General features: G+C 42.3%; 2 protein-coding genes, 1 long non-coding RNA gene and 1 other non-coding gene across 5 annotated transcripts; 2 read left to right on the top strand and 2 right to left on the bottom strand.

Moving 5' to 3' along the window:
* Positions 1–94,727: 94,727 nt before the first annotated feature.
* LOC127043515 (phospholipid-transporting ATPase VA-like) lies at positions 94,728–179,493 on the bottom strand. The gene is made up of 21 exons (XM_050937375.1): positions 179,485–179,493; positions 169,721–169,806; positions 162,384–162,486; positions 160,337–160,478; positions 158,182–158,313; positions 155,833–155,963; positions 153,741–153,993; positions 139,349–139,566; positions 136,036–136,230; positions 131,847–132,408; positions 125,190–125,293; positions 124,892–125,018; positions 118,558–118,742; positions 116,844–117,165; positions 115,736–115,812; positions 112,801–112,926; positions 108,911–109,111; positions 105,930–106,010; positions 105,738–105,842; positions 95,657–95,764; positions 94,728–94,793 (listed from the first exon to the last, which is right to left on the bottom strand). Exons 1-21 carry the CDS (start codon positions 179,491–179,493, stop codon positions 94,728–94,730), a joined length of 3,333 nt encoding a protein of 1,110 aa, XP_050793332.1.
* On the bottom strand, positions 101,316–244,807 carry LOC127038947 (phospholipid-transporting ATPase VA-like). Of its 2 annotated transcripts, XM_050931976.1 has the most exons (21): positions 244,069–244,807; positions 189,429–189,633; positions 169,721–169,806; positions 158,413–158,519; positions 158,182–158,313; positions 155,833–155,963; positions 153,741–153,993; positions 139,349–139,566; positions 136,036–136,230; positions 131,847–132,408; positions 125,190–125,293; positions 124,892–125,018; positions 118,558–118,742; positions 116,844–117,165; positions 115,736–115,812; positions 112,801–112,926; positions 108,911–109,111; positions 105,930–106,010; positions 105,738–105,842; positions 105,268–105,455; positions 101,316–104,793 (listed from the first exon to the last, which is right to left on the bottom strand). In XM_050931976.1, exons 1-21 carry the CDS (start codon positions 244,515–244,517, stop codon positions 104,079–104,081), a joined length of 4,569 nt encoding a protein of 1,522 aa, XP_050787933.1. In that variant the 5' UTR covers positions 244,518–244,807; the 3' UTR covers positions 101,316–104,078. The 2 variants fall into 2 exon arrangements, with proteins under 2 accessions (XP_050787933.1, XP_050787943.1); XM_050931986.1 differs by lacking the exons at positions 189,429–189,633; positions 244,069–244,807 and adding an exon at positions 210,138–210,242.
* LOC127039054 (uncharacterized) lies at positions 180,108–234,301 on the top strand. The gene is made up of 4 exons (XR_007770866.1): positions 180,108–180,247; positions 189,486–189,550; positions 197,709–197,889; positions 233,491–234,301. It is a non-coding gene; the product is annotated as an uncharacterized LOC127039054 (long non-coding RNA).
* Positions 244,808–245,198: 391 nt separating the features above from the next.
* Positions 245,199–245,271, top strand: TRNAK-CUU (transfer RNA lysine (anticodon CUU)). The gene has a single exon. It is a non-coding gene; the product is annotated as a tRNA-Lys (tRNA).
* The last annotated feature ends 43,087 nt before the right edge of the window (positions 245,272–288,358 follow it).

Raw genomic sequence — 288,358 nt, 5'->3', positions numbered from 1 at the left:
GTTTACTGCCTCAGGGTAGTTGTAAAGGAGGTTATGCCCGTGTATAAACTTGCAGACAACCCCTCACGCTCATGGAGCCCTTTGTACTTTAAAGCAATCAGAGTTTTTAATCAGACTCCCTCCTTCACTCTTCTTGGAAACACTCGACTTCACCGTAGCAATACTGCCTCTTTTACTACTCTTTGGAAACATCTAGGAGCACAGCTCTTGTGAAGGATCCTACCCTATGTGGAAAGGGCTCTGAAGTGCCACAATTTCCTTTCTCATAAGGGGCTCTGGCTGGATTACTCAGAAAACAGGTTATGAGTCAGGCACGAATCAAGGTTTCTAGCCGCATATGGGCTAAACATGGTTCCATGCTTTCAGTTTGGACATCTCAATCCCACCCACACATACAAATGCAGACATAATGGTCTAATGAGGAACTCATTACTCATCATTATCCAGAATAAAACTAAATCTTTGTCTTAACCCGGGAAACAATATTTCTACAAATATTTAAAAAAATTCAAAATGTTTTTGTTTAATAGCAGTTAAACTGTTTTTCCCCAATACATTTTTATTTTAAAATAAGATTTGTTCCCTTGTCTGACATAATAATGTTTTATTGTAGAGAGCACGCAGCTGCTCTTGGTGCCTTAGCAACAGAACAGAGATCTCATCTTGATGGGGTCAGGAAAGCTGAAAATATCAACAAAAGATCTTGGCATTTTTCCAGTGCTGCAACCATTTCTTTCTGATTCTGCATTATTATTTCGTTCCCGTCCTTATGACCCTCTCAGGGGATGGTGCTGCTGACCTCATCAGCAGATGTATTTTTAGTGTATTGTTTCTAGCTTGAAGGCTATATACAAAGAGTATGGTAGCAGGATTTTTCTTTGGAAGAGCTTATTTGCTCTTTGGTATAAGAGCCCTTTTTAGCTAACTGTAGTTTCCAACTTAACTGAATTGTGATACACTTACTCCTCCAACTATCTCTTTGCATTATAATCTCTCTTTGCCTGACCAAAGTTCTCTCTTCCAATGAAATAGCAATGGTTTTGGTATCATTTTGCTGGCACAGGAAAGTAGATCCACCTGCTTTACTTGTTGTGGTGATTTGGGGAACCTATGTACATATGACTAAGGCTCCACATTTGTCATGGAAGTCATGGATTCTGTGACTTTCCGCAACCTCCATGACCTCTGCAGCAGGCCTGGGATCCGCTTGAGCAGCTCGGGCAGCTCCTGGGCCAGTTGCACCGGCTGCTGCTGGGACAGCCTCGGGATCCCCCATCCCCCAGCAGCAGGAATTTGGGTGTGGTGGGGCTCAGGGCTCGGGATTGGGTTCCAGGGTAGTGCTTACCTGGGGGGAGGATCCCCAGAAGGGCAACAGAACTCTCCTCCCTCAGCTCCTAGTAGCACATGCTGCCTCCGCCCGCAGGCATCGCCCCCACAGCTCCCATTGGCCATGGTTACCAGCCAATGAGAGCTGCAGAACTGGGGCTTGGGGCGGAGTGGAGGCAGTGCATGGAGCTAGGAGCTGGAGGTTGCTGCCTCCCAGGAGCCGGGTAGAGAACCTGCCCCAGCCCCAGTAACCCCCTAGGTCCCCCGCCCAACATCCCCAGCACTCCCCCCAGCTTGCGACGCCCTGAGCACCCGTGATGCCCCTTGGGCCACACACCCCCAGTACTCGCGCTGCCCCCCCAGTACCCAAGGCGCCCTCAAGGCTGTGCCCCCCTCCCCCTGAGCCACGCCAACACCCAAGGTTTAGTCAGGTGTATATAGTAAAAGACATGGACAGGTCATGGGCCATGAATTTTTGTTTACTGCGCGTGATCTGTCCAAGACTTTTACTAAAAATACCTGTGACTAAAATGTAGCCTTACATATGACTCATGGATTCTGGTTGATATTATGAAGATGTTGTCATGAGAATTGCTGCATCATGAGTGCCCTTCTTTCTATATGTATCCACCATTGCTAACAAGCCTTAAGCATGTACATCCCAGATCAGAGACAATGGTGGGTCATTAGTACTCAGAGACCATCTACTCAGAGTAAAGCCACATGGGACAATGGGTTCACGCGAGCTGGGAGAAGATACTTTCTCTTCTTGTCTGAAGGAGGGTGGGAAGGGGAGAGTGTGGAAATTGGCAAGACAGAGACAGTGGTGTTGATGGTGGGACATGTCACCTAGGCAGACGCAGGCCAGGTCTACACCACAGACTCATATTGGTATAACTATGTCACTCAGGTGTGAAAAATCCACACCCGAGCAATGTAGTTATCCTGACCTAACCCACCATGTAGACAGTGCTATGTCAGTGGGAGAGCTTCTCTTGCCAACATAGCTACCGCCTCTCGGGGAGGTGGATTGATTACACCAATGGGAGAAGCTCTCCCATTGTGCTATACAGCTGCTATAGCACTGTATGTGAAAACAAGCCTTCAGAGAGACAGTCTGAAAGTTTGGGCAGAAGAGGGGAAGGGACCCTCCATAGTCAGAAGAGAGGAAGAAACCCAAGCAATGCAGTGGAGCAGAAGGATTCTGGAGGGCCCCAGACAACCTTGCATCTTGCCCAAAGAATGGTCTGGAGCATCGAGGAAACTGAGGCAGGGAAATGAGTATAGGATTCATTCTTTTTGTATAGATCTTTGTGTATGTCTCATCCTATTCAAGGAAGAGCAATAATATGTTACAATCCTGTGCAAAGTCTCTATGTGTTATGTGCTACACCTTAGCAGGTGCCCTGAAGAGGTAACTCAGAAGGCTCACACATTCAGGTGGAATTCTGTAAGAAGGTATGTTTAACCTATCAGGGCAATCTGAGGACTCATCACTAGTTCCTGGGGCTGGGCAGAAGACCATGTGGTTGCAGCTCTCAGGAGAGGGTGCCAGTTAGAAGATCTGGATCCTGAAAGGGCATCCAGAAGTCCTAAGATAAGGACAGTGTCAAGGCTCTATTCAGATTCCAGATGCTTAAAACACCTGGGATCCAGCAGTTGAGTCCCATCACAGTGGTCTGGTGAGCAGTCAGGAGGGGACACTCAACTAGACCTGTGACACAAGTCAACCTCCATTCATCACCATATGAATTGGAGTGGCTCTATATAAAACTGATTAGCTCATCTTATTTCAATGGAAACCTGCTTGGTTTCCTGCCAGCTCACCCACTCTGCTCTTCAGCAGCCTGCCTGGCAAACTGCTGGGGCTTTTAGGCTCTGTGGTTCTGGGGCCGCCTACTGTATGGACCGCCCCAGGGCAGGGGACCCTAGGGCTTCCAGGGTCTGTGGCCACACTGCAGCTAGCTAAGTGGACTGAGGCTTGGGACCCCAGGGCTTCAGGCATTCGTTACTTAGGGAATCCAGAGGCTGCAGTTGGGGGACAACCAACCAGGTGGGCTAATCCCAAATTCAGGATCCTAGGACTTCTAGGATCCATGGATCTAGGGAGCCAGCAAGGTAGACTGCCCCAGAGTTGCAGACCCCAGGGTTTTGTCTTTTGGCAAATTTCAAAATTTTTGGTATGTTTCCAATTAGAACTAAACCAAATGTCTAACAAGCTTAATCCTCCTCAAAACAGAATTACATTTCTCCAAATGCTCTAGAGTACTGTTAAGACATGTGATTCCTGCATTGTATCCATCTACACCTTTTCTCCTAATGCAGTCAGTGTCAATGCCAACCAGAAAGGTGACCAAATGCATCTTTGTTTGACACCTATGTTAAACCATTCACTCATATCCGCATTTGCTTTAACTGTGCAAGTTTCACCTTGACATAAAAAGCCTTGATGAGGTGAATTATTTTTCTTGGCACACCATAGTCGTTTCGAGATATACCAGAGTGAATCACAAAGGGGCTGTACAAGGCTTTCTTAAAATCTATGAAGTTTACAATGAGTAGGTTTTGCCATTCAATGCTCTGTTTGACAATTATTTGTAAAGTGAAAATATGGTTGATGCATAATCCTCTAGGTCAAAATCCAGCCTCCTATTCCCCGTGCTTTGCCTCAACTGCTTCCTTTATTCTGCGTAAGGTGCTACTGTAGAAGATGTTGACAATCACCAAAAGAAATGTAACACCTTGCTAGTTATTGCATTCGCTTAGGTTACCTTTCTTTGGTATTTTGACTATAATGCCCTTTTCCCATTGTTCTGGAGGCTTTTCCTCATCTCATCTTTTGTTGAATAGTTTGGTGATTTTATCAACAATCTTAACATCACAAGCTTTCAACATTTCCTTGGTGACTTGGTCTTCACCTGCACCTTTTCCATCTTTTAATTTTTTCATTGCCTCTTTCACTTCTTTTGTGATGTGAGGTGTTATGATGTCTAGTTCTGCATGTTTAAATTCTTTGTTAGAATCAACAGATTCTTATGGCCTTGGTCTGTTTAGAACCTCTTAAAAGCGTTCTGCCCAAAATGTGGCTGATGGATCATAATCCCAAGTTTCCTCTCTTCTAATATTTCAAATTGAAGATCCAGATCTACACTTGCAAATCTACATGTCACAATCCATTACATCAAAACTGTGCAAGTAAAATCATAAAAAGAGTGTCATTTCAATTCTTTATGTCAAAAGACTTGCATTCCTCTCCATCCAGTTAAGCAACTACTGAGTACATTTTTAACTCAGAAGTTGGATAAGTAATGGGGTAGGAAATTAATGAGATGACAGGGCACAGCAGGAGTTATGGACAAAATATTTAAACCTGTTTGAAGTTAGTCTCCTAAACCCATATACAAGCACATAAATAAAACTGGCCTGATTTTTAAAGATGCTGAGCACCTGCAGCTCCCATTGACTTCAGTAGGTACCTCGCCCTTCTGAAAATCAGGCTGGGGCCAAGCAGAGGAGTTATGACAGGGCAAGTTATTTTCTTATATATCTGTCATCTTATCTATTAATACTAAGCCCTGGTCTGCACTACGGAGTTAGGTTGACATAAGGCAGCTTACTCTGCAAACGTCTAACTACAGTGTAGCTCCCACTGATGTAACTCACTCAGAACACCGACTTACTAACTCCAATTCCATGAGAGGCGTAGCACTTAGGTCAATGTAGTTAGCTGACCCAGTATCAGCGTAGACACTTACCTTGCTTACATGGACTGTTGCCATATTTCAGAATTCACCCTACAATGCCCTATACTGACAGTTAAATTGGTGGAAGCGTTCCTGGTGAGGACATAAACCACCAACACAAGGAGCATAGTGTGGACATGCAAAAGCAATTTAATTACTGCGGTGGCTGTATGTCGACATAACTTGGGTCAACTTAATTTTGTAGTGTAGACTTGCCCTAATATAAGAGGAGGGAATACAGTAGGGTTCCAGCAGTTGAGTTATAGTAACTATTTATTGTATTATAAAAGTTATATCCATTTTTTTAATCCTCTCATCCCACTTGGTCCATCTCTTTTCAAATAGTTCAGCTGTTAATCTAATACAGTCAGAAAATTGCTGTATTTCTTTTAGTTCATGCTCTGATTTCGTTTCTGTGTGGCATTGAGAAGTTGATTTTGATCCATAAAGCCATAATGTCTTGCCAATTGCCTACTTCAGATATCACCTCTTTCCCCATGTCATACTGACACAGTTGCAGTCAATGTAAGTGCTTGTGCTGGAGTCACCTTGATTTAAAAGAAAGGGGGTTAATCATAGAGTGTTTTCCTGGAAGGACCCTAAGCTTTAGAACCTATTCCCATAATTATCAGCAGTACAAGTTGCCCTTCATAGAGAGAATACCCAATGAGACATTAGGAACAGATATTTTTACTCACCAAAAAAAACCAAAATAGACAGAAATGACCCAGAAAAATGCTGAAGGGAAGGCCATGATATAGGGAATCATCTTTCTGCCTTCTGTCAGTTTGAAAGGCTTCTGGTCTTAATGTTAGAAAACTAGAATCAATGACGCCAACATGGCTGGTTTGTGCATGTAAAAGCTTATGCTCCCAACAAAACAAATATTCATTATTTAGATTCATAAAGTCCAAGGCTAGAAGGAGCCACTGGGATCATCTAGTCCAGGGATTGGCAGCCTTTGGCACGCGGCTCACCTGGTGGGCTGGGCCCATTTGTTTACCTGCCATGTCCGCAGGTTTGGCCAATCGCGGCTCCCATTGGCCGCGATTTGCCGCTTCAAGCCAATGTGGGCGGTGGGAAGCGATGACCAGCACATCCCTCAGCCTGCGCCGCTTCCGACAGCCCCCATTGGCCTCGAGCGATGAACCGCGGCCAGTGGGAGCCATGATTGGCCGAACCTGCGGATGCGGCAGGTAAACAAGCCAGCCCACCAGGGTGCTTACCCTGGCGGGCTGCATGTCAAAGGTTGCCGATCCCTGATCTAGTCTGACCTCTGGTATAACACAGGTCATAGAACTTCCACAAAAGAATTCCTAGAGCATATTTTTTAGAAAAACAACCAATCTTGATTCAAAAAGCTGTCAGAGATGGACACTTTACCATGACCATTGGAAAATCATTCTAATGATTAATTACTCTCACCCCATTAAAATTGTATACCATATTTTCAGTCTGAATTTGTCTAGCTTCAACTTTGAGCTATTGGATTGTGTTATACCTTTCTCTGCTAGACTGATGAGCCCATTATTAAATATTTGGTCCCCAAGTAGATATTTATAGACTGTAATCAAATCACCCTTTTCTCCTCTTCCAATTCTAATAATTCTTATGGCTTTTCTCTGAACCCTTACCAGTGTTTCAACATTCTTCTTGAGTTGTGGGCACCAGAACTGGACACAGTATTCCATCAGTGGTCATACCAGTGCCAAATACAGAGGTAAAATAATTTCTCTACAGCTACTAGAGAGTATCTTCTTTATGTATCCCAGGATCACATTAGCTCTTTTGGTCACAGAGTCACACTGGAAGCTCATGTTCAGCAAACCCCCAAATTCTCAATTTCTTGGGGTTACAAGTTCATCACAGCTTCAACTCAGAACAAGCACCCAGTCTTATGAGGCCTCAGTAGGCCCAGTACCATCCAATCTACTCTAAGGACTGGGGCCCTCCACTGACCCCCTCCAGGGTCCTGTCCATTTGCTGGATCAGGAGGAAGGCCCTGAGCCCTTTTAAAACCAGGCTATTTATCAAAAAAAGTCCTTTTTTCTGTCTGTTGGTCCCTGGAGAATCCAGCCTGAAGTAGTATATGTAGATTCACAGGGGGTGGGGATGGCTTCAAAGGGCTGATAATGGAAGTAGTACAGTAGCATCCCCTTCCTACTAGAGAAGGTACACACGCCACAATAACACATATGCAATTGCATTTTTAATACAGTGTACCTCAAAAGTATTAACCCTAATTCAATAAGGTTGAACATAGTTCAGTAAGTTTATCTTGATTCCATAAGATTGTTTAGAATATTGCAGGATATTATCAGTCTGTCACATGCTGCTAACTGATAATTTGGCAGAAGAAATCTGTGCCGTGTCTGACACTCTCAGAAGGACTGCTAAGAAAACAGACATCATGTAGACTATGATCTCATATCCTTCCTGAAGCCTATGGCTTACATCTGCACTAGAGAGAGTACCTCTAAGCTGTTACAGCCAAAGGCTCTGATCCTCAAAGGTATGTAGGCATTAACTCCCATTTAAATCAATAGGCATTAGATGCCTGACTACCTTTGATAATATGGGTCTAAATCCCTACTGCCCCACATCTTACTTTCGTAAGGACACCTATGGTGCTAAAAATAACAGACTGGGCACATCTGGTCCTAGTACTCCAATTCCTTTCCAAAGAGCCTGGAAGAGCTTTCATGTTACATGTATAGATGAGAAGAAAGACTAGTTTCTTCTTAAGGCTTGACCGTCTTCTTCCTTGGAATAGAGAGAATTCATATTAGAGGCTAGACCTGATCTCCCCTAAGATCCAGCCAAGAAAACAGTGTTTTACTCCTGCTTGATGCTATTGTCTTGACAAAACTGAACCTTGCACTTCCACTGTCATTTGTGAGACAAGCAGGCCAAGTGAAGTGAGAACAGGATTGTAAGCCAGGAAATAGAGAATTCCAATCCTGACTTTGCCACCGACTTGCTGTGCAGTTTGGGACTTGACCTCTGTGTCTCAGTTTCCCCATTTGAGAAAATTAATGAGAATAAATAATATTGCCTACCACACAGGATGCTATCCAACACCAATAAATGTGAAGTATTACCATATGCAGTTAACTACAAATGGCAAGGCAAGGTAGAAGTTTCAGTTCATTCACTGGAGGTTACTGTGAGAGCCCAGAAGAATCTTGCTGCTGGGGGAACTAGAGTAAAAACTTAAGCTGTCAGCAAAGTGAGCAGATCTGACTTTGAGCACACACAGAGGGTTAAATCCTGCCCCCTTTGAAGTCAATGGCAAAACTCCCATTGACTTCAGTAGGGTCAGGATTTAATCCTTAAAGTTAGGCACATGCAGAAGTAACTTGCTGAACTAGGGCCTTGTAGCCCCAGAATGTATGTTTGGCCTTTTGAATACTACCTAATGAGTCTTATTACTTCTGTATTGTTTTGTGCATTTTATATATTGCTTTAGAAAACCAGTTAGATATTCTTCATAGAAGGAAAACTGCCAACCACTTTTTTTTTTTGAAAATTATTATTTTGGAAAACCTATTGTCACTGAAAAGGAGTTGACCTTGGTTGAATTGCCTTTAACAATCTTAACTCTTTCTTCACAGTTTTTGTTTTTGAATTAATCACATCAATTTTAAAAAGTAGGAAAAAAATATTTAATAGGAATCCTCTTGCCAAAGTGAAACAGAGCTGCACAACAATTAATAATACCCTCTCTTTGGCACTTGTAGTCCCTTCTAACCCTATGAGTCTATTAATACAATAGGGCATGAATCATAGAATCATAGGATTGGAAGGGACCTCAAGAGGTCATCTAATCCAGTTCTCTGCACTTATGGCAGGACTAGACATTATCTAGACCATCCCTGACAGGTGTTTGTCTAACCTGCTCTTAAAAATCTCCAATGATGGAGATTCCACAACCTCCTTAGGCGATTTATTCCAGTGCCAAACCACCCTGACAGGAAGTTTTTCCTAATGTCTAACCTAAACCTCCCTAGCTGCAATTTAAGCCCATTGCTTCTTGTCTTATCCTCAGAGGTTAAGAACAATGTTTCTCCTCCTCCTTGTAACAACTTTTTATGTACTTGAAAACTCTTTTCATGTGCCATCTCAGTCTTCTCTTTTCCAGACTAAACAAATTAATTTGTTTTCAATCTTCCCTCATAGGTAATGTTTTCTAGACTGTTAATCATTTTCATTGTTTTTCTCTGGACTGCAATTTGTCCACATCTTTCTTGAAATGTGGTGCCCAGAACTGAATACTCCAATTGAGGCCTAATCAGAATGGAGTAGAGCGGAAGAATTACTTCTCATGTCTTACTTACAACACTCCTGATAATACATCCCAGAATGATTTTTGCTTTTTTTGAAACAGCTTTACACTGTTGACTCATATTTAGCTTATGGTCCACTATGATATTCAGACCCCTTTCCACAGTACTCCTTCCTGGGTAGTCATTTCCCATTTTGTATGTGTGCAACTGATTGTTCCTTCCTAAGTGGAGTACTTTGCATTTGTCCTTATTGAATTTCATCCTATTTACTTCAGACCATTTCTCCAGTTTGTCCAGATCATTTTGAATTTTAATCCTATCCTCCAAAGCACTTGCAACCCCTCCCAGCTTGGTATCATCCACAAACTTTATAAGTGTACTCTCTATGACATTATCTAAATCACTGGTGAAGATATTGAAGAGAACCGGACCCAAAACTGATCCCTGTGGTACCCCACTCATTATGCCCTTCCAGCATGATTATGAACCACTGATAACTACTCTCTGTGAATGGTTTTCCAACCAGTTTTGCACTTAACCTTACAGTAGCTCCATCTAGGTTGCAATTCCCTAGTTTGTTTTTGAGGGGGTCATGCGAGACAGTATCAAAAGCTTTACTTAAGTCAAGATATACCACTCCTACTGCTTCCCCCGATCCACAAGGTTTGTTACCCTGTCAAAGAAAGCTATCAGGTTGGTTTGGCATAACTTATTCTTGACAAATGCATGCTGACTGTTACTTATCACCTTTTTATCATCTAGATATTTGCAAATTGATTGCTTAATTATTTGCTCCATTATCTTTCTAGGTACAGAAGTTAAGCTGACTGGTTTGTAATTCCCTAGGTTGTCCTTATTTCCCTTTTTCTAGATTGGCACTATATTTGCCCTTTTCCAGTTTTCTGGAATCTCTCTTGTCTTTCATGACTTTTCAAAGATAATTGCTAATGGCTGAGATATCGCCTCAGTCAGCTCCTTGAGTATTCTAGGATGCATTTCATTAGGTTCTGGTGACTTGAAGATATCTAATTTGTCTAAGAAATTTTTAAATTGTTCTTTTCCTATTTTAGCCTCTGATCCTACCTCATTTTCACTATGTTAGACTTCCAATCACCACTAACCTTCTTGGTGAAAACTGAAACAAAGAAGTCTTTAAACACCTCTGCCATTTCCATTTTTTCTGTTATTATTTCCCCCTCCACACAAACCCATTGAGTAACAGACTTACCCTGTCCTTGGTCTTCCTCTTGCTTCTAATGTAATTGTGGAATGTTTTCTTTTTACCCTTTATGTCTCTAGCTAGTTTGATCTCATTTTGTGCCCTGGCTTTTCTAATTTTGTCCCTACATACTTGTGTTATTTGTTTATATTCATCCTTTTTAATTTGACCTAGTTTCCACTTTTTGTAGAACTCTTTTTTTTATTTTTAGATCATTGAAGATCTCCTGGTTAAGACAGTGTGGTCTCTTGCCATACTTCCTATCTTTCCTACGCAGTGGGATAGTTTGCTCTTGTGCCCTTAATAATGTCTCTTTGAAAAACTGCCAACTGTTTTCTATTGTTTTTCCTCTTAGACTTGCTTCCCATGGGATCTTACCTACCGACTCCCTGAGTTTGCTAGTCTGCCTTCTTGAAATCCATTGTCTTTATTTTGCTGTTCTCCCTCCTACCATTCCTTAGAATCATTAACTCTATCATTTCATGATCACTTTCACTCAAACTGCCTTCCACTTTCAAATTCTCAACCAGTTCCTCCCTATTTGTCAAAACCAAATCTAGAACAGCCTCACCCTAGTAGCTTTCTCCATCTTCTGAAATAAAAAATTGTCTCCAATACATTCCAAGAACTCGTTGGATAACCTTTGTCTTGCTGTGTTATTTTCCCAACAGATGCTTGAGTAGATGAAGTTCCCCATCACCAGCAAGTCCTATGCTTTGGATGGTTTTGTTAGTTGTTTAAAAAATAGCCTCATCCACCTCTTCTTCCTTATTAGGTGGTCTGTAGTAGACCCATACCATGACATCATCCTTGTTTTTACCCCTTTTAGCCTTACCCAGAGACTTTCAACAAGTCTATCTCCTATTTCCATCTCAACCTTGTCACGGAGTCCCTGGGCGATGCTCTGGAACTGTTTTCAGAGCAAGAAGCTTACACAGCTTCACCTCCTGGGTCTCTCCTTGGAGCATTCAGCATCCTCTGTCCCTCCATGTGCTTTCCACAGCGAGTCCACCCAGGCGGGGTCCTGGGGAAGCCAGAGGGTCCTGCACCCCCACTTTGCTTTGCAGTCAGATGTTACTCTTAGCCAACCTGTAAAACAGAGGTTTATTAGATGACAGGAAGACAGTCTAAAACAGAGCTTGTAGGTACAGAGAACGGGGTCCCTCAGCCAGGTCCATTCTGCAGCCCAGTGAGGCAGACCACTCCGGCTTCTCTCACTTCCAGTACCCAGCCAGCTCCCAACTGAAACCCCCTCCAGCCCCTCCTTTCTGGCCTTTGTCTCTTTCCCGGGCCAGGAGGTCACCTGATCTCTTTGTTCACCTTTAGCTATTCCCTTGCAGGATGAAGGGCCCCAGCCATTTGTTGCTAGGATACAAAGTGTTGGCAATTTATGCACACTGGAGACTTAAGAAATGCATAGGGGAAACTAAGGCACCCACACAGTGTTCAGAGGAAACATTAAGAACAGTCCTACTTTGTCACAAACCTCAGTCCAAGTGTATACATTTTTAATACATAAGGCAACACCTCCTCCCTTTTCCCCCTCCCTGTCCTTCCTGAGCAATCTGTACCTTTCTGTACCAATATTCCAGTCATATCTATTATCCCACCAAGTCTCTGTGATGCCAACTATGTCATAGTTGTGTTTATTTACTAGCATTTCGAGTTCTTCCTATTTATTACCCATATTTCTCATATTAATATACAGACATTTAAGATACAGATTTGATTCCTCACCCCTAGTTCTGTCTTATCTCTCCTTTATCCCTGCTATAACAGCCCATGCTTCCTACAAATTCCAACTCTTCTCCCAGGTCTCCATGTTTTTGACTTACCTGTGCACTTTGGTCATCTGCCCCCTTCGAACCTAGTTTAAAGCCCTCCTCACTAGGTTAGCCAGCCTGTATCCAAATATGCTCTTCCCCTTCCTCAATAGGTGGACCTCATCTCTGCTTAGCAGTCCTTCTAGATGGATCGAAGAGAACACCACCTGCACTCCCAATGCCTTCATGCTTATTCCCAGAGTCCTGTAGTCACTTCTGATCTGCTGAGAGTCATACCTTGCAGTATCATTAGTGCCCACATGGATGAGTAGCTTGAGGTAGTAGTCAGATGGCCAGATGATCCTCGACAATCCCCCCATAACATCTCAGATACAGGCCCCTGGCAGGCAGCATACCTCCCAGGATGCCATGTCAGGGCAACAGATGGGTGCCTCCATGTCCCTCACCACCATCACTACCCTACGTTTCCTCCTGTGAGTGGTGGCTGCAATCCTCTCAATCTTGGGGGTACATGGCTTCTCCTCCTCCACCTTTGGGGGTGATTCCTCACTGCCAGGGCAGCATATTGGTTTTCCATAACCATGGTGAGTGCGTTGGAAGTAGGGGTGTAACACTGCTTCTGCCAGAAGTAATCAGCAGCCAGTATCCTCCCTGTGACAGAGCCATATCCTCCTCCCTGGTGGCGTGACAGCAGTCCTCTGAGCTGGATAGCTTCCTCACTCTTGGATGTCTCCATATGAATACTCTCAAGGAATTCCTTGTGGGCACAGATGCTCCTCAGCCTTGACACCTCCTTCTGTACATCTCCCACCTGCTTCCTGAGAGATTCCACCAGCAGGCACCTTTCACACTGGATGGTCCCCCCAGCCTGGCTTTCTGTGAGTGGGAAATGCAAGTCACAGTCTCTGAAGATCCATACCAGGATCTGGGTAAAGGCATCTATGGTTAGGTTCTCTGTTTGGACACAGGCGCAGGTGGAGGAGACAGGAGCAGTGTTGGCACTGGCGATGCAGCCCTTTCTAACAATAGTGATTATATTCTGACTCCCTCTTAAAACTCCCTCTCAAACTCCCCTGTTTGCGGTCCCCTTGGTCATTTAGCCTCTGGCTTTTAAGGCCTTCTCCCCTAGGTCAGCCAGATACACAATCCCAACTGACCCAGTAACTGAAATAACTGAAACTAAACAAAATAACTGGAAAGAGAAAGACACAAACAGACAAACAAACTCACTCACCCCAAAGTTAGTACTCACACCTTGTTTGTTCAGCAGGGGGAATCTCCTTCTCCCCTCTCAAACTCCCCTTTTTACGCTAGATAATCCCGTCCTACTCCATTCTCCCTTCCACACACCCCCACATCCCAGTTCAAAATAATATCTTCTTTGCTGAGTCCTTGCATGTTAAATTTCATCCCAGAAGAACTTTTATTGTCAAGTCAAAATCTTGAAACTAGGGCCTGAATGGGGTCTAATGAGTACTGTGAATCTAGTCCTGGCTTAGCTACTGACTTACTGTGAAAGCTCAGGTAAGCTACTTATTATTAACATTGTGGTGTATTGTAGTCCTGCCTAGAGGCACCATTGTGTTAGGTACTGTGCACATATACATTATAAAGGCAATCCCCATTCCAAAGTGCAACCACTACTCCTCAGTTTCTCTACCTATGAAATGGGAATGCTGCTTTCCTACTTTATGAAAGAGGCTCTGGGAGGCTCAGTTAATATTTACACAGTAAAATGATTGGAAGAAAAGTGCTATGCAAGCACAAAGTATAATTGCTATTAAACTCATGTTTTATAATGGAATTAACAAAAAAAAACAAAGTACAGAACAAAGCTATAGGTGATACATTTTGTTAAACTCGGATGACTAACTAAAAGAATAAACACTAAACAGGAGAGCTTTTAGGAAACAGTATCTTTTTCAGGCTCTGGGATCCCTGCAGAACTAACTGTGTTCTGAACTATTTTTATTTCATGAACTAAATAATAGAAATGTTGGAGAACGCTTTACTTTAGTGCCATGCACAGCAACTACACATGAATTATTTTGTGCCCAGATGGAATGTAAGAATGATACACATGCAAACAAGGAGGAAAATGACAGCTCAAGCTCACCATAGATCCCTAAATGACACTGAAGAGAGGATAGATTTGAATGGCTGTGGTAACTTAGTGTGAGGTAAATACAAGGCTTGGTGGGTGACGGGTGTGAGAAGGGTAATTAAAAGAGGGAAAAGGTAGTCCTTTGTTTAACACACTGACCTGCGATTCAGGCATGGGCAGTGCTTGAACCACTGGCTGGGGGAGGTTAGCCCCCGCCCCATGCCACCCCACCCCACCCCACCCCTTCTGCCTGAGGCCCCACTCCCCCAGAGTGTCGGGAAGGCAGGTGACATGGCCACACCCTACCCAGTCCCGGAGTGCTGGCAGCTTGGCCCCAGCCCTGGAGCACTAGGCTGGTGGTGCAGCCCCAGCACCACCCCAACCCCAGCCCGAGACCTAGCTGGGGACATGACACAGGGATAGGAGAACTGGCAGGAATGGGTTGGGAGGGGGGCAACGTGGGCAGGGCCACACTTGGCTATTTGGAGAGGCAAATCCCCCCTCCCCTCAGCCTATGATACTCACTGCTCATGGATTCAGGAGATCTGTGTTAATTCCCAGCTCTACCACCCACTAATTGGGTGACCTTAGACAGATAAATTGATTTCTCTGTGCCCCAGTTCCCCGCCTGGCCAAGGGGGGTAATAATCCGTTCTTTCTCCCACCTTTTGTTGATCTTATCTATTTAGATTGTAATTCTTTGGGACAGATACTGTCTCTTATTATGTGTTTTCCCAGCACCAACCACAATGGGGCTCCAGTCTCAGATGGAGCACCTAGGTTCCCCCATAATGCAAATAATAATAAAAATCATAAAGAATAAATCTGGTGCATCCATCTAGTGCTAATGAAATAACCCGTTCAAATACTGGAAGGGAAAGACCATGCACAGAGACTGAGGAAGAAGCATTTTCCTTTGGCACCTTTAGTTTGGTCTCACAATCAAGCAGGCAGCACAGAGATTGCAAATGTGCTCCCATTGAGTTTAGTGGGAGCAGGATTGAATCCAGAGTGTTAATTTTAGTAAAACAGGGCCTGGTTTTCAAAAGGGGAGGTGTCTAGCTGGCTGGCGTTTGTGCACCTGCTTCTTTGTGTACACAAACACCTGCACATACACTTTTTGACCGCTGATAGCTGTGCCTGCAGATGATCGAATTTACATGCATGAAGGGGTGGACAAGTAGGTTTTCTGAGCACAAATTCTATTACCAATGAGTGCAGAAACTAGAGGTCAAGAAATCGATGTGCTTGTCTCTGCACATAAAACTGAAGGTGGATTTTTGAAATTTGACCCCAAAAATATGAAGATGGAACCCCCCTACACAATTCCCTCCAATGCAAATATCATTTTCCCTTTACGAATGAACATATTGTTCTGTGCAGAGGCGGACAGTTTGCTGAATTTCACTTCACTCCTTGAATCCATTTAATGAATAACAATGAGTTGTGAGGCTTTCATTGGATTCCGGTACCTTGCTTAGATTTGCATTAACAGTTTTCAGTGCTCATTTGATTTTGGTTTTGTTCTGTGTTTCTGCCTCTTGTGTTTGTCTGTGCAGCTGAAATTCAAGGCACAGTAAATAAACAAACAAAACCCAAGCAGACTATTCTCCAGGGAGCTACACATTACAATCTATAAAGTCACAGTAAAGGCAGCGCTCACTCCAAATTGATGTGACTCACTCCTAAATTAAATCATAGCTATATGACTGTGACTCCCCTGCTAAAGAAAAGCTATGTGTGTATGGAGTCTGGGGGGACGGTAGGAGATGCAAAAGCCATAAAAAAGACAAAACTCTGGAGGATAGGTCTTCACTTCACAGTTAAATTTGACCCTGAACTGGGATTTAGCCCAGCCCCTCCACCAACCACACACAAAAACCTATGCCCTGGGTTTGGAGGTGCGTTAAGCCTGAGCTAGATTCCTTGGCTGGAGGGTATAGGTCAGAGGCCAGACTCTGCTTTAACTCAGGCTGGAACGCACTCACTTTGCAGTAAGGACTCAGCCTAAATCATTGAAGTGCTGATAGTACTCCAGTGCCTTCCCTCAGTTCCCACTGAAGGACAGAGAAGTTCTCCGACAACTGATAGTGTTGAGTCTTGCCAGCTGTCTGGCAATTATGGCAGTTATTCTTTCTAGACATTCACTGTGCTGAGAGTCCATAAGGGTGCAGACATTCCAAGTGGCGAAATTCATTGTCTTGTGTCAGCCACGGAGTTGAGTGATCCCACTGAATGAGGCCATCCAGTCGAAAGAGTGTGAGACAGCCTATGTTTTGGGCACCTTTTCTAGCTCCCTCTCCATTTGGGGTGAGCAGAGGGGATCCTAGAAAGGCCTGATCAGTCACAGCCACTGCTGCTGAAATGCATTTCTGTCTCATCCAAGCACAAGACGATCGTCACACGGCTGCCACCTGCGTGCAGATTTGTGACCAAAGACTCCCAGAGATCACTGTGCTGGTCTTCACCGCCACTCATCCATCACCACAGGGCTTTGCACGAGTGTGAGCCCTTTGATAGAGGCCTGTGCATGAAATCTTTTAACATGGAGAAACTAGTTTGCAGGCAGTAACCACACAAGACTTGACAGGAGGAAAATCCTGACCCAGTGGCAAGGAGAAACAAGACAATCGGGGCCTCATCTGCCTTCACAGCCGCAGAACACTAGGAGGTCCTCTGTATGCGCCCGATCTACCACTAGGGTCTTGTGAAGTTTGGACTGCAGTTAGTTAGGACCCTCGCCTCAGACCTGCTCACCAAGTGGTACCCTCCCAGGAGTATGAAAGCTCTGGGTGATGTTGCTTCGAGGGTCTTTAGCCCACACAAGGCTCTTCACCACAACAAGGTTGTGGTCCATCAGAGAGGAGGGGTATGTCTACACTGCAGTGTAAGCTCAGGGTTTGAACTCAGGCTCAAGCCTAATCACCCCTTTGATCTACACACAAATTGCACTAACCCAGGGTCCCAGGACCCCCGAGGGTGGAGGGTCTGAGCCTGATTCAAGAGCCAGGGTTCATGTCCAATTGATTTGCAGTGTAAACACATCCCCACTGGACTCATGCTCTAGCAGTCTGCCAAAGGTATTCCATAATCTCATGGGCCAACTTTCTTTGTCCTCTGGACAGTCACATCTGGTGGATAGTCAAGTTTTCCCATACTGTACCATGAACAAAGGGCTAGAACGGTCCCATTTTGGGTGGGCACTAGGAAATCCAGGATATGGGTGGTTGCACTCAGGCCTGCATAATGCAGTGTAGATGCTGGAGCCCCACGTTGGTTCCCTGGGATCAACAACTCCTAACCTAGGAGTGTTTACACGCAGGTTGCAAATGCTGCTACATCAAAAAGAGCTGCAATGGTGTAACTGTGCTGCTGTGAAGCCCATAGTGTAGACATGGGCTAAGACAAGGTCCCTTCCCAAGGAATGTGCAATGTAATTTATATAAATAACAAATAAGGTTAAATCATCAATATTGGTGTGGGGGGGGGGAAGGAGAGTAGAGGGCAGGAAGTTTGTACTGTACATGCTGATTTGTGCATTGTCACTACTATAAACACAGCATCTGTAGGATATATAAAAAGGGTAACAATAAAGAGTTACATTTTCAACACAAGTATAAAAATTAATCTCTGCAGTCTCTCTTCCAGCAAATGCTTACTATGAAATATTTGATAAAATGCTGTTTTATTATTGTTTCCTGGTTATTTTTCCCCACTAAATTCTTGAACTGTTCCTGCTCTGAAGACTCTTTCTCTCTGTTTTGTATGGCCAACCATCACCATAGCATGGGAGTGACTTTTCTGTAAAATAGGTTGGCAGTAAGAAAGTCCCTAGTGGAGTTCCTGTCTTTTCTCTTTTTCAGGGTTAGAGAAAATTCTGCTTGTGGAAATGTTTTTTTTCAGAATATGGCAAGAGAGGAATGGTTGATGCTGTCAATGTTTTTCTGATTGTGGTGGGAAAAACTTTATCAAATAAGAACGTTTTGAAGCATATCCTACAGGTAATAAGATTTTTCTATCTATTTTTTCAGTTGTACATCTCTCTTAAAGAGGAATCACTGATGCATCAGTTACCTAGATCAGGAGAAGATTCTCTTTTGGTAGGTGAGGCAACTTCTGAAATACATTTCCCAAAAAGAAGTAAAGACAAGTCCTCAATTAAATTTGGTCATCTAGAAACAATACCAGAGTGTCATGCTTCAGACTACTGGCAATTGAAGTCCTGCCAAGGTAAAGCATCATGTGCAGTAACATGTCAGCTTTCATACTTGAAAAATCCATTTTCTTGTTAGAAAGGAATGCTACATTGCCAGCATTGCAGATGATGCGCCAAGAATGGACAGGACAGCACTAGCAGCACAGTGCCGATTAATGTACATTAAAATCTTTTGTTGAGCCATCTCTCTTCAGAAAGTAACCATGCCTATGTATTCTACTCCATATGCAGCAAGATGTCTCTGCTGTCTTTATGTCTTATGCCCACAGTTTATTGGTATAATAAAAGTCCATATGTTTTTAATCTCACCAGTGCATAACGGCATCTGCACAACCATTTCATATTCATCAACTTATGCCTCACACTTAGAGGGGCCTTCTGTGCTAAACACCATCATGCTTGTTCCTCTGCTACTGTTAAATGCACCCAGTTTGTTTTATTTTCCTATTATAAAGCCTCCAAGACTCCCAAAGCACATTTGTTATATGAACAGATTTTCCTAGAGTGATCATTGGTAAGGTTACGATTTTGTTATGGCTCCAAGCCATAAGCAGCAGGGGATGCTGGAGCTCCAAGCCACTGGGGCGGTGGGGGACCCCCAGAGCTGCCTAGCCACCACACGGGGTGGGAGAGCCTACAGCCCCAGCAGCAATGGTTGCTGGAGCCTTCTCCCTCTCGGTTTTGTCATGGATTTTTTAAATTAAAGTTATGGACAGGTCATGGGCTTCCATAAATTTTTCGTTATTACCTATGAGCTATCTGTGACTTTTACTAAAAATATCCATAACAAAATCTTAGTACAGGTTGAATCTCACTAGTCTGGCACCCTCGGAAACTGACCAGTGCTGAATCAGAGAATTTGCTGAACCACGGGAGGTCAATATTGTAGCGAGCAGGTCTCTTTTCATTTTTGTCTCGCCAAGGCAAATAAATGGAACAACGCTTGCAACACCACCTAGCCAAGGGTTTTCAGTTCTCTTCATAACAAAGTGTTAGCGTTGTTAAACAATTTTACTCTATTGGCACATGGAAATAAGTAGATAAAGCATAAAAAAACATAAAATAAAATCATGCCGGATCATGGATGTTGCTGGACCAGAGAGGTTCAGTCTGTAATTGGTAATATGTGATAGGATATGCAAACCCCACACTGGACAACAAAGGGTTAAGGAACTGCTCTGGGCTCAGCCAGCTCCCTCCTTCAACACCTGCAAGGCTTGCACAGGCTGGAGAGGAGGGGCTAAATGGGGAGCAGAACAGCTCACCTGTGGGCAGCCCAGGGAAGAGAACCCCTAGCTTTTGAGCAAAGGGCTGAAATTGAGAGATTCCCAACCACTGACTCCTGAAGTCCCCTCCTGGAGGGAAAGGTGGGCCAGATCCTGATACACCCTAAGAGGCAGGCATTTCCTCTCTCTCTTACTGACTCAGTTTGTGTTAGTTCCCCTTTCTTTTTTTTAAATGGACTACCCCGGATGGGGAAGACACTTTGAACTGAACAAGCTAGAGGGCCAAGTCCCAGGAAGCGGCAGGCCACTGCAGAGGCAGAGCAGCCCCCAACAAGAAACCCCAGTGAGAGAGAGCTGCCACACCAATTCTCGCCATGAGGAATTGACCCCTTCACATAATGTAGATCTGAAGCATTTTTTCCCCATGCATGAATGTCAACCTCCATGAGGCTTTCATGGATCAGATATGCAAGTGCCATCAGTTAGTTAAATTTGGGGAAAGAAACTCCAGCTCAGAAGTTGCCATAAAGAGCTCTGAACCTTATTTTCCAGGATTCAAACTCATGCTAGGGCCTTGCTTATCTCTGCAGAAATAATAAAATGTAGGGAATCCTACATAGCTGCTGTACCCTTTTATCATCAATAAAAATTGATAGCTGTCTTTTGTTAGTACAAACAAATAACAAAGTATAAGCTACCGTTTGTTGTGTTTCAGCTCCATACACTCATTCTCCACCTTCTTATCATTCCCTGACCTCTTTTCCCAATTATTCTTTTACTCTTTCATGGTAGATGGCCTCCTATAGCTTTTCAACATGGCTCCTGTCATCTCTGAGAACTTCTTTGTGTTTGTTCATTGCTGTTCTTTTTAAATTTTACATCAAGCATTTTCATAATCATTTTTATTCTCGCTCGTTCCATTTTAAAAAAATTACTCCATTTCAGTGTTGTGGGCCCATGTTGGTTGTTTTAAAAGACATCTAAATCTCATATTTGGATTAGCTCAAAATCAGAAGTTAGCAGGACAAACATGCATTTTGTGCACCAAAGTGAAGATTTAGATGCCCAAATACAAGATCCTAGACAGGCTCTCCTATCTGAAAACTGATTTACTGCAGTTTATGTTAGGTTTATCATTCACCCAGAAGTCACACAGCTTTTGACAGATTGTTTTCAGTTAAGGGATCTAGCTGCAACAGATACAGAAAATTCCCATGCTCAGATAAGGAGCATGATATAAGGACAAGTAAAAATCCTGCTAGTGTACGGCTTATGAAACCAAACGTATCTCATGGAAGTCACAGCAACTTCATCTGAGAGACAGCCTCTACTGGGGTGTACAAACCCCACACTGGGCTGGAAGGAGTTAAAAGACAATACTGGGCCCAGGTTGACCTGCCCTTCTGGCCTGCAGAGCATGCTCCAACTGGAGAAAGGGTTGAAAAGGAAGCAGAAGGAGCGGGAGGAGGACAGACCTTCCTGAATGCTCCTGACAAAGGTGCTGGAGAAGCCTCACTGAGAAAAGACTATATACTGAACCAGGTTGAGGATGATGGTTTGGTTTTCTTCTCCTTTCACCTTATCTTAGACCACAAGCTGAGAGCGGAAAGCAGCAGTAGGAAGTGACCCAAGAAGGGTTCATCCTCCTAGGGCCCAGGGTTGAAGCCAGATGGAGTGGGTGAGCCCGGGCTCCCCTATCGCTGCCCTTAATATTGAGGGGACCCAAACCTCCTGTCCACCACACTGCACTGCTAAGGACTAGGACTACAGGTCCTACCAACCAGGAAGTGGCACTTGGTGCACTAACCACTAGGCCACCAAACCCACCAAAGACTCTGCTAGACAACCTCATTACCTCAATAAGTAACACAGTAGGCTGCAATAAGGCAATGGGTAGGAATTTAAATGCTTAAATGAGTTAGGAACACATGTTTCTTTGACTTTAAATAGGACTTTTTCTCCTAAATTGCTCAGGAACTTTTGAAAATCCCACCCAATGAGAAGCTGACCATCACTTCTGGTGCATCTATATGTAGCCAAATTCCTTACTATTTAGTTTGTTAAAAAAAAGTGAAATCAACCATTGTCTAAAATGGTTTCATTGGGTTAGATTGCAATATAAATGTATTATTTATTTTACCTATTGCAATTCAGACGTAGTAAAGAATCAGCTAGGGATGCTAGGGGATTTATGCTCGAGGCACTAAGAAGTTGTACTGTACTGCAGATGTAAAATCAGTACTCATCCAGGGGAGAAGAGGCCCTTTCAGTGGGTTATACAAAACATTTCTCAGCATTAAAAAATATTGCGCACATCCATGTAGAATCCAGTGTCTATTACACTTAAGTACTTTTCAGTGCAACTGTAAAGACAGGATGGATTCAACACAAGAAGCCTCTTATTAAAGAGAGTTATTTCTCCTTCTTGTTTGCATAACTAAGATATGTGGCATAGGTGTGGTTCTGAAGTAACAGATTGCACTATCTTTACTCATGCTGAGTAGCACTTTACGATGCAAATCGCCTAATTGAAATGAATGGGTCCCCTTGTGGAGGAAGGAACGACTCTGTAAGGTACAGACTAAGGCACACAGAACTCAATTCTGCCAGGTGCTGAGCGCTGTGGTCCCAGCCCAGCAAAGTACTTAGGCACATGCTTAAATTGAAATCCATGGGACTACTCAAATGCTTAAGGTTAAGTATGTGGCTAAGTGCTTTGCTGGATTGTGCCCAGAGTGCTGAACACCTTGCAGGATCTGGCCCGAAAAGAGTGGTGAAAGTGTACTGTGTGCAGCTTCTAATGAAGATATACACTATGTGACAAAGTGAGTAACACAGCCAAAGGTAAAATAAACCTAGCTGGAAAAGGTACAGCCTGGTTGCTTATGTACAGTACGTGGGTGAGCCGACCATTTTGATATCAGATAACAACGACTTAGGCTGCTTCGTTCCCATCGTTTGGTTTCAGGAATATTCTGGAAGCAATATAGGGAAAATTTGGGAGTAAACAAGGATATTGCTTGGTGCTTGCTATAAATTCTACCCTTTGGACTCTAGATAGCCCTCATTTGCTTTTAAACCTTAATACCCCCAAGTTTTCATGTTCTTGTGGTTTCTGGCATTTTTTTCTTTCAAATGTGAGTGTATTGACCCTGATGTCTTTATTTTCTCCTCCCCACTGCCACTATACCAGCTATTTTTTAAAAAATTGAAATCAAAGCAGTAGTCTCATTTTCCTACTGTTGTGCACAAAGGGCAACAAATAAAGGACATTTTCACCATAATTTTGAATAGTTTTATGCTCCTTGATTTTCCCTTTCACCAAAACCAGCTGAGGCTTGTATTATGGGCCAGATCCGAAACTTGCTGTAGTCTATGAGAATCAATCAAATATTTAGTAGCGGTCAGCCTAGGTATACATCTGAAGTGCTAGTACCAGAAGTTTCTTGCAGGACTGTTATTGTGACTATTTTTATTTTAAGGTGATGGTGATAGAATCCTTTTCAAACTGAAAAATAGGGAACGTGTGTGCTAGTAGTCAGGCAAGACATAATTTTCCTGACTTTTCCACCCAAATGCAGGTATGTATTTGGGAGGAAAACTGGATGTGATGTAAACCAGGTTTTGTGTCTTGGAACTCAGCTCTTTGTTTTAAATTGCACTAAAGTAGGAGTTGGGTCATAAGGGATAATGTATGTCTTTCCTGAGTGTACACATGAAAAGTCTTGCTTTTAAAATAACCCTGTCACAGGAACAGAAGGAGGATCCTCTTTATCCTAATAAAAAGGATTTAAACAAAGAATTCTAGTTTACCAATTTTTTTATATCTATTACTTTTTTATTGTTTCCCTTAATTAAATTCATCTGCCAGGATTTGCCTAGCGGACTGTATTTAAATTTATCTTTGGGCAATGTTTGCTTCTAATTTTTTGTTTTCTCTCTATTAGAATTAATTCCTGGTGAATCATTTGAGGTAGGTCTCTTATGTCATCTAAGAAATGTTGGGAAATTTGAATCTCCTAAATTTATCATCTTATTGATTATTTAGTCTTCAAGATTATGGTTAGATACATTTAAAAAGTTTCTGCAGTATAAAAAGCTAAATCAAAAATTAGAAACAGATTCATCACCATATGAGAGAACCTGAGCCCAACTTTAAGCAAACCCAGGATAGTCTTGTAATGAAATCAGGCGAAATTCACAGTTTTATATGCTTTCAAAGCAAAACCTGGCAAATTTCCAGTTTTGCTTTTGTTATATTTATCCATTTAATATTTTAAAAGCCAAAACAGACATTACACAGAGGAAATCTGAGTAATGGAAATGAACAAAAATGATTGTGGATTAAACCACAATCAAAGGGGAAGGTTACAGAAACATAATCTATAATTTTATACATTTGAGATACCACAAATATATAACAGCTAACATTACCTTGACTTGAAGAGTTGCACAAAGGAAAAACTATGACTAATTACATATAAAGAGAAGGAGGAGCAATATTTGATGACAGCTGATAAACAATAGTTTTGGAAAGGCGACCTCAATAGACATAATTTCAAGTTGTTCATCCTTTTGATCCTGAAATAATGGAGTCTTTCCATACAAAAAAAAAATTGGCTTCCTCAAATTATATTTAGTGCATTAACTACAATACATAATATTGTCAGACATAGCACACGTGTTCTATCCATCAAGTACTCATGACTTACTTTTCTTTATGAGTCAGACTATCATTTTTATTATTTACAATAGCCTATATATAAAAAAATATTGGGAAATGGTTCTTTTTCCCAGTTTCAGTACCATGAGTTAACTTTTGACTACCAATGGGGAGGAGCATGGGTGGGGGTCACTCCGGCCAATGCGCTGCCCAGGGTGCCAGTGAACTTTCCCCAACAAACACTCCAGTGCCCTCTTCTGCCACTCTCTGCAACCTCCTCACTTAACTAGCTAGCAGCCTCCTTCCTTATTCCCAGTACTCACAGCTCCATACAGCTCTGGGCAGCAGTGATACTGGGTTCAGCTCTGGTTTGTCCTTCTCAGCCGATTCCTCCCTGTCACAGTGCTCCTCCTGGCTCCTGTCATGGGCAGGACCACCCGGGGGGGGCAAGTGGGGCAATTTGCCCCCTATCCTGGGCCCCACAGGGGCCGCACAAGCTGCTCTTGGTTTTTTGCAGCCCTTCGGCGGCGGGCCTTTCACTCGCTCTGGGTCTTCAGTGGCGGGTCTTCAGTGCAGCACAGGGCAGGCTCCAGCGTTTTTGCCGACGCAAGCGACTAAGAGCAATTCGGTGGCAGGTCCTTCTCTCTAAGATGGACTGAGGGACTTGCCATTGAAGAGCTGGACATGCTGCCCCTTTCCATTGGCTGTCCCAAGCACCTGCTTGCTGCGCTGGTGCCTGGAACTGGCCCTGGTGCAGTGGAAGACTCGGAGCGAGTGAAGGACCCGCTGCGGAAGTGCTGCTGAAGCCTCGAAGCGCCGCCCGGTGAGTACAAGCGCCGCAAGTGGCAGGAAAAAACAAACAAACCCAAAATCGGCAGCACCTAGGCTGCTCTACCACCGCCGCTTTGTTCTTCAGCGGCAATTTGGCGGCGGGTCCTTCCCTCTGAGAGGGACCCACTGCTGAATTGCTGCCGAAGACCTGGCCCTGCCCTGGGCCCCCTGAATCCTCTGGGCAGCCCTGGTCCTGGGTTGTCCCCGATCAGCCACTCTGTCTCTTCCAGGCTTAGGGCAGGTTCTCAGCTGCTTCACTCTGTGAGGGCCTGCTTGCTTCAGCCCTTCTGTCTGGAGCTCTAGCCACACACCCTCATTCTCTCCCCTCTCTCTCTGCTCGCACTCACTACAACATCACTTCCTCCTTCTGGAAGAATCAGCATTTCTCCCTCTCCCCCTTCAGGAAAGAGATGTAAAGGGGCTATGTTCTCTAAACCCCAAAGAGCTTACACTCAGGTCACCAAGAAGGAAGTGAAGACCTGAGAAGAGAGGAGAAGAAGGATAAATTATATTCAGACTCTAATATCATGTTTGTCAACATGGTACTTAAAACACCAAATTTGGATCCTGCTGTCCATAGTAATGCATTTCCCCAAGTTGAAAGAATGCTTAAACTCAGTGGGTAGACTCAGGGAGAATTAATCCCAGCAAACTGAAACCAAACCAAAGAACATATTCACAACTAACCCATACAAAGGGAGACCAACATAGCATGCCCAGTCAGTCAACCAAGCAGCCTTGCAGTTAGAAAGGAAGAGGGGCCAAATGCAGCCCTGCAGAAAGCATGCATGACTCCTGTAGAAACAAATGGGAGTTCTATCCACTTGCAAGGACTTAATTTGGTCCAGAGAATGAACAAATGACTAGTTGTATGGCAAATGATATTGCCCTGGTTTCAAACATTCTTTCAGAAAAGAACTCCAGGGAATAAAAAGAAATATCAAAACAATGCACTGTTAGGGAGATTATTTTTAGAGTTATCTGATCTTCTATGTAGAGGGAAACATACCATCAGAGTGTTATGAGAATTGTCGTTTTTCTGCAGTCTTCAGCAAACAGACTAATAATCAGTTTCTCTCTTCACCTTGGTGCAATGTGCTGAAACATAGTATTATTGCCACGCAGCAGATGGGAATATTTCTCATCAGAGATGGGAAAGACAAGTTGCCAATATATTAAGAACAGTTAAAAAAAAGTCAGGTTAAAACAGTGTCTATCATATTGTATTGGTTTTACAATATCAGGTTAGCAATTTTAGACTGGGATTTACTAATTGTACAAATAACTACATTTTACAATAAAAAAAAGTGCAGAAAAGCCTATGCTGTGGAATTCAGTCTGTACTATGGTATGCAGCATGGAGAATACATAAATACTAGGAATGGAGTGAATTGTATTAATATTGCATTAGTGCACAGGCCCAGTTAGGACCACCACCTTGGTATACTACACTCTGTAGAACAGATGATGGTTTCTGCCAAATAATTTATCCAATATGGATTCAGTTTGGACACAAGTCTGGTCAAATTCAAATATTTTAGATTTTTTGCAGTTTAATCTAGAATGCAAGGGGCTCAGTTCACCCCTGTAGGCACAGGGGAATGCAAGTTTCCCCGTATTTTGTCTGTGGGAGCAGCCTAGTCCAAGGGGAGATTTACCTCAGTGAAAGGCAAAAGGCAGTTTCTCCATCATTTTTTCCCAGGAGTTCTGCCACGAGGAGCAGATTACACTTACAGCTGAGGCTTTGTGGGGCCCACTGGCAGAGATTGCCCAGGGATGTGCTGAATCCTCATTGGAGTGGCATTAGTTTGACCCGCAGCCCCTTCTTTCCTAGACTGTCAGAAGTAGCATACGGCCCCCATATCCTCTCAGAGTGGCAGCAGTGCCTTTATTTCCTTTAAAAGTAGGAGGGGCAGTTTCATGGGTTCACCTCTCCTCTTCCTCCCCCACTCCCCCAAAGTGACAGCAGGGGATGTTCCAGTACTTGTACCCTGGCTGCTGGGCTATCTGCTTGGGCAGGGGACCAGGTCTGTGGCATTGTTCTCAGTGCTGGGTTTACAATAGTGCCAACGGTGCTGTCATGCCAGGCCCACACTCAGAAAGGGTCCATTCTGGTTGCCAGGCAGCAGTGCCGGAAGTTCCCTAGAAGTGTGTGTGTGTGGGGACATCCGCTCACTCCCTCACCTCTAAGCCCCACTCACACTCTGCCTCTTCCCACCCCTGCTCTGCCTCTTCCCCCAATGCCTCTCATGACTCTCTCCCCTTTCCGCCCCCTCTCTCCCTGTCACTCGCCCTTAAGGCAGAAAAAAATGGCAGGGCATAGCACTCCCACTTTTAAAAGTGTTGGGGCCATGCCCTCCCACTGTTCCAGCGCCCCTGTTGCCAGGTGTCCGGTTTTTAACCAGACACTAAAAGTCCAGTTACAGGAGTAACCAAAGTCAGCCTCTTTGCCAGGAGGGCAGGAAGAGCAGCTGTTGCTGCTGCTGCTGCCTGGAGGAGCTGCAGTTCAGCTGGAGAGAGAGTGAGCTGCCTCCCAAGGACCTGGTTCTGGTGGAGAGAGGTAGGTACTGTCTCCATGCCACTCTGGGGTGTGGGGATCCTGTCCACTCCCTACCCTACCTGCTGTTCTTGCCCCTAGCACCCTGCCTTGCTCTGGGGAACACCCTTCCCACCCCGTTGTGCTCCTGCCCCCAGCCCTGCCTTGCTCCAGTCACTGCCCTCCGAGCCCACTATGCTCTTGTCCCTGGCCCCTGCCTCTCTCTCAGGGACCAACCCCCCCTCCTCCCTATGCCAGACCCACAAAAGGTTAATACAGCCCTGATTGTTCTCCTGCCACAGAGTCCTCGGTTGGAGTGTGGTGGCAGGGCTTCCCACAACAGTAGGTCTAGACGTTAACATCCCTTTGAGCTGAATGGGGTGAATCTGTGACAGAATGTACCGGTGGCCACACCCTACACACTATTGTAATAATCTGTGTACAAGATGTAACCCTTCTGCCCCTCTGAGTTGGCAGCAACAAGGGCCGGGTTCAGTATCCAGGGGTTCCGTTTCAGTAACACAATGCATAACCGGCTCGAGCCCCCACCCAGTGACCTGGGACACTCACATACCACACCCCCCTGGGCGCCTCTAGGAGGCAATACTTCCCCTCTCGCAAGCACGGAGTCTGAGTGTAGCAAAATCTTTTTAATAAAGGAAGGAATTAATGCGGCATCCCATTGGAGAAACACCACAAACAGGGGACCACAAACCATAAACAAAAACCCACCTCCAAGTACGTTTGGCACTGTCCTTTTTCCCCTTAGGGTTTTAAGTCCAATCACCCCAAAGTCCAACAACCCAAAAGTCTCTGGTCAATGCCACCCCAGAGTTCGAGAGTTTATCTGTAGAGGTCCTCCCCCCAGCCTGGATAGAAAGGGGCACCTTACATGGTCCGGGGCCAACTGCCCTGCCTCTCCGTGGGTTCTGCTTCCGCCTTCTCCACGAACTGCTCCGCTTTACCAGCTGCTCCACGCTGCTCCTCCAGCCGTCCTCAGAAACTGCTCCGCTCCACCAGCTGCTCTGCTCCATGAGCTGCTCCAGTTCTCTCTGCAAATTGCTCAGCTCCGCTCGCTCTGTGGGCCGCTCCACCCGTCCCACAGCTGCTCCGCTCTGTCAGCTGCTCTGCTGCCATCAGCTGTCCCGTGATCCACTCCAGCCATCCCCACAAACTGCTCCACTCCGCCAGCAGCTCTGTTCCACAGTATAGCTTTGGGCTCCCCACTAGTTAGCACCGTACTCAGTGCTCTCCGCTCAGTGATTTTAGCTTTTTAGTGATTTTCAGCTCTTAGTGATTCCAGCTCATAGTAGGGGAGCCCCAGTGCTAGTGCACCATTAGCCCAAAGTGATTTCAGCTCAGTAACCTGTATTTAAATTCTTAAGGGAATAAAAAAATCAACTCTGACATTCCACAGTGGAGAGAGGAGGGGGTGCAACTGGTGCTTCTGGCTCCACAAGGAGACTGCACCACCAGGTACAAATACCTGTCCCCAGCCTCTCTCAATTCTCTGGGTTTTGGAACCCATGTCCCATGTCTAGCCAGTACCACCCAACTGAGGGTGAGCAATTTGTCACCAAGCAGTCCCACAGCTTGGCAGTCTGGGATAGGGTAGGCGTGCCTATGCAAATACACTCTCTGAAATTCTTTCCACCAGATGTCAGTGTAGAGCTTATCCTGACTCTGCTTACAAAGATATGTCTTGTGTATCATTTGAAGACTCATAATTTGCTGGTCCATGTTATCCTGATAAAATATGTGTGGTAACATTGTGAGGTTATAAGATTTCCTTGTATGATGTTATTAACACGTTACAAGCTGAGATTGGCAAACAGATCCATCTCAAACAGAAGAACGTGTGCTCTGCCTCATTTTCATTTAAACGGAGTCATCAAGCAGGAAAAGACACAAAGAGAGTTCAAACAAGTGGGAAAACCAGCAGGGAATATCCCTACATATAGACATTCAGTCTCTTGAATCACAGCTTGAAATGTTTTCCAAGGGGGGGGACTCACACTACAAAAAGGAGGAATAAATGCCTCTTTTCTCCCTCTCTGCCGATCACATTCATGGCATCCGAAGCCATAGGGACAAGAAAGCATTCATGGCATTCTGGGGAGAAGAGGTCCTGACCTAAGAAGTTTGGTCAGTAAGATCGCTAAAACATGTGGTGAGAAAAACTTTGTTTTGAATTTAACAAATTGTTAAATTAGACACCAGCTGCATTTTATCTCTATTTTCCTTGTAATCATTTCTGACTTTTATGCCTCATTACTTGTACTCACTTAAAATCTCTCTTTGTAGTTAATAAGCTTGTTGTGCTGTTCTATCTAATCCAGTGTGTTTAAATTGAAATGTCTGGGAGATTCTATTTGGGGAAACAAAGTGTGCACATTATTTCTATTAAAGAAATACAGGCTATATGGATGTGTATTGTCCAAGAGAGGGCTGGACAGTACAGGACATACATCTTTTGTGAGGAAGGGGAAATCTTGGATTGGAGGGTGTACTAGGGTCACCCTGCAATATAAACAAGGCTGTAAGAGCCAGGCTTGGGCTGGCTGGCTAGAGCTCACACACAGACACAGCTGGGAGTGACTTACATGCTGGAGTCTGTTTGTGAGCAGTCCAGGCTGGAGGCTACAGCTGCTAGACAGGATAAAGGGCTACAGGGTAGAAGGCAGGGGTGACACAGCTATTTATTAGTCTGGATTGTCCCCTGGGTATGTCCCAAGATCATTCCTCTCAGAGCTATTACTTCAGGCTGGCTGCAGACTCAGGTAGAAATCACTTTGGTTACACTCCAGTTCCATTTTGAAGCTTCCCTTTATGACCATGTGGTCTAGAAGTGTTAAAAAATATGAAGGATAAGGTTCTACTCCCATCATGAGACTCTAGCAGCTGAGATTGTCGGCCTTAATCCAACCCTGCTGCCCCATTCAGAGGGAATGATGCTGCAGTAATGCTGTGGTTTTAAAGCCATGAGTTTCTAGTTAACTTTGTTCCCTTCTGTATCTTTTTCTGTGGGAGGCAACAATCTGGCCCTTAGTCAGGAAACTACTTCTCCTAGAGGATTAGCCACATAAATTTGCCTTTTCCTGTTCAGGTCCTTTGGAACTATTAGCAAGCAAACGTCTCAAGGTGAGAAGATTTGATATTTTTTTGAAGCAGTGTGTTTTAGTCACTCAGATAATGCCAAATCAGCTGAAAGCATTTCCTCTCTCACCTGAGACCATGCGTGGAACATATGAGATTGATGGAGAAATCTTCAGCAAGTTAACACCTGTGCAAACAGGTGGTTATAATGGGAGCTTCTGAGGTGTGAAATCCAGAAGGGAGCATTAGGATCATATAGTCAGTTTTACTTCCTTCATAATCCAGGCCACAGATTTTCATCCAGCAATTCCTGCATCAAAACTATAGCTTCTGGCTGAGGTAGAACATATCTTTTTAGAAAGACATCCAGTTTTGATTGAAAGACATCAAGTGATGGAGAATCCACCACATCCCTTGTAGAAGCTGTTCCAATTGTTCATTACTCTCACTGTTAAAATTGTGTGTCTTCTTTCTAGTTTGAATTTGTCTAGATTCAGCTTCTACCCACTGAATCATGTCATGCCTTTGCTAGTTTAAAACACCCTCTACTGTCAGAAGTCTTCTCCCCAGGTAGGTACTTTTAGATTGTGATCAAATCACCTCTTAACCATCTCTTGGGGAAACTCAATCTCTCTGTAAGGTCGAATTTCCAGCCCTGCAATCATTCTTGAAGCTCTTTTCTGAATCTTTTTCAGTTTGTCAATATCCTTTTAAAAATTTTGACACCAAAACTAGTCACAGTATTCCAGTAATGGTCTCACTAATGTCATAAATAGAAGTAATACCACCTCCCTACTCCTGAAATCTCAACATGACCTTAGCTATCACTGGCAGTGAATGCTATAGCTATCATACATCTGTGGTCCAACAGGTGCAAAACAGGGAGCAAGACAAATTCCATTCCTTTCTGAGCCTGACCTCTCAAACTGCTTCATTGTGTCAAGTTCTGCCCCATGTCCAGCTACACAGCAGGAAGCCCATCATCCATACTTTGCATACCACAAACTCCTAATCAAGTCAAGAAGTGCAACATGATCAAGCTGAAAGAAGGACTTTCCAGGTGTCTCTTTTAGACTCTGCAATCACCTATAAACCTACTGATACTGTGCTATATTCATATTGCACACACCAATTGCAATCATCTGCATTTCTTGGTCTCACACCAGCAGGTATGAATTTTTCTGGACCATACAGACATAGTTGCTTATTGATCTTTTCATTATAAGTCAGTGACTGAAATTCAGGTTTAGAGCTGGAAGGACTTCGTGGCTGGTCTCCATTAGCTGCTTATGAACTGTGTGTGAAAGCAATTGAATCAGATGCAGAATGTCTTTGGAGTGTCTGTTACATGGTGCTAATGAATCATTATCTGGTGGAGTCTCTGGTCATATATGAATATTTTAGGTATTTATCAGATGGGCCCAAGCTGCAACAACACCCTCTTTAAAAGTTGTGGAAATTCAGATCTAAAACTTGTGGCTTGGGCCATATAAGATAGATCCAAAGCCCCTTCAGACTTTGTGGAAGTTTGGCTCTAGATTTAAACTTTGCAGCTCAGACCCACTATTAATAAGAAGAAGGCTTCTGAACTATTTAAATCATGTGTCCTTGATCCTCAGTGACAAAAACCAAAGGCATTGTAACGCATCTCAGACACATTATAATTGCAAGAATTAATTCAGTGATGCACAGAATTCCCAGTGCCTATACCATGAAAGTTGAATTTTCACATGAATCTGTAGCTCATCCTTGTGACGGGTCCCCCCTGGGTGCCACCTGGAACTGAGGTACAGCTGAGTCCTCTGTCTCACCAATCTGGGTTCCCTCTTGCACTGTGACGTTGTGACAAACTGCAAAGCCTTCCAAGCTTGCACTCAAGCCAGCATCCACAGGCAGGGACCACAACCAGCTATGTTAATGAATGCCCTGGCCAGCCACTCATGAACCCAGGATAGAGAGGCTACAACCAAAATACTCCCAGCTTCCCAGCCCAACACCCTAGAGCTGTAACATCCTGCCTTGGTCAAATTCATTACTCAGTCTGCCACTTCTACAAAGGAAAGTGGAGATGCACCAACTCTTGATCATGAGCTGAGATTTATTCCTTTGCACATCAAACAATGCAGGTAAAATGTTTTTGGTAAATTATGAAATAGATTTATTAACTACAGAAAGATAACTTTTAAGTGATAGCAAACAGATGAAAGTAGATTCCCATAAGAAATAAAACAAAACCACAATCTAAGCCTAATGTACTAGCTAGTATTTGAATCAAGCAGTGTCTCACCGGGTTAGACAGTACAAGCAGGTTAGCTTTTGCATACACAGGCAGGCTTCCTTCTTTCCTACCTGGAACAACACTTTCCCCTCTCCCTCCAGTACAGTCTTTTTCCTCCAGTACTTTCAGGTGTGTTGTTGTAGGGAGAGTGAGGTACAGTCATGATGGCAATTCTCCCTTTCATATCTTCTTCCAACTTGCTGGAAAGCTCTTTTGCTGTGAGCTGGGTCAAACAATTCTCATTGTGTAGTGTTATCTCTGAGAGGTTTCTATTGTACACAGTTCCCGGGGTAATCCTTGTGCTTGTGTGTATTTCCTCAATAAGCCATTAACATTGTTTGGCCTTTTTATTGTTGAACCTGAAAGGCTGCTTGTTGGTGTTTTCAACCTCACAACATGTGTCAGTAGCACATACATAGCCAAACTTCATAACTTCACATACAATAGCACATACAGTCCAATGAGATATTAATAATTAGCAGATGAAGACTTTTAGAATGATACCTCAGAAGGTACAATCTGTACAAAACATATCATAATTATATGACAGTGGTGAATATGGGGGTTCAAAAGTGTCACAATCCCAGATAAGAGAAGCAATCATACAGCTGCATCCATTTAATAAAATATGTTTGGAAAGAAAAGGAAAAAAACAAAAACCCACCACTGCCACCACGCCAGCAAGGTCCAAGTGCTTATCATTCATCTTGCATTTTAAGATAGGGCCTGTCCCATGTTTCTAGACATTTTCACTGCAAACATTAAGAGAATTAAATTTGCAGGCCTACCATAGCAGCGTGAATAGTTGTTGAGGTGGGTTCGAAGAGGGGGGAAGCAGCAAAGCCTCCAGAACCTCATAAAATGCTGTTGCTGACAGTTTCTTCCTTTAATTTCAGTAAAGGCACCATAAGAAAGTCAGTTTCCAGTGTTTGATCAATCTGGATTCCTTACACCATTTGTCTACATTTGCTTTCCCTCCTTCCCCATGGTCTTTTTGCCAGCGACTATTTCAAGAAGACAATATCTAGATAAATGGATGAATATTACACAGCAGCTAAGGAAGTACTTCACACAGCACAGAGCTATGAATGTCCTCTCACGTTCCTTTTCATGCTTCATGTGATTTTGTTTCAGGTGTATCATTTTGTAATGTCAATAAGCAACACTGCTACTATCAATCATATTTAAAGCAACATTTTTTATTGGGAACATTTTAGCTTTACAGGATGATAGTATTTCTTAGCCAGAATGTAATATCTTTACTTGGGATGAACAGCACCTTACATAAAAATAATTCCACTGATGTCAGTGGCACCACTTGTGGAGTGAGATGAAAAGGGGGCCAGGGGAGGGGGAAAATAAGCTCCAGATATTTAGCAAACTGTGAATGATGTTTCCCAATAAATCGCATACGCTTTAGTTTCCATTTATCTGTCAGGACCTGTAATGTGGACGGCCTGACCTAGTGGTTGGAGCCAGGAGCAGAGCTGGGATTGTGGTCATGCCAAGAGTCAAAGCCAGAGACAGCAACCTGGGTCAGGGCAAGGAATCAGGAACAAGATATAGGAACAGGGATGAGGCAGGGGAACCAGGAACCAGGGACTTGGTCTCAGGTCTGGGCAGCAACAGGCCTAGCAACTAGCTGCTTAGACAAGGGTTGAGACAGGAACAGGAGGAGACAGGAACAGGAAGCTTTATACCCAGTAATGACCAATCAGCAGTTTCTTGTTAGTCATCTGACCCCATTGTGTCAGTGGATGTAGCTTCTAGTGGTGGGGTGTTAGCAGCAGTTTCCTCGTCAGCCCTGGCAGTGCAGTGGTACAGCAGGTCAGGCTCCTGATCAGATGGCACCTACATCATCATACTGTCCCTGTAATGGTGTGTCCGGGAAGAAAATTAGATGAAGCTTGATTTCATCATCCCATCCAACTGTCATGTGGTCAAGCAGAAATGTGCAGACATATGTCCACACGTTAGATGATTTTTCAATTATGCATACCAGCTGCCTGGAATGAGTGAGTGTGTGTGTGTGTGAAATGATTTAATATATTTGAGGAGGAGGAGGATGAAACACAGAGCAGGGGGAAGTAGTAGTAGAGCACACAGGTTGGTTGGGCACTTGACCACAGCTGTTTTGCTGGATGTGGCACTACATCTTCAGAGACACAGAAGCAGCTGCTTCAAATCAAAGTCTGTTTTATTTGCCCAAAAGGTGCATAGAGCTTAGAGAAACGAGTTTGAAACAAGAGCTGCATACTGTCTTACTTTCACTTGGCACTCCCTTCAATCCCCTAGAAAACACAATTTAGCCTTGATACACTCCATCTCCTTCTCCCTTCCTCCCCTGCCTATTCTCTTGGGGACCAAGCTAGAGCCTGCTGATGCTGACCCTGGCTTGCAGTCAGTCTTTGTTAGCCTGCAGCTACTGACAACTCCACCCCTCCCTCTCTTTAGGGTGGATCTCTTAATGGATCAGCCTCTTTTGATCTCCAAGTTCTTAGCAGTGGCAAAACAACCATGTCACCAAGTTGGGTTTGAGGAATCACCTCTGCACAGCTATAAATGGGACTATTATGATTGAGTGTTTGCTGGGATGTTTCTTATCTAGGCCACTGTTTTACCTTTCCTGCTTGGTTATTAACAACCCCTTTTCATCTAACTCTGTAGCAAGTAACACATCATAAAACACACACATTTCATGCAAAATTATACCAATATTCCTAGTTCTCAATGCCTGGTATCCAGGATCTGTACCAACACATTTTTCCATCAAGAGTAGGGTGACCATACATCCCGTTTTGGCCGGGACAGTCCCTTTTTAAAGCCCTGTCCTGGCCGTTCTGACTTTTCTTGTCAAAAGAAGGCATTTGTCCTGTTTGTGCTTGCCATCTTGATCAGCCTCTGAGTCATGGCTACTATGACACTACAGGGGCATATGACCAGATCACCTGGTATTGGACTCTACCTTGGAATACCAATGTTTTTCCACTGAAAGGCGTGGGAACCAAGCTTGCAGACAAAGGGTTCTCGCCATATGCAAAAGCTGTATAATGCAGAGGGGTGACATCATTGTGATTCTTTACTGTCTCCCCACCCAAAGGAGACATTTGGAAACAACTGAGGAACAAGCACTGAACTAGAGGGAAATGCTGGACCCAGGCTAGAGGGATTTCTAGCTTGTGAAAGGAATACCTGGGGTTTTAAACTGCAAGCAAGTGCAGCTTGCCCCTAAAGAGCCTGAAGCCAGCTTAAAGCATAATTTAGGGTGAGAATTTGCTACTCATATTCAATCTCTTTAGTATATTGTTTAGATTTGCATTTGTATTTATTTGCTAGGTAACCTGCTTTGATCTGTTTGCTATCCCTTATAATCACTTAAAATCTATTCTGTGTAGTTCATAAATTTGTTTTTGCTTTTTTTTTTATGCTTGTTCAACTGATAAGGACCTTTTGTTATCCTCTGGCCCCTTGATGTCAATGAGTGCTGGGTTTGCTTATCTGTCAATGGGAGAGATGTGTGAGGACTAAAAAGCTGTATGTGACTCTAAGGCAATATGCTTAATAAACTGACAATTTTTCATGTTAAAGTTTGTCATATATCAATTTGATTCAGATTTAAAAGTGTGTGTGTGTGTGTGTGTGTGTGTGTGTGTGTGTGTGTGTGTGTAAAAAATATACCTGACAATTTTTCTTTTAAATGAATTTAGTCTTGAAAACCATGAACTGCCCTGGCAGAAGACTTTGACAGCAACAGCATCAAATTTTAGCATGACACAGGATTTCAGGCTCTGATGCTCTTTGTTGTGGGTTAGTTTGATTTGATTGTTTTTAAATTTGAGTTTAGCTGATATGTTCATTTCAAGGGGCATGGAAAATGACCTTATGGACAATGATTTAACTAGCCACTAAAGAGCAGTGTATGATGTAGTACCCGTATCTTCCTTTTCCCATCTACTGTCATCATCGTCTGCCTAAGCAAACAATCAGTACATAAATAAATGAAATGTCAAGAAATAAAATATCTCCCTTTATCATCCTAAGTGGGGAGCAGGTTTCCTAAAAGAGAAATAAGTTAAAACCCTAAATTCTATGCAAAAATTCGCTTTGCATAAGTGTGCACATAAGTCTGTGCAGTAGATGTGTTTAAAAAGAACTGCAATTCCTCAAAACCATTTTTGGCACTACAGAAACAGAACCCCCGTCAACAGTGGATGAATAGCAAATTAGTGCTGTCAATACAGCAATCAAGTGTGCCTGCTGGAGGATGGGAACACAGGTAGACTAGCATTCCAGAATGAGACAAGGAGGTTAAGCCAGACATGGATCTATCCATGTTCAAATGGGATGTCACTGTTTCTAGTGGGGGTGAGAGTTCATGGCAGAAACATCTAACTTTTGACCACTCAGTCAGGACAATGAAGATCTCTTGCAATGCTCACACTGTTGCTAGTGGAAGGAGCGAATAAAAAAATCAAAGGCTAGGGGTGTCAAAATTCAAAATATTAATGACTCATTTAATTAACTTGAACGTATTTTTCTATTAATTCCTAGCTTAGACACACATGGCTGAACCATAACCTAAATAATTCCTGTATGCTGCCAAAGTTATCGCATCAGCGCGTTACCCTTGTAGGCCAATGCCAACACAACAAAAGGCACTGATAGACCTTGTAAATGTAAGCAGGCCCCCGGCTGCACTCAGACCAGAGATACTGCTCCCTCAAACAAAATCTTCTCAACATTTTTGTCAAGAAACACCCAGTCAGTGTGCCACTGTTCCCTTCCCAGCACCCTGTGTTGCAGCTGCTGTAAAAAAGGCAGACACTACCCTGGCACTCAACATATTGAAAGAACCCCCCCAACTTGTTAGCGTAGATGTCTCAGGGGCAAGGTATGTATGTGAGCATGTACAGAACTGGCATTCTCATTTCATGTACAGCAGAGGAAAATTGTGTGCGTGGTGTCAGATCCTGGCAGGGGGAAAGGGCCATTTGATTTCACTGGTAACCAGTCTATCTGGTGGATGTATATGGCTCTTTTTCTTTCATTAAAATAATCTAGGTAGAATATAGGCCTCGCTGGATCTGGACACCATAGCAGTATTGAGTAATGCTTTGGTCATATCCTGCACTGATTCTTTTAGTCCTTTTTGTGCCCATCTCAGATGTGGCCTCTTTCAGGAAGGGGCTGCAGGTGCCTTGATCAAAATGACTGTAATCACTATGACATGAACAAAAGTACATGTTCCCGCCATGAACTCTCACTTCCACTAGAAGCAGTGACATCCCATTTGAACATGGATAGATCCATGTCTGGCTTAGCCTCATTGTCTCATTCTGGAGTGCTAGTCTACCTGTGTTCCCATCCTCCAGCAGGCAAACTTGGTTGCTGTATTGACAGCACCAATTTGCTATTCATTCACTGTTGACAGGGGTCCTGTTTCTGTAGTGATGTCTCAGTTCTAGAACTGCCTCCTTACTTTGAGGGGGGGGATTTTCATTGCCTAAGATTACTTAGAACTCATAAAAAATCTGCAATATGCTTTTATATATTCAGCTTACCATACACTGCTTTCTTCCTCCATGTGGTATTGAGAAATTTGGTTATGGTACCATACAAAAAAATATATGCAGCCAAAGAATATGGCCAGAGTTGGAGCGGGCAGGTGGGGAGGAGGAGGAAGAGGAAACCAAGCTTCCCACTCATCTAAAATAACCAGGATTTAATTCTGTCCTTGGAAATGTATATAGCTCCCCTGGTTCAACAGATGAGTGTGCATCTATGTACACACGTTTATTTGAGGGCATAGGCTGACTCATATTTTGGTATATCCTTTTATAGATCATACAGGGCTTAACTGGAGCTTTGCCTCCCTCCTGCTCCAAAGGGGGAGTTCTCTGCACACGGTGTATTTGCAGGCCAGCCCCAAAGCATCAGTATAGATATGCTAGCCAGTGCACTGGAGCAGAGCCAAGGTTCCATTCACCTCCTAAGCCCTCCCACCCACCTATATGGTGAATATCTAAAATCTTTGCGGTGCCTGTTCTCCTCCCTGCGAGGCAACCTGAGGTACAGGTAGCTGTACAAAGAGTAAGTGGGCCCACAGTTTGTCCCAAGACACTGATGATGCATAATAAGCCTTTCAAATAAAACTTATTGAGTATGCTGGGTGAAACAGAGAACAGGATAATTAAGCACAACATAGAAAAAAGGATCGATAATGATTAATTATTGTGTGTAATTTTTTAAAAAGAAGCTTAAGCAATATTAGATTTATTCCTCTATATAGCTATCTCCTTTGCCAGTTCTAAAATGAGTTTATATTAGCCAAAAGGTCACTTTCTGGTTAAGAATGTAAAAGCTGTATGTTTATTTTCAATATGAATTATAGCCATGGCTTAAGGCATAGGAATCATTTTTCACCACTGGCAGAGTCTTCCTCCGGTCTAACAACGATAGCACAACATTTCAATAACACTGGTCTACAATTTTTGAGAAGTCGTCTGCTTCAGAGATAAAATGTGATATTTATTGTGTATTTTGATGTGCTGAATTCAAATACGACAATTAAAACAACTGATTGGCTACTGTTTCTAAGATATTTAAGATTTTACATTTTATGTCTATGTATATTGTGTAGATAGTAGAGTTTTAATCATAAATTGTAAACCTAGGTTTTTTCATGTGTTTATGGTTGCTTTACATGATAATATTTCACCTGTCTCGTTTATGTAACACTTTAAAAATCAGCAAAAGGGTTATATAAATAAAATTTATTATGAAACAAAAGGCAAAAAACTATTATGTACATAGTTTAGTCCTATTCAGTGTCTACTCGGTGCTTCTTGGCTTGTCTCTTGTATTCATTAAATGGAGCATCTCTTGTCGCTGTCCAGCAATAGTCTGCAAGCATTGATGGGCTCCATTTGCCCTGATAGCCTGCCAGGAGATTCCACTGCTGTAGTCTGGAACCCAACAGCTCTGCCTTACTCTTAGATAGTTCCAAATCCCTGACAAGGTCATTCATTTCACCTTGTATTAGGAGGTGTGGTTCAGAGGAGGAGGATGGGAGAAAATGTGGGTCCTGTGACATTGATGGTTCAGGACCAGAAGTTTCATCCTCTTCCTCTTCCTCGTCTGACTCAAGTGAGAATGATTCTGGTGCATCAGGAACCAGCAGTTCTTCTCCGTGGGGTACTGGGTGGACAGCTGATGGAATGTTTGGATAATGCATAGTCCACTTTTTCTTCTTTGACACACCTTTCCCAACTGGAGGCACCATGCAGAAGTAACAATTGCTCGTATGATCTGTTGGCTCTCTCCAAACCATTGGCACTGCAAAAGGCATAGATTTCCTTTTCCTGTTCAACCACTGGCAAAGATTTGTTGCACAAGTGTTGCAGCATATGTGTGGGGCCCACCTCTTGTCCTGATCTCCAATTTTGCAGCCAAAAGAAAGGTGATAGGCTTTCTTGACCATAGTGGTTAGACTGCGCTTTTGTGATGCAAAAAATCACTTAACCACAAACATAGCAGAAGTTATCTGCACTGTTCACACAAGTACGAGGCATCTCTGCTCACTTTGGCTAAACAGAAATGTGTCCCTTTGCAAAATCAAACACTGACAAATAAGCGAGCAAGACACCGTATGATTTCTAGAGCTGATATAGGGCAATTTGTTCAGCAGAGTGATGTAAGCTTCGTTATGATTGCATCATCCATGACTTCTAGGAATAACATGATGCAATTCATATCAGGTATGATGCAATACCAGCTTCAGATTGCATCATTCAGTGTTTTGCCTCAAAAGCAAGTACTGTCCAAACCCAGTCATAGATTTATTCATAGATCCAGTCAAAGATGTATTTTAGTCATTTCTGGTTTAAATTGAGATCCCTTCCCTTTATAACTCACTTATCCTCTGCCATTCCCAAGTCAAGGGTTGTATATACTGACCCAATAGCATATCTTGAAAACTAGAGCCAATCAACAATTTTAAGCATCATTTTCATTCTCAGTGACCTAGAATTAGTAAAGTTGGACTACATTTATTTCAGAAGCATTTTGGCTGTAGAGCATTATTAATATTAAAGTAATATTAAAGCAAGATGGGAACTGTCATAATTAGCAAATCTAATATTAATCAAAGATGTGCATAATGGAAATGATCTACTGGAAACTAAATTGCACATGAGCAGAAATGATAGTGATCATAAACTTTCTCAAAACACTTGTAATTTATCACCTGTGTCCCCTGGATCACATGAATTAAAGAACACTTCTCTTTCTAGAGATGTTGCACTAGCATCAAACATTGCACAATTTGCCAGCACAAGATGTTTTGGTGAATTCTACACTGGAATATCATTTTTTTTCTTAATCTCTTGTTGCTCATTGTCTCCCAGATGAGTGTTTGACCAAAGTGTCTATGCTGTTGTAATCTGCCATCAGAAGGATGCTGTGATCAACAATAACACAGTGCTTTATTAAATGATAACCCAAAAATACCACAGAAATCGCCAGCAATAGCCCAAGTAATATAGTGTCACAGTTGTAAACTGCAGTATTTTGAACTATTAATGCAGAACACTATATTTGTTTTCATTAAAGATGACATGGACATTTTCCAATCATTGTTGAAGGTTTCCAGAGCAGTGCAGCTATCGAAGTGAAGAATTTTAAAGAGAAAAAATAGAGTATATTCAGATTTCATGCTTCACGATTCATATATTGTAATTGTCTGTACAGCTCAGCAAACCTGAAGCAAAAGGAGAACAGGAAGTTGTCTATGACTTCATCAGTGATGAATGAGAAGGCAGCCTTTGTTCATAACAACAGAGAAACTGGTTTGGAAAGGCTTCTGTGTCAGCCAACCTTTTTAAGGAAGAATTCTGACTCTATTAAAACAAACAGTCTTGATATCATGAACTACCTAAAACCTTGATCCTACAAGGAGACCCACTCACATAGACCCGTGTGCCCAGGTGGAATCTGATTCAAGATTTCCAGGACAGAGAGATTTGAATAAACATTGAAAAGGAACCAAATCTTTCAACATTTGCCCATCATTAGTTTAACAACAAATTCTAAAATGATGAAAAGAAATAGTTTTCCAAAAAGATTAGACCATTATATGGGTAACAAGAAGATGCAAAATTACATTCAATAGAATGAAATTAGATGGGCTATAAACTCACATGCTTCAGGGCATAAACTGGCCACTAAACGAGGCGGCTTACTAAGAAATTTCTTGTTTGCAGGTTATTTCATAGTTGTCCATTATGGTATTGCTTTCATTTTCCCCTGAAGCACCTGATTTACTAATCACCATCAGAGACAGGTAGGGCTGTTCTGAACACAGATTTTTCCCATGAGAAATTTTGGATGAAAAAAATCTTCATCTTAAGTATTTCAGTTGAAAAACTTCAGTTTTCACATGGGAAGTGTTGAATGAATTCTAAATAAAAATTCTCATTTTCAAGTGACTTTTCAAAATGAAATGACAATATTCATTTTATTTCAGCTTAAAGTATTTTTCCATTCTGAGCAAAGAACTGAAAATAATTCTAAGAGATGGTTGTTGTTCTTACTTTGATGGTTACAATTTAATCTTTCATTTACAATTGATTTTTCAGTTCAGCAGCTTAACAAAAAGCAAACAACCCTCCCACCAACCCCAAAAGCCAACCCCCTCCCAAAAATAAATCAAACCAACCTCCTCACCCCAAAACAAACAAACAAATAAAACAAACAACCCTAGATTTTTTTTGTTTTGGGTTGAACAAAACTTTGTTTGCCCTGTGATAATTTCCCCACTCCTTTACTTATTTTTGGGAGGGGTAGAGGCTAGTGTTGCCCTTTTTTTTATTTTTAAATAAATCTAGAACAATTTTGAAACAAAGCATTGTTTCAAAACAAAAAGTGAAAATGGTTTCATTTCAAAAGTATAAAAATGAAAATTTTGATTTTGAAATACCCTCTACCCCCTTTTTTTCCTTGCTGAAACTATTCACCAATTTTGCTCCAGATTCACGAATAGTTTTAGTGCACTGCAGTTTTGGGCAAATAAACTAAATTTCTCTAATTACTACTCCCATAGAAGCATCCACACACTGAAACTTTACTTACAAATTTTACCATTTTTTTTCTAATCATGGCAACTGTGGAATGGAGTTTCACCTGCTCAGCATTTATCAAGGTATTTCTGAGGGCAACAGGCTCTTAGGAACATCTGCATTATAACTGAACATGAAATTACAGAGTTACTAGACCTAAATGGCTTGAACAACAAATTTACTGCTGATGAATTATCATCTAGATGAATTTTTCTGTCTTTGTGTTTCTTTGGTCTTGAAAAAACAAGTCAAAATTAAAATAATCTGTGTTGAAGTGTTGCAGTGACAGTTACTGTTGAGGAGACATTTTCACTGTAGAAAAGGTCTATTGCTATGAAGTCCATTGAAATCTGACACTAAATGAAATGCAGGGGGAGAGGGTGCATTTTAAGCATCATGCTGTATTCCTGGGATAGTGTAACCTATGATGAATATAACACTTTAATTGCATCTTGCCATTGTCTGATAATGTTGCCATTTGTATGTACTCCAAACACAAGTGAGAAGTATGGAATTCTAGCTGCAGGTGAACATTCAAGAATTTAAAACTGGGTTCAGAAATAGGTCGGTCTTCATGGTCCTAAAGATAATTGAGGCACAGTGAAAATATGTAAGGAGTATGCAGCACTGATCATGCACATCCTTTAGGGGAATTCATTCATCAGTGGAGGCACATAGTGTTCATTCGTACTAACTGAAATTATCTATGTGCTCTAAGGGAAGAAGAGATCTCAATATAGATGCACAGGTCTTGAAAAGGTTTAACATATACAAGGACTTTGGCCAACAAATGTCCTTGCATTATCAAATGTCCTGTTTTATAATTATTGGTGCTTTAGAGACCACTCTAAATATATTGTGAGCTTTCCTCTAGTACCCACTGGCTTTGCCAGCTACATCAAAGCACTCCTGTAGACCATCAACTAGTGAAATGCTAGCCTGCCAATAATTCATCCTGAAAGCAGATCTTCTGTTTTCTGGGTTACCATGCCTCCTTCAGTTACATCACTGATTAGCTTTAAAATTATCAGATGGACTAATTTGGGATGTCAAAACTAGTATCACAAAATTTCTAGCTATGTCAACATTTCAAAGCACAGAAATTAATGTAAGAAACTTCAAAGTGATGGAATGAGTTACCACAAAATTATGGTGTAACCTGCCATTCATGATTTTCTGATATTAAGGAGCAGCCAGTGAAAAATTAGACACCCTTCTATGTTTTGTGATGGATAGCTTTGTTCGGCCTGGATATATGCCTGGATCCCATTGAAAGGTCTTTATTGACTTTTTAAAACTATCCTTAATCTTAGCACATTACGTACATTTTCACATTTCTTCAGTTGCTCTTTTTTTGTGTGCAAGGTTATCTGCTCAGTAATACTATCCTTGTGACCTGCTGCTGTCTTTCAGTGTTATTGTCAGTAGTGTTTGGCTTTGTCTCTCTGCATCTGTATTCCAAACCATACAGAACTCAGGAAAAGCCCTATATCCTCATTTTATCTTCACTTACACAATCCATTAACGATGGGCCAGATTGTGAAGTCTCTGTTTAGGGCCCATTCAGATCAGAGGCAGAGCTCCCATTGATTTCAGTGGACACAGGTTTTAATCTTTATTCAGCCCAAAACTCCTATGGGGCAAATCCTCAACTTGTTAATTTTTTAATTCTGTCTTAGTCAGTCAAAAAGGGGTGAGTAAAAAGTAAGTCAAGACTTCAGGTTTTGGCCTTGTATGAATAAGTGAGGCACATATCTTCATGGATTTTCTGAAGTAATTTCAGTTATGGCCCACTGACTTGTTTCATTTTGTACACTGTGCGAAGCTGGAATAAAATGTCACCATTCTGGTTTGGTGGTATTTTACATCTATAAGATACCCAGGTGTAAGTGACTGTACCAAAGGCAAAGCGATGGGGAAATCAGGCTCCATATCTAAAAGAGGAACAAAGCTGTAGCATGTACCTTTCCAGTTTTACAGAGAAACTGAAGTGCACTTTGCTCATTTCAATATTCCAGAACAGCTCGTGACAGGCAATGGACCACAATTCACTGCAGCAGAATTTAAGTCATTCCAAACTAAATATGATTTTGTGTATTAATAACAGCCCATATTACCCATAAGCGAACGGAGAGGCCTCTACAGACAGCCAAGAGAATCCTACAGCTGCAAGATCCATTCCGTGCTCTACTGAGCTATGGATCAACACCAACAACAACTGCTGGATATAGTCCAGCACAACTCACAATGGGGGAGACAACTCTGAACTACTGGAAAAGAAAACTACGTTGGAACAATCTCCAAAGTGGCCAACCACAGAGAGTAGCCAAATCAAAAAGAAAAAGAGCTTACACTTTTATAAATAAACAGCACTCAAATATAAAACTTCGTGACCATGTTTGTGTCAGACTAGATGGAGAAAAGGGATCGTCACAGGGTCCACTCACTGCTGGTCTGGCACATCCTCCTGGTCACTCTGGGGATTAGCTCTTGAGGTTGACGCCCCCAGCCACAGTTTGCACACCGTTGCTCTGTTGCTCCCTCTGGTCTGCGGCCCCACTCTCACTCCTGGAACTGCAGTATCCTCTTTGTGACTCAGCCTTCTGGCTAGTCCTCTAGCCTTCAGTGTTTCCCCCTTCTGGGGTAGCAAAGTCCCTTCTCCCTAGAAGTTTTAGTCAGTCTTTCCTTTCACTGGCCATCGGTGCCACTCTCTCAGTGGCTAGTAGGGGAACCTGGGCCCACCCTCTACTCTGGATTCCAGTCCAGGAACCCACAGTTCTGGGCTTTCCTTTCTTAGCCCTCACTGCTCCTTCCCAGGACTGCTTCCTACTACACCTTGTTCCCCTTCTCTCTCTGGTTATACCAGCTACAAAACCCTCCACCCAGGAGTGACTGCTACCTGCCTTCCTGCAGCCCGTCTGCTGCCAACTACCTAGGTTTACACAGGCCCTTCTTGTTCCTCCACAGCTGAGCCTGCTCTCAATTAGTTCCCTGGTCCCTGACTCCTTCACCAGGTGCAGCCTGTGGAGTTATTTGGCCTGCCTGGCCATCTTAACCCCTTTCAATCCTGTGTAGCGTGGACACCCTATCACAAGGATGGAGAACTCCAGCTGTCATAAAGAAACAAAATTAATCGATCAGATCATATGTGATCGAGGCTGACAGTGGAGAGTTCAACAGAAATCAACATTTACCGTTTGTTCCTCAGAAATAACAATCAACAGAGCAGAGTCTACGGATAGTGAATGCAGAACAAGACGACAACTCAGACTCCAAACCAAGCTTTTACAAATTGGGTCATGTAATTAGAAAACCAAAACAATTCAGAGACACATAATAGACTGATACATACTGAACTTTAAAAACAGCATGATACTGTACCCATAAAATTTATACCTTATCTGAGCATACAACAGATATACATGGCAGTGCATTAAAAGATGTCATGGAAGATGCATCTCTAGTATCTCTCTTCAGGGAGGAAGCTCTGTAGTCAGTTCATATGTATGACAAGCAAAGGATAGTGTAGTTGCTACAAACATGGACAAGCCGGTGTAATCTCTCCGTCAGGTGGGTTTTGTTTATTTTTACAGTAAAAAGGCTAAGCTCATATGACAACACTATCCCTTTGGCTGCAACTCAGTGGCACTTTTAAAGTAAATAAAAATTTAGCTCAAGCTAAAAATTCAGCCCATCTAGAGCACTGTGCTTTAAGGGTGTAATTCAACCAATGTTTATGTTCCATTTAAACCATTTTGAGGATTGAAGTGGTGCAGAGTCCTTGTGCTGACTCTCTGCATGGGGAAAAGATCTTCTTCAGAAAATAAAATGGCTTGGCTTACTAAATTGGTCATTCCCACCTCAGCAAGTGCTGAAAGTCAAGTGTGGTTTGTAAAGAAATCAGAGGGCCATGACTTTTTGACTCAGTTTAACAAACAAAAGGAAAAGCAGGAGGAAGTAGCAGTAACAATGAACACTAAATGATGGAGCATAAAGTACACACAAGAAAATAGGGAGGCAGTAAAACATACATTTAGTGATAAGTCTCCAGTCTGTGCCTAGTTGGAGTTTAAAAAAAGTCAGTTCCTTGGAACAAGGAAAAGTCACCTCAGCAGGCAGTGTAGATGAGGAGGAGTGCACCTTTTGATGGAAATGCCAACTTCCCTTGAAGCAGAGAAGCAAAGGCCGAGCCACCTCAGATTTCCAGCAGCAGGACAGACCATAAGGAGACTCCTTTCCCCTCTCCCCATAGGATCCCCTTCTCCTAAGAAGGCCAGGCTCCCCTTCTTACCTTGAGTTATCTTCTGGAGGGAGATTCAGTGTCTCCTTTGGTGTTTTCAAGGTCTGGCTGACTGGCCTTTATTCTGTCTGTTTTCCTCCACTCTTTTCAGAAGCAGCTGGCTGGCTCACTCGCCTTTTCCTTCTTTTTGGGGGAGGTAGTCCAACAGGTAGTCCAATGAATGTGAGAGTAAAGTGATCTGGATTTGGCCCTTAGTATGTTGAATTACAATTTCAAGAAGCCACTAATCTCAGTCGTCTGCTTCTGGTTCTTGTAGGACCTGGCCAGAATGTGTGAGAGTATGTATGTGTGTGTTTATAATCTGAGGCTGATTTTCAGAAATCTTGAGCACCTGCGGCTCTCATAGAATCATAGAAATGTAGGGCTGAAAGACACCTCAAGGGGTCATCAAATCCAGCCTTCTGCACTGTGGCAGGTCCAAGTAAACCTAGACCATCCCTGACGGGTGTTTGTCCTATCTGTTCTTAAAAACTTCCAATAATGGGGTTTCCATAACCTCCCATGGAATGTAATAACCTTAGTCCCAGATTTGGACCTTAGCGTCCAAAATATGGGGGTTAGCATGAAAACCTCCAAGCTTAGTTACCAGCTTGGACCTGGTACCTGCTGCCACCACCCAAAAAATTAGAGTGTTTTGGGGCACTCTGGTCCCCCTGAAAAACCTTTCCTGGGGACCCCAAGACCCAAATCCCTTGAGTCTCACAACAAAGGGAAATAATCCTTTTTCCCTTCCCCCCTCCAGGTGCTCCTGGAGAGATACACAGACACAAGCTCTGTGAATCCAAACAGAGTGAATCTCCCTCTCTGTTCCCAATCCTGGAAACAAAAGTACTTTCCTATTCCCCCAGAGGGAATGCAACATCAGGCTAGCAATCCAACACACAGATCTCCCCGATTCCTTCCTCCCACCAATTCCCTGGTGAGTACAGACTCAATTTCCCTGAAGTAAAGAAAAACTCCAACAGGTCTTAAAAGAAAGCTTTATATAAAAAGAAAGAAAAATAAGTACAAATGTTCTCTCTGTATAAAGATGATACAACACAGGGCAATTGCTTAAAAGAATATTGAATAAACAGCCTTATTCAAAAGAATACAAATTAAAGCACTTCAGCACTTATATTCATGCAAATACCAAAGAAAAGAAACCATATAACTTACTATCTGATTTCTTTGTCCTTACACTTAGAAACAGAAGACTAGAAAGTAGAACTACTTCTCCAAAGCTCAGAGAAAGCAGGCAGCCAGAAAACAAAGACAAAACACTCAGTTCCCTCCACCCAAAGTTGAAAAAATCCGGTTTCCTGATTGGTCCTCTGGTCAGGTGCTTCAGGTGAAAGAGACATTAACCCTTAGCTATCTGTTTATGACACGCCCCCCAAATTGCAGACAGTGGGGAAGCTCACTGGCGGCGATTTCCTTCTAGAACTTGAAAATAAACAGATTAATACAACACATACACCTTTACATATACTCCTAAGTATATAACTAACAGACTTCTACATTTTAAGAACACTTTTTAACTACTGAATTATGGGAAACTCTCACGGGAGAGTGCATCAGCAACTTTATTAGAAGCTCCTGTGATGTGTTGAATTTCAAAATCAAAATTTTGGAGAGCTAAACTCCAACGAAGAAGTTTCTTGTTGTTCCCCTTGGCAGTATGAAGCCACTTTAGTGCAGCATGGTCAGTTTGTAGTTGGAACCGCCGTCCCCAAACATATGGGCGTAGCTTTTCCAGGGCGTACACAATGGCATAGCATTCCTTTTCACTGACTGACCAGTGACTTTCCCTCTCAGACAGTTTCTTGCTGAGAAACACGACAGGATGGAAGTTGTGATCTGTTGCTTCCTGCATGAGCACTGCTCCTATACCACGCTCAGATGCATCGGTGGTTACTAGGAATGGCTTGTCAAAATCCGGGGCCCTGAGCACAGGGTCAGACATGAGCGTTGCCTTAAGTTGGGTAAAGGCCTTTTGACACTCATCAGTCCACTTAACTGCATTTGGCTGGGTCTTTTTGGTCAGGTCGGTCAGTGGGGCAGCGATTTGGCTGTAGTGGGGTACAAATCTCCTGTAGTATCCGGCCAAGCCTAAGAAGGATTGGACCTGCTTCTTGGACCGTGGGACAGGCCACTTTTGGATAGCATCCACCTTGGCCTGTAGGGGGTTTATGGTTCCTCGACCCACCTGGTGCCCCAGGTAAGTCACTCTGTTTTGGCCTATTTGACACTTTTTGGCCTTAACAGTTAGTCCTGCCTGCCTGATGCGCTCAAAGACCTTTTCCAGGTGTAGTAGGTGTTCGGGCCAGGAGTCTGAAAAAATGGCCACATCATCGAGGTAGGCAACTGCAAATTCTCCCAGTCCAGCTAGTAGACCATCTACCAGCCTCTGGAAGGTTGCGGGTGCATTTCGAAGGCCGAAAGGAAGGACATTGAATTCATACACCCCCGCATGGGTGACGAATGCTGACCTCTCCTTGGCAGGTTCATCTAGCGGTACTTGCCAGTACCCCTTGGTTAAGTCTATTGTAGAGATGAACTGGGCACGTCCCAACTTCTCCAATAGCTCATCGGTACGTGGCATTGGATAGTTGTCCGGACGAGTTACAGCATTTAGCTTACGGTAGTCCACGCAAAAGCGTATTTCCCCATCTGGTTTGGGTACCAGAACCACTGGAGATGCCCATGCACTGGTAGATGAGCGGATTATACCCATCTGTAGCATGTTCTGGATCTCCCGTTCTATAGCGGCTTGGGCATGAGGAGACACTCGGTAGGGTGGGGTTCTGATTGGGTGAGCATTACCTGTATCAATGGAGTGGTATGCCCGTTCAGTCCGTCCTGGGGTGGCTGAGAACAGTGGGGCGAAGCTAGTGCACAGCTCCTTGATTTGTTGCCGCTGCAGACGTTCCAGGGTGGTTGAGAGGTTCACCTCTTCCATGCCACCGTCTTTTTTCCCGTCGTAGTAGACACCGTCAGGCCACTCAGCATCATCTCCCTGGACTGTAAACTGACAAACCTGTAAATCTCTGGAATAGAAAGGCTTGAGAGAATTAACATGGTACACTTTAGGCTTTAGTGAGGAATTGGGAAAGGCTATGAGGTAGTTTACAGCTCCCAGGCGCTCTTGGACCGTGAATGGCCCTTCCCATGATGCTTCCATCTTATGGGCCTGTTGCGCCTTCAAGACCATAACCTGGTCTCCTACCTTGAAGGACCGATCTCTGGCATGTCTGTCATACCAGGCCTTTTGCTCTTCTTGAGCATCCTTTAGGTTCTCTCTAGCAAGGGCTAAAGAGTGTCGGAGGGTGCTTTGTAGGTTGCTTACAAAGTCCAGAATGTTAGTTCCTGGAGAAGGCGTAAACCCCTCCCATTGCTGCTTCACCAACTGTAATGGTCCCTTAACCTCGTGACCATACACAAGTTCAAATGGTGAAAACCCTAAACTGGGATGTGGTACAGCCCTGTAGGCAAACAGCAACTGCTGCAACACTAGGTCCCAATTATTGGAGAATTCGTTGATGAATTTTCGTATCATGGCCCCCAAAGTTCCATTGAACCTTTCCACCAGGCCATTGGTTTGATGGTGGTATGGGGTGGCAACCAAGTGATTCACCCCATGAGTTTTCCACAGTTTTTCCATGGTCCCTGCCAGGAAATTAGACCCTGAATCTGTAAGGATGTCGCAGGGCCAACCTACCCTGGCAAAGATGTCTGTTAGGGCCAGGCACACAGTGTTAGCCCTGGTGTTGCCTAGAGCGACTGCTTCTGGCCATCGGGTAGCAAAGTCCACTAAAGTCAGTACGTACTGCTTTCCTCTGGGCGTCTTTTTTGGGAAAGGGCCCAGAATATCCACAGCTACTCGCTGAAATGGGACCTCAATTATGGGGAGTGGCTGGAGAGGGGCCTTGACCTGGTCTTGAGGCTTTCCCACTCTTTGGCATACCTCACAAGACCGGACATACTTGGCAACGTCCTTGCCCATCCCCTCCCAGTGGAAGGACTTCCCCAACCGGTCCTTGGTTCTGTTCACCCCAGCATGGCCACTGGGATGATCATGGGCTAAGCTTAAGAGCTTCCCCCGGTACTTAGTTGGAACCACCAACTGTTTGTGCGGCTGCCATTCTTCCCGGTGTCCACCAGAAAGAATTTCCTTGTATAAAAGTCCTTGGTCTATAACAAACCGGGATCGATTAGAAGAGCTGAGAGGCGGTGGGGTGCTCCGTGCCGCCGCCCAAGCTTTTTGAAGGCTGTCATCCGCTTCCTGCTCAGTCTGGAACTGTTCCCTTGAGGCTGGGGTCACCAGTTCTTCCTCAGACTGTGGACTTGGGCTTGGTCCCTCTGGAAGCGATGTAGGTGATGGAGTTGTTTCCGTTGCTGGTGAACCGCTCTCCGCTGGTGCACCTGAGGGTATTTCAGGCTCTGGCTGAGCCTTTTGGGTATGGCTGTCTTTGGCTTCTGCCAGTTCTGGCTCGCTGGCGCCCTCTGGCGTTGAGTTTGAAGATGTGGTTGCACTTGCTGGTGCTGGTTGCTGTTCCAGTTCCGGGCCTGGGACTGGAGGTGCTGTGGCTGTTTCAGTGGTAGGCATGGAATCCGGGTCCACTACCTCTGTCTGGGTCTCTGGTAACACAGACGGGGCGTCTGTGGACGGTTCAGGAACAGGAATGGGTCTGGAAGCTTGCCTGGTTTGGCTACGTGTAACCATTCCCACTCTCTTGGCCCGCCTCACCTGGTTGGCCAAGTCTTCCCCCAGCAGCATGGGGATAGGATAATTGTCATAGACTGCAAAAGTCCACATTCCTGACCAGCCTTTGTACTGGACAGGCAGTTGAGCTGTAGGCAAGTCTACAGCTTGTGACATGAAGGGGTAAATTGTAACTTTGGCCTTTGGGTTGATGAATTTGGGGTCAACGAAGGATTGGTGGATAGCTGACACTTGTGCCCCCGTGTCTCTCCACGCAGTAACCTTCTTTCCGCCCACTCTCAAATTTTCCCTTCGCTCCAAGGGTATTTGAGAGGCATCCGGGCCTGGGGATCTTTGGTGTGATGGTGGTGTAATGAATTGCACTCGCATGGTGTTCTTGGGACACTTGGCCTTGATATGTCCCAGTTCATTACACTTAAAGCATCTTCCATCTGATGGGTCACTGGGCCGAGGTGAGTGACTGGAGACTGGTGAGGTTGAAGGGTAGGGTATCTGTGGCTTTACTTGGGTGGTATGTGGGGTCTTTGGCTGTCCTCGGTTGTAGGGTTTATGGTCTGTGTGCCCCCTGGGGTAATCGTTCCCCTTGACAGTAGCTTTCTTGCTTTCTGCCAGTTCCATCCATTTGGCTCCAATCTCCCCCGCCTCAACGATATCTTTGGGATTTCCATCTTGTATGTACCGTGTGATGTCTTCAGGAACACCATCCAAGAACTGCTCCATTTGTATGAGGAGGTTCAGTTCTTCCAAGGTTTGAATGTTGTTTCCTGTTAGCCAGGCCTCATAGTTTTTTGCAATGTAGTAGGCGTGTTTGGGAAATGACACCTCTGGTTTCCACTTTTGGGTTCTGAAGCGCCGACGGGCATGATCTGGGGTTATCCCCATCCTGTATCTGGCCTTGGTTAGAAAAAGTTTATAGTCATTCATTTGGTGCTTAGGCATTTCAGCTGCCACCTCTGCTAAAGGTCCACTGAGCTGTGACCTCAATTCTACCATGTACTGGTCTTCGGGAATGCTGTACCCAAGACAGGCTCTTTCAAAATTTTCCAAGAAGGCCTCGGTGTCATCACCTGCCTTGTAGGTGGGAAATTTCCTGTGCTGTGGAGCAATAATGGGCGCCGGGTTGTTAGGGTTGGCTGGAGTCTGTTGCTTAGCCTTTTCTAATTCCATGGCCTGTTGGTGGGCTTCCCTTTGGAGTTCTATCTGTCTTCTGTGGGCTGCCTCTTCTTCTGCTTGCTTCCTTCTATGGGCCACCTCTTCTTCTTCTATTTTTCTTTTGTGTGCTGCCTCTTTGATTTGTTCTTCTCTTTCTTTCATCTCCATTTGTCGCCTGTGTTCAGCTTCTTTGAATTGCTCTTCGGCCTTAATTTTTGCCTTAGAAGTCATGGTTCCTGTTTTCTTGTGTTGGGGTGCCCTCCGGTGTTTATCTTCTGAACTGCAGGTTCTGTTGCCTCCTGGAGTCTGCCTAGCAACAGTGCTTTTTTTCCTTTTCTCTCTCTAGCTAATGTTCAATGAAGGGAAACCAGAAAAACCACTTTATTTGCATGCCTATAAGTGCTGGTACTTGCCCCCTAATGGGAGGACTATTGCATGACAAAAGACCCTTAACATGCAAGCCACAAACTGCGAGAGAGAGCAGAAAAAAAAAATTCTCTCTGGTTCCCTTTTAAAACCAACTGTTTCTCTCTGCTAAAAAGCCCTTAGCAGAGAAAAGAAAAATATAATATTCCTACTGGCTTCTGGATTCTAATCCCACCGCTGCCACCATGTAATAACCTTAGTCCCAGATTTGGACCTTAGCGTCCAAAATATGGGGGTTAGCATGAAAACCTCCAAGCTTAGTTACCAGCTTGGACCTGGTACCTGCTGCCACCACCCAAAAAATTAGAGTGTTTTGGGGCACTCTGGTCCCCCTGAAAAACCTTTCCTGGGGACCCCAAGACCCAAATCCCTTGAGTCTCACAACAAAGGGAAATAATCCTTTTTCCCTTCCCCCCTCCAGGTGCTCCTGGAGAGATACACAGACACAAGCTCTGTGAATCCAAACAGAGTGAATCTCCCTCTCTGTTCCCAATCCTGGAAACAAAAAGTACTTTCCTATTCCCCCAGAGGGAATGCAACATCAGGCTAGCAATCCAACACACAGATCTCCCCGATTCCTTCCTCCCACCAATTCCCTGGTGAGTACAGACTCAATTTCCCTGAAGTAAAGAAAAACTCCAACAGGTCTTAAAAGAAAGCTTTATATAAAAAGAAAGAAAAATAAGTACAAATGTTCTCTCTGTATAAAGATGATACAACACAGGGCAATTGCTTAAAAGAATATTGAATAAACAGCCTTATTCAAAAGAATACAAATTAAAGCACTTCAGCACTTATATTCATGCAAATACCAAAGAAAAGAAACCATATAACTTACTATCTGATTTCTTTGTCCTTACACTTAGAAACAGAAGACTAGAAAGTAGAACTACTTCTCCAAAGCTCAGAGAAAGCAGGCAGCCAGAAAACAAAGACAAAACACTCAGTTCCCTCCACCCAAAGTTGAAAAAATCCGGTTTCCTGATTGGTCCTCTGGTCAGGTGCTTCAGGTGAAAGAGACATTAACCCTTAGCTATCTGTTTATGACAGAAGTCAATTCCTGATCTTAACTACCCTGATAGTTAGAAAGTTTATCCTAATATCTAAGATAAATCTCCCTTGCTGCAGATTAAGCCCATTACTACTTTCCTTCAGTGGACATGGAGAACAATTGATCACCTTTCTCTTTGTAACAGCCCTTATCTTATTTGAAGGGTATTGTCAGGTTCTCTCCTGAGTGTTCTTTTCTCAAGACAAAGTATGCCCATTTTTTAAAAAAAAACTTTTCCTCACAGGCCAGATTTTCTAAACCTTTTATCATTTTTGCGGCTCTCCTCTGGACTCCAATTTGTGCACAACTTTCCTAAAGTCTGGCACCCAGAATTGGACCCAGTATTACAGCTGAGGCCTCTCCAGTACTCAGTAGAGAAGGCCAGTTATTGCCCATGTTTTACAGATTACATTCCTGTTAATACATCCCAGAATAGTTTTAGCCTTTATTGAAATTGCATCACATTGATGACTCATAGTCAATTTCTGATCCATTATAATACCCAGATCCTTTTCAGAACTACTATCACCTCGCTAATTATTCCCCATTTTGTAGCTGTGCGTTTGATTTTTCCTTGCAATGTGTAGCACTTTGCACTTGACTTTATTGAATTTCAACTTGAGTTCAGACCATTTCTCCAATTTGTCAAGGTCGTTTTGAATTTTGAGCCTGTCCTCCAAAGTGCTAGCAACCCCTCCCAGCTTGGTGTCATCTGCAAATTTTATAAGCACCCTCTCCACTCCCTTATCCATACCATTAATGAAAATATTGACTAGTACAGGACCCAGGACTGAAATCTGCGGGACCCCACTAGATACAGTCTCCCAGGTTGATGACAAAGCATTGATAACTACTTTTTGAATACAGTCTTTCAACCAGTTTTGCAGCCACCTTATAGTAATTTCATCTAGACCACATTTCTGTAATTTGCTTATGAGAATGTCATGTGAGACTTGTCAAAAGCCTTATTAAAATAAAGATATATCACATCTACATCTCCCCCTCTTTCCCCATTGACTAGGCCAGTAACCCTGTCAAAGAAAGAAACTAGCTTGGTTTGGCATGATTGGTTTTTGACAAATCCATGCTAGCTATTCCTTATAAGGCCATTATCCTTTAGGTGCTTCTAAACGGATTTGCTCCAGTATCTTGCCAGGTATTGAAGTTAGGCTGACTGGTCTATAATTCCTTGGGTTCTCCCTATTTTAAAGGTAGTACTATGTTTGCCCTTTTCCACTCCTCTGGGATCTTACCCGTCTTCCAAGATTTCTCAAAGACAATTGCTAATTGTTCTGAGACTGCTCCAGCTAGTTTCTTAAGTACCCTAGGATGAATTTCATTAGGTCCTTTCACCTTGAACACATCTAATTACCCTAGAATGTGGTCTTTTCCTGTTTTGGCTTGGATCCCTTCCTCCTTGTTGTTAATATTAATTGCGTTGAATATCTGGTCACTATTAAACTCTTTAGGTTAGCCTTTTAGGCTGAAGCAGTCAGCCTTTTTAATGTCATCAATTATTAGCTCTCCTTTCCCATTATGTAGAAGAATTACACTTTCCTTCATCTTTCTCTTGCTCCTAATGCATTTAAAGAACCTCTTCTTATTGCCTTAATAAGAGATGCAAAAGTTCAGCAGGACTCAAAATCAGGCCTGAGAAAGAGAAGAAAAGGCCTCTTGTGGAGCAGTGGATTTTCACAAATCTTCTCCCTCTAAGTGGTGGGGTTATGTCATTCCCTAGGTTCTTACTCTCTTAGGCCTTGGCTACACTTGAGAGTTACAGTGCAATAAAGCCCCCCACAGCGCTGTACCTCATTTCCTGTCCACACTGGCCAGGCACATACAGCGCTGTGTCTCCGTGGCTACAGCACTGGTGGTACTCCACCTCCCCGAGAGGAATAACATTTATTGCGCTGCTGCTGCTGTGCTGCGGCACCAGTGTGGCCACCCAATGCTCACTGATTGGTCTCCAGAAGTATTTGGCAGTATCCAACAATGCCTGTTCTAGCCACTCTGGTCATCAGTTTGAACTCTACTGCCCTCGCCTCAGGTGACCAACCATCAGACCAGCCTTTTATATTCCCTTGGAATTTTAAAAATCCCCTTTCTGTTTGCTCAGCCAGGAGTGGAGTGCTATCAGAGAATCTTTCCAGGTGACCATGTCTCCATGTGCCAAGCGATCCCCAGTATGGGGCAATTGCTGGACCTCATTAGTAGGACATGATGGAAAGGGGCCATGACCGGGACACACTGCAGTGCAGGATTAAAGTGATGAAGCTGCGGAGTGCTTACTGCAATGCCTGTGAGGCAAATGGGCGTTCGGATGCTCCCCGCGCGACCTGCCAATTCTGCAAAGAGTTGGACACAATACTTGGGAGTGACCCCACCTCTACTCTGAACACCACCATGGACACTTCAGAGCTGGAGGAGGATGAGGAAAGCGGGAGTGAGGGTGCTGGGGCGGGGGGAGACACCCTGGAATCCCTGGAGGCATGCAGCCAGGAGCTCTTCTTGAGCCAGGAGGAATGTAGCCAGTTGCAGCGGACGGTACTTGGTGGAGGACAAAAAGAAGAGCAGGTTCCCAGTAAGTGGCTTTTTTTTGGGGAAGGAATTTTTTTGGTGTGGGCTCTTTGGGAGAGGAGGGTTAGGGCAGCATGCATGCCTAGATGCAGAATAGCGCATTGATGTGGTCTATCACATTACCGAGGCCGATTACCGCAATCTCTTCGAAACTCTCATCCAGAACATGAGCAATGCACTTGTGCAGGTTTCTTGGGAGAGCCACTGTCCATGCCACTGTGCCACGAGGGGCTGGGGGGGGACCATTGCTACACACAGGCAAGCTGCATATGGGCCAGGACAGAAGCTGTATTGCAGTAGAAGACGCTCCCTTGCTTCCCAGGTCACCCTTAGAAGCAAGGTATCTTCCAGGATGAACTCCTGTGGAAAATGTTGGGACAGTGTTCAGTAGAGGTGCCCCCTGCAGCTGTTGGCTCTCCCCAAGGCACAGAAACCCAGAGGACAGTGCAGCCGTGAAACAATCAGTCCCCCTTACTCACCATTTTGGGGCTCCCGTGGGTTATGTGCGCTCTCTTTGGGACGGGAAAATTATGCTGTTGTGTAGATTGTGTGTGCCCTCCTTAAGTGCGGGGGAATCATTACTCTGTCTGGTATAAACAATGATACCTCTGTTAAGTGTTGCACTTTGCCTTTACAGATGCAGCCTTGAGATCTCAGCCATCCGTGTTATCACTCGCTGAGAGACTGCAAAGACTCAGGAAGATGCCGCGAAAAAGCAAGAAGACATGCTGCAAGAAGTGATGCAACAATCTCTTAAAGAGAATCAAAAAGCGCAGGAGTGGAGGGAGAGCGAAAGCAGGATCTGCCAGGAAAATGCAGTGCACTGGCAGCAAAGCACGGAGCACCGGCAGCAAAGTACAGATCGGCTGATAAGCATCACGGAGCGCCAATGGACTCTATCCAGGTGCTTGTAGCCATGCAGGCAGAGCACTACCCATGTCCCCCCACCCCCAGCCTTCATCCCAAAACCCTTTCTCTTGTGCCCCCATGTCACCTCCAACCCACTTTCCCCTACATCTGGGTTCTTGCTTCTAACAGCTGCCTCCAACACCTGTATCTTCACCACCCAGCCTTGAAAACTACAAACCTTACCCTCTGCATTCAACCCCCATCATCATGCAGTATAGTCATCCTGAAGTGCAGCACTCATTGCACAGCACTCCAGAAAGGACATACGCAAATCTGTGATTGTACCATTCCCCACCCCACCCCCTTGCCCTTTCTGATTCCCAAGCAGTTGTGTTTCTTTTCAATAAATGGTATTTTTGGCTTTGAAAACATTCTTTATTATTGCATAAAGTAAAAGATACCTTAGCCCAGGAAAGAAACAGCCACTGCACGTCAGCTTAGCAAACACAGATTCCTACTAACATTGTAACCACTGCACTTCACTCCCATGAAGACATTACTGCTGGCTTTCAGCCTCAAATTGCTCCCTCAAGGCATCCCTAATCCTTGCAACCCTATGCTGGGCCTCTCTAATAGCCCGGCTTTCTGGCTGTGCAAATTCAGCCTCCAGGTGTTGAACCTCTGAGGTCCATGCCTGAGTGAAGCTTTCACTCTTCCCTTCACAAATGTTATGGAGGGTACAGCATGCAGATATAACCGCGGGGATGCTGTGTTTGGCCAAGTCCAGCTTCCCATACAGAGATCACCAGTGACCCTTTAAACGTCCAAAAGCACACTCCACAGTCATTCGGCACTCGCTCAGCCTGTAGTTGAACCATTCCTTGCTGCTGTCAAGGCTTCCTGTGTAGAGTTTCATGAGCCATCTCATTAACAGGTAAGCTGGGTCTCCAAGGATCAAAATGGATATTTTGACTTCCCCTACTGTGATTTTCCGATCTGGGAAAAAAGTCCTGGCCTGCAGCTTCCTGAACAAGGCAGTGTTCCGAAAGATGCGTGCATCATGCACCTTTCCGGGCCAGCCTGCATTAATGTCAATGAAATGCCCACGGTGATCCAAAAAAGCCTGGAGAACCATAGAAAAATACTCCTTCCAATTAACATACTCGGATGCTAGGTGGGGTGGTGCCAGAATAGGAATAAGCGTCCCATCTACCGCCCCTCCACAGTTAGGGAACCCATTTGTGCAAAGCCATCCACAATGTCCTGCACGTTACCCTGAGTCATGGTTCTTCTGAGCAGGATGCAATTAATGGCCCTGCAAAACTTGCATCAACACGATTCCAATGGTTGACTTTCCCACTCCAAACTGGTTCGTGACTTATTGGTAGCTGTCTGGAGTTGCCAGCTTCCAGATTGCAATAGCCACCAGCTTCTTCACCGGCAGGGCAGCTCTCAATTTTGTGTCCTTGCACTGCAAGGTGGGGGCGAGCTCCTCACACAGTCCCATGAAAGTGGCTTTTCTCATCTGAAAGTTCTGCAGCCACTGCTCGTCATCCCAGACTTGCATGACGATGTGATCCCACCACTCAGTGCTTGTTTCCTGAGCCCAAAAGTGGCGTTCCATGGTGCTGAGCATGTCTGTGAATGCCACAAGCAATTTCATGTTGTAAATGTTACGCGACTCGATATCATTGTCGGACTCCTCACTGTCACTTTGAATCTTAAGGAACAGCTCGATTGCCAGACGTGATGTGCTGGCGAGACTCATCAGCACACTCCTCAGCAGTTTGGGCTCCATTTCCTGCAGACTGATATGGAACACAGGTCGCGCTGCATAGAAACTGTTGAAAGATGGCATTGAAAGATGGCACCAAACGTAGATGGAAACACAGGGATTGCTGGGATGTGAAGCGATGCATCACGGGGCATTGAGACAGGACCCAGAATGCCCCACCCCCAACCCCCTTCCTGCAACCCACAGCACCAGAATGAGAAGAGGTGCGCTGTGGGATAGCTGTAGGATAGCTGCCCATAATGCACCGCTCCCAATGCCGCTGCAAGTGCTGCAAATGTGGCTACGATAGTGTGCTGTCAGCTGTCAGTGTGGACAGACTGCAGCGCTTTCCCTACTCAGTTGTACGAAGGCAGGTTTAACTCACAGCGCTGTACATCTGCAAGTGTAGTCATGGCCTTAGCAGGCTAAGGAAATGACCTGTGGAATTTTCCTGCCATTATGCTGCTTAGGATAGCATGCTAGTGCAGACATCTAAAGCTCCCACCAATCAGTCATCCTGCCCAGACCTTCAAAATGCTTTATTTGTGCAAGTGGAAAGGAGGATCCAACAGTATTTCCCCCTCCCCCCATCTTTAAATTTCACTCATGATTGTTGATCTCAACTAGACCTTGCAGAGCTTTTCTTTCCTGCAGGCCCTCAGGGCAGATACAAAAGATTAAATAAATTAACATGTTTGCTTTTGCGATCCTTCCTCCCAGTCCCTTCTCAACTTTAACCTCAATTTAGATCACAAAACATTCACAAAACAAAAATAAAAAGCAGGAATTTTCCATTTCTCTATTAAAAATAAAGGGCCAAATTCAGCAATAGTAGAATTATGCATGCTTAAACCAGGATTGAGTATGTCTCAAAACAGCCAAGTAGCGAATGGAGGAGCTTTTTAAATTTACTTAATTTAAGAAAGTGTAACAAATAGATCATTTCTTTGGCAGTCAGGCAGGAGTCCCAGCAGCAAAAATCCATGAGATATTCAATAGTGTAAAGAGGAAAATGTCAGCATAATGAAAAAAAGAGAATTCCTGTTCTCACTCTATGCTGCTTAGAAAATACAGTGATCTCAGATAAGATACACTCACTTAGCAAATAAAGACCATCCTTAGCAATGTGAAAACTTTATCGGGGCTTTCTCAGAAGCTGCAGGTACTTCAGATTGCAGTATTTCTGACTACTAGCTTGCCAACAACTTCCTGATGTGTTCAGTAGAGTCGCCAGGATTAGATTGGCAGTTCTTCTTTGCCCTGGCTTGAGCCAAAATCTTCATAACTTTGTCAGTGGATTATTAGCAGCACTTCAGAGTAATCAGTCTGTTTTGGGAAGTTACCAGGTGACTGTCTCACTTGCTCTTACTAAGGAATACTATAAATCATTGACTTGCCTGGCTGTCTTTGGTAGAGTTGCAAGTATGCCTGTCAAGGCTTGGTGACTGGAGAGAAGGGTGGGGGATGGGATAGGAAATTAGCTTCTCTTGAAGAAGGGGGGAAAAACTGTTCGGAATGGGAAAAACAAAAAACATTCTGCCTTTTTATTCCAACTTAAGTAAGTGAGTCTACATAGTTACAATTTCTCTTTATGTTATAATATTTCAGAACTGTAGAAGTATTGTTTTTAAATTACTTAAGCCTATATTCTAATATTAGGGACTGCTAGCAGATGAGCTGAAATTAATTTTAAATAAAAGATTTAAATAAACCCTACATCCTAAGTCAACAGCAGACCGCACAGGCGGGTCTTAAAGTGACAAAGTATTTGAAAATGATTTCCTATTTCCTGCCAAGAATCTAAATTTAGGGTTGCGTATTTCTTATGCAATAAGTAATGACTTCAGAAACACCCAAAGGAGTGCTCTCTGCTTTAGGTGTTTGTGAGGGGCAGCAGAAACACAGAACTAAGCAGAGTTACCAGAAACTGATGGGCCAGATTCACTGGCATGCTTCAGTGACACAGAGCAGCCATAAACCTAGCTGAAACAAGTTAGACTGGGTTTCTGGCTGTTCTTTAATGTGGAGTGGTGCAAAGCAGGCAGAGTAGAGCATAGATTTCAAGGCCAGAAAGGACTGTTGTGATCATCGAGTCTCACCTCCTCTATAACACAAGATTCATAGGTTTTTTGTGAAAGTATTTCATATCACGGTAACTTTATTATCCCCAACGGTCCTCTCCCTATGGTGAATGAATTATAACTGAATACTCTGGGACCTTTTTATAGCAAAGCTTTTTTCTTTTCTTACTTTTTACTTAACTTACACGAAACATCTTCATGATAGAGATTCACCATAAATGGAACTGCACTTAGCATGCTGCAATTCACTGAAACGATTTTGGACTTTCATCCTGTATGTCTTTGCTATATATGGCGTTTCAAGGTCCTGAATTTTATGGTCATCATTTGCAAAGAGTAAAAGAAAGGTTAAAATTTTAGACCCAATTATTCTGTAGATAGGTGAAGGCAGAATGTAGCAGTTTATCACCTCACTAAGAAGCACATCCGTCATTTTAGATCCAATTTACCTCCATCCCATGCAAAACATTGTTATCTCTCTTCTAATATTGACAACTAATGATAGCTAAAATGCTGAAGACAAAAATAACATTTTTTTATGTTGAATAAGCTATTCCCATCTCACCTTCTATATTTCACCTACTAGAGATGGAGTCAGAATGCAAAATTTGGATCTAGATTTCAAACACCCAATAGCGTGAGGGTTTGTTCAGATGTTTGGTCTGGTTTGTAGTGTTAGTTTTGCTTCTATCGTTTCTCTACAGAAACTGTATCATACTTGGTGTTCAGCCTGTGGAGAGATACAGTATGTGTGTGGCATATGAGAGAAAAAATGTAACACGCGGCATCTCTTGTAGATGAAAAGCTAATGACCACAAATTCAGGAGTCTCTAGCCAGTAGCAAAAATAAGCCTTGAGGAGAGACTGTGGAAGAAAGATAATGGTGATGTGGAGGAGTGACAGGAAGAGAAGGAAGAGCTCAAGACTAGGGTAGGGAGGAGGAGATTACTTTGCTGTCTGGCTGATTATAACCAACATCTCCTCCAACTCTTGTCTTCTGTTTCGTCCTTTAGCCTTTCCCCCTTGAGTTTTGCCTGCTGGCAACACAGAACTGTGAGCAGACTCCCCTGCCCATGTCCCTTGACCAAGACTATGTGGGAGAGAGTCAGAAACTCAACCTTAGGAGAGGTGTGCGGAAGAGTAACAGCATCCTCTTCTCCATGGGGACGCCTGCATGAAATCACCCACATGTTTATAAAAACAGAGAAAAAGAAATGGAAACAAAGATAGTTTGCTTAACATAGCTTGACTTAGACTCCTCATATGCCTTATCTAATTTATCTTTCTCAGCAGGGAAAGTCTCTGCTCTGACATCCCCTTGTTCCCGGAGCCAGAATGTGCTGTTGTGTCCAGAGTGACTTCCTCTCTCTCATTATTAAACCCTGCCTTTGGGTCAGCTTGCATGTCCAGACAGGCTTCTCTTGATCAGGAGTTGCTACCCCTGCTTTCAGAACTAGTTTTATGACTTCACTCCTTCCTTCTATCTACACCTAGGCTTGCACACACACAGGTTTGGATACACTGCTCTCAGAGGATGTCTCCGCCAGAGACATAACAAATAGTACACTGAAAGGCCAGGTTGTATGCATTTGTGTGCCTGAATATCAGGCACATTCTGTGGAGACCAAACCAATTAACATGATTACTACTGACAGTCTATTGTCTAGTCCCCAGCTTCCTTACCTTGGGCATTCCTAAAACCCACGTATGAGTTGAAAGGGGGCAGATTCAGAACAAATCCCTTTGGTTGTTACTATACACAGCTCCTGACATTGCAAAAAAGCTTTGAAAAATACCATCTTTTGGGAATCCAACTTCTGCATCCCTTTTTTTTTTGTTTTACTTTGCAATTGTCTGCAGTGAAGCAGAAATAGTAGAAAAAAAGATGTCCTTGAGAGTATGTTGCATGCTAGGATTCAGCTGCAACACTAGATTTCAATGAGCCAGTGAAATAAGACAATAATGCTACATTCTTGAATGCTGTTAAGGTCAGAGTGGGGAAAGTGCACCATTCAGCTATACAGCCTCTGAAGCTCTCGTTTGTTTTTGCTGTTATCAGCTACACAATGTGTGGTAAAAAAATGAATCCCCCCACCCTTCCATATACTTGCTATTTTGCTTGCTTCTGCAATTTCATGGAGACGCTTATGAAACTGCCACAGATAGGCAGAGTGACCTTGCTATATTAATAGATATGAAGGATTACAAATACGTGCAGGGGGAACAAAGATGTGAAGTTTGGATCTGAACTTTACCACATTTTGTTTGATGCGCACAGAGAAAGGGGCCTGCTGAGACATTCATATCTGGAATCAAAGCTGACCAAAGTCCAGGGACATTCAGATCCTGGTGCTTGGGTTTTCAAACCCATTCCCAGCTCCCCAAATATATACCTACAAAGCATGTGATTAAACACAGCTTTCTGGAATCCTAAGTGGTAACTACACCTGCTGTATATTATTGGGGGTATTCTTGGCATGAATAGACATGACAAGAAACAAAGGATTTATATCTTTTAGTTTGTTTGTCAATGCTTATACAGTACTCAAGCCTGGAATATGAACAACGTTCCCCAGTTAAGAATGGTTTTGAAGAGCGTGGGGTGTAAAAGATTAACTATGTATCGATGTGGCCATTTGATGCAGAAGGGAGGACTGGCTGGAAAACACTTAAAATTAAAACAAACAAACAAACAAAAAAGGTTTCAAAATGTGTGTGTGTTACTGTTCCACACTGGAACACAAACAAGTCCTATTGATTTTTTCCCATGAAAGCTAGACATCCACTACTCCAGAACTGCCACTTGCCTGGAAGACCAGAGTTTAAGTCCCTACTCCAAATCAGACCATGCAGGGATTTGAATGTGGGTCTCTTGCACCACAGACTAAAGCCCCAGCCTCCAGGTTATAGAGTCAGTCTCTCCTTATATGAATGATTAAATGCTCATTGGCCAAGTAAGAGAGAGAGAGTGCCACTGCCTCCAGAATAGCCAATAGCTTAGTGGTTATGGCATTAACTCGGGACATGGTGGAGGGAAATGAACATGGGTCTCCTATAGCCCAGGCTCTTAACTATTCTAGGGAGCACCATAGGAGAGGACCGTTGGGGATAATAAAGTTTCCTTGACATTTCACCATGGACCTGAAAAATCTTCCTAATGAAAATTTCACCCAAACCCACATCTTTCTGCAAAACACTGATTTCAACAACTCACCATTTTTCAATGGAAATAATTTTAACTGACCAGCTCTATCAAAGGGTATGAATGAACCTCCAGAATGAATGAATGTGTTTAAGGAAAACAACTGCTGGGAAAGTCAGCTACCAAATTTGCAGATGATGTTATTAGGATGAAAAAAGCATTTTTCTTCCCTCCATCAAAATCAGAAGTAGGCCTAATTCACTGACCATAGCTCCAAATTTCTCCAAAATTCCATAGGGCTTGGACCCATGTCTAGTTAGTATAAAATTAGCCCAGCACATGATATACTTTCACCTTGTCTCCCCACAATGTGGATAGGTGCAGGAAGCTACTTATTCATGGAGATTGGTACTAGCTGTTATTATGAAAGAGTGGACAACTCTCTCCCCAAAATAAAAACAAAAAACAACAAAAAATTGGTGTCACTGTACATGTTATTGCAATTCTCCTCGTGCATCTAGTTCACATTGACATCAATAACACTGCCTTTCTTCCTGACACTTACAACCCCCCACCCCCAAATTAAAACAGCGAGAAAGGCTTATTCATGAGTCTGGCTAGCACTATTACTATTAGCTAATAATGGTACATAACAGATAAAATGGGGGAAAAGAGATAAAATACCTCAGGAACACATTCTAACTGAAGAGAGCAGCAGCACAAGTGTCAATTCTCACATCTAATGCATGTTTTAGGGGCATAGTAGGCTGTCTGGGAGCTGCTCCAGGCAGCTGAGCATACTCTCTATCTGTGAGAGAGGGGATAAACCTCTCTCTGTTTGTAAGGCTGGATCCAAGTAGGTGACTTTCCCCTGAAGAAGCTCAGTCTACCAGCCCCCTCTTCTGCTGCATGATGTTTCTACAATTAGATTGAGTATATTACATGGTAATATCCCCTGGACTGGTATTACATCCAGCAGAGAGGCTTTGTATGTCACTACGGCTGGATGGACACCCTGGGACCTCTGCCAACAAGAACAAGAGTATAATCTCTTGGCAAACAATGCAGCAGGCAAGAAACAAGAATGAGTTCAGGAAAACACATGACCAGTGCTTACTTTCTCAACTCAAGTTCTTGCTTTTGACTCTTCAGTCAAAGACCCATTAATAAAAAGTGTTGGACTAACTGCATTTATGAATTTCCCTTTTCTTGAAAAAAAATCATTATATGTCATTTGCCAGACACTGGGCCTCATTCTGATCTCACTTACGCTGGTGTAACTCCATTGATGTCACTGAAGTTATCCCTGATTTATTCCACTATAGTTTCTCCCTATCATTCTTGGAAATCCTTAAAGGACTGAATAGTTCTTAAACAATAAAAGCTAAGGCCTTGTCTACACTTAAAAGTTGATCTATACCAGTATAAAGTGCCTTATACTACTATAACTGCATCTCCATTGGGGTTCTTATCAGCATAACCATCCTGGAAAAAATTACATCTCAGCATTTTATTTATGGCGGTAAAGCATTTTAAGTGTTAGCTATGAAAGGGAATTTTAAAGTGATCTGATTGTTCAGAAGAGTCTTCACATTTTTCTTTTATTTTAAAGACGTTCTCCTAGGCTTTGTTTCAGCAGGTTTAACTTCTAACCCCACTTGCTGCAATATTCAACCATAAAACATTTATCTGCCCTGGTTTTGAGCCAATTGGCACCATGAAGAGCAGACAGCCTCTCAAAAATGTGATGCATTCTGCAGCCTGCCTGCCAATTACATCAGTGGCGTGGAAATTCCTCAGAAAGAAGTTTTGAAATTGGCCTAGCATAGGTGGCACTTCAGTGCTGGTGTCATCCTCCCCCAACTCCCACACACTTTGCATTAGATCGAATTTTTTATATACTTTTTCTAACTACTACTGAATAAATGGACATCGTCCCAGAGCTGCTGTATAACTATCAAGACCTCTGGATCCTTGTAGCAAAACACATATCTTGAGAAAGGGAGGAAGTGCATTATTTCCACAACACTAAGAGATTCAGCAATATAGACTGTTTACTTAAGCGGCAATAGTGGTGTTTTATGAGGTAATAAAGCAGTTCCCATGTGGACAAACTATGAGGCCAAAGAACAAGTAGTGTATTCTGATCAGAGAATTGAATTGGTGCTGTTCTAGCTATAATAAAACCTTACCACAATACACTAACATTACTACAGTGCAACCAGCATTTGGTGCCGAATTTCAGTTGGCTTGTTTTCCCCCCGTTTTTTAGCTGCTTGTTAATTTCATTTTTCCAAATGTGTTACACATGTGTGACACATACAAGTGTTCACATGCTGTGGGATAGACTCGCTGAACTGTTTAACTCGACAACACATCCGACCAGCTCTTTGTTGTCAAGGGTAAAGTCATCAACTGATTTTCAAGCTAATGGAAAATTCTGGCTAGTTTCTCCTACCAGAAGAGCTCAGTTCTGCAACCCTCGCTCACAGTCAGCAGCACTAGCTCCCAGGATTCGTCTCGTTGCCTTCAAATTCACTAACAGAATTATTCAGCACTAATGAGGGCAAGGGTAGGAGAACCAGGTTCTGTGAGCACCACTAAAGTCAATGAGGGTTTTGCCAAAGGGAGCAGAATCGGCACTAGGTGGATAAACACATTAAAGAACTTACCTTTTAAAAATCATATTGGCTCTTTTTCTGGCAAGTGTAGTTTTCCAGCTACGTTGTGCCTCTAGGCTAACCTGCCACAGAGAGGGGTAAGGGGTGGTAAGACACCCCAGCACACTCCCTTGTGAAGCTGCATTAACCTTGATTGTGGCTCCAGGTGCCTGGGGAGAGCATGGACTGGGCACCTGATACATACGTGAGTAACTGTGCAGAGCAGGGCATAGAGAGGGGTGGGGAATGGGTAGAGCCATGGCTAAGCCCCAACACTCACCAGTCAGCAACACTGGCCAGGCATGAGAAGGGCAGTAAGTGCCCTGAAAAGCAGGTATGCTCCCCGCTTTACACTGGACTAAACTGAATGGCTCCCTCTAGCCCACAGTGACATTGTCTAAAATAGAAACAGTAAAATAAATAGTGTTTCAGATAGTTAATTCAGTGAAGTGAAGCTTGATTATATCACACATGTATAGGTGTAAGGGGCATTCAACATAGGATTTATGCTATGGACACAATGTAAGACCTATACTGGGTTCCCCATTCTGATTGTTCGGCCCCAGATGGCCCTTCAGATATATCACCTACTGAAAAATCCACTAGCTTAGTCAGACCTCTCACAACCTGGGAACACCTGTGTGCTTTGCTAACAGAGAAAACTGTGTGAGAGCACACCACAGAACGTAGGGCTTAGTACTGCTACTCTTATTCGCATTGCGCTAGATCACTGGCTGGTGTAAATGAGATCTCGAAGTCCAGGCAGCTAAGCCCATTGAATAGTCCCTTCTGTGTGAAAAGTCCCATTGAGTCCAACAGAACTGACTGCACAGGAAGCTTGTCACAAGGGAGTCCACCCCACAGCACCTTTTCTGGGGGAACCATGGTGCTGCAGGTGCTCTCTGCTTCAGTTTCCTCCTCCACGGTGGTTCTCCAGCTCAGTCTTTATAATGTAGCTCGTCTCTCCTGCCAAGTTACTAAATTTAAGCTCTTCCAAGATTACAAAAGCCCAAACAATCACCATATTCTTCTGACCCCTTGGACTATTCTTCAGCCCATCTCCTCAGCTCCATTGTCAGCCCCTTCTGAGCTACCTTTGCTTTCCTCTGTTCGGTTATACAGGGCTAGCTCCCAGGCTGCCCATCTCACATGCTACCACTTAACTGGAGCTTCCTGCAGCCCAGACTGTAACAATCTTGAGGTTCATTAAATAACAAGCCAGTGAATGAGAATGTTATATTAAAGTTTTATTCCTAACTCAAGAGCATCCCTGGTGAACTGATGCCCACAACCATCTGGTGATCCCAATCCCTGCCTCCAGGGCACATCTCCAAATTCCCATGTTCATAATACTGGCCCTTAAGGGGAGCATCTCTAAATTACAATATTCTATAAACATGTCTACACAGACCTCACTGCCTGCTACGGGAGCCCAATCTGCTCTGCACAGTCCTTCCCACCTGAATTCTCTCAGCTCTTATGAGATCCAGGGGTTCTTCAGTCCCCATTAGTCCCGCACCCTCAGGCTAGGAAGCAGCTAATTATGGAACAGGTGAGGTCAATTCAACCAGGATGACTGGCCTAAGTCCTCCTGGCCCTGAAAGAGGCAGGCTGTCCTGTTCCAAAGGTCCTGCTCAAACTAAGGTGCACTGGTGTCATGTGCTTCTGGCATCATACACCACTTTATCAGGGGGAAAGGAGGGACCGTGTTTTGTAGCAGCTTCAGTTTGCAAGTGGAGTTAAGATGTAGCCCTGCACTGAGTGCAGTTTGAGATGACTAAGATACAGATAACTATAGCAAAATCTGTAACTGATCCAAAACAATCAAAGCTTTCTGACCAAAAGTAGACTGAAATAAAACCCTCATCCTGGCCATGGTTACAAAGTGGGGATCCTAAGCTGTGGACTCAACACTATCCCTGAGTTGTGAACTTGGTGACTAAGGGAATATGAGCACTCTCAATCAGAGGAGTAGATATTATTGCTGCCAACGCCTACAGTTACTTTCCCCACAGTCTACCATTACCACTTAGTCTTATCGAGAGTGAGCCTAAGCCAGATTGCTTTCATCTGTTCTTCCCACATTGACTCAGGAAAAAAACGTGAATTTAACTTTATGCTTCAACTGATTGCCTTTGGCACAATCAGATTCTTTTACTGGTGCTCTAGCCATCTTCCTCCTCACTTCATTTGTTTCATGTTGTCTCTAAATCAGGGTTGGTTTTAGGCCTCATCCTCAAAGCCATTGACAGAGAGGTTTGCTGAAAGTACAGTATTTTCCTTGAAATATCTGCAAATGCACTGGTTCTACTATTCTCTGAGGGCAGGCCATCAAAGCATGTCCCTTGCCTCAATAGGAGAGATGTTCTCCTACTTCTAAACATGAGACAAATGTTGGTCATCATTGGCAATGATGGCATCAGTAGACTTTCCAGTTCCTTAATCTGTAATCCAATTTTTAGTTTCTATTTTTTATCTATATTATTTCTGATCCTCAGGTATACTGGGGCTGCTTTGTGCTGCTCTGTGCATGCAGATCCAGTCCCTGGTGGATTCTCCCTGCAGATAGGGGATCTGTGGTTGGCATAGAGCCATCATAGCAACTCCTAAGGCATTCTCCTTCTGGCTGCAAAGTACAGGTGATAAGACTGGGGGTGGGGAAGGAGGCCTGGCTGTGGCTCCTTTATGCCATGGCAATTCCAGGCTGTCATGATGGCCCTTTGGGGCTGTTGGCTGCTGGCGCAAATTAGAATAGCCTTCAGGATGTTCTGCTTACATTGGGTACCAGTTCACTGCCTTGATGCCAGAATTGGGGGAAGTCAAGGGAGACCTAAAGACATCTCTGCACCACCTCATTGGCACAGGACTCTTCTCAAATCACCCTTGAAGTTCTGCTCTCATCACCTGGTTCAACTGGCCCCACAAGTACCATAATTAGTTGCCTCCCAGCCTGAGGGTGTGGAACTAATGGGATCAGGTGACAGACTGAAGAACCCATGGCCTCATGAAAGAACCTAGAGAACTGCTCATTGCAACATATAACAAGGATTTAATTGGTGTTTGTGGCATTACAAGAATCATACATTTATAAACAGCAGAATCTCCCTTGAGAATCTCTGAAAAGCTGTAAGAACTGACACTCTCCAGCCCTGCTGCTGCCATAAAGTTCTGAAGTCATTTCTCAAAGAAGGTTACTCGATTTGATTACTTTCTGTATATTCTTTTCACCCTTAAAGATTATGGCAGAATGAAACTGCAATAAAATGAAATCTAACTAACAGAATTCACTCTAAGAGCACTGTAGCTGGGAGAAGTCTCTCTGGACCCAAGAGACCCATTCTTTTCTATTTTCAGGTCCACGTTTAATTATATCTCTAGTTTAGCCACGTAAAAAAAAAGCCTCTGAATTACTTGTACAAACTGAAAAAATAGCAAAAAATTCCTGCTGGGCTTTTAAATGAAAACTTTTCCTCTAGCAGTGAGTAGAAGAATCAGCTCTCACCTGCTTTGCAGGGCTTGTAACCTCAAAGCTCTCACATCTGAGTAATCTTTTTGTTCCTGGAAGTGTTCATTACTGACAGCTGGTGACCCGCTTGTAACTATTTACCAGCACAAGGCTGGGCCTTCAATTCAGATTTCAGACCATAGCTGATGGTCTCTGGACTTCCTTTGTCTGGATTCCTTTCTTCTCTCATACCACCCCCCTGCCCCCTTTTTTTGTATGCTTGTTTTTTTTTATCAGATTCATCAAATGAACTGAGTGTAATCATAACAGACATCTGTGTTGAGTTAAATGTTACTAAACATTTTAAAGCATTGTTAGAGAACTGAGTGCCTCCTGTGTGAAAATGGAATAGTTAGATATGGATCTCTTCAAGCAGTCAAAACATAATTTGAAGCAGTGTCATCTCATAGGCATTACAGATGTTCAAGCATAACACACACCTTTCCTATCAGAATATTTCTGGATCAATACAACATTTTGAAATCACATGAGGACCACGCAGGAAGGGAACAGTAATAAAGCTTGCCTGCCTGGGAGTAAAAATTGGGCTCTCTGTGTCCATCCACTAACTGGGAGAGAGAATTACAGGAGAGTGATGCTGTGGGGAATGGGCTACTTGTACAGATGCTTTGGTCTTTGAATTGTGGTGCACCATTGAACTGGATTGAGGTTCTGTGATGAAAGGTGTTATTTAAAGGCTTAGTATCTCCAGTGGGACAGAGAACATTTGCTTGTAGCCCTGGTAAGTCCCAAGTCATCAGATGATAAAATCATGATGTTAGCGTGCCTATGCAATTTCAGGTCATTTTTATAGGTAACTGACGGGGTTTGGGATGCAATCAAGACCAGTGAGCGGTTATGTCACCACTTGTCCTGCAATCCTGGGTGTTTCACAATAGTTTGCTGCTGTAGCATCCAGCCTGGGACACTCATAACCAGCCTACAGGCATGCAAGTCACACCCTGAAGTGTCTGTGTGCTAGACAGCATGGTTCAGCAGTTCTGACCCCAGCAACCTCTCTACAACCCCACTCTGGCTTCCACCAGCTTTGGTTACAACCAACAAGGTGACCCCAACACAATTCCAGTCTTGAGTTTTCCCAAAAGTGTGAGCTCTGCAATGTCCAGCCCTCTCCTTGACAGTTTAGAAGAACAAATTAACTATATTATTTCTCTGAAGACACAAAAACTCATCACAGCCTTATTAACTGAACAGGGGAAAATACACCCTTCCATTTAAACACAGCACTGTGTTGGTTTATAGGAAAACTAAAACAGATTTATTAACAATAGGATATAGCAGGGGTCGGCAACCTTCGGCACATGGCCCATCAGAGTAATCCGCTGGCAGGCCATGAGATATTTTATTTATGTTGACTGTCTGCAGGCACAGCCCCCCACAGCTCCTAGTGGCCACGGTTCACCGTTCTCAGCCAATGGGAGCTGCTTAGCTCAATGACTTTGTTTCAAGGGGCAGGATGACCTCATGCTGTTCTTCCCTTTCTGTGGGCCTTCCATCACCCTTTATGTAATGGAGCTTCCATTCTTTTGATTCCACCGTGTTTCATTTACATAGCAGACAGGTAAATAGCTACTTTCTCTCCTGTCTTGGAAGGAAACTGTTTCTCCCTGTTTGGCCACAGACTTTAAAACATTATATCATTAAGTATCTATATTTCCTCACAAAGTGTTCATACACATGTAACAACGCCAGAGTGTCTTTTTTGAAAGCTAAGACCTCACTCTATACACTCTTATAATACAGTAATATTGTGTGCAATCAGTTGATTTAATTGCTTAGCACTTCATTTTCAGACCCCCCTTTTATAGACCAGTAAACCTTTGAGGGGGTAACCCTCAGAAGAATCCCTTTCAAAGTAAATGTTTATTGATGCTGTGAGGAAGGTGACACATGGAGTACTGTGGTGAAGGAAGTTCAATGCTCTTTCTTCCCTCAGTTGTGTTTGCTAAAATGCAAATTGTTCTCTTTCGTGCCATCTCCTGCCCCTGCTGTCTCTTTACTGCTTATCTGTAAATCAAACTAAACACCTATTCCTTTATTTAGGGCAGACCTGTTTAAACAAGTTCCCCTGACCTCTGGTTTACACACACTTCAGTCATAATTCTAGCATATATCCATAACTCAATACCCAGCACGTACATACATCATGCAAGAAAATTATGAGAGTTATTAGTTTTCTAATGATACCTCACAAAGCATGTTTTGTACAAAAAATTACTATACTAGTGTGTTGAGTATGACTACAGGAGTTAGTGTTACAGCAACACTTATTAGTTATTATTTTCTTCTTCCTGTGAGATACGTACATTTGGATATATGGCACTGGGACACCTAATTGGCAGAGGGAGACGAAACCTAGTGCAATGCACTTATTTAAAGCTCTCCCAAACTTTTTGAAAGTAATTCTTCTGTAATATATCTGGCATGTACAGAATACAGGGTTGGAACACGATGATGTTGGAAGGGAATATATCACCCCCAACGTTTTACTGTGGTTTCCTCAGTATGCTGTAAGTCTCATGCACTCTCTTAGAGCTTGCCTATAGGGCAAGTAACTCACTGTGTGTTACTGCTACAGTGCAGTGGAAGTCCCAAAGTCCAACTTAGCATGCTGAGCTTTCAAGCAGCACAGTCCTCATAGTGAGTTACTGTGCAGCAAGCGTAAATTCATACCCTGGTTTGCTGAGCAATAACTCACCATGTAGACAAACTCTTACCTACCCTCTTCCCCTGGACTTCAAACAACTAATCACTGTACACACTGAAACTAAAATGGGCCCTAGTATGTACTTCAAGAATCTTCTTGGAAGCCACTTTCTGTACCTGAAAAAGTGATCACTTCTTATATGTGTAAGGCCAGATTGTTATAAACTAATATAGCTTCATTGAGCTGTCCCATACTCTATGAAACATCCTCTACAACTCTGCACATAATCATTCTAGCCTTCCAACAGAGGTCTCATTGTCATTACAGTGCAAATGTGTATGGTGTCAAATACTATGAAGAATGAATAAGAACTAGGGGTGTCAAGCAATTAAAAATTAATCACGATTAATTGTGCAATTAAAAAAATAATTGTGCTGTTAACAATAGAATACCATTTATTTTAAATATTTTTGGATGTTTACTACATTTTCAAATATAATGATTTCAATTACAACACAGAACATAAAGTGTACAGTGCTCACTTTATATTATTTTTATTACAAATATTTGCACTGTAAAAAACAAAAAAATTGTATTTTTCAATGTACCTCATACAAGTGCTATAGTGTAATCTCTCTATTATGAAACTTGAACTTACAAATGTAGAATTAGGTACAAAAAATTGCATTCAATAATAAAAAAAATATATAAAATTTTAGAGCCTACATGTCCACTCAGTCCTACTTCTTGGTCAGCCAATCAGTCAGACAAACTAGGTTGGTTACAATTTGCAGGAGATAATGCTGCCCGTTTCCTGTTTACAATGTCTCCTGAAAGTGAGAACAGGTGTTCTCTTGGCAGTGTTGTAGCTGGCATTGCAAGATATTTACATGCCAGATGTGCTAAAGATTCATATATCCCTTTATGCTTCCACCATCATTCCAGAGGATGTGCTTACATGCTGATGATGGGTTCTGCTTGATAACAATCCAAAGCAGTGCAGACTAACGCATGTTCATTTTCATCACCTGAGTCAGATGCCACCAGCAGAAGGTTGAGTTTCTGTTTTGGTGGTTTGGGTTCTGTAGGTTTCGCATCAGAATGTTGCTCTTTTAAGACTTCTAAAAGCATGCTCCTCACCTGTCCCTCCCAGATTTTGGAAGGCACTTCAGATTCTTAAACCTTGGGTAGAGTGCTTTAGCTATTTTTAGAAATCTCACATTGGTACCTTCTTTGCGTTTTGTCAAATCTGGTGTGAAAGTGTTCCTAAAATGAACAACATGTGCTGGGTCATCATCCGAGACTGCTATAACATGAAATATATGTAGAATGCAGGTAAAACAGAGCAGGAAACATACAATTCTCCCCACAAGGAGTACACTCAAAAATTTAATTGACACATTTTTTTTTTAACAAGCATCATCAGCACGGAAGCATGTCCTCTGGAATGGTGGCTGAAGCATGGAAGGGGCATATGAATGTTTAGCATATCTGGCATGCAAATACCTTGCAACGCCAGCTACCAAAGTGCCATACGAATACCTGTTCTCATTTTCAGGTGCTATTGTAAATAAGAAGCAGGCAGCAGTATCTCCTGTCAACGTAAACAAACTTGTTTGTCTTAACGATTGGCAGAATAAGAAGTAGGACTGAGTTGACTTGTAGGCTCTAAAGTTTTACACTGTTTTGTTTTTGAGTGCTGTTATGTAACCAAAAAAAAAAATCTGCATTTCTAAGTTGCACTTTTACGATAAAAGTACTGACGTGCAATCTCTTTGTGAGGTGAACTGAAAAATACTATTTCTTTTATCATTTTTACAGTGCATATATTTGTAATAAAATAATATGAAGTAGCAAAGAATCCTGTGGCACCTTATAGACTAACAGACGTTTTGACAGCCCTAATAAGAACCTTTAAACCTATTTTTAAGAAAAGTAAGCAATTTTCAGAATGATTATTAATTGGCAAACTGTGCAGGTATATATATATATTAGCCAGTTTCACTACTGCACTGTCTCAGCCACTCTCAACCTCCAACAGGGAATTCAGAATGATTTGTTTTAACTATAGTGGAGAGAATTGCTTAAACAGCTCATCCAGTCTATGGTACATATGAAATATATGCCTTGAAGGCCCTGTATTTAGATTTTTGGATGTGTGTTTGTTTAATCTGAAATAAAAACAAAACAACAACACTACAGCTCCTGCTTTGTGACTTGCTCCTCCATTCAGGCTGCTGTAGTTTTCCTCTTCCAGGTGGGGTGTGTGTCTCAAAGTCTCTTGGGACCTGTTGTTCCAGGCAGTAATTCACTGCCCATTAACTATGCCACTTCTCCAGTGGCTCGGAGGGAAATGCAGGCCAACCCTCTACACTGGATTCCAGACCAGAGACCCTACAACAAGTAGTCAAGGCCTGCACAGTTTTCAGCCTTACTGCTGTATCCCTGGGCTACTTCCTACCTTGCCTTCATTCACCCTGAGAGCAACTGTAGCCTCACTCTCTGCATCCCCCTTCTGCTCTGAGCTACTGAGCTTTATGCAGGTCCCTTCTGCTTCTGTCCAGCTAAGCCTCCTCTTTAATTAATCATCATTGTTCCCTGGATGCTCTTCCAGGTACAACCTAGGCAGTTAATTGGCCCACCTGGCCACCTTCACCCCTTCAGGGCTTGTACAAGGTGGACAACCTGTCACAGTCTTACAGTGCCTATTGATATAGTAGACATATCCTATCAATACAACCAGATTTAGTTTGTTCTATCCAGTATTCACTATAGAAAAAGGAAGGAGAGTTTAAAATGTGCATGATGTATATGTGTACTGTTTCACAGGGAGTGAAAATATATAATCGAAATGGACATGAAACTGCTCAAAATCTTGGCGAGTAGTTCATTTTCCTCACACCAAATGTATTACAATTCATTTTGCAGTTGGGTTTACATTTGAAGGAAATAGTGTGACATAGAAATCTGACAGCTCTTTGTTTAGACTCCTGGTAAGAACACAGTGTTCCCCTGGGGAAAAAAAAGTTAATCAAATGTAATTAAAGGTACATTCCTAATACAAAAAATAGCTACAATTCCTGGACAATTATTTTATGGAAAAAATTCATGCTCCTCCATCACATTCCTCATCTGCCAACTTCTCTATGTACTAACTCTATCACAGCCTCTTTACCAAGGCACCATTAAATGCTCGGGAAATAAACTAGGGGACATTTATCAGCACAAATGAAAAAGTATAGCGTTCAGTGGGATGTGATTGAGGCAATCCAGATATTTCCCCTATAGCTGGCTTTATTTTTCAGCGATTCCAAGGCCAGAAGGGCCCATTATGATGAGCTAGTCTGTCCTCTTGTATAACACAGGCCATCAAACTTCCCCAAAATGGTCCCTAGAGCATATTTTTTTAGAAACCCATCGAATCTCTGTTTAAAAATGGTCAGTGATGGAGAATCCACCACAACCTTTGGTAAACTGTTCCAACGTTTAAATCACTCTCACTCATAAAAATTACACCTTATTTCCAGTCTGCATTTGTCTAGCTTCCACTGCCAGCCATCATATTTCTCTATTAGATTGAAGAGCCCATTATTAAATATTTATTCCCCATTTAGATACTTCTGGTCTGTGATCCTTACCTGTTAACAGTTTAGCTATAACTATTTGCAGATTTTAATATTGAAAAAGCACAACAAAAATTAGGACTGAAAAATAATAGCTAATTCTAGTCCCAAAACCTTTGGGACAAATTCTACTCTGGTATAAACAGAAAACTTCATTACCTGTTATCATGGCTGAACTTGATCCATTGTCTAAAACCAAAGCTGTAAACGTTTTCATAATGTGGACTACACTTTAAAACAGTGGATCATCTCATGGACCATCTGCCCTCCCATTCACATAACAACCTGTGGCAACTACAGCAATTCTCCATGAGGAAAAATATTATTAAAAGCAGTTTCTTAAAATATGTGTTTAGGCTTCTGAAAAGAGGAGAAAAAGCCAGTACTATGTGACCAGTCAGATTGTTGTTTGAGAATCTGGTTCCCATGGGTGTTTTTCATGAGAGCACTGTCTGCTGTTTGCTACTTTATTCAATAAATCATCATTTTCAAAAACTGACAATTAAAAATATTGTAATTCCATTTTTTCACAGTGATTCCATCATCTAGTTTCATAGGACACTGAAATAGGAGTCTTCTGTTTGCTGTGTTGTTTAGGGGTACCTCTACCTTTACTGTATACACAAAAGGTGTGTCTCTCTGAGGTGTACGTGGCTATGAGTCCTTTTCCTGCACTTTTAAATGTAATCTGCTAACCATTTGCTGAGGTGACTGTGTGGGGAGGTTCTGACAGAATGAGATCCTGCTTTCTCTCCCATGGAGATATCATTGTTCTGTCTTTGAATTCTTTCGTAATCTAAAATAAAAGTCATCTGGAATGAAAGTTCATATTTTGTTCTTCTAACATGCTTATTTACAAACTACATTTTACAATTACCACATCAAAATATACTTGTGAGGTGCCAGGCCAGATAGGCGCTGTTCCATAAATGCACAGGTCAGCAGGAACCTCGCTGGACTGAGCTGCTATATTTAAAGAGAGATGTTTGTCTGAGTAAATATTCTTCTTCAGTAAGTAAAGACTGTAGAGTTCATTTGTGACAATATATGTGGAGGGTAATGTAAAAAACATGGGACTAATCCCTGCGGCTCACCTGCTAAGAAAATGATACTTGGCTGCCATTTCTGGAGCACATTAGGAAAAAAATAATCAGGGACAAATCCTTGCATTACTCAACTGGAAAAAGTGATGGGTGTGAATAACTAACAAGTTCTGACAGCGCTTGCTGTGCCTACTTCCAGGCTCCGGTCCTTCAGCAGGGGTTAGACACATAGTCGATAGGCCCAGGCCCTGGGTAAGGGCCTGGGTAAGGGCGGGGCAATAAGCAGTTCAAGCTCAGGCCCTTCAGCAGGGGCTGAGCAAACAAACAGTCTCTGAGCCCAGGCCCTGGGGTCAGGGCAGGGCACTAAGCAGTTCAGGGCTCCGCTCCTTCAACAGGGGGCTGAGCAACAATTCAATGAGGAAGTCTACAAAGCCCAAGCCCTGGTTCAGGGCAGGGCAACAAACAGGCACAGGGCTCAGACCCCCGGTAGGGGCAGAGCAGCAGTTCAAACAGTAAGTTTATAAAGAAGGTATCATAACCTTAGTCCCAGATTTGGACCTTAGCGTCCAAAATATGGGGGTTAGCATGAAAACCTCCAAGCTTAGTTACCAGCTTGGACCTGGTACCTGCTGCCACCACCCAAAAAATTAGAGTGTTTTGGGGCACTCTGGTCCCCCTGAAAAACCTTCCCTGGGGACCCCAAGACCCAAATCCCTTGAGTCTCACAACAAAGGGAAATAATCCTTTTTCCCTTCCCCCCTCCAGGTGCTCCTGGAGAGATACACAGACACAAGCTCTGTGAATCCAAACAGAGTGAATCTCCCTCTCTGTTCCCAATCCTGGAAACAAAAGTACTTTCCTATTCCCCCAGAGGGAATGCAAAATCAGGCTAGCAATCCAACACACAGATCTCCCCTTGATTTCTTCCTCCCACCAATTCCCTGGTGAGTACAGACTCAATTTCCCTGAAGTAAAGAAAAACTCCAACAGGTCTTAAAAGAAAGCTTTATATAAAAAGAAAGAAAAATACATACAAATGTTCTCTCTGTATTTAGATGATATAATACAGGGTCAATTGCTTAAAAGAATATTGAATAAACAGCCTTATTCAAAAAGAATACAAATCAAAGCACTCCAGCACTTATATTCATGCAAATACCAAAGAAAAGAAACCATATAACTTACTATCTGATCTCTTTGTCCTTACACTTAGAAACAGAAGACTAGAAAGTAGAAACTGCTTCTCCAAAGCTCAGAGAAAGCAGGCAGACAGACAAAGACCTCAGACACAAAATTCCCTCCACCCAAAGTTGAAAAAATCCGGTTTCATGATTGGTCCTCTGGTCAGGTGCTTCAGGTGAAAGAGACATTAACCCTTAGCTATCTGTTTATGACACGCCCCCCAAATTGCAGACAGTGGGGAAGCTCACTGGCGGCGATTTCCTTCTAGAACTTGAAAATAAACAGATTAATACAACACATACACCTTTACATATACTCCTAAGTATATAACTAACAGACTTCTACATTTTAAGAACACTTTTTAACTACTGAATTCTGGGAAACTCTCACGGGAGAGTGCATCAGCTACTTTGTTAGAAGCTCCTGTGATGTGTTGAATTTCAAAATCAAAATCTTGGAGAGCTAAACTCCAACGAAGAAGTTTCTTGTTGTTCCCCTTGGCAGTATGAAGCCACTTTAGTGCAGCATGGTCAGTTTGTAGTTGGAACCGCCGTCCCCAAACATATGGGCGTAGCTTTTCCAGGGCATACACAATGGCATAGCATTCCTTTTCACTGACTGACCAGTGACTTTCCCTCTCAGACAGTTTCTTGCTGAGAAACACGACAGGATGGAAGTTGTGATCTGTTGCTTCCTGCATGAGCACTGCTCCTAAACCACGCTCAGATGCATCTGTGGTTACTAGGAATGGCTTGTCAAAGTCCGGGGCCCTGAGCACAGGGTCAGACATGAGCGTTGCCTTAAGTTGGGTAAAGGCCTTTTGACACTCATCAGTCCACTTAACTGCATTTGGCTGGGTCTTTTTGGTCAGGTCGGTCAGTGGGGCAGCGATTTGGCTGTAGTGTGGTACAAATCGCCTGTAGTATCCGGCCAAGCCTAAGAAGGATTGGACCTGCTTTTTGGACCGTGGGACAGGCCACTTTTGGATAGCATCCACCTTGGCCTGTAGGGGGTTTATGGTTCCTCGACCCACCTGGTGCCCCAGGTAAGTCACTCTGTTTTGGCCTATTTGACACTTTTTGGCCTTAACAGTTAGTCCTGCCTGCCTGATGCGCTCAAAGACATTTTCCAGGTGTAGTAGGTGTTCGGGCCAGGAGTCTGAAAAAATGGCCACATCATCGAGGTAGGCAACTGCAAATTCTCCCAGTCCAGCTAGTAGACCATCTACCAGCCTCTGGAAGGTGGCGGGTGCATTTCGAAGGCCGAAAGGAAGGACATTGAATTCATACACCCCCGCATGGGTGACGAATGCTGACCTCTCCTTGGCAGGTTCATCTAGCGGTACTTGCCAGTACCCCTTGGTTAAGTCTATTGTAGAGATGAACTGGGCACGTCCCAACTTTTCCAATAGCTCATCGGTACGTGGCATTGGATAGTTGTCCGGATGAGTTACAGCATTTAGCTTACGGTAGTCCACGCAAAAGCGTATTTCCCCATCTGGTTTGGGTACCAGAACCACTGGAGATGCCCATGCACTGGTAGATGGGCGGATTATACCCATCTGTAGCATGTTCTGGATCTCCCGTTCTATAGCAACTTGGGCATGAGGAGACACCCGGTAGGGTGGGGTTCTGATTGGGTGAGCATTACCTGTATCAATGGAGTGGTATGCCCGTTCAGTCTGTCCTGGGGTGGCTGAGAACAATGGGGCGAAGCTAGTGCACAGCTCCTTGATTTGTTGCCGCTGCAGACGTTCCAGGGTGGTTGAGAGGTTCACCTCTTCCACGCCACCGTCTTTTTTCCCGTCGTAGTAGACACCGTCAGGCCACTCAGCATCATCTCCCTGGACTGTAAACTGACAAACCTGTAAGTCTCTGGAATAGAAAGGCTTGAGAGAATTAACATGGTACACTTTAGGCTTTAGTGAGGAATTGGGAAATGCTATGAGGTAGTTTACAGCTCCCAGGCGCTCTTGGACCGTGAATGGCCCTTCCCATGATGCTTCCATCTTATGGGCCTGTTGCGCCTTCAAGACCATAACCTGGTCTCCTACCTTGAAGGAACGTTCTCTGGCATGTCTGTCATACCAGGCCTTTTGCTCTTCTTGAGCATCCTTTAGGTTCTCTCTAGCAAGGGCTAAAGAGTGTCGGAGGGTGCTTTGTAGGTTGCTTACAAAGTCCAGAATGTTAGTTCCTGGAGAAGGTGTAAACCCCTCCCATTGCTGCTTCACCAACTGTAATGGCCCCTTAACCTCGTGACCATACACAAGTTCAAATGGTGAAAACCCTAAACTGGGATGTGGTACAGCCCTGTAGGCAAACAGCAACTGCTGCAACACTAGGTCCCAATTATTGGAGAATTCGTTGATGAATTTTCGTATCATGGCCCCCAAAGTTCCATTGAACCTTTCCACCAGGCCATTGGTTTGATGGTGGTACGGGGTGGCAACCAAGTGATTCACCCCATGAGTTTCCCACAGTTTTTCCATGGTCCCTGCCAGGAAATTAGACCCTGAATCTGTAAGGATGTCAGAGGGCCAACCTACCCTGGCAAAGATGTCTGTTAGGGCCAGGCACACAGTGTTAGCCCTGGTGTTGCCTAGAGCTACTGCTTCTGGCCATCGGGTAGCAAAGTCCACTAAAGTCAGTACGTACTGCTTTCCTCTGGGTGTCTTTTTTGGGAGAGGGCCCAGAATATCCACAGCTACTCGCTGAAATGGGACCTCAATTATGGGGAGTGGCTGGAGAGGGGCCTTGACCTGGTCTTGAGGCTTTCCCACTCTTTGGCATACCTCACAAGACCGGACATACTTGGCAACGTCCTTGCCCATCCCCTCCCAGTGGAAGGACTTCCCCAACCGGTCTTTGGTTCTGTTCACCCCAGCATGGCCACTGGGATGATCATGGGCTAAGCTTAAGAGCTTCCCCCGGTACTTAGTTGGAACCACCAAATGTTTTTGCGGCTGCCATTCTTCCCGGTGTCCACCAGAAAGAATTTCCTTGTATAAAAGTCCTTGGTTTATAACAAACCGGGATCGATTAGAAGAGCTGAGAGGCGGTGGGGTGCTCCGTGCCGCCGCCCAAGCTTTCTGAAGGCTGTCATCCGCTTCCTGCTCAGTCTGGAACTGTTCCCTTGAGGCTGGGGTCACCAGTTCTTCCTCAGACTGTGGACTTGGGCTTGGTCCCTCCGGAAGCGATGTAGGTGATGGGGTTGTTTCCGTTGCTGGTGAACCGCTCTCCGCTGGTGCACCTGAGGGTATTTCAGGCTCTGGCTGAGCCTTTTGGGTATGGCTGTCTGTTGCTTCTGCCAGTTCTGGCTCGCTGGCGCCCACTGGCGTTGAGTTTGAAGATGGGGTTGCAATTGCTGGTGCTGGTTGCTGTTCCAGTTCCGGGCCTGGGACTGGAGGTGCTGTGGCTGTTTCAGTGGTTGGCATGGAATCTGGGTCCACTACCTCTGTCTGGGTCTCTGGTAACCCAGACGGGGCGTCTGTGGACGGTTCAGGAACAGGAATGCGTCTGGAAGCTTGCCTGGTTTGGCTACGTGTAACCATTCCCACTCTCTTGGCCCGCCTCACCTGATTGGCCAAGTCTTCCCCCAGTAGCATGGGGATAGGATAATTGTCATAGACTGCAAAAGTCCACATTCCTGACCAGCCTTTGTACTGGACAGGCAGTTGAGCTGTAGGCAAGTCTACAGCTTGTGACATGAAGGGGTAAATTGTAACTTTGGCCTTTGGGTTGATGAATTTGGGGTCAACGAAGGATTGGTGGATAGCTGACACTTGTGGCCCCGTGTCTCTCCACGCAGTAACCTTCTTTCCGCCCACTCTCAAATTTTCCCTTCGCTCCAAGGGTATTTGAGAGGCATCCGGGCCTGGGGATCTTTGGTGTGATGGTGGTGTAATGAATTGCACTCGCATGGTGTTCTTGGGACAGTTGGCCTTGATATGTCCCAGTTCATTACACTTAAAGCATCTTCCATCTGATGGGTCACTGGGCCGAGGTGAGTTACTGGAGACTGGTGAGGTTGAAGGGTAGGGTATCTGTGGCTTTACTTGGGTGGTATGTGGGGTCTTTGGCTGTCCTCGGTTGTAGGGTTTATGTCTGTGTGCCCCCTGGGGTAATCGTTCCCCTTGACAGTAGCTTTCTTGCTTTCTGCCAGTTCCATCCATTTGGCTCCAATCTCCCCCGCCTCAGCGATATCTTTGGGATTTCCATCTTGTATGTACCGTGTGATGTCTTCAGGAACACCATCCAAGAACTGCTCCATTTGTATGAGGAGGTGCAGTTCTTCCAAGGTTTGAATGTTGTTTCCTGTTATCCAGGCCTCATAGTTTTTTGCAATGTAGTAGGCGTGTTTGGGAAATGACACCTCTGGTTTCCACTTTTGGGTTCTGAAGCGCCGACGGGCATGATCTGGGGTTATCCCCATTCTGTATCTGGCCTTGGTTTGAAAAAGTTTATAGTCATTCATTTGTTGCTTAGGCATTTCAGCTGCCACCTCTGCTAAAGGTCCACTGAGCTGTGACCTCAATTCTACCATGTACTGGTCTTCGGGAATGCTGTACCCAAGACAGGCTCTTTCAAAATTTTCCAAGAAGGCCTCGGTGTCATCACCTGTCTTGTAGGTGGGAAATTTCCTGTGCTGTGGAGCAATAATGGGCGCCGGGTTGTTAGGGTTGGCTGGCACATGCAGCCCAGCTTTTGCCAACTCCAGTTCATGTTTTCTCTGTTTTTCCTTCTCTTCATTCTCTTTTTGTTGTTTTTCCATTTCTTTTTGGTGCTTTTCCATTTCTCGGCGGTGGGCCAACTCTTCTTCTTCTTGTTTCCTTCGGTGGGCGAACTCTTCTTCTTCTAGTTTTCTTTTGTGTGCTGCCTGTTTGATTTGTTCTTCTCTTTCTTTCATCTCCATCTCTTTTTGTTTTATTTCCAGTTGTCACCTGTGTTCAGCTTCTTTGATTTGCCCTTCAGCCTCAATTTTTGCCTTAGAAGTCATGATTCCTGTTTTCTTGTGTTGGGGTGCCCTCCGGTGTTTATCTTCTGAACTGCAGGCTCTGTTGCCTCCTGGAGTCTGTCTAGCAACAGTGCTTTTTTCCTTTTCTCTCTCTAGCGTAAACTAGAAAAACCACTTTATTTGCATATATATAGTGCTGGAACTTGCCTCCTAATGGGAGGGCTATTGCATGACAAAAGACCCTTAACAGTCTGGTAATGGCTTCTTGCTTAACATGCAAGCCACAAACTGCCAGAGAGAGCAGAAAAAAAAATTCTCTCTGGTTCCCTTTTAAAACCAACTGTTTCTCTCTGCTAAAAAGCCCTTAGCAGAGAAAAGAAAAATATAATATTCCTACTGGCTTCTGGATTCTGTCTATATCCCACCCGCTGCTACACCATATCATAACCTTAGTCCCAGATTTGGACCTTAGCGTCCAAAATATGGGGGTTAGCATGAAAACCTCCAAGCTTAGTTACCAGCTTGGACCTGGTACCTGCTGCCACCACCCAAAAAATTAGAGTGTTTTGGGGCACTCTGGTCCCCCTGAAAAACCTTCCCTGGGGACCCCAAGACCCAAATCCCTTGAGTCTCACAACAAAGGGAAATAATCCTTTTTCCCTTCCCCCCTCCAGGTGCTCCTGGAGAGATACACAGACACAAGCTCTGTGAATCCAAACAGAGTGAATCTCCCTCTCTGTTCCCAATCCTGGAAACAAAAGTACTTTCCTATTCCCCCAGAGGGAATGCAAAATCAGGCTAGCAATCCAACACACAGATCTCCCCTTGATTTCTTCCTCCCACCAATTCCCTGGTGAGTACAGACTCAATTTCCCTGAAGTAAAGAAAAACTCCAACAGGTCTTAAAAGAAAGCTTTATATAAAAAGAAAGAAAAATACATACAAATGTTCTCTCTGTATTTAGATGATATAATACAGGGTCAATTGCTTAAAAGAATATTGAATAAACAGCCTTATTCAAAAAGAATACAAATCAAAGCACTCCAGCACTTATATTCATGCAAATACCAAAGAAAAGAAACCATATAACTTACTATCTGATCTCTTTGTCCTTACACTTAGAAACAGAAGACTAGAAAGTAGAAACTACTTCTCCAAAGCTCAGAGAAAGCAGGCAGACAGACAAAGACCTCAGACACAAAATTCCCTCCACCCAAAGTTGAAAAAATCCGGTTTCCTGATTGGTCCTCTGGTCAGGTGCTTCAGGTGAAAGAGACATTAACCCTTAGCTATCTGTTTATGACAGAAGGCCTCCTCAGGCCAGCGAGAGGGGGAGTCTGCCACCCTTGGATGGGTGGCAGGGGGAACGCAGGCTCTCCCACTCCACTGCGTTTCAGCCCAGGGCTCTAACAGGGGCCAAGACTTGCTGCTGTCAGTGGGGATCCTGGCTGCAACACACTGACATTGGTTCAGGCTCTCCCGGAGCCAGACCAAGGTCAGTTACCCCAGGGCCACTTCCGACCTCCCCCTCTCTGGGTACCTGCGTCTCGCCGGCGTCTTCCGGTGGGTCCCAGACCATGGGTTCCTCAGGATGCTGGGCATGGGGAAACTCAGGTAGCTCCTCAGGATACCGAGCCCGGGGCAGGCTTGGCCAGTCCTCCTCAGGATACTGGGCCCGGGGCGGGCTCGGCCTGTCCTCCTCAGGATACCGGGCCCGGGGAAGCTCAGGTAGCTCCTCAGGATACCGGGGACGGGAGCTCGGCCACTCGCATCTGGTCTCTTCGGCGGCCAGCCTCCAAGTGAGCACCGGGGCTGGGCTTTTATACTTCCTGACCCGCCCCTTGACTTCCGGGGGGCGGGAACTGGTGGCGGTGGCTCCACCCACTCTGGCGGCATCAGTTGTTTGGCCCTCTCAGGTGCAGCTGGGAGCCAGGATGCCTCACTACACTCCCCCTTCCCCCTTCTGTAATGATGCCTCTGCTGTATAGTCAACCAACTGGCTACAAAAATTTGGAATCATAACAAGAGATGAGTCCTTGGGATAGGGACGATGGATGGCTTAGAGGTTAGGTGATGGTCCAATCAATCCTTCATCTCTGGGTCACCAGTTTAAATTTGAGCCAGGGCAGTCATGACCAAAAGTTGATGCCATATGTCATCTGCATAGGGAACCTGTGTGATATCATTGGTGATCTCAGCTCATTTCCTAATGGATGAATGTCTACACATCACACATAACCAAGTATTGAATGAGCCATAAACACTGCTCTCTCCTTACGCTTTCCTTTCTCACACAACACAATTGCCACAAAGAGAACTCACCCCTCCTTCCACCATCACCAATGACATCAGTTCTTGTCAGATTTTGGGGGACCACTCTTCATGGAGATGATATCCAGGTGGAAGGGGAGTGGGTCAAGATGGAATGGCTGCCCAAATTTGGGAGTCCAGATATTTGCTTAGAGTTTAAAGAAATGTTTTTCTATGGAGAAGGCGCACATGTAAGGTGAGGTGGTGCCTTGGGGGAGAATAGGGAGCAGGAAGTGAGAAGAGGGGGTGGGGGGAATTTGGGATGTGCAGGGCTGCGGTGACCTGAGAAAGAGGCAACTTTCCCCAGCTTCAGGGCTGTGGCTGCTGGGGGGAGACCCTCATCCTTCCCAGCCTCAGCTAGGGGGCTGCCATTACAGGGAAAAGAGGGCATATCCATTGCACTAGAAAGATAAGACTACTGATATTAAAATAGGAGTTGTGTGCTTTTATTTGTAGAACAAAAAACCTTAATTATTATTAAGGTTTTTCTTTTTTAATATAGCGCTTTTATCCAAAGTGCTTTACAATAGTTAGCTAATGGTACAAACAACATTTGGAAAGATCATTAAGTGGTCTGCCAAGATCTGCTGCAATTTTCAAGTGGTCCTTGAAGAAAAAAAAGTTTGAGAACCACCGTTCTAGTGGATATAGACTTTTATGTCTGTCTCCCATCAGCTTTTATTTCCTCCTCCCAGCTCCTGTTCTGTTCCCCCATCGAGTTCCTGCCTCTGTCCCACTTAGCTATTTAAATTTCCTATTTGGATTTCATGCAAAGTGATCTTCCCAAGATCATGTAGAAAGCCTGTTGCTGAGCAAGGAGCTGAATTCAGGGTTCCAGAGTCCAGGGTTCAGGGTAACCACAAGGCCATCCTCCTTTGAACTCATGTGTAGTGATATGTTGTTCCACCTCTTCTGGTTTCTCTGAGTGCACCCTGTCAGGTGTGAGGCCTCTTTCTTTCACCTGTTCAAGAGTGGAATCCTACAATTCTCCTACTCTTGGACTGCTGCTGGGCTACCTACCTGCACGTCTTCCCTTTGGGAGCTGTGATCAGTGGTTAATATGGTGACCCAAAATATCCTTTTCAAAACAGCAGTATGAACAAAGCATAACAAGAGCAAAAAGGGTTTATAATAAAAGGTCTACATCAGGGATAGGCAACCTATGGCACATGTGCCGAAGGCGGCAGGCGAGCTGATTTTCAGTGGCACTCACACTGCCTGGGTCCTGGCCACCGGCCCGGGGGGCTCTGCATTTTAATTTAATTTTAAATGAAGCTTCTTAAACATTTTAAAAACCTTATTTACTTTGCATACAACAATAGTTTAGTTATATATTATAGACTTCTAGAAAGAGACCTTCTAAAAATGTTAAAATGTATTACTGGCATATGGAACCATAAATTAGAGTGAATAAATGAAGACTCGACACAGCACTTCTGAAAGGGTGCCGACCCCTGGTCTACATACATATCTATCTTAGCTAAAGGTTTCGGTAGGCCTACCTTATCCACATCCATTTGCTTTGGGGGAAAGGGGGCTCAGTCTCTGTCCAACAGTCTCTGCCTCCTTTGCCCTGTCTGTCAATAAATGAATTTTTATTCACACAAAGTTCTTTGTTCCAGTTTTTCCTGCTTGGATCCCCTTGTGGTTACAAGTGGAACCCTCCAAGCTGGACTGCTGAGATTAGGATGATTGGAGATAAAACTTCAAAGCGAATGACACCTGCATTCAGGGCTGGTGCAACCATTTAGGCGACCTAGGCGGTCGCCTAGGGCACTAGGATTTGGGGGGCACCATTTTCTTCAGCAGCGATCGCGGCGGCTGGATCTTCGGCTGTCCTGGTCGCTACCAGCATTTAGCGGGGAGAGAGCTGGGGCAGGGGAGCGTGGGGAGGGCTGCCTGCAGCAAGTAACGGGGGGGCGGCATGCAGGGGAACTCCTCGCCCCAGCTTACCCCTGCCCTGCCTCCTCCCAGAGCACACCATGGTCCGCTTCACTTCTCCCGCCTCCCAGGCTTGTGGCACCTAAGCTGATTGGCACCGCAAGCTTGGGAGGCGGGAGAAGTGAAGCAGCCATGGCGTGCTCAGGGAGGAGGCGGGGCAAGGGTGAGCTGCTTCACTTCTCCCGCCTCCCAGGCTTGCAGCGCCAACCATCTTAGGCGCCGCAAGCCTAGGAGGTGAGAGAAGTGAAGCAGCAACGATGTGCTTGGGGTGCTCGTGCTCATGTGCGGAGCAGGGGTGAGCTGGGGTGGGGGAGGTGCCTCAGGGCTGAGGGTGGGGAGCTGCCGCAAGGGGGGCACCTCAGGGCAGAGGGGGGAGAACCTCAGGGCGGGGCCATGAGGGGTGGGATGGTGCAAGATGGAAGTTTCACCTAGGGCGCGAAACATCCTTGCACCGGCCCTGCCTGCATTTTCCTTTAAGTATCAATAAATAGGAGGTTATCTAAAGCTATTGTCCTCTTTCCTACATAGTCAACTAGCCGTTGCTTGAATTAACCCCTTGTAATCATGTAGCAAACACCACAATAACAATAAGATAAATGGACAGAACATATAATATTACAGGCAGTTCCCACATCCTTCACACAGGAAGCATGCAGTGCAAGATAGTATATTCCTGCGGTACAAGGCTGGGAGGATTTGGCTGGCGCCTTTCTCTGTATGATTCATGAGTGGCTCTGGGAGCAGTCATGCAATGTAGCTGGGTGTGGGGCTCCACAGCAGTTGTGCTGAGTGATCACAGCGCCTGGAGGGGTTTGCTGCTTGTCACTAGCAGAGCATTGTGAGACACAGCCCAGGCTGGAGAGAGAAGTGGTCACAGTGGTCCCACAGTTCCATGCTGCAATGCAGGGATCTCATCACACAGGGAACTCTCTTTAAAGGGTGTTAAAAGTGCATCTGCAAATACTTTGAAAAATAGTCTATTTTTAAAATTCTGCTTATATTTCTTGTTTTCTTTTTTGTTTATTGTTTCCTCTATTATTTATCACTAAAATATGTTTCTCATGTAAATATGGTTGCTCTTTGCAAAACATCCACTTTTCCTTAAGACAGAATTCTTCTCCCTGGGCCTCATCCAACCAACAATGAAGTCAATGGAAATACATCCCTGGGGCTTGGATCAGGTTGCAGTTTTTGTTTTGGAAATGATTACTATATAAACAGAGGATTATGAAGTCAAGTGCCAGAGCAGATTAATTAAAGAAGAGATCCATTTTTATACAAACGGCCATATCCAGGAAGAACTAATATGACAAGCAGAATTGTTTCTTAGCAAAAGGTTTTCCCCAGGTTTCCTAGGAAGTCTCAGCAGTATCTGAAGTTTCTTGCTGACTCGCTCACACTGTTGGCAAAGAGAATTGCTGCACCAGAAGTCCCTGAGTACTCGTTTGCAGAGCGTGCCAAAATCTACAGCAGGGGGAACCTGTGGACAGTGTTTATGACCGTGCACTGGAAATTAACAGCTGACAGCCTCCACTGACATCCCCTTTCAGACACAAGGAGACAGATGATGCATTTCAAACGTATACTTCTTTTCGTGATAAAACACCCTCTGATAACATACATCCTTAGAAGCTATTAAGACATTTGACCCAGATCCTAAATTCTGCTCCCAGCTGCCACTAGGTTCTTTTCTTCCAAAGATGATATACACAGGGACCTGCCCTTAGTGTGAGGAAGCCTTTTCTGCCTGCCAGGGGTTAGCTTCCCAACTCCGCTGGCCACAGGCAACACCAGCACTCCCCTCTAGGCCTTGCAGGCCTCGCTGTCTCTCTCCAGGTTAGCAATAGGGTACACTTCAGCCCTTGAGCCCTCCAAGCCACCCCCAGGAGTGTGCAGCCCCTGATCTGCAAGAACCTTGCAGTGTTCACAGATTCACTGCTTCCAAAGATACAGTGCACCCCAGCTTATCAGTTTTACCTCACCTCACCCTTCCACTTAACTCACAGCACTTAGATTTGTTTGTAGTGAACTCAGGTTAACAAAGCACAGAGATGCAAGTAGTAGTAAGAAGTAGTATTGGAAGTAAATGGTCATATATGGAATAAAATCCTAACACGCATTCTAGAGCCTCGCCTTAACTAACAAGATACTCTCATGTTCTGTAGAATATTGCTCACCCAAAATCCTTGCAGCATTTTACAGCCAAGCTGGCTGTGATCCGCCTTTCACGGGACAGACATGTTGTCAGTTTGCTTCCCAGCTGAAGGATTCTTTGTGTTTCTTTGCCCCCCACAGTATACCAATTTTGTCCTTTGTCTTTAGACATAAACAGGGCACCCCTTGTTACTTGGTTCATCCTGTGAATTCCCTCTCTGGTAGATTTTGCAATCTATCCTTTTGCCTGTGAGTCAGTATGCAAATAGGCCTACACCGTGAAGCAGACAATGCACAATACCCAAATGTCCAGATGGAATGAACTACCTTAACTCCAAGACATTAGAACATAAATTTTAGCATAGCTACTCTTTTAATATTATCTGTACACACTTTTTGCAGTGATTACGACTACCAGTGCGTTACTGGCTCTCAGCAGAGATCTCACATACTACACTGTGGTGAACTATTATGCATATATCTGACCTGGAGATTCTTGTAAAACTCTATCCTCACTCCCATGTCCCTGCCCTGTTGGCACCAAAAGGTCCCTGGGGCCCAGTGGTTTTTCATGACAGGTAGGAGGTCTGCAGGCCATTGGAACAACTAGCCATCATACTAGCATTATCATACAATTGTCCACAGCCATTAGACACATCCAAACCTAGGTTATTTCTCATGCCAGCCCAGCCTCAGCCAGGTTTGCACCTGTGTGGTTCTCATGTGACTGAAACTCAATGAATCACTCAGTTATTCACCCATGTGAGTGGAGAAATCAGAAGATGAATGTGAGTTGGTCTGCATGTGCTGCAGCAATGCTGAAGAAACAATTACAGAGAAATACTTGGCTTACTGCAAATCTCTGACTATGATATTTTACATTTTCTTTCCCGTCAAGTCAATGACTTTGTCACCTAGAGCAGAGGACAGGTAGCAGAGCTTACCCTTCCCCTTCTGTCCAGATTTAGAAAGGTGGTCAGCCAGACATGGATCATACTGTAATAGTTCTAAAATCCATGTGGCAAGGCACTATCTGTAGTATCCTGGTCACTGCAGTGGCTGCACTACAGTGAGGACTACAAGCTTGTTAGGTTAATTAGCCAGTTGCTGGGGGGGAATTACAGACACCTGGGTGGTGACTGCTGCGCTAATGAGACAAATGACTCAATACCTGGAGGAATATATAACTGGGAGGACGAGACAGTAAAGGGAGAGCTTACAAGGTAAGCTAAGGAGAGGAAAAGCAGCTATGCTAAAAGCTGTGGCTGTTATATACCTGTAGTATGCCCTGCCCTCTGTGGAAACAGAAGATTAAGGGTACTTATGATAGAAAAGAAACTGTCTCTGTGTGTGAGAGAAAAAGAGAGTGTGACTAGGAGTCTAGGAAAAAAGGCTAGGCAATGTTGCTTGCTGGGTACCTACTGAAGCACTTTGTGACAATCCCCAAATGTTTTCCACTCTTTTTGGATGCTTACTTCTCCCTCTCACACTAGGAGCTAAGCCCATGAGCATTTATAACTTTCCAGCTGCCACCACACCCTGAAGAATGTTTCTCTAGTACTGCTGTTCTGAATTAAAGTACCATGCCAGAGCAGAATCAGCCTTACCAAATGAGGATTTTGTATGTTTAATAGAAGAAGCCAGCCCATGATTTCAGTGTGTTCTATATCTCTCTTATGCTCAGAAAGTCACTTGGGAGGTTTCCAATTGCTGAATCCTTCTGTAAGAGCATGTGATCCCCTGGAGAAAAGCTTCTGTGCAAAGCAGGAGACACAGCCGGTAACTAGAGAGTAACTAAGCCAATACCATGCAACAGCTTCATTGTTATGCAGACAAAATGAAGAAAGTTCTTTATGAAACAATTCTTCTCTTCACTGCAATTACCCTCACAGAAGTCAGGAGTTTTCTACATCCCTCTTTCTACACACAGCCAAACCTTTAGCATTCCCAAACCAAACTGGCTGTTGTTGCATCAAATTTTCTGCATAGTGCAGGATTTGCAGAAACTTGATCAGCAGTAGACACATTTACCATTTTTTCTTGCACCGCTACTGTATTTCTATGGCCTTTCCTTCTGCTTGCAAATTTTCAAGGTTACTGGCTCCATGTTGCTCCCCATCACTTTTTTCAGTCAATTCAACTCTCTTGCAGAGGTTTCCTTGGGTTTTTGTAAAACACACCAAGCTTAAGCTTCACCATTTTTTCTAAGACCGCTGTTGCTTTCAAGTTTTTTTGTGGCTGTTTGTTTCTGTTTAGCGTCCCCACTTGAGTAGCGTGGTAGGTCTACAAATCCAAGATTTGCAAATTTGCATCTCAGGAGCACTTGGAATATGTCATCAATGCCAGCAGGAGCAAACACACAGAGGTATGCCCATTAATTTAAATGCTCATGCTGCAGTTCAAGCACATGGGTGTTTGTCTAAAACCAATCAGGCCACATGTCAAAAACATGCAAGCCTTTTTCAAAGGGTGTGCGTGTGTCAAGTGTGATTAAATAAAAATGGCAAACTATTTGCTATTCTTACACTGATGTACACAGGATATAGATCTGTTTTAGGGCCTCATAAACAAAAGAAAGAAAGTGGAAGATTAAATATATAAATCATAATTAGGGGGATTGTAGTCTTCTGGGGGCTCTAGGCCTGGGGACCATAGGGCAGTCCATTAATGCAGCCTTGTATATGACATTATAATCCGTGAGGCAGAGGATCTTGCTAGCAATGGCTAGGAAATACCTGGAGGAAAATGACCACCACTGGGGGTTAGTGTAAGGCCTTCGTGATGTGATTTTCATTCATCTAGGGATATTTTTAGAACAGTCTTCTATCAACAAAATTACATTGGCCAGCTGCTTTGAAGGAGGGTGGAAATGAATTCCTCATGACATGTACATCATTAATTGCCCCTCCCTGTATAAATAAGTGTTTCATGAGCAGCTTGGACTTGCTCAGTGACGTCTGTATCCAGGCCTCACTACAGCTAAGACAAAAGGATGGCTCCTGAGATTTTGCATCATTGTAACGGGATGATCCTGCCTGGTGCTGAGTCAGCTCCCACTAAAATGAAAGATGCTCAGCACCTCAAAGCATTGGGCCGGGAAGCAATGATTTTACATGCAGTGCGCTCTGATAACCCATTGATAGAAAACATCAGTTAGCTTGGTTTTTATAATGCTAGTGGGGATTAAAATCACACTGAGATGGAAAGATCACAGGACAAATGAATCAGTTCCAATGCCATTTTGACGAGTGTTGGGCTTTGGCCCATGAGCTACCTATAATGTGCAAAACCAACAGTGAGCTAAAAGCATTAAAAATACAGTGTGGTGGCTCTCAAGGGAGATCGATTCTCATTTATACACTGAATAAATAATGGGTCTGACTCTTCCCTGCCTTGTACCTTGTGCAGTCATGTAAAGTAGAGCAGAATGCTGCTCTGCTGAGTTGACACCCACTATACAGAGATGTAAATAACTGCGTACAGGCCCAGTATCAGCATAGTTTCTGCAGAGTAATAATTGTGCATTAAACACCCACGTTCCTAACTGGGTATGAAATGTCTACACTGACTACCTGTGGACTTCCCTTGCAGAACAGCTTTGCTCCAAGTATCTATGCATATTCCTGTATGCACAGAGTTTGTGGGGCTTGTTTCGTTACAGTTTACTAGGGTGTGTGTTTCCATGTTTTGACTCCGATATAATATTCATTTTTCTTATTGCATTATTACTGATGGGGGTTCAGTCCTAATGCCAAATGTCAGGGCACAGATGTCTTCATGAAGGACATTTTGCAGAGTTGGCCTCTGATGTTGGGAGCCCAACTACAGATGGGGAGGTGCTGAGCAATAAAAGTTGTGCACTGGTGAAAATCAAGTTCAAGTTGTCTCAGATAACAGGACACCTATAAAATAAACCACTCAGAATCAGAGGCTACATGGGACACTTTTGGCTTGGAGAGGTGTGAATTTGGGAGTGGAAGGAAGGAATTTACGGTGGGCAGCGGAGCCAGTTCCAGCAGAAAAATTTAAACTTGCAAAAAGCTGCATCAAGAAGCAGAAATAGAAAACAGAAGAAGACTGAGAGGACCTCTGAGGAAGTCATCTGCAGGTGCCTATGCACCTAGGTCCTGTTCTTACTTTGTGCACTGTGTCAGTTATTGACTGGAGGGAGAGTTTTGTACGTTCACACTTTTCAAATAGTGCTTCACGGCACTCAAAAATCTGTTTCACATCACACCTTGCAACCTAATTTAACACAACACATGTTTCCATGCATAAAATGCTATTTCCCCTAAGCACTTAGTAGAAGCACAGCAATAAAATAAAATAAACAATAAAAGCACTTTGCATGGTTCCCGCAAACACTTAGCTATATTCTTACAGTCAAGTAGTCAAGTGCATGTATAGTACTTTTCATCTCAACAGCTCAGACATTAATCTTCACATTACCTGATCCCCATCCAATAAGGTAGGCAAATACTAAATAATTTGACAGTCATTAGAATAAGGGATCTCTGTGGTAAATAAAGGGGCAAGTTGTGGAAATACAAATACCATTGCTGATAACCATTAGTAAATGTTCACATTTTAACAGGAAACCCTTTAAATTAAAATTTCTATTTACGCAAAATAAATTTAAAAACCAACTTAATTTGGCTCTGTTGATTTTTTTTTAACCCTGATTTCCTAGTTACTGTAATCTGTCTGTGGAGTTATGGATAGTGGCTGCCATTAAAGAGTCACTTAGCAGTTCAGTAGTAAATGTGGGGAAATGACACTGCAATTGCAACTACTGTATTTCCATGGAAGAAAGCATGCTCATAGGTATGGGGCTGAGAGTGGGAAACCATATGCTATTCTCATTTGCAAAGTGATAAGTATCTGAAGAACCTTATAGGTGAAACATCTCTACAGTTACTCATGTGATGGCCTACACAAACCCACTCTAATTTATAAAGCTGCTCATGTCAGTACTGGGCATGGGAATTTTCTCTCCCTCCATCTATCTATCTCCATGGTACCTGAGTCCCTCCCATGAGTTAAAAAGATAACAATGCTCTTTCTTTCTCCTTCCTTCCCTGCCACCAAAAAAAAGCAGTTAGGGCTTTAAATGTGTTTCACTTTTAACGGCTTTGTAAGAACGAGGGGGCTATTGTGGAACTCTAGGGCGAAGAACTGGCATTTTTGGATGTAGCTCTGAATGCAGTGAGGTTTGTGGGTGTTATTTCTGCTAGCAGTGGGTTCCATACACTTTGTGTGATTCCTGTGAAGAATGTGTCTCCTGTAGTCACCACTCTACTCCTATTGATTGACAGTAGCATTGCTCCAGTGGAACAGCTGCCAGGGGAGGCCATTTTGAAGAAAAGCAGAATGCCTGGTGCTCTCGTGTACATGGCAACACCCAGCATAGTCTCACATTTCACAAATATTTCACAAAACTGGTGGGGTCCAAGCTCTGGTGAGAATAAATGGGAAGATTTATGTGCACGATATACCCTGGCTTTGACTCTTCACACCAGGTAAAAGGGCCAGGGCCTGGGCAGCGTAAAGGTGCCCTAAAAGCTGTGCATCCAGCTGTGGGAGAATTTCACTGATCTAGGAATGAGGGAGATAGTAGAGGACAGTCTGCTGAGGACTCCCTCACAAGCCTTGGTATAGTGCGTGGAGCTGCAGCGCATAGTGCTAGGGTGATTCTGGGCAGCCCAGGGCATCTGCCATAATTTAGACAGCCCCACAAGGTTGTCTAATGATAAGTAACATCTTAACATCCTGCTGTGGACAAGCCAGGTATAGTTTTACCATGTATTGGCAGGTTGAGGGAACACTGGGCTACCCTCTAGTGTTTACCTCAATCTGCTAACTTGTGTTAAATTTACCATTGCTTTGTCCGTAGTAACATGCTCTCATGTGCTAGCTAACAACATTAAGAGCCCACCTTTTTTCCTAGTGTGGATGCACCCTCAGAGGCACAGCATATACTGAGCTTCTGTCACCTCATGGTCTTTTCTCTAGAAAATGCATGGAATAAATCAAGAGGGTGTCTCTTATTCTCAGTACATTGGCCTTCATAAACTATTCCAGAAATGGATTTCTGATTGAAAATTCACAGTTGTTTTCTTTTTAAAAAGTCGCCGACCTTTCTGCTAGCTCACACCCTTTGGACACAGGAACATTTAATTTAACTAGGGGAAGGAGAAGGTATTGGATGGAGTGTGAGAAGCTAAACAGGATAGAATCCTGTAAGCTGAACTTTATAGTGGTCTTAGTAGGTTAAAAGAAATAGAATCATATCCCCACTGAACTTGAGTGCAAATGGATTAACTTTCATTAGGCTCAGAAATTTAGCACAAAACCTTGCTAACTTTAGGGTATATTTTCCCCTTGATATATGCAGTCAACTCACATTAACGTTAATGATTTTCATACACATTGAGAGGAGAACTCTTTAGCCTTTAATTAGTTTCTTAATTTAAATTAAGAATCAGTGAAATCATTTTGTCTTGTTTCCAGTGACTGAAATAAAGGCATCTTTACATGGATTTTAAGATTAATTCCCTTTTAGCTATTGTAATAGTTCTCTGGTTGCAGAACATAAACTAACTAAAAGTTAACCGTATCTACAAAAGCAAACAGTATAAAAAGAAGACAGAAATATCACAACCCCCCAGTCCATTCAGAAACATTTAGTTCATGTGGGGATAAAAGTGCTAGTGATAATTAGGGCTACTAGAAAATTTTCTGTTGAAAAAAAAATCACCTGGATTTCTGACTGTTACAAGGCTGCTACCTTCAGAGTGCCCTTTCATGGGCTGGGGAGACTCTGCAGAAGATCTGCCTCAGTTTCCCCTTCTCAGCCTGCTTGGGCAGCTGCAGTGACTTGCTGTTGTAACTCAGTGCAGTGATTTGACTCTCCGGCTAAGTCACTAAATAAAAGTCCACCCCCTTCTGGAGTATCCAAGTCCAAAAATAAATTCAAAATAAAGGCTGTCTTACCCAGTTCCTCTTAAGCCCAACAGACTCTAAGAGAGCATAAGCATGAGAATGACTGTGCAGCCTGTAGCACACTCACTTGGGAGGGAGGGACCCAGGATCCAGCCCCTCTGCCAAGTGCATGCACCGTAGGCTACACTGATCAAGTTGGTAAGAGCAAATGGGACAAATGCTCACTTTTGCCAAAAAAAGTTGGGATGGCCGGGATAGGGCTTAAAAAAGAGACTGCCAGCCAAAACAGGATGTATGGTTCCCCTACTTAGAGCATTCTCAGGAGAGGTGGCAGAGCCCTGTTGAAATCCCTTCCCCCACCAGGTAGTGGGGGAACTTGAATTGGGGATCTCCCACATCCAAATGCCCTAAGCACTAGGCTAAAAGTTGTGAGGGAGGTCATCGTCCCCCACCCCCAGCTGTTTTGTCTGAGCTTGCTATAGTTTTGTTTCCTGTGAGCTTCTCCCTCAGCAGTGTCTTTTGATGTAACTCCTGGCAGTCAAACAGATTACTATCAAACATTTATACACATGTCCCAATTTGTCACAAATGGCACTTTAAAATTTGTCCTAATAAGAATTATCACATCGGCAAAACAGACTTCAAGAATTTGTGGACTTTACCTTCCCTGGGTACAATATGCTAACCCTTCTCCTGCATGGATATAGGTGGTGGTGCACTTTAAATGTCAAAGGGAAACTTACTGGACAGAGCAAACACTCCTAAAACTACTTGGAAGGCACTAAGTATCAGAGGGGTAGCCATGTTAGTCTGGATCTGTAAAAAGCAATAGAGAGTCCTGTGGCACCTTATAGACTAACAGACGTATTGGAGCATGAGCTTTTGGGGGTGAATACCCACTTCGTCAGACCCATTCACCCATGAAAGCTTATGCTCCAATACATTTGTTAGTCTTAAAGGAGCCACAGGACTTGCGGTTGCTTTTTGGAAGGCACTGTTCAAGTTGGAGATAAGGCCAAAAGATAAACATATGCCCCAGTGTTTAGTTTCTTAATAGGTTCTGCTTTCAATGTAACTTATGAGCCTTGGAACCTGGCCCATATTTTCAAAAGTGGCCACTAATTTTGGGTTGCTTGGTTCTTGCATTGCCAGCTTCAGTCACCTGAGGCTTGATTTTCCGATGTGCTAAGGCCAGGAACTCCAGCTGAAATCAATTCTGCTCCAACTAAATTTCAGCAGGGATGTAGGTGCTCAGCACACCTGAAAAACAGACTCCTACACATTTAAAGCTGGGCATCCAAAATTAGAGGACTCTTGAAAATTTGGCCCTGCATATACCTCTTAGGTTACCAAATAGGATATTTTGCTGTAATTCCAAGTTTATTTTTTGATTGAAGACACACAGGCTGGAACTGTTAAATGGCTTATTCATTAACATTAAGAAATCTTAATTAGCTTCGCACATAAGCACTATCAGTTGTTGGAATTCTTTGCACTAATTAAGCATCCAGAATCCCCACTGCAGCAATCCTGGAGAGTCGAAGGCAGCCAATAGTTAGCACAGCACATTTTCAATAGTGTCTTAAACTGCAGACTGTGAAGCCACCTGCATAGATTTTTAATATAAGGGATTGTTATTGGAAAGTAGGGAGAAAATTAGACCCTGCCACGTTGTTTGGGGAGCCAGACTGTTTAGGTAGTCAGTAATGGAAGAGAGGACACGTCAACATAGCATTTTGGAGCAAATGGAAGCAAACCTCTGGGCTGACAGACTTGAGCTAGAGCTCAGGCTCTGAAGCTTGGGGAGTTGGGGGTGAGTATTTGCTACTATTCCACTACAGTACATATTTATCCGGACTGTCTGGCCTACTATACCACCAACATTTCCCAGAACTCCTACATGTGTCAGGACACAAAATACACTTCCAAATTTAGTTGAGGATGAATAATGCTTCAGGGGCCGTATAATTTGAACTGAGAAATAGCTGTGGCAAAAGATGTTTTATTTGGTTTGGGTTTTTTAATGTGGATTCCAAGATTAGGGCAGATCTTGAAGTGGAAGCAGATCACTGAACCACCAAACGAAGCAACATCCAGGTTTGATGTAATTTATTTGATCCATACTTTAACACATCCATATATTGCAATATAAACAATATAAGTGCAAAATATTTTTTATATAGCACCTTTCATTAATAAAGATCTCAAAGTGTTTTACAAAGACTATCTGTCCATTGATAGGGATCACTTAACCCACGACCAAAATTCAAATTCAGGCAGTGAGAGAATGGAACGAGCTTAGTGGGGCACTGAAACACTACACAGTTGCTTAAGACAGGAAATGACAAAGTGGCACAACGTCATAACCGATTGAGTGGAGTCTGGGACATCAGTTGTGGAAAGAATACCATCATGAGTTGTCATGTAAAACCCAATCTTGTAAGATGTTGAGCATTCTCACCATCCAACCCATAATTTGATATTAGGTGGATGGGAAAATTGCCCCTTGAAATCGGAAGCAACCTCTCTAGCTGCGTAACTAGAGAGGCCTGAGGAGCTTTCATTCCCTAGCAGCTATGGAATCAGCTGTTTTCCTCAACAAAGCCCTTAAATCAATGTGGAATGTAATCCAAATTGGGCTAGGGTCACAGATCAACTGTATCACCTCTGAACTTGTGAAAAGGACCAGAGTAGTGGTTCTCGAAGCTGGTCTGCCGCTTTTGTAGGGAAAGCCCCTGGCGGGCTGGGCCGGCTTGTTTACCTGCCGCATCCGCAGATTTGGCCAATCGTGGCTCCCACTGGCCGCAGTTTGCCACTCCAGGTCAATGGGGGCTGCAGGAAGCGTCATGGACTGGCTGCCCTTCCCACAGCCCCCATTGGCCTGAAGCGGCGAACCATGGCCAGTGAGAGCTGCGATTGGCTGAATCTGCGGACACGGCAGGTAAACAAACTGGCCGGGCCCGCCAGGGGCTTTCCCTGAACAAGTGGCGGACTGGCTTTGAGAACCACTGGACCAGAGGACTATCAATAGTCACCAGTGGCCACGGTCTTGGTTTTACATCTGCATCAAAAATAGAGGCATTATGATCTTGGCGCATAATTAAATACAGGTTAAATACAGCTGAACCAAGTAATAATACTGGGGTACAATTTTGCTTCCACTTCAAGATTTTATATGCCAGGTTTTGCCTTATAGTAAATATTTGCCAGAAATATAACATCTGAAATCAAGGCAGTAAGATGATAGAGTCCTTTGTTAATATTACTGTGCTTATATCTAGCTATTGAAAATCAATGTACAGGTCACTAGTATCTGTTTATACAGTGCCTAGCACAAGAGGGCTCCAGTCTTGATTGGTGCTACTACAACACAGTAACAATAACAGAGAGAGAAGCGGAAGGGCCACATGATCTGCATTTACATGGATCCAGTGGCCCCAACACCCTGCACACCTGCCGTGGGGCATCTGGATCTGTGCTGCAATCGCAGTCACAAGGGCCATACAGAGCATCCTCCTGCCCTGGCCACAGATATTGTTGGGCAGGGAGTGGATTTCATGGCCCCAGCCTCTCCAAACTCCACCTACTTGGTATCTGACTATTCTGGCTTTGTGTGGGTGGAGTGGATTTCACCCTGACATCCTGTTTTACAGTTGAGGAACTGTTGCTCCCAGATGGCAATATTTTCACACTGATATTGCTTTAAAAAAGTGAGCCATTACTTCCTTTGCCATTAAAAAAAGAGATTGTAGCTCCACCTAGGAGAGTTCTTTGTACTGGCACATTCTGCATAGTCCATGTTAAACATCTGCAAGATCAGTTGGACAAATGAATCCTTCCAACAGGATTCTGTGGGATGCATTTGGTGATCTAAGCATGCGTAGAAATCTATTGCCTAATTCCTAAGGCAACCATATAGAATGTAGATGCATTACAACACTTTCCGCCAGTAAGAATCTGTTAAAAAGAAGAGAGATTTCCTCTATTTTAGACCTAACACATTCTTTTTGGAGGTGAGGAAAAACTGATAACATCCTGCTTGAATCACAAGTCCTTCTCCAAGTCAATCTCATGTTCAATGAAAAGTTAGAATATGTGAATGTGGAGGATATATTTAGCACATTCAACACCTACTTTGTAATGAGGATAGAAATATTCTCATTCCAAAATGTAGTTTGATGTATGATTGCGTGTCACATTTTATCAGAGCAACATAAATAAAGGCTGATACTAATCCTTTATTGATATTGCTTTTACTTCTTCCCTTTGTTCAGGTTTCACATTTTGATATGACCAATTCTGTCTGTGTTTGTGGGAAGAGACCAACATGGTAACCCTTTTAAAAATACCCAGAGAGGCTTAGAAACCAGTGTCTGGCAAATATTGGGGCTTAAGGTTGAGGGATTCCATGGGAGCCAATATGGCTGGGGATTTCCTGTCAACACACAGCGAATGAGCTGTGCATGTTTTGAGCTTATACAACTAATTGTAAACAATAGGATGTTCTGAAAATTCAAGCTGCAAAGACAATACATGACAACTATATCCCATGTTAGTTTGTGTGTGGAGATGGCACATGCTATGTGATTATGGATGCAAACCCAAAACAGCCTCCCAAGGTAAAGATGGCCACTAATGACTAGGGCTTCAAGTCACTGGACTAGAAGTGAAAGAGGCTGTAATCTATAACAAAGGGCTCTCCCTGTATTCTTTAGCAAACTGGACCTACATTCTTCAGCAAGTTCTGTGGCATTTCAATGGAGCAGACTGCTGCATGCTGAGAGTACTCTCAGTTCCCACTGACTGATATCATACTGCACATACAACATACAATCACCTCACCCCCAACATCTCTTTACAAAGCAAAACAGTCTTTTTTTAAAATGAATGGCCTGCCCTGCCAAATGCAAGCTATTTTTACTGACTGCAAGTGAAGCTCTGAACTCTTATTAATGCCAGACTGGGCAACCACTTTGTATTATGGATGGTCATTTATTTATTGTTTTATCACGAGAAATAAAATGCTACTGAGGAGATATTCAGTTATGGTGACATTTATAAGATGCTGGTGTATTTATATGGTGGTGAGATACTGTTAATATTTACAAAGAGGTATGTTATTTTCAAAAGATGTGTCCAACAGTTTTCACCTTAAAAACTTGATTGTCAGACCTCACAGAGGTTTTTTATTTTAAATCAGATGACAAATTATCCAAACTGCTGGGATGTAGTGTTATCATTATATTTTTTCCCCTCCATGATTGCTGAACCAACTATAATCATGTCTATAATTGCTCCTGAAATTCAAACCTTTTGGACAAGGTAGGTAGGTCCATTGCTTGCAATACTTGCCAGAATGAAAGAGAAGCAACTGAAAAAGAAACAACCTGCATTTTCTTATAAAATGAGATAAAAAAAATAAAGAGACGAATTGGGAAATTCAAGTGTATTTTCTTCTTTATATTTAAAGCTCTTATTTTAATATATAGCACTTAAACATTTTTTTAAATAATTTTTTTGTACCTTTGATTGCCCGTTTTATCTCTGGAAACAATTAGAGTAATTTCACTATACATCTGTGCAAATAGAAAATATATAAATGTACTCAAGGCCCATATCATAAGAAGGTGGTTTCAAGAGTTTCACTTTTACAGCAATTAGTTGGGGTCCCTTTAAGTTGTTCCTGGAAATCATTTGAGTTCTTCCCTGTTAAGCCTTTGAAATCCTGATGCAAAGAAGATATGGAGCCAAGCACACACATGTTGTCCTGTGCTTCATTTTGTAAACGATGTGGTGATAGTTGTAAAACTCTCCCAAACCGACTGAACAGGGGAGTTGATGTGATCCAGTTCAATAAACTAAAGCCAGACTGGTCGACTATTGTGTTCCATGGGAACGTTTCTTCTACAGACATTGACTCCATCTCTGAAGTGTTGTGAATAATTTCATGAAATCCCAGGGATTGTTCTTGACTGTTTGCCACTGAGGAGCGTTTATTTCCCCCACATAACAAAGATCCAGGAGGAGAAGCAGTGACACTCAATCCTGTTGTGTGTTCTGCCTTTGTATTTGATGGGAAAGCTGGATCATTTCCATACTGAGATGATTGCGAAGAGGGGGTTTGGTTGCAGGCCTTAAAACAATCACTATCATTTGACAGAGGATTCTGTGGGGAATGTTCTGCACATGGCGGTTTCTGGGGAATAGTTTCCTTTTTGATATTCAACCTGTTCAGAATCTGGCTGTGAGTCTCTGGAGGCAATCTATTCAATTGGCGTCCAAGCTGAAGTTGGGTTGGGAAGATAGTTCCCTGAAGGGTTCTGTACAGAAATCTGAAGGAGGAAAAATGTACGTATGAAAAGAAATCAAAGAAAGAGGATCTGCTTGAGATTTTATCAAGAGAAAAATGTCCACAGAACAGAGTATAACAATTACTTTAACAGAAAGAGTTTATACAGGCAAGTACCACAGTTAATTCATTTTCCTTAGATTAGATATTTAAAATAAAAAGATTGCCCAAAGAGCTCTGAGTACCCTGACAATAATGTGACCTACAATAACTACCCACCAGCGATAATACCAATACACAAGTAATTGGACTCTGCTAGCCAGCAGCCTTAAATAATCAAATGAAGCTAATAATATACTTCAGCTGACTAACAATAAAAAAGAAAAAAACAATTAGAAATGCCCATCACCCAAATCATATTCAGGCACATCCCTTCATCCTTCCTCTTATTCCATCCCAAAGTAGACAGCCACTAACATATACACACACATATTGGGGAAGGGGGAAGATACTATACCTGGGCAGTAATGCAACAACTGGTGATATAATACAAATCAAGTAAAACACAGGCTCTCCCATCAATTTTTCCATAGTCCAGTAGGGATTGGATGGAGGATAACATATTGGGCAAGAAACATTATAAACCAGAGCCACAATGAAAAATAAAAGGATACTGAAGATACAAGATGACCAGTGGAACAAAGTCTAGAAGAAACAGCAACAAAAACTGATTTTTAATTTTCTGGTACAAAATCCATGCACAGAATGTATTTACACCAGTGTAATTTCATAAATCCTCATTCTACAAACAGGATTACAAAGCTGCTCACTGCTCAGTTTCAAACCATTTTCATGTTTGGTTAAAATACATGATAAAAATAGTGCTGAGGGAGTAAAACACACTTTTCTTGATTTTAAAGAGTGACACTAAGGAAATAGGTAAAATATCCCCAAGGCTTCTATATAATTTCCCTGTGGATGACTTACCCAAGTTTTGGTTTCAATAGCCAAATGTAATATAATGGTGAAAAGAGCTATCACAGTGATGGGAGTTCCCCAGGAGAATAGATCCACCTCTGAGTCATAGTAAGTCTGAAAAGAAGGAAAGGGGCTTTAATCTGTATTTTCAGGTCTGCTCCTCACACTGCATGAAATAGGATGTCTGAATGGATAACTTACGAAAAAAGGGATGTAAAAACAAACTAGACTTTGATAGAGCGCATCAATCATGTTCATCCAAAACATGTGTGGTTGGTACTCCTGTGACACAAAAACATACAGTAAGAGTCTAACGAAGAAGCCATTTGTTAGTACTAGACAAAAATCTGAATTGAAATGTATTTCTTCCAGTGCTTGTGCAGACAACCTCATCACTCTTTTCCTTTCCGAGGCCAACAAACCCCACCCTCCTGATGGAGTGATTAGTTGGGATTTCCATGACCTGAATTTCTGCCTCTAAAGAATCCTCTTCTGTTTGGTTTTCCACAAGAGGGTATAATTTCGAACTAAGCTCCTGATCCAGCACTGACTTGTATACATGCCTAACTTTTTGCATTATAATTAGTCCTATTGACTTCAGTGGAGTTACATACTTGTGGTATTCAGACTTCAACACATACTTACATCTTTGCAGGACTGGGGTTTAAGGGCCAGATTTTTAAATGTATTTTGGTGCCTGATTTCAGTGAGGAGTTAGGCACCTAAACACATTTAAAAATCTGGCCACAAGTCTTGTACATATAAAATAAAAAACTATATATTCAAGAAAGATTAAATGTGGAAGAATGCAGCTTACTTTGAAAGGAAAAGCGACAACAATATTTAATTAATATTTACACAGCAATATAATCAGTCCTTAAGAAACAGTACTGAATTTTACTAACCCATTAGTATAAATAATTTAACGACTTTTTACATTCACATGAATTATTATACAGAACAACTGGATATAGAGGAAATTTTGTAAACATCAGATTGGTAAAATGCTCATTTATTTTACTAATGTTCTTATGCAGGTTACACATTTCCCATGATAATTTTTTAAAATGAATTCATTAAGCTCTTTTTTCCTCTAGTTCATGGTTTCCTAAGCCTAGAAATGAGACTTTCATAAAACTCTTGTGTTCTTTGGTCTAATGAAACAACATGTAGACTGCTCCAATTAAAATCTTTTCCAAAGAGAAGAGTGAGAATATTACTGGCTACTGTGACAAAGTTCCTCCTCTACCTTTGTGGGTCCTGCGCTTATCTGGCAGATTTGCTCACCTCAGTGATCTTCCCCACAGTCTGGGACAGCCTCTCCTGTGTCTGATCAGGAGTTGGGAGGTTTGGGGGGAACCCAGGCCCACCCTCTACTGGACTCTGAGAAAGAATTCTACTGTGAACATGAAAGATTTCTCTTGTCAATCTGCTGACTGTTTGGCCAAACCAATCATCCTTTAGACTGGTTTGTCAATGAAGAAAACCAAATAAAACCTCCAAATCAGCTTAAACTAAATCAGTGACTAGCTATTTTTGCCATCTTTCGGTAGGGAAGTAAATAGGGGCATTTATTTTGTGGAACTTTAATTGCAATGTTCTGGAGCAGCAGGCCAAAGGGCAGAAATATAAAACCCAGAAACAGCTGATGACAAAGAAGATAAAGACAAACACACTGTAAATGAGCAGTTCTGCAATTCCCCACCTCTTCTTTCAAGTATAGCATGTAGAAATACTACTAGAAATGTAACGCACCAAGCACTGGGTGCACTGTTGGTTGAGAGTCAATGACTCCCTTTAGAGGCCAAGGTGCCAGTTGTCTTTGAGGAAGCTGTTGTAAGGCTTCTGATCAAGAAGACTTCTCTTGACAATGATAGTCTGCTAACCTGAGAAGCCACCCTCATGATAAAACTGCAGTTGCAATCAGCAAAAGTGGTCTAGCTTAACGGCCTTATGCCCCTTTCCTTGTAGTTTACACAGAAATGGGCTGCAGCCAACGTGTTTTCCGTAAAGGGTTTCTGACTCGCAGGGGCGGCTCCAGGCCCCAGCATGCCAATGGTACCGAATAAAGCTAAAGAATGGGAGTCTGAGAAACTGTTTTTCTTGCTTGTTAGCATTTCTAGGTGTAAGTCTGCACTGGGATAAAAGCTCCACAGCTGGCCACGAGGAGCAAGGGTCTCAAAGCCTGGCTTCCAGTCCAAGCCCAAACATCTACACTGCAATTTTGTAGCTTTCAGCCAGAACCCCACAAGCCCTAATCAGCTGACCCGAGCTTGGGGCGGCATGCTGCGGGGGGCGCTCTGCCGGTCACCGGGAGGGTGGCAGGCAGGGTGCCTTCGGTCCTGCGGCTCCGGTGGACCTCCCAGTGGAGCCGCGGGACCGGCGACAGGCAGAGCGCCCCCCGCAGCATGCCACCGTGCTTGGGGCGGCGAAATGTCTAGAGCTGCCCCTGCTGACTCTGCAACTCACTTCACCACTCGGGCCACCAGAGCCCAGATTTGTTAACCCTCTGGGCCCACTTCCTGGTTCATCTTCCCCCACTCCTTGTGGAAGTGCTGGGGATTGAGCAAGTTCTTGTTTTTGGTGGGTAAACAGCATTATGTTATGGTAGGAACAGTACATTTTACTCTGTTACACAATATATAAAATGACTTATTTTGTGTTTATATTTGAAATTTGTAACAGCACCTAGATCCTAAAAGGGTAGGTGCTCAGTATAAGTTGGAGGAAAAAACAAACCCACTAACAAACATACATCCATATATTTTAAGATACTGTTTACAAAAAGGCTTTTTTCTGGCATATTTAGTTTCTGGCATTTAGATATTTTGGTTAGGATTATTATAGGGTATATCTACACTGCAAGGAAACACCAAGTCTCAAAGCTCGGGTCAGCTGATTAGGGCTTGTGGGGTTCTGGCTGAAGGCTACAAAATTGCAGTGTAGATGTTTGGGCTTGGACTGGAAGCCAGGCTTTGAGATCCTCCCTCCTTGTGGCCAGCTGTGGGGCTTTTATCCCAGTGCAGACTTACACCTAGAAATGCTAACAAGCAAGAAAAACAGTTTCTCAGACTCCCATTCTTTAGCTTTATTCGGTACCATTGTGTCCTTTGCCATCAAGATTGGTTTGCATTTAAACTCATGACCATCAGAAACAATCTTCTGAAAGGCAAAGTTTTTACCTCCATTTTCTGGCCACTTTTGTAGAGGTGAGGTACACCAATTAGCACTTCAGCTGGTATATCCTTATCCAGCACACCAGTGACCAGTTGTGGAAGAGAAGAGAATAATACATTAAAGAAGATCAGGTACCACTGATCAATCATCGAAGAGCCAGAGAACCCGCAATACAACTGGTACCAGAAGAGAAGGGCCACAAACATCTGCAATCAAAACAGCAGTACAGGAAGCATGATCAGTCAGGAATTTAAAACAAGTAGGAAAAAAAAACAGTGTAAATCTCAGTTCATCATCTCTCTGTTGCTCTGTGAAATCATGTTGACTTTGATTCTGCAAAGACTTGCACATGTACTTAACCTTAAAGTCATGAGTAGTCCCCACTGAGGACATCTGATCTTCTATTATTTATTATTCCCATTCCCTCTACTCATGCTTAAAGTTAAGCATGTGTATAAGTCTTAACAGGACTGAGGTCTTGGATATGACTGGGGCTTTGCCTCACATGAAATTAATTTTCAATCCAATTATAACTCTCGAATACAAAATGCAGCTAAACATAAATGAATGACACCATTCTTTGTGGCATTCCACATATATTTCATGAATGTAGATCTCATTGTGTTGTTTATTACTGTCATAAGAAGGATCCTGTTTCTGTTTCAATATCTTGTGTTGGTCTGAGAATTTTCTGGAGACTTAGCTAGCTCACAAAGGCAAAGTAGATAGCACAAGAAAACTGGGCTTTTCAGCTCTTTTCAAGACTGTAATGAGAAGAGCACAGTCAGGAGGATAGAACTATACACTGCAGTGAAGTTGTGTTTGATTTGACCACCACAATATCTTTGATTTTCAATGTCATCAGATTAACAGCAGGTGGAGATTTATCATTCTACAATCCTCACTGTAAAATGAAAAGGTAAATCATTCACTCTGAGGGAGTGTGATGACCCGGGTCTTGGGAATGTTGCCCCCAGCTTGGTTGGGGTCACCCAAGGATGGACAAAACACACAACCCACTTTTGCTACCATGTATGTGGGCTAGACAACCAGATCAGAAAGGCCAAAGTGTCCGTAGAACAGCTGGGGTTCATTTAAACTACCGAGCCCAGCTGTTAGTGATGTATCTACCTATCAATGGAGGTAAAGTGTGTCTGGAGAGGAAGAAATGCTTGTTTCAGCTTTGAGGGGAGATTGGATGCCACAACTTGCATCCCGGAAAAGGGAGGTGTAAACTGCTTGGCAGGTTTACAGCCAGGGAAGGAAATAAAGCTCCAAGCCTCAGTCCTTCTACGTCCCTGTTCTCCAGACTCGTTGATTATCCACCAAAGAATTATGAAAATTTAAAGCAAATCAACTGAAAATACTTGACTGTCATTCCTAAAAGGCTCTCTCTGCTTTAACTAGCTAGGAGGGGAGAGGCTGTGCCCTCTCCCTTAGCTCCCATTTGACCCAGCTTTCTCTTCCTTTTATACGCCGCCCGAAGCAGCCATATGACCAGCTGGGACCTACCCTGCAGCACCTTTTAAAATCCTGCAGTGTTGTTTCTTCAGCAGTCCGGGGCTTAAACTATGAGCTAGATAAATTCTAATGCAAAATGGAAATTGACACAATACAAGCAAACGGAAAAACCCAAGGAGATAGAGATCTAGCAGAGTGTATGCAGCACAGTTATCCTGATTCCCTGTGGACAATTCATCAAGAATGGTCTGCCTGTGAATGAATCCAGTACTTGCATCTTAGAGGAAGTTAGAATTCTCCTTCCCTGAGGGAAGCCACTATATGTCTGACTCATTCAGGTCTACTATACATTCTATTTCCCACTGTGGTTTCAGGGTTGGTAGCAACTAGGATTGCTCTTACGGGCTCTGAAGGCAGCAGAAGCAGAGCAAACACAAAGAGAGATTCTTAAGTTTCTTTCAAGCCTGGGGGCAACAGCTTCAGAAAATGTCTGCAGTTGGATGTCTTACTAAATACAGCATGAAAAAATAACACTTGTAATTGGGGGCAGGGGTGGGGAAAGGGGTGTATTGGAATGTAAGATTTTACAAGTTTTGAACAAAAATGCAAGAGAATAAATTGAATCCTTGCATGCTGGTCACTGGGATGTACCTACATATATTTCTTGAGAGTGTTTTGATTTAAAAATAAAATTGCTCTGAGTACACTTCTCTAAAAGTATAATATTCCACTTTCATTGATGAGGTTCAGTATTATCATGGTGATGGGCACAACAGAAATATATAGATAGGAAGGTGCAGATGCTCAGCACATCTCAGGATCAAGCCTAGAACCATGAGTCTGTGTACACCAGCATTTACCAATGGTAGCAGCACGAGCATAGGCCAACTATTCAAATTTGGCTTGCTTTTTAAGGCTTAGTGAGATCTTTGGAACTTCAGAATTTGGAAGTGTTTACTTTGATTATTTTTGAAAACATGCAAGTATGACATTCTTGATCAGAACATGCTTGGAATATTTTTATCGTGCCCATGTTAACACAAAGATACTTCAACCAATGATTATTTTTATTATTTACCTAGCACGCATGGTGTTCCTATCCTGGTCAGCAATTTGAGCAAAAATACAATCCTGTCCCATGACAATTAAAAGTTACCTTTGGACTGAGATAGGGATCGGCAACCTTTGGCACATGGCCGGCCAGGGTAAGCCTCCTGGTGGGCTGGGCTGGTTTGTTTACCTGCCATGTCCGCAGGTTTGGCTGATCGCGGCTCCCACTGGCCGCGGTTTGCCGCTCCAGGCCAATGGAGGCTGCAGGAAGTGGTGCGGGCTGAGGGATGCGCTGGCCGCCACATCCCACAGAGCCCATTGGCCTGGAGCAGCGAACCGTGGCCAGTGGGAGCTGCGATTGGCTGAACCTGCGGCTGCAGCAGGAAAACAAACTGGCCCAGCCCACTATGAGGCTTACCCTGGCGAGCCGTATTCCAAAGGTTGCTGATCCCTGGACTGAGACCTGACATGGCATCTTTAGACCAAAAGAAAATTACGAGCAGGGATTATTTAGAAGTTGGAAATCAACCTTAACTAGACCGGGTGCTACTTGCCCTCTCAGTTACACACATGAGGCTATATTCTCACTCCCATTATGCTCTGGAGCATCAGGAGTGCTGTGTCTGGCCTGGCCCCACCCCATCCCACTCTTTCATGATCCCTACTTTCAACAGAGTGTGCAGGCGATGCAAATCCATAGTATCTTCATGCCAATCAATGATTCTTCTGTGCTAAAGGAATCCTCAGCTGCATCTTCGAATATTGTGTGAGTGATACAAAGGGACTCAGGTAGGGCTGAGGAGATGGGTTTCTAATAGCCCCGTATCTAGTAATGGAGTTATTCATGACTGGCACTGGTCATAGTGTAACTGGGAGGAGATACAGGCCCACACTTGGATAGGTATTGCAGTGTGCTCTTTTCTCGATGTATTTATTTGGCTGAAGGAAGTCAGGGAAAACAAAAACACTTCCAATATGCTTGGCTGATAAATATAGATGGCCCAAATTAGCTCAGATCACCGGGGACAAATTACTGTTTGCACAAGGATTAGGAAGAGAAAACCCATCCACTAGGGTGAACTTGGCATTAAAGGCTCCTATACCTAGCCAGCTAGATTTTTGAGAAAGGAACTGCTCTATAAAGAAACTTTCATTAAGCAGCACTTCTTATTCATGTTTCCTAATTTGCACATTCTGCAGCACACTGTCACTGTCACAGAGTGGGGCCTGCTATTCCTGTGAATGGCAGCCAGTTGTCTTTCAACTCTGCAAGCTTCTTTGGAGCTTATTTATAAACCATTTGAAGGCTCACCTCATGCTCATTTCACACAAAATAAACCCTGGAAACATGCAGAGCCACAAAACTGTCCAGTCAAACACTTACTGCATTTTTGTAGAAGAAATACAGCACCATATTGGCAAGCCGGGAATAACACCAGTGCCCGTGAACAAGCAAGAGCTTTTCCAAATGCCGAAATCTTGGGACTGCAAAGTCACTCGCCATCACTGCCTTCAATGAAAGAAGAGTTGAAATCATTATTGTAAAGTGTCACCTAAGACACACAGATAGTACGTTTGAGTATCCTGCAAACATCCACAAACGTAAAGAAAGAGTAACTGCATTAAAGTCGAATGGAGTTGGATTACTTCCACCCTGGTATAAGTGAAAGAAGAGTCTGGCCCATTGTTTCCTCAATGCTTTCACAAATCGTTATAATTTTATAGTGCCCAAAAGCAAACCAGGTGCTTCAGAAAATACACAAAATGACAGTGTCCTTGCTCCTAGAAGATTACAATCTACACTACTACAGATGGTGACACGAGTGACAAACCGTAAGAAGGAAGTGGGGTGAGGAAGGACCAAGAGTTATAGCTGTGTGATGATGGCTGTGAGCTTTTTTCTTTTTAAGAAATACAAAGAAGATAGTATTATTTTGTGCAGAAGAAGGGAGTTTTCAGGAGGGATTCAAATGACTGAGATAAATAATAATACGCTACATTACAATTAGTGGAGTTAAAAAGGCAAAACACCCAAATAATTTATTTTAATTAATGATCATGATCTTGACTTGCAAAGATTTGCCCAACCCAATTCCCCTGAGATCTCAGTATTCTGAGGAAATTTGTTTTAACTATATTCAAGTTCCCTAAATTGTGAGAAATGATTACAGAAGAGGTTCCCCTGAAATTTTAGAACCTGCCAAATCACATCTATGGTATGAATCACCACCATTTCTTTCTATATCGTAGCTACTTTTGACTGGCTAAATTTCAAGGTAAAGTATACTTAAGATTTAAGACCTCACCAGATCCCTCCAGGTCATTGAGTTGGCCACAGATTCCACCTACAGTTGTAGTGCTTTTTAAATTTACATTTTGTTTCTTGTCTTATTCATTCACAAGGATGCCTACATCTGTTTCCTTCTCCCCTTCCCATTTTCTAATTCTATTATGGAATGATGAGGTAAAATTGTTTACTTTTCTTTATGTTTACACCAAATTATTCCAAAACACATTCTAAGAGTTTTTAAAGGTCTATTTTTGATATGGAGGGAGGAATGGAAAGATAGTTTTATCCAATTACACTTGCATGTTTATCTTATCCCAAAAAATCAGCTTGGATTTGACATTTTCATTCTCCTCCATCCCCCAGGTTTTGCATAGGAAAGCATGGTTCATGCTCCATGCTGCTCCTCCCATAGGATGTGAAAGAAAAATAAATCAGCCAGTTTGCTGTCTGAGAGATCCAGATGCTTGACTCCTTTGAAGTACCTGCATGTATACAATTTTGACAGCTGCTTATTGTACAAAGGCATGCATGATTTCCTACAGAAACCTGGGATCAAAGGCAGGGAATCCATAAGCCTTCCTACTATGTGTGAACATTCATTAAAAAACAAACATAAAAAGAGAAATAATCCAGGTGGTTTAATGGAATAACAAGCGAAATGACAAGCTTTCAGAGCAGAATGCACTGAAATGGCTAGGGACACTGAAAGACCAGATGTCTCCGAATTACAAGATCAACTGAAATGAGGAATTGGAAGGAGGAAAAAGAAGAGACAGAGTGAGGGAGAGACGTGGAGTATTATATCTGGGAACTAAAACGATGTTCATGAGAAATCAGGAGTTTGAGTTCATGCAGAGATGCTAGGAGCCGATTCAAAGTGCAATGAAGTCAATGGAAAGACTCCCACTGACTTCAGTAGGCCTTGGAATAGGCCCTGTTACAACAGCCTGCTCAGGATTCCACACTTCTTAGGCTCTATTCAACCCAAATGTCCTCCCATGCTTGTAAAGCCTGGGGAAGCTGTGTGAGGCTCCCAGGTTCAGCATCTGCTGAGTTTACTCCTTACTCTGATCCTGATTACAGCAGAAAGCCGTGTTAAAAAAACCCTATTTCAGTCTTAGCCCAAGCTTTCATCTTTTACTGTCCAACTGCCCTGCCATATATAGCAATCAGGGTGTCTGGAGTGATGGCCAGCGACACAGGCATACTGAGTGAATCCCCCAAAAATCTCAGCAGGGGCAGCTTCTTCCCAGTTGATTGACAGACAAACAGGGAAAAGATTTTACATGGACTGCATGACAATGGGAGGGAAGGGGGAGGGAGCTGAGCTCCCCTCCCCACCCAAACTAGCAATCCCTTAACTCTCGCTGCAGCTACTCACATTACAAGGACTGTAGAGTAAAACTCATATCTGACCTGCATGTCCCTGCAGGGAGAGGAGAGGAGGCCTCGTTTACTACTTAGGCATATTTTCTCAATAGGCTGGCCTGGAGCGCAAGTGGGATATGCAGCCTTCTGAGGCTTATACACTTTAGTGCCACCTATCTTAGCTGCATTCAGTAAAGAGATTTGTCCAGCCACACCACAGGATAATTTTACAGGACCAGAGCAGGAGATAAGAAGAATAAATGCCAGAGGAGGAAAACGAAGGAGGGGGAAGTCAATTTAATCTTTATTTATTATAGAAATAGGACATAGCTGAGGGCTTTTTTAAATTAATAACTGATTTCTTTAAGAAGTAAATGTGCTGAAAGACCTCCTGGAATTTGAGTTTTATGAAGTGAATGTAAAATGTTTAAGGTTACCACAGATTGGATAAGAAACATATGCTCGAACTCAAGCATAAGTGATTTTTACAAATCCCAACTGGTACACCTCAGGGCAGCTTGCAACTTGCTCATTTACTTTTGCTGACTGTTAAGAGGTAACTTGCTCTCACTGACTGGGAGGCAAGATGCAAGCAGATATATGGAAAACATTTGGTCCAACTTTTTCCAGGGGAAACTTTTCAATAAACAACCCACATTACCTGCATGCCCTCTGGACCAGAGATCCCCACACCCACATCTGCTACCTGGATCATGCTGACGTCATTAGCTCCATCACCTAGTAACAATAGGATGCAACATTGTTTGATATTAATAAAGCAGATATGATTAATGGCAGAAAAACAAAGGAAAAAATAGGTGACTGTAAAGCATCAGGGACCTGTTTGAAACACCTGTACTTCATGGAACTACAGTTTCAAAGCCTTAGAAGGGACCACCAAGCCCTTAACGTTTTTCTATCTAGGTTTTTGCTATACCATGCCAAGGAAACATAAACTGAATACTTCTGTATGAGTGGGTCTCTTTAACGGGACCTGGAATACAGAGATCATGTCTGTGTTCCATGGATACTAAGAGGTCCATGTGCAACAGGGGAACAAACTCCTGAAAACATTTCTGCCGCAAACCAACTGACTGGAAGTATGAAGGGACCCTAAAATTTGGCATGAGGCTGGGCACAATTGGATAAACTCTATGACATTAGACTCAGAGTGAGGAAAGGAGGGTTGTGTGAGGAATAAGGAGAGCCTTCTCAATTTAAAGTGGGGGAACCTTGTGGGTGCTGCAGGATTCTGAACTGGATGACTGACAAAGAGTCCCCACAATCAACCACATATTGGAAAATGGTTGTGAAAAACTGCATTAGCTGACATGATGCTGATCACAACTTTATAATCACTGTAGTCCTGGACAACTGGTGTTCAGCACCGACACCTACTCATGATAAAAAATTGACGGCCTTGGGTTTAATCATGAGTAGCTGAAATGATGCTGAACACAGATTTGTCCTGATTTATACTCCCAAGTGATGGTCAATGGTGTCAGCTCTCTCAATTCTTTACAAAATGTTGTTTTATTCAAACACCATCGTGGAGTAGACCAGCTCCATTTGGCCAGCTTCTGCAGGGAGTAATCCTAGATGCCACCTTAGAAACTCTATTTCTTTTTGGAATAAATGCTCTTATGCTCACAGAAGCATTTTCAAACTAAAATTGAAGGGTTTAGGCTTCTAAAGTGTACAGAAGAGAAGAGAAATTCAGAAGGGGTGTGTGCATGTAAATACAGGCTCATTTAAATGGAGATACTTGCCTATTGCCAAGGTCATTGCTTTGAGTTTATCTCTGACTAGTTTTACTACCATGCTTTTTTGCAGTGGGGTAGAGCGACAACACAGAACTGAGCGACATCTCCTGGCTAGTGAAAGAAATTTGTCTTCTAGTGTTTTATCCAGTGCATAAGCCAGAGTCTTTCCATCAATCACTAGGCCCAAGCTGGAATGCACTGAAGATGAAGGTGGAGAGAGGGGGCAAAACCCAACTGTCGTGTTTCCAGCAGTCTTGTCTATTGTGTTGTTTGAAAACTTAGACTCTATATATTGTAGACAGTGGTCCAGCAGAACAGCGCTTGTCTCCTGAAATACAATACAAAAATAAACATGTTTAAGTGAAAGTTGCTGCTGTGGGATCATGTAATCAACTTACTGTGCTCGTTATAAATTTCGAAATGGGGAACATTAGAGTCTGCACAATTGATTCCACTTTGACAATTTTTATTTCTATTATTCTTTCCTTCTTTACTCATCTAAAAACGCTTAATTTTTGTTGCAGAAGATACTGCCAGCAATGGATAAATAAAGGGCTTAAAAGCAATTCTGTTTACTTTTTAACCCGCAGTGATGGCTTTTAAACTGATTTATTTCAGATTGTCCTCAGAATAGCAGAATTGACATGTGATATAATGAGAATCCAGTGCTGAGCTAAGTATGGTGATGAGCATCACAGAATGCCTATTAATCAAATCATTGATCAGATATTTGTAAATGCCAATTAAAGGTTATTTAACTAATTTTAAAATCTATATCCTAACCAAACTTAATTAACAGAATGTATAACTAACACATGAACATTTAAGATAAAATGTTACCAGTCTTGCAGCACAATATTTTTCAAGTTATCAGAAGTAAAGAAGTGAAATAATAGGAAATCAATTTACCAGCTAACTTGCTACACTAAGAATGGACCATAGTTATCTTTTCCTTCCTTTAGAAAGGAATTGTAGTTGGATAGTGCTAGTCTACCTCCAGTTCTGAATTTGAACACTGATTTAATCACCACATTCAATTACCTTGGTGCTATCAACCTGGTCCCTTCTATGTTTGACCATATCAGCAAACTCCTTGCTATTGTGTATTTAAGACAAGCTGAGCAATGCCTGACTGCAGCTCGAGTTATCAGTCCATTATGACTATGAGCACTGAAATTCAAACATTTTCTTTACTATCAAATGAAAAAGTCAACATAGCAGAGTCTGAATTACTGAATTATCTAGTATTACTGTCCATTGGTATTAAAATAATTATTCTCAACAGGCAGTTCATTGTTTTTGCCTTCAAAAACATATGATAGATTGCTTTTGTATTTTTAGAGGGTGCCAAAAAGAAATAAGTGAATACTATGTCCCAGCATGTACCTTACTATGGTATGCCGCAGTGGCTCTCAAGTAGGGGTCTGGGGCTCCCTGTGGGGGGCACGAGCAGGTTTCAGGGGGCCTGCCAAGCAGGGCTGGCATTAGACTTGCTAGGGCCCAGGGCAGAAAGCCTAAGCCCCACCATATGGGAGTATAAATAATTAATAAATAAATATCCACATACAAATCCTATCCCCAAAATATAGATAGCACAGGAAGAAGAAAGATAAAAAAGAAGAAAGCAATCAACCTTTTAACTGCAGCTGCCAAAATCAAAGCAAAGTCCCACATTTGGACTTCAACCTAACATTTAACTATCTGATAAGGATCTGTTTACCAGTGATTCAGCATTCAAGGTGATGATTTCCTCATCATGACCTAGTAGCTTGCATGCATAAGCTATATTAATGGCTGTTTCTTGCTTGTCTCCAGTGAGAATCCAAATTTGCAGCCCAGCTTTGCGTAAGTTGGCAATGGTTTCTGGCACACCATCTTGTAAACGGTCTTCAACACCAGTTGCACCTGAACACATGAACAAAGCAAATAAATCAGTGTTAAATAAATACTTGGTTACTCAAACTGTTACGTCATGGGTTCATCTTAAAATCAGAGTTTGGAAACACCACCAGTCATCTTCATTGGCAGATAACTCCTCTAATCTAACAAATGTATATGAAATTCTGACTACCATGATCAATAATGATGACAGTTTTTTTGCAGGCAGCAGAGGGACTGTGAGGAGAGGGGAAGAATGAGGTTGGGGAAAATAACAAATCAGTCAACAGACAACATCATCCAGAGTTAAAATCCTAAAAAGCAGTCTGCTGACATTACCAGTACCAACAGCATTCGAATGTATGGGGAACCTCCATAGTACTCTTGTTGGGCCTCTGCCTGCTCTGGGTCCGGCTACACTTGCACTTCAAAGCGCTGCCGCGGCAGCGCTTTGAAGTTTCAAGTGTGGTCGCAGTGCCAGAGCTGGGAGAGAGCTCTCCCAGCACTGCACGTACTCCACATCCTCTACTGGTGTAGCTTGCAGCGCTGGGAGCCGCACTCCCCACTGTTTACACTGAGGATTTACAGCGCTGTATCTTGCAGCGCTCAGGGGGGCGGTTTTTCACACCCCTGAGCACGAAAGTTGCAGCGCTGTAAAGCGCCAGTGTAGCCATGGCCTCTGTTGCCTCCATTACTTCTTCTGGCTGTTGCTAGGGAAGATACTGTTGCTTCCAGGGGCTAGCTGCACACCAGAAGGTCTTGTTCTGCTTCCCTCAGGCTACATGGCTAGTAGGGTCACAGGGTCTTGTGCCCTTTAAGGGGATCTCCAAGAGGGGATTTCATCAACTACTGGCTGGATGTTGGTAACAGAGCAGGAGACCTAGACTGGGCCTCTCCCTGTTCCACTGCTGGTTCTGGCTGCCACAGTATGACACTGGGTCCCAAATGAGATGTGGCAGAGGATAAATCATAGAATCACAGAAATATGGGGCTGGAAGGGACTTCCAGAGGTCATCTAGGCCAGCCCCCTACATTGAGGCAGGACCAGAGTAAGCCTATTATTTCTAGTCTACCTTCAGTGGACAAAGAGAACAATTGATCACCTTCCTCTTTATAACAGCGCTTACCATATTTGAAGACTTATTAGGTACCCCCTTAGGCTTCTTTTCTCAAGAGAAAACATATTTTTTCTTATCTTTTCATCATTTTGTTGCTCTCCTGTGGATTCTCTCCAATTTGGCCACATCTTTCCTAAAGTGTGAATCTCAGAACAGGAGACAGGACTTCATCTGAAGCCTCACTAGTGCTGAGTAGAGGGCAATAATTATACCCCGAGACTTATGACACTCCTGTTAATATACCCCAGAATGATAGAAGCCTTTTTTACAACTGCATCATATAGCTCACTCATATTCATTTTGTGATGCACTATGATCCCTAGATCCTTGCCAGCAGTACTACTAGCCAGCCAGTTATTCCCCATTTTGTTGTTGTGTATTTTATTTTCCTTCCTAAGTATAATATTTTGCACTTGTCCTTATTGAATTTCATCTTGTTGCTTTTAGACCAATTCTCCAATATGTCAAGGTTGTTTTGAATTCTAATCCTGGCCACCAAAGTGCTAGCAACCCCATCAAGTGTGGTGTCATCTGCAAATTTTATAAGCATATTCAACACTCCATTATCCAAGTCATTAATGAAAATATTGAATAGCACTGGCCCCAGGACAGACTCCTGAAGGACTCACTAGATGTGTCCCCCCAGTTTGATAATAAACCATTGATAACTACTCTTTGAGTATGATCTTTCAACTAGTTTTGCATCCACTTTATAGTATTTTAATCTAGACCACGTTTCCCTAGTTACTTATGAGAATGTCATGTTGGTTTATGCTAAAATGCTTACTAAAATGAAGGTATATCATGTCTACTCTTTCCCCCCAACCACTAGGCCAGTAGGTTGGTCAAAAAAAGGAAATTAGATTGGTTTGGCATGATTTGTTCTTGACAAATCTCTGCTGGCTATTCCTTATAACCCTATTATCCTCCAGGTGCTTACAAATTGATTGTTCAATAATTTAGTCTAATAGCTTTCCAGGAACTGAAGTTAGGTTGAGTAGTCTATAGTTACCTAGGTTCTCTTTGTTCCTCTTTTAAAACATAGTTATTATCAGAGGGGTAGCCATGTTAGTCTGGATCTGTAAAAGCAGCAAAGAATCCTGTGGCACCTTATAGACTAACAGATGTTTTGGAGCATGAGCTTTCGTGGGTGAATACCCACTTCCTCAGATGCATGTAGTGGAAATTTCCAGGGGCAGGTAGATATATGCTAGCAAGCAAGCTAGAGATAACGAGGTCAGTTCAATCAGGGAGGATGAGGCCCTGTTCTAGCAGTTGAGGTGTGAAAACCAAGAGAGGAGAAACTGGTTCTGTAGTTGGCAAGCCATTCACAGTCTTTGTTCAATCCTGAGCTGATGGTGTCAAATTTGCAGATGAACTGAAGCTCAGCAGTTTCTCTTTGAAGTCTGGTCCTGAAGTTTTTTTGCTGCAGGATGGCCACCTTAAGGTCTGCTATAGTGTGGCCAGGGAGGTTGAAGTGCTCTCCTACAGGTTTTTGTATATTGCCATTCCTAATGTCTGATTTGTGTCCATTTATCCTTTTCCGTAGAGACTGTCCAGTTTGGCCGATGTACATAGCAGAGGGGCATTGCTGGCATATGATGGCGTATATTACATTGGTGGATGTGCAGGTGAATGAACCAGTGATGGTGTGGCTGATCTGGCTAGGTCCTGTGATGGTGTCGCTGGTATAGATATGTGGGCAGAGTTGGCATCGAGGTTTGTTGCATGGATTGGTTCCTGAGCTAGAGTTATTATGGTGCGGTGTGCAGTTACTGGTGAGAATATGTTTCAGGTTGGCAGGTTGTCTGTGGGCAAGAACTGGCCTGCCACCCAAGGCCTGTGAAAATGTGGGATCATTGTCCAGGATGGGTTGTAGATCCTTGATGATGCGTTGGAGGGGTTTTAGCTGGGGGCTGTATGTGATGGCCAGTGGAGTCCTGTTGGTTTCTTTCTTGGGTTTGTCTTGCAGTAGGAGGCTTCTGGGTACACGTCTGGCTCTGTTGATCTGTTTCCTTATTTCCTCGTGCGGGTATTGTAGTTTTGAGAATGCTTGGTGGAGATTTTGTAGGTGTTGGTCTCTGTCTGAGGGGTTAGAGCAGATGCGGTTGTACCTCAGTGATTGGCTGTAGACAATGGATCGTGTGATGTGTCCGGGATGGAAGCTGGAGGCATGAAGGTAGGCATAGCGGTCGGTAGGTTTTCGATATAGGGTGGTATGGACACAAATCAGACATTAGGAATGGCAATATACAAAAACCTGTAGGAGAGCACTTCAACCTCCCTGGCCACACTATAGCAGACCTTAAGGTGGCCATCCTGCAGCAAAAAAACTTCATGACCAGACTTCAAAGAGAAACTGCTGAGCTTCAGTTCATCTGCAAATTTGACACCATCAGCTCAGGATTGAACAAAGACTGTGAATGGCTTGCCAACTACAGAACCAGTTTCTCCTCTCTTGGTTTTCACACCTCAACTGCTAGAACAGGGCCTCATCCTCCCTGATTGAACTGACCTCGTTATCTCTAGCTTGCTTGCTAGCATAGTTATTATGTTTGTCCTTCTCCAGACATCTAGGACCAAACTCATCCACCATGAATTTGCAAAGATTATTGCTAATGGTTCCAAGATTTCTTTAGCTAGTTCCATAATTACCCTAGGATGAATTTCATTAGGCCCTGCTGTTTTGAATACATCTAACTTATCTAAATATTCTTAAACCTGTTCTTTCCCTATTTTGTGTTCCTTCCCCCTTCTTGTTAATATGAATTGTGATAACCATATGGTCACAATTTACCATTTTAGTGAAGATTGAAGCAAAATAAGCATTACACACCTTCTTAATATCATCTATTATTACCTCTCTTTCCCTGCTATGTAGTGCCCCTACACTTTCCTTCATCTTTCTCTTGCTTTTATTGCATTTATGGAGCTTCCTCTTATTGCCTTTTATGTCCCTTGCTAGGCGTATCTCATTTTGTGCTTTAGCATTTCTGATCTTGTCCTTACATGCTTGTGTTGTAACTAGTAAATCTGACTGGGCTGCATTGTGATATGTATAGAAAAATGCCCCTTCTTAGTCTCCCAAGGAATGTTGGCTGCAGTATGATTTATAACAGACTGGCAACATTCCTTTCACTTTAAAATGCCAGCTGAGAGAGACAAGGCTTTTTGTAACAAAAGTAGTTTGGAACTAAGTTAAGTGTCACCACAGATACACCATTGTTTCACCACATTCCAGAAAGATTCTATTGTGACGCAATACAAGTCTTGACTAGTGGAGGACATAGAGATGAAAGGTGTGCAAATTAACTGAAACAGCAAGGAAAGCAAAGTAAACTTCTCCCAGCTATTTATATGTTCAAAGACATAACAATAGTAACACACTATCAGCCACAGGTGTCTGTCCTATAGTCTGGTCACATAGGTTAAAACTCTGAAAAGAAGCACTGACTTCAGCTGTGGATTAATGCTGTTGACCAAAACATGGGCAATAGGAAGGCACAGAATCTGGCCAGGGCCCGAGCCAATGTCTTGGACCTAGTCCAATGCCTGTTAAAAATCAATGAGGGTCTTTTCACTGACTTTTGTGTGCCCTTTTGTGTAGTACCATTTTATACCAATAGAATTCTGTTGACGTCATCAGAGTTTAACTGATTTACACCAGTGTAAGCTAGAAGAAAATCAGGCTGATTGTGCCTCAGTTAGGTACAATGTCTCTAGGGGATGAGGGGGAGTTTTACTTCTGCAGCACCTGTTCATAGGGTACAGCACATCTACTGGTTTGCTGGCTGGTGCTGAGGTCCTGTTGCCTCTGAGTACTCTGGGGAGACTAGTTCCAAGAGAGGTGCTAGCCTGGAGCAATCTATGCGGTTACAAGGAAAGCTATTGCCTATGCACAGCTGCAGGGGGAGAGATGTATCTCTCCCAGCCTCACTGGTGCAATCCTGCAGTGCTCGCCATAGTGCACCAGTAGGTGATTAGACTCAAAGTCTCTCCTACCACAGTCTGAGGTTGTCAGAGGATAACTGGCAGAACAGATTGTTTAGTTCTGGCTGGAGTCTATTTGTACTTATCCAGCTGTGGTAAACTATGTTTTTATTTATTATTAAGATGTGCCTGTACACGCAGAGTCAATAGAAGCAGCCCAGTCACATTTGCTTGAAATGATTAAAAACATTAGCACTGTTCCAGTTATCTTTGCCAGAGAAAGAAACTAATTGTCTGAAGAAATAATAGATATTTATAATTTATTGAGCTTTTGACATTTTAGTTAAGAAAACAAATAGAAATACTTAGCCCTTGTACAGTCCTTTACATTTACAAATTTTAATGACATCAAGAGATCCCTGGGAAGTAACTGTTATTATCCCCTTTCTTCGGAGCATGCAGGGCCTGATCGTCCAAACATGCAAGTACTTAACTGTATGTAGACGCTGTCAGGAATCAGGGCCTGCAGCAGAGCTAATCTCCAGGCAGCCTCAAAACTACAGCTGGCTTGCAGCAGGCTGCCTGATTGGTCACACCACCTGATTGACTGGAGGGACCAGCAGGCCACTCTTAAGTCAGAAGCAACAGCAGCTCGCTGGATGCTCAATGCTCATGCCCACTACTGTGCCTGTTTCCGGCCAAAGGGGGCTGCGGGAAGTGGTGGTCTGGCCCGCACCACTTCCCGCAGCTCCCATTGGCCCAGAACAGTGAACTGCGGCCACTGGGAGCTGCAAGCAGCCGTACCTGCGGATGCTCAGGTAAACAAAGAGTCTTGCAGCCGGCCGGGGCTTACCCTGAACAAGCCATGAACCAAGTTTGGGAACCCCTGGTTAAGTTGGTATTACATCAGGGATAAAATTGTTACCTAAGCAAGGCAAACAGGATGTGTCTTATGTTAATTATTATCCCATTCTTTTGCGGTGCTGCGAGGGACACTTGTGAGGAAGTCTAGTAATAACCAATTTCTGTATGCATAGAAATCATTGAAAAGATAGAGCAGAGTTTTAAAATTGAACTTTGAAAATGTTTAACACATTTTAATTTCATGTCCAGCTCTCATGTAGTTACCGAGTAGATGCAGATTTGTCTCTATACGAAGTGCAGATTGAAACAGCAGCTCTTCACGGTTTTCAATAGAAGATTCTGCTTCTAAATGACTTTTTAACCAACTAGCATATTCCTCTTTGCTTAGAACCTATTTAAAAGGAGAAGGTAAGAGTACATCCAAAAAGATGCATAAGCATTCATGCATTACCGAGTAAAATGAAAAAAAATATTCCTAATAAATGTTCTTGCTAATGGACTGCAACTAAAAGATTTGTCAATACTCTCCTTAAAAGCAAACTTAGAGCTTGCATATACTTACTCTCTTGGCAATACACAAGGTCCGCAGCCCGTCTACAGCATACAGATTAAGGTAATTCTGAGTTTTGCTTTGGATTTTTTTTTGATGATTGCCTCTAGGGTCATCTAGTTAAAAATAAAGGAGAAAACGAATGAATGAAAAATAGCAGCAATTAAATGGCCTTAGAGAATATAATTGTTTCTTCAGCACTTACTGTACAAAAGCTTAAGAAGCGATACTTTAAAAGAGCTCCTGACGTCTCATGGGAAACTTTGAAAAGCTTTCTATTTAGAAACAATTCTCTTTACATACTATCTATTTTTTTAATTCTCTGTTTAAAAGTCACCAAGAACAACTGTATAACAATAAGATCTTTCCTTATTAAGCATTCATCTGCTCCTCAAGTATATTGTGACATCACGATAATCTCCACAGCAACCATGTATGTCATGAACAGAGGTATGATTTCAAATTAGCAATAAACAGAAGCAGATGGTCTATGTATAAAAAATCTTATTATTAACCAAATATTTTTAAATAAATGTGGGTAGAAAAGATAATTATATTTAGAAATAATACTAAGTTCTCAAAATGAGGTTGTCAAGAGTTGGAAAGGGATGATATTTTCATCCTCCAGGATCAAGACAGACTCAAGTACAATGTATGATTGCAGCAATAACCAATAATAAGAATTAATTGTAATAGTGATAAAGTGAACATAGAAACAGACAAGAGAAAGCATTTTAGGTTGAAACAATGGAGTGAGTACACCTGAGAAACTTCAATAGCTTGAAGCAGCAATTTTTCTATAAGCCAAAATAGTTTCTGAAAGTCTACAAGTTTTCTAGGTTTATGAGTCCTGTGACTTCAGAGGGATAGGCCTATGCAGTGTTCCTCAGGCAATATTGGTGTTATTGGTACTTCCTGCTTTACATGGGTCACAGATGTGATTGAAACTGGAGATAAGGGGTTGGGAAGGCACAGTTTGGTGGATATAGCATTAGCAGTTCTTGTTAAGTTTGCTCTCACCCAGCAAGGATATTAGCAGCGGGTCTGGAGAATAGAAAACTTTCTAATATCAGATCAAATGAGGAGAGTGATGATTGATATATTTATCCAGGGTATGGACATGTGATGTCTGTCTTATCTATCTCAGAGTTTTATACTGGCACTCAGCACCCTAGTATCTGAGCACCTGACAGATAAAATCAACAGCAGCAGCAAAGTCCCTAGTGAACTTCATGAAGTCTCTGGCCCTTTTTCCTTTTCATGGTAAATAACTCTGCTTTTCTTTTTGATCTTATTAATTTCCTATTTTTATTGTTATTTTCTGGTAGTTTATTTTTTGGAGGTAGACAAGAGTATTATTTTCTTTCAGCATTTCCTTGTTTCAGGGCAGCAGGTCCCTGTCCTGAGTTTCCTAAGCAATGGCAGTGCATATTACTAACAATGGCTTAGCAGACTTACAGTAGAAATTTTTTTTGTCATTGTTTGCCCAACCTTGCTTAAATCTGGTTTGGCTTCACAATTTCAAGTTTCACATTTCTTTTAGGAAACAGTTTTGAGGGAATACATATGCATACCAACAACGGAGAAAGTATCGTATCAAAAGATATGTGCTGATACTGAAGTAACTTAAGACAGGTTTCTTTGCCAGCGTTCTTGGATTTGGTGCGTATGCAACTCTTTTACAACAATTGGCAAGATAATTCTTTCAAGGATGTCCAGCCTTTAAATCTGGTGTCGCTCTTCTGGTAGTGTTCCAATTCTCTTATCTGAAAAATCTGTGATAATAATCTTCAACAATTATATAATCTAAGTTGTTGCAGATAAACAGATGAACTTGTTGGCATTTCAGTAGCATCCTTGCTTGTTTTGTTTCTTAATATGACTCATACACTGAACCTTTCAAGTGTTACTGACATCATTAATGATACTTTTCAATTTGCTGACACATACACAGCTAAAAAAGAACATCTTGGGCTTAGTTTACATTTTCCCATGTCCATGAACCCACACAATATTGTGTATTACCACAATGTACGTTCATGTTAGCTGTTTTATGTATATCTATTTTCTCACCTTTAAAGATTGTGCCATCCAAAAGCACATCTCTGTAGTTCCATTAATCTATAATGTTGGGAGTACAACTTTTCTTCTGTCTGGCCATTCATCCAGTATTACTGGCTTCAGAACCTTTATTTGTTCATTTTCAGTTCCATCAATTTCTGTCATTTTCTGGAGTACCATCTGTAGCTGCATGCCCATTCATTCACTAATCTTATGTGGATATTTTCTTGACAGAGTACCTGCAATAGATTTTATCTTTGCCTGGAAGATGAGCAATTTCAGTATTGTATTTATGCAATCGGAGAGCCATTCCTGGGTGGTTTTGCCAGAGACAGAGATTTCTTCAGGAATTATTCAAACTGTTCACAAGCTGATTCAGCTGTAACACAGGGCTGGAGGACACATTTACAGAACTTGCAGCCAACTACAATTACATATAGTTTCTTTTATACATGTACATGATTATTCTCTCTAGTGTATGAGACTTGCAAAGATATGGCCTTCTGGGAGCAGTCCTGAAACAAGTCCATTTTTAGATGAATCTAGTTTTAGAGAGTCAGCATTTTTTTAAAGGAACAAAACATGGAAGCACCGAACCTATTTCATCGTGATAAGGTATTTTGTATTCTAGAAAGCAATATTGTTTGCTTGCTTATTCCAGAGGAAGTATCTCACTGTAGAAGCCATTACAGTGATGCAGGGACTTTGGATAGGTTTGGTGCAATCTTGGACAGGTGGTTAAAACACATGAAGAACTGTTTCTGTCACTATAAGCTTAAGTGGCATTAACTGGATCTGGTCTAATACCACCACCATTAAGAACAGGTTGGAAAATAGAAAATGATTTTCTATGGATGGAGACATATACCTTTTTCATATGATGTCTCATGTACAGCATGGAGGATTGCATCACATTCCTTATTTTATTGAACAAATAACAGGGAATCAACAATGAAGGCTGCAATTCCTTTTAATCCTTCATATGCCTCATCAGTCTTGCACTGAAATTCACCTTCTGGTCCGATGTAAGTCAGTAAATGAGTAAATAAAAAGGCAGAGAAAAGGAATCTGCTAAAGTTATCAAAAGATATGTGCTGATAATCAAGTACCCTAAGACATGTTTCTTTGCCAGCATTCTTGGATTTGGTCTGTATGCAAGTGTTTTACAACAGCTGGCAATTATAATTCTTTCAAGGATGTCCAGCACATGTAGCCAAAGGAATCAGCCAAAATCTATTTTGAAAGTTGATAGTTGTGATGTCTATGCAGTTGTTCAGTACCTTGACCTTGCATTCACCCACTTAAACAGTGCACACTCGTAAATGTGTATGTGATGTCTTCAACAGCTGGCACAGGATGACATAGTTCTTTAATTACTCAGAACCAAAGAGAGTCAAGTTTGCTTGTCCGGGCTTTTTCCATGACCACAAGTGAGTTAATCAAACTTGTCATTGCTTTAGTAATGAGACCTGTATGTAATCTGATTTCGGCTCAAGTTGATTACTCAGTTTAAACAGTAACTTTCCTCTTTATGGACTGTAGAGGTCCCTGTTTGGCAAGGTGAAAGGAATATTCTCCTGGGAATAATCCAAGTGCTTTGAAAAATTCTGCATATTGTGTGAAAACACCAGCTTTCATAGTCAAAACAAATAGCTCCAATGTAATAAATTCAGAAATTTTACAAGTTTTCAAGCTCATTGGTTGTTTCTGATTATTTACTAGATAACACTCAAGCTATAGCATGGCATTTTTGCATCTGCTTTCTGGCTTGCATATACATCATACTTTAAAATGTTCTCCTGTGTAGCCAGATAGTTTGTTCCAGTAATGGAACCTGACATTTGGCTATTGTAGTGGTCTCTTGGTCTCAGTCTTGGAGGGAGGCTACTCTGTCTTGCTGCATGAGGCACCAAACAACAGTAAATTAGCCATCAGTGGCTCTGGTCCTCTGGGTGGGACAGAGCAGTAAGCAGTCTCTAGTCCCAGCTTCCTGGCTAGGGCAGACAGCAATCACAGTTTAAGGCTCTGACCCACTGGGAGGGCCAGAGTAATAAGCATGGTCGCAGGCGTTGGGCCTAAGGGACTATTGAAGATCAGGACCCTGCAGGATGGATCCTCAAGTGCAATTCCATGAATGAAGCTGAACAACCAAGATAGCATTTGTACCCATAGACATTAACTGATACTTAAGGTCACTCAGAGCAGTTTACTAAAGACAACCTACTTATGGCAGCTGATAATAGTGCTGGGAAGGAAGGTAAGAGCAATTACTAAACTTTGCTACATTTATGAATCCAAAAGTTATAAAACATCATGACTCAATTCTCGATAAGAGTCTTTATTAAAAAAAATCCAAAACTGTAAAACCAGGGTCAGTTTAGACATCTCCAAGTGCTGTGGTTCAGAGTTGTTCTATTTCCGTGTGCCCATCGGTAACATTTACCCCTAGCAAACAGCAATTTTCAAAGCTCTCCCCTTACCCTTTTCTGACCAATACCAGAATATTTGTTTTACATTAACAGCAGATTTTTTTTTGCAACTGCCTATGTGTGAAAGAAATCTCTTTTTTTCTCCTAACTTTAATCTCATAGTGAGTTCTATTAAACTTTCCCGGCACTCCAAATTCTTTATTAACACTTTGGAGGGAAATAAGTAACTTCAGATGCGTTATGTGCATTCCTTGATATCAGTAACCTTATCAGACATTATTCAAGAATACTTTACAGTGAGCTAAGGACAAGTTCTTGAATGTCTGCCTCTGCTGTGACCTATATAGCTGTAAAGCAGAAAACTAATCATGACAGATTGAAATCCTGTAATATCCTGGACAAACTTTATTGAATTAAGTTAAACCTTATTGAATTAGGGTTAATACCTCTGTGGTCCATTGTATTAAAAATGCAGTTGTGTATTGTTATTGTGGAATTGTATGTAATTCCCCTAGGAAGACAGGGATGCTGACGTAATTCCTCTGGTTATCAGCCCTTTGAAGCCACCCCATGGAGAGGTACACAAATACAAAGTCAAACTTGATTTTCAAGGGTCCAACAAAGAAAGGACCTGGGATCCTGCAAATAGACAGTATCCCAGGTCCATGGAAGGCCCAATCCTTATGGAAGGGTTGGAAGGACTTGGCCTATTGAGGCCCCATAAGACTGGGTATTTGTTATGAGCTGATGCTGTGATGAACTTGAAACCAAAACAACCCCCCTTAGGAGGAGCGTGGAAGGATTGCTCCTGCCAGAGCCCATGTAAGGGCTGGGGTGATCTCTGGTAAGCTTATTAGCAGGTAGCAAGATTCCTTTATTGTTTTTAATATGTTTTCTCTGTAATGGTTTTTACCTTAAGAACAAAGTAGGCTTTATTAGAAAGAGCTGTGTGGTAACTTATAACTGTGGGCAGTCACACTGCTAACACTCTCTGAAGAGGACGCAAGCACATGTGCTTGGCCAGCCTGTCCAAGCACATGTGACAGTTGTTCTGAACTGTGACATTAAATTAACATTTCCTGTAGCTTTTTAATGAAAATCACACAGTATGATCCTTTCACTGGTATTTACTGCAGCAGCCGTCAGTAATGTGAAAGTAACCATAAAGTCATCACACTAGTGAGATACAGGGAATTTCTAATACATTAGATTTCTGTCCAGTCACACTGGGTTCACATTTGAATGTTGTACATAATTAAATGTTGAACACAGTAAATCAGACATCACACATATTGAAAAACCTAGGTCTCAAATAAGTGCATAAGAGCCACCAAGGTCATCTTTAAATCCAGTTGGTTACAATAAAGAGGCATTAAAATTGCTTCTGGTTCACAGCATGTTCACATATTTGAGACTTTGTAACTGAAAAAACACCTTCCAAAAGATAAGCTTCCTGTTCACAGTTAGAAGTCTATTTCTCACTAATCATCTGCATCTTTAAAACTAAGACCACTCTTAGTAATTAACCAAACAACATTTCTCTTAATACAAAAACATCTGAGTAAGCAAGCAATGTTGGGAAAATGTACTCAAGGAAAGGTAAATTGATTTGGCAAGGTCTTGAAAAATGTTCACTTAAAATAAGGTTTGCCGTTGGGAAAGCTGATACTGAAATCAATATTACTCACATTTCTTTAGGCAAAGTACCAACAATCCACTTTAAGAAGTTACTGGTTATTGAGTTTATAAAAGAAGCAGAGAGGTCCTGCTATAATATATTTCTGCAGACCCGTAAATGATATAGACACGACTCTGTGCTAGAGAACTGCAATCAGACATGCTGAGATCAGGGGCGGCTCCAGGCCTCAGCACACCAAGCGCGTGCTTGGGGTGGCATGCCGCGGAGGGCGCTCTGTTGGTGGCTGGGAGGGCGGCAGGCAGGCTGCCTTCGGCGACATGCCTGCAGAGGGTCCGCTGGTCCCACAGCTCCAGTGGACCTCCCGCAGGCGTGCCCGTGGAGGGTCCACCAGAGCTGCAGGACCGGTGACCGGCAGAGCACCCCCAGCGGCATGACGCCATGCTTGGGGCGGCGAAATGTCTAGAGCCGCCCCTGGCTGAGATTGAAGTTCTCTAGCACTGTCTAAGGGTTAATTGCAAAAGAAGTAAGTGAGAACTATACCTGAAGAACAGGGCAGAAGAAGATCCATAATAACCGAATCCGCTCCTTTAGTGTAAACATTTATTTCATCTGTAAGGGGATGCCTAACTACCACTGACATTCTTTTTCTGATGGAATCAAAGCCCAGTGTGTGCAAGAGTTCAAAGGTTAACCTTCCCAGATGAGGTAGCTCTACTGATACCTGGTCAGACAGTCTTCCAACCAGAGCACAGTTATATGCCCGAGCTGCGTAGACAAGCGCAGCTTCATCTGGACTCTCTGCCTCATAACGGAGTTCTCCTTCTTCAGGTCTACCCCCTATAGCCCTTCTGTCCTGCTGTGAGCAATAGTCATTGTTATTCATCTGCGGAGAGTGCGCCAACTTCTCTTCCACTTTTAGTAAAGTGCTCTCAGAGGATACAGATGAAAGAATACTAGAACCGAGTCTGGGCATTGATTTACTGGTAGTCAGGCTTGATGAACTGCTGCTGTTAGATCCAGAGGTCAGACGGCTGGGAGTGAATCTTCGAATGAAGTCTTCTATGGTCTTTACTGGTGACTTCAGTTCAAATCTAACTCTAACCTTGAGAAATAAAAACCAACCACCAAAAAAAAGGATATATAAGAAATTGGACATTGTCATTTGATAATTCAAAGTAAGAAGCAAATCTCAGTGTGTGGCAAAAAGCTATGACAATCAGAGATGGACAAGTAAGTGAACAAGAATACCTAGGCTGACACTGTACCAGAAATGTTACTGGAACCAGTATGTATACACTTCAGAATTTACACTATTGTTGATCCTTCCTTGTGGAACCAATGTTAGAATTGCACCCTAAAAATAATGTTAATATAACTAAAACCTTTTCATTCTACGGGTATGTTTAAGTGTGTAAATTCAGCTTGAGGAGACATATCCTGCTAGCTCTGATCAAGCTAGCACATTAAAAATAGAAGTTACTCCTGGGGGAATTCTGTGCCACTGCGTATGTGCGTAATTAATGAGCCACGCATATTTTTATTTTTTTGCTCAGAAAAAAGCTTCTGCCGGAATGTTGCTGCAGTTCTGCCTTTTGCCCATCAGAGGGCACTGTGGTGATAGACTAAAGCAGTGGCTCCCAGGCAGCTAGGGAAGAGAAAGAGGCTGCAGTGCCTTCTCCACAGCACCTGTCGGATCAGGTCATGTGATGGGGACAATGGGGAGGCAGACAGTGTGGGGCTGCTGGGGGTCAGACAAGTGATCATAAGGGCTAGTGGGGGAGGACAGTCTGGGGTAGGGGCTGAATGGGAGTGGAGGTGCAGGGCCACATGGGGATGGAGTGGGGGTGCAGAGCTACAGTGGGATGAGGGATGGCTGAGTGGGGATGGAGGGACACTTGGGGACAGGGTCAGTTGTGCCTGAGTGAATGGGAGAGGCTAGAGGTCAGCCAGGGTCTGCATGGGTCAAACTATCTAACAATCACTCCCCACCCCCAAAGCTGTTCCATATTTTTCCCACCCACACGCAGCAGTGCTCCAAATCACACCCACGCTCCTTCCCACCAATTACTTCCCTCTCCCTCAGCTCCTCCATTACCCCTGACTACCCGAAGTCTTTGCACTGCTTCTGAGGGGTGTGGGAAATACGGTTCTGTATTGTAGTTTAAATGAATTAGTACTCAGGGTTCTGTATTAATATGCCTAGTAAGGAATCTATTTGTCAAAAAACATTTCCTGAATCTTTTTTGTTGTCTGTATTGTTACAGACATACTTACTGACAGGTACTTTGAAATAAATGACCAAAAATAATTGACACTAGTATCATAACCTAGTCCCAGATTTGGACCTTAGCGTCCAAAATATGGGGGTTAGCATGAAAACCTCCAACCTTAGTTACCAGCTTGGACCTGGTAAAGCTGCCACCACCCAAAAAATTAGAGTGTTTTGGGGCACTCTGGTCCCCCCAAAAACCTTCCCTGGGGACCCCAAGACCCAAATTCCTTGAGTCTCACAACAAAGGGGAATAAACCATTTCCCTTCCCTTCTCCCTTCCAGGTATTCCCTCCCTGGGTTCCTGGAGAGATAAACAGAAGCAAACTCCGTGAATCTAAACAGAGGGATTCCACCCTCCCCGTTTCCAGCCTTGGAAAAAAGAAGTACCGAGAGCTAATCTCTCTTCCCCCCTCACCCAGAGGGAATGCAAAGTCAGGCTAGTAAATCTAACACACACAGATTTCCCCCTGACTTCTTCCTCCCACCAATTCCCTGGTGAGTACAGACTCAATTCCCTGGAATTCCCCACTAAAGAAAAACTCCAACAGGTCTTAAAAAGAAAGCTTTAGTAAAATGAAAGAAAAATACATAAAAATGGTCTCTCTGTATTAAGGTGACAAATACAGGGTCAATTGCTTAAAAGAAATATGAATAAACAACCTTATTCCAAAAGAATACAATTCAAAACACTCCAGCAACTATACCATGTAAATACGAAAGAAAAAAACAATAATCCCTATTGTATTATGATCCCAGTACTCACAACTTGGAAACAGAAGATTAGAAAGCAGGAAACAGAAATCCTCCCATAGCCGAGAGAGAGACAGGCAGAAGACCAAGAACAAAGGACTCACACACAAACTTCCCTCCACCCAGATTTGAAAAAGTCTTGTTTCCTGATTGGTCCTCTGGTCAGGTGTTTCAGATTACTTCTTTCCAGGTGAAAGAGACATTAACCCTTAGCTATCTGTTTATGACAACTAGTGTGATTATATTGTGGTATTTTGACAAATAAAATATGCAGAATTTGAAACTATTGTGTGCAGTATTTTAAATATTTTGTTGGAGAATTTTTCATTTTTTGGTGCAGAATTCCCCCAGGAGTAAGAAGTGTAGCCATGTTGGTATGAGCAGCAGGAGGGGCTACCCACACTGAGTATGATCCCATCTGAGACTATAGGTATGTAGTTGGGGCAGTGAGCTCCTCCTGCCACTTGTGATGCTATTTCTAATGCACTAGCTTGATCAGAGCTAACCAGGCATGTCTCCTCCTACTGGAATTTACACATTCCAGCTCTAGCGTAGACATACCACTTGCGTGTATTCACTAAAGTTGGTCAAAAAAATGTTTCTGGAACACTTCTGTGGGAAAATGCAGTTTTGGTGAAACCTAAATGTTTCATGGGAATGTGTCCATTTCAACACAATTTTAGACCAGACGAAGTTGAAACAAATCATTTCAACTTTCTCTCTCATTTTGATAATGTTGAAACATTTTGTTTTGATAAGATAAAATGTTGTATTCTGATATTTTAATTCATTTTGTTCAGACTTGTATATTATACTAAAATATTAATTTACAATTATATTATATTCATTACATATAATGTTACATATTATAATGTTTTAACATCAAAAGAAAATGTTTCAATGGTTCCAAATTGAAATTCTTTGGAATTTTCATTTTGTGGGAAAAATTGACATTTCTGCTAAGAGAGAAAACAAATTTAGAAATGTTAGTATTTCCTGTGGAATGGAAAACTCCAGCTTCTGATCAACTCTAATATTAAGTCTAATTATATTTGTGTGATATGCATTAGATGATGAGTGTTTTGTTCCACTTCTCATTAATAAATGATATTACTTTCTAAGTACATAAGTCTGCCAAATCATCAGCGGTCATAATCTTGCCCAATTTTTATTATTAATTTTCCTTTACATAATTTGCAACGTTTAAGAGGAGATTTTGTCAGCACACTCTCTTTATAATATTTTTAAAAAATAGCATAGCCTTCTGCAAATGTAGTTGATATAAGCAAAATATTTATAAAGAACTGCCTATGTGCCCCTTATTCCAAGGGACTCTGACAAATTAACCTAAAACATGCCCAGAGATGTGAATTATGTTGATTTAAGAAGTTTCAGTATGTGAACTCAGTAAGGAAAACACAGTTTTAGAACAGCTTCAAAAATTGCAGTACATACAAATAATCTGTTGGGGTTAAGAGAAACAGTTGAAATACACCTGTTAACTAATGCTTGACCTCACCACTAATTTTAAACTTGTATATGTTGTTTTCCTCATTGATGTATGAATTGGTGCCAAGAATTGTATCATAAAATCTCTGTTTCCTTCAAGGAAAGGACAGTTTTATGTCTCCTATTTATACATCTCAGAGATAATCATATACAACATAATGGAGACTCACATTCCATTTTGCTGTCTCTCTAACCTACCTTTTGCCGTGGCTGATCTGGAGAGGTAACAACAACTGTATTGCAAATAGTCAATGCTATGAAAAAGTCAAAGACGTCAGAAAGTTCAGGTGTGAGCTTGGATAATGGCTGTTCATGGCTTCTCGTAACCTCAAGACTCCTTGCACATTCATTTACTTTTTCTAGCAAATTAGGATCTGGAGTGATGTCTTTTTCCTAGAAATACAACAGGAACAATGTTAATACTTTGCAGGTTCGTATATTTTAAAGTCTCAGACTGAACTGGTTCTGCCTGATGCATCAGCACCTCTCTGGTGGCCCCCATATATTTCTGGAGAATTTCAATTTTCCATTAAATGACACTTCCCCTGTCCTCTTTCCCCCAACCAGACATGCAGAAATTTGTACAATTGTAGGCCTTATGATTGCAACATTAATTTTGTGAATGTAAACAGATGCAGGGGTATCTTCCTCTCCCTGGTAGACCACTTAAAATTGCTTGAAAAATGTTGTGGACTGCCTCTATTAATTTCAAGTCATTGTTAATACTGAAGCCTAATGATGACAATTACATTGTAAATGAGCTATTGTTAATCCTTTAATTGCTGATCATTGTAACAGAAACATTCTGCTATTTTGGCATTGTGGAATGGAAATCGAGTAATGTCCTGACATGTCGTCCTCTCTTCAATCTTACCTGAGAGAATTATTTTAGGCTGCCACAATATATAGACTTATATCATGAAAAACAAGACAACAAAACTAAGAGCTAGTTCTGACATCAAAACAGTAGGCTTACCCATTTTGCACCACTAAGAAATTGTTTACCTCCATTATATTTTAACCACTTTGAACTTGAGAGAAGCTCATATGCCACTGAAATCAAAATGTGGCATGTTTTCCACTGTGATTAAACAGCTATTACATTCCTTTCAGGGCAGAGATATCAATTTCCTAAGAAGGCATAATGCTGGTTACAGAAAAGATACAAAGTGGGCTTCATAAAGATATGAGCCCTAAAGCATTGTCTTTATTGGGAATATACTCCAGTTTCATCAGCTGTTGCACAACTAGTGAGACAGCTGCACCAGTACAAACCTCATGTGTCAAAACAACAAGCTGAAAGCTGTGCGAATAGAGCTTACCATTGATTAAACCTGGGGTTAGCTCCATCAGTGCAAATTACAGCTTTCCTTTTCTACACTTGGGGTTTGCACTAATGCAGCTTCATTGCTGACTGAACATCAAGAGTTGGAATTAGGGGAGACTCTCAAAGTATAGGTTTCAGAGTAGCAGCCGTGGTAGTCTGTATCCGCAAAAAGAACGGGAGTACTTGTGACACCTTAGAGACTAACAAATTTATTTCAGCATGAGCTTTCGTGAGCTACAGCTCACTTCTTCGGATGCATAGAATGGAACACACAGGCAGGACATATTTATACATACAGAGAACTTGAAAAGGTGGAAGTATGCATACCAACAGGAAGAGTCTAATCAATTGAGATGAGCTATCATCAGCAGGAGAAAAAAAACTTTTGAAGTGATAATTAAGATGACCCATAGAAGGTGTGAGGAGAACTTAACATAGGGAAATAGATTCAATTAGTGTAATGACCCAACCATTCCCAGTCACTGTTTAGGCCTGAGTTAATTGTATCTAATTTGCATATTAATTTGAATTCAGCAGTCTGTCTTTGGAGTCTGTTTTTGAAGTTTTTTTGGTGCAAAACTGCCACCTTCAAGTCTGTCACTGAGTGGTTAGAGAGGCTGAAGTGTTCTCCCACTGGTTTTTGAATGTTATGATTCCTGATGCCAGATTTGTGTCCATTTATTCTTTTGTGTAGAGACTGTCTGGTTTGGCCAATGTACATGGCAGAGGGGCATTGCTGGCACATGATGGCATATATCACGTTGGTAGATGTGCAGGTGAACGAGACCCTGATGGCATGGCTGATGTGATTAGGTCCTATGATGGTGTCACTTGAATAGATATGTGGACAGAGCTGGCATCGGGCATTGTTGCAAGGATAGGTTCCTGGGTTAGTGTTTATGTTGTATGGTGTGCGGTTGCTGGTGAGTATTTACTTCAGGTTGGGAGGCTGTCTATTAGCGAGGACTGGCCTATCTCCCAAGATCTGTGAGGAGATCTTTAAGGATAGGTTGTAGATCTTTGATGATGTGCTGGAGAGGTTTTAGTTGGGGGCTGTAGGTGATGGCTAGTGGCATTCAGTTATTTTCTTTGTTGGGCCTATCCAGTCTCCAAAGAGAGACTGCTGAACTCGAATTAATATGCAAATTAGATACAATTAACTCAGGCCTAAACAGAGACTGGGAATGCTTGGGTCATTACACTAATTGAATCTATTTCCCTATGTTAAGTTCTCCTCACACCTTCTATGGGTCATCTTAATTATCACTTCAAAAGTTTTTTTTCTCCTGCTGATGATAGCTCATCTCAATTGATTAGACTCTTCCTGTTGGTATGCATACTTCCACCTTTTCATGTTCTCTGTATGTATAAATATCTCCTGTCTGTGTGTTCCATTCTATGCATCCGAAGAAGTGAGCTGTAGCTCACGAAAGCTCTCAAAGTATACAGGACCTAATTCTTCTCTCCATTCAAGCAATTTAACTTTGGCAAAATTGCATTGACTTCCATGTAAAAACACTGTAACAGAGTAAAACAATCTGGCCATGCAATATTAACGAGATAGCAATTTGCAGGAGGAAAACCATACACATGACACTTAAAAAGACATGTAGAAATTAGTCATGGAAAAATTATGAGAACATCGTTCCACTTAACTTTTCTGCATATACAGGAAGTTTTTGTTTGTTTTTCTTTTTAATGTAACTTGCTCTATTTAATGATAATCTTGAACCATTTACACTTGAAACTGTGGAATGACCTACATTTGCAATTACAGGGTGAATTTGAATACATTATTAGCACAGTTCCCAATCCAGTACTTACTATTCATGCATTTGTAAATCACTGCTTCCCAAAAGCTAAGATAGCAGACATAGACCAATTAGAACCCTTGTTTTTAATCCTTAATCTAACATCAATAACTGTAAACAAAGGGATGAAACACGTTGTTCTTGAAAATCAAGGAATACCCAAAACAAAGGCTTGAGCTTATCTTTCTGAACTCGGGCAATGACTCTTTATATAAGATCTCTACATACTTGTTTGTTTTAACCAAAAAGAGTGATGAAAAGGAAAAAGCCAAGAAGATGAAAGCTATGAAAAGTACAGATTTCTTCGTCTTTTCCCTTTAAAGAAATTGATACAAAAGATACAAACAAAGCACATTTGTTACTCACAACTGACCATGGGGCTACTGAATGCAGTGTGCTTGGAGAGAATGCTTGCTCTTTTTGCTTCAGCCCTGCTGCCGGTGCGTCGGTGGGATTTCATACTCAGGCTTCTGTGGACAACCTTAATGCTCTGATGACTGCTGACACTGTTCCGCTGGGATAATGTTCCTCCTTTAGCTGCTGTTTCTTCCTCCTCGGAATCAGCTTCCTGGTACATGGCTAAACGTCTGGCTATTGACAAAAATACACAACGTGTAAGATTACATATTTTGTAGGGAAGAAGACAGAAAGAGAAGTGGTGGCTAAAACTCTCTCTATGTGGTCTAGTTTTAGTATTATATTGCACTTTACTGTAAGAATGAATGATGCTATTATTACAATATAACAGGCTAGTCTTAATTGAACAGCAATATCTTTTGACTAATGCAGATAAAAGAATTAGCAATTTAATTCAGTACACTGCCTGCCTCATCTTCAGCTCAGTGTGACAAGGCTATTCAGTTCTGCAGTTGCTCACAAATCAATTGATGCTCATTATAAAATCTCCCTCCATAACATTTTTCTTGCTAAAACTATCCAGAAAATTTGCTTTTCAGTTATGATCTGTGAAGGAAAAACCTAAACTTTACTGTCCTCCAGCAAAGATTGGGAAATTTCGCCTCATGTATTTCTGCCCACAAAAATTTCAGAATGAATCTATCTATCTATGGTACTTATAAGGCCCTCATTATCTTAATATCGGAGCACTTCACAATCTTTCCATTTTATAAAGGGGAACTGAGGCACAAAAAGGCTAAGTAACTTGCTCGAGTTCACACAGAAAGTCTGTAGCAGAGCAGGGCCAAGAAGCTAGGTTCCCAAGTTCTAGACTAATCATTGGACCGTCCTCTCTGAATGAAATCCTAAGCAAAACAAACATGACAATGCTAAGTAAAAGTACAGTAAATGATCAACTGCAACACCTCATCAACAATGATTTTTAAAACCTCTCTCTATGTGTAGAGTCATACTGTAGCTTATTAGCGCTGTAGGATTGAAAACTGCTATGAATCGGGGTATTGCAATGGCTTGATTCTATTAGTTATGTACTGCAGAGCACAAATAATAAGTGTACAGAATTAAGTTTGCTTCAGAGTTTTCCCAGCAAGTTTTCCCATTTTTTAAATCAAATCTTTGATCAACTGTGTAACTACAAAAGTTTATGATAACAAGCTACAGTGGCGGTTTAATCCACATAAGGAAGATATCACTGAACAAAAAAATGTGCAAGGCAGTCTTGATGTAGCGCACATCTATTTCTAGCAGATTTCATTATTTCTAGGGCTGTCAAGTGATTACAAATTAATTGTGATAAATGGTGAGATAAAAAAATAATCACAATTAATCAGTTATAATCACACTGTTAAACAATAACAGAATACCATTTACATAAATATTTTTGGATGTTTTCAACATTTTCAAATATATTGATTTCAATTACAACAGAACACAAAGTGCACAGTGCTCACTTTACATTATTATTTTTGATTAAAAATATTTGCACTGTAATAAAGATAAACAAAACAAATGGTATTTTTTTCAATTCACCTCATGCAAGTACTGTAGTGTAATCTCTTTATTATGAAAGTGCAACTTACAAATGTAGAATTATGTATAAAAAACTCCATTCAAAAATAAAACAATGGAAAACTTTAGAGCCTACGTGCCCACTCAGTTCTACTTCTTGTTCAGCCACTCGCTCAGACAAACAAGTTTGTTTACATTTATGGGAGATAATGCTGCCTGCTTGTTATTTAGTGTCACCTGAAAGTGAGAACAGTCGTTTGCATGACATTGTTGTAGCCGGCGTCACAAGATATTTATTTGCCAGGTGCCCCAAAGATTCATACGTCCAGTCATGCTTCAACCACCATTCCAGGGGACATGCGTCCATGCTGATGACAGGTTGTGCTCAATAACGATCCAAAGCAGTGTGGACTGATGTATGTTCATTTTCATCATCTGAGTCAGATGCCACCAGCAGAAGGTTGATTTTATTTTTTGGTGGTTGAGGTTCTATAGTTTTTGCATCAGAGTATTGCTCTTTTAAGACTTCTGACAGAATGTGTCACACCTCCTCCATTTCAGATTTTGGAAGGCACTTCAGATTCTTAAATCTTGGGTCGAGTGCTGTAGCTATCTTTAGAAATCTCACATTGGTACCTTCTTTGCATTTTGTCAAATCTGCAGTGAAAGTGTTCTTAAATTGAACAACATGTGCCGTTTCAGTGCACATTACAATGCTAGATGAAAATGTACTTGTTGTTCTTCACCAACATGTGGTTAAAAGTATGAGAATTTTTCAGGGCAAATGCGTCTAATTAAACATTGTCTCCATTCTCTCTTACACATACAGCAGAACCTCAAAGATATGAACACAAGAGTTATGGACTTACCAGTCAACCGGACACTCTATGAAACCACACACACAGAGCAAATACTTTACTGCCTCAGGGATTTTAGCCCTGGGACTCAGGGCTTCAGCTGGGGGAGATGGGTTTAGGGCTGCAGCCACCGGGTGAGTGAGGTCAGGGCTTCTGGCCTGGGGGTAGGGGTCAGGGCTTCTGGCCTTCAGAAGCACCAAGGCTGAGGGCTTCACTCCCATGTCGAGTGCTGAGGGTTGGGGCTTTAGCTATGAGGGGAGTGCCAGTTTCAGCTCCAGCGGTCCTCCCATAGGGAATGCCCCAGCATGCTCCCCCCAAAGCTGAAACTGGGATTGGAGCTGTGGGAAGCCCAAGCCCTGGTGCTCCCCGTGGTACAGAAGCCAGGAATGGAGTTACGGGGCTGAAGTTCTGAGCTGCAGCATGCTTCCTAGATCTAAAGCCCAGATCCCTGGTGCTCCCGAGGGTCAGAAGCACTGACTCCATGCTCCTGCTTGGAGCCCTGACATCCCTCCCCCACATGGCTGCAGCCCCAACCCCCCTCAGTGGCTGAAGTCCGTAACATCTTGTTCAGAGTTAAGGACATTTCAGAGTTACGTAACATCTTGTTCAGAGTTAAGGTCATTTCAGAGTTATGGAAAACCTCCATTCCCAAAGTGTCCGAAACTCTGAGATTCTGCTGTACACACCAATGTACTCTGGGAAAGATATGCTCATTTTCATTAGCATGTTTTCACCTCAAAGCAGTATTACCAATTCACTTTGCTAACCATCACAGATACACTTTTACAGCTGATCCTGCAAGCTTCGGAGCAGCACCCTCAATTTCCAGCAGAGTCCATGGGAGTTGTGAGTACCCAGCATCTCACAGGAACAGGCCCCAGTGGCCTAAGATCGCAGACTCAAGTTTGCCACAAGCAATAATTTTTCTTACAGTTGATAATGTGCACTTGAATGGCATGCCCAGTGAATGTCATACTGCTCTGTATTATGCACCTTTGCCAGGGAAAAGGACCAGACAAAATGACTACTTTTATCTTTATAAAATGTTCCACACAGCTGGTCAAGCTCTTCTCCAACTATATTGCTTAATAACAGGCCATGGCAGTTTTGGTTGAATGCCTGACTTGCAGAGTCTTTCCAAATAAATATGAGATCTTATCATCACATTCAGAAAAAGTTTCTGTTTTGAAAACATCTTTCAAAATGCAGGACTCCAAGCACAAACCCCGAGCTAATTATTATTTTATTCTACAGACGCACAAATCAGAAGCTAAGTGAAAATGCATTACATGGAAAATGTACCAAAGTCGCCTTTGCATTCCTTATCTATATAATTATTCATTGCTTTTGTCTCTTCTATTTTTTAAAAATCTTTTGTTTACTGAAGAAGCATAGAGTAAGTGTTTTCCTCGAATGATGTTCAACAAGCTTATCAATATTATATGTATATTGTAGTCATCTCTAGTCTGCACATAAGCAAATGAAAATATTCTGTTCCCGAGAGATTTTCTTTAGAACTTTAGTCATTCTTGCCATTTTAAGCCTAAGCTTTACCCCTAAGCTGAAGTAGATATAAGATCACAGTCTGAAGTACAAACACTCGATTCTCATCTCATGAGAATTTGTGTTCAGCATCATATCAGCTAATCTCTGGTTGTCCTCCAGATTTATACCAGCGTACATGAGATGAGGCTCAGGCCCACAGAGTGGAATAGGATTTTGGCTGTTTCTGAAACAGTCTTATATTGTATATGGTAAGTATTAAGAGGTGTTAGAAACTAGGATATGTGGTTTAATCTATGCACTATGGTTCATAACTCTTCAACTGTGTAAAACATGTTTCTTTAGGCACACTATGTTCTCTCCACCCACCCCTCCTTCTAGTCTCAAATTCAGAACCTTTTCTATGAACTTTACATCATGAAAGACATTGTTTTGGGATGGTTTCCAGTATCAACAGCTTTTACTCACTGAATACTGATGTCCTTTCCCCATGTAGAGGATTCTTTATTTGGAGTAAATACGTACACACCTTTCAGAACCACAATAATGTAACTGGGAATATCAAATTACACAATCACATAGCTCATGTTCTATAATCTTTCATATTAAACAGAGTAATAAATAGAAAAAACATTGATTTTTTGGTATGAAACAAGAAGCTCACTTCCATTACATTTGTCCTATTCAAATGCAACAATAAAGTGTTTAATATAACTACACTATACTAATAATCAACTAGGGTATTTGGTGAGATTTTTTTTAAAGATTTATTTTTACTTAGCCCTTTTCTTCACTTATTAATACAAAATGACCCTCCATGTCATCCTGCGACCTCTACTAGAGTAGCACTGTAGCTTCCCTATTAGGATAAAGGAGTCACCCTGGCATGTTGGTAGCTAGACACCTGCAAGAGGTAGTCTTGACACACCAGGGGAAGCTCCATGACCAATATCTTCCAGGTAAACTGCAATCAGTATTCCCCCTCCTATACAAGCGATTTTTCAGCTGCTGTATTCTATGTCAGGAATACAGCATTATGAACATTGCCCTGCCACCATGAGCTGAAACAAGGGAAAGATCAAAATTAAACTTATTTAAATTAGTAAAAATGGAGTGGTGACAGTGAATCCTAATGTTACAATGCATATAAATGTGTAATTGTTTATAATTATAAGGATGTAATAATTAATAAAGACAGTTTCAAGTAGTTACAGCTAGGGATAACAAGATGGTGGTTTTGGAATAATTCAGCCTATAAGAATCAGGCAGGCTAAGATGAAAAAAAGGTTACTCCAAAACCTGAAGGGAAGGTTCAATTGAGCATGGCACAGGTTTTCAATCAGGTCCAGCTTTGATTGAGAGATTAGTTCAGTGACTGTGACTGGTTCACAAGAACAGACCAATCAGGGAAGGCTTAAAGATGATTGGTGGAGGGTATGCTAATAATAAGGATTGAGGAAATAACTAATCAGAATAGGCCAAAATCTATATATAAGGCAGAGGACTGACAAACTTGAGTCACTTAAGAGAAGAGCAAGTGAAAAAACGGGAGAGGAAGAAGGAAGATCAGAAGAGGGCTGAAATCACTTAAAAAGGAAGGAGCCATGGCAGCAATAGTTAAGAAGTAGCCATGACAGAATACAGGGGAAGAAGATGGAAGAGAAATAAGCATGAGGACTATAGTATAAGGAATCAATAGGACATATGAGTTGTCTGCCTGAGATAACAAAGTTGGATGTCCATGTACGTGTGTATTTATTACTAAGTATGCAGTTTTAATGTTTAAGAACTTGCTGTCAGCATCCTAAATGTGACTGATCACTGCATGTAGACTGTAACCACTTAAAAACTATTTCCAATTGCATAGTATTGCAGTATTGGGTACTTTGATATGCATACCTGAGCTAACGGGATTAATAATTTGTTTCTTGATATATGCTTTTAAGGTCAGGGAATATTTGCATATTGCATAAAGATTATTTTGTTTTTTGAAGTATACTGTCTGAGTGTCAATCCTTCCATCGGAAGGTTGTCCTCCTAAGGGTCAGCAGAGTTAGTCTATCCTGGGGAAGTTTTCCAAGGGTCAGAGGGAAACCCTTAGTAAAACCCTGACAATACCTCTCAGGTGGGCCACCCCCTTTCACCTAACCAAAACAGACAAATTGACAAGTGGGTTACTGATATAGGCAGACCATTGTGAGGGTGCCTGGAGTCTGATTTTGGGGGAAGCATCTGAGACCCCCTTCTCCCCTCACAGATCAGTGCATGACACTCAGCCCCCTCCCACCCTGTTGCCACTTCTGAGGAAGAAAAGTGCCAAGGTTCCACCCTTCCTTCCCCTCCAGTTCCTTAAGGCAGACTCACCAAACCTTTTCTTCCCTTAATGCCTGAGAACTATTTTAATTCTTATGAGAATTTCCCAGGGCATAAGCTAAGAGAAAACTTCCTCTGTGTATTGAAGGCCTCCGATTACATCCATGCTGAATGCCATTGTGCTTGTGTATTAGACGGGTTAAAAACACACACTAAAAATACACTTAAAACACACAATTCTAGCTTTGCTGACCCACCTTCCTTCCTCAGGGACAAATTAAACTATTATCCTTTTCACAAAGCAAAAGAAAATGAAATAGGAAAAAACAAATCAGCTACATGAATGTGTTCAAAACACCCCACCGTTAGCAGGTGTTGAACCTGTAGGGAAAGGGTTAAGTGGGCCCTGACACGGATGACTTGTTACCCTGTATAAACATAAGGGAGGTGAGCAGTCATGAGGGCGCAACAGCTGACTGTGGGGAAAAGAACTGAGTTGATCTTTATCATCTTTTTTAAAATTTCCTGTTAATAAAGTCAAATCCCCAGGATGGATGCAAGGTGAGTTTGGACTGGGCAAATTATGTCTATAGGTCAGATAGGGAAAGACATCTGTGTTGGGATATGTAAGGGTTAAGTAAAGACCTGCGTAACCACTAGCTTGGTATTAGGGAGGAATGCACGGGCAGGCACTGTCTCTTTGCTTGATAGATAAAGTGCTATCCTTCTCCCTTCCCTTCTGCTTGTTAAGGATCAATAAGCGTTGCAGCTGCATAAGGAATGTGGGTGTCTAAAGAATACCCTTTGTGTAAAGAAGTGTTATCTCTTCCTTCTTTCCTTTCCCAGCTACATAAATGAGCTCTGGGTCATGGATCCCTCTTCCCTTCCCTGTGAACTGCTCATTAATGGAACTATGGCTGCAATTACTGCAAAGAAATATATCTTCAAGGTAAAAATGTCTGTAAAATATGCTTAATGCTGTAAACAGTAAATAGGGGTGGGGATAATTATATTAAGTGTATGGGTATTCATATTACTAAATAAGGGTTTGGGGGGCATTGTAGTAAATGTGGGTATTTCCATACGAACTTAGATAAAAGAGCGTGATGGAATTAATTCAGTGCTTACTCGACAATTAGGTTGAAGGGAACAAGTACTGCAATAAAGAAGCCCATTTACTCCATCTGCCTCTGGCTCAGCCTGCTCTTCTTTTCATTCTCTAACAATCTGCTCACAAGAAAACAACAGTTATGGTGCAAAATTGACATAAAACTGAGAAAGTGATCTTGCTGCATGACGTACGCCACCCTAGCCGAATCTTCACCAAGGACAGACAGACAAAATGCCAAGAGGGATCTCATTTTCCCAAGACAGTGACTAAGAAATCTGGCTAATCCAAATGGAAAATGATAGGGTTTTCACCATTCCTTTCCCTCTGAGCTTCCCTTTCACTCTTCCACTCTCTGGATTCACCTCTCCCAAAAAAAATTGGAGGGAAGGGAAAATGCAAAGAATGAAAAATTATAGGTTCTCTACTGTGTGTGACTGAGCTCTTGGGAATTAAACTTGGGTTTGGACAGTCAATCATTCCATACACAGTGAAAAAGTAAAATTAGAAGGATTGGTGACCACATTCCTGGACGAGTCTACTATAAAGTTAGATTTTGGAAAAACATCTGGGGCAGATGCCAGGCTGATCATCATCTGGCTGTAGCTAAATCATATCATGTGTGTCACAGACACAATCAGGTCATTAACTGCTGCAGGGATCTGTATGGTCAGTTTTGAGACGTTAGGTGTCAACTAATTGTGTCAGTAATTCCATGGATGTTGGAAGAAGAGCATTCTGAAATCATGGTTTTTATTATAAGATGGGGATTATCTTTTCTTTGGTTGTCTATACAGTTATTTTTAGACTGCTAGTGTGAAGCCTACTAGCCTGAGTCTGTCAACTTGGGCTGGAAGGTTCACTCCAAAATGCTGCGTAGACACTGAGACTCTGGCTGGATGATGCTTTGAGCCCTATGCTGGCCTATCTCATGCACCTGCCCCCCACACACTCAGCCCATCACAGACCCAGACAGCAGAAGGTGGAAGTGGTGCTACATTTATCTATTCTTCACACCTCAAATCTAACAGAGGTGCCTCAGATAAGGAATCTTCATTCCAATTCATTCATCTGACAACAGAAACCAGAGCCAAAGCTCATTGACACCTTGTGCAGACCATCACCTCATTAAGAAGGCATCAGAGCTCTCCCAGCTCCCAGGGAACAAGAAAGACCTCTAATCCCGATTCAACCACAAAGACCCATGGGCTCCACCAAATTCCCAAGCAAGTTAAAGGACAGAGGCACTCCCCTCTACATCACTGAAAATATCACACGTTTGGGATGGCTTTCCAACAGCCTGGATCTGTTCTCCCTTTGTTGGTGATTTAACCAACAAAGAAGTTACCTGCATTCCCAGAGATCAGTATATTTAATTCTCAAGAAGTACTGGAAACCCTGAAGAAGTCTTGACCCAAGCTCTGTGAATCCAACCTATGCCTTCACAGTTCAGGCAACTGCATTTGTCTGGTCAACCCTCAGTAGTTCGGCCCAGGTACCCACTCTCAAGCTTCCAGCTTCCCAGCTATTGCCTTTCTTGGGTGTCTCCCTCCCTTCTGACCAGGGTATTTCCAGGCTGCGGAGTTCCCTGTCTTCACTGTGTTATTCTCAGCAGAGACAGGATGCCTAAGCTCTCCTGCGTGCTCTCTCTTGAGGGAGGGTTAACAGAGTGACTGCCCACAGCTGCCATACAGCTCCCCCTATGCAAGCCTATTTTATTCCTAAGGTAAAAAAGCATTACTGAGAAAACATTAAAAACAATAAAAGAACCTACCCTAACATGGGCTCAGGCAGGAATAGTCCTTCAGTACCCCAGCGAAAGGGTTTCCTTGTGGTTTCAAGTTCATACTGAACTTGAATTAATATGCAAATTAGATATAATTAATTTAGGTTTAACCAGAGATTGGGAATGGTTGGGTCATTACACTAACTGAATCTATTTCCCCATGTTAAGTTCTCCTCACACCTTCTATGGGTCATCTCGATTATCACTTCAAAGGTTTTTTTTTCTCCTGCTGATGATAACTCATCTCAGTTGATTGGACTCTTACAGTTGGCATGGCTACTTCCACCTTTTCATGTTCTCTGTATGTATAAATATCTTCTGTCTGTGTGTTCCCTTCTATGCATCCGAAGAAGTGAACTGTAGCCCATGAAAACTTATGCTGAAATAAATTTGTTAGTCTCTAAGGTGCCACAAGTACTTCTGTTCTTTTTAAGTTCATCACAGTTTCAGCTCAGAACAAGATCCTAACCTTATAGGGCCTCAGGAGGCCAAGTCCATCCACCTTTCCCTAAGGACTGGGGCCCTCCATTGACCAAGGACTTGTCCATTTGCTGGATCAGGAAGAAGGACCTAAGCCCATTTAAAACCAGGTGATTTAACCAAAAATCCTTTCTTTGTCCGGAAAATTCCATTTGAATTAGTATATGGATACCTCTTCAGGGGATGGCTTCAGATAAAAAGAGGAATTTTACATTAGCATCCCCCTCGCCCTAGAAGAGTTATGTGCACAATTGCCTATTTAATAAAATAGATTCCAAATGATATCAAACCTAACTCAGTAAGGTTTATCTTAATTCAGTAAAGTTCATCTTAATTCCACAAGGTTGGACCACAATGTTGCAGGATTTTGTCAGTTTGTCACACCTTTCATGGTTCGTTAAAGGGCGTCATGAGCAACTGGTGTCACTCCTGACTGAAATAGCCAATGCCTTATTCAGGGAAGAAATTTTTCCTTCCTCATCTGAACACACAATAGCTTGACCAACACTGAAGAAACCCACTTCGGATATCAGTACTAGCTAACTACTGGCCAGAATCCAATCTCCTGTTCCTGACCAAGTACATAGAGAAGCTAGCTAAAGGCCAATTATACACTTATCTTATTGAAGCTAGTATCCTAAATCCAGCGCAATCTGGATTCAGCCCAGGATGTGGGATGCAAACAGCTTTAGTGGCACTGATGCATTATGTCCTGCTGTCAATGGATAGAGAATAGACTTCCATTATCATCCTTCTGAACCTCTCTGGAGCTTCTGATATTGTCAACCATTAGATACTTCTGTCCTGCCTTAGAGAAGTTGAAGGGGACCAGGGAAATGTGATATAATGGTTTAAGTCCTTCCTTGTGGACAGTTCCCAAAGAGCAGTGATGGAAAATTACACCTCATCACTAGACCTCTCATTTGTGGAGTCCCACAAGAATCAATTCTCTCAACTGTCCTATTCAACATGCAACACCGGTGAACTGATCAAATGATAGGGACTTAAGTACTAGCAACATGCAGGTGACACACAATTCTGCCTGTCCTTTGCTATCTACAACCACATCATGACCATCAATATGCTTGGACAAAATCAGCTCATGGATAAAACACAACTGGCTGAAGCTGAATCCAAGCAAGACAGAGGTGATGCTGATGGGTTGAGAAAAGCAATCTGAAGAGCTCACAGCCACAGTTCAGTCTTCTTTGATTCAAGATACACACTTGCAACTGATCAATTTAGTCTTAGTTTAGAAGTAGATTTCCCACTAACCCTAAGCTCTCACATCGCAGCGTCCCTGAATAATACTTTCTACCATCTCCAGTTGGCTAGGAGATTCCATCCCATCCTGGCAGATGATGACCCGGGCTTGGTTATACACAACTTTGTGACCTCCAATCTGGACTACAGCAATGAAATATATCTGGACACATCAGCCCTTAGGACACTCCAATTCAGACAGAATGCTGCAGCAGTTCTCAGCAACACAGGCTACTTGAGAACATCACACCTATCCTCTTCTCCCTATACTGACTTGATATTCTGTGGGAAGCCAAGTTCAAGGTTTTAGTACTTATCTTAAGGTTCTCCATAGTCTTTGCCCAGGATAGCCAAAAAAAAAAATCTCCTAAAGCTTTTGGATGAAGATTATGATTGACAGTTCTGCTTCTCAGGCACAATAGAACTTTCTACCATAAGGGTTAAACTTGTCTGTTCTGGAGACAAGACTTTCTCAGGGGCTGGTTGAAACTGTGGAAACTGTGGAATGAACTCCACATAGGAAATAAGGATCATCACAAACCTCATCATCTTCCAATTCAAATGCAAGGTACATTTCAACCTTGCCTTCCCTAACATAAACACAGGGTAGTGTGTACATTAAACCAAAACCAAAATTCTACCAAAACAAAATTCTGCACTGTACATGCAATTTTCACAGTGGGAAGAGGATGAATGAAAGTACACAAAGCACATGTGACAATTGTTACTTATGCTGCTTAGTGCACTGCTGGAAGGTGCTAAAATACTGTGGTGATAGGGCAGTATAAAAATCTAGACAGAACAGAAAAAAAACCCAGGGTGTGAACAAAGTTTGTAAACATAACACAGGTCACGGAACTAAGCTGGGAATACCAGGCCCAATCTGCCAGATGAGTTACCAGGTACCACCAGATTACATTCCTATATAACAAGCTCAAACCAAAAAGCTCAGAATAGAATTTCTACTTCAAGTACATTCGCTCCCACAAGGCACCACAACAGAACATGAATTGTGCATTTCAGCATCTAAATCATGACATTGACGTAACAGTTTTAAATCAGATCTTGCCATGAGTTTTAATTTTATTTCATCACCTCACAGACTATTCAGTTTGGTTCCTAGTGTCAAATTACTATGACTGAAAGAAATACTATGATTAACAGAAAAAGGCATGGATCTTTAAAAACAATAGCTAAGATTATGCAGGGAGGCCAATGGGTTTAGTTTGGTTTTCTGGGTCCTTAGTACTCAATCAGTTTTAAACTTGCATATGTGGCAAGACTGGATCTTGTTATAAGTGGCTGATTTTAGAGTTCTATAAACCTCATTTTAATCCACAGCCAGAACTGACTGGGTCAAATGGACAGCATCAGTTATTAAATACATCCCAAACACAACCTGGTAGGATTGCTGGCTTCTGGTATGTATAATGGAAGGGCTTCCTCAAATCCTTTGTATTTAAACACAGGAGCATAAAGTGTTATAGATGTTTTTAATGACAGGAAAAACAATTGAAGGAGGGATCTTATGTGACCTGAACTAGTGGGTAGTCAGCAGGTGGGGAGACAAAATATCAGTGGAGTAACTTCACAGAAAGAATGGGCCTGGGAATCAGCCTGGAGAATAGACATTAAAAATCTTGAGTGAGAACACTTATTTACTGTGTCATTGATCCTGAAAGTGGAGAATAAAAACAATGAAAATTATGACCATTTATACACAGAAAGGCAAAGAATTAGGTCAAGATCACTTTATAGAGAGAAGAGATTCAAATACTATGATTAAAGGGAATTGCAATCTTAAAAATCACATTTCAATCTGAAAATTTTGCACCAACTAGAATTACAAGTGAGCATAAAGATGCCTATAAATGAGAGATGGTAAAGAAAAAACACTACTGTATTTTGTTTGCTTTGTGTTTTTGATAATTTTGTATAATTGTCAGTTTTGCTGTTTTGTTTTTATTATTTTCTAACATTTATCCTGTAATCCCAAATCACTTAAAAAAAGTATGAGTAGACTTGAAAATGATATTACATGGTAAGATAAAACATTTGACACTTAATTTCTTCTTTACTTACCCATCAAGACCCAAGTGTAGGCTTTTGTATTTGCACTGCAACACCTGATGCAATCTAACCCATAAAATACTGCCCTTCCTGCACTGCTTTAGTTAACCATAACGCCATTAATTCTTGGAAGGAACACAATATGCCCTGAAATCTGAGGGTGGGAGGTAAACAAGAAGAACGAAGAGAAGCAGTATGGTCTACTATTTAGTGCACAGAACTGGGAGTCAGGAAATGTGCTCTAGATTCTAATTCTACTTCTGTCTCTGACTCACTGTGAACCCTTGGGGAAGTTTCAACTTCTCTTTTTCTCAGTTTTACCATCCGTAACACAGTGTTAATAATATCATCCTACTACCTCTGGTAGGTGCACTGATTTCTTCTTAGGAAAAGTGGTGCAAGTGCAATATATGATTGCTATTTAAAAATATTTTATTTTAAAAATAAATTCACTCTGTAATTTAAGCCTCCACAATATTCTGTTACTAACTTGGGATCTCATACAATTGTAAATGTCTTTTTTAAGTTTACAGTTCACCTTTAATAAATCTCTCTTATTCCATTTCTGATGTGTTAGCTGAACTTGCCAAATGAACTTCAAGGAAAGAATAATGAACTGCAGGTTAAAAAGCTTAATTACGGCATTAAGAAAGCCAATAAAATATCTATCAAGTAAGCAAAGAAATTTGAGAATGTAACATCTTTCAAGTCCCAAAGGATACAGCTAAAATGTTAGGGGGGAAATAGTTTAATACAAATTACATACAATCACAAAATCGGAAGTCAATTAATAATTTTAAGAGGTTGACGAGATGACACCTGGATGACAACTAAAGGGAACCTCATTCCCTTGGGGTAATTAATTACATTTTAATGCTTCAAAAGTTAGCTACTTGAGGATGTTCTGTTCAGTTACAATATTTGTTTGGCAGCAAAAGAATGATAATTCAGAGATACTCATCACACTGGGGCACTGAAGTGAACAGGATAAAGCTTAAATAGATGAAATATTATTACAACAGACTGTGCTATTGTGTTAACATGAAAGCCACACTAGTAACCTTGTTCACCTTTCGTTCTTCACACTGATTGAGTATCTTGGAGTGAAGTTACACATTAAGGGATAGATCTAGCAGTGTAGTCCCATTGATATCAATGGTACTATTAATGTGTTTAAAGTTAAGCACATTCCTAAATGCTTTGCAGGATCAGAGCGTAAACCTACAGAGAATAGCAACCTTGACAACATACTCGAGATCCCATAGAATTGCTGATAAGATTATAATTCCGAATTGAACAGATGTCAAGTTATAGCTATTTTTACAACCATCATTGTGGTGTCTGATGCACATATCATAAATCCTACATGATTTGTTGTTTGTTTTAAGATCATAGTCCCTTTTTTTGTGTGATTGAAATCAAACTGAAGTAAAACCCTTGGACAGCAAACAAGGCTCACCATTAGCATCGTGGGAATACTCTATTCCAGAAACAGTGCATCTTCGGAAAACCATCTTATTTTCAGTAAGAGTACCAGTCTTGTCTGAGAATATATACTGCATCTGCCCTAAGTCTTCTGTGATGTTTAAAGCTCGACACTGTAGCTGAGAGTCTGTCTCTTCATCATATAAATCCTTGTCTTGATGAATGAAAAACACTTGACATGCTTTAACTATTTCAATGGATACATACAAAGAAATGGGAATCAGAACCTAAAATACATGAAAAAACACACTAATTAGAAGAAAATAGAGGCATTGATATAATCTAATCAACTTCATGGCAGACGAAAATCACAAAGAGTATATGTACTATACTGTACCTTAAAGAGTTTAATAGGCTTAGATTCAATATTGTAAAGTAATTAGAATGTTTGCAAGGAGTTTACTTGGACAGATTAGAAAAGCCTACGGTGCAATTGTACAGCTGAAATCCATAATTATGTCTGGAAATGTGATTATCAAGGCTTGGAGAGAAGCAAACGTTTTCGGGGTAACAAGATGAGCTTGAAAGAAGCTAGGAAAGGAAAAGAAGGGAGGGGGAGAGGAACATACAGTACAGTCAGAATCCTGCAAATACAAAAGAGTATCTTGCATCAAAAAAGGGATGAATAGCTCCCACATTTTATCTGTGTAAATAACAGGCTCTACTAAATTAGCTTTCCAGGAACAGGAAAGGTAAAATGAATGATTGGTGGAAGGTTCTGCAGAGAAAGCAATATTGTCAGTTGCAAGTTTTGAGCAGCCGTTCAGCTGAATGAAGAACATATTTTGTAATTGCTGAACAAAGTGTTAACCTAAGAGAGTTTTCCTGAAAAAAAAAATCAGCAGTTTCTTGGGGATTTTCAAAAACCCATGAAAGGCATTGTCAAGGTTTTTTTCCCCACTCTGAACTTATGGGTAAAAATGTGGGGACCTGCATGGACACTTCTAAGCTTAATTACTAGCTTAGATCTGGTAACACTGCCACCACCCAGAATTCCAGTGTCTGGGGCACTCTCTGTCCCCCCAAAACTTCGTCCCCTCCCTGGGTTGCCTTGAGGGACTTTACCAATTCCCTGATGAACACAGATCCAAACCCCTTGGATCTTAAAACAAGGAGAAATTAGCTATACCCCCTCCTTTCCCCCCCCCACCAATCCCTGGTGAGTCCAGATCCAATCCTCTTGGATCTTAAAACAAGGAAAAATCAATCAGGTTCTTAAAAAGAAAGCTTTTAATTAAAGAAAGAAAAGGTAAAAAATTATCTCTGTAAAATCAGGATGGAAAATGCTTTACAGGGTACTCAGATTTATATAGCCCAGAGAAAACCCCTCTAGCCTTAGGTTCAAAGTTACAGCAAACAGAGGTAAAAATCCTTCCAGCAAAAAGAAACATTTACAAGTTGAGAAAACAAACATAAGACTAACACGCCTTGCCTGGCTAATTACTTACAAGTTTGAAACATGAGAGACTGATTCAGAAAGATTTGGAGAGCCTGGACTGATGTCCCATCCCTCTCAGTCCCGAGAGCGAACAACAACAACAACAACAAAAAAGCACAAACAAAGACTTCCCTCCACCAAGATTTGAAAGTATCTTGTCCCCCTATTGGTCCTATGGTCAGATGTCAACCAGGTTTACTGAGCTTCTTAACCCTTTACAGGTAAAAGAGATATTAACCCTTAACTATCTGTTTATGACAGACATCATTTCTAGTTGAATGTTCCTTGCACATGTTTTTCAGTGCAGAAATTTCTGGTTGTATACAAAATTTAGCTTGGTCAATTAGACTTGTGGAGTGAATTGCGGTACATATACAGGTACCAAGGATGGCTATTTAAACAAAACCTATAGTAAAGGGTGAATACTTCCGTAAATCTGTTCTGAGTTTTCTTTAATAGAAAAAAGCCTCTTAACACATTAAAATCATAATCTAGAAAAGGCAAAGGCCACTATTTAATCCATCCCTCTTCAGTGCAAGATCGTTCCCTTCACTAGTATGCTATTTTCTAGTGCTCTGTCAGTTCTAGTTTTACATGTCCCAAAGACATAGACATTCACACTTGTTACCTGAAAAACTATTATCATTGTCAAAAATATATATACTGCAGCTAGAACTGGGGATAAATAGTTGCCATCAAGCCCGGGAACATCGAAAACTGGTTTCTTCTCACCATATTGCCACACCCATAGGCCATGACCTGCAAAAAAGTTGAAATAGATGGAAACTTAAATTAACATCAAGAAATTAAAAAAAACCCACAGCATTAGTTTATTTTGTATGTGTTTGTCTTTTAAAGTGACCAGCAAAGGGGAAAAAAGGGGAGAGGGAGCTTGTGCCTTTTCCTACTTTGTTCTAACTTATGAAATAGGCCTGACATATTTTTTATTAATATGCATTTTTTACATTGGAAACTTAAGTCTTGTCTGCCCTGGAATACACCATGGCGACTGGAGAACTGGTGAAAAGGTGATCATCACAAAAGTCAAAGGAATGGAAGCTGAGCAACTAAGACGAGAAGAGATTTTAGTCAGACTATTTCAATCTCTTTGTTTATTGTCTTTCTTTGTTAATTCTGATTTAGTGCAAGGAAAGTATTAACATTTTGGAGCAGTGATGTCTTTACCAAATATACGGCAATCCCACCCTTTTAATTAGGGTGTGAGAAAAATCAAACATATACTCTGAGACATATAACAGGTTCTCCCATCCCAGACAGTAAAGACCTGAATTGATATTTCTGATATTGGGTTTTTTCTGCTTGATTTTAATATAAATACCTTAACACCCCCCACCTCCCACCCCGAAACCTAACAGTCTTTCTTCTTTATATGTTATAAAGCAACAAAAAAGGAGTAAAGCCCATTAAAAAAAATCCTTTGTAAGGCACCTCTATCAAGTTTCTAAACTGCCCCTTGTCCCACAATGAAATAACAATAAATAAAAATGACATTGTCTCACTAACTATTTTGCAGCAGTTCAGAGATTTACATTATTTATGCTCTGTTGTGTTGATAGCTATTTTTAATAATCTGGAGTAAAAATGCTAAAAATTCTGCACTTGCAATGGATTATATCCAGTTTCTTTTTATTAAATGTTTTGATTTTTAAAAGACCTAGTGATTTTCAATGCCACAAATTTATGAATTCCCAACTTATGGAGATGTCTTAAAAAGGCTTGGTTTTCAGAGGGTGGGTACTCAGCACTCTGAAAAAACAGGGCCCTTCTCAAGGTGATTCAAGATGGGCAACCCAAAATTGAGGACCCCCAGATCTCTAGTCACTTTTTCAAATCTTGGCCTCTCATTTTAGTTCATCTTTGATAGACAATATTTATAAGAAAGTTATGGGGATACAAAACTCATTTTTAACAATTGTCAAAAAAAAGAAAAAAAGAACCACTACTGTTACTAGGGTTCTACTCTAAAACAAATTGGAAATCGTTAGGATGAAATGCTGGTTTTGGATATGCGAGTTGCCCATTGAACTCAGTGGGAACAAAGAGCATAATAATAGTTTTGCCCTCAACTTTCATATTTAAAAGAGGATTAGCAACAGCTGGAAAAAGGACACAATTAAGGGTATTAAAATGACATAGAAGTTTCAGTAAAATACATTTGGGGTTGCCAAGAAAAATTCCGAACTTATGTACTACACACAACCAGAATAAAACCCAAACATTACAAAATATGGAATTCAAAACAAATAGCTAAAGAAATGTTTTGCATACAAACCTTTACATGAAATTCTCAGTCTCAGACCAATACACACACACACACACACACAGAGTCTAACCGGAACTCAAACAAACTTACCCCTGCCCCTCTATTTTTGTTAAAATTTTTGGTGCCAGTAACAATTCCATTGAAGTCAATGGTAGTCTTTTCTTTGACTTGTCCTTTGAATTTGGCCTTTAAATATTTTTTAATATTATACGTTTGGATACTTAAGTATGGTAAGTTAATATTGTATATTACGAGTCCCTGTTTTCATCTAATAGAGCTAGGTGAATGGTATTGTGCTAGTTATGTTTACTCTGTGTTCATATATTACCTTGTCAACTAAGTATGTGCCAAATTCTGCCACCTTTAGTCATGATCAATTGATTTCAAAGCTACTACTTTTGAAGTAGGGCACTACTCATTGCTACTGAAGGTGGCAGAGCCTGACCCAATATTTGTCTGATTTGGTCTAGTAATGGTATGCAGTTGATGGTTATTAAAAGATTACTATTTGGATGAGCTTATGTACAAAGCTGAAGTTTCCTACAAAAAAAACCACCAAACTTTACATAGAAAAGGAAGTAGCTACATGAATCAAGAGACAGAAGATATACATTTTTGAATTTATAAAGCAAAGCATGTGACTCTTAGGATAGAGTTTGGTCAACTTAACTTTTATTTGTAAAGAGGACTTACCAATGGTTGAAAATAGACACATGACTATAAGTATGAGGACACACCAAAGAACATCAATATTCATCTGTCTTTCAAGCTTACTGCGCTTGTAACGTGGTCCACTGTTATTTAACAAAGCTTTGGTCTCGTGCCCTGCAGAAGCAATTACATTAAACAATATAGACATTTGTTGACAGTCTAAGGAAAATATCAAGTGAACATGTAAAGTAAAAGAGAAAAGCTGTCTTTTACCTGCATAGATTACTATCCCTGCAACCTCTTCTGTGTTCCTAACAGTACATCCACGCAACAAAAGGTTTTCTTTATATAGTCCATCCCTTTTCCCACTTGTATGTACACTGCAAAAGATTTAATAACAGAACTCGACACAGAGAATGAAAACTTTCAGTTACTGAATCACATCCCCACTGAGTAAAACAAATCTGTGGATTATCCCCAAAGCTTCAATAATCAGCTGCCCATACACTGGCCTGAGGACAAAGGATTCTGGGGCCACGTCCAGACTACCTGCCGTATCGGCGGGTTAAAATCGATTGCTCGGGGATCGATATATCGCGTCTAAGCTAGACGCGATATATAGATCCCCGAGCGCACTTATATCGATTCCAGAACTCCATCAGCCCCAACGGGGTTCCGGAATCGACAGGGAGAGCCGCGAACATCGATCCCGCGCGGTGTGGACGGGTGAGTAATCCGATCTTAGATATTCGACTTCAGTTATGTTATTCACGTAGCTGAAGTTGTGTATCTAAGATCGATTTCCCCCCCGTAGTGTGGACCAGCCCTGGGATTCACAAGCAGTCTTGACACCACAGATATTCCATGGAGGATATATTTGGGTCCAATGAAAGGGAAGTGAAGGGGAAGGATGTACGTGCATGAGTGAGAGCAAGATGACTGCACTACATATTTCTTACTGACTGCTCTTCAAAGAAGAAATGGCATGTACTTTACAAGTATGGAGGTCCTAGTTGTGGCTGTATTTCTGAGTTGAATTTTGCACTTAGAGTAGTATAAAGATTATTTTTGAAGAATTCTACAAAATATTTTATAAGTATCCAGTGTGTCTCTGTTCTTTTCTATTTTCTAACCAGTGAATTTTTCTTTTCCCCTTTCCAATTCTCAATCTCTTGAATTCCCTGGGCCTTTTTAGCCCAATTCTGTCTCTGGGAACTCTGTGATCCCTTTTGTGTTGCTCTTCTCCATTCTCTCCACAGCCTACTCACCCTTACTCTCTTTGGCCCCCTCACTCTCATCTCCTTACTGCCTGCTAAACAGGATCAAATTAAGAATTCTTGGGGTTCTATCCACAGAACATCCTGAAGCCCCATCCGGTTATAAAATACTTAAACTTTCCTGAGATGATTAAAAACATGTCATTTAAAGAATTAACAGCTTACAGGAACAACACAAGCACCATAGCCAGACATTAAGAATTATGTGTTTAGCTAAAAATTAAAAATTCACAGCTAACAGGTTCCCACTGCTGGCTTGATATTGTATGTGGATTTAGACACTAAATATCCTAGTTATTCCATGCAAGCACTGACAGAGAAAAAAGTTCACTACAGAGGAGCAGAGGTGGGTCAGGTAATTGGTTATTGCACCAACTTCTGCTGGTGAAAGAGACAAGCTTTTAAACAACATAGAGCTCTTCTTGAGTTGAACAGCTGAGAATCAATAATCTCTGGCTCGTGTCAGCATTTAGATTGTGGAAAACAGTTTTCTATCAATATGTGTATCTGAGCAATTGTTAACACTGCTGACTCCAATTACATTTAGGGAATGTGCAGCACACGGCACATAGTCTTTTGGTAGATTTTCCATGACAAATGGGCCCACAGACTATTGGAACGATCAGTCACATCACTAGCATTATCATAGAATTGCCCACAGCCGTTAGACACATCCAAACCTACGTTATTTATAATAGACAGCACAGCTTCAGCCAGATTTGCCCGTGTGGTTCTCAAGTGGCTGAAACCCAATTATTTGGCCCTCTGAACGAGAAATCAGAAAATGAATGTGAGCTGGTCTACAAGTGCAACATCAGGTGGTGAATCAACAATTACAGAGAAATACTTGGCTTGCTGCAATTCTCTTACTATGGTGTTTTAATTTTCTTTCCCATCAATTCAATGAATTTGTCACCTACAGTTGAGGACAGGTAGGATGGCTTTCTCCTTCTGTCCAAATTTAGCAAAGTGGTTAGCCAGACATGGATCAAACTGTAATATTAGCTCAAAAATCTCCAAATCTCTTCCATAGCTTTTGGATCCTAATACTTCATCCTGACCCTGGAAGACAAGCCCACAAATACCTAAACTTTGTAACTGTCACCACACACTGAAAAATGTCTCTTCAATACGGCTGTTCTGAATTAAATTGGTGTGCCATAGCAGAGTCAACCCTACCAGATTGTGATTTTTTAAATTTTTAACCAAGTTAGCACATACGTTCAGTGTTCCGTACCCCTCTCATGTCTGAAAGTTGCTTCAGATGTTTCTAATTCCCAAATCCTTTTGTAAAAGCATACAATGAGCTCGAGAAAAGCTTAATTGCAAAGCAGTAAACATTTCTAGTAGATGGAGAGTAAATAATCCAATATCATGCAACAACTTCACCACCAAAGAGACAAAATGAAAAAAAAGTTCTTCAGAGAACACTCTTTTCTTCTCTGCAATGACCTGCACAGAAATCAGGAAGTTTTCTACCTCTGCATTTCTATGCACAGCTGAACCTTCAGCAATCCCAAACAGTCTGTTGTTTTCATTGAATTTTCTCCACAGTGTGGGATGTGGAAATCTGGATGTTCTTTTTATCCAGGTAAATATAAGAAGTCTAAGATATTTCAAATTAACCACTAAGTGGTAATAATATCAGCCTCTATAAACAATTGCCTGACCACTGAAGCCAAACAGACAAAAAAGTGGGGCATCAGGATATATGAAAAACTCTTAGTAAACAAAATAACATCTATCCTAGCCGAGTACTTACTGTTTGTTATTTATGTACTGACAAAATCTGCAATTATGTCAGACAAACAGGGGAAAATGCCTGGGAGAATGGATTGCCACAAGGGAAATATTAAGAATAAAAAATTAACTTCTTAGATCAGTAGCACTAGAACATTGCTAAGGGGGAGAAGGGGGGAAGAAAAGTCAAATAGCTTTTATAGACCTGCTGTGTATGAATGAAATTCCACATAACACACTCCAGTATCTTAATGCTGCAGAGCAGATGGTGAAGGAAAATTGGAAATATTTTAACTACTGTGCATTCATATAAACAGCACTGGAAGTAGAATTCTTAATTTTTCAAAACAAATTGGAATGCAGAGCTAATAAATAAAGAGAAATGTTGAGAAACTGAATGCACTAGAATAAAGATATCTAACCGTTGTTGCTGCAGCATCCAATTTTATTTTTATGTTTATTTTTCTATATGTTATTTTATATAGTAGATTTTGCCACCCTTAAGTATGGTACAGTTTAACACCATGTATTGCAAATCCTGAGCATTTAAAAACAAACATCATGAAGCAGGCCCCCCAAAATCATGAAATTGGCTAAAACGTCAAGATTTTTTTCATTAAAAAAATTGGGTTCTTTTTATTTGTCTTTGGTTTATGAGCCTTTAAGATGTACTTGGGTCATGTGTTCATGATTTTCTTCACAACCTTGAGTGCTAGAAACTTATGCTTTTTAAAAACAAATGCTGAGATTCTAACCTTATCACATGCCTTTAGGAGCTGTGGCTTTAAAAACCACACCAAATATCATGAGACTATCAGTAAAATCACCAGAATTGGCAACACTTAATCTGTGAAAATACTGAGACTACTCTCAGAGTAAGGGGTTGCCCATTTGACTGGCCCTCAGTGTGTGCATAAAGCATTACACAGAAAAAAAGAAAACACACTCCCTGCCTCAAAGAGTTTGCAATCTGACTTAGATGACCAGGTGACAGAAAGAGCCATTGCCAAGCAGTGGGAAGGCACGGATTTAAGATATGTTATAGATACAGCAGCGATTATATTTGGCAAGAAACCAGAACTGAGGAGAGAAGGAAAAGGAACTGGTGAGATTACCCCGAGTTTGCAACTTTGAAGCACAAATGGTTTCTGCCACTCTAGTAGAGAATTCCCCTCAGCAGTTCTAAGATAGCACAACACATTTTCATTTTATTGATTTCAGAGTTACCAACTTTTGTCTGCTCTCATCACTGTCCCATCCCTTGATTATTGATTTCCTAAGTTTGTGCTCAGCACAAAAAGCAGCAGTCATCCACTGCCAGCTTGGAAGTCTGAATATTTGAGATGTATAAAAGATTTATACAATCTAGAAGGAATATTATTCACAATGGAACTGCAGTAATCCTACTATTCTGAGTAATATACCGTCTCTTCTTTTTAAGACCAAATCCTCCTGCAGCTTGACTTGTGAATTACTAGGATGTTAGCTTAAGTTTCCAGTAAAGTCTCCAAATTGTAGTTATCTTACCTGTTAATAAGTTGACTTGATTTTCACAAATCTACTGGAGAAGTAATAGCTTTAGTTTATGATTTTATATCCCACATATTTTTTATAGATGACTGTTAATGACAACGGACTGTGATATATATACTGTTCACTATAAAATTGTGTATACAGTTATAAGTAGGGCCCTACCAAATTCAGGGTCTAGTTTGGTCAATTTCATGGTCATAGGATTTTAAAAATTGTAAATGTCATGATTTCAGCTATTTAAATCTGAAATTTCATGGTGTTGTAATTGTAGGGGTCCTGACCCAAAAAGGAGTTGTGGGGAGTGGGTATCGCAAGGTCATTGTAGGGGGGGGGCTGCGGTACTACTCCCCTTACTTCTGTGCTGTTGCTGGAGATGAACTGCCTTCAGAGGTGGACAGCTGGAGAGTGGCAGCTGCTGGCCTGGAGCCCAGCTCTGAAGGCAGATCTGCCGCCAGCAGCAGCACAGAAGTAAGGGTAGCATGGTATGGTATTGTCACTCGTACTTCTGCACTGCTGCTGGCAGGGCGCTGCCTTCAGAGCTGGGCACCCGGCCAACAGTCACCACTCTCCAGCCGCCCAGCTCTGAAGGCACTGCAGAAATAAGGGTGGCAACATCCCAACTCCCCTAAAATAACCTTGTGACCTCCCTGCAACTCCCTTTTGGGTCAGAACCCCCAATTTGAGAAATGTTGGTTTCCCCCATGAAATCTGTATAGTATAGGGCAGTGGTGGGCAACCTGCAGTCCATCATGGCAATCCGCTGGTGGGCCACGAGACTGTTTGTTTACATTGACTGTCTGCAGGCATGGCTGCCTGCAGCAAACAGTGGCTGCAGTTCGCATTAGTAGGAGCATTGCCAGCAGATCGAGGGAGGTCATTATTCCCTTCTATTCAGCACTAGTGAGGACACATCTGGAGTACTGTGTCCAGTTTTGGGCCCCCCACTACAGAAAGGATGTGAACAACTTGGAGAGAGTCCAGTGGAGGGCAACAAAATCATGAGGGGGCTAGGCACATGACTTATGAGGAGAGGCTGAGGGAATTGGGCTTATTTAGTCTGCAGAAGAGAAGAATGAGGGGGGATTTGATAGTCTTTAACTACCTGAAGGGGGGTTCCAAAGAGAATGGAGCTAGGCTGTTCTCAGTGGTGGCAGATGACAGAACAAGGAGCAATGGTCTCAAGTTGCAGTGGGGGAGGTCTAGGTTGGATATTAGGAAAAACTTTCTCACTTGGAGGGCGGTGAAGACTGGAATGGGTTACCTGTGGGGGGGGGGGAATGGGTGGAATCTCCATCCTTTAGAGGTTTTTAGGGCCCAGCTTGACATAGCCCGGGCTGGGATGATTTAGTTGGGGTTGGTCCTGTTTTGAGCAGGGGGTTGGACTAAATGAATTCCTGAGGTCTCTTCCAACCCTAATCTTCTAGGATTCAATGGATTTGGTAGGGCCCTAGTTATAACATGCTACCGGCACAGGAAAGTAATACAAGGGAATCTCAAGCGTACTTGTCTTGTTATTAAAATATTTCAGTTGCACTCAGCAGCTCTCGCCCACCTCATGCCCAATGTGTTCTTATTCATTTAGCTCAGATAAAACACTGAATTCTGACAGAACACAATCTGTGCCTACTCCACAATGGTGCAGCATTTCAAACTGCTCTGTGGATGCTCAAGACCCAAATCTATTTTCTTTCATTCATTGACTGGGCCTTCCCTCAAAAGCGTAAGGAGGAAAAGTTGAAGAATCTTATGGCAACTTTTCCCCATCACTAAACAAATAGCATTTGCTACTAATTTTCATTTGTACATAACAGAGTAAATCACACTCGTCCACTGGTGTTCTACATACTCTTAGAAACTGGCATGGAGGAAACTAAGCTATAGGAGAGGGGAGTTGGGGGAAATAAAACCAATTTATTTTCCTCCACTTTTCCCCGCCCCATCCTACAAATGATTCACTAACTAGGTATATAGAAAAATGATGAGCTATTTGGACATGAAAATTTAAGGAAAGAAAATTACAAACTAGGGGATGTGCACAGAAAAATTTCAAAACCAGCGTGCTGTAAATTAGACAGGTCTGATAACTAGCTGTCCCAGGCTATACACAAATGCTGTGGGTCCACTGGGGAGATGGCTGAGCTCCCATTTCTGTCTCTGCGGGGTTGAACCTTTAACCTGGCACTGGTTCAGCACTGAATTTTCCCCTCCTGGGACTCATTCCACTATGATTTTCGAGGGAAAGAAGGAAACTTTTCTCTAGGAGTATTTTGTTTTTTTAAATGGTGACTTTTTGAAGCTGCTCAGAAATTTGAAATGTTAGAGCTAGATTGCAGGAAAATGGATTAGTGAACAGAGTGTAGGTGAGATGATCAAAGGTGCCTGATAAATACAATATGTCTCATGGCTCTGCAATTTCTCACATGGACATCATCCCAAAATATGTGACATATAAACACCCACTGAACATGCACATATCTTTTATGAGAAATGGCTACAATAGCTGCATTTAATTATTGTTTCAATTCATAATTGAGAAGGTATTTGCACAGAAAAAGTCTTGTTTAACAGAGTAAACTGAAAATGAGCCTGTCTCCAACTAACTTCTGCGCTTTCCTGTTTGTTTGTCTTGTTTCCTATTTGTGAGAGTTGGATCAATAGGATGATGTATCAATACTGTAACAATTAAAAAAAAAAGGTAGAAAATGCTTCCTCTCACCTCCAACCCCATGCTTTTCAGATATCCTGAAAAATAAATTGTGGGGTTGTCATTATTTTCTTAATAGTTGAAGAGCTATTAAGAAATATTCAGCAATCCTGTAAAATACCTGCATGCCTGTGATTCCTGCTGCTATCGCCAGATGAAGCGTTCAATGTGAAATTAAAATCTCCCTGAATTTGTCTGCTTTTAAAATATGAAGTTCCTCCACAAATGTGCAGTGTTTATTGTTGCCTTTTTTTTTTTTTTTTTTTTACAAAACTGTTTGTATTGATAAAGATTTCTAAACTGAGCAGGGACGGATTTGTGTTATCTGGATGTCTGAATACTTCAAGCAGCTTTTACTAGTGTATTTCTAATTTTGAACTGGAATTGATTACATGGTAGAAGTCAAATGGATGAAGTCACTTAGCCCTTGTCTACACTGGGGAGGGGAGGAATCGATCTAAGTTACGCAACTTCAGCTATGTTAATAACGTAGCTGAAGTCAATGTACTTAGATCAACTTACCGTGGTGTCTTCACCATGGCGAGTCGACTGCTGCTGCTTCCCCGTCGACTCTGCTTGTGCCTCTCGCGGCGCTGGAGTACAGAAGTCGATGGGCGAGCGCTTGGGTGTCGATTTATCACGTCTAGACTAGATGCAATAAATCAATCCCCGCTGGATCAATCACTGCCCGCCAATTTGGCAGGTAGTGAAGACATACCCTTCGTGTGTTTTCTGGATCTGTGACTTGCCGAGCCTAACCCTTGCAGTCAGGAGGATTAGCACAAGTCAGTTTGACTTATTTACCAAAGAGAGTGTCCAGATAGTGTGTGCTCCTTCTAATTCATCCAAAAGAAAAAAATATATAGGAAAATCATGGCATCTCTTACTTTTCCATTGGCTTGAAACTTGAGCTTTCCCTAGCAATTACTCACCAGGGCATATGTGGGGCTGCTTGCCTCAGAGGCCTTTTAAGCAGATTCCCAGATGTTGTATGTAGGGGAACACTACTAAGCACCTCCTCTGCCAGAGACCATGCTGACTTTGGAAGTGGTGGCAGTGGTCTTCTCTTTGAAAATAACAGAGGAGAGTGGGCCTCTGGAGGGGAGTAGCAGACTACTAGTTCATTCCATGCAAGGTGATGAAACAACAGATAAAGGGGATGAGGATTTGCTCAGAGGAAGATGTGTTGCAGGGCCTGTTGGGGAAGGTTGATTGCAGCAGGCCACAAAGAAAGAGAGACATTGAAACTTTATTCTGAAATGGACTTCTAATTTTTGCCTGTCCCCCTATCACTAGCTTTACATTTATTTATTTGATGATTTGCACTATGGTTTTGGACACATTTGTATGTTGTGAGTTAACACAACTCTCTTATACATACACAAGATTACCAGCTCTCACTATAATTGGTGTTTCTTAAAGCCCCAGGCTTCTGGAGTCATGTGATTATGTGAGGTTTTCAGCTTTTATTTAAAATTTAAAAATAATTCTAGCCCAGATAGCTCCAGAGCAAAACTGTAAAACCAGAAAGCACATACAGCTCCCATGCATTTTTAAAACAAAATCTCAGTATTTTTAGGCAAATTTCATAATTTCTGGGGCCTGAGTCATGGTTTTTGAATGCTTGCAGTTAGCAATACTGTATATGGTTTGGCAATGCTTATGCTGGGTTTTGATTTTTTTTTTTTATACTTTATTCTTCTTGCATCACTAGAAGCAGGACAAGAACTATTTAAGGAGTGAGGGGAATGAGGAAATGAGTTTGGGATCCACAGAAGAGCAGAAATTGTGGCCATTATTAAATCAATTGTTGAGTGGAACAGACCATTTGCTTGCCACCTCAACATGCATTGGGTATGTTCAGTGCAGTTTATGACTGTGAGTAAAAAGGCCAGCTTCAGTAATGCGTCACATTTGCAACATTGAGAAAGCTGGGAGCCAGGCCTGCCTCAATGTATTTTACTGTACTTTTTATGGCTCATCGTGCCGACTAGTATGCTGGTCTGCATAGAGTGTACTGACCACCAATATTGGTAATACTTTGGCATTCTGCTAGGGAACAGGTCAGCTTACTTGTTTCTGAATGTGCTGCTGCATGCAGAATTGTTAGTGTTTTAAAAGATGAGTGATGACTTTCTGGCATGCAGCTTACTACACTGGAGTCTTGGTATCTAGAAGCCTTAGCAGTGCTTGCACTGGGATGCTAGGTTTCCTTGCTCTTTGGTCTTGATGGTGACTTTTCACTCCTCTTGGACTGTCTCTCAGGGGAATGGGGACTTTAAGTTAAGTCTGAGTGCCTGAAGTTGCCCCATGGTCCTGATTTACCAGAGCTGGAGATGAGAAAGTCACTGGAGTGCTCTGAGTGGCTGAACCTGAGGTACAGGGGGTGAATCGGACCCCAGAGGTCCCAGAGAGCACTCTATGGGGAGCAGTTTCTGTCTTCTTTCAGCTTCCTAGATGTGCTCTTGAAGCTGGAGCGAGCCTTATATTGCCATAGGATGTGGGATGCCCTCCTGGTCTACACTAGGGGCGGGGAGCAATCTAAGTTACACAACTTCAGCTACATGAATAACGTGGATAATGTAGCTGAAGTCGACATACATAGATCTACTTACCGTGGTGTCTTCACTGTGGTAAGTCGACAGTTGACGCTCCCCCGTCGACTCCGCTTCCGCTTCTCGCTCCGGTGGAGTACTGGAGTCGACGGGAGAGCGCTCCGCGATCGATTTATCGCGTCTATACTAGATGCGATAAATCGACTGCCGCTGGATCAATTGCTGCCCATCGATCCAGCGGGTAACGTAGACAAGCCCTCAGCGAAAAGACCTGTGGCAGGTCTGGCAGGGCTTTAATCCTTGGGGTTTTGGCATAACCTGCTAGGAAAGGCTGCAAACAAACAGGGGCCAAAGGCAAGAAGGCCCTCACCACAAAGGAAAACTTAGAGAGGAACCCACCCCCCAAAACTGTATTGTATAAAAAAACCTCAAACTGAAAAACAAACAATAAGTAAGTAATACCAGCTCTCATCTTTACATGAAATGTATGTCTTGTGCGACTAGTACAGAGCCGCATTCTCAGCTGGTCTAAAATGATGTAGCTGCAAAGGAGCTATGCTGATTTGCACAAGCTGAAAATCTGTTCCATGGCATTGATAATGTTTATAATGTTTCAAATAATATATGAAGAAGTGTCCATCCTGAACTCATACTCTTTGAAGCTAATATGGATAAACACTTTATGAAATCTAAGGGCAGGGGGAGTGACAAAAATAACAGTTTGTGAGATGGAAGGTAATATCGATTAAAAGACTTTTTTTCAGTTTTCACACTATTCATCTAGTTTATTAACAGTGCTCATCACTGCTAATAAGAGACACAGGAATACATCACTATCCACTAAACAGAATTATTTTCTTTTTTATTGTTTTTAACTGAAGTTTAGACAAAGATTTAGGTAAAGAAGTCTCTCATATTGTAGCTGACTACAGATTAAAGAATGCAAAGTTATTCCAGGACAATATTTCCTAAGCCAACACCATTAAAACTAAGACAACTTTCTTCATTTTCTTGTAAGACAGGAAGAAAACATCAATGTGAGTGGAGAAACATCATTTCTGCTTCTGAGTTTCCTCCATGAGAACCATTTAAAAAGAAAAATCAGCCAGAGACAACTTAACAAAAATAATGTGCAACTGATTCCTCCCCAACTCCTCTCCAGGTGGGCTTCTTTTGCTTCTTGGGGGAGTTGGGGGGGGGAGGAGTCTTTTATCTATTATTTCCCTGCTTCAAGTGTTTATAGCCATAGTTAGATGACCAATACTGACACATTCACCTTCAGGAATGGAAGTGAGAGACTTCTAACTCAATCTGAATGGAGAGGAAGGAGTTTTGAATGACTGCCCCAAGACATGGAGTATTCAATGAACAGATGCACTTTACAAAAGAGAACAATTGCAGCCATTACTCTTGATAAGCAAGATAAAGCATTCCAAAGTTAAGAAATGCCAGAATTAAAGTTGCCTGTGCAACCTTAATTCAGCTCTCTTGTGTGCATGCATTGTGATGCAGTCTTGAATTACATGATCACATACTATTTTTTCCTGTAGAACTGGTACCTCTGTAAGTGCACAAGATGGTCCTGCTCTGGGGATGAATCAGGGCTGTGTAGTGAAGGAGGCTGTTTTCTGTAGGATTCCTGACCCATTTGTTTCAGAAGTTGGAAGCAGTGTAGGGAATGAGGCAGGGGACCAGAAAAGGAGAGCCTGGAAGTCAACTGTGTCTTATAGAGAAGGGGCTGCAGACTGAAGGTAATTATATGAAATACTCACATGTAACCTCGAAATCTACTTAAGTCATTGTTTGGCTTCTCACATTCAATGACACTGGTGAACTTCAAGGGGTCAAATTCAGAGTCCTGGAATCATAAAAGTGTTAAATATTTAATCTTTTCATTAAGCGTTTAATTTATAAGCATAATTGTTTGGGTTTTTTTTGCACAACATCCATAAGATATTATGGGTGGGCTTTTTAAAAGCACCTCCATCAAAATGTGTCACTGAAAGTCAATGAGACCTGTGCTTCAAAATTCCTTGGGTGCTTTTGAAAGTCTCCCCTTAAAAGGATGATTTACCACCCTCCAAAGTAAAAGAACACAAGTCTCAAAGGCATGAAATAAACAAAAAGTCAGACTGAGGAGCACATGTATTTTGGGTTGGAGAGGAAAGACCAAATTTGTTTGAGTAGGCTGGAAATATTCAAAGTATCATTACTAGGTTTCAAATACTTCAAATTTAAACAAAGCAACTACAAGTCTGGAACACTATAAATCCATATATTGTGAATTAGGAAAAAGTTAATTTGAACTTTCTGAAATATAAGCAATATTTCTTAATTACTTTATACTAGCTCAGATATATTAATCCAATAGAGTAATTAGACACAGGGCCGGATCCAGGTCACAGCGCGCCAAGCGCATGCTTGGGGCGGCATGCGGTGGGGGGCGCTCTGCCAGTTGCCGGGAGGGCGGCAGGCGGCTCCAGTGGGTCCACTGGTCCCGCGGCTCTGGTGGCAAGCCTGTGGGAGGTCCACCGGAGCTGCGGGACCGGTGAGCAGCACAGCGCCCCCCGCGGCGTGCCGCTATGCTTGGGGAGGCGAAATTGCTAGAGCCGGCCCTGATTAGACACCTACAGTAGGATTCTTTATTTCTCCTAATTAGCACTCAAAACTCTACTTGATACTCTGGCTAATGAGGCTGAAGTTGGTCATTGGACATTTACCAATAGCTAACAGGCTAGGGTGTTGAAGACAGAATGGTCTATCATAGAGCAATTATTTCTTTTCATTAATGAAATGAGATGCTTCCTGTGGATGAAGTATTAAACGCAGGGTGGACGGAGTTAAATCAAAGCCATTTAAATACTCTATCTCGATAATTTAAATCAGCAAGCAGCTTGATTTAAATAATTTATTTTAATCTTGTTTTGCATTAGTAGTTTTTATTTATTTTCCTAAAGAAAAGTTCATTCTCATTGGTTGCCAACCATTAGAACATATTGATTGACAACCAAATACAGCATTTACATGGGCTTGAAAGAATTAGATTTTTATCGGTATATATCGGTAAACGTAAATTTCACCGTTCCAATGAAAATCTATTTCTACTGATAACAATAACAATTTACAGATAGGCAAAATAAGAAAAATGCTGCTTGACAACTTATTAGAGTTTGATTTAGGGATATTTACTTTGTGATATAGTCACATATGATAGTGATAAAGCTTTATAACCATTGAAACACAACTTTTGAATCTCAACATCTGTCATTAAATAATTATTGTCCAACTCCCCCACCCATAATTTATCAGTTAAGTAAAACTACCTTAAATGTATCATATACAAGGGTAAAAACGTTTAACAAAACATGTTTTGCATTTAAAACTAACTGATTTCTTAAACAAAGGAAATTATTTATTAGGCTATAATTGACTATAAGTAGTGAATGAATGGACTTTTTCTGGTCACCAAGGGTTAGATTTTTCAAAAACACGTAGGTGTCTAAAGATGCAGATTAAGTGCGTTGTGAGATTTTCAAAATGCCCGCCTATGACTTTGTTACATTTGTGAGAAGCAAGAGAAGAAGCAAGGCTGAGAAGATGGGATGGAGGACTATAGCGCATCTCAGACGGCCACAGAATCAGGTGACAGAGAGAGTCACATTTGTATACAGAATTCAACTTCCAACCAAGAAAAACAAACAAATAACATGAACAATGGGTAACTGTGAGCTGCCAGGAAGAGCATATCCTTGTAAAGCAAGCATCAAAGAACCTAAGACACAATAGGTAATTTGAGCACATATTGGGAGCCAGATAGGGAGTCAAAATATACAGGCTGAGGAGAATCATTAGTGTTATCTCAAACAGATTGGGCTTTTGAATTTTTTAAGTGTAGTTCATTATGAAAAGTGACTGTAAAAGAGCATTATTAGGTTCCATAGTTATTGTGAATCAATGACTTGTACATCAAATTGGTCAGTTTATGAGTAAAAGTGCCAGCCTCTCACGTTCACCTGGAATCTAACAGTTAAATCTGGGTTCTTGCCTTCTCTGTCATATCAGTAGAATCATCATAATATTCGTCCAGAAGAAAGTAATGCAATGTGATATTGTAGAAAAATGTCTTAACCCCACGTTGTAAAATACCCCCTGAATGTTGTGAAAACACAACTGAAGAGTTTGTCCTGTTGGACAAATTTAGGTTCCAATCCAGCTATGCACTCGAGCATTTACTTAATTTTACATCACTTCAGAGGAGCTACTCAGGTGCTTAATTACTTAAAATCACTATGTATTACATTTAAATATTTTTTAAAAAAACATTGTTTTCTGAAGTCAATGGAAGTATTCAGATCTCAAGATTCCAGGCCAACATAAGATGAGAATATTGCATAAATTACTCATTCAACCCTTTGGCCATGTGTTCCTCTACTACTCCCTTTAACCACCTTCCGAGTGGCGTAGACAACTTTTCAGATAGAACTGAGAGTTCACCAGTGAGAACACTCTTAAAAGTCTTCAAACCGTGAAGTCTGAAGTCTGCTTCCAAACACCTCAGTTGTCTCCTATCTCAGACTAGTCTCATTCCTACTTCCAGCATTCAAGGGTTCACACCACAAACACACTACCTTGGCAACTAGCACTATCTGGGAACTTCCCATTATATGCCTTAGCCACCAATCAGCAAAGTGCACGAGTGAGGACTGGGTGATGTCCCTCCAAGTCAGGCTAAGGCACATTATAGGGAGCAGGCTGGAAATCTTGCACTGCCCATATAATCCCGGTGCGTGGATAAATAGAAAAATGGGTCCACCAGACTGTCAATCCAGCGTCATTCACCATAAAAAAATATGCATAGGAGAAAACTTAGTTAATCTCTCTCACATACACCAACCCAGCAACATATGAAAATCATTCAAGATATTTCAGTAAGACACATTATTGTCCTAGCTGCGTATTACATGAAGGGTTAGTGTCACACCATTTTAAAGTATAGGGGTACATCTAATACAGTGATAAAAGACCCATGGTACAGCTGCAACTGGTCTGGGTCAGCTGACTTGGGCTTGTGTGGCTTGGGTAGTGGGGCTATAAAATTGCAGTGAAGATGTTCAGATTCTGGGGGGTGGGTCTCAGAGCCTGAGCCCAAACACTGACACTGCAATTTTATAGCCCTGCAGCCTAAGCCCTGTGCCCGAGTCAGTTGACCTGGGCTCTGAGACTTAGTGCTGCAGGTTTTTTATCTTAGTGTAGACATACCTTCTGCGTAAACGGAAGGACAAACAATATTTAGGCTGGGAAGGGAAAGATTTTACCATTCATTATACTACACAATGATGTCACTTGAGCACGCTTTAGTTTATTGAGCATACATTTTCATTGAACGCTCTTAAAAAAAAAAAGCCTTAATTCCTTTGATAAACGTCTCTCAGGAGATCCTAGAGACACTTAACACCAAAGGCCAAGCTAATCAAATGAAAACTCTCCATGGCCGCTGAACTCAGCAAACAGAGTATGGTTCCAAAGCTGTGTAGCTACATTAGCTTTTACAGAAATTGCAAGTTTATGGAATATATTTCCTTCCTCCCAGGAACATCTGCCAACAAAGCCAACAGCTTTAAAAAAAAGTCCATTTTACATCAAGAACAAAGTCTATCTAAACAAAGATCCTGTCAAGATCTGAAAGAAGTAATATTAGCAGACTTCCACATCAGCACCATAAAGCATATTTGTTTTGTCCTGCCTGGTGTATAATTTTCCTATATGACTCCTTTTTGGAACTAAAATTCTACCTTTCACTGCGGCTTGTATACTTGAGTTCTCCTACAATTTCCTTAAAAATATACCACTATAACCTTTAACCAGCTAGCATCCGGGATAGGGGAAAATCCAATTACAGTAATAGTCTGAGGTAAGCAATTCTGATTTACTGCTAAAGCTCTTTAGCTCATAAATAAATCAGATGGCTTCTTCCTTTCCTTGTGAAATGAAAGTGTAGATACATTGTATTGTATTACAGATGCTGACAGTTTTGACATGAAATTGCCTTTTTGTAAATGAATGAGCAAATACATTAAATACTGCCTGCATGAAGTTGCTTTAGATGCATATAAAGAAGTTACTAAGTTAACACAAGGTTTCATGCTGATCAAAGTTTTGCTCCTTTTTATGCTGGTCCTAATACATCAGCAAGTGAGAGGCGACTGTGTCTATATTCTTGTATAAGAACAGCAATCTGAAGGTGTTGCTAGGAGAATGAGGCCAAATGAAGACTGCCGTCTACTATCAAAGACTGTAATTCCTAGTGTACAAATAAGTATTTTGATTGTATAAGGTTAAATTTATATAGTCACATGCAAAAAATCCCCATCAGCCACCCCCTAGTATTTTTCCTCTCCCAATGGATTTTATTTTCCACCCTTAAAAAACTATTTAATCACAAAAAAGGAGAAGTTGTTTAGCAAGGAATTTATGTGTTCAGATTCACTGAAGCCTGAATACATCGCAAGTCTAGGGTCCCTACAGCAGCGTACATCAGTCTTCATGGTAGTACTCAGCAGTGGTGTTACATTAGCACCTACATACCCTCAGCTGAGACTAGAGTCCCATTGTGTTAGATGCTGTAATCCACCCTGCTCTGAAGAGCTTACAACCTAAAAAGACTTGAGAGAAAGGAAATATTTTTATCCCCATTTTACAGATAGGGAACTAAGATATAGAAGGATCAAATGACTTACCTAGGATCTTGCAGAAAGTCTGAGGCAAAGCCAGAAATTGAACTCAGTTCTCCTAAGACCCAGATCAGTGCCTTAACCACAGGATCATCCTACAGTTCACTGTCAACCCTCCAGAGGCTACATCTACACTTTGACTGAGGCATGTGATTCGCAGCTTATCTGCACATACTTGAGGTAGCTCAGGAATAAACAGCACCATGGCTGTGGCAGCATGGGCAGGGGCAACACTGACCAAGGGCAAGTATGTGTATACAAGCCGGGAATCACACCCCTCACTCAAAGTGCAGACATAGCATGGTACTGCTGGCAACCCTCTAAACTGTCATATCTTAGGAAGCAAAGCCCATTGCCTTGCCAAGTGAGACAGTTTTATGTTAAATAATGATGTATATTTACTATTAAAATGTTCTCATTCAGTGGTCTGGTCTGCTCTAGTCTACCACATTAAAAAATTTGTCGCAGCCCTAAGGTCTTTTTCCAACATGGTGTCTGTATGGCCAATTGTCGGTCATCCAAAGGTCACACTGGTACTGTGTGCAGCACCGTGGTGCGGTGTGCAACATTAGAGTGCCATGTGCATTTTTCCTCGCTCTTTTTACTGGTCACCTAAGGGTCAGGCGAGTGTCGTGTGCAGTCTCTCGCTCTTCTGCCTGGTAACCCAGGGGTCAGGTTAGTGTTGTGTGCATAACACCAGCGTGCCGTGGGCAAAAGGGCCCAATCTGACCAATAGTAGTTCAGTTCAAACGGTCAGATTGGGGTTGTGTGCAAAACTATGCTAGTGTGCTGGGTGCAGCTTCTAGTGTGCCGTGTGCAAATCCTATCTACATAGGGGGCAACAGCTCGGAACCTGGAGGGCGTAGGAGCTAGGGACCAATCAAATCCTGACAAGTGTAAAAAGGGCCTTTGAATAAAACCATGCCTCGTGCCAGGATCTGCAGGAGTATCCACGTACTAACTGAAGGACCTGATCAACCCTTCGGCCAGGGGTCTCCTCCGGATATAGCCGGCTCGGGACGTGTCGTTTTATTGCTTTTTCATCATATGGATTCGGTATGCTTCTGGTGTCTGTTCTGCTGGTCAGCTGCGCCTGGAATAGGGTACTTGCTTTCTAATTTTCCTCTCTGTGCTTTGCTTAGCCTATTCTTTTTTCCCCTCTCTTATTTGGTACAGAACTGCATATATTGTTATCTAATGTAAAGTTGTGCATATATGGTATATAAGAACTAAGTCGCTATAATAACTGCTGTTGAAGTTAATTGGTGTTGTATTTGGTTTGGTAATAGTGTTTGGTCAGTGTGCACACAGTTTGTTTTATTTGATATATTCGTTTACCTGGTTTTACAGAGCGGTTAATTTTGAATCACTTGGTTCCTTGTTAATAAATGTAAATAGATTGCTTCAGGTTGTGTAAAGGTTTCTTGTTCCAATAGTACTGTTAGTTGGTAAACGTGCTCCTCCCCAGCCCAAGTTGTGATTTTCTCCCTGTTAATAAACAGCCACGTGGTGTTTTGAAATTTACATTTGTCTGGTGTTCATTTTCCTCTCTCAATTAAATAATTCACCGAACCTGCATTAGGGACGGACAAAATCGAGTTTGATTTCTGGTCCTAGTCCAGACCCTCCCCGGAATGGCATGAGCTGGCAGGATACTGGAGGAATGTACTCAACCCCTTGTACATGGGGATGGGGGAAAATAATCTCATATTACACAACTGTGACTTTTCTGGCCACTAGCCAGAGCATCTGGTGTTAATTGGTGTTAATTCAGTCCTCTCCTTGAAGGATAATAGCTGTGATGGAGGCTTTAAGATTTTTTTGGGGGGGGAGGGAAGATATGCAAGTAGTCAAAACTCTAATTCAAAAGTTCACAAAAATAACAAAAACATATTCAGTGTTGATATATTTTCCCATGTTATTATTGCCTTATACAGTAAGCTACTTCATATACTGTCTAAAATTAATCTAGCATTTTATTAATGTGCAGTCTGAATTACATAATGATGTTATTTATCCAAAACATGCAGACTGCACTCTTAGCACTTGTTTATATATTAAAGTAGTGATCATTTTAAAATGTCTAAACAACATTAGCATTAGCAACAGAATTTATCTATGCTGCTAGTTCACAAGGGAAAAAAAAGCTGTTTGATCTATGGTATTTGGGGTGGGGGGACCAAACAGTAAATCAGAATTTAACAGCTTTGTTTTCCTCATTGACTACTACTATAACTAGATTCTTTTTCAGCCAATGTTTGTTTAAAGAGAACAAGGATGTATAGTTTCACAAGCCAAAAACACTTGGGGCCAGATCTAATGGAAAATATTATGAGTCATCTGAGCAATATTCAATATGCAGGAAAATTTGATGTTCCTGAGAAGTACTTCACCATTCCTATGTAGCAATTTGGTGAAAAGATCTTAGCCAGACATGGGACAATCCACTAACCAAGAAGTTGACACATGTAGAACGTTTATGAGCATTTTTTTTCATATGATCCTATGCATCGGTGAGGTCTTGAGCAGAACATTAAATATTACACAGCTGCCAGAGAGATGTGAACAAGACAGATGACTGAGCACAAACTTATTGTTTTGTACGGCAAGCGAGAGGATAAGCAATGTTCTAATAACCAAGTCCAGAGTAGTGAGCTAGTGAAGAGCTTCTGAAGTGCTTTGGTGTAGTGAGTCCTCTATTTATTTAGCGTGTGCATAGTCATCTAGCCAAGTGATGGCATCTTCAGTGGTGTGATGCAGTTCTTCTAGGCCACTGCTGAACCTAGTCAGTAGGCATTCATGGACAATGTGCATCATTGTCTGTGTTGTGCTACAGCTAAACAAAGAGCTGTCATGAAGGCCCCAGCGATACTGGTTGATTGCACAGAGATCTTGCCCAGTCCAGAAGCTGTTCAACAGGGACCATTGGTGATGGGGCACGCCAAAACCAGACAGGCAAATTGTGTGGTCAGTGACCAGGGACTGGCTGGGGATTATAACATATATCCATTCCTCTCACCAGAGTGTTTCCGCCCTAACATCCTGGTGTGGCGGATGAGACCATAATGGGCGATGTGGTGGCAAATGTGCAGCTGGTGGTTTTAAAAGGTCATTGTGTAGCAGCAGGCTTGAGTTGGCATGTAGTTTCTCCAGAAACATGCCAGTGGCAACCTTTCGTCTGAAATGAGGAGGAGCAATATTGCTCAGAACTGGGAGTCCTGGAAGTGGAGTCAGACGCAGGGTTCTGGAGATGATACGCATGGCGGCATGTAACTGCTTATCTGCCAGTTTTGTGTGTGACGATCGGCTCCATACTGGTGCGCAGTACTTCGCTACCGAATATGAGGCGGCAAGAGCTGACGTTTGCAGAGTTGGAGCACGAGCACCCCATGAAGAACCTGCCAGTTTGCTAAGAAGATTGTTGCTCATCTTAACTTTAGCTGCTGTCTTCTTCAGGTGGGCATGGTAACTCAGTGGGTGATCTAAGGTCACACCTAGATAGACCAGTTCTATTTCATGCTTCATCTTCTGACCATTCAGATCAGTTCTCGGGTTGCATTGGCGTGATGAAGATGGAACAAACTGGAGACTGTTTTTATGATACTTGGCTGGAGGCGCCAAATCTTACAGTAGTCAGCTAACTTTGTCATGTCTTGGTTTAAGATGGCATCAAGTTTGTGGAACGTCTGGACCTGGGTATCACAACAGATGTCTGCTAAATGAACTTTCATGACTCTGTTGTTGGCAGGTCATTGATGTAAAGGTTGAACAGGGTTGCCGAAAGCACAGATGCCTGGGGTAGCCCATTGCTCTGCCATCTCCAAGCACTCATCCTCTCCCTCACATGGACTCTGAGCTGCCTATCATGGAGGAACAGTTCGACGCCTGTAACCCAAGGTAGCAGAACCTGTGATACTTTCACGAGCAGCTCAGTGTGCCATACCATATCGTACGCCACTGTTAGATCAATGAAAACAGCGCCTGTTTTCAAGTTTGCCTGGAAGCCATTTTCAACAAATGTGGTCAGCGTGAGTACTTGATCATATGTGCTATGGCTTCGGCAAAAGCTGGTTTGGTTAGGGCTCAAAATTCTCTCCACATCGGGTAATATGCGCTATAGGACCAGGTGCTCCAGTGCCTTGAAGCACACCAACAATAAAGATATGGGACGATAGCTTGATGCTTGACTTGGATCCTTTCCAGGCTTTAGGAGGCCAATGACTTTTGCAGTGAGCCATATCTTCAGTAGCCTCCTTTCACTGATGACCCTGGTGAAGAATTTAACAAGTCAAAGCCAGCACGGTGGCCAAGGTTTTTTAGGAATTCTGGAGATATGTTGTCATAGCCCACGGCTGTTCCACACTTGATGCTACCCGGTGTCTGTTCCAGCTCTGTTCCAGTGAATGGTTCCAGTCAGCTTCTGATCTGATATACACGTTTAAACACACACCATTTGTTCCTCACTTGTCTTCGCACCTAAAGGAGACTAACACTGTAAGGCGGTAGTTATGAGGAAAAAGAGCATTTCATGGTTGAAGTAGCTTCCCAAATATGGATCCAGAACTTGACTGAAGGTTAAGAATGTGGAGACCATAGCTACCAAAGGCCAGACAGTGGAATGGATTAACTGGTTTATATTTAACAAGAACCAACCCAAACATTAGCCCAACCTTTGAATAAAAACAGAGACCAGAGCTTTAGTGTTTGAAAAAGTTGTGTGTGCAACATGGGCTGTTACCTTATAAACTCTTACTAATTTCATCCTCACAACCCCTCCAAGAGGATACACTGATATTCTTCCATACCTTGTCCATGTCCTCATAACTCCCCAGTAGTCCATGCTCTCCTCACCTTTGCTTGATACTGTTGCTCAACACCTCTCCCAGTTTTTCTGCTGGCTGTCAAAACTGCTAAATTAAAATCTCACATGCTGTGTGTTATGCCGTATTTTAATTTTAATTTGCACAAAATTTTAATTTGACAGCACTAAGGCCTAAGAAAGCTTCCAAAAATAAAGGGGCCTGCTGCTGCTGCCGTCACCACAGCCTCCTAGGGTGTATCTACACAGCCTGTGGCAGCAAACCTCCCAGCCTGGGTCAAGAGACTTGGGCTTGTGGGGCTCACACTAGCGGCTCTAAACATAACTTCAGACAGCTCAGGCTCTGTAGCCTTGGGAGACAGGTGGGCTTCAGGGCTTAAGTTCCACCCTGAGCCATAGCTTCAAAGCAATGTCTACACAGCTGTTTTTAGAGTGCTAACTTGAGTATGCTGACTGGGACAGGGAAGCTCCTGCGAGCTGTGTAGACATATCCCTAATAGTCAGGGGTGAGGGCTGCTCAGACTACTCATGAGTAGAACTGTTGCTGGGAAAAGAAAAAAAAAAGCAGGAAGCAGGAAAAGTGCATTGTTAAGCCTCCTCCTCATCTTTTAAACCAAGCTGCTGGCAAGAGGGGAGCCCTTGGGCATACTCTGTCCTCTCCCACAAAGATCTGCCAAAACGAAAGGGAAGGAGAGAAGAAAGGGAGGAAGAAGGGTCTCTGCCCTCACATGAAGAGGATCAGTCAGAGGGTAGGGGTGCAACTCTTCCATGTATTTATGTTTCTCTGATATTTCATGAGTTCTCTTGGAAATTGTAAGATAGGCTCTTTCATTGGTGCTGGCACACAGCTCTCTTGCTTTCTCTTTGCTGCACAATTTTAAAATGGAACTCCAGAGCCCCAACAGCACAAAGCAGTGACAGGTGATGGAAATGTCCTTTATAAATAGTAAATTCTGAGATTAATTGGATACCAGATGTGAATAGTGAAGCTAGATGTACCTATTGCATTTCCATCTCAGAAATGCAATTTAGATAAAAGAGTTTATTTCACGACATTACACAGAAGAAGTGTTTATATAGGCTGATTCTAATCTTATTTTGCAAATGGGTGAAATCTGTAACCTGCAGGGACCCTCTGCTTCTGTGAGATTCCAGTTCTCGCTGTTGGAGAAAACAGAACAGTTCTAATATGGATAATGAAAATAGAGCATCAGATTTGACTATTACAGGATACCATTAGTGATGACACCGCTGTTACATTTGTGCCAGTCTTTCCATTATAGTCTCTAATTTCTAGGTTATATAACTAAGTAATAACAATGCTCTCCAATTCAGAAACTGGCATAAAGCCTTAGCCTGGAATCATATTTTTTTGAACAACATCCATTATCACAGACTTGCTGAACTAGTGTTCCTGATGCTATTATAGTATTAAGAAGACCCCATCCTCACATAATACCAGAGCCAAGGACCTCTATGATAGCTCTGCTGAGGGAGGAGCAGGGAAGATGAGAGGATTAATAATAAATCTATGATTAATAACTCTGTAGTTGACATACACCATATCTGAGAGAGTTGGGGAACTTGAGAACCACTCTGGGTAAGTTAACATTTCTGCGATGCTGTTGTCTGGACCTAGCTAAGTGTCTGTTTTACTAATTAACGTGAGTTCCTTGTTGCGTAAATGTTGACAAGCCCACGAGCCATGCTTTAGAAACACAACCTCTCTGCTGCCTCCTCTACCTTTTTGGAGGAGAAATGGAGCCTGTGAAGCCCAGTTGTGGTTTCATGAAATAGAGGTGGTCCCATGCTGCTGAGCTTACCTCTGTGGAGTGGGAGGAGCCCTTGCCATTGCCCCTCCATGTGAGGGTGTGGCTATGGAATGGGAGTGGGGCACTAGGGGCAATGCCATGGGGAACTGCGTGTCATGCTGCTCCTAGGGCTCCAGAGTGCCTTAGGCCACGTCTACGCTAGTACTGTACCGATGCAGCTGTGACTCTGTAAAATTACTCATGTAGCCACTCTATGCTGATGAGAGAGAGCTCTGCTGTTGATATAATTAAACCACCTCCAATGAGCAGCAGTAGATATCTTGATGGGAGACCGTCTCCTGCCGACATAGCGCTGGGCATACCAACGCTTCTATCGATGTAACTTATGACACTTAGGAGGGGTCTTTTCATACCCCTGAGTGACATAAGTTACACCAATAAAAGTGCTAGTGTAGACGTAGCCTTACTCTGGTCCTGAATTCAAAAATGCTCAGTGTTTGATAAGAAAATATCATATTTGGTAATAGATATTATAAAATGATTTCCCCTTCCCAACAGGCACAGCAGTTAGTATCTACGACTAAGGAGTAACCAACCACGACATTTGGTTTTGTTAAAGAAAGCCATATTTAAATGATGCAAAACAGCCATGAAACATTGGAGTTGACAGCTCGAACCAGCAACAACCAGGAAAATTTAAAGAAAAGGCCAAAAAACCTGCTCTAAACATGCTTTAAATTTAAAAATTTACTCCTTTTGTAGCAGAAAATTAATTTAACATTTTTTCCCCAGATCTGAAATGTTTAATTTTTCCATCTGAAAAACTGTAATGTAGAGGTGCCAAACTGACCTCCTGGATTATGAAGTCTCCTATTTCTCCACAGAGCAGATATATACATGCACAGTAGCATTACACATCTACCTCCCTCTCCCCCTCCCCCTAGCTTTACCCCTGCACCTTGACCCTGGGGTGAAGGAACCACCTTTAGGAACACAAGGGTATGTCAGTCTCCATGAGTAGGATTTTCAACCCTGGATACTTTAAGTTAGGCCCCATAACCCATATTTGAGCACAAAAGTAAAGGTGGCCTATGTCAACTGGAGATGCCAAGTGCTAAGTGCTTTTGAAAAAAAAACCCACACCATTTATTTAGGAGCCTTGGGTTAAATGACAGGTTTGAAAATTTTGACCTATACCTACTCAAATCCTTAGCCTCTGGAATGAGACTGCCAATAGCGATGTGGACACTTACACACTGGAAACCAGAATGAGACAATCAACTCATTTCACATCGAACACATAGGAACTGAACTATTCTTTGATCATTTGCATAACTTCCCCCTGCCACTGCAAAAGTAATCACAAGACAACAACGCAAAGGTAGTGAAGGAGTGAAAAAGTGCTAAACTATTATATTAACAAAAAATTCTAAATGTAAACAGATTTATAATCCTTCCACTTGCTAAGGACCCACTTTAAATTTTATACTCAATAAGATGTTCTATTTGTTGCTGTTTTACTTTGTCTTGCTAGTTGCTATATCATCTTGTTAGAAATATATTTTTATAATTAGAGACATCAACAATTTTCTCAGAAGGTGTCTCTGAACACAGCATTACCTGAAAGGATATGGTACAGCAGTACGAATGGTGTGCTTTTCACCCTGTTTCAACTTTTAAAAAATACATTTGTGTTGCTTTGGAAGGTTTTACTACTACTGACATGGTGAAAATTAAAAGCCTGCCTTTGAACTGTGGTTTTGAATGGGCTTGATGTGTTAGCTTTTGTGTTGCATAACAAAAAGCCTATATAATACAGAGTGACATGTCAAGTTTGGGAATTCTGAAAAAGACATGTTTCACTGAAAGCTTAACCTAAAAACTGACTATTCTTTTAGCTGAACTACATTGCAGTACAGCAGATACAAAATGAGGAAGTTGGTTTCTCTTTTTTGCTTGTTGTGGTTTTTTTTTAAAAACTCTCTTTTCCCAATGGTGAATCTAATTTTGGCAAAGTGTGTGGGATAGAGCATTAGTCTGCTATTTTAACATTCACATATCTGGAATTTTAAAGTAACTTTACTTAGCTCCATTAACTTTTTTTTTTTTTTTTTTTTTTTTTAAAGAGTGCAGACAGAATTACACCAGAAAGTTGCTAGAAATGTTGTGCGGCCTGCTCATGTCCATCCAAAGTATGCACACCTCTAAATAAGACCAAGCATTATGATTAGTCAATCTCCATCTAATTATTCATTAGAATTTAGTATTTTTACTAGTCCTTTCAGATAGGTACACACAGAGCTAGACTGAGGCTGGCCCTCTATGGATGGATGGAATGGGCAGGAAAAGGAAAGAGAATTAAGGATCCTTCTTTTACCCTCCTTGTCCTTTCATGGGGTTCAGCCACAATCTCTCAGGGCTAGTCAATATTATAAAGGCCATCCCCTTTGTGGAAACACAGCTTACAGCAGCAAAAGGAGTTCTTTTGCCACTACAGTTAAATTTTCTCCCCAAATAACAAGCTATACTGGCAAAAGCACTCCTTGTGCTAGTATAGGCTGTGGCTATATTGGGAGTTTTGCTGGCAAAGTTATGTTGGTTAGGGGTGTGATTTCCCCTTCCCCCCACATCCTGACACAGCTACGCTCGCAAAACTTTGTAGTGTAGACCTGACCTCAAACATACAGCTAGTGCACTGGTTTAACTTTAGGGAGTTACTTTAAACTAGTGTAGTTAAACCAATGCAGAAGGCTATGTGTGGATGTTCTTATTTAGGTTTAGACCATATTTATTTCCAGTTTAGCTTAAGTTGATTAGGACTTGCAAATTGATTTTTTTACTGACTTAAGTTAAATTGAAACAGGAAAGTTTGAATTCAAAGTGTCAAAAATAAACCAAAATAAATGTGCCTCCACACAGGAATTTTCACTGGTTTAGCAGAACCACTTCATCTAAATTTATTTAATCAAACCAGTACACAATTGTGTGTAGACAAGGCCTAGCTCTTCAGAAAGAAAGAGGGTAGGGGTGTCATGGTATAAATCCCCACTCTGAACCTTAGCGTCCAAAAGATGGGGTACCAGCATGAATTCCTTTAAGCTTAATTACCAGCTTAGAACCTGTAGTGCTGCCACCAACCAGGAATTCCAGTGCCTGGTACACTCTGGTCCCCCCAAAACTTTTCCCGGGGACCCCCAAGGCCCAGACCTCTGGATCTTAACACAAGGAAAGTAAACCCTTTCCCCCACTGTTGCCTCTCCCAGGCTTCCCCTCCCTGGGTTACCCTGGAAGATCACTGTGATTCAAACTCCTTGAATCTTAAACAGAGGGGAAAATTCACCTTCCCCCCCTCCTTCTCTCTCCCCCTCCCAGACTCTCTCTGAGAGAGAAAGTAATTCTAACACAGAGAGAAATTAACCTCTCTCTCCTCCTTCCCTCCTTTCTCCCCACCAATTCCCTGGTGAATCCAGACCCCGTCCCCTGGGGTCTCACACCAGAAAAAAAAACCTCAATCAGGTTCTTAAACAAGAAAAGCTTTTAATTAAAGAAAGAAAAACAGTAAAAATTATCTTTGTAAATTTAAGATGGAATATGTTACAGGGTCTTTCAGCTGTATATACTGGGAATACCCTCCCAGCCTAAGTATACAAGCACAAATTAACATCCTTTCAGCAAAATACAAAATTGAACTCCTTCCAGCCAAATACACATTTGCAAATAAAGAAAACAAACATAAGCCGAACTCACTTTATCTACCTAGTACTTACTATTCTGGACATATAAGAGACTGTATCAGAGAGATTGGAGAGAAACCTGGTTGCACGTCTGGTCACTCAGAACCCAGAGAGAACAACAACCAAACACTAACAGCACACACACAAACTTTCCTCCCTCAAGATTTGAAAGTATCCTGTCCCCTGATTGGTCCTCTGGTCAGGTGACAGCCAGGCTCACTGAACTTGTTAACCCTTTACAGTCAAAAGAGACATGAAGTACTCCTGTTTTATTAACCCTTAACTATCTGTTTATGACAAGGAGTTAAGACATGATCCTCCACTGTCCAGGTATGAAGAGAAACACAGTCCAGCTTTTCAAAGGGTGGTACTGCTGCTGCTCCAATATGCACTCCCCTCAGAGCCTTGTCCTGGGGCTCCTGCCGAATTGATGCTCTCCACCTATGTCCCACAACATGGCCAGTGATTTTATGAACCATAATCTGATGAACAACATCTAAAAGAGCCTTTGTGGATTTTGTTAGGAACACACTAGATACAAATATTTGGGTTGTTTCATTCTGCAGTGCATTAAGACTGTAAATGTTTTTCATGAATCTAGATTAATACTAGCAAAATATTCTAAATCGTCCTTATGAAACCTGAAAGGAAGGATTGATTCCTGTAATGAAGGCTGCATCTGCTTAGCTGCTCTCAGAAGAGTGGTTGGACAAAATATTTTAAACACATGTGCAACATTCCATAAGCAATTAAAGAGGGTGTGGTGGTAAAACAGGCTGCACAGTAATACAGAAAACACATTGATTTTTCTTGCACAATGTGTCTCCTATTAGGTACAGCACACTCAAATGTTTGCTGTGACATAAGGAACAAATAGGGTGGGTTAACGTTTAGAAGGAACTTGGTATATCACCAAGATACACTAAGCTTTTCCGAAAAGAGTGCTGGTTGTTCACTGCTAGAACTTTAGGTCACTCAGAACTTGGGTATAGCAAAGTATTCTCAGCTTAACTTTCCAATGTGTCTCAATACACACATTGATCCGATCCATGCCCCAGTATGAAATAAATCCCCTATATTTTTCTGATCTAAAGGCAAATTATATGAAAGGAAATTTCTGATTATTTTAAGGTTTTTTAATATAACAATCTCCATAGTATCTAGGTCCAGAGACTACAGTACCTAAATATTAAGGGGGAGAATTTCTAAGGCACAAATGCCTTTGAAAAATCCCTGCCTATATTTTCCTTCCCAGAAGAACCATTTAAAAAAACCCAGCACTGAGTATCATGACAAGTTAAAAGAAAAATAAAAATTTCTGAAATATTCCATTTCATGAGCTGCTTTATTAATTTTAAATAGAATTGTTCTCCAAAGATTTGTTTACATAAGATCAGACATACAGGGATACTGAAATAAAAGCTACTGGTTAAGTGCAAATCAGTAAAAAAAAAAACTTAAAAAGAAATTGCCTCATAAATTCATGGCAAAATGAGGAAAAAAGATTAGTAAACTCAATTACTGTGCAGTAGCACTTCAAATATTGATTGGTTTCAGGAGAATCAGATCTTTAAACTGCAATTACGCAAACGAATCTCTCACCTACTTGCTTAACTGATCGTTTATTTGCTAACCTACCTGATGTAAATGTATACCAAAGAATCACACATTCAAATTAGATTTTTCAAAAGCCAGAGAAATGGCAATACAGCCCATGAAATTAAAATCGTGTACAGCGTCAAGGATTGATTTCACAATTTGAGTATCAATGGGACATATGATCATATACAGAAAGTATAGGTTTTATGTCAGAAGTATCACATTTATTAACATACAAACAATACTAAGTAACAATAGTGTTCCCAACATACTAATTTTTATTCAGACAAATCAAGGCAGAATTGAAATAATTTATATTTCTAGATACTCCATCACAAAGATTAGGTTCTTGGGATTCACCAGCTGAGAAGACCAATAGCAGCCACAAATGCTGCAGAAACAATTCTAGGATCTTCATGAGCCTTCTTCACATTTGTTTAGAGTGTGATAAGGCCTGCAAAGTGCTGCATCCTCAGTCTCAGGACTGCCACTGTAGTTGCTTGCTGTGATTCAGAGTACTGCTGACAAGGGACCCATCCAATCTCTGGTGGACAGATGTTGTTCCGGTAAGAAAACGGTATTTTCTGAGCACAGGACTGGCAGGCAGGAATTCTGACTCTCTCTAGTTTTGGGAAAGTCACTGTCTGGGCCCTGCATACGCCTGTATGAGCAGAGGACATAAAGAGGGTACAGACTGCCCTGGAAGATCATACCTCTTTGCAGGGGAGTTCTCAGACCAAAATAGAGCTGGCATAACAGCTCTGCACAGGCTTCTCAGTCTGACCCTGACACATGAGAATGTGTTGGTGTCTAGAAGAGGCATGAGTGTCAAGCACTACACCCTGGCTAGTCTGTATTGGTGACATAGCTCTTTATGGCATGCAACTTAGAGTAGACCTGGCATGCTGTAAATTGCATGGGTGGGAACAAGGTAGGGACTCTGAACTGGGACAGAATTTGGGAGTCTTGAAAGTGGCTTTCCCATCTCATGTGGCATGCCACCTCCTCTCTTCCTCATGCCCAGCACAGGAAAGGGTACTAAAGAATTTGGCCCTCTCTCTCAGCTTCCCTGTCTGTAAAATGAAAGCCATAGTGACTTCTTGACCTACTTCACACATTCAAGAAAAAACTCATTTTGCCTAATAACATAAATGCAAAGTATTGATATTAAATCTTTCTCCATGCTTGCTACAGGAATGTTAGCTCAAATCCTGTGATGTGCTGCTGATATTTTAACAACGGGATCCCACATCTTGCCCTCGGCCTGTGACGTGTGTGTGCTATAAAGAGGAGGGAGGAAGGATTGCACAATCTATTCATTTGTTTCCCATTTATACGAGAGTGCTGTGAAATGAGCCAGTGCCACATGGCAACAGACGTATTAAGACTAATTTTACTGTACATACTGATAATGTAGCAGCATTCAGCTTCAATGAATTAATGGTATGGGGTGGACTTCTTATAGGGAATTTGGGGACAGGCTCCTACGGGATTTCTTTTACAATGATACTTAACATTTGGCGGAAAAAATATGCTCTTCAGAAACATATTTCTGAGCCCCAGGAATAAACTATCTCTGATGGGGATGATTTAGCTGGGTCCAGAGAAGAAGTGAACTTCATTTTAGGAACAGAGAACCCACTCCAATCTTCCCTGTCATTTGGTTGTCTAAAAAAGGGACACAGAGGAACTGCCTCTGACATATCACTGTTCAACACTCACCAGGGCAAGTTTTTCAAAGGTTGTAAAGACTCTTCTCATATTAGTGAGACACATACAGTGACATCACATGCCAGGGGTTTTGGCCAGTACTTTAATAAGGACTGCTAGCATATTGCTGAGGGAATTACAGGATGATGCAGTTGCACTAGACTTTGAAATTTCAGGTACGCATGCTGCTGACAACTTAATTGACATTGAAACCAGGACTTGGGTATTTAGTCTTTCTGCGTTATTCTAGGAGGAGGTGGTCATGTGCTGTTTTCTTTGGAGCTCTTTTTCAATATTTGACTTTAGGAGGGGCTTTCGTTGAAATAAATGGCAGTTTTGTCATTGACTTCAATCTATATTTGGTACTTACATGGGCCCCATTACTGCAGTATTGGAGTGCCTCACAATCACAGCACCCTTGTGAGTTAGAGAAGTGCTATTATCACTATGTTACATATGATTAATACTCAAGTACAGTCGCTAGATTAAGTAAAAGTCAAGCTAGTTTTCCAATCATTTCATACAAAGCACCTCCCATTCCCGACCTTCTGGGTTTGTTCGTTTATTTGCATGCACAATGCTGTTGTGGAGAGATGAATGCCAACAAGAGAGCAGTGAGGCAACTTTTGTAGCTCGTGCTCTCACCAGCTGAAAATACACCATTAAAATACATGCATGCTGTACCTTTAAAGTTAGAGGGACATACTGGGACATGGATTTTTATGTAGAATTTCCAGTTGAAAGTGATTTGGCCCACAGACATGAAAAATAGTTATTTTCTATGTTGAAAACTATCTACAGAAAGAACAGTTGAAAATGTGATACAAAAACCAAAATACAATACAAGTCATTAAAAAAAAAAGTAACATTTGCCTGTCCCACACAATTACCAAATATCTCCATTTTCAAATACAGGGAAAAATGTAGCAATAACTGCATAATGGTATCTGAGGTAACTGTTGGCATATCCTAACAGTTTAATTCTAATTGCAGGGGAGCACCAGTCCTGCTAGAAGAAGAAAGGTTAATTGATTGGTGTGCTTTTGGATTGGTGAATCACTTATTGAGTTTAAACAAACCATTATTTTAAATAAAAATGAAAGATGTTGACTTACCAACTCTAAGAATCTCCTCACTACCTGTCTTTGTTTTAAATTGGTCTCCCCATCCAGGTTAGCAGTTTCTATATGACACAGCCCATCAGGGTCACTTGAAGAGAGCAGCAATATGTCAGCAGGTATGATTTCATTACAACGAAGCTGAACAAAGTCGCCAACTTCTACTTCTTTCCAATATCTGTTCATATATTTCTTTTCATTCCTGACAAAGAGACATGTACAGGAAATACATCAAAACACTGACCAGGTAGGGATGTCTCAGTCTAGTCTGTTTGGATTTTAGGCTGGACCACAGAGTCTTCGTGAAAAATCACCAAGGTATTCTCAAATTCTCTCTCTTTAGAAAAATCAGATGGCCACAAAAAGGGTGATGAAGAGGTCATGTGGCTGGATAACAATTATTAAGGGCTAGATCACAGGCTAGGCTGTGTGGTTTGGTGGTGGCATAAAAAGGAACAAGACACCTTCCTTTCAGCCTCTAAATGGACTACCTACCTTGTGGGCGTGAGTACATTGGGGTAAATAGGTTCTGTACACCCATTACTCCTACCCTTGACAGATGGGTTGGCCATGGCTCCTCCCCCATCGCAGTGCACCAATCAGTTCAGCTTAACTATTGCAGGGGAGGGAGTTAGTTACCTGCTACTGAAGAAGGCCAGTAATAGATTTGTACCCCACCTCCAGGGGCGAGGGTAGGACAGGAAAGGAAATGGCCAGTCCCGCTGAGGCACAACTCCTTCCTTGCACTGTTCCTGAGGCCCCACAACTATGTGCCACCCTGTATCAGCCCAATCTAGCCTTCAAAAGAAGCAATGAAAATATTTGCACACATTGTAATGCAAATATATAAAGAGTCACGAACATCTTTGGGAATTACTCTTTAAAGAAACCCAGCATACAAGTGTTTTTCCTCTCCCCAATGACCACTAACAACTACTGTGACTTATAAGGATGAACTTTTTGTGGTGCTGCATGTGAAACTTAGACCCAAGAGCCAAAAATACACAACTCAAATGAATTCCAGTAAAAAACCCACTAAGCTAGTGTCACCACAAAAAACTTAGCCTCAAATAGAGTGTGGGGAGAGGACATTCTTGTTTCCTTAAAGTGAGCTTTTATAGTGACACATTATCTAGTGATATCTGTTGTATACAATAGTTGTCTCTCTGCCCAGCCATTATAAACCTTCTATTTTGCAACTGAATTTCTTTGTCACTTCAAAGATTTATCTAGCTGAAACATTAAGATATATGTTGTTAATCTAAAATCTGCTCATTAAACCTCTCTATTTCTTGAAATGAGTTAATTGGTAACTTATTTTTGTTAGGAGCAAGGGGAAAAAAGAATAGGTGCCTGTTTAACAAACTCTAGTTAAAATAAAATGCTTTTTAAAAAGCATTAATGTAAATTATTCCCTTTGGTATTTTAAAAGAAATTTATTTTTAAAACAGCCAAGATATTAACTTTGCAAAACACCTACTGCAAATGGGAAATAGCTACTTTTGACACTTTCCTAAACTACCAGTACATAATACTTAATGAAATGACACAGCACAGTATCCTAGATGGTTGCCATTGTTGTTACATTGCAATTGACACTGCCGTTGTTCTTCCTTGACACCACCTATGCCAACAGAACAAGATTCTGAAATGGAAAAAAGTTTGCCATTTTATGTACTTTACACGTATTCCTTAAAAAGGTTTTGTATATGAAGATCCTGAATAGATTTTTAACCAGATCAAAACACAGAAGACCTGGTAACTTTTAGAATTACTGTTAAAGATTATGACCCAGATTTTTAAAGGTATTTAGGTATTGCTGCACTCAGAGATTGCAACATCTAACTGGTTCAGGAGCCTAAAACTCATTTTCAAAAAGGGGTTTAAGCATTAGGTGTCATCTCTTTTTAAAATGAAAGTTGGGCTCCTAAACCCTAAGCACAGTGACACCTAAATACTTTTAAAAATCTGGACCTATGTATCTAATTCATTGTTGCTTTGACTCCACTGGTGTCAGAGTTACACAGCATCTATGTATTTATTTAGCATACACATCAAACAATAAAATGTCAGGTAATGGGGCAGAGGTGTATCTTTCTTAGCTGTCCCTTCCCTGTGCCCAGTTTATAAGAGACGGAATGAAAATTATGGTTGCATCCTCTCTTTCAATAAAGATCACTGCAGATTAATAAGAGCTCTAAGTGTAAAACATGATAGCCTAACAACGGCAGATAATTTTCACACTGGCTGTAGATACATTCCTTATTCCCTCCACCATCAGTCTGAAACTAGCATTTAACTTTTCCTACTAATGAGTATGAATTGCTTTGAAACCAAGAATGCAGTAATGTAGTACAAAACACTGGATCACAGATCTGAAAAGTTTGTTGGCTATGCAGGCAGTAACTCAAGAACACTTTCACATGTGACTGCTACTCTTGATCTTTTCTAATTTAACTATGGAAGTGAATGAAGTTCAAATGCATTTGTAATCAGTGGTGCTATATAAGTGTTACAAGACAAAGAATGAGAGAACAGTCCTGCAGGCTATAGTGCCTAGCAACTTTTCATTATTTTTTATTGTTTAAAAGGCATTGCACTTCAAGCATTTCCTAATCTCCCACACATTTGGCAACTATCACACCTGTATACTATCTGCCACAGGAAGTGAGATCTTGGACTAGAATGCCAAATGCCTTGTTAAGGATGGATATACTGTAAGAGTGTTTGAACACATGCCAGGGACAGAGAGTAGCTCCCCCTTAATTAGGAACAGAGGAACTGCCATATCAGGTCCATGTAATCTAGTTCCTGCCTCTGACACCTTGTATTGAGCTGTGATACTCTGAGTACCTTTCCCAGACCTGAAGAGCACTGTGTAGCTCAAAAGCTTGTCTTTTTCACCAACAGAAGTTGGTTCAATAAAAGATATTACCTCGTCCACCTTGTCTCTCTAACATATATTGTCTACTCATAGCTCCAGTCTTTCTGAGAGCCCCAGTTCAATCCCTCTTTCATATGAAAATCTTTCCATGCCTCTGAGAGCACAGTATTCCAGGAAAGGGTGTACCATAGATTTCTACAAAGTGGCATTATAATATGTTGGCATTGTCTTCCATTCATTTTTATGCATTCCACCTTTAAAACAAACAAACAAAAAATTACTGCTGCACTTTGAAGTTCCATTTTTACTGAACTGTTCACAATGATGCCCAGGCCTTTTTCTTGAGCAGTTACAGTTAATTTAGAAGATAGTAAGGTGGAAGTGTAGTTGTTTGTTATTCCTTCTTATGTGTATTTGCCAACCATTTTTTTGTGTGCCATTGTACTGCTCATTTGTGAAATGGAGAGGTGAAGGGTCTCCATATCTTTTCTAGTGAATAATCTAAATTGTGTATCATCTGCAAATTTTCACTATTTCTCAGCTCATTAATAAATACATTAAATTAATTGTGCTAAAATAGATCTTGGGCCACCCTACTGCGACCTCCCATGTAATCCTCTGCCACACTGAAATCTGTCCGCACATTCCTAATGTGTTCTTATCTCATAGCCTGTTTCTAATCCATGACAATACTTATGCCTATCACCCCTGATTTTAACAGCCTCTTGTGAGGAACTTTATTTAAGCTTTCACAAAGCCTTTGACAAACGTCAGATGGCTCTTGTTTAGCCACTATTTTTGACAGGCTCCAATAATTCTAGGGAGATATAATTTTCTTTTAGCCTATAAAACTGGAGGTGTAGATAAATGCCTCAGAATCTAGGTATTATGATGTACTACTGCCAGGCTCTGGTACAGAACAAATGCTGTTACTGATGCCTTATGGTCCTCACTCTCCAGCTCCAGACAGCAACTGACTGACCCTAGCGCTGCAGCTTCTTTTATATGGCCCTGCTAGGCTCTGATTGGCTGCTTCCTCCCACAGCCACTCTAGGCAGCTGGGACAATTTCTCTACTGTTCCTTTCTGAGATGGGGTATAGTAGGACCCTGAGCCCTCCAGCTGGGGCCTCTGGGTCTAGCCCACCCTGTCACAAACACTAAGCATCCCCCTACGTAAACTTTATGTTGTCTTCAAAGTCTTGTGCAGGCCCTTAACACTCAAATTAATTTCATACCACCCCCATTCCAAGATTACCTGCCGGCTAGCTTTTAAAGCAACAATGGCCTTCACTTCAAAGGAGATTAGATGCTTTAGGAGGTAGAAAACTGATCCCTAAAGGACAAGATAAAGGGGAGAAACAAAAACAAAACAAAAACCCACCAAGACACCACTTGGATCAGTGCTGGATGCCAACCAGTTCCTTCACCCATTCCTTCTCAGGATGACATTAAATGGTGTGGGACAGGACTAAAAATATTAGGTCAAGCTCTGCCATAAAAATCCTTAAAATCCACTTAAATTAATTTGGCTACAAACGCAAAACTGGTGACAACATTCAAGATAGTCTTTTTTTTTTTAATTGTTGTGGTAGAAGTTGTATTGTTACCTAAACAGTAAAAGAGAAGGTGCCAGATATATAAGGTAAGACAATACCACAGAAGACAAGCAATATCAATCATCATTAGAAAATGGAGAGAATATGACAGGTTTAAAACAGTTAATGAAATCAAAGTTATCCCTGAGCCTAATGTGTTTATTACTTAAGATTGAACAAGCTAAATAGCTACAGACACATGCTGAAAACCATTTAAATAAGATTACAGTGCTGAGGCAGAATTAAGGAAAAACATGTAGTAGAAACTAGAACCAAAGCAGGTTACACAATGTCCAGAATATCTCTCTGTTCCACCATAAACCATAACATCTGATTCTAGGGTAAGATTCGCAAACAGAATCTGAATCTGATACTAATTAGATAGACCAGATGAAGAAAATATACTTCTCTTGAGGAACTTCTAATATAAAAGGCAGGACCCCTCCACGACAGAAGTTACTAAATGGATTCCTTGTCTTTAATATTATACTGAGAGTCCTTAACATTTTTTCCCTTGTTCATCATCCTCTAAGAATTTACTATCAATTAGTAATTGGGTAGGTACATAAAATATGTTAATCTTCTCAAAAGAACAAGGAGTGTGTATGAATAATAAGACATAAATGTGCCTTTTAATGAATTTCAGAGCTTCTATCTTTCTTGTTACGAATCAATCTAATTTCACTTGCTCTGAGAAACCTAACCCCCTGGAACCTCAGCAGCTCAGGTTTTAGAATCTGAAGCAAATGCTGATTTTTTTTTTTTTTTTGGCATAGTGCTATCTTCTGTGCTGACAGCAATCTTACATTTGTTCACTGTAATGAAACATTTGATACCTGGAATAAATGATTTTTCAGCCAAGAAACTTAGTGTTGAGATAACAAGATTAAATGTAAAAGCAGAACACTTAATGAGATCTGACAAACAGAAAAAAGAAACACTAGCTGCCAACAACTGACTTTCCGCTCAGAGTATTTTTTTAAGTTACAGGAAGCATTATAGTTGGATGATAAAATCCCCTCAACGTATATTTAGCATTTATTGTTTTAAGCAATAGAATTTTTTACACTTCTCAATTTATTGCTGCAAATAGAAATAAATGAATATCCTCCTCCCAACAAGCAGACAGATTGTGAAGAAAGCATACCTACTGTATAGTTTCATTGTGGCTAGGTGTCACGTTGGTGCTCAAAGGAGTGCCCAATAGATACTATATAGTAATGTGGGGAAAGTGTAAAAATTGATTGGGGAAATTTGACCTGGCCATGGAAATCCATGCATTAGTCAGCTTCAGGCTTGGCTACTGCAATGTACAGTATCTGTTGCTGAAAGTCAATGCCACACAAAGTTTCAGATGATATGATACATTGCAGCCCCTCTCCTAAGTAAGGCAAACATTTCACATCATTTAATGAAAACATTTCACACCATTGCTCTACACACGCAGTTCAGACTCTCTGTCCACTTCTACCTTTTCTGGTGTAGGGCCTTGATCCTGTTCTTCAGGACTCTGAATGATCTTTGTCCAGGATGTCTTTGGTCTTGTCTACATGGAGTAGCAATGCTTACCAGAGCGGTATGTTTTCTAAAGCACACCAATGTGTTACTCACTAACTGGTCTGTGTAGAACCTGCTGGCACGAACTAAAAATTCCGTAGTGAACATTAAGGTAGTGCTGTTTCAAACAATGTTAGATTAACACGCAGTAGGGAACTTTTAGTTGTGCCAGCAGGATCTACCCAGGCCATTTAGCATGTAACACACTGGTGCACTTTAGAAATCACTCCCTTCTAGTGCGCACTGCTGCTCTGCATAGACAAGCCCTTAAGAATCACCTCTTAGCAACAATGACATACCATGACAGCTGTGCTCTTCAGGTAGTAATGATACCCAGGATGAAACTCTCAGTTGCAGGGGACTGAGCCTCCTCAGTAACAGACTCACACCCATTGAACTCCCTCATGCTGAATCATAGAGAGATCATACATTTTATTATTAAATGCCTATATTATGGTAGCACCCAAAGGACCCAATTGGGATTGAGAACCCATTGCGCTGGGGACTGTACAAACACAGAGGAGAGACAATCCCAGCCCTAAGCAAAGCCATGATTCTTCTAGGACACATTAGACCTAAATTATGTAGCAGGCACCCCAGAATTTTAAAGCCCTCCTCCCTTAAGCTCTCTCCCATTTAATGCTCTCCCCTAGTTTAGTCAGTGCAATATAGTTTAGGATGTTTATTTGAATTTAAATCTCAAATTACATTGCTTTTGGCTGCCTCATCATTGCATAACTTCCTTGCACAGTACCTTTACTGTTTATTTTGATCCTATCCAATCACACCTAAACTAATCTAACCGAGTGGGCATTTTTAGTCAAACACTTAGAGAGTTCTTCATACCGGTTCAGAAATCCAGAATGTATTGGGTTGTTTTCACTTCATATCCTAAACTATAAGTGTAGTATTACTGTGCCAAGTAGGTGGTGGAAACCACCTTTACAGTTTGGGACACGGACACCTAAATGGGGCAAAACATAGATAGCAGTTTGTAAAGAAATGGTAATTCACGAGAAGAAAGGCACTGCTTAAAGCAATATATTATTTTTATTTTTAAAATATTCCAAATCTTCCAGTTAAAAAATTAATCAAGGAAAGAATTCCATCAGTAAAAGTATTTCCTTGCCAATTACACAGAGACCTGCTGTAGATGTTGCTATCCTATTTGCAAGAATATTTCTTCACATATCCTCCAGCACATAACTCTGCCATGCAAAGATATCCCCTTTAGACACTGCTTTGAAACCTAAACATTATCTAACCACTCGGCTGTGTAAGCAGAAAGTAAACCAGAAACTATTGTGGCTCAATAACTGCAGTTCTATGTTAACGAGCATTATTAAATCATACAGAATTTCATAGCTTATCTTTACTTAGAACGAGACAAAGTGAATGAAGTTTCAGGATTTCCCGTCCTTCCTGTTCTTTTTGTTATGTTCCTGTAAGATTAAAATGACAAGAATCCCTGCTCCCTTCCATTCTTTCATTCATCAAAGAGAAAGTGGAAATAGTGTAAACCAAATTTTAGTTCAGGATCTGCAAAAAATTGTCCCTCCAAAGGCCAGGTGCATCTCAGGCATCTGAGCTTGTGATGTTCTAAGTTTGGTTCAAGTGAGATGCAGCTTTGCATGCGGCTATCTGTAAGTCCTCTCAGGTTGGATCTCTATGTTAAAGTTCCAGGGGGTAGCCGTGCTAGTCTGTATCCACAAAAACAACAGAGTCTGGTGGCACCTTAAAGACTAACAGATTTATTTGGGCATATGCTTTCATGGATAAAAAACCCATTTGTTCAGATGCATCTTTTTTTTACCCACAAAAGCTTATGCCCAAATAAATCTATTAGTCTTTAAAGGTGCCACCAGACTCCTTGTTGTTTATATTAAAGTTGATGAAAACACTGGCACTGGCTTGTGCCACACTTTGCTGTATCCAACATCACGCAACAATAAATGCCTAGAAGGGATCACAGTAAAAGAAAGGCAGAAAAGCACCAAGACGATAGTCTTTTAGAAAGTACCTTACATGCGACAGTGAAGCTGACTACACGACGTTCTGCACTACACTTTAATGAGTCTTCCCTTGACCTGAAAGTATTTCTGGTGTTGTTCTCAAACTGAAATATGAATCTGTATAATTTTTGGGTTAGAGATTGCAAAGAACCTATGCCTGATGCTTCTCTCCCTGACACATTTCTTAATTCTTAACAACTTTTTTTTATTTCAACTCTACCACTAAAGAATTCCACTCGTCCTCCTATGAGATTTCATCAGATGGGAATGTGCAGAAAGAACAAAGCCTCACACTCTCTCTGTCACATCATAGCCATTGTCGACAATGGGAAAATATCACTCCAGATCAGAGCTAAGGTCCTTCTACCTCATTATCCAAGCTCAAAGGCCAGCACCAGTTGCTTCAGAGGTAGGTACAAAAATCTTTGCTGTAGATGTTTATTGGATAACCAGCCCCCAGGAAGTGTCTTCCTAACCTTAGATACATAAAGGTTGCCTTACGCTCTGAAAAGTGAGGGTGTTTATAGTCCTTGCAAAAGCCTGGTTTTTGTTTAGTTTTGACTATTCCTAAATCTCCCTCTGTTGTTATTTTGCCATGTAACACCATCAGTGCTAGGGACAGTGAGGGCACATCTACACTTAAAACACTGCATCGGCACACGCACCTGTGATTTAATGAAGATGCTCTAAGCTGACAGAAGAGAGCTTTCCCATTGGCGTAGTTAATCCACCTCTCCAAAAGGTGGAAGCTAAGTTGATGAGAGAAGTTCTCACACCAACTTGGCGCTGTTTACAAGGGGAAGTTTGGTCAGTATGACTACGTCGCTCAGGGGTGTGGATTTTTCACACCCCTGAGTGATGCAGTATTCTGACATTGGTCTGTAGTGTAGACCAGACTTCTAGCAAAGATGCCACCAGCATTCTTACCACCAGTCTGTCTAATCTAGGTCTCAAGTAATTCATGGTTGGTCTACGCTACTGCTTTCAATGTTGCTAGTGCCATTGCCAGGCCAAAGTCAAGAGAATTGCCTAACATTTTCTATTTAGATCCAGTAAGATTTCCATGAGAAGACTGCAAGTTTAAATCCTGGGGGAGACCCTGATTTGAAACATATGCTTCTATTTCCAGCATTTTCATATCCACAAGACTAGAAGGAGCAGTAAATAGGACTAGAACTTGCAAAAATCCTGTTCTTCATTGTAGTTGGCAGCACACTAGGCCTTAACTTGTACTCCAGTGTGGTGGATCTGAGAAGTATAGTTAAAGGCCTGGTCTACATCTAGGTCGAACCATATGCATCACTGAGTGTATGAAAAATTTCAGACACTGTGTGACATAGTTAGGTCAACCTAACTCCCACTGTAAATGAAGCTAGATCGATGGAAGAATTCTCTTGTCAACCTAGCTAGTGCCTCTTGAGGGGATGGATTTATTACAGTGATAGAAAAACCAATCTGTCACTCTAATAAGTGTCTACAGTACAGCACTACAGCAGTGTAGCTGCAGTGCCGCAGCTGTTACCCTTGTAGAAATACCCCAAGCTGTATACTTAAAGCAGTAGTGATTTATCATAGATTATGTGTAGTCCAACTTCTCTATATTTAGCTGCTATCTCAGGTTATGTTGTCTGTCCTTATCTTTCTGGATCACTGCTTGCCCCAACAAGACAAGAATAAGTCATGTGAGGAAAAGGAAACAGCCTCAAGCTATATTTCAAGTACTAAGAATGCCGAAAGAACCATATCGGTCTCACAACAAACTCATGTTGTAGAAGTCACCTAAGTTCTTTGACTATTTATAAAAGAGTCTCCAATACTTTAGTATAAAACAATAACAAGGTGGTTCCCAAGGAGGGTTTTTTTGTTAAGGTTGGCAAAATAAAACTTTAACTCAGAGAGTATACAAAGGAGGAATGCCAATGAACCACCTCCTCCCACACCTAATATATATACAGCAAGGAACAGAGTCAGTCCAAACTCTATGAACATAACTACATATAATGCTATGATTCTTGAAGAGTTGGATTATGAAACCAAATCTCCATTTTTATGTGTGCCAGTTTTAAATCCAAAATGAATGGTGGCTTGCAAAGCTATGCCAGAAATAGAGGTCCTAACTGAAAAAAACTAAGAGCTATAAAATCTAATAATTCTATTATTAAAATTAAGTGAGAGTATTAGTATTACCAATGCCAGTATGCAACTTAAAACTAGAGTCCATATATATATATATATATATATATATATATATATATATATATATATATATATTTTTTTTTTTTACACATTTCGAGTCTGCTGCTGAAGTAAAGTCAGTCTTTCTATCTATCTCAATAATGTGTCAGACTTGCTGGACCCAGTCATTGAGGATAGGTGGATCTCATAGACTCATAGACTTTAAGGTCAGAAGGGACCATTATGATCATCTAGTCTGACCTCCTGCACAATGCAGGCCATACAATCTCACCCATCCACTTCTATAACAAACCCCTAACCTATGTCTGAGTTATTGAAGTCCTCAAGCTGCAGAGAATCCTTCAGCAAGTGATCCGTGCCCCATGCTGTAGGGGAAGGTGAAAAACCTCCAGGGCCTCTGCCAATCTGCCCTGGAGAAAAATTCCTTCCCGACCCCAAATATGGCGATCAGTTAAACCCTGAGCATGTGGGCAAGACTCACCAGCCAGCACCCAGGAAAGAATTCTCTGTAGTAACTCAGATCCCATCCCATCTAACATCCCATCACAGACCATGGGGCATATTTACCTGCTGATAATTTGGCAATTGATCATTGATCAATTGCCAAAATTAGGCTATCCCATCATACCATTCCTTCCATAAACTTATCAAGTTTAGCTTTAAAGACAAATATGTCTTTTACTCCCACTACTCCCCTTGGAAGGCTGTTCCAGAACTTCACTCCTCTGATGGTTAGAAACCTTCGTCTAATTTCAAGTCTAAACTTCCTAGTGTCCAGTTTATATCCATTTGTTCTTGTGTCCACATTGGTACTAAGCTTAAATAATTCCTCTCCCTCCCTAATATTAATCCCTCTGATATATTTATAAAGAGCAAGCATATCCCCCCCCAACCTTCTTTTGGTTAGGCTAAACAAGCCAAGCTCTTTGAGTCTCCTTTCATAAGACAGGTTTTCTATTCCTTGGATCATCCTAGTAGCCTGTCTCTGAACCTGTTCCAGTTTGAATTCATCCTTCTTAAACATGGGAGACCAGAACTGCACACAGTATTCCAGATGAGGTCTCACCAGTGCCTTGTATAACGGTACTAACACCTCCTTATCTTTGCTGGAAATACCTCGCCTGATGCATCCTAAAACTGCATTAGCTTTTTTAACGGCCATATCACATTGGCGGCTCATAGTCATCCTGTGATTAACCAATACTCCGAGGTCCTTCTCCTCCTCTGTTACTTCCAACTGATGTGTCCCCAATTTATAACTAAAATTCTTGTTATTAATCCCTAAATGCATGACCTTGCTCTTTTCACTATTAAATTTCATCTTATTACTATTACTCCAGTTTACAAGGTCATCCAGATGTTCCTGTATGATATCCCGGTCCTTCTCTGTGTTAGCAATACCTCCCAGCTTTGTGTCATCCGCAAACTTTATTAGCACATTCCCGCTTTTTGTGCCAAGGTCAGTAATAAAAAGGTTAAATAAGATTGGCCCCAAAACTGATCCCTGAGGAACTCCACTAGTAACCTCCTTCCAACCTGACAGTTCACCTTTCAGTACGACCCGTTGTAGTCTCCCCTTTAACCAGTTCCTTATCCACCTTCCAATTTTCATATTGATCCCCATCTTTTCCAATTTAACTAACAATTCCCCACGTGGAACCGTGTCAAATGCCTTACTGAAATTGAGGTAAATTAGATCCATTGCGTTTCCTTTGTCTAGAAAATCTGTTACCTTCGCAAAGAAGGAGATCAGGTTGGTTTGGCACGATCCACCTTTTGTAAAACCATGTTGTATTTTGTCCCAATTACCATTGACCTCAATGTCCTTAACTACTTTCTCCTTCAAAATTTTTTCCAAGACCTTACATACTACAGATGTCAAACTAACAGGCCTACAGTTACTTGGATTACCTTTTTCCCTTCTTAAAAATAGGAACTATGTTAGCAATTCTCCAGTCGTACAGTACAACCCCTGAGTTTACTGATTCATTAAAAATTCTTGCTAATGGGCTTGCAATTTCATGTGCCAGTTCCTTTAATATTCTTGGATGAAGATAATCTGGGCCCTCCGATTTTGTCCGATTAAGCTGTTCGAGTTTGGCTTCTACCTCGGATGCGGTAATATCTACCTCCATATCCTCATTCCCATTTGTCATCCTACCATTATCCCTAAGCTCCACATTAGCCTTATTAAAGACTGAGGCAAAGTATTTATTTAGATATTGGGCCATGTCTAGATTATCCTCAACCTCCATTCCATCCTCAGTGTCTAGCGGTCCCACTTCTTCTTTCTTTGTTTTCTTCTTATTTATATGGCTATAGAACCTTTTACTGTTGGTTTTAATTCCCTTTGCAAGGTTCAACTCTACATGGCTTTTAGCCTTTCTCACTTCATCTCTACATGTTCTGACCTCAATAAAGTAGCTTTCCTTGCTAATTCCTCCCATCTTCCACTCCTTGTAGGCTTTCTGCTTTTTCTTAATCACCTCTCTGAGATGCTTGCTCATTCAGCTTGGTCTACAATCCTGCCTATGATTTTTTCCCCCTTTCTTGGGATGCAGGCTTCTGATAGTTTCTGCAGCTTTGACTTGAAGTAATTCCAGGCTTCCTCCACCTTCAGATCCATGAGTTCTTCAGTCCAATCCACTTCCCTAACTAATTCCCTTAATTCTTTAAAGTTAGCCCTTTTGAAATAAAAAACCCTAGTCCCAGATCTGTTTTTGTTTATCCTTCCATCTAGTTTGAACTGAATTAGCTCATGATCACTCGAACCAAGGTTGTCCCCTACAACCATTTCTTCTATGAGGTCCTCACTACTCACCAAAACCAAATCTAAAATGGCATCCCCTCTTGTTGGTTCTTCAACTACTTGGTGAAGAAATCCGTCAGCTATCACATCCAGAAAAATCTGAGCCCTATTATTGTAACTAGCACTTGTCCTCCAGACTATATCTGGGAAGTTAAAGTCTCCCATGATCACACAATTCCCATTAGTATTTACTTCATTAAAAACATTAAAAGAGATCTCTATCCATGTCCAAATCGGATCCCAGCAGTCTGTAGCACACCCCAAGCACTATCTCAGGGGAGACTCTAGTAGCTTTCTTCCCCAATGTGATTTTTGCCCAGACAGACACTGTCTTATCCATTCCATCACTTCTTATTTCTTTACAGTTAACTTCATCATTGACATACAATGCTACTCCACCACCTTTGCCTCTATTTCTGTCTTTCCTAAACAGCACATAGCCTTTAATACCTGTACTCCAGTCATGACTACTATTCCACCATGTTTCTGTTATCCCTATAATATCCGGTTTCATTTCCTGCACCAGTAGCTCTAGTTCCTCCATTTTGTTACCTAGGCTCCTCGCATTAGTGTACAGACATCTTAATTTTTGCCATTTGGCTTCAATGATATTCTTTACCTGGTTAGGCACAGACATTCTTCCACCAGTATCACCTATTAGACTGGTATCTACACTACCCTTCCTCCTTATGTCCATTCTTCTGCCCACGGCTGTATCCTCTCTAACTTTGTTTTCTTCCCTCTCAATGTTGAATTCCGGTGTGGAGATCACCTGGACATCTCCCAACCATCTTCCCTCAATTCCTAGTTTAAAGCTCTCTTAATCAGTTGTGCCAGCCTCCATCCTAGAAGCCTATTTCCCTCCTTACTCAGGTGAAGTCCATCCCAAGAGAACAGTCTTCTGTCCATGAATGCTTCCCAGTGGCCGTACATACCAAAGCCCTCCTTATAGCACCACTGCCTGAGCCATCTGTTGATCGCCATAATCTTGTTACACCTTTGTTGCCCTTCTCTAGGAACAACAAAATCCCATTGAAGATCACCTGAGCCTCGATTTCCTTAAGCGTCTTCCCCAGTCTGGCATAGTCTCCCTTGATATGTTCCAGCGAGAATCTAGCCCTATCATTTGTTCCCACATGAAGGACAATCAACGGATTCTTTCCTGCTCCCGTTAGGATCTTTTTCAGCCTCAAGTCCACATTCTGTATCTTAGCACCCAGCAGACAGCACACCCTTCTGTTCTCTGTATCAGCTCTAGTTACAGGCCTGTCTATTCTTCTCAGTAAGGCGTCCCCAATCACATAGACCTGTCTTTTCCTGGTGACAGTGTGATTCTCTGGTCTATCCCCTGCTCCCACAGGCTGCAAGTCCTCTCGATTCCTATTCACCCTTGCAATCCTCTGCAATGCATCCCATATCCTCCTGGGGCTCATATTTGGTGTTGTCTCCATTGACTCTTCTTCTCTTCCTGTAGGACTAGCTGCTCTTCTCTTTTTCCTTGCCCTCTTACCTTCAGTGACCACCTGCTGTGCCCCTTCTTCATTTTCCAAATCCACAAACCTCTTCCTGAGCTCTATTTCTCCTTCATTGGCCCGTCTTTTCCTCTGCCTGGTTCTTTTAGTCACATGCTTCTACCGTCCACTTTCCTCACCCAGCAGTCTCCCCTCAGAATTCTTTGGTCCTGCTTCCATCTGCAAGTCTGAGCTTGTCCCTTCAGCCTCCTCATGTTTTTGCTCCATCATCTGCTCGAACTCCCTTCTAAACTCAGGCCATGGCTACACTGGCACTTTACAGCGCTGCAACTTTCGCGCTCAGGGGTGTGAAAAAAACCACCCCCCTGAGTGCTGCAAGACACAGCGCTGTAACGCCTCAGTGTAATCAGTGCTGCAGCGCTGGGAGCGCGGCTCCCAGCGCTACAAGCTACACCCGTAAGGGATGTGGTTTACGTGCAGCACTGGGAGAGCTCTCTCCCAGCGCTGGCGCTCCGACTACACTCACACTTCGCAGCGCTGCCGCGGCAGCGCTTTGAAATTTCAAGTGTAGCCATACCCTCAATCAGAGTTTCCACCTGCATCTCCAGTCTTCGGATCTTTTCTTCCATCAGCTCTATCAGGCGGCATTTCATGCAGACAAAACTCTTTTCAGGTACCCCCTCCAGGATCATGTACATGGCGCAGCTTTCACATCCAGTCATCCTCATTGTGTCTTTCACTGCTGCCTCTGTATCGGTCATAGCCTTCCCACCTAAAACCTGTTAGTCCAAGCCCTCGTCCAGACTACCCCGCCGTATCGGCGGGTTAAAATCGATTGCTCGGGGATCAATATATCGCGTCTAATCTAGATGCGATATATCGATCCCCGAGCGCGCTTATATCGATTCCGGAACTCCATCAACCCGAACAGAGTTCCGGAATCAACACGGAGAGCCGTGGACATCAGTCCCGCGCCGTCTGGATGGGTGAGTAATTCGATCTTAGATATTCGACTTCAGCTACGTTATTCACGTAGCTGAAGTTGCGTATCTAAGATCGATTTTCCCCCCCTACTCTGGACGAGGCCCTAGAAACACAAACCAAAACAAACCCCTCAACAGGCACCAGAACACTGGCAGACCACCACCCACTCCCTTCACTAGCCTGTCGGTTCCTCTGCCTAGGTATCTACGTCTCCCCCGCAACCTCCCCCTGTAAACTCCCACAGAAACTCCTCTGTTTACAGCTCTGTTTGCTGGCTGCTGTGCCGCTGTGTCTGTTTCTCTATGCTTGAACAATCTTTTCTTCCCCTCATACAAAGAGAGCTCAGGTTCCTTGTTCTGTTCCATTGATTTACAATCCATATGACTGTCAAAGATCATAAATGGGATAAAGTCAGCTGAAATACTCTATATATTTCTTTATATGCTGACATACCGGTATTCTTTTCAAAATAACTTACGTTTAGAGATCTCCGAAGGGATGCAAATCAATGTTGCCATTTGCCCTCAACTACCATCAATAAAGGAGACATGAATGAAGAATGAAATATTGTCAATATACATATTTATATGCTCTTACCATCAGTTTACTAGACAATACACTGTTTTAGACCAAAATATATCCTTCCATATCTAATAATGATCCATAATCTTTCTTATCAGTCAGACAGTCATGACCTGCATCTTTAGAAAAGCATCCTGGTTGCCATACATACAAGAATCTTATTTGTATGACTTCCTGAATCTGCATTAGGTAGGGCATTCTACAACATCCTCTAAAATACTCGCCTATTCACTGAAACCTTTTAAGTTCACTTGAAGACTTGTATTTGTTCAAAGAGGTTGTATATTCTTAAAAATAGACCTGGTCAAATAACAGTCATGAATAATGTATTTTTTCAATATTTTCTCTCCCATGAAATGAATATATTTGTGAATACTTTTTTCCTCGTTATTCAGCCGGGCCTATGCATGGTCTGGTCAAATAATTAGTTAGGTAAATTATTTGCAAGTTTTCCTCTCACAAATCTCAAAAACATTCAGCAATTACTTCTGGTTATTACTCACTAAGCTCCATTAACAGATCTGAAAACCAAGGCCCTGATTCAGCAAGTTGATTAAGTATGCACCCAACTTCAAGCCAGTGAATAGTCACATCGGCCTAAACAAGTGGTTCTCAAACTTTTGTATTGGTGACTCATTTCACATGGCAAGCCTCTGAGTGTGACTCCTCGCTATAAATTAAAAACACTTTTTAATGTATTTAATGGCATTAAAAATGCTGGAGGCAAAGCAGGGTTTGGGGTGGAGGCTGACAGCTTGCGATGCCCCCCATGTAATAACCTCATAACCCCCTGAGGGTTTCCAACCCCCGAGTTTGAGAACTCTGGCCTAAACCCCAAAAGAAAACTTAATTTGAGTTAACTTTCAAGTGTTCTTTGAGAGAAAAGCCTGACAGAACATCAGAATGCAGTATCATAGAAAAAATAATTTTCACCTTAGCCAAAAGAAGAATGAGAACTTTAGACAATTATGTTTTTGAAACACACAGAAACTGAAGTTGAGAGCAGGTGATACACAGGAATTATTCACTGGAAGGTTTCAAAATCATTAAAAGGAGAACAACCAACCTAAAAGGTTTTGAGATCTGAAACACCTCAGCAAATTGCAGATAACCCAGAAAACCAACATTCAGCAGCATTGTGCTTTCACAGAGACCAAAAAGTTACACTTTGCTTTAGGATTTTAACATAAATGTAATAAAGGCCAGAAAATTCAGTGTTAAACTGACACTTCGACCTCCTCTCTCAACAGAGCATTCAGAACAAAATCTCTCTAATCTGTAGACAGCAACACTGGACACTGCACAATAATTGTTTTTCTAAAAAAACTGTAAATGTACGAGAGAAAAATAAACATTTTTAAAAACTGTAATTCACGCCTCATCATCAGATTAAGTTTAACAAGATCAAAGCCAAACTCCTAACCCTCCCTCCCAAACCTTTTCTACCTCCTGTGTTCTTTAGCAATGTCAACACCCCAACCTTTCTCCCTATTACTAAAACCCATAATCTAGTACATATTTTTTACTCCCTCTCATTTGATCTACACATCCAGGCCATATCCAGTATAATATATCTAGCATTTGTGCTTTTCTGTCTAGCCCTACAACTAAACTCTCAGTCAGGCCCACATTTCTGGTCTCAGCTAGTGCAACATCATATACCCACACTGACCTCTTACAACACATATAAATGCTGCTGCAGAAATCATTTTCATTACTCCTCAGTGTTGACTGTCACCCCCGCCCCTGCAGTTGAAACCAGTGGTTCCCTTTCTGCTACACCAAATTAGCTCTTCAACTGCATTTAAGAAAAAGCAAGGCTGTTATTGCGTTGTGACCACTGTTTATCACTTGGCCAATTGTTATCTTGTGCTCTGTTTGTGTGCTGTTGTATTTGCCAGTTGTCTCTCATCATATGCTTAGACTGTAAGATCTTTGGGCAAGGGCCATCTTTTTTCCTCTGTATTAGTACATCACCTACCATAACTGGGTCCTGATCCCTGACTGGAGTTCAGGTCAAAAACCTGACACCTAACAACCCTAAATACAAGTAAATGAATGAAAAAATAAATACTTTACTAATATTATTTTTCCATGTGATCATTTGCTGTAGTCTCCTCGAGGATTTTATTCCATCAGAAGCAGAGGAGGTGGACTGTGTAGTTAAGAAGCATAGGGGAGAAGAGAAGCACTTCTCTAGACTGTCTAATAAGATGCAATCTACACCATGAAAACCTTTGAAACTCTCCGACCTCCTATGCTAAGCCAGCTACTATGCATGAGCACCGGGTCGGCATGCTAAAATTCCATATACATTACTGCATGACTTCAAACAAAATATTTAAATATTTTTCTAAACAATCAAAAATGAACAACACAAACAAATGTGCCAGCCCACATTTTGGATTTGGATCTGATTATTTTTTTTTTTTTTATAAAAGACAGGGCTGTTTTTGTTTTACAGAAAGTCGTCTTAAATCATTTTTTGTTTTCAGATTGTAAAAAAAGCTGCCAGTTGGCCAAGACCTTGTTTGAGAACTTTCTGTCCAAAGCAATTTTTTCTTTTGAACAACAGAGTAAGGAGAAAGTTAGCAGTGGAAACAATGACACAACCTTAGTCACATAGGTGGGAATGGAGCTGCCATCCACATCTCAAAATACATTGCCTGCCCACAAAGCACTACCATTTTTGTTACTTGACAACTCCTCCAAAACAAACAGAAAACCACTTTCTGGATCGTCCACATGAGCAACCTAATGATCCACACTCATTTCTAATTATAATACAATTGGGCTTGACTGTGGCTTTGCCACAATTCCTAGGGATGCTGTCCCGAGCCACAGATTGCTGTGCTCTCTCAAGAGTAGATTGGGAACCAAATTGTGAGTGTTGCAATTTGGTCACTGCTTCCCTCTAGCTCCAGGGCTGAATGAAAGGGCACGGGCAGTAATCTATACAGCACCTGCTGATTGTGACGGTTCAGGAGTGAGCTGCATCTCAGCTCTCTCCTCCAGTTATGCAGTAGGGCTCAAAAAAAGAGTTACAAAACAGAGACCACACTATGAAATCCCTTAGTGTTGGACTGAAGCTTAGAAGTCTCTAGATACCCCAGCATAGGCTGAACTACAGCAGCAGTGACCCTTTGCAGCTAACTGGCTCTCCTATTCTAAATCCCTGCTCATAGCAGAGGCTGAATTGCTCTGAATTAGAGCTTTTGGTCTCCCACTGAAGTTAATGGATGACTTCATAGAATCATAGAAAGGGACCTCAGGAGATCATCTAGTCCAACCCCTGCTCAAAGCAGGAGCAACCCCAACTAAATCATCCCAGCCAGGGCTTTGTCAAGCCAGGCCTTAAAAACCTCTGAGGAAGGAGATTCCACCACCTCACTAGGTAACCCATTCCAGTGCTTCACCACCCTCCTAGTGAAATCATTTTTCCTAATATCCAACCTAGACTTCCCCCACTGCAACTTCAGACCATTACTCCTTGTTCTATCATCTGGTACCACTGAGAACAGCCTAGCTTAGTAGTGGGCAACTACGTGACCTATTATGGTAGCCCGCTGGTGAGCCGCCAGGCAGTTTGTTTACAATTGCAAAGCTGCCCGCAGCTCCTAATGGCCGCGGTTCACCATTCCCAGCCAATGGGAGCTGCGGGAAGCAGCAGCCAGCACGTCTCTGTGGCCTGCGCCGCTTCCTGCAGCTCCCATTGGCCAGGAATGGTGAACTGTGGCCACTGGGAGCTGTGGGCAGCTATGCAAATGTAAACAAACTGTTTGGCGGCCTGCCAGCAGATTACCCTGATAGGCTGCGCGTGGCCCACGGGCTGCAGGTTGCCTACCACTGGCCTAGCTCCATCCTCTTTGGAACCCCCCTTCAGGTAGTTGAAGGCTGCTATCAAATTCCCCCTCACTCTTCTCTTCTGCAGACTAAATAAGCCCAGGTCCTTCAGCCTCTCCTCATAAATCATGTGTCCCAGCCCCCTAATCATTTTTGATGTCCTCCACTAAACTCTCTCCAATTTGTTCACATCCTTTCTGTAGTGGTGGGCCAAAACTGGACACCTTAGTCCAGATGTGGCCTCATGAGTGCCGAATAGAGGAGAATAATCACTTCCCTCAATCTGCTGGCAATGCCCCTACTAATACAGTCCAATATGCCGTTAGCCTTCTTGGCAACAAGGGCACACTGTTGACTCATATCCAGCTTCTCATCTACTGTAATGCCCAGGTCCTTTTCTGCAGAACTGCTGCTTAGCCAGTCGATCTCCAGCCTGAAGCAGTGCATGGGATTTTCTAAGTGCAGGACTCTGCACTTGTCCTTGTTGAACCTCATCAGATTTCTTTTGACCCAATCCTCCAATTTGTCTAGGTCACTCTGAACCCTATCTCTACTCTCCAGTGTATCTACCTCTCCCTACATCTTAGTGTAATCCATGAACTTGCTGAAGGTGCAATCCATCCCATCATTCAGATAATTAATGAAGATATTGAACAAAACTGGCCCCGGGACCAACCCCTGGGGCACACCGCTTGATACCGGCTGCCAACTAAACATCGAGCTGTTGAGCCTGACGACCTGAGTTATGTAGTGTAACTTAGGTTGACTTACCCTGGTAGTGAAGACAAGCCCATAGAGAAGTGGATCCCACAGATAGAGCAACTCCTCCCCTAAAACCCAACCAACAGTGAGGTAAGTTTTTCCATTGAAGACTTTTTTCCTGTAGGTAGGACCATAAGCTTCCGTCCTCTACCTAGCCAACATTAGACATGCCACAACATGTAATCATATTTTGTAGGAAATAGTATCACCAGAAAAATACCTGAATGAAGTACTGCCACCTGGATTGCAGAAAAAGCACAGAATAAGATTTAGGTGCAGAAGATTAGGACTTAATATTTGACTTGAATATAGATCAACCCTTCAAAATGCTTATTTTTAATATATGGTTAAATATTAACATTTTAGATTCTTTAGTAGAAACCGAGGATTAAAGTTGCATTAGAAATCAATAGGAATTTTATTATTGATTTCATTGGGGCCAGGATTTCACCCCTGGAATGTAGGCCTTATAATTAGCTGCTGTTATTTTTCTTTTTAATTTAGAAAACAGCCATTTGGTTTAAGACATTGCCACTTTTACATATCTCTATGACATTCAGAGTTATGATTAATAATAAATCATCATCATAATATCAATAGTAATATGTAGCACTCATATAGTGCTTTCCATCTGTAGATCTGAAAACACTTTAAAGAGGAAATAAATTATCAATAACTCCATTTTACAAATGGTGAAACAGAGGCAGAGAGCAATGAAGTAACTTGTGCGAGGTCACCACCTGGCCAGTGACGGAGCCAGAAACAAAACCCAGATCTCCTGAGTTGTAGTTCAGTGCCCTACCCACTAGGTCACACTATAAACAAAATACTTGCAATCTGATAGTCTCTTGAGCCTGTTCTCTGCCAAATTATTTTGACTTCAGTGCAACAGGTATATTTATTCCTAAGAATTAACTCCGTCTCTTCTGATGATTTTTTGCTCCATTGTGTATTTCTTTGAAAACAGTATATGATCAGCTTCAGTCAAATTGGATGACAAGGCACAGAGATTACAGAAAGCACATGACTAGTGAGAAGGCAACCATGAATTCCTGATTTCTGTGATAGTATATGGAATACCACTAAATATATATTTGCTGATAACAGAAAGCCTTCTGGGTGAATGTGGTGATCTGTGTTGCCGCATGCAGCACTTTAAGTGAGATGCAACTTTTAAAGCACTGTAACATTATTTAGTTTGATTACTTTAATGGAAGAGAGGAGGCTATGATCAATTGAGGAATGCATTTATTTTTGCCCTTGATCCCTTATTCATAAATATGCAGCTTTCCAGCCTTTAATTTTTCACTGTGTCAGTCTAGAACAAAGTAGTTTTACCAGAGCATGAAAAATGCATGCACTCAGGGTGAGAAGTTTTTCCCAGGCAAGTGAGCTGAGGGGGGCTGAGTTGTTGCTGTCTCCATCTTTTATGGGACACCAGAAGGAAAAGAAGAGATTAGTCCAAGTGTTGCTGCTCTTTCAACAGGATGAGATAAGGAAGGCAGGGAGCTGAGCTGCCCCCGGAGTTCTCATTTCTCTTTGAGGATGGGAAAAGGGAGGGAGGGAACAGAGCGACTTGAACCTTTATATTTCATAGCCAGGGAAAGATGACTGTAATATGAATGTATGTATTTAGAGCCACACACACACCCCTACCTTCCCCAATACTCCCTGCATTGCAACATATAGAACTCAGCTAACCCCAGTAGTTGTTTTCAGTGTTAAAGATAATGGCCTAATTGTAGCAACAATGCACAGGGACACAACTCTACTGACTTTGCTCCTTACACTAAGAAGGAATTTGACCCAACAATTGTAACACGGACATTTTGTATACATTATTCGAACAGTACTGCAATATACAATGTATAAAATTCTGCTGTACATGCGTTTATCCTTTATATTTAAAAATAAAAGGTTTTAAAAGGTTCCTTTCCCCCCCGATACTCGTTTACTAAAAGTCACTTTTAAACAATCATCACTTGAGCAGTAGATAAAAGAGGCTGGCACAGCGTGAAAGAACTGACCTCACAAAACAGCTTGCTAATGTGAGCAAAAAGCCAGTAAAACACATACTGCATACAGAAGGCCAGATGCTCTTAGGAGGCACAGCACAGAAAGCACAGCGCAGGAGGATGGTGGACCCACAAGGCTTGCTTTATGCCTCCTTTGTATCACTTGGATTCTGGGCTTCTGCAGGAGCTGAAACACCTGTTGGCATAAGCATCTCTAGGGGCTGCTACAACAAGGCTGCTCATAAACTGCACAGTCTCTGCAGAGCTGAGAAATACAGGCTGCTCATGGTAACTCCCAGACCTGCCCCTTTCACTGGGGTTTGCAAAGGAAGGGTAGATCCATTTTCTCCCCCAATCTCTTGCTCCTTAATTACAATCCCTTATACACTATTGGACCTAGGGATACATTTGGCCTCTTTAACTGCACTCAGTTTATATTATTCTAATATCAGAGATGTAGCTGTGTTAGTCTGGATCTGTAAAAGCAGCAAAGAGTCTTATGGCACCTTATAGACTAACAGACGTTTTGGAGCATGAGCTTTCGTAGGTGAATACATGCATCTGATGAAGTGGGTATTCACCCACAAAAGCTCATGCTCCAAAACGTCTGTCAGTCTATAAGGTGCCACAAGACTCTGCTGCTTTTATTATTCTAATAACATTCATTAAAAAAAAAGAGAGATTGTACTTTACAAGCCACTAGGTGTGAGGCTTCCTGGATGTACCCAGGATTGTGTGGCACCTCACTACCACCTGCCCTGAGCACAAGGAAGTCTTGTGTGTGCCTTCTGGTGATCAGCTCCTTAATTCCACTAGTCACAGGCAGCACCTGCACTTCCCCCCTAGGCCTGTGCAGGCCCAGCTGTGTCTTTACAGGTCAGCAATAGGCACACTCTAACACCCCCCCCCCCCCCAGCATCTCTGGAATGTCAGCCCTCATTCCATTGGACACTCACGCTATTTAGATTCACTGCTGTGCCTCCCTAGAAATAGGAGTCCCATCCTTTGTCTTCATTCATAAACAAGACACGTCCTACCGTTTTGTTCCTTCATGTAGATTTTCTTTCTTACAGATTTTGCAAACTTTCAACTGGCACCTAGGCTCAGTATGGAAATAGGCCTCCATGGTGAGGCAGACAATACACAGATGACCAAACTGGGAAATAAGTGTCTGTTACCACCTGTTTGAAAGGAACCTGCCTAAGGCATGTCATCTCCTGGTGACCTGCCTTAACTCCAAGACCTTTAGAACCTAATTTTCAGTATTGATACATAACTTCTTAAATATTGTCCATACATACATTCCATGATGATTAGGATGACCAGTGGGCTACTAGCTCTCAATAAAGACCTTACTTACTGCACTATTATGCATATATTTGACTGAGGGGATTCGTCACCCTATGCACCTTTGTCTCTGCCAGCTGGCATCAAGAGGTCCCAGGGTCACACTGGGTCATCCTCAAGTTGCCACCACTATTCCTGAATAGTTATCCTGTATCAAGCACATACCACATATCAAATCTAAAGATCTGAACTTCTGACTCTAACATCCCCAGACAGAGCCTGTGCTGTTTCATTGATTGTAATTTAATGACTGTAAAATAATAAATTGAGGTACAATCATACAACTTTTTAACAATGCAAATTTTATAATCTCTTTAATTAGAAGGCTGCAGCACATGAAACTATGCTGCTTTGAATTTCAGCACACTGATGCCCCAATCCTGCAGTCTATTCCAAAGCAATGTCCCTACGGATGGCATTAAATAAGGACTGCATACGGACCATAGGCTTGGCCCTATTAAACTTCGCATTGATGATATATTACAAAAATTTAGGTTAATGTAACATTCAGATTACAAGTTTATATATTCAAAAGAAGTGAGAATGTTACAAGACAGGCTGCACTCAAGAATATTAACTTGGCTATTTTGCACACCTTGTATGTTTTATTGCATGTATTCAGTAACTAATGTATATTATAGTCAGCTACAACTTTAAAAGAGAAGGCATGAAAGGAAATTGTCACCACCAGGCCTAGTATTCTTCAGTACTGACCCCAGTGTGTTGAGAGGGGACTCAGCAATTGGGTCCCATATGCTTCTGAGCTCCCTGAGGTCTGGGCTAAGTCTAGGCTTGCCAACTTTCTAATCCCTGAACACCCTTCCCAGCCCCTTCCCCCAAGACACTGCCCCTGCTCTGTCTCTTCCTCTAAGGCACTGGCCCCTAACTCATCTGTCCACCCCCATTACTTGATCTCCACCCCTGCCCCTCACTCCCCCATCCCCTGGGACTCACTTGCTGCCTCCACAGCCAGGCTGGGAGGAGCCAATGTGGAGACTACCAACCTGCCGAATCAGGGCACAGCAGAATATGGCAGGGCTCAGCCCCTGGAGCGAGGGCCAGGGTGGGGAAATTGGGGCATAGCAGGGTGTGGGGGGGTCCGTCCCTGGAGTGAGGAGCTGGGGAGGGGAAATTGGGGCACAGTTGGGTGAGGGGGGTCAGCCTCTGGAACGAGGGGCCAGGCTGGGGAAATCAGGGCACAGAGGGGTGGGGGTGGTCAGTCTCTGGAGCGAGGGGCCAGGGTGGGGAAATCAGGGCACAGCAGGTTGGGGGAGGGGAGGCAGACAGGTTACCCCACACACACTGGATTGTGCTGGTACCTACTTTGGAGCCCGGCCCAGGAGCGAGCCAGTTCTCTCCATTAAGGTGGGAGCTGGGAAGAGCAGTAGCTGCTAAGCAGAGCCGCTCTTCCAGGCTCCAGCAGCAACTGTTGCTCTTCTCAACCCCCAGTGGCAGAAGCCAGTTACTGAAGGTAACTGGACTTTTTGCATCCAGTCAGCGCAACTGCCAGACTCCTTTTCGGCCACACGTTCTGGTAAAAAACCGGACACTTGGCAATCCTAGCTGATTGTTTCTAGCTCAGAGTGTATAGGGCACACTTTCAGGCTTAGACCTCTTACCTGACCTGAGCCTTTCCATGAGACGTGGGACTCCAGCTGTCCTACACTCTGAAACCAATGTCTCAGAACTTCTGAGCCACTAGTGACTTCTACATAATCCCCACAGAGCTCCACCTAGACTGTGGGCTCTGTGAGTTTCAAGTTTAGCTGCTTGAGGGACAACACTGCATGGAAGCAAGGAACATAGGAATTTCTTCACCACAGTCACTGTACTCATAAAAAGCTCTAGAGAGGTACAGACCTGTGCAAAATAACAAAACTTCTGCGACACACTCTCCCCTTGTCTGATCTTCTGCTTCTAAGTCTGACATTTCAGGCTAGGCAGAATTTATCCTGTCTCTCCAGCCAGGCCTTTCTACATGAGGCGATGGTGTGCCCTGCCTAGCACAGTCACACAAAGTCTGTGACAAAGCTGGAAATGGAATCAAGACCCTTAGTCCTATGTTTTAATCCCATGCTGACTCCAAATCCTATATTGTGAATGGCAGAGTAGCATGTATACAGTATTGTTTTTATTTTAAAAATTATATACCAATTTTAAAGTAGGTCAAATTCTGGGCATCTCTTAGTCCTGGATCCTGCAAGATGCTGAATATGTTGGCCTAATGCAGCAAAGCACTTAAGCAGGTGAATTGCCTTATTGAGTTCAGTGAGTTCAACAAGTGCTTAAGTTAGGCATGTGATACTGGACTGTACCGAGCACTCTGGCCCATCTCCAGTCAAAACCCTTAGGAAAATTGTAACATTTTATCCTGTTAAGAAACCCTGTTGGTATTTATTTCCTGTTTTACCCATCAAGGTTGATTAACAAGAGGTATGTGTAAATAAAAAAAAACTCTCTCCTTTCTTAGGCATATTTGGGAGCCTCCTTACTAGTTCTCTTCCACCAAACTCCACTCTGCCCTGTTCCAGGTGGGAACAACTGAAGAGCACTATTTGGATTAATTTATAGGTAAAGGGTTAGAATGATACAATTAGATTGTCCTTTAGTTTTTGGCTTAAAAACTGACCAGTATGTTTATATCAGGGCAAGTTTTGTTCAATATGGTGTCAACACCATTATCATTCAAAATACAATGGAAATCAACTACGGAAGAGAATTCTTCATCTTCTAAAAGAGCAACACTAGAAACTAGCATCCAGGGTGCATTTGCCAGATCATAAAACATAGAAATACAAGTTATCTTTTTTTTAAAAAAATTAATCCTTAATTTTTCTGAGTAAAGAAGGGCAAAATGCACCAATGTGAACAAAATAAGATTTGTAAGTAGGGATAAATACCTAAAGAAAACTGGATGGAACAAGGGGCAAATCCACACCAGTTATTAAAAAATATTTTGTTTGGGACTGATCCCAACACTAGGAAACATTCTCTACAGTTATATGAATGAGCCTCTCTGTACACACTAGCTCCAGCAGCCTGAAGGGTTTGCATTATTAATATTGCTTAACTTACAATGTGATATATGATTGAAGAACAATTTCGAGTCAGGTTTCTTCCGATGTCAGTGATCTTGAACAAGAACACATGAACTCCTAAATCTCATTACAGTAGGCATCAGATAAATTAAGCTGAAAATCCCTCTCTCAGGGTGCAATGTACTGAATTCTTTTCCAGGTCCTGACAGTAACCATTAATTTTTAAGTTTTAGATGTAAATCTTTTCAGGGACTGGTAATAAAAGTGGCCTCGAACTCTTTGGGTGCTGTGATGATCTGTTACATGTCTAGATTTGATGGAACAGTAGCACTTATGATGTAGGTACTGGGATACAGAATATGCTTCCTCAAGGATCTGAATTTTCCTGTTTCAAAAAATGGAGACATTTTAATAGCATGACTGTCATTGGTTTTCTACATAAATTGGACGCACAGATTTACAGAGAGAAGAACTTATTTATTGAGTTGAAATTTAATGATATTTCAATACTTCCTAACAGCAATCCCCACATTGGGATGGAATCTGAAAGCAATTGTTCCTGATCTAGTTATATCATCAAGAATCTATTTTATACAATTTCAGCAATTAAAAAAAATGTGTTGCTGCATAGTTAAGCAGTGTATTTGCATTGGCCTATGAAACTAGTAGTAATAATAATCCCTACAAATGCCCAGCAATAATGCCTACAATTAGGGATAACTACTTGTCTTCTCTCCTTAGAACAGTGATACTCAGACCTCAGTGGTTTAGGAGCCAAATTAGCAATCAACATTACCCAAAAGAGCCATTATAGTGTGAATTCATTGTTTCATTTACTGTGGCACTATATATTCATATTTAAACCATATGATGGGGAAATATTTAGGTTTTATTATATATTTAAATATAATTCTCACAGAGAAATGACTGACCAAGGATTATTATTTTCAGGGCTGGCTCTAGGTTTTTTGCTTGGGGTGGCAAAACCATTTTTGGCTGCCCCCCACCCCAGCCCTGGGTTCTCACCCCCCCCACCAGTGCCCTCCCCCACCTGCACCCCCTGCCGCCCCAGTGCTGGGATCTCCTTCCCTCGCACCAGTGCTGACTCCGCCTGGTCCCTCCTCACCTCCAGCCAGTTTGGCACTGGCAGGGTCGGGGTAAGCAGTGGGGCTCTCGGGCCGCGCCTCATCCCAGGGTGCCTCCAGCCCGGGCTCCCGCCTCCAGGACTGGCCAGGACCTGATAGGGCAGAGCCAGAGGACCGCCCCATCAGGAGGCCGAGGAGCCGGGTCAGGGTAGCCCCAGAGGGAGCAGAATCCTGGAAAGCGGGACATGGGTCCTGCATGGCAGCGCCCCACCCTTTATGGCCCCGCTGCTGCTGCTGCTTCTGGCCACCCTGCCGCAGTCCCTGGGCAGCTCGAGCCGCTTTGCTCAGCCCCGGCTGCGGTGCTGGGGGAGGCTGCCCTGTGGCACCTGCAGGCGGCTTTGTGTGCCTTGCGAGGTGGCCCCCAGCCCGAGTGTCCCCCGCTCGGAGCCCGCCCGGCCCAGACATAAGGTGCGGGCGTAGCTCCCCCGCGGCGCGAACAGCACTGGCCCCAAGGTGCCGCCTGCGCACAACACGCTGCTACTGCCAGGGCTGGGTCTAGACTTGTGCTGCCCAAAGGGGACCAAAAAACAAAAAAAAACAAAAGGATGGCCGGAATGCCGCCCTTGAAAATGTGCTGCCCCAAGCACATGCTTGGTTTGCTGGTGCCTAGAGCTGGCCCTGATTATTTTATCAACTACAATTGGTTAATAACATAGTAAAAACATCCTGATTGGTTAATAATTAAATCACACCGTGTTTTAATACAGTATTACAGGGGTCAGCAACCTTTCAGAAGTGGTGTGCCGAGTCTTCATTTATTCACTCTAATTTAAGGTTTTGCGTGCCAGTAATACATTTTAATGTTTTTAGAAGTTCTCTTTCTATAAGTTTATAATATATAATTAAACTATTGTTGTATGTAAAGTAAATAAGATTTTTAAAATGTTTAAGAAGCTTCATTTAAAATTATATTAAAATGCAGAGTCCCCCAGACTGGTGGCCAGGACCCAGGCAGTGTGAGTGCCAGTGAAAATCAGCTCGCCTGCTGCCTTTGGCACATGTGCCATAGGTTGCCTACTCCTGCAGTATCATGTACTGCAGGAGACACAATAAAGAGCCAATTGCAGCTCATAAGCCTCAGTCTGAGTATCACTGCCTTAGAATGTAACTCGATGGCTTTTTTTTTTTAATATGCAGCCACTCATTTCCTTTCCTAGTCCAAAATCATCCACATGCTTTTTAAATATTTAATATGAACTGATGGCTTGGTGGCAAACTTGGAATTAATTAGAAGCCTGGGGAGCATGACTATTTTAAATATGTTAATGTCCTTCATTCAACTTTATGCATAAAGTAGACTACTTAACAAGATCACTGCGTATTTGTTTTAGTATAGAGACACAGTGGCCTTTAAATAATACTGCTGGTTTTATTTTTATTGGGAATATTTTGTCATCATCAGTTTTAAAGCAAAATACTCCCATTGAAATTAATGGAGAAGACTGCCTAACAATTTATGGAACAATGTGGTCCAATATTATGATTTATTGTTTGTACTGCAGTAGTGACCAGGGACTCTAGTCAGGACTGGGGCACAGTATAAACACAATCATTAAGACCCTGAGTTTATCCAGCAAATATAAAGAGAATGGAACATATTTTTAGTTTTGATCGACAGGGTATAAAAATCATATCATCAGCATGTAATAAGACAACATGAGTTTCATTATCTATCACGATTCCTTGGAATTTAGGATAGTGGCATAATATGCGAGCCAAGGGTTTAAGTGCCAAGATGAATAACAATGATGAAAAGAGGCAGACTTTTCTGGTACCACATTTTGAATTAAAACTGTCAGAGTTCCCATTGATCAAAATTGTGGATTTTTGTCTCGCATGCCTGGCAGTAATACAGTGATAAAAACTGCCTATCAAGTCTATTTTTGACAAGACCCTAAACTTGATTACAGTTTTTGAAACGTTAGTAGAGGATAGAAACAGTGGATATAATATTTTTGGATTTCAGTAAAGCTATCAATACAGTGCTTCATGAAAGTTTAATTGAAATGTTAATTTAAACTGGCTTGTGTATAAAGAGCACTTTTGCATGAATTATAAACTAGTTGGAGGACAGTCACCCTAGCTTAATAATAAATGTCAATCTATCAAGTTGGGGGATGTGCACAATGGAGTGCTGTATTAAATACAGTCTTATTCAACATCCTGACTAATGACCTGGAACACAGAGGTATGTAGCATGCTGATTAAAAAACAGATGAATTAAACTGGGCAGCATTGTAAACACAGCTGAGGAAGATTTGGGTCATTGACAAGTGTCTCCTGGAATTGCTACTATAAGTCGAAGTCCAACTGCAGTGTCTCCTGCTCCGTCTATTGTCTCTAATAACTGCGATCTCTTGGCAATTGAGCTTTCTCCCTAATATGTTGCAATAGGTTCAGAATGATCTGTGAGGAGGGTAAGTGAGTTTAACAAGTAATTCCATTTTGGGAGCCTGCAGCAGCCAGTGTATTCTGGGGTCTGTGGTTCATTTCTGAAGCTACAATGTTCTCTAGAAAAAGGAGTAAATTCTTCCATACAGGGTGGGTACAGAAAGGTGGTTTTCAGATAAGCTAGTTCAATCTTTAAATAATTCATCATCTCCTCATACCCAGGATAAATAAATACTGCTTCCAGATAAGTTTTAGGTTTGTGTATCTCAAAACAATTTTGATTTCTTTTTTAATTAAGATTCCTGGAGTGATCCTTGACATATCCCCACCCTGTGGAGATTCTGAAATATTTAGTTTTTAATCCTCACTAAGTGCACTAGTATTTATTTTCCCAGCTGAAAACTAGGGCTTTTGCTACACACAGCACACCTTTGAAGTATAGTCAAAGCACACATGCATGCATGCACACGCACACACACTGTCAATATGGGAGCCTAAAGTTAGGTTCCATGGCTAGCATTTTCAAAATTGACTAAGGATTAAGGGTGCATCAGTGTTTTGGTGCCCAGCTTTGGTGATACTTTTAAAAAGGGCTGATTTTTCAAAAGTGATAAACAGCCCACCCTTTGAAGTCAGTCACCTTTACTATGTAACAAGTTGCGCACCCAAAATCATCAGTCACTTTTGAAAATGAAGACCCTGATCCTGGAATTAACCCCACATTGTTGATGTCACTGAGCATGGTTTCAAGAATCAGAGAGTTTGTTCATGGATTGGAGCCTAATCCTCATTTAGATGCCAACATACCGTAAATAGCCTGATTTTCTCACTTCTGAAAATCATGCCACTTATTCAGACACCTAATAAAAATTTAGGAGCTTAACTTTAGGCACTTATTTCTGAAACTCTCGGCCATTACATGTACACATGAAGGGTTAAGGATAATCCAAGATATGGAAAGTTAAGGCTGCCACTTCACATTAAATTTTTTCCCTCACATTGGTTTTGGAGACTGGAAAGAGCAAAAGGCCTGGTATCAATCAACCTTAAAACCAACAAAACCCAGGAAACAGAAACTTAAGTCAGGTTATATTATCAACAACATTTAAAAGAAGAGTTCTGTATTCAGTATAATTTACTCTGGACTAAGTACAAAGCTATACTTGTGTATTCTTTGTGCTGTAGTGTATACACTGCACTGATTCTGAACAATCAGCTTGAGGAAACACTACTACAAACATAAATGCATTTTTTAATTCTAAAGGGAGAAAAAACAAACAAGGAATTTAAGTATACACCCAAAAGTTTTTTCCAAGAACATTTGTTATTAGATCAGTAACTATACTTCGCTGACCACATCAAAGCACTTTCATTTATCTATGATCATTCTGTAATAATCTTGTAAGAAAATATCACTTTTTCCCTTTAACTTAAAAGAGCAAACAGGAAAAAATTATCCAGACTTCAAGCTAGTGCCCTATATCAAGTTACAAATCTTTCTAATCTTGACTAGTCCCCTAAGAGTGGATTTTAAAAACAATGAAGTTCACTTTCTGATTCAAAACCATTTGTAATTACAAGTGTTTGTACTTTCCCTTCTGGAATGATCTAGTGCTTCATCCAAAGCCTCTTGAAGTCAATGGCAGGTTTTGCATTGACTTCTGTGAGATTTTGGAGCAGGCTCCTAGTAAAACTGAGATTTCTGGCACACAAAAGGTCTTAAATAACCTCCAGATTTATAAATAAGATGGGAGTGAGGAAGGAGAGCAGGACTGATTCTCACACAATGCTTTGTACCATCAACCACACCATGAATTCCCCCTGAAGTTAACTGGAGTTTTGCAGAAAAATCAATGGCATTGCTGACAAACCAGCTAAGAAAAATAATTTGTTTATGGAATGAAGTTAAACAAAGAGAAAAATTAATCAGGGTCTAAAATAAGCTGAATATATGAACTCTATCCAGTACCTGACCTCATCCAAATCACTGACTTCTGATTTTACGTACAGTGTGAAAGTATGAGACTGATCTTGTGCCCATTAAATTTAATGCTATTGATTTCAAATTGGAGCAAGCCCTATATTTGTTAAAATATTTATAACTCAGATTGTCAAAAACAAATTAACATTTAAATAAATATATTTGTCTTATCAGCTAACAGATCATCTAAAAATGCATAGGAGAGAAATCTAAGCAGAGATTGAACTGGCAATACCAATCTATAACAAGCATAATACTGGGTTTCTATGTCATGTGCCAATCTATTTAGTTTAACGGAGAATGCTAATAGGTGACTTTATCACAATCTGAAAGTACATACATTGGGGAGAAGATACCTGACAGTAGTGGGCTCTTTCATCTAGAAGACAAAGGCATAACTATCATAAGATCCAGTGACTAGAAGCTGAAGCCGGACAAATTCAGACTAAAAGGCACAAAAGGTTAAAAGTGAGGGTAATTAGCCATACTGGGTCAGACCAAAAGGTCCATCCAGCCCAGTATCCTGTCTACTGACAGTGGCCAATGCCAGGTGCCCCAGAGGGAGTGAACCTAACAGGCAATGATCAAGTGATCTCTCTCCTGCCCTCCATCTCCACCCTCTGACAAACAGAGGCTAGGACAGTGTTTCTCAAACTAGGGTTGCCGCTTGTGTAGGGAAAGCGCCTGGCAGGCCAGGCCAGTTTGTTTACCTGACCCGTCTGCAGGTCCAGAGGATCGTGGCTCCCGCTGGCCACAGTTTGCTGCTCCAGGCCAATGGGGGCTGCTGGAAGTGGCACAGGCTGAGGGACTTACTAGCCTGTGTTATGGCTATGGATGCGGATTCCTGGCCTAGCATCCAAGAAGTCTTGAACTCTTCCTAATGATTAAAAAGGAACAGTATGAGTTTCTGCCTTGAAATGTTTTCTACCTTAAAATGGTCCTTCTTTGAGAAGTCCTCCAAGTTATCAATTTTTTGAACTGGTTCTCCCATTACTGACATATCAAGTAATAACTAAAAAGCCATCAAGCTTGAAACAACAATATTTTGTCATCATGAGCTGCTAAGAACCACCATTCTTGAAAATGTGCTGGGGAAAAATAATGCTTGTGGAAATATAAGTCTGTTTTGCCAAGAGAAGGTGCTTATAAGTCTGTGTGTATGTGTGTGTTTGTAAGGTGTTAGTAATGTAGCTTATTTTAACTCCCATCTAAATTGCTGCAGGAAAAAAACCCGTAAAAAACAAAAATACAAATGCTTGCCAAATGTAAAGGACAACATTGCTAGGAGAACAAATATTTACTTGCAGGCATCTAAAATTATTAGAGAGAATGGAAAGCATTTAAGCAAACCCAATTTAAAATTACTCAAGTATTCCTTTAATATCCATAAATGAAAGAAAACAGAGTCAATTCTATAAATCCATAAAGGCTGCCACTGTTCTTTTTGCTCAGCAGTTTAAATTAAGTTAGCGTCACCTCAGATTGCAACCTTATTGCTTCATCACCTTGGCTTTGTGCCGGTAGAGAGAGTGCACACATCCATAAAAATATTAAGTATTTGAATTACCCTAAAACACATAGTTATACCAGAGGTTAAGATGGACACAGCCTAAGTGAAATTAGACTACATTCCAAAGGATAGGTTGCAGCTTTCTGTGTTATACACCATATGCTCTGAGAGGTCGGTGTTCAGTTTGGAGCAACATTGTGATTGTACTATGCATCATTTTCTTCATGATCTCTCTGGGTTCTGTGAAGAAAGCACCTACCACTGCACTTGTACTGATTCATTCTCCATACCTGGTACAAAGTTGTCTACTGGGATGCTTTTTGGAATACAGACCCTGTATTGCATGCCAAACATCTTGAACATTTACAGATTGAGTAAATTCCCCCACCCCATCTACAATCATCACGCTCAGTGTACAGTGTGCCACCTGCTTCACCAGAGCTAGCTGTCAATTCACCTGCCTTTGACAAGACAGCTACACCATCACCTTGCCACTGGAGAGAAGAAAATGGTTTTATGGCTAAACCCTGGATCCTGTTTCTGACTTTTCCCACAGATTTCCTGAATAACTTTAGCCCCTTGATCCTTCTGTGCCTTAATTTCCTCATCCACATATTTTTCTAACACACTAATGTGTTTCAAGACTAAATTAGTGATGTTTGCAAAAAGTGTAATGTGCTCTTTGGATATAAGGCAGAAATCCATAAAGGTGTTAAGTTTCATATGCTCTTTAAAGCCCTAACCAGCTCCCATTTCACCCTCCTCCAGACTTCCCTCACTCCAGACATTGAAAATTTTACAGCCATATTACCCTTTATTACTGACAGTGTTTGGAAGACATCTTAAAAATTCTACAATGGCAGACATCTTAAAAATTCAATTCCTTTGTGGTTAGGAATATACTCTGCCATGTAAAGCACTATAGGCAAAGTTTAAAATATCTTCAGACATAGATGAAATGTCAAAATGAGTGGGGATTGAGATGATGAGAAGGTCTGAGATTAGTTTTCTGTAGCACTACATAGAATAAGATAAGGTTCACAGTTATCTGGGTTTCTGGGGACAAATATGTTGAGTACTTTTCATCCTTGATAAACATGTACCTACCTTTCATGAAGGGTAAAGAGGGAAATAATTAGATTAATGTTCTTTGGGGGCATTTTAATGTAGTCTTTTCATCATATTTACTGAAATTTTGAACATTCTGCCTTTCAGCTATTATGGTTCTTGAAATTATATTGTTCTAGTAAGAGTTTTTCCCTTTGAACTTACAACTGTAACTACATTTCCCACCCCCCCCAAGGAACACTTATCCAACATTCATATTTACAAATGTTACATAGTTGGCTATAGGTAGCACATAAACATTTGTTTAATTAATATATTGTATAATGACCATACCATAGTGTACAACTATAGGTATTATGGTAAAGAAGTGTTTTACTAGCAAAGAGTATATTATTTTAAAAATCCAGAAATTAAATCTGGTCTGATTGAAGTCAATGGGAGTTCTGCCATGGACTTCCAAGGGGCCAGGATTTCACTACAGAACTTAATACTGTACACATCAAGCATCTAAGCTATCAAACTTCGTACCTTATGATTTCTCTCCTGTATGATTCTGAAACCTGGTGTGAGCGGCTTCATTGCTGTAGAAAACATTTAGTGTGTTCTCTTCAGTTTGTTTAAATTCTTCATAGAAGTGGATATAGAGGACAGACATGCAGAACAATTTATGCAACATTCAGCTTCACTTGTTTACACTGGCATCTTTTGAACTTTTAAAACTTAATAGTGCTTTTTGCTGCTTTATGACAAATGTGACTCAAGTGGTACTTTTATTAGCACCGATATAGTAAGTTGCATCAGTTTATGTCACATTTTAAAAAAATAAACTTTTGCACAAATGTTCTATTTATTCTGATTATTTTTTCATCATCCAAAATTGCTAAGAAAACATTGGGCCAGCACAGATGACTACATTTTAACATTAGTTTCATTAGGGTAAAACTGGGATAACCCCTAGGAAGTCAGTCAGATTTAGCTATATTACTCCTGTAGACATTAGTGGTTTTCTATGACTAGCTCTTTACAAACTGAAGATGTTCTAGAGCCATTACTGAAGTTCTAAAAATTGATACTCAAGAAATCAGTTCATCAGTTGCAGATTTAAAAAATGTATTTCTTTAAGATTTTGCCTATCATTTGACCATCGTTAGGGCTATGTAGTATGAATAAGAGTATAATATTTATATAGGCCTTTTGGAATTTGGACTGTGTCGCATAACACAGAGCTCTCACTAAATAAATAAAATACGGTAGAGGTATACAGTATAATGTATACTATAGGGAAGTTATATCATAAAGGATTTTTTAAAATCCTATCCCATATACATTTAAACTGAATTAAAAGTTTATGTTGTATATTATTCTGTGGAACTAATTGCTGCAAGATATTATTGGAATAAATCACTTAACTAAGATCAGATCACAAAGGAATTAGATCTTTATATGAGAAGACATTGCCTACAGATGTTAAACAACATCTATGTGTAAGGCAGGTACATGGGAATTACAGGAAGTACAATGTCCTTATCTTACAGGGCATAGAGGGATCATCAATAGGATCAGAAAAAGTTTTGACACAATTAAGTTTTTCCCCCTATGGTAAAAGGCTGTCAACACAGCACAGTTTTCCTCAGTCAGAACTCTTTTTGTAAGGATGTGGCCCTATCTTCAAAGGTATTTTTTAAAGTTGAATTTGGAGAGCAATAAAGATGTTCCAGAAGCTGTCAGACAGGACAGCCCAAGGAGCAGTTGTTATGACTAAAAGACTGGGCTTGCTGCAAGAAACAGTAACAGCCAGTGATAAAACACAAAGTTCAAACAACTGGGCCCAAGACTGTCAAATAGAGAAGGGAAAGTTTCCAAGTTAGGAGCAATGGAACAGAGAGACAGTTTAGTTATCTCAGAACTGAGTCAGGATATAAAAATCCTTAAAGATAAACTAAACGCTACTGAAAATAAACTTAAGGACAAAAGCATTAGAAATCGGGCTTTGAATTCTAAACATTCTTTCAAGATTGAGAATACTTTGAAAATCTCTGGCAAGCACTGGGACACAAATGTTGAGGGTCCCTGAGTCCTTTTGTGCTTAGAGACGAATACTGCAGTTCCTTTCTTGCTAGAACTGCCATTGACTTCAACAGCATTTTTATCTGAGGAAGTTCTGACTGTCCCCTTATAAGAACTGAAATGATCAAAATGATTATCGCAGTTTTGAAATCTTCCTTTTTAATTTATGAATGCAGCAAGGTCTTGAAGCTAAATTATCCTCCCTTCCAAAATACCCACAACAAACAACCATAACCACCACCCCTGAACATACACACACAGTTATATATATAAACCCTACCTACATTGGTGGTTTTCTTTCCAGTACAGGTATTCGGTGGCATTAAATATGATGTAAGGCGGATCAGTCAGGGAACTATGTTTTGATATTTCTTATTAGGTTGCAGGATGCTTGAGGTGGACAAATGTACATCTTCCCATCTCCAACTGCCAAGCCACGTCACTGATATATTATTATAATAGCTTATGATTATATTTTATGGGTATTAGAGCTTTAAAGATTAAATCCACTCTTCAGTAACTGCAGCATTATTCAAATTGCTTGTATTGTATGCATTGTTCATTCCATATTAATAGCTGTTATGGACCATTAGCTGGGCCACTGGTCCCCGTGCTGAGGAGAACAGTGAGAAGTAATCTCTACTGTATCCCCAAGAGTCATAGCTAGCTCAGCTCTTGCACAGACTTTGCGTTAAAATTGCAATGTGAAAAGCACACCTGAGGATCAGACAGAAATAAATGTTCCCACTTACAATGATTACTTATCATAGAAGCAACATAGAAAGTAAGAACGGGAAAATGAGTGGAGGAAGAGATATCCAAGACAATAAATAAATAAATAAATAAATTAGAATTTAAGAAGGGAAAAAAAGGAAGAACAGAAGGTAAAGGGAGACAGAGACAGTAAATAAAATCTGAAATATCACAAGGGGCTGAATGTCAACAGTGCACTACCATTAATATAAAATTTAGAAAGTTTAATATAAAAGATATACATTACCATAAGTGGACATGGTGCTATAGACTAGCTACATAAGAAAGGCCATACTGGGTCAGGTCATGGTCCATCTAGCCCAGCATCTTGTTTTCTGACAGTGGCTAACACCAGGTGCTTCAGAGGGAATGAACAGAAGAGGTAATCAATCAAGTGATCATCTCCTGTTGCCCATTCTCAGCACTGGGCAAACAGAGGCTAGGGACACTTCACAGTATGGTTTTGCATCCCTGCCCATTCCGGCTAATAGCCATTGATGAACCTCTCTAATTTTTTTTTAGCCCTGTTATAGTTTTGGCTTTTACAACATTCTCTGGCAAAGAGTTCCATGGATTCACTGTGTGTTATATGAAGAAATACTTCCTTTTGCTTGTTTTAAGCCTGCTGCCTAGTAATTTCATTTCATGACCCCCTAGTTCTTGTGTTATGAGAAAGAGTACAGAACATTTCCTTATTTACTTTCTCCACATCAGTCATGATTTTATAGACTTCAATCATATCCCACCTTAGTCCTCTCTTTTCCAAGCTGAAAAATCCCAGTCTTTTTAATCTCTCCTTATATGGAAGCTGTTCCATACCCGTAATCATTTCTGTTGCCCTTTTCTGTACCTTTTCCAATTCCAATATTTCTTTTTTGAGATGAGGTGACCAGATCTGCATATAGTATTCAAGACGTGAGCATACCATGAATTTATACAGTGGCATTATATTTTCTGTCTTGTTATTTATCCCTTTCCTAATGGTTCCTAACATTCAGTTCACTTTTTTGACTGCTGCTGCACATTGAGTGGATGTTTTCAGAGAACTAACCACAATGACTCCAAGATCTCTTTCTTGAGTGGTAACAGCTAATTTAGACCCATCATTTTATTACTTTGCATTTATCAACATTTATCATAACCTTAGTCCCAGATTTGGACCTTAGCGTCCAAAATATGGGGGTTAGCATGAAAACCTCCAAGCTTAGTTACCAGCTTGGACCTGGTACTTGCTGCCACCACCCAAAAAATTAGAGTGTTTTGAGGCACTCTGGTCCCCCTGAAAAACCTTCCCTGGGGACCCCAAGACCCAAATCCCTTGAGTCTCACAACAAAGGGAAATAATCCTTTTTCCCTTCCCCCCTCCAGGTGCTCCTGGAGAGATACACAGACACAAGCTCTGTGAAACTACACAGAGTGACTCCCCCTCTCTGTTTCCAGTCCTGGAAACAAAAAATACTTTCCTATTCCCCCAGAGGGAATGCAGAATCAGGCTAGCAAATCCAACACACAGATCTCCCCGATTTCTTCCTCCCACCAATTCCCTGGTGAGTACAGACTCAATTTCCCTGAAGTAAAGAAAAACTCCAACCGGTCTTAAAAGAAAGCTTTATATAAAAAGAAAGAAAAATACATACAAATGGGCTCTCTGTATTAAGATGATACAATACAGGGTCAATTGCTTAAAAGAATATTGAATAAACAGCCTTATTCAAAAAGAATACAAATCAAAGCACTCCAGCACTTATATTCATGCAAATACCAAAGAAAAGAAACCATATAACTTACTATCTGATCTCTTTGTCCTTACACTTAGAAACAGAAGACTAGAAAGTAGAAACTACTTCTCCAAAGCTCAGAGAAAGCAGGCAGACAGACAAAAGACTCAGACACACAATTCCCTCCACCCAAAGTTGAAAAAATCCGGTTTCCTGATTGGTCCTCTGGTCAGGTGCTTCAGGTGAAAGAGACATTAATCCTTAGCTATCTGTTTATGACAACATTTCAATTTCATTTGCTACTTTGGTGCCCAGGCACCAAGCTTTGTGAAGTCCCTTTGTAACTCATCACAGTATGCTTTGGACTTAACTATCTTGGGTAGTTTTGTATTATCTGCAAATTTTGCCACCTCACTGTTTACCCATTTTTTCCAGAGCATTTATGAATATGTTGAATAGGTCCCAATACAGACCACTGGGGAACACCACTATTTAACTTTCTCCATTCTGAAAACTGATCATTTATTCCTATCTTTTGTTTCCTATCTTTTAACCAGTTTCTGATTCAGGAGAGGACCTTGCCTCTTATCCCATGACAACTTATTTAGCTTAAGAGCCTTTGGTGAGGTATCTTGTCAAAGGCCTTCTAAAAATGTAAGTACACTATAGCCACAGGATCACGCTTGCTGACCCTCTGAAAAAAGAAATCTTGTAGCTTGGTGAGGCATGATTTTCCTTTACAAAAACCATGTAGACTCTTCCCCAAGAAATCATATTCATCTAGGTGTCTGATAATTCTGTTCTTTACTACAGTTTCAATCAATTTGCCTGGTACTGAAGTTAGGCTTACTGGCCTGTAATTGCTGGGATCACCTCTGGAGCATTTTTTAAAAATTGGTGTCACATCCTTCAGTCATCTGGTACAGAAGCTGATTTAAATGATAGTGAATACCATCTGGTCCTGGTGACTTATTACTGTTTAATTTATCAGTTTGTTCCAAAACCTCATCTAATGACACCTCAGCCTGGGACAGTTCATAAGATCTATCACCTAAAAAGAATGGCTCAGGTTTGGGAATCTCCCTCACATACTCAGCAAAGAATTCATTTAGTTTTTCCACACTCGCCTTATTGTCCTTGAGTGCTCCTTTAGCATCTTGATCATCCCCACTGCTTCTGATGTATTTAATTTTTTTTTTTGCTGTTACTTTTCAAGTCCTTGGCTAGCTGTTTTTCAAATTCTTTTTTGGCTTTCCTAAGTATATTTTTACACTTCACTTGCCAGAGTTTATTCTCCTTTTTTCCTCAGTAGGATTTAACTTCTACTTTTTAAAGGATGCCTTTTTGACTATAACTACGTCTTTTACTTTGTAGTTTAATCACGGTGGCACTTTTTTGATCTTATTATGTTTTTTAATTTGGGTTATACATTTAAATTGAGCCTCTTTTGTAATGTCTTTAAAAAGTTTCCATGCAGGTTGCAGGGATTTCACTTTTGGCACTGTACCTTTTAATTTCTGTTTAACTAACTTCCTCATTTTTCTGTAGTCTCCCTTTCTGAAATTAAATGCTACTGTGCTGGGCTGCTTTGGTGTCCCTTCTCTCCCCTCCAAGCACGTACAGGGATGTTAAGTTTTATTATGTTATGGTCACTATTACTAAGCAGTCCAGCTATATTCACCTCTTGGACCAGATCCTGTGCTCCACTTAGGACTAAATCAAGAATTGTCTCTCCTCTTGTGCGTTCCAGGACTAGCTGCTCCACGAAGCAGTCACTTAAGGTGTGAAAAAACTTTATCTCCACATCCCATCCTGAGGTGACGTACCCAGTCAATATAGGGATATTTGAAATCTCCCATTATTAGTGAGATTTTTATTTTTACAGCCTCTTTAATCTCCCTGAGCATTTCACAGTCACTATCACCATCCTGGTCAGGTGGTTGGTAGTAAATTCCCACTGCTGTATTCTTATTATTCAAGCATGGAATTACTATCCATAGAGATTCTATGGTACAGTTTTGTTCATTTAAGATTTTTACTTTATTTGACTCTATGCTTTCTTTCACATATAGTGCCACTTCCCCACCAGCATGACCTATTCTGCCCTTCCAGTATATTCTGTACCCTGGTATTACTATGTCCCGTTGATTTTCTTCATTCTAACAAGTTTCTGTGATGTCTATTGTATCAATATTCTCATTTAATACAACTCAAGTTCACCCATCTTATTTAGACTTCTAGCATTTGTATATAAGCACTTTAAAAAATGTCACTTTTTAGCTGTCTGCCACAATGTGATGTATTTGAATGAGACTCTTTCATTTGACTGTTTCTCATCAGATCCTACCCGTGTTCTATCATCTTCCATCCACTCCTTCTTACTAGTATATACAGACTGTCCATTAACAGATCCTCCCCTAAGTGATGTCTCTGTCCGAACCATGTGTTCCTCCACACCTGTCAGCTTTCCCCCAGCCCTTAGTTTAAAAACTCATCTACTACAACCTGTTTAATTTTCCATGCCAGCAATCCGGTTCCATTTTGGTTTAGGTGGAGCCCATCCTTCCTACGTAATACATAATGCAAAGAGAAGGACAGCAATTCAAACACAGAAGTTAAGAGATTTAGGGTCAAATTGTGATTCCACAGAAGTCAAACGGGAGTTTTACCACTGATTTCAGTGGGGCCAGGATTTCATCCTACATCATGTAATTCAAACCCTGTTATGTAGCATCATTATTTGTTGTGTATAACATCTATACCTAGAGAGTGAGAAAATTTTACAAGTCTGTATACAGGGCCGGTGCTACCATTTAGGCGGACTAGGCGGTTGCCTAGGGCACCAGGATTTGGGGGCACCAAAAAGCGGCGCCCTCCAATTTTTTTTCAGTGTTTGAGCGGCCACTGCCCTGGGAGGGAGAGGGAGTCTGAGATGCCACAGGCAGCCCAGGGTTTCCCTGGGGTCAGCGGGCCGCCGCCGGCAGCTGGCAGCCCAGGGGTTCCCCGGGGTCAGCGCGCCGCCGGCAGCCCAGGGGTTCCACCGCGCAGTCGCTGCTTCGCTTCTCCCACCTCCCAGGCTTTAGTGCCAATCAGCTGTTTGGCGCCACAAGCCTGGGAGGAGAATTAGAGCAGGACAGCATACTTGGAGAGGACGTGGAGCAGAGGTGAGCTAGAGTGGGGAGGTACAACAGGGCTCCCCCAGGCCTGGGGGCAGGAAGCTGCCGCGGGGGGCGGGGAGCTGCTGCGGGGGGGAGCCTCAGGGCAGAGGGGAGCTGCTGCAGGGCTAGGGGGGTGCAAGATGGAAGTTTCACCTAGGGGGCAAAACTATCTTGCACCGACCCTGTCTGTATGTGACACTTTAAAGCTACTTTGAAATGTAAGCTTAATTTTCTGTTTTGCAAAACAGCAGTAAGCATGTTGAACACATACACACTTCTGTGTTTTTAGTAAATTATATCTATTAAACCCTTTTAGTTGACCTAGTGTGAAGTGATTAACATAGAATCAAACACACGCTACAGTAACTCATGTTTTAAAAACAAAAAACAAAAAACAAACCGCCCCCCCCCAAAAAAAAATAAAACAAGCAGACTGATAGCTATGACTTGAATGTAAAAGCAAACAGAAAAAGCAGAAAGAATACCACTTTATAGACTGACAATTCCACAAAAAGGTCATCGGTTATTCAAGGGAAAAAATTATTTATTAACAACACCTAATCTCTTACATCGTTTCTTAGCTTTGATATAAATTATGTAAATAGAATGTGCAAGTGTGAATAATATGTTAATGGATAACACTGAAAGCAGAATGCAATTTGAGATAAGGCATTTGAGACTAAATTAACCACTTCATCTAACAGAACACATTTAATCTATACTTCTTAAAATCCAGTTGTTAAACAGGCCATTTAGAAAAACAGCAGGACAGACAATGCACCCAGGATCCAGAAGTCTGATTGGATACTGATTGAAATGATGCATACATTGGAATTATTAAAATCCAGTTCCTGTCTGTCTCAGCGAGAGAGAAAAAACCAAACTAATTACTTCAGACAACAGTCTGTCAGGTCAATGACACATTAATGGATCAACCTTTGTGTATGTGGAAGACACGTAACTGTATATGCAAAAAAGACCAAACAACCTGTCCACTCAGGGAAGAGTTATTTTCTACAATAGTGAATAAAATGCGAACATAGAGTAGGTATTGGGGTTCAGAGAAGAGAGGCCATAATGCTCTCAGGTGTGCAAATATCATTCAGATGCTAAAAATAAAAGATCCCTTTTCTCCTGATGTGATGTATATGCTCAAGCTTTTATTTCACAGATCTGCAGGACTATAACAAAGAAGAAGGCAGAAGGAAAAAGCTGACAAAGTAGGCAGCCAAGACATTGGAATCCTGAAAGGGAGAGGCAAAATCCTGATGAAACGCAACAAACATCTGAGCCCTAACGATAAGGAGTAAATTTGTGACAGTGAGGGTAATTAACCATTGGTAGAGCCCTGCGCAGATACAAAATTTGTATCTGCATCCGATTTGCGATCCACAAACATGGACTATGGATATAAAGCAGATACCCATAGATTTGCAGGGCTCAAGATACAATATTTGGATCTGCATCCATCCACGATCCACAAACATGCTCCATGGATATATCCATGGATATAAAGCAGATATCTGCAGATTTGCAGGGTTCTAACTTTTGGAACAATTTACAAAGGCTAATGGTGGATTCTCCATCACTGACAATTTTTAAATCAAGATTGGGTGTTATGCTAAAAGATCTGCTGTAGGAAATATTTGGGGGAAGTTCTCTGGCCTGTGTTAATCATGAAGTCAGACTATCAGTGGTCCCCAATGCAGTGCCCGCGGCCACCATGGTGCCCGCCGGGCATCTATGTGCACCCACATACTGGCTGGTGGACAAGCATCCACCAAAATGCCGCCGAAAAGCAGCGTCACCAAGAGGCATCGCTGTTGAAATGCCACTGATTTTTGGCTGAGACACTTCTTGACGTTGCCGCTTCTCGGTGGCTCGTCATCTGGCGCCTGCCACCTGGAAAAGTTTGGGGACCACTGGACTAGATGATCACAATGGTGTCTAGATCAGTGGTTTTCAAACTTTTTCTGGGGACCCAGTTGAAGAAAATTGTTAATGCCCATGACCCAACGGAGCTGGGGATGGGGTGTTTGGGGTGTGGGAGGGGCTCAGGGCTGGGGCAGACAGTTGGAGTGCAGAAGGGGGTCAGGGCTCTGGGCTGGGGGGTGCAGGCTCTGCAGTGGGGCCAGAGATGAGGGGTTTGAGGTGCAGGAAGGGGTTCCAGGTTTGGGGTGGGGCTCAGGGCTGGGGTAGGGGACTGGGGCACAGGGTTGGGGTGCAGACTTACCTCCAGCAGCTCCTGGTCAGTGGTGCAGCCGGGGTGCAGAGGCAGTCTTCCCACCTGTCCTGGTACCGCAGACTGCACTGCGCCCCAGAAGCGGCAAGGAACAGGTCCGGCTCCTAGGCGGAGGTACGCAAGTGGCTTTGTGAAACTCTTGTCAGCAGGCACCTCCCTCCAACTCCCATTGGCTGGTTTCTAGCCAATGGGAACGTGGAGCCAGTGCTCAGGGCAGGGGCAGTGCATGGAGCCTTGTAGCACCCTTGCCTAGAAGCTGGACCCACTGCTGGCTGCTTCCAGGGTGCAGTGCGGTGTCTGAAAAGACAGGCACTGGCCTGCCTTAGCTGGACGGCACTGCCAACGGGATTTTTAATGTCGCAGTCAGTGGTGCTGAGCAGAGCAAGGTGACCCAGTGCCTGACATGCTATGATCCAGTACTGGGTCGCGACCCTCGGTTTGAAAAACACTGATCTAGATGATCACAATGAAATCTATGAAAACATGTAAGTGACGACCTGCTGTAATCACTGTACTATAAGTGCAAGATTATCTGTTAGTTGACTTGATTTCATATAATTTACTTTTGATCTGAATTGATTTATCTTACTTTTTCTAATCATCTTCTAGTTAAACTCCTTTTGCATTAAGGAGTCCTGCAGCTAAGCACCAAAATCCACCCATAGGAGCCTAAATAGGTGGCCTGATTTTCAACGATGCTGCGCTCACTTAAATCCCATTGACTTCAATTTAGGAACCTAACTTTAGTCATCCTACTTTGAAAATGTTGGCTTAAGTGTTTTGGGGAAATTCGAGACATCCTGAGGACAGGCAAACACCCCCCCACAGCGAATATAGGCATGCCTAAGCCACTCAGGTTCTCAGCCAGAGAACAGAAGAAGGGGGCCAGCAGCACAGATATGGTCATCCTACAGAATGACTAAAGCCTAAGACATCAGACAAAAGACAAGTCTAAGGGACCAAGGTGGTAGTTTTACAGTAGTTAGAAAAAGGGGAGGAAGGGGAAATAAAAGCAACAATTATTTTGCAATGTTGCTAACATGTTAAGTGTTAAAAAAGCAGCATGGACACAACACAGCCAAAAAACACAACCATCTAGACTGCTAGCATTTAAACTCTTCCTGAAAGTGGGTCATTACTTCTAGGCAACCAGAACATAAAACAAAACAAACCATCTCTGTACTCCCCAACAGAGTCTGAGTTTATGCAATGGCTCTTCATGTTGCAAAAGCTGGCTGTTGTTCCTGAGAGACCTGCCCATTTGTAGCACCACATTACAGGGAGAAAACATGACAAGGCAGTGAAAGTATTTTAATAAAATACGCAAGAGGAACATAACTTTTTCCCATCTCTAGATACTATTAAGTAATCCCCTGCTATGCATGATTGTTCTTAAGGATTATTCTTAAGGGTGCAGGGTGCACTAGGTAAAGATCTGCATCTGCTTTCCTTTAGACACAGGGAAAAAGCAACAACCAGTGAGAGCAGGGGGCATATGGCAGCCTGGCAAGGTCAAGTGGATTAAACAGACATCTAGCAATGATCCACAAGACCAGGTTTATTTTCAGTTGGGTGGCTGGTTGGTTTCTGTGGGCACCATGATGTATTTCTGTGATCCCTGAAACAGTAAGATGAATGCTTTTGAAAAGTTATGTCTTCTGTGCATTTTAGAGCTCTCGGTTTGAAAAAACAGAATCACATTATTTATTGAAAGACACAGTTGGAGGGATACTCTTCCCCCCCACAACTCTGGCCCCTGTTTCAACACCACCATCCCTTCCACACAACCCCAGGGAGGAGATGGGTGGTGACACAATTTAGAGTACAACAGGGTGATTCTGAGCTGCTCCACACTTGTAGGTAGCCCTGAGGAGACTGCAGTCGATTGAAGGAGTCTAATTTATGCTATACCAGGGGTCGGCAACCTTTCAGAAGTGGTGAGCCAAGTCTTCGTTTATTCACTCTAATTTAAGGTTTCGCGTGCCGGTAATACATTTTAATGTTTTTAGAAGGGCTCTTTCTATAAGTCTATAATATATAACTAAACTATTGTTGTATGCACAGTAAATAAGGTTTTTAAAATGTTTTAAGAAGCTTCATTTAAAATTAAATTAAAATGCAGAGCCCCCCAGACTGGTGGCAGGACCTGGGCAGTGTGAGTGCCACTGACAATCAGCTCGTGTGCCGCCTTCGGCACACGTGCCATAGGTTACCTACCCCTGTGCTAGACACTGATCCTCAGAAAAGCCCAGATTCAGGAGAGCGCAAAGGTGGCTGACAGGCACCTCATTCCTATCTCCACTCCCCAGGGGTTGTGCCTCATGGAAACGCAGCAAAGGAACTCTGCCAATGTGTTTTAAAATGTTCATGTCACCTTCCTCAAACTGGATTTTCAGTTTGTTTTATTCCTTTCAGGCACATATGCAAAGATTTGATTAAAAATGCTTCTGCATTATACTTTTTCTAACTCTCAATTATGAACATTAATTATACCTGTCCACGATCTAAATGCAAAACCAGCCTTAACTATAAAAGGACTTGAGATAACGGTACTCTTAGGAATGGGATTCGTAACTCTAGTGCCAATTTCAATGTGAAAAATTGGCTTCATAAGCAATTCAGACAGGTTTTTCAGGTTTTTTGTTTTGTTTTATTTTAAACCACCTTAACTTATCTGTGTGAAAGCTGGAACACTTTCCCAGCCCTCAAGGATGACAGGGGATGAGAAGAAAGATCCTTTGAAGAACAATAAAGATATCACAATCAACAACTTCTGTTGCTGGAGATAGGTGGTAAAAAGGGAGGCTTTCTTTACTATTTGGTGTGTGTTTGTGCTCACAAAAAGCTGAGATTAGAGTCTTAACTATGCCAGTAATGATGTATCAATGAGAAGCTTCCTGAACAGTGGTCTACAGAGCTCTTTCTGGTAGTCTGCAAAGAGCATGGTCACATGGTGTTGTATCTCTTTGCTAGATCACATTAAGTACTTTCTGAGTATTACTCTTCCAAATAAACAACTGCTGCGGAAGGTTACTTGATCAACACTGGGAGGGAATGTGGTATACACAATTGTGGATGGGCACACAACACTCTCTCTCAAGATGTGGCTATACTGTGAATCTGAGACCCCCTTCCCAACCTTATTGCTGGTGTACGGTGCAAATCTGGACCATAGTTCTGAGAGGTTTAATTCTGATGGTCCTGCCTCCCAGGGGAGGACTGATGCATGGCTCCTGTTTGTTGGGATGTTAGAGCTATCCATGTGCCTGAGGGTGATCTGTGAAGCAAAACCAGATTTTTGGACATAGTAAGTCCTCCAGTGCACAGTGCCCAAGGAGTGAGACAAGAGGGCTAACGATGCAGTCTTCATGAAGGGAGTGGCCAGCAGAAGCCTTTGAGATCAGAACTAAGTGCACAGTTCCCTGTGAAAACTCAAGAACTCTTAAGCTTGGTTGCCACCAAACATGGAAATAAGTGTCCCACTGCACTTCTTATAAAAAGAACCCAGGCAGACATGCCAGCTTGGATTTCTGATCTTATATTTCAGGCATGGTCTAGCCTTAGGCCTACCTTCCTGAGTCTCCGTGCATTAGTGATGATGCACTGTCCACAGACCAACACAGGAACAGTAGAGTTTGTTGCCAGGCCTATTCTGCCTGAGTGTTTATTTTACTCACCACTTTTTAACTACACCACCACTTTAAAAACCTCTCATAGGTCAATTAAAAGTAGACTTCACCTGGAGCTTGTTTTTAAAAACAAAAGTTTGATGGCCCAGCTCTTGCTTCCACATGCTGGCTGGGGAGACAGGCTGAAGGCATTACTCCAACATCATCAGCAGAACTTGTTGACACTGGGGATTTGCCCTAGTTACAATCAATGGTCGCTAGCCACCAGCATAGCTGCACCACTGCAAACTTCCAGTGTGGAAAGGCAAAATAGTTCTAAGTCATGGGGAGCACTACAGAAGGTAACTCCTCCAGCCTGCAGCAATGGTAATTTACAGGAGTGCATGGTCTGGCTTATAGCAGCTTTGCCTGTTTACAATAGGAGTTACAATGGGCAGCAATACGAGATAGCTGAAATCCACTGTTTGGCCAGGCCTCTGCCTGTCAGTTCCCTTGGGTCTCTGAATCTCTGCCTGGAGACCAGAAATATGACCCAATACCTTATAAAGTATGCCTAGATCATTTCTATAAGGCTCTCCTATGCATCATAAAGGGGCTAAAATATTCATTTTTTTAAAATGGGGAAACAGGTAGTTGAGGAAATTTGCCCAAAGTCACACAACAAGACAATGGAAGATCTGGGAACAGAACCCAGCTCTCCTGATGCTTGGCTTGGTTTCCACCCAACCACGATTGCTACAAAACACTTGTGTGTGGCAAGTCGACATAGTGAGTAAGTGGTGCCATCATGCTTCCCAATTAGTTATTCACAGTCAGTCTGGACAGAACATAGAAAACAGACAAAAAGAGAGTAACATTAAGAGGAATGTTCCCCTTGCCAGGTGAAAAAGGATACTGACCCCAATCACACAATCCTACTGTATTATTCTCAATTTCTAGTGTAAAGAGCTCCCACCAGAGGGAACAGACTAATCCTAAGTAGTTTCCTTTTGAATCAGAATCAGGAATGCTTTATTTCTGGAAAGGATGCAGAGAAGCGATTCCAGCCACCACATGGATGTCTTAGGATCCCAAGGGACGTAACTTGCTTTGCCCCTGTTCCTCAGATTGTGCGTGGAGGTTACCTTGTGTTTCTTCTGTAGGGCTGAAAACCTGTTAATTAAGTGAAGATATTTTGGAAATGCCATGAAGCAAGTTCCTCATGCTCTCTTTTCTCTTTCCCTTGGGTTTTACTGAGGGAGGATAATCTTGATTTTCTAAGGCAATAAGCACCTGCAGCTCCCATTACAATCAATAGGAACTGAATAGTAGGAGTGCAACACCACTGGAAAAAACAATCGGGTCAGAAGTTTTGATTTGATAAATCTACATTTCCATGTCCACAAAAAAAACAGTATGGCCTTCTGATCTGTAAACAGAGATGCTCACACACTGCAGCAATACTTTTTCTGGACCTTAAAGACATTAGAGTAGGCACTAAAACTGAAACCTTTCATTTTGAAAATAACACTCCCTGAAAAATGTTAATTAACAGTGTTTCAGCACCATTGCATGAAGTCACTTACAAAATATAATTCCATACAGCAGTGTTTCCCAAATTTGGGATGCTGCTTGTGTAGGGAAAGCCCCTGGCGGGCCAGGCTGTTTACCTGCTGCGTCCGCAGGTTTGGCTGATTGCGGCTCCCATTGGCTGTGGTTCACTGCTCCAGACCAATGGGAGCTGCTGAAAGCGGCGGCCAGTACGGCCCTTGGCCTGTGCCTCTTCTAGCAGCTCCCATTGGCCTGGAGCAGTGAACCGTGGCCAGTGGGAGCTGTGATCGGCCGGACCTGCAGACACGGCAGTTAAACAAACCAGCCCGGCCCACCAGAGGCTTTCCCTGAACAAGTGACGTCCCAAGTTTGGGAAACACTGCCATACAGGATGAATTCCAATGTTATTCATATTAATTTTCTATTTATACAGTATGTGAATGCATATCATGCTTTGCAAGAATATACTGCAAACAAGACCTCTGCCTAGAAGAGCTTTTAAGACATGCACTCCCAGCCCACACTTGGTGTTGCCAAATATTTAAAAACAGCAGCAATGTGTATATCTTGGAATCAGTCTGAGAAAATGTTTCAGTGTGCAATCTGCATTTTTTTCTAGTGCTACAGGGCTTTGACTGACGTCTGAATTCACATGGCAATGATGACCTTATAAGGAGGGGTCATCAGAGTTCCCACTGTTGGGGGGAGGTAGGAGGAGAAAGGCATAGCCCCCGCCACAACTTTTTTCGCATCCTGCTTGTTGGTGTAATATCAACCCTTCCTATCCTATTCTGTGATGTACAGATACAGGAAAGGTCTATTTGTATATTTATTACTGAAAGCCTCTTACTGAGGTTACTGCTTTTGTCAATATCCTGTTGGGGCCTTATCCTGATTAGCTGACACTGACAGCAGCAGGCTTTGCCTATCATTACATTTCAATTTTGCAATTTATGCTCAAATAAGGAATTGATACTGTAGTCATGAGTAAAGCAACACAGTGACCATAGATGAACAAGTCTAGGTAATGTAAGAACTAACTTCCATCTTCATCTGAACAGAAATGTTAAAACTATTAGAAAGCAAGAGCCAGTCTGTTCTGCATGGGCATTATTTACCAAAAAAGAAATGGTTTTTCCTACCACTCCTGGGGAAAAAAATCCCTGCCTCTGGCTCTTGAATATTTTGGGAGCTAATTGTCTGCTGCTGTCTCCCCCAGAGGTGGCTCCATTTCAACATTATGGTACATAGATGCAGTAGTCTGTGAAGCACTTTAGGATCTTTTTGGGAGTACAGACATTACCATACATTTAAATTACTTAGGCTCAATGCATATGCTAAAATAGAGAGGGTGTTGAGGGCACACAACTATCCACACAGTTAGGAGTAAATCACGCAGTTGAAAACTTCACACTTCTGGAGAAGAAAAGCGGCTGTGCTGGGAAGGGGAAGTTCTGGCCTTCAAGGGAAAGAGCTCACTTGGGCTTTGCTCCTGGATGCAATTCCCTAACTAACCAGCATTCAACTTCCATCCCGATTCAGAAATTTTTATTTGAGTAGCTGGACACACGGTTCTATGCTTTCAAATTTACTACACCACAGGGAATAGATTGATTCAAAATCAGAAGGGTACCACCCAAGCTATTCCCCACTAACCCAGTAAAACTGTAACTCTAAAGTAATGAAGTCCACAAAATACTACGACTCTAATTTTGAGTTTAAACACAACATAAATGCTAAGCATAACAAACTAGAACAAAGTACAACACATTAAACGCTTAGCTGTGAATCTCAACGAGCTTCAATATCAATTTGAAAGCGACAGTAAAAGTACACATTTTCCATTGGTCACTTTTAACCATTCAGTTGCAGTTCAAAAAGAAAAGTTTTGGTGGGAAAAGCCAGCCCAGAATTACTATTAAGGGTTTTGAATGGCTTCTACAACATGTAGTTTTTCAGTTTTTAACTTTGGAGTCTAGATTATCTGTTCTACTTTATTCCTATTTACTAGCAGACAGATTTTGGAACTGCTCAGAATAAGGTACAGGAAAGTAACTGAAATACTTTCCTCATGGATTGTATTTTCTAAATGGATAACCTACCTAATTCTCAATTACTGAGGGACAGTCTCCACTCATTTTTATATTTTGCTTTCCACAATCAAATCTCTATACAACTCTTTTCATGTGTTATATACCCATGTATTCAGATTCTAATATCTAAACCACGGATCGGCAACCTTCAGCCCACGGCCCGCCAGGGTTTGTTTACCTGCTGCGTCCAAAGATTCGGCCAATCGCGGCTCCCACTGGCCACAGTTAGCCGTCCCAGGGCAATGGAGGCTGCGGGAAGCGGTGCGGGCCGAGGGATGTGCTGGCCATGGCTTCTTGCAGCCCCCATTGGCCTGAGACGGTGAACTGTGGCCAGTGGGAGCCATGATCAGTCGAACCTGCAGACGCAGCAGGTAAACAAACTGGCCCAGCCCGCCAGGGGGCTTATCCTGGCGTGCCCCATGCCAAAGGTTGCCGATCCCTGATCTAAACTGTATTGTTAAATCTATTCACCTAAATTTGGGATATTGCTGATTATGTACTCTATATATCATATGACTTTATCCACAAATACAAAGTTTGCATTTAATCTGAGCACTATACCCAGCTGTACAGACACTCTTTTCTCAATCTATGTATTATATATTTTTTTTAACATTAGCTTTAATAAAAATTTTAAATCTGTTCCACGTGAGTTGGGGTGTCAGAATTTGGTCCTAACTAAGTGTTACTTGTTTGCATGTGCTTTGCCTTGGTTTAGTTATTACAGTGTTAGCCAACTGAAATAAAACCCTTTTACTGTCTTTCCCGCACAAACATAACTATAGGAGGGGGAAAGAATAGGCTAAGATTTCTTGATGTGATATGGGACTGGGAAAAGACAGACAGAATTTGATGAAGACTAGAAATAAAGCTTACTGCAAGTATTTCTGACTTAGTCTGTTCTGACCTGTAATGAGAGAGTTGCTGCTGTCTGCTGGAATGCCTGTCTCAGTCAGGACCCCCTCACCCAGGAAGAGACAACATAGACTTCTTAACACGTGTTTCACATTCCTGCCTCACTTTACTGTCTGTACTGTAATAACAGCAGAAGGATCAGCAAAACCAGCTCTCTTGGAAACTGGTGCATAAGACCACCCTCCCGCTCCCCCACCTCGGATTCCCAAAAAATCTCAGCCTGAGCTACAATTGGGTAAATAATCAATGGTGCTTTAAAAAGGAACTGCTATAAAACTCTAAAGGCTAGATCCTCAGTTGGTGTAAATCAGTGTAGCTGATCACATGTAAAAGTTCATTTCAAAGAGGAAAGAAACAAATGGACGAAAACTCCTCTCTCAGCAACAGGAGGTAGCAAATTCACAGTGCATGATGACACTTGAGATGATAAATGATGGGCTTTTGAAAAGCAAATATTGACTGATGCCCTCACCTCACATTCTTTAGAAATGCAAACACAGCAGAACCCCATTAATTCATACTTCACTAACCCACACCCCCCATAATTCAAACAGAGAAACCTGAGGCCTCTACCCTCTGCTCAGCAAAGATTTATTAGCACATTGCTTGAGTGTGGTTTCATGTTACTAAAACTAAATCCCTGTTAGCAAGTATACTGCAGTAGAATTGACCACTTACACGATGAAGTATTCTTACAGATCAAATACTTGTCCAGTAAATGAGTGAAGTTCATTTTGTGATGCTGCACAAGCCTTTTTTTTTTTTTTTAAACACACTTTGCTTACTCACTAACTCTCACAAGTCCGTAATTCACTGTGGGATTCCCAGTCATCCGAATGAATTAGAATTTTTCTGTTTGCAAGCACAGCTTATCTCAAATGCTTTGGGAATGTCAAAACTTCTGGATAAGAGGACAGCAACCTGGGTTGGTGGGATAAACGCCGAAGACGTGGATAACAGAGTGTTTTCATTAAGCTGAGTTTAGTGTTGTAAATGGAAAGACTTCAGAGCATGTCACTTGCTCACTCTCCAACTCTCATTATAGTACTGTAGCATCTAAGAGCCCTAATTATGGGCTGGGAGGGACCCCATTGTGCTAGGCGCTGTACAAACATGCTCAAAAATACAATCCCTCTAGACCCTCTCCCACATTTCATAGCAGCAAGCATATGAGGAGAGAGACAAATCCTTGTTGGGTGATATCAACCCCTCAACATGCCCCTGCCCTTCTTATGCGCCCCCATCTCAGTCTTTCCATTGAAACCAGTTGCCATAATGCTCCCCCCATGTCTCTGCCAGTCTCCCACCCTCCACCCCATGCACACAGCATGCTCCCTCACCTGCAGTAGACCAGACACTCCGTGTGGTTAATCTCATTGTCAGAGCGGTAGCGGCTGTAATCCTCCCACAGGTCCTTGATGGCAGTGACAGCCAGGATGAAGAGCACAGGGGCCAAGGCCAGCTCAGGCTGGAAGGCATTCACCGCTGGCACGAAGTTGAGCAGCGCGATGAAGACAAAGTAGACATTGGCCAGGCGGTGAAACTGTTCAAAGAGGTTCTTGGGCAGGAAGGACAGAGCCGTGTACTTGGTGGTCTTGAGGCGATTATTGGCCATGGGGCTTCTTTGGGGCTTCTCTGCCTCAGGCCCAGGTAGCAGCAGGTTAGAGCGCACAGTCCGTGTCTTGCTCTCCTTCTTCTTCCTCTTTCTTCGCCTCCTGTTCTTCCTCTCCTTCTCCTCTTCCGTCGGCACCTGGGGCGCATCCCTGCCCTCTTCAGCATCCTGTGCCATCTCTCCTGACCTCCTTCCCAAACACACAGGACAGAAGTGAGCACTTTTTCAAAGGGAGCACTTGGCAGAGCCTGGGAGAGAAAGGCCTGGCTGCCCCTCCCTGCTCTGCACTAAGTTCTCATCCTCAAAGCCTACTCACTCCTCACTTTCCTTTCCCAGAAGGGGAGGAGGTTTCCTTCAACTCTCTCACTGTTTTGTTTGGCCTCTGGCTCTCTTCCTCCTCCTCCTGTGTTTGGGAGGAGAGAGCTTTTTTTTCCCTTCTGATTCTCTCACCCTCCCTGGCTCAGTCTCCTCTTCTCCTTGCTAAAGCTCACTAGGGCTCTAGGAGCAAGGGAGGGTGGACTGAATGACTGTCCCGTTGTCTGTCTCTCCAGGAGAGGAGACATACAAAGTAACCCTTGTCCTGTATGTCATTTCAGCCACACTACTCGTTTCCGCTACAAAAAAAGGGGGGCTTGCAGAGACGGCAGCAGCAGCAGCACGCTAGTAGTGGAAACACGAGAGAATCACACACACAAGACCCGGGTTGGGGGAAGAGACAAGCATTTTTTAAGAGCAAGAGAAGAGGGAGGGAGACAGAAAAGCAGCCACACTGGGACCTTTAAAAGCAGAACTTTTGACTCCACAAAGTTAGTAAGTTGAAGTGTGATCCAGTTCCTGGTGTGTGTGTGTGTGTTAAATGCCTGGCTAGCTCAGTTGGCAGTGCATCAGACTCTTAATCTGAGGGTCCAGGGTTCAATTCCCAGGTCAGGTGATAAACTAATCACGAAGAACTTTAAAGTCTTTGGCATTGCTGGAAGCTGTTCCTTCATTTCATCCTCTCAGTCTTTATTTACACAACCAACCAAGGGCAGGCACTTCCCTCCTTCCCTCCCCCCCCCCCCCATGTAAACCCACAGGTTACACTTATGTGCTGCCTTTGACTTTCCATTACACATAAGGAGTGGGAGGGTTTGGTTTGCTTGTCCCCACTGCCCGCATTTGATAGGTGCAGTTCTGTACTGCTTTTCATCCAAGGGGATCTCAGGAGCGCTATATAAATCTGCACTTAACCACAGCAACTTAGCCTTTATAAACTGATGCATTTCAAAATATTCCTGTTTGATAGAGCACTCTTTAAAAACATAGTATGTCATTATTTATTTTTACACAGACACACACACACACACACACACACACTTAACATGGGCAAAACATATTTTCCCCTAACTTTGTTCTCAAAAACAGAGTCCTTTACATCCTGCCCGCAGTGGTGGGGAGCTTGGAGCCCTTTAAATCTCAGCCGCGGCCAGGATTCAAAGGGCTCTGGGCTGCCCGCAGCTGCTGGGAGCTCGGAGCCCTTTCAGTCCCTGCCGTGGAAGTCTATGTGGTCCAGCACGGCGTACTGGCTCTTGCCGGCATGCTGTACCGGACTGCACCGGCTTACTTTCACCTCTGCTAAAAGGTGTCCCCAAGATTGCACAATAAGATCACTGCAGACCCAGGAATAAAGTCCATTTTACATGGATTGCCATACCTATGCCTTAAACCACAATAATATCTTTCCTCTCATCCCCTCCATTTGGAAAGTGGTAATAATCACTCAAATGTCTTAGACAGCTGTTTTTTGGATGATGCATATGAAACATGTCCAAGATATAAAGCATTATACAAGTGCTAATTAATGCACATCTTCTCAGAACAAAGCTCAATAGTGGTATAGCATGCCTTGCACAGTTAAAGTATGAACTCTAGCTTTGTGCGAGTGTGGAGATGGGCGCATCTATGCTAACCCAAGTAAAAGTAGATGTTCAGATTAGTAAACTTGCTGTAAATCTGAATTTGTAAGAACGGCTTTTGCACAACATTTTGATGGTAATACGGTCTTTAAAAATAAGGTTATGAAATACGCCAGCTAAACAGTGCCTTTCCTGTGTTGCCAACTCTTGTTGTTTTATCATGAGTCTAGCAATATTTGGTGTTTTCCAGGAAGCCTCAGCTCCTGGGATCCTGTGATGAGGGGAGAATCTCAGCTTTCATTTCTTTGTTAACATTATATTTCTAACCTACATGGTTGCAGAAAAAAGCTTGGAAATGTGACTCTCTGCAGGTTCAAAAACCAGAAGACACACAGAAAAATTCCAAAAGTTGTTATTTTTAAAGATCTCATGATTTTTAAGCCAGTCTCATGATTTCTGGGCACTTGGGATTAGCAATATACTTGTACTTGGCATGAATTTGAGAGTCCCGGTACTAGATATGAAAAAAAAAATTGTGCTTCTTTTGAGTGCAACACAGGTGCTGATTTTTGGGTAGGGGGAAAATTGTGGTACTTTTCCAAACTCCAGCTCATGAGATATCAAAATGAGAATCAGCTTCCAAGATGTTGGGCAGATGTTCTTAGTACTTCTTGGACTTGGCGCACCACCCATAGGGTTCAAAGAGCTGATGGGCTCTGTTTGGCTCCTCAAGCCTGTCTCCCCCTCATTGAGGCTCAGATATCAACCTGGTTTTCAGCTCTCCCTGGGCAGGATTTGGGTGCTCCTTTGGCTTGTTGAATCAATGGGTCAGATTAAGGGGGAAGCATAAGTGGCTGCAGTTACCAAAGCATCACTCACTTGTGGTGCCATAACATGATGTCAAAGTAGACTGTGCAGATCCTCATGATACGATCACCCTTCTCCTCTCTTATATGCTTTGATCAGTGAAATAGTTAACCATGTTGACATGAAATCATCCTCCTTAGGCGTCTGAGTTAACACTTCACTGAGAAGAATGAGCTCGTTTCAGACTCTGCGGACATCACCACTTCATTGATACTATTTACACATTTTTCTTCACAACCATAAAGGCTAGAGATTTAGGGCCAGATTTTCAAAAGGACTCAGCACTCACAACTGGGGCCAGATTTTCAAAAGAGCTCAGTGCATTAGCTACTGACTTCCTGCTGGGTGGAAAGCATTTCGGAAAAACCTGGGATGTATGAAATCCCGGACCCATAGAAGTCAATGGCAAAACTATTAACTTCAAAATAGTCAGGATTTCAGCCCAGTGCCTAAATGAGAGTGGTGCTTTTCTGAAAATCTGGCTCCAGTTGTGGTTGCTGAGAATCTGCAAATCCAGCCTTGAGCTCTTTTGAAAAATTGGGCCTCACCTTTTAATTTTTTTTAATGTGAGCTGACATCCTGGAGCACATGGAAATCGCAAAAATAAGACGTACTGACTTGCTGAGTGGCTGCTAGCCAGGTCAGTCTGAGCCTTGGTGCCATGCATGAGTCTTTCCTCCAGGCTTTGCATTGTGTGTGTTTGGTGAAGAGTGACAAAAAGTAAGTTCTGTACTAGGTATGGAATAGAACCAAGAACTGCCTTTTCATCACAAAGTTGAACACAAGCCGAGAAAAATCGAAAGCTGACACCATCCATAACCCACGCCTCTAGGGAAAAAAAGTGTATGGTAGTTAAGGATGGGGAGCCTGATTGTGAGAGGAGTTGAGCACCCTCTTCTCCCAAAGACATTGGTTACACTTTTCAGGAGCAGAATTGCTAACCTCGAGCATTCAAAAATCATGAGCAAGGCCTCCCCCCACCCCCAAGACTGAGACTGGCTAAAACATCATGAGAGGCTTTAAATTGGTGTCTTTTTATTGGCTTTCTGGTTTTGAGCCTTTAGGGTTCTTGTTATGAGCTTTTCTCCACAAACACGAGGGTTAGAAACTTACTTCTATTTAAAATGAAGAAATCAAAAAGAAAAAAAAAGAACGTTAAAAAAGTCTCATGACACTAAGAGCTGGAGCTTGTTAAAAAAAACCCCACCAATATCATGAGATTCAATCTGAGCACTGTAAAGTGGTTACAGATTTTGTATGACTTAATTTGAGACTGTTTCATTGTCTTGTCAAGCACCCACAAAATCAGTGGCCAGTTTTGAACAGCTTGTCCTTAAATAAATGAAGAGAGTGATCAGCATCCCACAGGATCAGGTTTTTAAAACTCTCATTGAGAACTCACTGATTTTTACCCCTCTGTGTTGCTGCTGTGTTGCCACTCAGCTGCTGCTCTCACACAGGCAAGAGTTTAACTTGGCTGTTTCATTTGAAGATTTTTCAACTGTTAACAATATATCCTCTCACTCAGCCATATGGGATATCCCCAAGTGTCAAAAATCATGGATATTTATTTAAATAATCATGCTGGTATAAACAAGAGTTCTGCCTTATTTTAAAGTGTCATTGTTGGTGACTCAACAGCTTAAGCTTGCATTGCAATATTGCCAGCCACAAGAGTTAAAAACCATGAATCACCCCCCCTGCCTCCCCAAAAAACCACCATGTGATTGGCCTAAAATCATGCAAAGGTTTAAAAAGAATAATTACTGGGGTCATGTGATTATGCTACAGGCACTACAGCAAGCCAGCTATAACGCTGCAGTTGTAGAGCTGAAGTGCCGACCTTTGTTACTGCAATGGAAAGGGTTTTTCCCACCACTGTTAGTAATCCACTCTCAGAGCAACAGTAGCTAAGTTGATGGAAGAATTTTTCCATTGACCTAGCTGCCTCTATACCGGGGCAGTTGTGTTGGCATAGCTTTCACATGCTTGGGTGCCATAGCTACGTTGACCGAACTTTTAAGTGTAGACCAGGGGTTTTGCTCTTTCATTTGTTTTTGTATCCCCTGCCCACCTTGTGCATGTGTGTGAGTGATATGACAACTACAGGTTGAAAATATATAAAAAGTACGCACACAAAAATGCAGGCCCCCGGTGCCCCTGTGTACTGCTCCCTCACTCCTTTCCCTGATATTGCCCAGAGGGCTTTGCATTCCCCTGGGCCCCTTTTCCCTGACTGCCCTGACTCTCCCTCTCCCACTGTCCAGAGTTCTCACTGAAACCCCCCACTACACACACACACTCACTGCCCAGACCCTCCCTTGTTGTGGGAGCAGGTTTATATTCTGATTTCTCAAGGGCTAGTACACAGCATGGCTGAACAAAGAAGGGGTTTAAAAACATAAGTTACCCACATGTGCAGAGTGACTGACTGACTTAGATGGCCAGTTTCATGGAGTCATCACACCACAAGTTAGTTCTTAAGGAGGGACACACCAGTGTTCAATTTTGTCACTGATTTTAAATAAGATTTCATCTGAAGCAATTTCTATGTCAACATACCCGTCTTTTGGAAGTCGGACACAAGATCTTTCTCACCTTTTCAGTGCTGCCAGATCTTGCGATATTTGAAGTATTACTTAAAGCCTCCGCTCCTGGAATCATGTGAACACATAAGAATCCCTGTGTTCATTAAAAAGAAGTGTAAGTGCTTAGTCCTCATCACTGTGAAGAAATGCTTGAAACTGACCTGCACACAACTTAAAGGTAAAAATCCCCAAGGCAAATAAAAGATTTCTAGGATATTGCCAATCATGTGTCAAATTACCCCAGATTCCCACACCCTCAGCCCCATCTTTGCCTATATAGCCACATTTTAAACTATTAATACTGTTCATCTTATGGGAATGCCCTAAGGCCTTAAATCAGATTCTGGCTTCCATGGAGTCAGTCATGGGACAAAGAGTTAGAGAGAGGCACTGCCCATTGTGCAGAATCTGTCTGTCTGTTTGCAGCTCAGGCTCTTTCCATTTGGCTCTCATTAAGGCTGAGAACTACCTGTATTCACTTTTTAGCCAGACGTACATTTTTAAGGCTAGATCATGCCTACAATTTTTCTGTGTGGAGCTTTAAATAAGCGGATAACCCACTAAAATACCCCACATTTAATCAAAGGAGAGGGATTAGAGCTGGCCAGGAATCTGAGGCACAGAGAAATGCCAGATTAGTGAATAGGCTGCTGGTTAGGGAAGTGAGAACCCAGATTCAAGTCCCTACTCCAGATCAGAGAACCCAGGTCTCCCATACCCCACCTGCCTGTCCTAGCCAAAGAGCTAATGAGTATTCAGGGCTGAGTCTCCCTCTTTTTCTGAACATTTCAAAGGTCTTGTTCTGATGTATGTGGATTGTAAACAAAATGTCAAAATCTCAATATTTTTCACAAAATGGAATTCTGGTTTTCTAGCCAGACCAAGAGAGGAAAGAGCCAGCACAGCCTCGTTTCCTTTCCACTCTGCAGAACTAATGCTCTGAGATGGAAGCCTGAAGGAAGGGGGAAGAAAGAAGTGAAAGCCGTGTTCGCTGTTCATCCTTTGCCTCCTCCAAAGCAGTGGGGAATTTTTCCATTCCTTAGTTTCAGACTCCCACTGAAGAGAAATTCTGACCTGGACACAAGCTGTATGCCATGTTTAAAAGAGAGGCCAGTTAAGTTCTGTATAAAATAAGAGAGAGAAAGGAGGGGTTATATTAGAACAAGGATTCTCAAACTGGGGGTCATGAGGTTATTATGTCAGCCTCCACCCCAAACCCTGCTTCACCTCCAGCATTTATAAAATAGTGTTTAATATAAAAAATTGTGCTTTTAATTTATAAGGGGCAGGGGGAGTTGCATTCAGATGCTTGCTGTGTGAAAGGAGTCATCAAGACAAAAGTTTGAGAATCCCTGTATTAGAACTTTTTAATGTGTTGGTGAGGCTATACCTTGGGCACTTTACACAGTCAGGCCCCCACACTTTTTAAAAGGGAGATGTGGATAAATAAAATAAAAATGAAACTTCAGGGTATTAGGAATGAGGACCCGCAGTTGAACCTGGGAATGGCAGGCCGACAGTTCCTTAGTCCTGACTCTAGTGCTTGGTTCCTGACTCTGTCCCCTGACTCTGGCTCTACCTCTGGATTACAGCTCTGACCCGCAGCTCTGGTTCCTGGTCCTGATTCACTTTGACTCCAACCATTAAGCAAGACTGCCCATGCTTTAATCTCGACACAGGGAAAGGCAACCAAAGTGATACAGGAACTTGAAAATGAAGACAGAATAATTCAAGTAGATGTGTTTAGTCTAAAGACATGAGTCTCAAGGGGAACACCACTATGTAAGTACTTAAAGAGAACTAATATCAGAGGTGTGATGACTTTTCACACTGAACACACAGAAGATCACATTAAGACTTTGAAGCTATGAAGTATGGTAACCTTCATCTAATGGTCACAGGCAACTTTTCAAAAAGATAAGTACTATATTTATTAGACAAATGTACCAAAATTAACTGAGTTTCCTAAAGCCACATAGTGAGCTGGTGACCGAGTCAGGAACAGGGCCGGCTCCAAGCCACAGCGTGCCAAGAGCGTGCTTGGGGTGGCACGCCGCAGGAGGCACTCTGACTGTTGCTGGGAAGGCGGCAGGTGGCTCTGGTGGAGCTGCTGCAGGCGTGGCTGCGGACGGTCCGCTGGTCCCGTGGCTCCGGTGGACCTCCCACAGACACGCCTGCGGCAGCTCCACCAGAGTCGCGGGACCGTCGGACCCTCCGCAGAAACGCCTGCAGGAGGTCCATGGGAGCCGCGGGACTGGCGAGCGGCAGAGCGCCCCCCATGGCGTGTCGCCGTGCTTGGGGAGGCGAAATTGCTAGAGCCAGCCCTGGTCAGGAATAGAGACCCTCTAACATCTAGTACTCTGCTCTAATCATTAGATCAGTGGTACCCAACCTTTTTCGTTTGGTGGGCACCAGACTATGAGCCACCGAGGACTGTGGCCGGCGGACGAGCATCTGCCAAAATCCCGCTGAGATGCAGCAACGTCAATAGGCATCGCCGCTAAAATGCCGCCGACAAGCAGCGTCATCCAGAAGCATCACCGCCGAAATGATGCTGATCTTCGGCGGCATTTCGGTGCCAACACCTCTGGATGACGTTGCTTCTTGGTAGCATTTTGGTGGATGCTTATGCGCTGGACAGTACATGGGCGCACATAGATGCCCTGGAGGGAACCCTGGTGCCCACGGGCACCACGTTGAGGACCACTGCATTAAATAATGCTGACTCAGAACTATGGCATGCTTTCAAAGCATCTTTTATCTCAGACAGCTTTACCAGGGAACTAACTTACCCATTACTTTAGTCCAGCAGCTGTTTAACAGCTCACAGGGACACTACAGAACAATTTAGAACAGGAAATGAAGGCTAAGATCACATGCAATTAAACTGCAAAAAGAGGCAGAATCTAGATATTCAAGCTGGAATTTGGTAGGACACAGGGATTAACATCCTTATTTCAACATTGCCAACTATCATAATTTTATCACGAGTCCCATAATACTTGGTGTTTTTCTTAAAGCCTCTGCTTCTGGAGTCATATGATTACTTGAGAACCTCAGCCTTTTAAGGAAATAAGTATCTCACCCTCACGATTGCAAAGAGAAGCTTCAGAACACAAACCCTAAAGGCTCAGACAGCAGAAAGCAAATAAAAAGATGCAAAGTCTATTATATTTTAAAAATCTTGTGATTTTTAAGCCAAATTGTGTGATTTTGGTATGCCTGACTCAATTTTCAGACAGGTAGGGCTGGAAATACTGCTACTCTTACAAAGCATGCCATGGGATTTTAAGTGGCCACGAGGGGTTAGGACTGTAGCTTTATGCCTTGAATCCCAAGCTGGGGCATCAGTGCCTCAGAAATCGGAGTGACAGCTCTCAAGATCCCTTTTTGCTGTACATCTCCCATTCCCAACAAAGTACTGACTTTTGCTGATTAAAATGTCCTTCGCAAATAATTTATCCGAGGAGTGTAGCCCTTTCTTTGTTTGAGAGTTAGGGAAGAACTGTTTGTTTCTTTTAATTGTTTGTTCATTATCCAAAAATTGTGTGACAAAAAATTTGTGCAAACAAATTTTAGCCTGTGCATTGTTTGCTAACTAGTCACTGTGATCTAGATTTTGACTTGGGTTGTGTGACCACATAAGAGCACAGAGGGAAATAAGAACAACACCCCTGGTATCCCAGTGCAGGCTACTGAATTCATGGGGCTGGTTAGGCAATAGTGAGTAGCTGCTGTACGCTTAATGCTTCTTCCCCTCCTGGAGCAGCTAGTGCAACACAGTTTGCACAGGGGGTGTCTTAATTTGTAGCTGGTATAGGCCAGCAGCAATGAGTTCACACAAATGTGGAGTAGTAAATTAAGAATAACAGAAGAAAAAAAATTCTTTGATACCAGATTTTTTTTTTTTAATAATACAGGAAAAATGTGATAGCAAGAACCATTAGGACGGGCTTCCTTCCTGCAGAGAAGTGGCTTGTAATGTTCGAACCCTATCTAAAATCATCAGTGCTTGGACCCAACCCAATTGTCAGTCAGTTACTAATCCTTTTAAAACAGCTGAGTATAGATAGCCACAAAACCCCATACAATATTGTAACAGTATATTCTGTGTAAGAGAATTACTATCTGTTTTTACATTATATGCCATTGACTAATGGGTGCCAAAATGGGGCTTCATCCAGCTCCCATTGAAATCAATGGTAAAATTCTCATGAATGTAAGTGGGAGCAGAATCATTTATTTAATGTTTTAAATGCCCCTTTAAAGATATAAAGTGCTATTAATTATTATTATTATTATTATTTCCTAGTAAGTAGCGAGCAATAGAACAGGGATCGGCAACCTTTGGCACGAGGCCCATCAGGGAAATCTGCTGTGTGGGCCGGAATAGTTTGTTTACCTGCAGTGTCCACAAGTTCAGCTGATCACAGCTCCCACTGGCTGTGGTTCACCGTTCCAGGCCAATGGGGGCTGTGGGACAGGTGGCCAGCACATCCCTCGGCCCACACCGCTTGCTGTAGCCTCCATTGGCCTGGAATGGCAAACTGAGGCCAGTGGGAGCTATAATTAGCCGAACTTGTGGACACTGCAAGTAAACAAACTGTCCTGGCCCACCAGCGGATTTCCCTGACAGGCCACGTGCCAATGTCCTTGGATGTACTACGTCACAGAACCACAGATTACTTAGGTTGAAATAGTATGTTTACCAACATGTTAGATAATAGAAACCATTTACTTATGCGGAATATGGAGTTTTCCAATGTTTAGTTAATTAGCTTTTGCTGGCTTTGAAAGAATAGAAAATAAAATATCGACATTCTTCTATTCCACACAGGCTTTTCTACCACACTCATTACCGTAGTATCTGAGTGCCTTCTAGTAATTCACTATGTTAGCTACATTAATAATGATAACTTTAAAAACAATACCACACTCAGATATTCAAAACCCATTATTCTGTATTTGAATAGGCAAGTGCAACATTGGGTCTGAGAGGCCTGTACCTTCAATTAAAATATGTTAATATGTGGGAAACTGGGGAGAATGCCAGTGGAAGTGTGATGATTTGAATGCAGTCAGAAGAAACCCAAAGGGCAGCCAGTATAATAAATGTAAAAGGCCGAGAAGAACTGTGATAGTAACACCGTGTTTTCATAAAATAGAAAACTTTCATATAGGTAGCAAAGCAAAAGCCCTAGTCCTGTAGGCCCTGAGTATTTCACAAGCAGAAGATGCTGTAATTATAAGAATTAATACAGTTCTGTTTTGATTTAAGAATAATTCTATGTGTAATTCTCACATAAACACATCCTATTCTCCAGTCGTACCTGACTTTATGAACCACTACAGAAAAAAAAAAAAAATATATATATATATATACACACACACACAAAAAAACCAAGTGGAGAGGCCTGCAACATAATAAGGAGGAAGGAGTGAGCTCATATTTTTAAAAAGTGTGTGGTCTGAGTAGAAGCCCAGCCATAAGCGCTGGGGACAATAATTTATTTTTAGCACTCTTATTTTCTTTGGAATAGACAGCCATACCACTGTAAACTAGGATTTTATTAGATTTTAAGCAGAGACTGCCTGCATTAACATATCAACCTCCCACTCCTCGCTAATCTGGCTCTCTCTGCCGCTTGACCCTGATGCCTTCTCTCGCCGATCTTCCCCAGATCTTGTCCTCACTGTGGAATTCAATGTGAATGTAATGTTTCTCACCCTAACCCTCATCAGCCCTACCCAGGCCTTACCCATTTTTCCTTTCTATGCTTGATTCCAACTACCTTACCTCATCTGTCATTCCCGTGCCTTTCAATCCCCCCTTTTAATCTTTCCTATTCTATTTCTGATTTTACTACTATACCTTGATTATGTTTGGACACATTTGCCAAAGCCTTATGCTGTCCCACCAAAAATTGCTTTTTGATTGCAGCACCCTGATACCATGATAATACATTCTGATGCAGTGTTACCAACAGCAAGCATTTAAAAATAATGAATCAGCCTCCCAAATAATGAGATTTTACAAATAATAAACGTTGGGATCATTTTCTGTGCCTTCTGGTGCTGGAAACTTTAGGGTTCGCATGTTGTAGCTTTTCTCTGACACCACCAGGACAGAAACTTACTTTTTATTCTATAAGAAAAGCTGGGATTCTCAGGTAATAACAAGAAGATTCCAACAGCTGGGGCTTTAAGAAAAAGCACAAAAATATCATGACACTAACAATGAAGGAAAAAAATCATATGTTGGCAACACTTTGATGTGTTTTCTTAATCTTGCTTTGATGAACCATGCTCTCCCCTCTTCTGTTAATACCTTCAGTGCCTTGTCCTCTGTCTTTAACCAGTTAGTCTCGCTTAACACTCACTGTTTCTCAAGGTTCAGCTTAGGGAGGCTGGGGAGTGAAGGAAGTACACAAACTCCACCAATTGATATAGTTAATAATGTTGGCATTGTAAATAATCCTCATTAAGCTTCAATGTTCACACTATTAAAATGAATGGAGAGAATTCACAAATCTCTTGAGGAAATGCTCCTATATCCCTTCTAGAGCCTGTAGAAGGCCCCAAATGCAGCAAAACCACTGTGGTTCTGCTTTGCACACAGACTGGGCAGTGAAGAGGCTGGACAGGAGTTTGCATTCTCCTATGTATTATAGCACCAACCACTACACTGCTCACTCCTCACAAAAATGTTGAGGGCATAAGGATTAGGCCAAGGAATGTTTGAGGTCCACCCCAGTGCATCTGAGAACTGTACAGTTCCAGCAGCCACAGACTAAGATTCACATTTTCAGACTCACAGTAAACCAAACTGTGGCCTGGCGCAGTGGTTACAGACCAGTTGTACAGGTGCCTGATGCCAGGTTGTGGGAGGTTTCTCTGACAACCAAAAGAGCTAAAATATATATATTTAAATAACAAAAGGTTAAATTTGACAAAATTGAAGGGGTCATCACAGAAATGCTGTTATCCACTCCTCTGGTTTCCTTTTGTGTAAATGTCTTCAAGTGAACTGAGGTTAGCGCCTTGATCTTGAGTCTAGTTTCCAAAAATGCTGGTAATGCTTGCCTTCAGTTCCATGCCTTTACATTACCTTCTCAACCTAACTAGCTTACTCTTCTCCCAGCATGAAGCACAGAATTTGTTTCCTCTTTCTTTCAACCTCAGATCACCTCATTTCATAACAGTATAGTGTACAACAGAGCAAAACATGGTAGTGCAGTAGGCAGCAGACAGATAAACATAGATCAGAGGGTTCAGGAAATACACCTTTATTGTGTTTTATAAGACCCTGCAGTTACTGGATCCCTTCACAGATGGAATTTTTCCTGCACCTCATTTATCACCAGAAGAAAAAGCTGCTGTTTTGCTTCATTTCCAAATCATCAACAAACTGATAGCACACCAGGGAACTGTCATCATCCAGCTATTCCAAATGCTCAAGTCCTCTTTCCACCATATCTCCTCCATTCCTGGTCTTATACATTTTTATGTAATGAGTACATTGGGCAATGTTTGAGAAATTCCTTTCCCCCCAGAATTAAACAGTAAGAAAGAGTAAAAATGCTTCTGGTTTGGATTTTAAATGAATGTTTATCACAAAAGTGCCACCAGAACAGCCAGATTTAACAGCAACAATTGGTATATAATAAGGAATGCATAAGTTTGTATGATGCTCCTCCTTCACTCCACTCAGGTTCATGCTGGGGTGTTGCCTGGATTTGGTTAGCAGGAAAAGGAGGTGCGAGGGAGGGAGTGCTGCTCAGACTGTAGCACAGGGGTAGGCAACCTATGGCACATGTGCCGAAGGTGGTACACGAGCTGATTTTCAGTGGCACTCTCACTGCCCTGGGCCTGACCACTGTTCCGGGGCCTCTGCATTTTAATTGAATTTTAAATGAAGCTTCTTAAACATTTTTAAAAACCTTATTTACTTTGCATACAACAATAGTTCAGTTATATATTATAGACTTATAGAAAGAGACCTTCTAAAAATGTATTACCGGCACACAAAATGAAGACTCGGCACACTACTTCTGAAAGGTTGCCGACACCTGCTGTAGCATGAAAAATGTGGAGGAAAATAGTTTCTTCAACTCTTAGTCAACAAAAAAATAATCTCCATGTGTCAATAGAATTTTTAAGCACATATTGTAAATGGCCAAACTCATTCCTTTTTCAATTTGAATAGTGAGCAACATCAAAGGCATTTAAAAAGACACATTGTTTTGGTGTTCCTCAAGGGCTATTTTTTTGGTTTGTAAGCACAGCGTGGCTATCATGTGAGGGTCCAACAGACTGGCTGCCCTTGTGCAGAGCAATATGTAGAGTCAGAGAGCGAGAAAGGAACAACTGAAGGAAGAGATTAGAAGGACAAAAGTCAGATCAGTGGAGTGGATGGGGGCATAGATTAAAGAAAGATTTTGAGAGAATTACACACACGAAAAGGATGCAGTGTTAATCTGTGGGGAAATAGACCTGGAAAAGGGTGAGGGAATGATGCATTATAGTAGAGACAAAAATGTAGGAAGAAAAATAATGTGGGGTTGTAGTAAATGACTGTTTTTTTTAGTTGTATAGAAAGATTACTTTATTCAGCGTTTTGAATTCCAGATTTAATGGGTTACTTCCAGTCCCAAAACAATTAAAAACCTCTGCAAATTTTCCCATCCTTTGCCTACAGAGGGTGTAATGGCCTGGGCTGATGGATTGTATGCTCTATGCTGTATGGATTGTAATGAGTCTGAGAGGTGGTGGGTATAGATAGAGCTATAGCCAGGAGAAACAGCCCCTTTAAAGACAAGGAAAGCACATGTGAACTGCCCTGGCTCCATAGGCCAAAGGAGATTTGTGGGAGGAGTTTCACACAGAGATTTGGGGGAGTTCTGTAGTCTGTCATTCACAGGAGCCAAAGCTGGATGGAGGTGGGCAGGAAATGGGTCCTCCCCTGCCCCCCCCCCAAAAAAACAAATGAACAAATCATTTCTGCTAATTTTTCTTTTTAGAATAAAAAGCACTGTCTACCCTCCATTCCCCACCCACCCACTCTATTGAAAACATGGTCACTAGATTCACATCTAACAGCTTTCAGAGTAGCAGCCGTGTTAGTCTTTATCTGCAAAAAGAACAGGAGTACTTGTGGCACCTTAGAGACTAACAAATTTATTTGAGCATAAGCTTTCGTGGGCTACAGCCCACTTCATCAGATGCATGCAGTGGAAAATACAGTAGGAAGATGTATATATATACAGAGAACATGAAACAATGGGTGTTACCATAGACACTGATTACTCTTGTTAGAGTGTGTATGGTAACACCCATTGTTTCATGTTCTCTGTGTATATATCTATCTATCTTCCTACTGTATTTTCCACAGCATGCATCCGATGAAGTGGGCTGTAGCCGACGAAAGCTTATGCTCAGATAAATTTGTTAGTCTTGAAGGTGCCACAAATACTCCTGTTCTTTTTACATAGTGAGCAACATCAAAGGCACCTCCTTATCCTAACAGCCACCTCCTTATCCTAATCCCAACCTCACATCTCTCGTAGCCATGGCAATTCTACCTTATTACCCACCATTAACAAGCAATGGGGAAAATGGGGTGTAGGCGGCAGGGTAAGTAACCTACTGACTATACTAGAGATAATGCTTGGTCCAGACACACTGACTGAACCGGAAGATAGAAACAGCCTGTAATAACCAATCCCACCATCTAGTGGTGAAATGGGAGCCTAACATGACACTAGCTAAACAAACACTGGACCACTCCAGTCATTTAAAAAAAATCTTATTGACATATAATGTACAGAATAAACATTGTTTATAATCCTCCTCTACTGAATTGCTGTATTGTACTGAAGTCTTTTGCAAGGGAGTTATAGCCACCTAGTAATAACCAGGTGTCCCTGAAGCACTAACAGAGACATCTTGTGCATTCCATTTTCTGAAAGGCTTCACTTTACCATACATTTATTCTAAGGGAAGCCAAGTCCATTGCAATTAACATTTTTTTTAAGTATATTTCCAAATAGTTAATTTTGTGACCCATTTGGACCCTTCCCTAAACTCCTGAGTATCTGAAGAAATACTGTTTTGCCTTGTCAGCCCTGGCCTAAAAAATCAGAGTGCGAAGGGGCTGCAGTCACAGTGGGAGAGTCTCCAAGAGTCTTAAGAAACTGAGCTGGAGGCCTACACACAGGTCCCTAACACCAAGCTTTAGATTCTAAACTGCTCAGCTGCTTTTTCAGCTCAACACCTGAGGTTAGAGAGGGAAGCCGGAGCTCCCCGCACATGGCCCAGGATGGCTCTAGGCACCAGCAAAGCAAACACCTGCTTGAGGCAGTCCATTTGCAGGGGCGGCATGGGAGCTGAGAACCAACAGGGGGCTATGGGAGCTGTAGTTCCTTGGTTAGCTCCCTGCCTATAGAGCCCGCCCTGGAGCAGGGAAAGAACTACATTTCCCAGCATTCCCTTGGCCACTACCAACTGGAAAGGAAGGTGGGGGACCTCATGCGGCAGCGGTGCTGCGAATGGAAGGGAGACCATATTTTAACATTCAAAAAACAGGACACTCCAGGGTGAGGGAAGCCTCACCCTGCCACCATTCACTCCCTCTGACTGCCCCCCCAGAAACCCCAACCCATCCAACCCCCCCCCCGCTCCCTGATCACCCCCTCCCAGGACGCCAGCCCCTATCTAAACACTGCTGATCTTTGTCCCTTGATTGCCCCCTCCTGGGACCCCACCCGCTAGCTAAGCGCTGCTGCTGCTTGTCCCCTGACTGCCCCCTCCTGGGACCCCTGTCCCCCAGGACCCCACCCCCTATCTAAGCCTCCCTTCTCTTTGTCCCCAACTGCCCCCTCCTGAGACCCCCCCCCCAACTTCCCCCTAGGACTCCACCCCCTACCTGTCCCCTGACAAACCCCTGGGACTCCCATGCCAATCCAACTGCTGCCTGTCCCCTGACTGCCCCCCCGAACCTCCTCCCCATCAAAGCCCCCGTTCTCCCTGCCCCTGACTGCCCCCCCGATCTTCTGTCCCATCCAACCCCCCTTGCTCCCTTTTGTCCCTTGAATGCCCCCCTGGAACCCCCTACCTCTTCTCCAACCCCCCAGCCCCCTTACTGTGCCAGTCAGACCAGCATGTCTGGCTCTGCGCAGCTCCAGACATGCTGCTGCATACATGATGCCGTGCTCCCCTGCAGAGCCCACAGTCCCCCCCGCCCCCCCGCCCATGCCTTCCAGATTTGAACACCTCAAAATTCAGGAGTGCTTAAGCTCAGTTTGGGCAGCTGTTACTTCATTTCTCCCAAATCAAATATACTGATCCACTGTAACTTGCTGTAGAAGAAGTAGGATAAAATTGAGCAAGAAATGCTTCCCAGTGGTTAATAGGACTGGAATTGCTATTTTCAATATCCATTGCCTTTTTGTCTGTTTGTTTAAAAGGAAGACAATGATATTGCATTGGCAAATTCCCCATAAAAAGAAAGAGTGGAACAAAAGAATAATAAAGGCACCTCAACTTTTCCTCATTTATGGAGGACAGTCTTATAATATGCATCCAGATATCCTCCAGTCACACAAGCTGAAAATTGTTCCACTTCACTGCAGCTCTCTAACCATATAGGAACCAATCCTGTCTGTGTTTTGTGCACATCCAAAATTCCTGCTGAATGACCCACCCTGGGAGCAAGTTACCAGTGACCCAGGGCTGTGGCGGAAGGAGGGTGCAGGTGGGGGGGAGAGCCCAAGGCTGGGGCAGCAGGAGGTGTGGTGGGGGGAAGGGGGGAGCCCAGGGCTGGGGTGGCAGCAGGGTGGGAGGGAAAGGGGGAAGCCCAGCACTGGGGTGGCAGGGTGTGTGTGTGGGTGGAGAGCCCAGGGCTGGTGCAGCAGGAGGGTATGGGGGGGAGCCCAGGGCTGGGACAGGGGGCAGCCAAATTTTTTTTTGCTTGGGGCGGCAAAAACCTAGAGCTGGCCCTGACAGGGCCTGCTATTCATGCCCTCATTCTTAAGAAACATGCCGATTATTGTCTTCTTCCCAAACCCAGCCTCTGTGGATACACCCTTGCAGCCCTAATTGCAGCAGCAAGAATTTCTTTCCCCATGAACCCCCAGTCTTGCATCTCTCCAACCAGCTGCAGGGAACTCAGTTCATCTCTCCCTCCACGCCTCCCTAAGATGCAGGAGCACCCTGAAGCCCTCAAACTTCTCCCAACCTCCCACCCACAAATATCCCTCCCCACTCTCTATTTCCCCCTTCCCTTTACCTGCCACCACCTGAAAAGCAGTTTCTCTCTCCATCCAAATTAGTTAAGTCAGTTAACAAGGCCCTACACAACCTTCCTAAAATCAACTGCAGAGAGAGCACCCTATGGCTAAAATCAGGGGCTCCCATCTCTTTACCTCTTTTTGTGGAACTTTTGCTGCAGCTGCAGCTGCAGCTGCTCCTGCTCCTCTTCCTAGTGCTCTCCCTTCTGAGTGCCTCACCTCCCCCTGAACAAACTGCTTTGCTCCCCCTGTGAAGAGACAAGCTCCAGCCCTCTGTTCTTTCACTGTCTCCTGCTGTTAAAGCAGCAGTCGCAGCTGCTGCTCTGCTCTTCAGAGGCTACTTTGCCCCTCCCTTCCTGAAGAGAAAGCTATCAAGAACTCATTTTCAATTTGTACACGATTAGACACATTTACTTCTTAACACAATTGCCTCAATTAACACCCCTTTTCTAATAGATGTGGGGCAAAAAGGGCTAAGCAGTTGCAAATACCTGCAAAGTCATTAGAGTTATACCAGTCAAAATCTGCCTATGTAATCTACTTTCTGCTCTGAGCAATTGGAGGTATGTGCTGGAGGCACACACAATGGGTGTATAGATTGAGACAGGATCAAAATGTGTCTAAATGTGTTTTTTCAAAGGCTATGTAATTAAAATACTTACATTTGTATTGCGCCTAGCATGCATATATGGACAACTCAATTAGCATATCTACCGCAGATTCTTTACTGTCACCTTGCAGATACTGTAGCATTGTTTATTTTAGTACAAGAGACTGGTCACGTATCTGTGTTAAATTACATTCACATTTTCTGGAGTCACTTGCAAGAAATAAATCACTGCAAATTAACTTTTCCCTGATTTTTCATACCCACAGATCTAAGGAGCAGTAATTAACCACAGATATTTTAAGTTCTGCTCTAGTTTGCCATCTAAGGAATATTATTGAGTACTTACAGTATTTGGGGCTGATTTAGAAACTTATATCAAGAAGAGGAGTGACATGACAGCTTCCATTCTACTCTTTACTATCTTATTTGGGAGTTCCTCATCTCAGGATGAGATACCAGTTTTCTGAGGTTTCCTTTCAAGATGAATTGTCAAGTCGCACGTGCAAAGACAGAATTTGGCATTCTCTTCTTTAATGTAGTCTTTCCTTTCCTGTGAGTCCCTTCATTTGATAGATACACCTCTACCCTGATATAACGCTGTCCTCCGGAGCCAAAAAATCTTACCGCATTATAGGTGAAACCGCATTATATCAAACTTGCTTTGATCCGCCGGAGTGCGCAGTCCTGTCCCCTTCAGAGCACTGCTTTACTGTGTTATATCCAAATTCATGTTATATAGGGTCACGTTATATCGGGGTAGAGGTGTAATTTTCAAAAAATGTATTTAAGTTAGTGCTCATGTAGAATTATAGATTCGCAGTTTAGATCCAGAATAATTGGGATCCAATAGTTTTGGTTTGCTGGTTGCAGCTTTGGTTTCCTCTAAAGGGTAATCACAGGGTATACTACATAGCAAGAACTTAGTTGCATTGCCATCAAAAAAGAGTGGTGCCAATACAAGCAATCTCCACTGCGTGAACAAGATGAAAACTTCCAACCATTTTTGAGGGAAGAAATAAAAAAGTGAGTGAAATCAGTGAAAACAGAGAGAGCCTGCAGTTCTGACAATGTATCACCAAAGCTACTACAACGTCTTAGGAAGAAAAGCCAGCACTGGTTGTCCATCTCATGTCCCGTGTTGAACAGGATAACATGATACCCAAGCTATGGTGAAAATATAAGGTGATCGTTTTTACCAAAGCCAGGTAAAGACTGCTCTTCTGCAGCAAGCTATTTCCCAATATCATTCCTCAATTGCAGCTTCAAACTCCTGGAGCAAATAGTCCTTGGGATAATTATTCCCATGGCAGAACAACTTTTGAGTGATGATCAGCCAGGTTTCTGACTAAATCAAAGCATCTGTGGCCAAGTACTCATTATGTACAAAATGGATTTTTGACCTTACAACAGCTTCTGATACCATTTGGCACAGTGGTTTGTTCTACAATGTATCAAGAGTTCTTCCTAGATGGGTGGTCCTGGCAGCTGAGCTTATACTCCAAGATAAAGGTTTTAAGGTGGCTCTGGGCCACAAAACCAGCACCTGGAGATTCCAGAAGAATGGATTACTACAAGGCCTGATACTGGCACTAACTTTATTTAATGTATTCACCAGTAACCTATCTACTAAATACCATCTCCAGGCAGATCATTTAAGCTGACAATATCTGCTTGAAGAAAACCTGAATAGAAATATGGCTAACATAAAAATATAAGAGCTGCCATACAGGGTCAGACGATGGTCCATCTTGCCCAGCACTCTGTCTCCAACAGTGTCCCAAACCAGAGTTTTAGAGGGATTGTACAGTACAGGGCAGTTATTGAATGATCTATCCCTGTCTTCCACTCCTGGCTTCTGGTAGTCAGAGATTTAGGCTCACCCCAAGCATGGGGTTGTGTCCCTGACCATCTTGGCTAATAGCCATTGACAGACCTGTCCTCCATGAACTTATCCATTTCTTTTTTGAGCTAGGGTGACCATATGTCTCAATTTTATAGGGACAGTCCCGGTATTTGGAGCTTTTTCTTATATAGGTGTAACCCTTCTGCCCCTCTAAGTTGGCAGCAACAAGGGCCGGGTTCAGTATCCAGGGGTTCCATTTCAATAACACCATGCATAACCGGCTCGAGCCCCCACCCACTGATCTGGGACACTTACATACCACCCCCCCGGGGCGCCTCTAGGAGGCAATGCTTCCCCTCTAACAAGCACGGAGTCTGAGTGTAGCAAAATCCTTTTAATAAAGGAGGGAAACAATGTGGCATCACACTGGAGAAACACCACAGACAGGATTATAACACAAACCATAAGCAAAAAACCCACCTCCAAGTACGTTTGGCAATGTCCTTTCCCCCTTAGGGTCTTAAGTCCAATCATCCCAAAGTCCAACAACCCAAAAGTCTCTGGTCAGTGCCACCCCAGAGTTCAAAAGTTTATCTGCAGAGTTTTACCCCCCTCAGCCTGGGTGCAAATGGAGGGGGGCCCACACAGAGTGGTAAGGGGCACCTTACGTGGGCCAAGGCCAACTGCTCTGCCTCTCTGTGGAGTTCTGCTGCAGCCTTCACCACGACCAGATCCACTACACCAGCTGTGCCACTCCTCCAGCCAACCTGCGAGCCACTCCAGCTGTCCCCGCAAACTGCTCCACTCTGCTCACTGTTCCATGGGCTGCTCCAACATGCTGCAAACTGCTCCATTCTGCCAGCCGCTTAGCGATAGGTCTTCAGGCTCCCCCACTAGTTAGCACAGCACTCAGTGCTCTCAGCTCAGTAATTCCAGCTCTTCAGTGATTTCAACTCTTAGCGATTTCAGCTCATAGTAGGGGAGCCCCGGTGCTGGTGCACCATTGGCCCAACATGAATTCAGCTCAGCAGCCTTTAGATGGACTCCTAATGGAATCAAAATTAGCTCTACTCTTTAACAGTGGAGAGAGGAGGATGTACAATTGGTGTTCCAGGCCCTCAAAAGGGGCCCATACCATCAATCAGGTACACACACCAGTCCCCAACCTCTTTCAATTCACTGAGTTTTGGAACCCATGTCCCTTGTCTAGCAAGTGCTACTTAATTCAGGTTGAGTCATATCTGTCATAAAGCAGTCTTATAGTTCCTCATTCACATAATCAGGGTAACACCACTTTATTCTTCCTGCCCCAATAACAAAGAAATTGGTGATCCCAGAGCTGTCAAAATAACCATACCAGGCTGCCGTGGGCTATGCCAGGTGAGGTGGGTATGCCAATGCAAATACCTGAAATTCCTTTCCACACTCCCTGAAATTCTTTCCATACTCCCCATAATTCACCACCAGATGTCAGGGTGGAGCTCATCCTGACTCTGCTTACATCGGTGCCAATTACCTCCCACCCCCGTCCCAATTTTTCACACTTACTAGCTGGTCACTCTATTTTTGAGGCCACTTACACTTTTGGCCTTCACAACATCCCATGTCAATGAGTTCCCCTGGTTAGTTATGGATTGTGTGAAAAAGTACTTCCTATTGTTTCTATTAAATCTTCTATTAATTTCATCAGGTAACTCCTGGTTTTTGTATTGTGTGAAAGGCTGAGGCCATGTCTACATCTAAAATTTTGCAGCGCTGGTTGTTACAGCTGTATTAGTACAGCTGTATACGGCCAGCGCTGCAGTTTGGCCACACTTACAGCAACCAGCGCTGCAAGTGGTGTTAGATGTGGCCACACTGCAGCGCTGTTGGGCGGCTTCAAGGGAGGTTCGGGGAACGCGAGAGCAAACCGCGGCGAAGCTGGTCTCCTTTCCCGGTTTGCTCTCTCGTTCCCCGAACCAGCAGGTCTCCTTCCCTGCGGTTTGCTGGGTGGTTCGGGGAACGCGAGAGCAAACCCGGGAAAGGAGACCAGCTTCGCCGCGGTTTGCTCTCGCGTTCCCCGAACAAGCAGGTCTCCTTCCCTGCGGTTTGCAGGGTGGTTCCGGGAAACGCGAGAGCAAACCGCGGCGAAGCTGGTCTCCTTTCCCGGTTTGCTCTCGCGTTCCCGGAACCACCCAGCAAACCTCAGGGAAGGAGACCTGCTTGCTCGGGGGTTCGGGGAACGCGAGAGCAAACCGCGGCGAAGCTGGTCTCCTTTCCCGGTTTGCTCTCGCGTTCCCGGAACCACCCAGCAAACCTCAGGGAAGGAGACCTGCTTGCTCGGGGTTCGGGGAACGCGAGAGCAAACCGGGGAAGGAGACCAGCTTGATTACCAGAGGCTTCCTCAGGTATGCTGGGATACCTGCTTATTCCACGGAGGTCAAGAAAAGCGCTGGTAAGTGTCTATATTTGATTACCAGCGCTGGATCACCAGCGCTGGATCCTCTACACCCGAGACAAAACGGGAGTACGGCCAGCGCTGCAAACAGGGAGTTGCAGCGCTGGTGGTGCCCTGCAGATGTGTACACCTCCTAAGTTGCAGCGCTGTAACTCCCTCACCAGCGCTGCAACTTTGTGATGTAGACAAGCCCTAAATAACACTTCCCTATTCCCTTTTCCACACCATTCATGATTTTATAGATTTCTAGTATATCCCACCTCCCTTAGTCATCTCTTTTCTAAGATGAACAGCCCTAACCTTTGTAGCCTCTCTTCATGCAGCATCCATTCTATATCCATGATCATCTTTGATGCCTTTCTCTGACCCTTTTCCAGTTCTACTATATCCTTTTTGAGATGGGACAACCAGAACTGAACCCAATATTCCAGGTGCACATACACCATTAATTTATATAGTGATATTATTCAATGTTCTGTCTTTTTTTATCTCAGTCCTAATAGTTCCTTTGACCACTGCTGTGCATTGAGCAGAAGTTTTCAGAAAACTATCTATGGTGATTCCAAGATCTCTTTCTTAAGTGGCAACAGCTAATTTAGATCCAATCATTGTATACTTATAGTTGGGATTATTTTTTCCAACTTGCATTACTTTGCACTTATCAACAATGAGTTTCATCAGCCATTTTGTTGCCCACTCACTCACTTTTCTGAGCTTCCTCTGTAACTCCTAGCTGTCTGCTTTGAACTTAACTATCTTGCATAGTTTTGTGTCATCTGCAAAATTTGCCACCTTACCGTTTGCGTCCTATTCCAGATAATTTATGAATGTGTTAAACAGGTCCCAGTACAGATCCTTGGGGGACCCTGCCGTTCACATCTCTTCATTGTGAAAACTGATTATTGTTCCTGCTCTCTGTGTCCAGTCTTTTAACCAATTACTGATCCATGAGAAGAACTTCCCTCTTATTCCATGGCTATTTAGTGGCCTCACTGCCTGTTTGGCAGATTTCCTGCTTCTGATGTAACTTAAAAATAATATTGTTAGTTTTAGCATCTTTAGCAAGTTGTTTCTCTAGTTCTTTTTTGGCCTGCCTTATATATACTCCTTTCTATTTTCCTCATTAGGATTTAACTTCCAAATTTTAAAGGATTCCTTTTGTGCCTCTAATGGGCTCCATTACTCTGCTGTTTAACCATGGTGGCATTTGTTTGGTCTTCCTGCTCTCTTTTATTTGGGTATACATTTAGTCTGAGCCTATATTATGGTGTTTTTAAACAGTCTCCATGCTGCTTGCAGACCTTTTATCCTTGTTACTGCTCTTTTTAATTTGTGTCTTAGTGTCCTCATTCTTGTGTAGTTCCCCTTTCTAAAGTAAATGTTACTGTGGTGGTTTTTTTGTTTTTGTTTGTATTTCTCCCCGGAACAAGGATCCTAAATTTAATTACATTATAGTCACTATTACCAACTGGTTCAGATGTAGTGGCCACTTGGACCAGATCCTGTGCTCCACCTAGGACTAAATCAAGAATTGCCTCACCCCTTGTGGATTCCAGGACTAACTGTTCCAAGAAGAAGTCTTCTAAAATTTTTATCTCTGCAACATGCCCTGAGGTGACATTAAACCAGTCAACATGGAGATCGTTGAAATTACCCATTACTATTAAGTTTTCTGGTTCTGTAGCCTCTTTAACCTCCCTTAGCATTTCACAGTCACTATCACCATTCTGATCGGGTGGTCAGTAGTATATCATACTAACTAGGTGACTATTGCAAAGAACAGACACTGAAGCCAAGTTCATCAAAGATCATGTCAACATGTTTCCAGTTATGCCATCCACAGAGCTAGGTTGAACTTAACATCTTTTTGAATAGCCAGTGGCTGGCACACGATACAAAGCCAGTGTATTTAGGGGTTACCCTAGATCACATACTCACATACAAATGCCATCTCACTAAAGTAGCTGAAAAGATCAAGAGCCGAAACACTTCTGAACAAACTGGTAGGGAGCCAATATGCAAACACTGCACAGTTCAGGGCTTGTGCTCTGCTACTCAGGTGAGGAATACTGTGTCCCACTTTGGTTAAACTCTGTACCATTAGACTAGTAGACAAACAGCCTAATCATACCATGAGAACTATCTTGGGTGCACCAAAGCCAACAAAACTTGCATGGTCACCAGGCCTTGCCAATATTCCTCTGTCTAACATCTGGCATCAGAATGCAACCAACAGACTGATCATCCAGGTACAGCAAATGATACACAATGTTCAGCAATCCTATCTGGACAGTGCTGTACGCTCTCCATCCAGCTAATAACATCATCAGCTCACTGTGGTGGGCAGACTGGGAGAGAGCCTCTGCCATGACCAGGAACTCCCACACTATCACGGTGAACGGTGACCTAGCTCTGGGCACCCTCACCACCTCTGGAGCCAGCTTAATAGGTTCAAGTGTGGCATGGTTCACTGTGGCAAGACCGACCTTCCCAAGGGGCATCCAGGGCAGCCCACTATGCATCTGTGGTGCTGTGGAGGATGTGGCACACATACTGGATGGTTGCTCTTCTCATGTTGGGCTCCCATGAGGTGTTCCCAAGCTGAACACTGTTGACTCAGAGGCCACTGACTGGCTCAAGACTATATACATGCATATACTATTAAAAAATGAAGTCCCCATTCAACAAAGAGAACACATACCACTTAAAGGGCAGTGCCACTTCAAGCTTCCCTGCCCTTGTGTTCACCTATGACCTGGAAGGAGAAGTTCTAAGGGTGAGGAAGATAAAGAGGTAACAAAATACAATGGTTTCCTTGCAATAAAAAGCATTATGGCCATGAATTTTTTGCTAACTCATCTAATAAGACACTAAATAGTGCTTAACAACAAAAAGAGATTATTTGCTTTGTTTATAGAGAGATTATCCATTAACTATTGAGGAAAAATGTTAATTAATTTAAGTACTATAATTCCAAATTTGCATACATTTATGGAAAACCTGTTCTTGCTGTAACTGCATATGTCCATCTACAATACAAAATCCCAGTTAACAACACTTATAAGTTCTGTTTGTGTAATGTTGGAGATAAGATTTTTCTGAGGCAGTGTAACATGAATAGCTTCATTCTGAACAGATTCTCATTTCAGATTCAGTTTGAAAACTTACTATAAAAATATACTGTTGACCTCAAATAATATTAGATGGTCTCGAGGAGCACAAAATAATACATGCCATTATTAAAGACACTACCCCATTGTTTCCTGATTTCAAAGGCCATTTAAACTAAGGCAGACTAAATGTGTCCCTGCTAAACACCCAGTGCAGTCACTGGACGATTGAGGTGCTAAAGGAGCACTCAAGGACAATAAGGTCATTTCGGAGAAACTAAATGAATTCTTTGCATCGGTCTTCATTGCTGAGGATGTGAGGGAGATTCCCAAACCTAAGCCATTCTTTTTAGGTGACAGATCTGAGGAACTGTCCCAGATTGAGGTATCATTAGAGGAGGTTTTGGACCAAATTAATAAATTAAATAGCAATAAGTCACCAGGACCAGATGGTATTCAACCAAGAGTTCTGAAGGAACTCAAATGTGAAATTGCAGAACTACTAACTGTAGTCTGTAACCTATCATTTAAATCAGCTTCTGTACCAGATGACTAGAGGATAGCTAATCTGACACCAGTTTTTAAAAACGGCTCCAGAGGTAAGCCTGACTTCAGTACTGGGCAAACTAGTTGAAACTATAATAAAGAACAATATTTTCAAACATATAGATGAACATAATTTGTTGAAGAAGAGTCAACATGGTTTTAGTAAAGGGAAATCATGCCTCACCAATCTACTACAATTCTTTGAAGGGGTCAACAAACATGTGGACCAAGGAGATCCAGTGGATATAGTGTACTTAGATTTTCAGAAAGCCTTTGACAAGCTTCCTTAGCAAAGGCTCTTATGCAAAGTAAGCTGCCACAGGGTAAAAGGGAAGGTCCTCTCCTGGATTGATAACTGGTTAAAAGATAGGAAACAAAGGGTGGGTATAAATGGTCAGTTTTCAGAATGGAGAAAGGTAAATAGTGGTGTCCCCCTGGGGTCTGTTCAGAGACCAGTCTTATTTAAGATATTCATAAATGATCTGGAAAAAGGGGTAAACAGGGAGTTGGCAAAATTTGCAGATGATATCATATTACTAAAGATAGTTAAGACCCAGGCAGACTGCAAAGAGCTACAAAAGTATCTCTCAAAACTGGGTGACTGGGCAACAAAATGGCAGATGAAATTGAATGTTGATAAATGAAAAGTAGTGCACATTGGAAAGCATAATCCCAACTATACATATAAAATGATGGAGTCTAAATTAGCTGTTACCACTCAAGAAAGAGATCTTGGAGTCATTGTGGATAGTTCTCCGAAAACATCCACTCAATGTGCAGCGGCAGTCAAAAAAGTGAACAGAATGCTGGGAATAATTAAGAGATAGATAATAAAACAGAAAATATCATATCACCCCTATATAAATCCATGGTACACCCACCTTTTGAACACTGCATGGAAATGTGGTCGCCCCATCTCAAAAAAGATATATTAGAATTGGAAAAGGTTCAGGAAAGGGCAACAAAAATGATTAAGGGTATGGAACGGCTTCCGTATGAGGAGAGATTAATAAGACTGGGGCTTTGGAAATGAGACAGCTAAGGAGATATGATTGAAGTCTATAAAATCATGACTGGTGTAGAGAAAATAGATAAGGAAGTGTTGTTTACTATTTCTCATAACACAAGAGATAGGGTCACCAAATGAAATTAATAGGCAGCAGGTTTAAAACAAATAAAAAGAAGTATTTCTTCTCACAACACACAGTCAACCTGTGGAACTCATTGTCAGGGGATGTTGTGAAGGCCAAGACAATAACAGAGTTCAAAAAAGAACTAGATAAATTCATGGAGGATAGGTCCATTGATGGCTATTAGTCAGGATGAGCAGGAATAGTGTCCCTAGCCTCTGTTTGCCAGAAGCTGTGAGTGGGCGAGAGGGGATGGATCACTTGATGATTACCTGTTCTGTTCTTTCCGTCTGAGGCACCTGGCACTGGCCACTGTCAGAAGACAGGATACTGGGCTAGATGGACCTTTGGTCTGATCCAGGAGGGCCATTCTTATGTTCTTATGTTCCAACCAGTAGGATTGCAGTTTGTGCACAAACTGAGGAGAAGGAGGATAAGCAGGGAAAGGGAGAAGAAAGTCATAATTAAAGATGGTCAACAACTAAGATTTTTTGTTTTATAAAATTCAAGCCAGGTTTGGTTGAGACTCAGGACCCGTTTGACCGAAACCATAAAGCTCAAGAAGATGCAGTAGGTTTTGAATAAATGATTCACTTTTAGTTCATTCCTCGTTACAATCCTACTACACAGATGCACTATTCACTGGGTGGTGGCAGCAGATGAAGAGGGATAAAAGAACAGAGAAAAAGAAGGGTTGAGGTCACTTTTGTTATTAATTCCCTCAGAAGCAGAATAGTTCAGTGGCTCAGGCACTGGACTGGGAGTCAGGAGACCTGCATTCTATTCCTGGCTCTGTCACAGACCTCCTTTGAAATTTTAGGTAAGACACTTCCGATCTCAGTGACTATTTCCCCATTTGTAAAATGTTGATACTGACACCAGAAAAGAAGCACTGTGTAAAAGCTAAGTATTATTTAAAATTGTGGATCGATTTGAGTTTTAGAAACTGATGGGGGAAGGAGTGTCATGGCTCTCCTCGCTTCCCCTGAATTGGAGGGGGGCAGAAATCAAGTTTTGTAGCAACATTTCTAATATCAATGTTTGCCTTTAAAAAGCCCTAGTTCTGGTATTCATGTGGGACATTTAGTGCATGGGGATTATTTTCTCTTTTGTCCCAGTGTTTTCAACACATGGGAGGTGCAGTAGCTTCACTGAAACACTCTTGTTTTTGTCAGACCCCTCTACCAAAGTCAATGGATGCCGACACAAACTGTTTCGGTATTTAAAATCCATATAGCTTTGCCAGCTTGGCAATGGACTGTGATTTAGCATGCTAAGTAGGCTGGAGCTCACTGATATTTAACAGCCTCAGCACAGTAGCGATTTCCCTTTAATTACAGAATCACCATGGCTACATTAAACACCAGATGCTTCTTGTTATATTTCAGTTCCAGTTCACTTTAATTAACGCTCTGACTAGCACATCTGGACCGTAACTCTTTTTTCCTTGCAACCTTTTTTCAGCACAATACTAAGGCCCAGATCTTCAAAGGTATTTAGGCTCCTAACTTCCACTGAGATCAATGGACGTTAGGACCCTAAGTACTTTTAAGGATCTGGGCCCAACTCCTTATCCAGCCAAATCGAAAACAAAATGCCCAGCCACATAGGCAAGTCTATCTGACTAACATTGACTTTAATAGAAACACCCAGGACATTCGAAGTCCTTTCCAAACTGAAAAGAAGGCCCAGTTTCTGCCCCAAGGAGCTCACAGTATGTGTAGAGCAGGGGAAGAAGACTCATATCACATTTAGAGATACTTATTTAATCTCTACAACAAGCAATCACAGTATGGTAATGAGCTGCAGGAATTCAGGAATGAAGGGGAAAGTTCTCATGTCTGCTGTGGTTACTTAGTGCTCTTGGCCAATGCAAATGGGCTGTAAAGCTCATTTAAATGGCTACATGGGAATTCTTTCAGCAAAAGGCAGCCCTGAATGGCACAGAGCTGGGATTACAACTCTGTGCCATCCTTTTCATTGCTCCTGGGCTAGGCAGCATGGCTGGGAAGAAAAGGAGTATGGTCGGAGTGCTTCTATGCTCTGACTATTCCTGATGACTGCAATGGGTCATTGGGGCCATAGACAACCTGGCATAAATTAGAGCTCTCTTAAGGCTGCTGTAACTTACACCAGGAAACAAACTCACTTCTGCCTAGCCTCAAGATTTGGTAGCCAGGAAAGTTGCCTTTAAAACTACCTTTGTCCACTTCTGCCCAGGTCCTGTGTTGACTGACTGGATCTGAATGGGGGGGTGCTATTACTTTTAGTTGTGATTTATTTACCAGGTAAAAATCATTCATCTAAAAAAGATGCATTGACTGTTGTGGAGCTTACATAAAATATTTCATACCTATTAATAAAATGTATTTCAGGACAAGTTTGTGAGATGTAGTTTCTCTGGAACTATTTAATTTCTGTTAATATACACTGTGAGTTTGCATCTAATTCAATTTATAAAAACATCAAGTACTGTTTAAGATGAACTCATGGATTGTTAGATGGATGCATAACCCAGATGCCTGTATAATTCCCTTCAATGTCATTAATTGGACTGACTGAATTATTATTTACATGAGGCTTCTGAATAATCTTCCGAGATGGCAGTATACTGAGTACTCATAGGGTTTTTGTTGTTGTTTTCAGCGCAATAGCATACAGGAACCTCTTAATACATTGTCTTAAGACCTGGACCTTCATTAATATTAAATATCACAGTCTTTAAAAAAGAGAAAGAGGGGAAGGATGACTTTTTTACTCCCTTAGATATCAATACAGTTCGATGAGTGTCAGAGTCAACAATGCTGAAACCAGGATAATTCAGGTTCCACTACATCACAAGTGTAACATCAAACAGCAGCAGCAGTACTGGAGTTTGGCTCACTCACAGTCTGTTTTTAATTAAATCTGTGTAACCGACCCTCCTCAGTAATCATCCCAGTTGCATGAAAAAAAATAAGTGAACCAAAACCAAACAAACACAAACCCTTAGTGCAGTAAGCCAGTTTGATTTATAGCACAAGGTAAAATTTGTACATTCCTCCACAGTAGACCTGCAAATTCTTTTATTGGGGTATGCTAATATCAGTTCTGAAATCTTTGCTGTGCTTCTATTTTTCATTCCTCCAGGGGCAAAGCCACTTCTGCACTCCTAGCTTGAATGCATCAAATTCAATTGGGCTAATGTCAGGATTAACTGTTATTAATGTACCTGAACTGGGAAAGTTATTTATTTGAAAAATGGGCCCAAATTTCAATAAAGTCAGTCCCCTGGACAATAAACAAGTTTGATAAATGGAAACAAAAATGTAAAGGCTGCACTTATGTTAGCTCTAAACTATTTATTTATTAATAAAGGCACACCACTACTGTTCACACATTAGATTATGGAATAGGTTCTCTTCTCATTTAGAGTGCTTGAACTCAGGTCCCCAGATATTGTAGTGAGGAGCATAATATAAAAATCAAGATTATTATTGGTATTACAGTAGCACATATAGGGTCCCATGAGCTAGATGCTGTATACACACTTAGTAGCAGACAGTCCTGCCTGAAAGAGTTTAAAGTTGTATGCCCTGATCCTGCACTGAGCTCCCTACAGGCTCAGGTATCTGCCATCTGTCTCCAGGCCTGCTTACAGGTGGGGCCCGGGTGATTTAAAAGGGGGCGGGGACAGGCCCTGGTTGCTGCTGCAGCTGGCAGCATAGTGGAGCTAAGGTAGGCTTTCTGCCTGTTCTCTCTCTGTGCTGTTCCTGGAAGTGGCCAGAATGGCCCTTTGGCCCAGGGAGGCAAGGGGACTCTGCATGATGCTGCCATCACCAGTGCTGACTCTGCAGTTCCCCTTGGCTGGGAACTGCAGCCAATGGGAGATGCAGGGGTGGTACCTGTGGGCAGCAGCAGGCAGAGACCCTTTGTGCTGTGCCCTGCCCCCCCCCGAACTGCTGCCTGAGGAGTGTGTTGGTTGCTTTTGGGAGCCACTCAAGGTAAGTGCTGAGCCCTGGACCCCCTCCTGCACCCCAAGCCTAGAGCCTGCACCCAAACTCCCTCCCAGAGCCTCCACCTGGTGCCTCTACCCCCTGCCCCACCTTGGTGAAGTGAGTGAGGGTGGGGGAGAGGAGTGACAGAGGAAGGGGAGAATGGAGTAAGCATGGGGTGTGGACTTCCAGAAGAGGCTGGACAGGGGCATGGCCTCAGGGAGGGGGGGCAGGCTAGGGGCAAGGTTATTTGAGTTTGTGCAATTACCCAGTTCCCAATCCTACTGGGTGGGCATGTGGATGCCCTGGCTGTGCAGGAAAAGTATGCACAGCAGCGCAGCTGGCAGCTCACTGGGCACCAGCCAGTGCAGGCAAAGCACTGTCCAAATGTTAGGCAGACTGAGTCTGTGTGGAAGCAGCTTGTATGTTTGTGGTGGACCATTGACTGTTCTGCCCTGGGGCCTGGAATTGCTGTCAGTGGGCTTGCCTGTCTCTCAGTGCAGGATGAAGCAGTAGTTATTTTTTTTTTTTTAAATGGAAGAAGGTAGCAGGTGGCAAAGCAAACAAGCAGTGTATAAGAAGACCTACTCATGGGGAGAAGACAGGGTACTAGTGATACAAGTATTGGTGCTCAGGTTCCAGTCCAAACCCAGAAGTCTACACAGCAATGAAACAACCCAACCCCAAGACTGCTGGCACAGGCTGTGGGTGTCTAGTTACTGTGTAGACATACCCTGAGTGAGTATCACAGCTTAAAAACAACGTGGGATACAGAAAAATTATTAAAGACAAACACCCATCACCTGTGGGTGAATACTTTTCTTAGAGTGATCACGCTACATCTGACCTCTCTGTCCTCACTATCAAAGGACAATTGAACAACACCTTCAAAAGACAAGGGTGGGAGACTAAATTAATAACTTTGTTAGAAACCTCTGCGTAAGCTTAAAAGCTTAGTGCCTTCGCATACAGAAGTTGGTTCAATAAAAGAGATCTCCTCATCCACCTACTGTCTTTAATATCCTGGTACCAATGTGGCTAGAAAAACATTGCATACAATGATTGCCATGTCAATTTCTTCCTCAACTACCAGTCCTGCAAATTCAGCATTATATCATCTTGGAATGAATCTAGGCTCTTTCCTTCTGATACTTCAGTCACCAACAATAAAGTTTCTGAAGATTATATTAGATCAGTGTTACCTGGTTAAGCCCTACTGCCTCCAATAGATTTGCATAGGTATAGTCGCTTGGCAGTAAACAATTCCACCAATGGTGCAGAGGAGTAAGAACAAATCCACTTTCCCTCCCTCTGACACCTGGTGTTTCTGCCCAGCTAACAGGAATAAAAAGTGGTGACTTGGCTTAGCAGTTCTGAATCAATACAGACAGGAACAGATCTTCTGAATAAGAAGCTGCCCCTTTTACACTGTTCCTTTTCAGTGTAGGAGTAGATTTAAAGTCCTACAATACTTTTTATACAGGATGCTAAGCATGGTAGAATGCATCAACTTTAAACACTATTTAGTCTTTGAGTTTTAACTGATGTAGTATTTTGGTGTAATTTTTCATATGTGACTTAAGACTTGGATCCAACACCTTTATATATAAACTTGGCATCAAGCTGCTAATTGCCAAACCCATTGCATTTGGGGGTGTGATGCCGGACAAGGAAACTTTAACTTCTGTTTGGGTGTTTTGAGATTTCACCCAGGTGAAAAACTCTGGAAGTAGTTTGCTCCACTTTCCCTGACTACCTCAGCAGCTGACTGGTGCTCTCCCAGGCTTTCAAAGTAGACCACAGACAACAGCCCCCAGACCCTTGGAAATAAAATCTAAGCAATTCATCTGATTATCGGCCGTTCTATACCTTTTGTACATGTGCCCTACCAACTTCAAACATCTTCTTTTACAAACCCTTAAAGACTAATCACATTTGATGGCCTTTTTGGGTAAGAGACATGCACACCTTTAATTCTGGATTTCATGGAAACACTATGATCTGCTTGGTTATAGCAGTGGTCTGGGAAGCAGGAAAGTACTGAGGTCAAATTTGTGACTTAAAATGGTGACTTATTTTGTGACTTCTAGTCAGTTCCTTGCTTTCCTTATGTCTGGTTATCTACAATAGCTATAACATTGAGTAAAACACAGGAACTTAATGAAAAACAGATGCTGCTTTTGAGCTGTGCGTCTTGAAAAACAAAATCGAGAATACACACTCCATTATTGTTTCAGATCATATATATAGTTAGTGATGAATCAATAATTCTTAGACCTTAGCTCGTGTGGAAGTTCAAAACATAATTCTGGGTTTGACTTCTCTCACATTGTGGTAGAACTCAGGAACAATCCTATTAAAAACTGGAGACACTGACACAAAGGTGTGATGAGATCAGAATCAGACCCACTTTTCTTTTTAATGGCAGAAAACAGCTTTTCTTTACTCATTATAGGACATATAGTGTTTGTATGTGCAGAGCAAGAGATGCTCAGCGTCAGTGCAACCATTTAGGCAACATAGGCGGTCATCTAGTGCGCTGGCATTTGTGGGGTGCCATTTTCTTCGATAGCGACCACAGCGGCCGGATCTTCAGCCGCCCCAGTTGCCGCCGGCATTTAGGAGAAGGGAGGTGGGGCAGGGTGCACGGGGATGGCTGCCTGCAGCAGGTAAGGGGGGGCACGCAGGGGAACTCCCTGCACTAGCTCACCCCTGGCCCACCTCCTCCCTAAGCTGATTGGCACAGCAAGCCTGGTAGGTGGGAGAAGTAAAGTAGCCATGGAGTGCTCAGGGAGGAGGCAGGGCAGGGATGAGCTGCTTCACTTCTCCTGCCTCCTAGGCTTGTGGCACCAATGAGTTTAGGCGCCACAAGCCTGGAAGGCAGGAGAAGTGAAGCGGCCATGACATGCTCCTGGTGCTTGTGCTCATAGCAAGGGTGAGCTGGGGGGGGGTGCCTCAGGGTGGAGGGGGGAACTACTGTGGGGGGTGCCTCAGGGCAGGGGCATGGGGCAGGGGGAAGAGCGCAAGGTGGAAGTTTCGCCTAGGATGCGAAACATCCTTGCGCTGGCCCTGCGTATGCTGTTTAATACACATAGCACCACCACCTTTGTTACGAGAAGTCTATGCACAGCCCTCCATGATAATTTCATAGCCAAATGCATTTCATAGCCAAAGTGCACCTGAGCCTGATGCTATGGGGACTTTAGCTCCCAATGACACTCCTGAAGCTACTGCTGCTGGTTAGAGAGAGATCCTCCTCCAGATCTTTGGATCCAAATTCCCTCCCTGCACTGGATAAGAGATCCAGCATATCCCCTGAACTTTGGGGAAGTTCATTCTGGGTTTAAACACTGTAAGTTAGTGTTATCCCTACTTCTATCAGCTTTTGCTGCCATCATCACCATCAAAAACTAGTTGATTACTAGTGACTAAATAGTGTTAATTATGGCCTTTTTGATCTATACCAGGGGGTGGCAATCTTTCAGAAGTGGTGTGCCGAGTCTTCATTTATTCACTCTAATTTAAGGTTTCGCGTGCCAGTAATACATTTTAACATTTTTAGAAGATCTTTCTATAAGTCTATAATATAACTAAACGATTGTTGTATGTAAAGTAAATAAGGTTTTTAAAATGTTTAAGAAGCTTCATTTAAAATTAAATTAAAATGCAGAGCCCCTTGGACTGGTGGCCTGGACCTTGGCAATGAGAGTGCCAATGACAATCAGCTCATGTGCCGCCTTCGGCACCTGTGCCATAGGTTGCCTGCCCCTGATCTACACCTTCATACAGGAGCTCACTCTCCCAGATTCCCCACACCACATACAAGTGCCTGCCTCTGCCACCTTTAATCCCCCACCTGCAATACCATCCAACTTCAGTAGGCTCTGGCAGAAATTGAATACCTAACTGTCCTGCCCTACTCTTTGCTTGGGCAAGTTGAGTTTTACGTTTACCCTCTGGCTTCTTGGTTCACCTAAGGAGATTCCACAGCCTCCAAGATGGGTGAGGCTTTTCTTTTAGTTTTGTTTTTAAAACTATGGCCTAATGATGTCATGTGACTCCTATCTCAGATAACCGTGTTGTGATTCATAATCCCTCTCTTTCTAACCTCTTATTTTCTCCTTTCTATGGCCTAGCTTTCACCCATGGAAAATTGGGAACTTTTCTCTTGCTGTAGAATGGCAACTATCACCTTAGGGTCTTTGATTTGCTCCAGAATCTGCTTCAGTGGCTGGTGGCACATAGTGTCTCTTTGGAAATATTCCATTAATCACTGAAGACGGTTTTGGGTGCATCTTGGCACTGATACACATTTCTTTTGAAGTCTTGGTGCTTGTCTTCACTGCCAAGTGTGTGTTTTACCTTTTGAGTAACAGGCATGAGTTATTCTGAGGACAAACACACTGAAGATAAGGCACTGTAGTTTTAGCTGGAGCTAAACTCACTGAGGTCAATGTCAGGAACTCAGCTGGCTCCAGGCACAGTTGCCTAGCTGGGCCTAATCAGCCTTCACTAAATGACCATACTCCTTGATTGGACAGAAGGGCCAACAGATGTCTTAATGGGTTCCATGCCTGTAACTACACCAGAGGTGCTTTCTGGTTAGTTCTAGCTCCTGTCTATCTCTGCTTCCTGGCTCTGACTCTTGGCTTATCTTCTAGCTATGACTCTGCTCAGCAATTATGTTCTTGACTCTTAGCTTGCCCCTGAGCATGCCTCTGGTTCTACCTTCTGCTCTGACTGCTGCCTACACCTTGATGTATGATAGTCAATCCCTGGAGGAAGCATGAGACTGTTTACCTCATGGTAAAATTCAAGTACCTGTGCTTCACTGAGTGAAGGTGGATAAAGGAGCAATTTAATATCATACTTAAGTGAGAGGGGAATTACTGAACCATACTAACTGGTATGTGGGGAAAGGGCTAGAATCATTAAAATCCTGATCTGCAGATTTTAGTTTAAATACCAGTCCAAGTTCTATTCATTGTGGGTTTTTTATTTTAAAGACATTCTAAGTTAATATGTAATTAGTTTGTTTTGTTTGGGTTAGATATGGGATGGAAGGATTGTGGCTGGGTAGATAGTAAAAATAGTTCCCTTAAGTTCTTCCAGACAGATAAATGTCTCCTGATTAGTTTAGTTTTTAACAGCTTGGAAAAATGTCCACCTGCTGAGCAGGTGTGTATACATGAATTTGCCATTAATTTACACACTTTGTGCTGCCATTTCTCCTTTATATTCTGATTTTAAAATCAAAGAACAACATAGTTATCTTTAAAGTATGAACACAACTCAAGTTTCTAGTCTCACTGTTACCAACTGCAGCTATAAAGTCTTGATTTGTGAAAGTTAGCATCACCTGATCACTTCTAATTCATTTGTACAGCTAAGGCTATTTAGAGTTCACTTTTTTTATGGTATCAGTGTTTTTTAGATTAGGCTTAAGTAAGGCACTGTCATGTTTCGATGATAAACCCTTTTTGCAGGGGTTGATATTTTATTTCATCTCAATGTAATTTCAAACATGTTTGGAGGCAATATATTTTTCAACACAATTATTTGAATATGCTATCATCTGTTATAGTTGCAAAGCAGCAACACAACTCACTTTGAGTCTGGCAGGTGAAATAAACATCCAGTAAATTTTTTGGTTATACAGATAGAATTTTTCAAAGAGGACTTGGGGATTTAGTGACAACTGCTATTGACATGAATGGACATTCTGTGGCCAAATACCTCTTTGTCTGCTTTGAAAATCTTAACCAGATTGTTGGATTTCTGCATGGTCTGGAGGTGGCTCTGAGAACAGACCAAAGCCAGTGTAAGGCAACCCCTTTCAAATATGTAAGTGAGACCACAGCACCTCTTGATCAATGATAGCAAAGGCAGCTAAGAGATCAATAAGGGTAACTGAGATTCACACACAGCCAGGAGCAGGTCATAATTCAGTGCCATCTGTAGCTCAGACAGGACCAGGTCTGAAGCCAGCAAGGCAAGTTTATTTTAGACATCTAAATGCTTTGTCATCTCGGCACAGTCTTGGCCATAATCTTAACCAAACATGGAAAATGGCCATGAAGACTGTAGTTGACTACAAGGTTGCTCAGGCAACCATCACTTGATATTGACAAAGGTTGTATACACACTTTAAGGTATCTTAAATGACCTGCCCCACAAAGGGCCCATTATTTTCCACTGGCCTTCACTAGCCAGGAAGGACGTCAGTTCAAAACAGGTAATGGAATTAAGTTCTTTCAGCACATCCAAAACTTCAGGGAGCACTGCCAGCCTGAACTCAACATTTTCTGTTCTGCTATCTCAGCTGTGTATTGCTTAGTCCAAAACTGAGCATGCATCCACTCTCTCTCCCTCCAAACCAACAAGAAATTCTCTTTTAAGGTGGTACCTGAATGAGGTCTCCCACCCTAAAGCTATATTTGCTATAGTGTGTCCCTTTGGTATGGGAGTCCTGGGATAAATGACAGTGGGCTGCTGTACAGCATGTACTGCGAAAGCCTTGTATTCACTTTTTTCAGAGTTCTGTCCATTGTGGAAATACCAATAAACAAGGTACAGTATTGCCCTGCTACAATAATGACAAGCATTAGTTACATCTGCTTTAACAGCTGATCCTGTGGGTGAGGGAGGTGCTTGGGGGAGAGCAAATACTACAGTTCATCCTCATCCTGGTGGGTCAGGGAGAGTGTGTGCAAGCAAGAGACCCAGAGCATGGGGGCAAGAGGAAAGACAGCAGTTGGGGGCTATCATAACCTTAGTTCCAGATTTGGACCTTAGCGTCCAAAATATGGGGGTTAGCATGAAAACCTCCAAGCTTAGTTACCAGCTTGGACCTGGTACCTGCTGCCACCACCCAAAAAATTAGAGTGTTTTGGGGCACTCTGGTCCCCCTGAAAAACCTTCCCTGGGACCCCAAGACCCAAATCCCTTGAGTCTCACAACAAAGGGAAATAATCCTTTTTCCCTTCCCCCCTCCAGGTGCTCCTGGAGAGATACACAGACACAAGCTCTGTGAAACTACACAGAGGGACTCCTCCTCTCTGTTTCCAGTCCTGGAAACAAAAAGTACTTTCCTATTCCCCCAGAGGGAATGCAAAATCAGGCTAGCAATCCAACACACAGATTTCCCCTTGATTTCTTCCTCCCACCAATTCCCTGGTGAGTACAGACTCAATTTCCCTGAAGTAAAGAAAAACTTCAACAGGTCTTAAAAGAAAGCTTTATATAAAAAGAGAGAAAAATACATACAAATGTTCTCTCTGTATTTAGATGATATAATACAGGGTCAATTGCTTAAAAGAATATTGAATAAACAGCCTTATTCAAAAAGAATACAAATCAAAGCACTCCAGCACTTATATTCATGCAAATACCAAAGAAAAGAAACCATATAACTTACTATCTGATCTCTTTGTCCTTACACTTAGAAACAGAAGACTAGAAAGTAGAAACTACTTCTCCAAAGCTCAGAGAAAGCAGGCAGACAGACAAAAGACTCAGACACACAATTCCCTCCACCCAAAGTTGAAAAAATCCGGTTTCCTGATTGGTCCTCTGGTCAGGTGCTTCAGGTGAAAGAGACATTAACCCTTAGCTATCTGTTTATGACACGCCCCCCAAATTGCAGACAGTGGGGAAGCTCACTGGCGGCGATTTCCTTCTAGAACTTGAAAATAAACAGATTAATACAACACATACACCTTTACATATACTCCTAAGTATATAACTAACAGACTTTTACATCTTAAGAACACTTTTTAACTACTGAATTCTGGGAAACTCTCACGGGAGAGTGCATCAGCTACTTTGTTAGAAGCTTCTGTGATGTGTTGAATTTTAAAATTAAAATCTTGGAGAGCTAAACTCCAACGAAGAAGTTTCTTGTTGTTCCCCTTGGCAGTATGAAGCCACTTTAGTGCAGCATGGTCAGTTTGTAGTTGGAACCGCCGTCCCCAAACATATGGGCGTAGCTTTTTCAGGGCGTACACAATGGCATAGCATTCCTTTTTACTGACTGACCAGTGACTTTCCCTCTCAGACAGTTTCTTGCTGAGAAACACGACAGGATGGAAGTTGTGATCTGTTGCTTCCTGCATGAGCACTGCTCCTATACCACGCTCAGATGCATTCGTGGTTACTAGGAATGGCTTGTCAAAGTCCGGGGCCCTGAGCACAGGGTCAGACATGAGCGTTGCCTTAAGTTGGGTAAAGGCCTTTTGACACTCATCAGTCCACTTAACTGCATTTGGCTGGGTCTTTTTGGTCAGGTCGGTCAGTGGGGCAGCGATTTGGCTGTAGTGTGGTACAAATCGCCTGTAGTATCCGGCCAAGCCTAAGAAGGATTGGACCTGCTTCTTGGACCGTGGGACAGGCCACTTTTGGATAGCATCCACCTTGGCCTGTAGGGGGTTTATGGTTCCTCGACCCACCTGGTGCCCCAGGTAAGTCACTCTGTTTTGGCCTATTTGACACTTTTTGGCCTTAACAGTTAGTCCTGCCTGCCTGATGCGCTCAAAGACCTTTTCCAGGTGTAGTAGGTGTTCGGGCCAGGAGTCTGAAAAAATGGCCACATCATCGAGGCAGGCAACTGCAAATTCTCCCAGTCCAGCTAGTAGACCATCTACCAGCCTCTGGAAGGTGGCGGGTGCATTTCGAAGGCCGAAAGGAAGGACATTGAATTCATACACCCCCGCATGGGTGACGAATGCTGACCTCTCCTTGGCAGGTTCATCTAGCGGTACTTGCCAGTACCCCTTGGTTAAGTCTATTGTAGAGATGAACTGGGCACGTCCCAACTTCTTCAATAGCTCATCGGTGCGTGGCATTGGATAGTTGTCCGGACGAGTTACCGCATTTAGCTTACGGTAGTCCACGCAAAAGCGTATTTCCCCATCTGGTTTGGGTACCAGAACCACTGGAGATGCCCATGCACTGGTAGATGGGCGGATTATACCCATCTGTAGCATGTTCTGGATCTCCCGTTCTATAGCAGCTTGGGCATGAGGAAACACTCGGTAGGGTGGGGTTCTGATTGGGTGAGCATTACCTGTATTAATGGAGTGGTATGCCCGTTCAGTCCGTCCTGGGGTGGCTGAGAACAATGGGGCGAAGCTAGTGCACAGCTTCTTGATTTGTTGCCGCTGCAGACGTTCCAGGGTGGTTGAGAGGTTCACCTCTTCCACGCCACCGTCTTTTTTCCCGTCGTAGTAGACACCGTCAGGCCACTCAGCATCATCTCCCTGGACTGTAAACTGACAAACCTGTAAGTCTCTGGAATAGAAAGGCTTGAGAGAATTAACATGGTACACTTTAGGCTTTAGTGAGGAATTGGGAAATGCTATGAGGTAGTTTACAGCTCCCAGGCGCTCTTGGACCGTGAATGGCCCTTCCCATGATGCTTCCATCTTATGGGCCTGTTGCGCCTTCAAGACCATAACCTGGTCTCCTACCTTGAAAGAACGTTCTGTGGCATGTCTGTCATACCAGGCCTTTTGCTCTTTTTGAGCATCCTTTAGGTTCTCTCTAGCAAGGGCTAAAGAGTGTCGGAGGGTGCTTTGTAGGTTGCTTACAAAGTCCAGAATGTTAGTTCCTGGAGAAGGCGTAAACCCCTCCCATTGCTGCTTCACCAACTGTAATGGCCCCTTAAACTCGTGACCATACACAAGTTCAAATGGTGAAAACCCTAAACTGGGATGTGGTACAGCCCTGTAGGCAAACAGCAACTGCTGCAACACTAGGTCCCAATTATTGGAGAATTCGTCGATGAATTTTCGTATCATGGCCCCCAAAGTTTCATTGAACCTTTCCACCAGGCCATTGGTTTGATGGTGGTACGGGGTGGCAACCAAGTGATTCACCCCATGAGTTTCCCACAGTTTTTCCATGGTCCCTGCCAGGAAATTAGACCCTGAATCTGTAAGGATGTCGGAGGGCCAACCTACCCTGGCAAAGATGTCTGTTAAGGCCAGGCACACAGTGTTAGCCCTGGTGTTGCCTAGAGCTACTGCTTCCGGCCATCGGGTAGCAAAGTCCACTAAAGTCAGTACGTACTGCTTTCCTCTGGGCGTCTTTTTTGGGAAAGGGCCCAGAATATCCACAGCTACTCACTGAAATGGGATCTCAATTATGGGGAGTGGCTGGAGAGGGGCCCTGACCTGGTCTTGAGGCTTACCCACTCTTTGGCATACCTCACAAGACCGGACATACTTGGCAACGTCCTTGCCCATCCCCTCCCAGTGGAAGGACTTCCCCAACCGGTCCTTGGTTCTGTTCACCCCAGCATGGCCACTGGGATGATCATGGGCTAAGCTTAAGAGCTTCCCCCGGTACTTAGTTGGAACCACCAACTGTTTTTGCGGCTGCCATTCTTCCTGGTGTCCACCAGAAAGAATTTCCTTGTATAAAAGTCCTTGGTCTATAACAAACCGGGATCGATTAGAAGAGCTGAGAGGCGGTGGGTTGCTCCGTGCCGCCGCCCAAGCTTTCTGAAGGCTGTCATCCGCTTCCTGCTCAGCTTGGAACTGTTCCCTTGAGGCTGGGGTCACCAGTTCTTCCTCAGACTGTGGACTTGGGCTTGGTCCCTCTGGAAGCGATGTAGGTGATGGGGTTGTTTCCGTTGCTGGTGAACCGCTCTCCGCTGGTGCACCTGAGGTTATTTCAGGCTCTGGCTGAGCCTTTTGGGTATGGCTGTCTTGTGCTTCTGCCAGTTCTGGCTCGCTGGCGCCCTCTGGCGTTGAGTTTGAAGATGTGGTTGCACTTGCTGGTGCTGGTTGCTGTTCCAGTTCCGGGCCTGGGACTGGAGATGCTGTGGCTGTTTCAGTGGTAGGCATGGAATCCGGGTCCACTACCTCTGTCTGGGTCTCTGGTAACACAGACGGGGCCTCTGTGGACGGCTCAGGAACAGGAATGGGTCTGGAAGCTTGCCTGGTTTGGCTACGTGTAACCATTCCCACTCTCTTGGCCCGCCTCACCTGGTTGGCCAAGTCTTCCCCCAGTAGCATGGGGATAGGATAATTGTCATAGACTGCAAAAGTCCACATTCCTGACCAGCCTTTGTACTGGACAGGCAGTTGAGCTGTAGGCAAGTCTACAGCTTGTGACATGAAGGGGTAAATTGTAACTTTGGCCTTTGGGTTGATGAATTTGGGGTCAACGAAGGATTGGTGGATAGCTGACACTTGTGCCCCCGTGTCTCTCCACGCAGTAACCTTCTTTCCGCCCACTCTCAAATTTTCCCTTCGCTCCAAGGGTATTTGAGAGGCATCCGGGCCTGGGGATCTTTGGTGTGATGGTGGTGTAATGAATTGCACTCGCATGGTGTTCTTTGGACAGTTGGCCTTGATATGTCCCAGTTCATTACACTTAAAGCATCTTCCATCTGATGGGTCAGTGGGCCGAGGTGAGTTACTGGAGACTGGTGAGGTTGAAGGGTAGGGTATCTGTGGCTTTACTTGGGTGGTATGTGGGGTCTTTGGCTGTCCTCGGTTGTAGGGTTTATGGTCTGTGTGCCCCCTGGGGTAATCGTTCCCCTTGACAGTAGCTTTCTTGCTTTCTGCCAGTTCCATCCATTTGGCTCCAATTTCCCCCGCCTCAGCGATATCTTTGGGATTTCCATCTTGTATGTACCGTGTGATGTCTTCAGGAACACCATCCAAGAACTGCTCCATTTGTATGAGGAGGTGCAGTTCTTCCAAGGTTTGAATGTTGTTTCCTGTTATCCAGGCCTCATAGTTTTTTGCAATGTAGTAGGCGTGTTTGGGAAATGACACCTCTGGTTTCCACTTTTGGGTTCTGAAGCGCCGACGGGCATGATCTGGGGTTATCCCCATTCTGTATCTGGCCTTGGTTTGAAAAAGTTTATAGTCATTCATTTGCTGCTTAGGCATTTCAGCTGCCACCTCTGCTAAAGGTCCACTGAGCTGTGACCTCAATTCTACCATGTACTGGTCTTCGGGAATGCTGTACCCAAGACAGGCTCTTTCAAAATTTTCCAAGAAGGCCTCGGTGTCATCCCCTGCCTTGTAGGTGGGAAATTTCCTGTGCTGTGGAGCAATAATGGGCGCCGGGTTGTTAGGGTTGGCTGGCACAGGCAGCCCAGCTTTTGCCAACTCCAGTTCATGTTTTCTCTGTTTTTCCCTCTCTTCATTCTCTTTTTGGTGTTTTTCCATTTCTTTTTGTTGTTTTTCCATTTCTCGGTGGTGGGCCGCCTCCTCTTCTTCTTGCTTCCTTCTGTGGGCCAACTCTTCTTCTGCTTGTTTCCTTCGGTAGGCTACCTCTTCTTCTTCTAGTTTTCTTTTGTGTGCTGCCTCTTGGGCTGCCTGTTCTCTTTGGAAGGCTGCCAGTTTCATGCTTTCTTCCTTTTCTTTCATCTCCATCTGTCGCCTGTGTTCAGCTTCTTTGATTTGTTCTTCGGCCTCAATTTTTGCCTTAGAAGTCATGATTCCTGTTTTCTTGTGTTGGGGTGCCCTCCGGTGTTTATCTTCTGAACTGCAGGTTCTGTTGCCTCCTGAAGTCTGCCTAGCAACAGTGCTTTTTTCCTTTTCTCTCTCTAGCTAATGTTCAATGAAAGGAAACCAGAAAAACCACTTTATTTGCATGCATATAGTGCTGGTACTGGAGGGCTATTGCATGACAAAAGACCCTTAACAGTCTGGTAATGGCTTCTCGCTTAACATGCAAGCCACAAACTGCCAGAGAGAGCAGAAAAAAAAAAT

Source organism: Gopherus flavomarginatus, chromosome 1 (genome assembly GCF_025201925.1).
Source record: "Gopherus flavomarginatus isolate rGopFla2 chromosome 1, rGopFla2.mat.asm, whole genome shotgun sequence".
In the NCBI taxonomy this organism is placed as follows: Eukaryota; Metazoa; Chordata; order Testudines; family Testudinidae; genus Gopherus; species Gopherus flavomarginatus.
The sequence above is the reverse complement of the archived record's forward strand: the minus strand, read 5'-3'. Positions and strand labels throughout refer to the sequence as shown.

Excerpts from the sequence above, each read along its gene's own strand:
- LOC127043515 (XM_050937375.1), bottom strand. Across the intron at positions 125,294-131,846 it reads TCTTCTGCCCTGTTCTTCAG|ATGACCCTAGAGGCAATCAT; the intron begins GTATAGTTCTCA and ends ATTTTTAACTAG. Across the intron at positions 117,166-118,557 it reads CCTTGAATGCTGAATCACTG|GAGACAAGCGCTGTTCTGCT; the intron begins GTAAACAGATCC and ends ATTGTATTTCAG.
- LOC127038947 (XM_050931976.1), bottom strand. The coding sequence starts at position 244,517 with ATGGCACAGGATGCTGAAGAGGGCAGGGATGCGCCCCAGGTGCCGACG. Across the intron at positions 112,927-115,735 it reads CTGGTCCAGAGGGCATGCAG|GCAGTGATGGCGAGTGACTT; the intron begins GTAATGTGGGTT and ends CTTTCATTGAAG. Across the intron at positions 106,011-108,910 it reads AAAGTGGCCAGAAAATGGAG|GAGTACCAACCACACATGTT; the intron begins GTAAAAACTTTG and ends TTTGTGTCACAG.